General features: G+C 43.0%; 23 protein-coding genes across 33 annotated transcripts; 9 read left to right on the top strand and 14 right to left on the bottom strand.

Moving 5' to 3' along the window:
* Positions 1-7,264: 7,264 nt before the first annotated feature.
* rab1aa (RAB1A, member RAS oncogene family a) lies at positions 7,265-13,995 on the bottom strand. The gene is made up of 6 exons (XM_084003539.1): positions 13,809-13,995; positions 12,113-12,185; positions 11,876-11,971; positions 11,672-11,767; positions 9,643-9,774; positions 7,265-8,155 (listed from the first exon to the last, which is right to left on the bottom strand). The coding sequence occupies exons 1-6, from the start codon at positions 13,820-13,822 to the stop codon at positions 7,958-7,960; spliced, it is 609 nt and encodes a 202-aa protein (XP_083859665.1). The 5' UTR covers positions 13,823-13,995; the 3' UTR covers positions 7,265-7,957.
* Positions 13,996-14,984: 989 nt separating this feature from the next.
* On the top strand, positions 14,985-22,496 carry actr2a (actin related protein 2a). The gene is made up of 9 exons (XM_084003503.1): positions 14,985-15,108; positions 17,232-17,342; positions 17,501-17,716; positions 17,821-17,893; positions 18,588-18,724; positions 19,058-19,207; positions 19,319-19,464; positions 19,768-19,900; positions 20,348-22,496. Exons 1-9 carry the CDS (start codon positions 15,061-15,063, stop codon positions 20,516-20,518), a joined length of 1,185 nt encoding a protein of 394 aa, XP_083859629.1. The 5' UTR covers positions 14,985-15,060; the 3' UTR covers positions 20,519-22,496.
* A 4,162-nt stretch (positions 22,497-26,658) lies between these two features.
* On the bottom strand, positions 26,659-38,708 carry spred2a (sprouty related EVH1 domain containing 2a). Its single transcript, XM_084005901.1, has 6 exons — positions 38,188-38,708; positions 32,617-32,791; positions 31,128-31,296; positions 30,539-30,603; positions 28,808-28,963; positions 26,659-27,891 (listed from the first exon to the last, which is right to left on the bottom strand). Exons 1-6 carry the CDS (start codon positions 38,211-38,213, stop codon positions 27,199-27,201), a joined length of 1,284 nt encoding a protein of 427 aa, XP_083862027.1. The 5' UTR covers positions 38,214-38,708; the 3' UTR covers positions 26,659-27,198.
* Positions 38,709-42,100: 3,392 nt separating this feature from the next.
* On the top strand, positions 42,101-71,923 carry meis1a (Meis homeobox 1 a). Its single transcript, XM_084005983.1, has 13 exons — positions 42,101-42,628; positions 45,159-45,412; positions 47,470-47,611; positions 48,005-48,055; positions 48,175-48,225; positions 48,719-48,865; positions 50,706-50,817; positions 54,315-54,460; positions 60,571-60,647; positions 65,470-65,528; positions 67,893-67,982; positions 68,933-69,047; positions 71,145-71,923. Exons 1-12 carry the CDS (start codon positions 42,617-42,619, stop codon positions 68,983-68,985), a joined length of 1,194 nt encoding a protein of 397 aa, XP_083862109.1. The 5' UTR covers positions 42,101-42,616; the 3' UTR covers positions 68,986-69,047; positions 71,145-71,923.
* An 11,390-nt stretch (positions 71,924-83,313) lies between these two features.
* etaa1a (ETAA1 activator of ATR kinase a) lies at positions 83,314-87,816 on the top strand. The gene is made up of 6 exons (XM_084006295.1): positions 83,314-83,611; positions 84,294-84,425; positions 84,530-84,603; positions 85,164-85,276; positions 85,579-86,921; positions 87,014-87,816. The coding sequence occupies exons 1-6, from the start codon at positions 83,446-83,448 to the stop codon at positions 87,112-87,114; spliced, it is 1,929 nt and encodes a 642-aa protein (XP_083862421.1). The 5' UTR covers positions 83,314-83,445; the 3' UTR covers positions 87,115-87,816.
* A 4,134-nt stretch (positions 87,817-91,950) lies between these two features.
* ppp3r1b (protein phosphatase 3 (formerly 2B), regulatory s1ubunit B, alpha isoform, b) lies at positions 91,951-111,615 on the bottom strand. Its single transcript, XM_084005556.1, has 6 exons — positions 111,420-111,615; positions 105,436-105,475; positions 95,996-96,172; positions 95,632-95,691; positions 94,634-94,818; positions 91,951-94,201 (listed from the first exon to the last, which is right to left on the bottom strand). The coding sequence occupies exons 1-6, from the start codon at positions 111,420-111,422 to the stop codon at positions 94,154-94,156; spliced, it is 513 nt and encodes a 170-aa protein (XP_083861682.1). The 5' UTR covers positions 111,423-111,615; the 3' UTR covers positions 91,951-94,153.
* On the top strand, positions 99,832-105,219 carry LOC311011263 (E3 ubiquitin-protein ligase TRIM39-like). 2 transcript variants are annotated; one of them, XM_084006102.1, is made up of 3 exons: positions 99,832-100,213; positions 101,177-102,818; positions 102,954-105,219. In XM_084006102.1, exons 2-3 carry the CDS (start codon positions 101,187-101,189, stop codon positions 103,497-103,499), a joined length of 2,178 nt encoding a protein of 725 aa, XP_083862228.1. In that variant the 5' UTR covers positions 99,832-100,213; positions 101,177-101,186; the 3' UTR covers positions 103,500-105,219. The 2 variants fall into 2 exon arrangements, with proteins under 2 accessions (XP_083862228.1, XP_083862229.1); XM_084006103.1 differs by lacking the exon at positions 99,832-100,213 and having other exon boundaries at positions 100,381-102,818.
* A 2,545-nt stretch (positions 111,616-114,160) lies between the features above and the next one.
* Positions 114,161-117,306, bottom strand: cnrip1a (cannabinoid receptor interacting protein 1a). The gene is made up of 3 exons (XM_084006308.1): positions 116,998-117,306; positions 115,060-115,204; positions 114,161-114,960 (listed from the first exon to the last, which is right to left on the bottom strand). Exons 1-3 carry the CDS (start codon positions 117,174-117,176, stop codon positions 114,796-114,798), a joined length of 489 nt encoding a protein of 162 aa, XP_083862434.1. The 5' UTR covers positions 117,177-117,306; the 3' UTR covers positions 114,161-114,795.
* On the bottom strand, positions 117,201-121,055 carry fbxo48 (F-box protein 48). Of its 2 annotated transcripts, XM_084006310.1 has the most exons (4): positions 120,933-121,055; positions 119,432-119,765; positions 118,695-118,894; positions 117,201-117,313 (listed from the first exon to the last, which is right to left on the bottom strand). In XM_084006310.1, the coding sequence occupies exons 2-3, from the start codon at positions 119,732-119,734 to the stop codon at positions 118,733-118,735; spliced, it is 465 nt and encodes a 154-aa protein (XP_083862436.1). In that variant the 5' UTR covers positions 119,735-119,765; positions 120,933-121,055; the 3' UTR covers positions 117,201-117,313; positions 118,695-118,732. The 2 variants fall into 2 exon arrangements, with proteins under 2 accessions (XP_083862436.1, XP_083862435.1); XM_084006309.1 differs by lacking the exon at positions 117,201-117,313 and having other exon boundaries at positions 118,234-118,894.
* Positions 121,056-121,443: 388 nt separating this feature from the next.
* On the top strand, positions 121,444-141,272 carry aplf (aprataxin and PNKP like factor). Of its 4 annotated transcripts, none has more exons than XM_084006297.1 (12): positions 121,444-121,549; positions 121,725-121,804; positions 128,225-128,289; positions 129,235-129,306; positions 131,980-132,143; positions 132,986-133,103; positions 133,674-133,827; positions 135,234-135,409; positions 136,312-136,550; positions 137,673-137,792; positions 138,294-138,340; positions 139,923-141,272. In XM_084006297.1, exons 1-12 carry the CDS (start codon positions 121,515-121,517, stop codon positions 140,126-140,128), a joined length of 1,476 nt encoding a protein of 491 aa, XP_083862423.1. In that variant the 5' UTR covers positions 121,444-121,514; the 3' UTR covers positions 140,129-141,272. The 4 variants fall into 4 exon arrangements, with proteins under 4 accessions (XP_083862423.1, XP_083862422.1, XP_083862425.1 ...); XM_084006296.1 differs by having other exon boundaries at positions 132,980-133,103; XM_084006299.1 differs by having other exon boundaries at positions 121,465-121,539; positions 132,980-133,103.
* Positions 122,658-128,229, bottom strand: LOC311011383 (uncharacterized protein). Of its 2 annotated transcripts, XM_084006293.1 has the most exons (14): positions 126,492-128,229; positions 126,195-126,400; positions 125,952-126,023; positions 125,631-125,864; positions 125,438-125,544; positions 125,158-125,326; positions 124,578-125,079; positions 124,391-124,509; positions 124,217-124,327; positions 124,077-124,142; positions 123,896-123,984; positions 123,656-123,761; positions 123,477-123,582; positions 122,658-123,395 (listed from the first exon to the last, which is right to left on the bottom strand). In XM_084006293.1, the coding sequence occupies exons 1-14, from the start codon at positions 126,610-126,612 to the stop codon at positions 123,244-123,246; spliced, it is 2,160 nt and encodes a 719-aa protein (XP_083862419.1). In that variant the 5' UTR covers positions 126,613-128,229; the 3' UTR covers positions 122,658-123,243. The 2 variants fall into 2 exon arrangements, with proteins under 2 accessions (XP_083862419.1, XP_083862420.1); XM_084006294.1 differs by lacking the exon at positions 124,217-124,327.
* A 488-nt stretch (positions 141,273-141,760) lies between the features above and the next one.
* Positions 141,761-146,174, bottom strand: prokr1a (prokineticin receptor 1a; the record flags this gene model as incomplete). Its single annotated transcript, XM_084006613.1, has 2 exons — positions 141,761-142,460; positions 145,747-146,174. The coding sequence occupies 2 exons, from the start codon at positions 146,172-146,174 to the stop codon at positions 141,761-141,763; spliced, it is 1,128 nt and encodes a 375-aa protein (XP_083862739.1).
* A 4,569-nt stretch (positions 146,175-150,743) lies between these two features.
* Positions 150,744-154,881, bottom strand: snrpb2 (small nuclear ribonucleoprotein polypeptide B2). The gene is made up of 7 exons (XM_084006307.1): positions 154,813-154,881; positions 153,954-154,025; positions 153,121-153,293; positions 152,860-152,994; positions 151,673-151,708; positions 151,031-151,119; positions 150,744-150,950 (listed from the first exon to the last, which is right to left on the bottom strand). Exons 2-7 carry the CDS (start codon positions 154,015-154,017, stop codon positions 150,791-150,793), a joined length of 657 nt encoding a protein of 218 aa, XP_083862433.1. The 5' UTR covers positions 154,018-154,025; positions 154,813-154,881; the 3' UTR covers positions 150,744-150,790.
* A 905-nt stretch (positions 154,882-155,786) lies between these two features.
* Positions 155,787-174,611, top strand: kif16ba (kinesin family member 16Ba). The gene is given in 27 exon segments (XM_084006311.1): positions 155,787-156,156; positions 157,903-158,053; positions 158,055-158,177; positions 158,607-158,723; positions 159,122-159,219; positions 159,379-159,488; positions 159,581-159,723; positions 159,856-160,024; positions 160,120-160,251; positions 160,986-161,161; positions 161,252-161,317; positions 161,425-161,484; positions 162,065-162,184; positions 162,487-162,538; positions 162,853-162,990; positions 163,096-163,178; positions 163,542-163,630; positions 164,338-164,370; positions 164,679-164,732; positions 165,407-166,765; positions 167,249-167,398; positions 167,689-167,797; positions 169,102-169,149; positions 172,701-172,823; positions 173,556-173,645; positions 173,862-173,945; positions 174,412-174,611. Coding segments are annotated over 27 exon segments (4,080 nt in total). The 5' UTR covers positions 155,787-156,109; the 3' UTR covers positions 174,568-174,611.
* On the top strand, positions 170,797-172,687 carry LOC311011390 (uncharacterized protein). Its single transcript, XM_084006304.1, has 2 exons — positions 170,797-170,913; positions 170,981-172,687. Exon 2 carries the CDS (start codon positions 171,068-171,070, stop codon positions 171,899-171,901), a length of 834 nt encoding a protein of 277 aa, XP_083862430.1. The 5' UTR covers positions 170,797-170,913; positions 170,981-171,067; the 3' UTR covers positions 171,902-172,687.
* A 1,446-nt stretch (positions 174,612-176,057) lies between the features above and the next one.
* On the bottom strand, positions 176,058-180,107 carry LOC311011386 (dynein regulatory complex subunit 4-like). Its single transcript, XM_084006300.1, has 11 exons — positions 179,753-180,107; positions 179,492-179,581; positions 178,399-178,596; positions 177,897-178,103; positions 177,759-177,813; positions 177,470-177,675; positions 177,184-177,351; positions 176,737-176,823; positions 176,453-176,659; positions 176,312-176,377; positions 176,058-176,235 (listed from the first exon to the last, which is right to left on the bottom strand). Exons 1-11 carry the CDS (start codon positions 179,753-179,755, stop codon positions 176,089-176,091), a joined length of 1,434 nt encoding a protein of 477 aa, XP_083862426.1. The 5' UTR covers positions 179,756-180,107; the 3' UTR covers positions 176,058-176,088.
* Positions 180,108-180,160: 53 nt separating this feature from the next.
* Positions 180,161-182,412, bottom strand: LOC311011392 (uncharacterized protein). Its single transcript, XM_084006306.1, has 2 exons — positions 181,644-182,412; positions 180,161-181,224 (listed from the first exon to the last, which is right to left on the bottom strand). Exons 1-2 carry the CDS (start codon positions 181,696-181,698, stop codon positions 180,563-180,565), a joined length of 717 nt encoding a protein of 238 aa, XP_083862432.1. The 5' UTR covers positions 181,699-182,412; the 3' UTR covers positions 180,161-180,562.
* A 137-nt stretch (positions 182,413-182,549) lies between these two features.
* Positions 182,550-187,758, bottom strand: ndufaf5 (NADH:ubiquinone oxidoreductase complex assembly factor 5). Its single transcript, XM_084006303.1, has 11 exons — positions 187,483-187,758; positions 186,529-186,569; positions 186,380-186,443; positions 186,243-186,290; positions 186,066-186,169; positions 185,326-185,365; positions 184,120-184,317; positions 183,966-184,026; positions 183,345-183,428; positions 182,850-182,932; positions 182,550-182,764 (listed from the first exon to the last, which is right to left on the bottom strand). Exons 1-11 carry the CDS (start codon positions 187,687-187,689, stop codon positions 182,669-182,671), a joined length of 1,026 nt encoding a protein of 341 aa, XP_083862429.1. The 5' UTR covers positions 187,690-187,758; the 3' UTR covers positions 182,550-182,668.
* Positions 187,759-188,009: 251 nt separating this feature from the next.
* esf1 (ESF1, nucleolar pre-rRNA processing protein, homolog) lies at positions 188,010-195,136 on the top strand. Of its 3 annotated transcripts, none has more exons than XM_084006287.1 (14): positions 188,010-188,080; positions 189,013-189,482; positions 190,148-190,476; positions 190,554-190,667; positions 191,082-191,191; positions 191,279-191,431; positions 191,502-191,616; positions 191,923-192,133; positions 192,244-192,435; positions 192,518-192,645; positions 192,744-192,828; positions 193,286-193,380; positions 193,874-194,020; positions 194,659-195,136. In XM_084006287.1, the coding sequence occupies exons 2-14, from the start codon at positions 189,035-189,037 to the stop codon at positions 194,962-194,964; spliced, it is 2,433 nt and encodes an 810-aa protein (XP_083862413.1). In that variant the 5' UTR covers positions 188,010-188,080; positions 189,013-189,034; the 3' UTR covers positions 194,965-195,136. The 3 variants fall into 3 exon arrangements, with proteins under 3 accessions (XP_083862413.1, XP_083862414.1, XP_083862412.1); XM_084006288.1 differs by having other exon boundaries at positions 190,145-190,476; positions 191,923-192,118; XM_084006286.1 differs by having other exon boundaries at positions 190,145-190,476.
* On the bottom strand, positions 195,137-205,069 carry acaa1 (acetyl-CoA acyltransferase 1). The gene is made up of 13 exons (XM_084006302.1): positions 204,781-205,069; positions 202,806-202,899; positions 202,417-202,474; positions 202,233-202,312; positions 200,179-200,221; positions 199,575-199,673; positions 199,273-199,353; positions 197,284-197,474; positions 197,037-197,216; positions 196,636-196,691; positions 196,403-196,548; positions 196,266-196,336; positions 195,137-196,208 (listed from the first exon to the last, which is right to left on the bottom strand). The coding sequence occupies exons 1-13, from the start codon at positions 204,952-204,954 to the stop codon at positions 196,204-196,206; spliced, it is 1,278 nt and encodes a 425-aa protein (XP_083862428.1). The 5' UTR covers positions 204,955-205,069; the 3' UTR covers positions 195,137-196,203.
* A 1,670-nt stretch (positions 205,070-206,739) lies between these two features.
* Positions 206,740-209,857, bottom strand: btbd3a (BTB (POZ) domain containing 3a). Its single transcript, XM_084006301.1, has 5 exons — positions 209,721-209,857; positions 209,081-209,365; positions 208,665-208,755; positions 208,318-208,436; positions 206,740-208,089 (listed from the first exon to the last, which is right to left on the bottom strand). The coding sequence occupies exons 2-5, from the start codon at positions 209,257-209,259 to the stop codon at positions 207,057-207,059; spliced, it is 1,422 nt and encodes a 473-aa protein (XP_083862427.1). The 5' UTR covers positions 209,260-209,365; positions 209,721-209,857; the 3' UTR covers positions 206,740-207,056.
* Positions 209,858-210,678: 821 nt separating this feature from the next.
* Positions 210,679-233,215, bottom strand: LOC311011381 (striatin-like). Of its 3 annotated transcripts, none has more exons than XM_084006289.1 (18): positions 232,824-233,215; positions 226,771-226,874; positions 225,573-225,646; positions 224,722-224,806; positions 221,083-221,256; positions 220,861-220,996; positions 220,350-220,512; positions 219,151-219,264; positions 217,942-218,085; positions 217,702-217,838; positions 216,819-217,012; positions 216,408-216,455; positions 215,897-216,018; positions 215,637-215,804; positions 215,160-215,300; positions 214,244-214,345; positions 213,985-214,071; positions 210,679-213,434 (listed from the first exon to the last, which is right to left on the bottom strand). In XM_084006289.1, exons 1-18 carry the CDS (start codon positions 233,043-233,045, stop codon positions 213,265-213,267), a joined length of 2,385 nt encoding a protein of 794 aa, XP_083862415.1. In that variant the 5' UTR covers positions 233,046-233,215; the 3' UTR covers positions 210,679-213,264. The 3 variants fall into 3 exon arrangements, with proteins under 3 accessions (XP_083862415.1, XP_083862416.1, XP_083862417.1); XM_084006290.1 differs by having other exon boundaries at positions 216,819-216,994; XM_084006291.1 differs by lacking the exon at positions 219,151-219,264.
* Positions 233,216-234,864: 1,649 nt separating this feature from the next.
* On the top strand, positions 234,865-237,207 carry map1lc3c (microtubule-associated protein 1 light chain 3 gamma). The gene is made up of 4 exons (XM_084005452.1): positions 234,865-234,982; positions 235,066-235,121; positions 235,198-235,304; positions 236,943-237,207. Exons 1-4 carry the CDS (start codon positions 234,922-234,924, stop codon positions 237,103-237,105), a joined length of 387 nt encoding a protein of 128 aa, XP_083861578.1. The 5' UTR covers positions 234,865-234,921; the 3' UTR covers positions 237,106-237,207.
* The last annotated feature ends 4,118 nt before the right edge of the window (positions 237,208-241,325 follow it).

Raw genomic sequence — 241,325 nt, 5'->3', positions numbered from 1 at the left:
GCATTTATATTATATCATTATACAGTAGCAATAAAACAAGTACAAATAAAACATTGATGTGTGAAATAATAAAATAAACAATAAAATTTGTAAAGAAGTAACCAAAGATTTCGAACAAGAAGTCCAAAGTTTTTTAAGAAGTCCAGTGTTTTGTGGTGGTTTTTATTCATCACAGTCAGTTGGGGAGACGGAGCAGACAAACTAAACTTCACTATCTCCTGGAAAACATTTCTGGATTTCACGCAAAAAACTTTTGGATGTAAGAAAAAAATAAAATACAGGAGAGGCACCTTTGGAAGTGAAGTCCAAAAGCATTAATGAAATGTTCCCTTTGATTGTCGTTTAGTGTTTTTGTTTTAGCTTTTAACAAGTTTGCATTAATTGTAAATTCCATAATTAGACATTAAAGAAACCCGCTTCGTGTCCCCTTTAAAGGGTCCGGCAGTGTGTGTGGTTTTTCTGCCGGTGTTGGTCGTTGCCTCCCCGACACCAGCTCCGCCTCCTCTTATAGTAAAACAAACCTCAACGGGCAGGATCAGAACATACATCAACATCAACGTTAACCTGCCGCGAGCCGACGGTCTCATTCTCGGTTCAGTTCAGCAGAGCTGCTGCAGTTGTTTTCCTGCCTGAACATCAGTCTGCTTATCCGTCAGACGAGTGAAAAACCACAACTATGTGAAGCATGTGAGCTATTCATTGGACATCTCAGTAATATTCACACACAGGGAGGGAGAGGGGGGGGAGGGAGGGAGAGAGGGAGAGAGGGAGGGAAGGGGAGAGGGGGAGGGAGAGAGGGGAGAGAGAGGGGGGGAGGGGAGAGGGGGAGGGAGAGAGAGGGAGGGAGTGAGAGGGAGGGAGAGAGAGAGGGAGGGAGAGAGAGGGAGAGCGAGGGAGGGAGAGAGAGGGAGGGAGTGGTGGAGAGAGAGGGAGGGAGAGAGAGAGGGAGGGAGTGAGAGGGAGAGCGAGGGAGGGAGAGAGGGAGAGAGAGGGAGGGAGAGAGAGAGGGAGGGAGTGAGAGGGATGGAGAGAGGGGAGAGAGAGGGAGAAAGGGAGGGAGAGGGGAAGAGAGGGAGAGCGAGGGAGGGAGAGAGGGAGGGACAGGGGGAGGGGGAGAGAGGGAGGGAGAGAGAGAGAGGGGAGAGAGAGAGGGAGGGAGTGAGAGGGATGGAGAGAGGGGAGAGAGAGGGAGAGCGAGGGAAAGAGAGGGAGGGAGAGAGAGGGAGGGAGAGAGGGAGGGAGAGGGGGGGAGAAAGGGAGAGAGAGGGGAGAGAGAGGGAGGGAGAGAGAGGGAGAGAGAGAGAGAGAGGGAGAGAGAGGGAGGCCAGGACGTAAACGAGAGCTAAACCTAACGTGTCAGTAGTTTCTGGTGACAGTGCAGTAGTTCGCAGTAGTCTGCTATACGTTGGTATTTTCAGATATTATGACACATTGACAGACATAATCGTGCGTAGTATTTTGTGGTATTTGAGCCCGGCGAGGATACCGAGTCATTTCAAGTCAATCCTCTGTAAAATGTTCTGCCCCGATGTTGCCTTAATCACAGCTGCATCACGTCTTTCCTTTTGGTCTTTAACTCCAAATGCATGAAACCTGAGAGCTCTGTTGAATCCGGTTCACGGTGATTTCTCTGCGTGCTGGCTTTTAAATTTTTTTTCTCCGTCTCACTTCTAAACTTCAGCGACGTGGATGTTTGCCAGCAGCATCGTCCTGACGTCAGAGCTGACACTTGGCGACTCGGGGGGGGGGGGTTCAAACTGGTTGGACGAGTTCGACCAAAAACAAGCGGCGTGTTTCTTCCTCCTGCTGCCAGAAACAAATGGTGAATGTTTCGGTTAAACTGGGCTCAAACACGGTTGTTGCCGCTGCTTGCAGCTGTGTGCCGGTGAGGCCCGAGTTTGGCAGAACGTGACATAATGGCAGCCAGATGGCCAGAAGAAGAAAAAAACAGGGGAACCAGCAGCTGATCCCCCCTTTAAACGAACACGTGAGTCAAGACATGGAAATCCCATCTGTGGCTGCTGAGCGCCGCCATCAAACAAACACCGACTCCACAGGCTCCAGAGTTCCTCCAATCACATGCGACTCAGGTCTGGCATGTTATCATTTGTATGAAGTGCAAAAAAAATAAATAAAAATTGCACCAATTACCATCTGGAGGATTTGGATCTGGTGAACAAAAACTGATGGAAAGAGGAATATATGCAACTTGTATGTCAGTGTTGAAAATGTATATATTTGTCATCATTAAATCTTTGATTTGTATGGAAGTCCAGAGAGAAAGACTGGTTACCTGTCCAGGTAAACCCCGCCTTCTCATAATGTCAGCTGGGATCAGCCCCCCGCGACCCTGAATACAGGATGTTTTGATACGTGCCATGGATTACACTTTTCTTTTTGTCAATTTCATTTTGAAGAAAATCACATTTTGTTGTATAACCGTTGTAGTAATTAGAAAGATGACACACCCACAAGTCGCAAAGTCCATCTGAAGCTACGACGTTGGTGTGTATTCGGTACCAGGATGTAACGTTACTCACGCTAACAGCAGTCAGGTGAGATAACGTTACGTAAGTGAGTGAGCATAGCTACGCTTGCTACGTTCTAACGGCCGTGTTGATGAGGCACGTTGACGAGAGACGGTTTTGCACTAAATTAAATGATTACGACAAACAGACTTTCTGGACAGGAAAAATTATGGAATGGAATTCATCGTACAAAAATAAATGATGTAACGTACATATTTTTAAGGAAAAAGATGATGATTCATAGTTTAACCACAGACATATTAGAAGTGGACGTCGTCATGGCTATGTCGACAACGGTTTTGAAGCCTTGAGTTCCGCATTTTTGGCCGTCGCCATCTTGGATTCCTTGCAACCAGTAGAAGGAAGTGACCATATTTGGGACGGCACTTTGGCTTTGTTGGCTTCACTTTTCAAAAAGCGGAGGTTATCGCCTGCTCACAGGTGTAAAAGAGGGAGCGTGTTTTTTTTCTTCTTACGTTACTTGAAGGCCACCATAGTTTCCGACACGCTTGTAAAGAACCTCCAGCCGCCGTCTGACTTCCTTTTTGCTTATTCAGTTGGTTGCAATCTGCAACCGCAACACTAGGTGCCACCAAATACTACACACTGTGCCTTTACGTAGAATTTTGAATGCGGGACTGTATTTACGTTATTGTACTGTCATTTACTGTAAATGATCCATATATATCCGGACAGCTGAGTCTCTTTCTAACCAAACAGATGGGTGGACTTTGCTTGACTCTGCCTCTGTGTCTCCACGAAGCAGACCGTCTGGCTTTTCTTCGGCCTCGACGTTAAACCACATTGGGCATCACGCACCACTTCATGTTTACGCCGTTGCCGTTGCCCTCATTTAGTTTTGGACTCTGCCGAGACGGCGGTGGAGACCAGGAGAGCGGCGGTCTGTGGTTCCCGTTTCCCTCCTTCCTTTTCCTCACTTTGAGTCAAACGCTGGGAGGTCAGCATGGTGTTGGTGACACGGAGCAGAGGCCTTTTAACGGCCGCTCTGGGTCGGAATGGACCATGTGGTCGGAATACGTCAGCGTAACTGAAGGCCCAAGTCTTACACGTGAACCTCAAATGTATTAGCATCGAAATATAATTGAACTACCGAAAGTAAGTACTCCTAATTATGCAGAGGGGTCCATGATAATATTGGATTATACTTATTCATGCATTAATGTGCAGCTGGAGCAAATTTAGTTTTACGTATTATGCTAACGATTGGGGGGCCAAATACATTTCCTGTCAATGGACTCGGGCTGCCCCCCCTCTTAGTGGATTAGTCAGATAATCGGTCATTTTGGTCTAAAATAACTAATTTCAAAGAAACTTGCGAGCGCATCTGTGACACAAGATTCTTTGTTGAGATACTTGTTTTTTACAGATATGCCACAGAAAGTGTTTCTGAATAGAATCACCTACTCCACCTTTATATCATCCAATCAATTAGTTGACAAATGCAACTCGGCGGTGAAGTGAAAGAATAAAGTGGCATGAAAAGACTCAAAAGTACCTCAAAAGTGTACTCGAGGACTTGAACAGTACTCAGTTACTCTCCCCGGCTGCTTTTTAAAAACCAGCAGCAGTCGGACGTGGAGTCCGTGTGCTGCTGGTGTTAATGAGGTGTTTGTGTGAAACTGCAGGTCTGTTCCTCTGCAGCCATCAGACGGATCAGCTGGTGACGCTGAACTTCACACACGGACTCGTAAAAAAACACAAAAAACCTCCCCCAGCAGCAGGGTGACAGACTTTGGACTCTGCAGCTGTCACGAATGACCCCCACCCCACACACACACACACACACACACACACACACACACACACACACACACACACACACACACACACACACACACACACACACACACACACACACACACACACACACACACACACACTCATCACCCGGCAACAAACCACCCCGACAAACAGACCCAGCTACTCACATACCCCCCCCCCCCATTCCACCACAGCTCCCTCCCATTCCTTCGCACCAAAACATCTCTCTCTACTCGCTGTGTGTTTTGTTCTGCAACTGAAAGCAAACTGGGGGTTCAGCCTCAAAACAGGGGTGTGTGTCTGTGTGTGTGTCTGTGTGTGTGTGTGTGGGGGGTACAGGGTGGGGGTGGGGTACAGGGTGAACCCGTTTTAATGAGGGAGGCTGCGTTCACACGGACAAAAATGCTGTTACGATCAGCAGACCTGGAGAGGGAAGAAGTATTTAGATCATCTACTGAAGTAAAAGTACTGCACCTTCAAGTAAAAGTATTGCATTTCAGAACTTTAAGTAGAAGTAGGCGTTAAAAGTACGAAAAGCAATAGTGATCTATGTACTAACATTTTTACTCCTTGTACAATAACTTTCATTCAGATTAACAGAGAAGTAAGGAAGTACAAATACTTTGTTACTGTGCTTTAGTAGGATTTCCAGGTATTTGTACGTTTACTTTATTTATCTTTTTTTACTTTTCCCTCCCTACATTTTAAAACAAATATCTGTACTTTCACATTTTCAAATCAGACTTGTTACTTTAGTTTTAATGCGTTTGAGGGTAATTATGGATTATTTATTTTCTTATTAATATGGAGAGAGACGTGTAAAAAATCTCTTTGTCCTTCAAACTGATACTTTATTTACTTTTACTTGAGTAAAGAGGTTGAATGAGAACGTGTACTTCTACTTGATAGTATAAAGTCTGTATGACACCTGCCTAATAGTTGTCTAATGCTAAATTAAGCTCTGAATATTGTATAGTGACCCTTTAAGTGGATTTGTGACACAAACTTCTACTTCATTTAAAAAAAAAATAACTTCACTTTTACTTGCAACACAGTATTTAAACATCATATTATTAGTCCTTTTACTGAAGTAAAAGAGGAGTTCTTCATCTGACCTGAGTTCTTCAAACTCCACCTGACATCTTTCCCATCTGCAGGAAGCAAACGTCGCCCCCCGCTGGCGAGGAGCCGCAACTTCACCTCACAGCTTCAGTGTGATGACGTTTTGGGTTCAGGCGGATTCACGTTTGAGTTGATGTCTGATCAATGACGTGATGAAGTCAGAGTAGATTAATAATCAATAAACAACATTTAACCGTATATTATCTTATATCTCATATAATATTACATTCATATGTTATACTGTATTATTGCATTATATGCTGCATTTCCGTAATTTTACATTAATACAGACAAACTTTGCATCGTGTTACTCTGGTGTACGCTGTTGCAGGGATTGACTTGTTTTTTGTAGGACAACCTCCAGGAAGTTAGCTTCACACTTGCAAGGAAATATTGGGATTATTGTAGAAAATATGCTCAGTGGGAAACGGAAACGTTTATTATACTCACGTGTTCGTAATGGTCACAAATGAAGACCACTCTGCTATTGTTAAACGCAGCCGATATTATCTTCATTCATATTATCTTTAAAGTATTCCTTTAATTTGCCAACGTCTCCGGGCGTGTCTAATTGTTGAAGCTCTATGGACAGAAGTCTTGTTTGCCATATGGCCTTTTACACTTTGCATTCTCGCGATCTTTCTAGCAGAATAAAATAAGAAAATTGTCCTTTTCTTTGGGCAAACAAAAACAAAACATACTCGTAGCTCAAATATTAAAATCTGGTAATGGGCCAGCCTTTAACTCTGGAGTACTGAACCTAGCATTAGACTGCCCCTCTTGTGTGGGTGCTTCTCTCATTCGTTTGCATGTATTATTTATGAATTTAAATAATCCTCTGAATCTTTTCAAAAAAACATTTTGATTGTTTACAAGAACTTGTAAATATAAACCTAACTAACGTCACCCCATGCCCAATCATGTATTTCAACTGATTGTCTTATCTTTGTCTTATTTGTTTTTTTTCTGTAAAGCGTCTTTGTGTCAGAAAAGCTCTATATAAATTAAATGTATTATTATTATTATTATTAACGTTAGGGCAAACCTTTATTTTGAAGGGCTGAAGTCATGTTGGTATATTCCTGTTGGAGGCCCGGTGAATAAAAAGCTGCTGTGTCAAACTACAGCCTGAGAAATCTAGGTCAAAGATCATCATTCCCCTCAGCTTATGGTTCGCTGGAAACAACGGAGCAAAAAAAGGTGGAACTGAGACCGGACAGCAAGAATGAAGAAAGTGTGCAGAAGGAGAAAAAAAGAAAAAACACCATGAGGACCATCAGTTATCAAAGATCTCCTTCATTGTTTTAATAGTAGACATTGTGCCACAAAAATGTCATGTCCGCAGCCACAAATCACGTGCCGAGATTACTAATTTTCCAGCTATTTATCATGTCGTTCGCTTTCCACTTGATTCTCTACACAATTTGCAAATCACTTCTTACATTTATGTATAAATATATACAGTTTATAGATTATTCTCGAGCTGGGGGGGTGGGGTGGGGGGTGGCGGTTTCATTTTCTCCTGTCGTGGTTGTGCTGTTGGTTGGGGGGGGGGGGGGGGGGGGGGCATTAGCAGAGGAAAAAAAGAAAGTAGAAACACACGGCTGACGTCACGTCTCCCCAATGTAGCACATGCTTATTGTATCATGAACACCAGCAGAGCCGAATATAGATATGTACAGGAATGTTAACCGTTATCATACAAGTCGCGACTGTAGGAATATGAAGGGAAGACGCCGACAACACGGGAGCACCGAAGGCATACATGTCATGGAAATCTCCTGCCACAAAGGCACTGGCACATGGTTTGTTTTTAAGGGGGGGGGGGGGGGTCTGTGAGGAGCAGGCGTTACCGTTAGCGGAGCATGTGATCCGTTCTGCAACATGCATGATGCTGGTTTAAGCATGTGCTTCATTTGAAGTGCTTACCGATGATTCATGTGTCTGAGGAGATTTGTTGGGTGGGGGGGGGGGGGTCAAGTCATGATGTCATCCGCAGCTAAAATAAAAAGAGGACTTTGTGGGGGTGTTTTTGTTTTGTTTTTTCTCTCTTTCTTTCGTCGGGTTTTTAGAAATATTTCACAAACTCAAAAAGAAGATCAGGGCGAACGATACAAAAAGAAGAAAAGTTGTGTGCTATGTGCGTTCTCATCACACACACTATTAAAAATCGTGTATATATATATAAATATATATATATAAATATATATATTTACACTCCAGTATGGCCGTGTTTTTGGTAAAGTAAGAAAAAGAAGAAAAGAACCGCCCAGAGGGTTCTGTGGGTGTGGTTGGGCTTACCGTCAATTGCTGACATTGGAAGGGTGAGGTGAGAATCTGGTGCTGTAGCTGCACGCACACTTACAAACCGGTCCACTCAAAGTCTTCCTCCTCTGTCCCTCCCTCTCTCTTTCTCTCTCTCCCTCTCTGGTTTCCTTTCCCTGTGGAGCATGGTAACATTGAGACTGGTCGTGGGCTCGGGGGTCTGGGTGGTGGATTCAGGTCGTGGCTGGTTCTCGGGGGTCTCAGCAGCAGCCTCCGGACGAGGTGTTGACTGGCTTGCTCTGGATCTTGACGTTGGACTTCTCCGAGGATCCGGCTGTGGCCCCGGGGCCCATCCTCTTCTTGATCTCGGCCGCCATGGTCATGAAGGCTTGCTCCACGTTGGTGGCGCTCTTGGCGCTCGTCTCCAAGAAGGGGATTCCCAAGTTGTCGGCAAATTCCTGGTGAACGGAAAAAGAGAGGCGTTGAAAACCTAAAGGACTTTTTTCTGGTGCATACTTGGATTTCAGGTCACTAGGAGATGAGGAATAGTGATATGATTAACTTTAGCCACTTGTTCTTCAACTCATCTCCCTCTAGAAGTTCATACAAAAGGACATTAAAGTTTTCACAGCAGAAAACAACGTGTTACCGTTACAGAGACTCCATTTTGAGCTATATATACACACAGTAGTCCTCTACATAGTCCTCCTCCACATCCTCCTCCTCCTCTACATCGTCCTCCTCCATAGAGTCCTTCACAGCCCTCTACATAGTCCTCCTCTACATCGGCCTCCTCATCCTCCTCTACATCGTCCTCCTCCATAGAGTCCTTCACAGCCCTCAACATAGTCCTGCTCTACAAAGACCTCTACATAGACCTGTACAACGCTCTTACTAGCTTTGTTTACGGGCGTGTCAAACTAGGTGGCCAGATATAATGCAAATGTGTTATTTAGTGACATCATCATTTTACAGCAGAAAATATTTGAATGGAGGCGTTTGAATCAGTTCTGGATCCGAGTTTCTGTGGGGGAGAGGAACTCCCTTCAGAGATGGACTTTGAAACTCAATTTTTTACATTAACAACAAACTATTAACACACTCAAGGAAAGAGAAGAAGCCGAAAAGCATGATAGGTCATCTTTAAATAAATGAAATTCCATGACAACAATCGATCTGCTGAGGAAGATTGCGTGACACGATTGAAAGCTCCAGAGCTGCTTCGTCAACTCTTAGTTCTACGGTCAGTCCTAATCCGTCAGGATTTAAAGTCGAGATGAAATGAAAAATGCCTTGAAAGACGTACAATTATCATATTAAATTATCGCCCAGCCCGAAGCAGGCCTCTTCAAGATGGAGAACCAATTTGGTGGAGTATCACTTTAAAGTTCTATGGTAATCATCTTTAATTACACAATTACAGCGCTATAAAACATTGCAGCTGGTGCCAGCGCCTCCTTTAAGCAGAAGAGACTGAGCCTTCGCACCTGGTGTGCGTTTCAATTTGTTACTAATATTCATAAATCGGTTCAGTAGGTGATTTTGAGGCGCCGGCTTTACCTCATTCCGTGCCGTGAAAAACCAGCGCAGGCGTGTGCACGCGGACCTGAAATGACTTTGCACCCGACTGAATGAGCAAGTCAATACTTGTATGAATACACAAGACAAATATGGTGCTTATTATTAGACGTGGCTCGCCGTCGTTGACTTCTAAACCCACAGAGATCGCCCGAGCCGCCTGAGCACAAGTCGATTACAAGTTGATTGTTTTCCACTCCCGATATCTCACGGCAAAAAAACTGAGCTCCTCAGATTTCCAAGGCGATGCCGGCGAGACCACAGCTGCTAAAGCTCATCTCATTCTTTCACCCACAGATATTTTGGACAAACTCTCAAGATCTCAAAAACCAGATTTCGAAATCGAATCTGGTGGTGGCCAACTCACCTTAGCCGTGGTGTAATCGACAACTTTCTTCGTTGTGAGGTCACACTTGTTGCCTACTAGCAGCTTGTTGACGTTCTCGCTGGCGTAGCGGTCGATCTCCTGTAGCCACTGTTTGACATTGTTGAAGGACTCCTGAGGACGGGACACAACAGCCATTTAATGCAAACGCAGAGAAACAGTTTCAGTTACTTCATTAACTCAATGCAAATGTGCAAATATTGGCGTCTGAAACACACCGTCAAGGGCAGCGACGCATCTGAAAACATAATAAGAGTTAAATCCTTTACTGTAACTAAGTGAAACCAGTGGAAAAACCCTTCTGCCTTTACGTGTGACGGGTTGACATAAATCACAGATAATTGCGTATTGCCTCATACGGTCAGCTGATACTCAAGAATAAACGTCAGCACAGAAAAAGCAGAAGATGTGTTCATGGTCATTTAGACACAGTTGGTCCACCAAGTTGTTTTTTCCCCACTGTAAAATGTTGCGCTGACCACGTAGTTTGGACTCAATATGAAAAATGTTTCATTGTGCGTTATAACACACAAATATCACTACGTTTACATACTTCACTATTAATATTGACAAATGGATCTTTAAAAAAAATGATTATTTCATTTATACTTTCGTCAGGAGTGTGAGCACACCAGGCTATTTACTGAATTATTATTGACTGCTGCATGTAGCTTTATTTCAACCCTTTTTATGGCTTTTTCTACTTACTGTAGAAAAATATATCAAGAGTTGCCAAAAACAACTAATTCTATTCTACAATTTATCCATCCAATATGTTACCGACTCGTCGATCAACCTAATCAACTAATTTTCCTCCAAAAAAATAATACTGAAAATGTAATTTAAGTTAACTTAATCATGACAAACTGTAGGCGTATCACAATATGCCTTCATATACATTTAACCCAGTTTGGGATAAAAAAAAATCAACTGTACGAGCATTTTCCAACAAGGCAGCATAAATTGATGTAACCATAACCAGGGTTCCTACATCTTTCCAAAGTCAAATTCAAGCACTCAAGGTGCATTTCCATGCTTTTCCAGCCCCTTCCAGCTGTGGTAAACTCCATATTTGTATCAATCCAATGGTCAGTATTCAGTCTACTTATTCTGTCACTTGTTCATCACATTAAATGAGATGTTATTGTCCTCTAAACAACCAACATGATGTTTGGAGACAGCTTTTTACAGAAGGACCACAAATGAAAGGAAAACTAATTCCACTAACAGATCCACAGAAATATAATCACCAACTATTTTCATCATCTGTTCATCATCAAAAGGCATTTTTCATAAAGAAATGTCAGAAAATGCTGTTTTCAGTCCCTCAAATATGGAGATCTTCTTTTCTCTGTTCTATCATAGATGTCATCACATACAACACACATTTCAACACCTTTATTCTAAATCCAATCTCATTTCAAACAAAACACCACACCAGCCTGAATAACACCGGGTAGTACCAGCAGATGAACAGCACCCGTTCTCGCTCCACACCACAGCACAGGAAGCTTTCCCCGCTCATAAACACACCAGCAAAGCCCGCTGGACTTTGTCAAAAGTCTCTGCTGAGCTTGTTTTTCGAGGTCAACAAAGACTTTGCCGCTATGTTTATAGCAGGTGAGCTAAGTTGGAGAAAAATCGGACGTTTTCCTTTCAAACACTTGTCTAATTGGATTTCTATGGCAGAAGGCAGGCGACTGTATATCAAGAAGACTTTGGGTGTATTTAAAAAAAATGTATTAATATTAATTAATAAAATATTCTTTGGCATGTTCTCATCATCTACCTCTGTCTGTGTACGACTTTTCATTTTGATTTGTGGTGCGTTTCTCTTCATGTTGTTATTTCCTTGTCTCCGTTTCTATTTCCTGTGCTGCTGTAAACACTTAACCGCCCATATTTAAAGTGTTATCTAATTTAAAAATATTAATTATTACTGGACTGGGCGTTTTTTTAAGGACCTGGGAGAATGAAGCACAAACGTTATTAGTCCTTGAGAAGCACTGACCTGATCCGTCACATCATAAACTACGATAATGCCGTGAGCTCCTCTGTAGTAACTGGATGTGATGGTGCGGAACCGTTCCTGACCAGCCGTGTCCCACTGGGAAAGCAAAGCAGAGCTCGTCAGTCCAAACCGACACAAACGTAATCCAAAGTTTATCACCACTTATCTTATTTACAGCCCGATTGTGTGACGTGTTCTCCTTACAATCTGAAGTTTTATGGTCTTTCCGTCCAGCTCGATGGTCCTGATCTTGAAGTCCACACCGATGGTACTAATGTAGCTCTCTGTATACGTGTCATCCTAGGATAAAACACACACACACACACACACACACAGGTGGGTCTGGGCAGCAGATACAACACCTGCAGGGTTATCGACCATCACAGCGCCGACGAGAAAAAAGACATAAAAGCCTGTTGGGTAAAAATGGCTGACACTTACTGCAAACCGGAGAAGGAGACAAGACTTTCCCACACCAGAATCACCGATCAGGAGCAGTTTGAATAAATAATCACTGTGAGAAGAATAGGAAGAAAACCACTTTTACTCAAAGTTACAATCGAAACAGCTGCCAGTCACTAAATATAATATTATGCTTGTTTATGATTTTGAAGTTCAATTTACATTGAATGTCTGGTTTGATTACTTTTGATCAGATATTGTCAATTTTTTTATTTATTTTTAATCTGACGTTTTGTACATTGAATTAATATATATATATTGTATATATGTAGTTATATATGGCAGGATATTCAGATTTAAACTAATCTAAATATCCTGTCACAGTTAGAAGAGATGAGACTGCCAATAAGGATTATAAGAAAAAGGCCAATTCATTTGCCCAGCGCTCAAGGTGACCCAAGGTCTTTCTTTTTTGTCTTTATATATAATTGTGAAATGTGACGTGAATATATTTGGGTTTTGGACAAGCAGTTTGAGGATTTCACCTTGAGATAAAAAAACAAACAAAAAACGAATCTATTCATCAAAACAATCAAATAGATTTATCCCCCATTAGATATGGTATCACTTTAAGACACATTTACATAATCAGGTTCTAAGCATGCAGCTTTAATGTGTCTAAAAGTAACATTACAGTAACTCTTGTTCAACAGAAGAGAATGGAAGAAGGCTGTTGCTTTTAACTTGTAACTAGTTGGACTTCTTCACTGGTTGTAGTTCTAATACAGTACTAAATAGATGCAAGCAAAGATTGTGTATGCTTCTCCCTGTATTTAAATCCTAGTGACGTCCCTGTGCTGCGACATTAAAGGGATGGAATCCATCAATTATTATAATCCAATATTATATATGAATCTGAAATGGGCCAATCTGCAGAATGACTAGCCTACTTTTAATTTTATAGTATATTTCGCTGACAATACTTTCCCCACTTTTTTACTAGAGTACGAATTTGAATACTTTTACTTACAATACATATATTTTATATATATATTTTGAGGGAGGAATACCTTTTCCACCACCGATTGATCTATTAATTGAACAAATGTATTATGAATATGTGTTGGTCTCAGCACAAACTGACGTTACGTAACTGACTAACTAACTAACTTACTAACTAACTAACTCCACATCATCACGAGCAAATTCACTAACTTCCTGTTTGCGGTGGATACGTTACACTGAAACCACCGATCATAATATACGATCTATATAATGGTGATTTCTGACAGGACTGACTATAAAACTGACACAACTATGTATCTAAAGGTCAATAACAAAACAAAACAAAAAAACAACCCAACAGTGTCCGGTAACGCTACGTTGCTATCTAGTTAGCTAACCCGCTAGCTGCTAATGCTACATCCATTTAAGTTGCCATTACTGAGCTAACGTTGCATTGTTGACGGAGCTCGAATAATTACTCGAATAAATCGGTGTCGTATTGATCAGAACAGGTCAACAAACGTGAGTTTCGCGGTTAACATCAACGCTGTCATTCGATAGTGCGTAGTACACCCGAACCTAGCTTCTTTTTTTTTTAGCACCGAAGACAAAGCAGCTGACGTTCATTTTGTACGGTACGCTAACGTTAGCTTAGCTTAGCTTCCCCCGGCTAAGCTGACAGCTCAAGCGGATCTGTCATCATAACCGACATTAAAAAATGGCCACTTACTATTCGGGATTCATCGTTGACTACAGAGAATAAGCTGTCGTTGCTGTGAATGCAGCTGGACGTCGTCGCAGAGGAACGTTAAAGCTGGCCGCGTAGTCAAGGAAAAGACACCGTTTTCTTTTTTTTCTTTTTTCTTTTTGGTCAAGAACTGGCTAAACGGGTTGTCGTCGCAGCCAGAACAGCATAATCGAATCAAATATGGCTGTCAGCAATACCTAACCCGGAAATACCAGAGGCTATGTGAATCATGGGTAATGTAGTCTTGGCAATGGGCGTTTACCATGGAGCCGCTTTTTACTCAGCAGTCAGGTATATAGCCTACAAACTACATGATATTTAATTCAGATACTTTACTTAACGAAGCAAAAGTACTATAGGGCCTACCACACTGTAAACAAAATACTAATACTACTAAGTACAATTCCTGCATTCAAGGTTAAGTCCATACTCAGGAAAATGTGCTTTAATGTACTTTTTTATTTTTTTTTATCCATTTTGTATTGGATTACTATGGAAGCCCATTTCCACCACTCAGGGACGTCTCTAGGATTTAAAGACAGGAGAAGCATACACAATATTTTTAGTATTGTATAAGAACTACAACCAATGAAGAAGTCAAGCTAGTAACATGTTAAAAGCAACATCCATTGTCTTCTTCCATTCTCTTCTGTTAAACAAGAGTTACTGTAATATTAACTTTAAGGGTGGATGCTTAGAACCTGATTATGTAACAAAAACAAAACGACACATAGGCTTTACAGAAATGCTTCTATCCTAAGTATATTCGTTCTACCGACTATGATGCTATTATACTATTATAGCAATCATACACATTTTTGTTGAACTTTTGTCATTTGGAATTTAATTAATTTTACTCTCTAACAAACTCCAGTATCCTGTTATGATTTAAATGTTTGAGCCAAACGAGATCCACAAGATAATGTTTTGAATGTGGGATATAACTTATAACGGAGCATTTTCACTCCAGGGTTGTTTTGCAGTGGTAGTTTAACAAATAAACAAAAAAGAGGAAAAAAGGTAAAAGGAGCTGAACATTTCTTCCACTGCGATCCAATTTATAGGAGATAACGCTTTTATTCTGAAAGAATCTCACCCGAACTGTGTGTGTGTATGTGTGTGCGTGCGTGTGTTTGCTTGCGTCACTTCCTGTGGTAGGTTCAGCTTGACGTAAGACTGTAGGCGGGGGAGAGGGGGACCCTGCTGCTGGATTCAGGAAACCAAAGGGGATAAAATGGACAGTCAAGGGAGGAAAGTGGTGGTTTGTGACAATGGAACCGGGGTAAGTTTGAGAAGAAACCCGGCGCCATTAAATCCCACTCCGTGTCGCGTCGGCGTAGCAGCTTGATAAGAAAAAACGGGAGAGAACTGGAAACAGGAAGTAGCCGGGAGCTAACAGGCTAACGCGTTAGCTTGTCTGGGTGGTGAGCCGGTATGCTAACTGGACGAGAGTCGCCGTCCAGTGATCGAAACCAGTGCTAAAACACTTTAAAAATGTATTCCGATACAATTACTGTATAATACACGTATTCAGTCACCTAATCTAAGCGTCGCAATGTTAAAGGAATGTAACATGTGTTACTTTCCGTTACTTTTGGATTACCTCGGTACCAAATATGCAAATAAAGAGTTTATAGTTTCCCCAGCTATTCCTTCCTTTTGTTATGCGCGACAATATCGGTAATTAAGCGCATTTAACTAAAAATATACCTTGTTAAGTGCATGCTATTCAACACACTGCCATACACTTATTCCTGTGTCCTGCTGCCAGTCTTGTTCCTGTCCAAGCTTGTTCAAGCAGCCAGCCAGATTGACTTTCCATCAGGTCTTATTAAGACCTTCTCTACGGCCTCAGCTGAGAGGAAGTGTCCTCAACACATCCCGGCCGTTCTTCCTTTGAGATGCTGTAGTTCCTGATGCAGGGCATCACTTTTGGAAGGATCAGGTCTTGTTTCAGTGCGTCAGACATTTCCCTGCAACACTTTTTATTCAGGCTTCACGGAGCTCGTCCCAACTCCTGGATCTCGTGTCTCTCCTTGAGCTTTTGGGGTTTATTTAGCCGGGTGTCATCCTGGTGCCTCGTGGCTCCTTGTGAATCCATCATTATCCTCAAGGACTTTTCCATTCCTGGAGCTCCTTTAGGAATTTCTTCAATGACGCGTTGCAGAGCGACTTCTTCTTGCAGGGCCTTCCTTTTCCTGGACCAGTGCCTCTTGTCTCCTGTTTGCATTGCAACGTGTGCTTCCTCCTCAGCAGCAGTTTCAAGGCAATTTAAGTAGCAGGAAATCAATTTCCCCGTAGAGGCTCTCGTGGTGTTGTTTCACGGGGCTGCATATCCGGCTTCGCCACGACCCTCCAGCCTTTTTTATCAGGTCTCTAAGTTGTATTTCCTCGTGTTTGCTGCTGTCGGTCCATTTCCTCATTTGATGCTTTTACTTCTTTGGACATTGCATCCATATTGCTGTGATTTTCATGGTTTGATACATGGTTTCTAGTAACTTTTTGCTCTGACATCATTTTGTCATATTTTGTGTCCAAGCTTCCCAAACTTTTGACCTCTCTCTGCAGCTGAACGATGCTGTTCATGCTCATAAGAGTTTGGGTCATTTTCTTACTCATCGTGTCATATTGGGGAACCATAACCAGAGTGTGTGTGTGTGTGTGTGTGTGTGTGTGTGTGTGTGTGTGTGTGTGTGTGTGTGTGTGTGTGTGTGTGTGTGTGTGTGTGTGTGTGTGTGTGTGTGTGTGTGTGTGTGTGTGTGTGTGTGTGTGTGCACCCTACAGTTACATTAGTTTTTTTCAGATACTTTTTGAAATCATTTTTATTGATGATGTTTGTATTGTTCTAATCTTTATTTAAAATATAAAATTCGGCCTCTTCATTCCCCCCATGGAATCATATTGAGGTTGAAACAGAGTGTGTGCTGAAACCATGGGCGTTGCTAGACACCTTTTAGTGGGGCACGTGCCCCAGTATTGATCTGCCGTGCCCCAGTAAAATCTCCCGTTCGAGTTTTAACGAGCTACTATATTTGGCAGTGGATTAATTGATATTGATAATAACGGTAAAAGAATGGATTTTCTTTTTCATCCACAATCTCAAACCAACGCAGTTTAACCCAAAATACAAGCTGAGGCGCGCACCTTGTGGTCCGGGTCCGGCGCGCCGGTACGTCCGTGCACGGCAGTGTGCATGTCGTAGCCAGGGCACCGCTGTTTTTTGTGATTTTAGTAATAGGGGGCCTGTGCCCCAGTAGAGCTTTATATCCCGCAACGCCCCAGGAAACCTGCAGGATTGTAATGTGGTAAAACATGTCAGTCAATGAACTTGTATTGTATTCACTGTGTCATTTTAAATATATTGTAAACACGCCACCATCTTTTCTTCTTTCAATCCCATCACAGTTTGTCAAGTGCGGCTATGCAGGCTCCAACTTCCCCGAACACATTTTCCCGGCGCTGGTTGGCCGGCCGGTCATCCGCTCCACGGCTAAAGTCGGCAACATTGAAATCAAGGTAATGATGGATGAAACGTTTTTGGCGTCTACGTGGAGGGAAACCCCGCCTCCTCTCCAGTGCGTCTATCGCAAGTGACGCAAATAAACCAGCACGTGGTCTAAGTCGTTTAAACACACCTTTGGTCTGCTTGAATATTGAACTTTGACCTCTTGCAGGACCTGATGGTGGGGGACGAGGCCAGCGAGCTGCGCTCCATGTTGGAGGTGAACTACCCCATGGACAACGGCATCGTCAGGAACTGGGACGACATGAAGCACCTGTGGGACTACACCTTCGGCCCAGAGAAGCTCAACATCAACTCGCGAGACTGCAAGATCCTACTGACCGAGCCGCCCATGAACCCCACCAAGAACAGAGAAAAGATCATCGAGGTGGGCTGTGGCAGAATCTTATGTAGCATCCCAGTTTTCATTTTGGCCCCAGAGACGGGAGCAGTGTGATCACACTTGTGCTTAACTGACTTTTCTCCTGCCAGGTGATGTTTGAAACGTACCAGTTCACGGGAGTTTATATCGCCATCCAGGCCGTCCTCACTCTCTACGCTCAAGGTTTGTTTGACTCCGTCGAGCCGTATGAACCCAAAATGAACAATTTAGCTGTGATTTAATTGCAATAAACGGATCAAACAGGATGCTGAAATAACTACACGATGATGGTGACTTCAGGGTTCATATGGGTGCTGGAAATCCATGAAAACACTTGAATTTGAGTGTTTTAGTTGGTGATTATATTTCTGTGGATCTGTTAGTGGAATTAGTTTTCCTTTCATTTGTGGTCCTTCTGTAAAAAGCTGTCTCCAAACATCATGTTGGTTGTTTAGAGGACAATAACATCTCATTTAATGTGATGAACAAGTGACAGAATAAGTAGACTGAATACTGACCATTGGATTGATACAAATATGGAGTTTACCACAGCTGGAAGGGGCTGGAAAAGCATGGAAATGCACCTTGAAGTGCTTGGAAAGTGCTTGAATTTGACTTTGGAAAAGGTGTAGGTGTGATTTGTAAAACGTCATGCGTTGTTAGGTCTGTGCAAGACGACAAGCAATCAACTCTTAACATTTTTCTGAATGGAGTCTGGTTGATGGGTGCTAGGCTACGCTAACACTGTAGCTGCTCCATCAACACTCCAAATAAGGTCATCTAGACATAAATACTGCAGCGTTAGTCTATGATACACAACCGTTTTTACACACAGTCGTGCGATAAACATCTTTTCCTCTTTTCGTTGTTGTTTTAGGCCTGCTGACCGGAGTGGTGGTCGACTCTGGCGACGGCGTCACTCACATCTGTCCCGTGTACGAGGGCTTCTCGCTGCCCCACCTCACCCGGCGGCTCGACATCGCAGGAAGGGACATAACGCGCTACCTCATCAAGGTATGCGCTCTTACCTTACATTTTAATTATTCTTTTTTTAAATTCTGTTTTATTTTGAAATCTTGAAAATGTGAAGAATGTCCTCTGAAGCAGTCTGGAGGCGTTTGATATATACCAGACCTCTTATCTGCAGGGTTATATGATCAGACAACAAACAGCATTTGTTTCTGAAATAAAAAATATATATATTTCCGTTATATATTTATATATATATTTCCAACATATTCTAAAATATTGACCATCTTTTGAGAAATGTGCAAATGGTACTTTTAGTCAAATGAGCGTCTTTTTATTCCACGATAACCATGAAATCCGTCCCGGCCGTTCCCCCAGCTGCTGCTGCTGCGAGGCTACGCCTTCAACCATTCGGCGGACTTCGAGACGGTGAGGATGATGAAGGAGAAGCTGTGCTACGTCGGCTACAACATCGAGCAGGAGCAGAAGCTGGCGCTGGAGACCACGGTGCTGGTGGAGTCGTACACGGTCGGTCCCGTCGCGTCGCATGAACACCACGTTTCCGTCCACCGATGGCGAGTTATTTGACAGCATTTGTGAAGGCGGGCGCCGGGGGGGATTGTGCTGTGTGTCCTCTAGCTCCCGGACGGCAGGGTGATCAAGGTGGGGGGTGAGAGGTTCGAAGCCCCCGAGGCTCTGTTTCAACCCCACCTCATCAACGTGGAGGGGGTGGGCGTGGCCGAGCTGCTGTTCAACACCATCCAGGCCGCCGACATCGACACCAGGTGAGTGGAAGTTTGAAATATTTAGGGTGTTTGCACAGAAACAGAATGTAGATCATCATAGGACACTCGGAAAATACTTTAACAACATTAAAGGCCTTTACACACTTGTTTTATTTTTTATTTGTGTGATTTTGTGAACATCTATACGTTGTTTTGGAACAGCTGTTAGTGACTCCCCCCCCCCCCTCCCAAAACCACTTTGATTCTCCAAATTTTGCACTGGGAATATCTGCATCAACCACACAGACTCTCACAGACTGCCAGGAGGTAAACATTTTTGTGTGTGTGTGTTTCTCCGATCAGGTCTGAGTTCTACAAGCACATCGTCCTGTCTGGAGGCTCCACCATGTACCCCGGCCTGCCGTCACGCCTAGAGCGTGAACTGAAGCAGCTGTACCTGGAGCGAGTGCTGAAGGGCGACGTCGACAAGCTATCGGTGAGCACAAAATAAAAGCACGCAAAGAAATGTTGATTTTTCAGCTAATTTTCCATGTAAAAGTTGACTTCATCAGGTTGATCCGTTCCACAAATCCAGTGAACATAGATATATTGGTACATCACTGCTTCTTGCTTGTGGGTTTTCCTGTGCAGTACTTGTATTCACCACTAGGGAGAACCAGAGCCACAGTCTAGGTAATGCCTCCTACACCTCTCTGTGTCACGACCCCACGATGACAAGGTGAAAATACAATCCGTTCCTCGAGAGGAAGCACACTCTGCTGCTCCTGCAGCCGCTCAGAGGAAATCCTCCAACCTGTAATTAAAAGACAATCTGAAGGCTATTTCAGGGAGCTCACGGGGCGGGGGTCCAACACGTCATTATCTCCTCCTTCCCCACTGTTGACACTCTCTGCTCTTCTTTCACGCCTCATCTCCACCGCAGAAATTCAAGATCAGGATAGAAGACCCCCCCCGGCGCAAACACATGGTGTTCCTGGGCGGCGCCGTGCTCGCCGACATCATGAAGGACAAGGACAACTTCTGGATGACACGGGAGGAGTACGAGGAGAAAGGGACGCGAGTGCTGGAGAAGCTCGGCGTCACCGTCAGATAAAAGGGATCAAACAAACCCTTCCCACTTCCTTCCATCGACCCCCCCCCCCCTCCAGGCTGGAATGAGGGAGGAAGGGATGGAGAAGGATGAAGGATTTGGGGGTAAGAAGTATTTTGGCGATTTCCAGAGATCTTGAAAATTTACCCACGACAGCAAAAGATACAGAGGATTAGATTTTGAAACGAAGTGTCCCATGTAAAGGAATAGTTAAACATTTACGTGACTCTCATATCTGTCCATTCAATATGAGGCTGAAGGGAGACTGTTAGCTTAGCTTAGCATTAAGCCTGACTTGAGACACATTGTCCCTTTAACGTTGGTGTGACTCACCTGACCGTAGGTACAAGTCCCGCCCCTCACGCTACCTGGAAGGGCGCTACGTCCTGTGCTTGGCACCGCCCGGAGAGAGGCGGTGAAACAAATATTGGTCCTCCAATTATGACATCGTGCTCACAGCTATAAGCTAAGAAGATTTAAGTAGCTATCTTCAGTCTTTATGCTAAGCTAGCTGGCTGCGTTCTCTCGCTTTATATTCAAAGAAAGTATTTCACAAAATGTGAAAACTATTCTTTTTAGAAATTCAATCATCCAGGGCAAAGTGGAGATATTTTATTTTATTTTGGGGTTGTTTTCCTGTCGTACGAGGCCAGAATGAGCTCCTTCCTAAATGCCCGCCATGCAAAAAAAAAAAAAAGTGCCACCCAATCTTTTCAGAAACAGATGGCCGGCATTTGAAAAAATAAGAATTTAATATCTTCCGCAAGGTTTTGAATGTGAAGATGTGCGATGATAGCGTCTTAAGGAAGTAACTCTGTGTTTTAGTCGTCCTGCTTTCTTCTCGCAGCGTTTGGATGGTTTACTTTGTGAATTTGGAAGCGGACCTTTTTAAATGAACTAGCACGGATCACGTTGCCCATCGTAGTCTTGACAAAGGGCTGTCGCACATACTCGCACTTATCAACGTCCCGAAGATCGGACGTCGCAGCACTGAGCAGCTTTAAATAATACTTAGGGGAAGTTAAATGAAAAGTATGAACTCGTTAGCTGCTTGATAATCTTTTTTTTTTTGTGACCTGTAAGTCTCGCTTCATTGTCATATTTCGAGCTCGGATGTCACTACGTTACCGTGTAGCAGTTCTTCTCAGTTGTGATCCAGATCCACCTGTCGCTCCTCTGAAACTCCAAATATGGTCACTTCCACTTTCAAGGCCGAACTCGAGGCTTCATTACCGTAGCCAACGAACCGTCACCATGGCGACGTCCACTTTTGTATACGTAGTCTACGTTTACACTCTTTAACGTTACGTAGTTTTTTCCCGCCTTACAGGTCGCTAAGAAGCACGCTTCCATTTGTTTGATGAACAGGTCTGAGATACGTCCTGGACCATTCCACCGGTGCCAATTATGCCGTTTAGGCTTTTTTTCTTCTTTTTTTTTTTACGTATGTTTCTCTTCTCTTGATGTTGCCGATCGTTGTGCTTTGGGTTTTGGAGGAGACTGTCGACCCGTATCATTCCACAGTGAAGAAGTCAAACTGCAATTTTTTTTTTAAATCCGTTTGCTGGTCCTGGGTCAGATGTTTAGAGGGAGGGGCAAAATGAAACCGCTTTAAGAAGGAAATGTCCAAAAAGGCCGCACCGAAGATGAATTTGTGTTTTTTTGGGGGGGATTTAACAGGAGACGGTGAATTGTGTGGCTTGCTGAAATATTATCTGTAATGTTAATTAACAATCTGGTGTCAGGAAGTGGGAAATCTTTTTTTTTGTGTGTGGTTTTCCTGTCTCGGTTCTTGTGTGTATATCGGAAAGCAGTTGGCTCACATATATATATTAATATAAATGTAGGATTTCCATTTGACAAACATCGAGACTCATTCCTTGCTGGATATTATTTTTGGTCGTCCATTTTTGTGTTTTTTGTTGTTGTTTATAGCATAACTGCCAACCGCTGATTTAAATAAAGCAAAGGGATTTGTAGATGCCTGGTGTTGCTGCGTCTTCTTGTCTGAGAGATTAAAGGGACGGTGCAGTGTGGTTTTCCAAGGATCTCTGGAGGCGACTAAAGGAGGGGGGGCAGAATGTGTGGCTCATTACGGGAGTCGGTTTGGAGGATGAACCCCGCTGCTTTAGAGGGTCAACGTTGCGCAACCGAACGGCAGCTGCCCTTTTTGATGTGGGACAAGTTTCCCGGGCGCCCAGCGAGGAATTCCCGGACACGGAGGTCTCCGCGGTAACGGGACTCAAACACCACGGCGACTCCTGCCATCGTGTCGTCCTTCAGTTTCTGAGTTAATTATTTCTAAAGGATGAGGCTGAAGACTTTCTATATTTTATATTATTTGTCATCAAATCTAAATCTTCTTCCTCTGAGCCTTAGAATGCCAAAAAACTATTACAAACACATGGATGAGCTTCACCATGAATTTATCACAATGAAATCACAGCTGAATAAGAAGAAGTAAATGTTTTGGGTCCGTTCAGCTGTAGTAAACCAGCCGATGTGCATCTCGCTACTACACGGTGAACGCAGCTCAGCGAAACCCACCGAGCACCACCGGGTGACATTGCTGATGTCGTCACAGAGCTAAGCTCCGCCTCCTCCCAGATCTCCCTCCATTCTGGTTATATACACGTCAAAGATATGAGTATTTCTTCCTCCATCAACACACACACACACACACACACACACACACAAACACGTCCAGTGTCCAAACAATTAATTTTTCTGATTGAACTCACAAGAGAAGCCCTGATACACTCCCTCTCTCTCTCTGTGTGTGTGTGTGTGTGTGTGTGTGTGTGTGTGTGTGTGTGTGTGTGTGTGTGTGTGTGTGTGTGTGTGTGTGTGTGTGTGTGTGTGTGTGTGTGTGTGTGTGTGTGTGTGTGTGTGTGTGTGTGTGTGTGTGTGTGTCCCCTCCCCAGTAGAGTGTAAGGCATCCAGTGGGTCGGGTGGCTGGTCTGGGCCTGATTTACTGAGGCCCCAGTGAGTCTGCCTGCCTCGCTTTGTTTACGCAGATGAAATCTGAAACAAATGAGACTGCGATAGACCACCAGCCCCCCCCAACACATACACACACACACATCCCATCCTGCTTTTTATGTGAGTTATAATTCATAAGTAAAATTGTTGCCCCCCCCCACAATTTTTTTTTAAAATCTCCAAATTTGTTATTGTGACAACTAAATTGCGGTATTATACCAAAGTTTAATTTCCACCCAAACGTGTTGTGTATGTTGCCTGTATATGATAAAATCTAAAGGTGTTTTTAATGATACCAAAGTTTGTTACATTGCCTTTAATTTATAATCACTTTAATGTTTTTATAATAATTGTCATAGATTACCATTCTTGGTATTGTGCTCGTCAAATCCCTGAAATATGGAGTCAGGAATAGACAGAAAATGTTTATGGATATTTTGTGTTTACGATTGTGTCAAACGCGCATACACACACACACACACACACACACACACACACACACACACACACACACACACTTCTTTAGTTTCCAGATGATGTATTTGTATTCATACATGTCTCATCGTCTCTCTTTCTCTGAGAAGAGATTTTACATCCATCATATTAGAAACAATAAAAAAAATAAAACTGAAAATGTACATCATACACTTGATACATATATATATATATATATATATATATATGTATATATATATTCTGTTTTTACATAGGTAAAAATATGAATTTTATAAAAAAGACAAACCAATGATTACAACCTTCACCTTTTTTTTTAACACAGTTATTTTCTGAAATATACATGAGGAGATGAATGAAGAGGCGGCTTCAGGCACTTTCCTTTAACAGCTTCAAATCAACGACTGCTTTTAGCTCACTGTCCTCGCCACAGATAGAAAAGTCAACGGATGGCGGCAGAATCATGACGCTCGACAGACAGACAGTTTTATAACGGAGGCATTGCTGCTCGCTTCAGCCTCACGGCGTCTTTAATAAATAATAAACACGCGTTTCTGTGAAAAGTTTTCAAGATTCATATTTTTGCCTGAATGTAAAAGATGCTCTTATTGAGATAAAGTGAACGTGGTTATCAGGCATTAAAACTCCAGGATCTTAAGTTGGATCCCAGCTGTTGCCGTAGTGAGGCAATCTGGTGAAATAGTGATTTGTATTGCAAAGAACGTGGGGAAGGCGTTTCCATTCACCTTCTTTTTTCAATTTACACATAAGAAAATAAAAAACTTTGCAGGAAATTTGAACGAATCTCGAATCTCGCAATTTTTTACGCTTGGCTGCAAAATGCGACAAAACGCAATGAAAAACAGAATGGCAGATCTGATACAAACAAATATAATTTTTAGTTTTCCACATCGTTTTTCACCTTTTTTAAGATCGACTGGCGATCTTTTTAATTGTCTCCTAGTAAAATGGTTTTCCAACTGGAGGCGTGGTGCCACCTAGTGGTAATCCAGACGAACCGACTGATAATAATTATCGCAGAACAGTCGTGGATGGAAACTAGCATTACTCTTGCAGATTTTCTAAAATCTGTTTACAATTTGTGATGAATTTGGATGCAAAACTTGGAGTTTGTGTGGGGAGATGCGATTGTATTTAAATATTTGAGTATTTAGCATTTCTCTGTATTAATAAATACAATTAAGTATTTATATAGATTAAATATGATCTAAAAATCTCTTCCTTTAAATTATTTAAATTAAGAAAAACTTTGTCCTGGAAATCAAACTGTCCATTGCTTTCTAAATCTAAATCCCCCTGTTTTGGGGTTTTTTCTCAAACTTTATCTGCATTTTCAGACTTTGTGTTCATTTCATAAAACGCATTGTGGGATCGACGTATCGCCCGCTGTACCAAGATTTTAATATAAAAAAAAATAGGGAATTAGTAAAGAAATGTCTTTGAATTAAGTTTTAAATTCGAGACTCAAGTATTCTGCCGATGTTCGGTGACTTTTCTGGCAATTTTAACCAATTAAAGGACAATTTTTGATACCCTGGCTGTTCTTGAACACACACACACACAGGCATACACGTATATTAAGTTTAAGTGTCTAAAGCAGTTCTCTGTCATAGCGTTGCTCTCACGTTTTTTTTTTTTTTTTACTCTTATCATCATACAAACCTCCAGACCACATACCAGTAAAGATGGACCAGTATGACCAGTATGACCAGTACACAGTGGGGGATTCAGTGAGGCTTAACTTTGCAAATGATTGTGTTGTTGCTGCATACAAATTCTGGCAAATTGTCATTGTGCTCCTGGATTATTCAGGACTGGGAACCACCTTTTTACTGGTCAGCCAAACTGGTTTATCTGTGTCCGTGAGGTGGGAGGGAAGCAGAGCAGCGTTCAGACCAGTTAAGTGTCTTCGCTGAACTCGTGTTTTTGCGTTGAATACAGAACTGCAATCAGGACACCGTAATCTAGTCAGGCAGTAAGACTGGAAGCCAGGCAGCAACCTCCAGGTCTGAAAAGTGAAGCCGAATTTGAAGTGCCTTACACCTGCATTCTCTCTACTGGCCACCAGGGGGCGACTCCTCTGATTGCATGGAAGTCTATGAGAACTGTATTAGCTAGGCTAATGAATCCAGCTCCATATTTAACTGCGATGGCTTTGGGTTGTTTTTTTTCTTCTTGTTTTACAGCACATCTTCACTTCATCTATTTGTTTACCTTGTTTTGATTTTTTTGGTCAATAAATCACTTTATTTGTCTCTAAGAGCCGACCCGAAACAAATATCCATCTCCCCGTCTAACTTGAATATGAGGGGGAAAAAAGTGAATACATCTGCTTCTTAATTTGTTGGACTAACTGGAATCATTGTGTACGTCCCAAAGTGCTTTTTTTTAGGAGCAGTGTGTAGGACCCTCATACCCCTTCCCTGACCCCTCCCTTTCCAAGCGTGCATCAGAAAACTATATGGTGACCTTAAAATAAGCTCACACAAATTCAAGATTCAAGCCTTTAAAACACAAGTGTAAAAATGACCTGTGTGTGTGTGTGTGTGTGTGTGTGTATATACATGTATATACATGTATATATGTATATACATGTATATACATGTATATATGTATATATATATATATATATATATATATATATATATATATATATATACACATACATATATACACAGGGTCGCCCATGAAGTTAGAATAATTTTCAAATGTCTTGTCTTTTATATGCCAAACAAATTTTATGCATGAATACATTTTGGAATCTTTGGAACATTTTGTTTATTCCTATTTTATGCATGAGTCATCACTTTTGACTGCAGGTGCAATGGTTACACTAGGTGTCACAATCACCCAGGTGAAATGAATTAATGCACAACATTTGTTTGGCGCTATAAAATACCAGATATTAGCAAATGTTTCCAACTGTATGGGCGACCCTGTATGTATGTATGTATTTATTTATATATATTTATTCAGGAATGAATATTCTTTGTTCGGTCTTTGTGATAATCGGAAGCCATTTTCTCTTCAATGTCATAAGAGACATAAAAACAAAAGACAGGGAACTTTTATTTCCATCTGTTGAGACAAAGTTCTTCTTTTACTCCTTCTGGAAAAATCGGAGACGAGACAAACGACAACAACAAAAGATGACAACGGCGTCCCACGAGTCTTTGCCTGCGCCGCCCCGCAGCGCTTCACCCCACGGCGCTTCACCCCACGGCGCTTCACCCCACGGCTTTGTGTTTCCCGCCACAGCAGCGGCAGGCCACGCCGCAGCGGTAGCACGCCCTGAGGGGGGCGTAGCAGCACATGCAGGGCGCCAGCAGCGACAGGCCCACCAGCGCTGCCCAGCGCAGGCAGAAGCGCTCGTCGCCGGTGTCGCAGGAGCAAGGGTCCGAGTAGTCCCCCTCCGGGTCCGACATGCAGTGGTACAGCAGGCTGTCGGCGCACCACATGAAGCTGACCCGCCTGATGCAGGTCTGGATGGGGTCCGGCGCCTCCTGGCAGCGGCCCCGCCCATTGTCCTCGTGGTTGAACATGTCCTGGCAGTAAACGCAGCGCGAGCGCTCGCCGTCCTCCTTCCGCCGCTTGCCTTTGGGCTGCAGGGCCCGCGGCTGCATCGTCACCACCGCCCTGGTGCCGCCGCCCAGCTCCAGGCAACCTGGTTTCCCTCCGCATCCTCGCTGCACGTCGCAGCTCAGCGGGTACGGGTAGGTGTAGTCGTGTTTGGGCGGCTCGCTCTTGGCGAAGTGTACATGGGCGTCGTGGCTGTCGGGCTGGGTGAGTTTGTCCCGCGTGGAGTTGGCGTGGCGGTAGTCCTCGTAGCCGGTGAGCCAGTTCCGCTCACGGGGGTTGATGCGTATGATCTCTTCCTCCTCCACCTGGAAGCTGACGTGGCGAGGGAACATGTGCACCGCCTGCAGAGACACGGAGGGAGATGGAAAGTGACTTTGTCCTTTAGGGGGTCTCCAAGGTCGGCGCAAACACAGCTGCTAACAGCCGTCGCTATGGATAAATCTCAACTATGAAAGACACGCTTCCCATACGGGGTCAGACCATTATTAGTGGTTTTCACTAGTTCAAGTTTACGTTTATTTACGTGTTATATGCCTGCGTATATTCTTGTCTTTCAAAAATGTAATCATAAAAAAACAAAACATGTCTTTGCAGATCTGCAATATTTAAAATAATATTTCTGTACAACCTAGATCAAATTAACATACAGGTGGACGCAAATGTTTTATGAAGAAGGGACGGCATTCAACACTTGAGACACAATGAGTTTTGTGAAACAATGCAATGTAAAACAGGCGGCAACCTGCCGGTTCTGAAAAGTGAAGCCAAAGCTGAAGTGCCTTAAACCTGTCATTCTCTCTTCTGGCCACCAGGGGGCGACTCCTCTCTGGTTGTATAGAAGTCTATGAGAAAATGGTCCTACTTCTCTCTGCTGGCCACCAGGGGGCGACTCCTCTCTGGTTGTATAGAAGTCTATGAGAAAATGGTCCTACTTCTCTCTTGATGTATTATCTCAGTAAACATGAGTTTATGGTCTCAATCTCTAGTTTCAAGTCTTCTTCAGTCCAGCATGATGTTCATTTAGTACATCATGGTCCATTTAGAGTCCACCAGACCAGAAAGCAGGGGATGCTTTAGGGGGCGGGGCTTACCTGCTGATTGACAGGTCACTACCATGCTAACAATGCAGTTAGCTACTTAGATGACTTAAACACTTCTTTGCAGGTTTTATGCTGCTGTAGAGTTGGCGTCCAGCAATAAATCACACCAAATGTTGTAGTCCAATCAACCCCCAGCTGGCCCACAACCCCGACTCACCTGGTCCAGGAAGTAGTGATCCGAGGGCCGGTGGTGCTCGTAGAAATGTCCCAGGATGCAATGGTGCCGACGCGCCTCGCAGAAGTTGTGTGGGGCTAGCGTATGCATCACCGGCTCTCTCTTCTGGGACGAGTTGGACGAGCTGTCGGTGGCCGTCTGGAGGACAGAGAGGAGACAGTGTGACGACAGCCGTCCATCGCAAACACTCAGGTATGTTCCACCTCTAGACCCCCCCACCCCCCAATCAGTGTGTCCCTTTCCCTGGTGTCTTGTCCGTCCTTCACCGGGTCCTTTTGAAGGGCCAAACCGATCTCATATTTTATTAAAAAGTACTTCAGTGCTCGCCGATACCTCCATAGTTTCCCAACGACATGGTTTATTCTCCTGCTGCTCTCCGACAAACACATTCCAGCAGTCCTCCTCCGTTATCCAGGGGCCTCCAGAGGAAGCAGCGCTTCATTATTTACTCCTGACGAAGGTCGATCTACATCCTCATTGTCCTCCTCCTCGGACTCTTCTCGTACCTCCTCCTCCTTCTCGGGGAGTCAGACTTCAGACCTGCAGACAGGACGGATGGGACCGCCTCAGCCCCCCTCCCTAAACGAGGCCCAGCTATGTAAACAGGCGGCTCGCTGACGGATTTCTGACAGGTCGGACTCTCCAGCGCTGGACATCCTGCGGAAATTCACCCTTTTCTTTCTTTGAAGCCATTAGAGAGACGGATGAATTGGACTGTTAAGGGGGAAGCAGGACCCGGAGGGGTATTCAGTTGGATGCAGCCTGTGAACCACTGTTAGATCCAAAACACAATGCTTCCAGGCTTTATGCTATGCTATGCTAAGCTAACCTCCACCTGACTCCAGCTCTTTACTCGTTACAACATACCTGTGTGGGCATGTTTTGCATTAATGCAATTTTTTTGAGTACCATAGCCAACCAGACTCCATTCAGAAAACAAGCATTTTAAAAGTAATTTGCTTGTCGTCTTACATTTTTGACAAATCGTCCTTGTTGCATATACTTCAGAATCCTTTCCATCTGTTTATTGCTTTTAAATCACAACAATATTTTGGTTTCATACCGCTGTAGTAAACCAGCCGATGTGTGTCCTGACCAAGACCAAGTTTCACATGGTTTCTTTTATCTGCGTGAACGTGAAAGGAAATCTGGTTTTCCTCATGTGTGTGTCTCAGACAAATCCCAAGTGTGTGTGTGTGTGTGTGTGTGTGAGAATGTGTGTGTGTGTGTGTGAGAATGTGTGTGTGTGAGAATGTGTGTGTGTGTGTGTGTGTGTCTACGCCTGTGTTGGTAATAAACCCTGTACAGGACGGCGACGTTTGTCTGGTCAAAAAACACCACAGGATACCAAACCCTACCTTCATGCTTCCTGTTTGACCTTCCAAAGCCCAACACACACACACAGACACACACACACACACACACACACACACACACACACACACACTGTTTGTCACTGCAAACAAAAGCAGCATCTCCTGTCCGAAATCCTGATCCACAATAACAAAAAACAGGAAGGCGAAGTCTGATCCGTTAGAAGTGAAGAAATAACGATGGTATGAAGGGAGGGGGGGGGGGGATGATGATGTTGGATACATTTATATTTACGCTCCCTTCTCTCAGATAATCCCCGGCCTCAGTAATATTATCCTGGACATTTACTCCGTGTGTTGAAGGCTTCCACAGCGTTCAGACAGCTGGAGAGTTTCTCACCGTGAAGACGTCGTCATCACCGAGCTCCGCCTCGTTCTGTAGCGTCGATGAGGATGTGGTCGACCCTGGGGGGGGGGGCACATGGGAGGATCAGTACCACAGGAAATGAAGACAGTTCTCATAAACGTTCGGTTGCAGGTGATGGTGATGGCGGGAAGCGGTTTTAATCCAGATCTGGGCGGAAAACGGCGTATTGCAACAATCGATGAAATGGACCAAAGGTTATGCCTTTTATCGGTATCGACCCCACATCAAGCTAACTAGCTTAGCATGAAGACTGGAAGCAGGGGAGAACAAATCATTTTGGAAAAAAACACTTATTGCCGCCACATCAACAACAGCATCGTATATTGCTTGTTTCCTTCTTACCTTTCACAATAAAAGCCACAAGACATATGCGCCATCACCGCTTTCCAGAGGAATTTAAACTCTGTCAGAGTATTTCATCAAAAGGGAACTCAATAAAATAATAATATTTATTACAAGTAACTTGGATAGTGAGCCAGGAGTGATTTCGGACATCGACGTGTTGCATCTCGATGAGCAACCAAGCTTTCCTGACTTCTTGGAGCCGTGTTTGAGTGCGTACCTTCCGTCAGGTCCTCCAGGGCCTTCCTCACCCCGCGGTCGAAGGCTCTGGCGTCGGCCGGGCTCTGGAAGGTCAGGCCACACTTCCTGTTGTCCACCTTCCAGTGGTGGAAGGTCGGTGTGGCCTTCGTGTAGACCAGATCCTTCTTTAAGAAACACTCCAGAATCACCTGGGGGAAAAGAAAAAAAGTCACACCTGACAGACGAGATGAGACGACCTGAATCATAAACAAATAGTTCAAAAGAAAATGGAAAAAAGAAGAAACATTTATTTTATATTGACCAAGAAAACCGTAAATCCACAAATGAAATCTATGTCGAAATAATAAACTTTGAACAATCTAAAAGCTTCCAGATACAGTGTCCTGTCTGAGTTTATGACGTCACCCATAGGTGAATTTCACATGTATTCACTGGATCTAGCAAGACACTCTTCGGCTGGTTTACTAAAGCTAGATGAACCTTAAAATAAACAATTTTGTTTTGATTTAATTGCAGAAGTTAGCAAATTGCGGGGATTAGCAAAAAGTCAGAAGTCTGCAAGGCAACAAGCAAATAACTTTTAAAATGCTTGCTTTCTGAACGGAGTCTGGGTTGATCGGAGCTATGCTACGCTAACACTGTAGCTGCTCTATCAAACCTCCAAATAACACCCTCTAGACATAAATACGGCAGTGGCCTTGTTGTTTCTACCATAGACAGTACTTTTCAAATATATATCTTTTGTACATTTTTTTAAAATTGCATTATATTCATACTGTATAAAGTTGCAGATTTGCTACTTTATTATGATGCTAACAACCGGCATCTATGCTAGCTAACTTCCATTGAATGTACGTTTATGTTTCTAAGTAATACATCACAACATGTGACAACGCCTCGTTAAGGTCCTTAGGGTGATGATGTTGATGGTGGTGATTGCCAAATTGTCATCTTATGGGTGTTTATTGATCGGGGCGGTTGGGCTAAGATGCTAGCGGTAGCTTTCACTTATTGTCATAGCAACAGCAAACATCAGGTCGAGCAACGTGTTTACTTCCAAGTTAACTTCTGTGTTTATGACCTCTCTAATAAAGTAGCAAATCTGTGACTTTATAACGATGCTTACAACCGGCATCTATGCTAGCTAACTACTTTATAAAGTCGCAAATTTGCTAGTTTTTAAAGTAGTAGTAATTTGCGACTTTATAAAGTAATTAGCTAGCATAGATGCCGGTTGTTACCATTGTAATAAAGTAGCAAATGTGCAACTTTTTTTTCCTCGTTATATTGCCCCCCTCGTACCCGCCCCTCTGTCTTTGAACAGTTTTTGTATGTTTACAGGTAGTAAAGTACTGGAGTAAATAAGTTGAATCAGTACTTCTAATTTTTGAACATAAGTATCTGTACTTCTACTCGAGTACAGAACGTGTGTACTTTTAAATCCAACAGGGAATCTAACAAACACCCGGTTACCTCCTTTGTTGAGCAGGAATTGGCGGTGCACCCACCTGCTTGTCTTTCAGGCGTTCTCCGTGGATGAGGAAGGCGGTGCGTCCCAGCAGTTCGCTCGCCAGCAGCCTGCACACGCCCACTCTGCTCAGGCAGCCGTCCTGAGCCAACCAGCCGCCACTCGACTCGTCTCTGGTCATCACCACCGCTTTCACGCGCACAATGTAGCTGTCACTGCAACCGGGGAGACATACAGTTCCATCGGTTACCACGGTGACTGCTGTTCATAATGAACCGTGATCTCAGTTAAACAGGAAAAAAGACAGCTCTTCACTTAAAGGAGAATAGTGCAGGTCCACCTTAAAGGTCAGTCCACCTTAAGTGCACATTAGTTTTTGCTAACTTCCCTGAATTTCCAAAGTCCTAAACTTTGAGTTTTCGAGTCCTTAACAAATAAAAGTTGTTCAGAAAGTTTCAAACTCATAAAAAAATGGTTAAGAAGACGACGGGAAGATAACGATGGTGACGCTGTGAACTAAAATATTTGAATCGTTGATGGAAATCAGAAATTATTTATCCCTCTAGCGTCTCAGTCTCAATTTTGGGACCTAAAAAATGGCGTTGCAGGTGGGAAATAATTAACAAACGACCTGGATTTGATCGACCAGTGGTGAGCGAGCTCAGGAGCTGTCGACCAATAGGAACGAGCCGCTCCCATAACGACACCAGCAGCAGCAGCTGGGCGGCCTCGTCCTTCATCTTCTTTACTGATCGTAGCGTTACTCATCCGTGATCTCACACACACACACACACACACACACACACAAAACCACAACAAACCCTGTCAACCGTCCATCACAGTCAGAAAACAAAAAAATGGAGATGGAGGCCGAAGCACGTCAGTTCAAAATACAAAAATAATTTAAATAAATAAAAACACTCTCTCTCTCTCTCTCTCTCTCTCTCTCTCTCTCTCTCTCTCTCTCTCTCTCTCTCTCTCTCCCCCGTCTTGCCTTTTGTACATCTCTCGTACATCCTGTTTCCACGGTCACAGTGTCACGGTGGTCTCCGTTGACGACAGGCTGTCGAGCTGTGCTGCCGCACGCCGTCACATCCTAACGGGCCTCACACACACACACACACACACTGCTTCCCTCCACTATGTGATTCAGCCTGCCTGTCAAACAGATGGTGCTTGTGTGTGTGTGTGTGTGTGTGTGTAGCATGAGTCATCACTGCATTTGCCGGCACCGTGCAGTGACACACACACAGACAGGAGGCATTATATAGTGGAGTTTGGTTCCAAAATGAGAGATCCTCCATTTGCAAACAGTGACACCTTCACTTACAAAGCGACCGACGATGTAGAAAAACGGGTTTCGCCGGCTGCGGGCCAGCTGCTGGAAATGAACCTGTGAGGGGACGAGCCAGCTTATATGACCTTTGACCTGCAGCCCAACTCGCATCGGAACGAGTTTATCTATTCGTCCTAATAACGCTCATCCAACACGATCTCTACCCGACACGGTCAAATGTGATTTCTATCACTGTATGGATATCAAATACAGTAAGACGGGGTTGTGTGGACGTTAAAATATATTTAAACTTTAAGCCCCCCCACCCCGGTGACCAGCACAGAGAAGGCATCATTTAAGGCACTTCAGCATCGGCTTCACTTTTCAGAACTCAAGAAAGCACTACCTAACGGAGGTAAACGCGGAGTCCCAGTTTGGCCCACAAACCGCCGGATGGACCTCCCTGCCCTCCCTGCCCTCAAGCAGCCCGTGTCCTCAGAGGACACGGTAATGAAACGGCTGCTTAGAGGCCCTTTAACGTGTGTGTGTGGATGCACTTAAACGCATACACACACACACACACACACACACACACACACACACACACACACTCAGGCAGGATACACATTTGTAAGATCTGACCAGAGATGCAGATAACAGCCTCTGGTGGTCTGTTTGCTTCGTCATTATGAAAGACAAACACATAACTACACATAGTGCTCGCACAGGAATACACGTTATCACAAACACACACACACACACAAACACGCCCCCCCCCCCCCCCATGACATCATCATCAGCATGGAAAACGTTGTTTCTCGGAGGTCTGGATCTGGAGCGAGACAGCGGCAGCAGATGGTGTTTGACTCGCTCTCTGCCAAACTTCTCAATGACTTCCCTCCCTCGCTCGCCCATCACAAAAACACTGAAACACTGTGTTTTATCTAACAGGGGATCGTCCGGCGTGCGGCACAATCTCGGGTCGACCCAAAAGGTAAATCCTTCTTCCATTAGTCGCGTCACGTGGCCCTGCGGGACGCCGGTTAAACTTCAACTTCGACGCCCGCCGGTGCAGGTGAAGGCGGAGTCCTGTTATTGCACAAAACTCCGTCCTCGGGTGAAGCGGCTGGAGGCTGTGAAGTGAAGAACTGCTGCCAAACCTTCATTTTATTGTGTTTAACAAGCGTCTCATCTCATCAGAGAATGTTTTGGGAGTCAGAAATAATCCCAGGAAGTCATGAAACAAGAAACAGGTCTCGATGAATTTTGGGTGAAAAGAGAATTTTCACAATAACAATAATCCTTTGAACTTTTTAACCTAATGAGCTAACTAATGTGATGGAATTAGTTTTTATCATTTAATGTTGATAAGAAGATGAACAGTTAGGGATGTAAATCATGTGACTCCTGTTTCTTTGACATAACTCGGTTTTGTTCGCTCTACGTTGTTTATGACGAGTTCTCCAGCGCTGGATGAACCTGGATTGTGCCGAGTAGTCGGAACAATATCTCTTTCTAATGCTCTTTTCTTTTCCAGGAAACTAAACTAAAGTGGAGATTTTGTGTGATTTTTTTTTTTCAAAGATCCATCGATTGAATCGGCTAATCAATAAAGTCGCACGAGTGTTACCGGACTAACGATCAAACTAAGAATCTCTCTGGTCTCTCAGGTGAGAAATCACACCCGACAGACACATCATCAGACTGAGTATAAGAAGTGGACGTCGTCATGGTGACGTCACCCGTCGGTTTGTGTGCTACAGTTTTGAAGCCTCGAGTCCGGCACCATCTTGGATTTTTTGCAACCAGTAAAAGGAAGTGACCATATTTGGACCGATCTGAGGAACAGATAATTATTGTATAAACTTGACGATGAAACTTCCCCAGATTTGTATTTATAGATACGTTTTCCTAAAATGTTTTGTTTAAATCTACGAATAACGCTACAAATTATTTAATGTATACGTTTTTGAGAAATCGACAAATGCAAATACACAAAGTGTTGTAAAAAAGGAATTATTTCCGACACTGAACGAAGACGTGTTATCCAAATTGACCACGACGAATAGCTTTTTTTACCTGTAAGAAGATAAATAAATGATAACGTGTTTTCTATTCTCCCCTGAAAATCCCGACGTTTTGTCTCGGCGTCTACGAGCCCCCAGGCGTCTCGGTTGAAGTCGCCGGTCACCGGCAGCTCAGATGGAGGTCAGCACTGATAGAAAATCAATGCTGTCCTGTGTGGGTGGAGCGCTGCTGCCTGCTGACCTTTCCTCAATGTCATTTTCAGCCCCTCGTCCCGCCTCCCTCCGGCGTTATCGACGGCTCTGCCCGATCAATAAAAACCCACAGAAACACGTCGGATAGACCTTCAGTCCCTCCGTCCAATGAGAACCAAGAACCCACCACCCGAAACTATAAAAAAAACACCTGCTGCTGCTCATCGCTGGTCGGTGTATTAATACATTTACTCAAGTACTGTGCTCAGGGCCGGCCCTGGGTGTGGTTTTTAGGCTATGAATCAAAAAGTGATTGTGGTGAATTTTCATAATCGTAAAATATGGAGATTTTAAAAAAGCTGTCTATCTCGCTTGATTTTAGATAAATACCGCATACAAGAAAACATTTGTTTTTTAAATGTGTAATAATTTAAGATTATTTGATTGTTTTTCACAAAAAAAACTCTGAGATGATAAAATATATATATTTTTTGGGCAAAATATAATGTGATTATTGTGCATTTTGCGGCAATTTCTAAGCACATTTTGACGATTACGGGGCATTATATCGTAAATCGCAATTATTTTGGCCAGGATAATCGTAAGTTAGTGTTGTCAGTCGTGTGTAGGAATGGGACGATGCGTCACGGAGGAAGCTGCGTTTATTCCAACGTTGGAGCCCCGACACCGTTCTCTCAGCACAAACATCTTTCTTCAGTTATTCCGAGTCTTCTTCAATATAGCACGCTACCACGATAACGTTGCTAACATTGCTAACATCACTAACGTCGCTACCCATGCTAGTTAGCTACCAAGATGACTTTCACACACTTGGCTGTAAAGTTGACCCTCAAACTATGGAGCTAAATGTTTTCGCACCTTCACACCAGAATCCAGATGGATCCAGATCCAGTAAGGTTGCTGCTCTGCTGGCTTGTGGTCATCAGATCCACCCGTCGCTCCTCTACAGTCCAAATATGGTCACTTCCTTTCACTGGTTGCAAAAAAATTCCAAAATGCCGAACTGGAGGCTTCAAAACTGAAGTCCACTAACCGTCACCATGACTACGTCAATATTGGACTGCTTTAAAAAAAAAAGTAAAAGGTCCCGTGAAACGAATGGGCAGAACGTAAAGACAATTTTTTTTAATATTATGTTGGAAAGGTTACGTCACGTAAAACCGCCCCTTAGCTGTAAAGTTGACCTTGAACGATGAAGCTAACTTTGTTAACAGTTTCACACCAGAATCCAGATGGATCCAGATCCAGTAAGGCTGCCACTCATGGTCATCCAGATGCTTGCAAAAAGATTCCAAAATGCCGAACTGGAGGCTTCAAAACCCGTAGTCCACTAACCGACGGGTGACATCACCATGACTACGTCCTCCCTCAATACTGGACCAGGTTTTCCAGAAAATCCCCATTTGTCACCGAGACACAACAACATTGGACAACGGGGCCCAAGTTAGTTACTCTTTAAGGTCTCCTGACGAAACGAAACGTCCTAAAATCAGAAATATGTCTGAGCTGCAGGTTTCATTGGGATTCTGCCTCATCGTTGGATGATATGATATATAAATATCAAACCTGCTTCCAGTCCTCCAACCTGGACTCCTCCTGTTAGATCGTCGCCCTCCACCTGATGACACGTTTCTCCTTTTGGGATATATGATGATCTAATAATAACTTGATGGCTGAACGGACACATATGCTGCTGCCGATGAGTCACAACATACGGGTGGCCTCCTTCGAAGGGGTCACGAGCCAGAAAGGGAACTGCTGCTGGTTTGAGGTTTTTTTTTTTTCTTTTTAATGAATGAAGGAAAACATGCAAACCAATATTAACAGCGACACGTTGGGTTTGTTGCTATGAGTCCACACTTCTTCTCCTCTGTTGTGACTCCTTGCCACCCACGACCTCTCCACGAGGAGGAGGAAGAGGAGGAGGAGGAGGATGAGGAGCCCATAGCAACACACCAGCGCCAATCCGTATCCATGTGATCAGTGCGCGAACTCAGCGGCGGGCGCGCCAATAAGCAGACGAGCGTCATAGGTGGGTTATTATTATTATAATTAGGATTCATTATTATTATTATGGGGGGGGGGGGGTACTCACTCGTCTGGGCGCGTGTCCTCGCTCATCTTTTTCCGTTTCACCTCCGGTTATAATGAGCTCCCGCCGCGGCAGCGCAGCGCGGCGTCTTCATGTTTCCTCGCCCTTCAGCGGCAGACGCGGCAGAAGCGGCAGAAGCGGCGGCGGATCCGGTTCTAGAATCCCGATGAGCGTTATGTATCCTCTCCTCCTCCTCCTCCTCTCCTTCTTCTCCTCTCTCTTCTCCTTTCACTCCTCAATTAGCTACTGGAGCGCATCCGAAGAGGCGCATCCGATCTCCTCCACCTCCTCCTACGCCTTTAATTCCTCCTCCTTTTCTTCTTCTTCTTCTCCTTCTTCTTCCACCTCCTCCTCCTGCGCCTCCTCCTCCTCCTCCTCCTCCGCCGCCTCCTCTACCTCCTCCCCCGCCGGACCGGGCTGGAATGCGGTGACCGAAGATAGTGCGCTGGTATCGGTGAGGATGGCCCCGGACGAGCCCCATCTCCTCCTTACTCCATGTTGGATTCAGTGAGCGCAGGCAGAGCGGAGCGGACTGAGGAGGAGGAGGAGGAGGAGGAGGAGGAGGGCGGCGGGTGACGTCAGACCCGAAGGACCGCAGAGTCACGTGCTATTTGCATATAATATTAATAATCATAGTGAGGGTCATAATAATACATATAGGCCTAATTATAACAACTAACATCAGCAACAACAGTTATATAATATAAATAACAATAAAATAATAATATAATTATAATAATAAACAGCAACACCAGCAATGACAACAAAGATCATAATAAAATGTACTACTATTAATAATAAAAATACATATATTTAGTATCATTAATAATAGCAATAATAATAATAACGATAATAATTATTAATAATAATAATAGTAATATAAATACAGATAATGTATTATTATTATTATATTATAAGTCATATGGCTGGGCACCTATCCGAGTGCTAATGTAAGCTGCTATTTGTAGTACAGCTATTATAATAGTAATAATTATCAGTAAATAGCATATAAAATCTTAGTAAGGAGTTGTATTAAAAACAATTAAACAATGATAGGAATAATCTATGGTAGCCTAAAAATAGCAGTATTAGTACAGTAGTACTAATAAGAGTAGTAAAATAGTTAGATGTAGAGGAACTATAGTGTGTGGTGGCTGTAGTAACATTTGCAGTATTAGTAGTTAGTGCTACTAGCTGTAGTATTCGACATGGTATCAGAATTAATAATAATACAACAGTTTTTTTCGGGTATATTTTCTTTTGTTTGGCTCTTTACTTATCATGTTTTGAGGATTTTATAGCTGCTTTCTTTAATTGATTTAACCACACATTTTTTTACATCAACTTCTTCCTTATGTTGTGTTTTTTCCTCTATTAGATAGTTTACAAGCTTGTTATCAGCTGACCATCAGTTTCTTCTTCTGTCACATTTATTAAACCACTGTGTTTTATCGACACCTAGTGGCAGAGTGACGTTACTGCAGCCGCACTTCACATCTGCCCCACAGCTGTTCTCACTCCAATAATAATCTGCAGTGTTTGATGTTTATTTGGTGAAGAAATGCGAAGACGTGACTCCGTTTTTGTTTTTATATTTCTTAGACCTCATTAAACTGTGATTCATGTGTTTTCTGTGTCTTTGTTTGGACAAGCCCAGAGCAGACACTCAACGTTTTCAATGTGTCACCTATAAAACAAAATCTACTGAGCTTCAGGTAATAAGACGTTACAGGGTTAGAAACACGGCCGGGGTCGGGATGGTTTATCAGTTTGCAGGGTTTCAGAAATCCTGGTTATGATCCCGGTTCAGATTCATGTTTACCAATTAAACAAAACAAGGCCTTTAAAGTGTGATTCATTTTACTGATGAATTAATTCACAAACAAACAAACATGATATGTGTCTGACGGACTAAATCACGGCTAATCCACCATTGGTCTGTTCCTCTTTTTAAACATATTTTAAGCATGTATGTCATTATAGATCAGAAATTGTTCTTAAAAGTTGCAGCTGAAACTATAAATGTTTTATTTATTTATTAAAAGATAAGATAGATATAAGATATATATATATATATATTTTTTTGCACCGTTAGCTGTTTTTAATAATCATGTAAATCCTGGCATAAAAATGCTCTACTTAACGTTTCATTGCGTGCTTTTATTTTGAAGTTCCTTGCTGGAGGAGCAGCGTCACTTTAGAGGCGGGACATCTGTGTGTCTACTTCTCATTGGATAATTGGCAGATGAGCCATGTTGTGTCGGATATAAAGCCCGTGCTCGTCCAATTGTTCTGTAAATACAGATCCAGGTGGTCGGTGGAGTGACGTGAGGGCTCTTGAGTGTTGCCAGGTTGGGATTTTTCGCGTTTATTTTTTTGTAACTTGAGCACCGAGTCGTCCGGAAGTAGAGGCTCTTTGTGTAAGTAGGATGAGGATGAAGGAGCTGAACACCTGAGCAGGTAGGTGAGCTTCGTTGGTGAAAGATGGTGGACGACACCAAAGGCTAGCTTGTAGCGGCCTATACACTTCCTGTCTCCTGAGTGGGCGTGGCCGTGGGCGTGGCCGTTGGCGTGGCGTTTGGCACCTCGTTTGCATGCGGACTGTTAAGAAGTAGACGGAGTCATGGTGACTTTATCCGTTGGTTGGTGGACTACGGTTTTGGGTGTTTTGACCATCGCCATCTTGGAATTTTGGCAACTAGTGAAAGGACGTGACTGGACTGTGGAGGAGCGTCAGACAACGTTACGCAAACGTATTTTTATGTTCTGGCCGTTTACACGACAACGTTACCAAAATAATATGCAAAAGTTTACGCTACAATATTTTTAACATAATATGCAAAAGTATTTTTACGTTCTGGCCGTTTGTTTACGCAACAAGTCCCTCAACTTTATACAATAAAAGAGCAGCTCTTCATGTGTTACCATGGTGTGTTTGTGGTACTAAATACCATCTTTACTATACGTTTATCATGCTTTAATTATTATTATCATTAATAAATAAAGAACCCAATATGCCTTGTGATTAAAAGGGTCATTTCACCCAAATTACAAAACAAAAAGGTACTTTTTGTCGAGCCATGCTGGTAATTTAGCTTTTATTTATTTTTTCTTTTGATTTCCTTCATATTCTTGTTTGAACTTTAAATGTATCTGTGGTATTTTATTATTGTAGATTATTATAAGTTTACAGCTCACGTTCTCTCTCCTTGTCTGTTCATTTCTGGCTCAGGATCTTTCAAATCCACTGTTTAAAAATAAAATTCAATAATAAACGAGAGCTCTGCCTGGTGTTAACACTTTACAAACACTAGATGGCGCAGGTGCACAAGAGTTCAGCAGTCTGTGCAAACAAAGTGAAAGTACCACATTTTATGTTCTCTCCCACATTAAAACTTTGACACCATTTCTTTTAAACACAGGTTTATCTTCCTTCATCGACATCTTAAACCAGCGAGAGTCACAAGTCACAGCAACGTCGTACAAGAGTACGAAGAAAGCAAAGGAATAATAGAGTAAAAATAAACGTAAAGGCAAAGGAATCTGTTATTGTAGACTTTAGACACACAGAATATTCTAGTATCAGAAACGGATGTAAAAGGTGTTTCCATTCTGTCACTGAAAACTACAAAAAAGACATTTGTCAAATGTATTATAATTATTATTATTATGAATTTGACCCCAGTTGACCCCCATTCCTTCCATTCTATATGTGAATTGTTCATGCCCACAAATCATCAATAACGAAGTAAATCTACTTCAACTCGCAGTAACTATAAGCAGCGTACCTCGCGGGGGCGCGCCTCGAGGTAGCTGCGGGCACGCGCAAGGGAGTCTCTTCTCCTTTAAGTGAGAAAAAGAAAGTATTCACTCCCCTATCTCCCTCCCTCCCTCCCTCCCCCCCTCCCCTCACACCCTGACGGCCTGCTCCGAGGGAGGAGGAAGCCGCTGCGCCGGAGCTGCGATGGGGATTTGAACGCACGTCCGCGCAGACGACAGCGCAGCACGGCCCGGCTCAGAGCGCAGCGGGCGGGTCCGCCTCACTTTATCCCCCCCGGTTTGGATGTAACCTGATCGGATTCGGCCTGCTGACTGAGCGCCTGGTTGGGTGGTTGGTTGGTTGGGTGGTGGTGGTCGTCGCTTGGAGCTGGAGGCCGGGAGCAGGACAGCGTCTGCCGCCGCCGCCGCTGCTGCTGCAGGCGGAGAGTCTCCGTCGGTCGGTTCCCGTGGAGAGCTCAGCGGAGCCCGCAGGGACCCGAGGCTGCCACCGCTGCTCTCCGTGCGCGTGTTCGTGCGTTCCTCTCCGCGGCTGCTGGACTCCACGCGTCGCACACGGGATTAAAGTGATTGCCGCTCCGGGGACCGGGGAGTTGTTGGATGCGTGTTTTGCCGGGCAGGAGTCAGCTGGAGTCCGGGCGGAGAGACGCGGCCGATGGCGCAACGGGTGCGTAAAAAATCAACTTTGGATTAGAGCGCGCGGACGGTTCGTCTTCAGTTTAAATGTTCAACAAAAAGTTTGGGGATTTGAAGCACTTTTCTTTTCAAATCGAGACACAACTGAGAGGAAACCTCAACTTTTAACGCAACAAATGAACACTTGTATTTAATATTAACCTTGTTTCTTGTTGCTTATTAATATTTAACATTTACATTTCATATCGATTCAATCTTTGTGTAAAAAAAACATTTTCACATGAAATATTAAAACTTAACTTCAAATGTATTTATTTATTTATTTAAAAACGTGTTTTTATCAAACAATTAACACACAATAACTATTAAAATAAACCAACTTGTATTCGTATTAACATATTTATATATAAAAACAAACAAATAATGCACACTCAAACTTTTAAATAACTGCAGCGGTAAAACAATAATTCAGTTATCAATTAAGTTGTAATTAAATTATATTCGCCTCACTTCATTCAAGCAAGAAAAATAAATAAATGTCAAACCGTACAAACACTATCTTTTTCCTGATTCATATTTTTGATCATAAAAGTTGCTGCGGTTTGTGGAAACACTTTTTTATGGGGTTCGTTAGCTCATTTTGAAGCTTGGCCTCAGTTTTTTTTTTTCTTCAACTAACTTATGGCAAAAGTTTTCAGGTAAAAAAAACCCCCAACAAAAATAGTTTATTCCATCAACAAAACTTTAAAATCAACGTTTAAAACTGACTAAGCTGTAGTTCATAGTTATTAGAAGTTTTCTAGAAGTTGGAGGAAACGCCTCACACTTTCTAAACTCGTATAAACTCGCGTTTGTTCTGCGGACTAGTTTCTGTCGGTGTGTTTCGGCCGTTTGAGCTTCAGCGGCGGAAAATAACCAAAAAACATCAACACAACAAAAATAGTAAATTTGATTAAATCCGTTCAACACACAAACGGTTAAATAAAGTGTTTTGTTTTTTTCTGAAATGAAAATATTTAAAAAGAAAAACACCCGGTTTGTTCACGCAGGTGGCTGTTTGTCGAGGTCAAAGTTTAAATTGCGTTTTATTGATAATTGATTAGCGTTCAGTCTAATCCGAGACATAAAGATACTTTAAGGAGAGCTTCTTTTAAAACTTTATTATAACAAAAACACTATAAATATTGCACTCGTTATGGAACCATTTGGCCTTCGAGCTTTAATCTTAAATTAGGAAATATTAGGAAAAAATATATAAGGACACCATAAGTATCAATAGATTTGGCCTCATTATATACAGTCTGGAAGTTAAAAAAAATATGGTTCTATAGATATTATATACATATATCACATTCTCTTTTGTTTATTCAGTTTTCCCCTTTCCAGTGGCTTTTATTTGCATGTTGCTTTGGACCTTAAATAGTATAGTATTCTTTTTTTTAATTAGTGTGGGTTGAAAAAACAACACAAAAAGCACAAAGACCCACAAATATGATATTGTAAAAGAAAAATAAACAAACAAAATGATACTTCAATTAAAAAAACAAGCAGATTTTTTTAAAGCAACATTGAATATGTAGATTAGCAGCGTTTTAAGAGTTGAAACTCGTTTTTATTTACTACAAAATCACTTTACATATCATTTTACAAATCATAAACATTTTGGAGCAATTTCAGTTTTCTTCCTGAAAATAAAACTTTTTTTTATCTGCAGAGTTAAAGTTTATGAAGTTTGTTAAGTATTTGATGGTCAATATGAGTATTTAAAATGAGTAAGTGGGACCTGCACAGATCAGTTTGATATTTATCAGATTTACAATGTTTCTGTCGGACGTTTATTTTTATTTCTTAACTTAATGGTTGTTTTTGCATTCGGCTGCATCATGTTTTAAAGTGTTCACTTTATTTTGTCCACCCCCGATGGAGACACACTAAAGGAACATTTACTGATTAAATAGAACTCCCCGGACGGTGTTTCAGTGTTTCCACGTCTGACCAAAATAAACTCTGGGGTGGACAAAATAATAGGAACACCTGCATGGTGTCTTTTTTTTTTTAACACGGCAGCGAGGCGTCAAATGACTTCAGGTTTAACTCGGACGCTTTTTCCTGTTGATCTGTTGATAAATTCTAATGTGTTTTGATTACTTTTTATTTTTCATCTCCACTTAAAAATCTGAAATCTTACAAGATTACAAGAGACTTTTATAAGCAGACTGCATGTTTTAAAACTCTTAAATACACATTTGTCAGATTAGAGGGAACAGACAAGGTGGTGGACATAATAACAGGAACACCTGTAGCCTGTTAGTTGATCGTTCGCTCTTCTGGTCATTTATTTATTTATTTTTTTGTTCTGTTTAATTTGTAATTCTTTGGCGTCGGAGCAGAAAAGGTTCCGAGTCGTTTTCAGGAGCAAAATCAAACTTGTGTTGCTTCTGTTGATTTTATTGTATTTATTCAGCTTTTAAATGCTTTTAATAAAAAAACACCGACCCCGAGGTCGGTGAATGTCTTGAGAGGTCAAAGGTCAATGCGTCTCTTATCTTCCCATGTCTCAGTATGAAGACCTGGCCCACTATGGGCTGGAGGGTGTGGGCGGGGTGTACGGGGACCCACACCACCACCACCACCACGCCGCCGCCACCGCCCGCTCCCTGCAGGCCGTGCACCTGGCTGCTGCCGCCGCCGCCGCCGCCAGTGCCGCCGGCCCATACCCTCCGCACCAGTATGCCCAGTCCACCCACACCAGCAGCAACAGCATGGGCGCCACGGCCGGGGACGCCGTCAAGAGGGACAAAGACGCCATTTATGGGTATGATGAGTTTACTCCCTGAGACACAACACAAGACGGCTCTTTCACAAACCGGCGTCTTCTTTCTCGGTTCTTGCCACGTGTGATTTATCTGATTTAAACGCTGACATTATCCGAAGACATTCCCTCGAGTGGAAGTACCTCGACGTGAAAGCACTCATGAATATACATGCTACTTCAGAATGCAAGTATGAAAACTAAAAGTACACATTATTCAGAAAAATATGACTTGTTTCAGTGGATGCATTGATATATAAATAAATATTAAAAGAGAGAGCACATTTCCTTTCTAAAAAAAAACTGAAAAAGCAGTGGTTTAACAAACAGGAAGGTGTGAGCTTTTCTTCTAGAAGCTGATTGAAGTAATTTGGAGTAACACGATGATGCTTTCTGGTACCAATAAGAACAGAATCCTGAACGTCCTAAAGTTCTGATCTCCAGAGAAAAAGGCGTCGCAGTGATCTAAATGTTGGCGCTGCACTCAATAACGTTCTCTAAAAAGTAACCCTAACTACAGCTGTTGAATAAATCTAAGGACGTGTAGTAAAGAAATCCAATAGAAATAAAGAAAAGATGTATACAATGGCATAAAAATGAACATGTGCTTCAAAATGTTCTTTCTTTCTTTCTAATAACCAGATTATGTCTAACTGCCTTTGTTAAAAACACCTCTTTACATTTTAAACTTCAACATTCACAATCTTAAGAGAGAGACTAGAAACATTTGATTTGCTTACTTGTTGCTTCTGGTTTCACAGCTGCTGTTTAAAAACTCACCTTTTAATTGGCTGGTTATTTTCTCCATTAGTCTCTTTTTAATTGTTTTGTCTGTGAAATGTCAGGAAATCCAGAGAAAGTTGCTTGTTTTATCTGGCCGAGTGTCCAAAAAGCCCAAAGATATTTGCTTTATTGAAGTGTATGACAGAGAAAGAGAGAAGCTGGAACCGGTTTGAAGAAAAAAAACAATTGAATAAATGTTCTGTTTCGGCTCTGCTGACTGTGTTTATGTCAGATTAAGGCCAATAATCCGAGTACTTTAAACTAATTTCTGCTCAGATACAATCTCTCTTATATTGTAGTTTAACCTCAAACCAAAACTTGTTTGGAGTTCCTCAGGGTTCGATTTTAGGGCCTTTTCTGTTTTCACCTTGGCAACATTTACAGGTACGTCATACCAGTTTTTAATGCAGTCAACTATTCTTTTTTTTATTTTTTACCTCTGCATCACCACAGGACAGGATGTATTAAACTGGATTAAAGTAAAGCTTTTTGGTTTGATTGACACCGAAGTTGAAAGTGCATATTTCTGAATCGGTTCATTTTTATTTAACATTAAAATCAAAAGCAAAAAACAAGACAATATTGTTTTTGACTTTATCACTTCGTATCGGTGGGACCATGCAGTTTGCATCAAACAGTTTTGGTTTGATTTGTCCAGATTTTAGAGATTTCTGCATCCACCCAAAACTTTTTTAGTGAAGAAATATAATAATTATTATATAATAATATAACAATAGTTCCTGTGAAAAGGTTTTATGTTTTAAACAATCAATATTAAATTTACCTCTATTGGAGACATCCATGTAATGGACAGATATCTCCAAATCTTAATTTTGTCCTTTTTCCCGTTTATAAAAGTGCTCTAAGATGATTGGATGTTTCTCCTCCATGTTTTTGTATCATTTGAGCCAGAATGAAACTTGTTACAGTCTGAGCTGATCTCTCCTCCCCTCTCTCCCTCCTATCTCTCCCTCCCTCTATCTCTCTCCTCCTCTCTCTCTCCTGCTTTCTCCCTCCTCTCTCCCTCTATCTCTCTCTCCTCCTCTCTCTCTCCTGCTTTCTCCCTCCTCTCTCCCTCTATCTCTCTCCCTCCTCTCTCTCTCGCTCTCCCCCTCGCTCTCTCCCTCCCCTCTCTCCCTCTCCCTCCCTCTCTCTCTGTCTCTCTCCCTCCCTCTCTCTCCCTCCCTCTATCTCTCTCCTCCTCTCTCTCTCCCCCTCCCTCTCCCCCCCTCTCCCTCTCCCCCCCCCCTCTCTCTCTCTCTCTCTCTCTCTCTCAGACATCCGTTATTCCCTCTGCTGGCGCTCATTTTTGAGAAGTGTGAGTTGGCGACGTGCACGCCGAGAGAGAGCGGCGTGGCCGGAGGCGACGTCTGCTCCTCGGACTCCTTCAACGAAGACATCGCCGTCTTCTCCAAGCAGGTACTCAAACCTGCTTCACCAGGGCCGGATCAATCCTTGTATGTGGGGGCTCGGGGCCAAAATGAGCTGTGGGTCCCCCGTTGACCCACCCCTCCTAAATATCCCACTTCCTGTGTATATTCCCTTTATTCCTCCAAATGGTGAAAGAAGTATTACATTTGTTTACTGAACACAAAGTAGAAAAGTAACACATCTGATGAAAATATGTATTATTATGAAGTTAAATAATGCATTATAATAATTAATTTTATATTTGACCCTGTCTTTACAGGGATTGTGTAAATATTATGATTTGATATGAGTTTCCATGTTTGTGGGAGCTCGTCGCTCGCCTCCGGAGCTCCAGTTGGATGTGGTTTATTAATCTTAATAAATCATTTTTTCTGTGTATAGATCCGTTCAGAGAGGCCTTTATTTTCATCAAACCCAGAGCTGGATAATTTGGTGAGCTTTATTATTACACTGTTATGATTTTAAAATACCATTGTTATAAACAAGTGTTTATCTTTTATGTCTCACTTGAACATTATTATGATTATTTGTTTGTTGTTTTTGTTTTGTAGATGGTCCAATCAATACAAGTGCTGCGCTTCCACCTCCTGGAGCTGGAGAAGGTCAGCGTTGTCTCAGTGACCTTTGACCTTTTTATTTATTAGACTCCAGACGTAACAGTCTGTCGTTAAATATAAAGTAATGACATTAAAACAAAGTCCTGAAAGAAAAAATACTGTAATCTTCTAATATTCCAATAATATCTGTTGTGTTTCTACAGTTTCCAGTATTATGTAGCTATGCAGTGGTTTTAGAAGTACTCAGATACTTAAGTAGAAGAAATACTAATTCGTAAAACTTACTTAAGTAAAGGTATAGAAGTATCATCAGCAAAATGTACTCGTAAAGTATCAAAAGTAAAAGTACTCTTTTTGCAGAAAGGCTCCTTTCAGTGTTTTATTATTCTAGAATAATATATCATTTTTTATCTATTATTTGTATAGTTAAAAAGTAGCAAGTACAAGTATGTCAAAGTTGTACTTTTTAAATGTACTTTAAAGAAGTACTTACTGTGTCCCGATGTTTATTCTTCTTCTTCCTACGTTTTATTTCCAGGTTCATGAACTTTGTGATAACTTCTGTCATCGATACATCAGCTGTCTAAAAGGGAAAATGCCGATCGATCTGGTTATAGACGACCGGGACGGAAACAAGTCGGACAGCGAGGACTTCATCAGGTCGTCGGGGAACGGCGTGGATCAGGTGAGCTTGGTGGTCCCTTCCTGGAAAGGTTGTCGTGACAACGTCAGACGGCGCAGATACACTGTCATTGTCTGATACCTAAAAAAAAAATACTGTTTCCGTCGATGGACTTTGGTAGCATCGAGTTTAACCCTGAGTCGGGGATTATTACGACTGAAAACGAGTTGGATTGTTGGAACGGTGTAGGAACCATTTGTTTGTGTACAAGAAGTGGACGTCGTCATGGTGACGTCACCCGTTAGTTTGTAGACTACGGTTTTAAAATTCTCGAGTTCAGCAGTTTGGCGGTCGCCATCTTGGTTTTTTGGCAACCATTGGAAGGAAGTGACCATATTTGGACTGTGGATGAGCGATGGGTGGATCTGATGAACACAAGCGGCACATCGGCAACCTTACTGGATCTGGATCCATGTGGATTCTGGTGTGAAGCTGCTAACAAAGTTAGCTTCCATAATTCAAGGTCAACTTTACAGCTAAGTGTTAAAGTCATCTTAGTAGCTAATTAGCATTGGTAGCGACCTGTCAATCAGCAGGTAAGCCCCGCCCCCTAAAGCATCCCCTGCTTTCTGGTCTGGTGGACTCTAAATGGACCATAATGTACTAAATGAACATCATGCTGGATTGAAGAAGACTTGAAACTAGAGATTGAGATCATAAACTCATGTTTACAATGTTTACTGAGATAATACATCAAGAGAGAAGTAGGACCATTTTCTCATAGACTTCTATACAACCAGAGAGGAGTCGCCCCCTGGTGGCCAGCAGAGAGAAGTAGGACCATTTTCTCATAGACTTCTATACAACCAGAGAGGAGTCGCCCCCTGGTGGCCAGCAGAGAGAAGTAGGACCATTTTCTCATAGACTTCTATACAACCAGAGAGGAGTCGCCCCCTGGTGGCCAGCAGAGAGAAGTAGGACCATTTTCTCATAGACTTCTATACAACCAGAGAGGAGTCGCCCCCTGGTGGCCAGCAGAGAGAATGCAAGGTTTCGCTTTTCAGAACCAAACTGAAATGTTGAATATCCCCCCCCCCCCCAAAAAAGGGTAAATGGAATATGAGCAGATCATTTTGATCGTCCATCTGTTTTCAAGTGCTGCGTGTTCATCTGTCTGACCACAGATATCACACACACACACACACACACACACACACTTTCTTTTCGTCTCTCGGACTCGTCAAGACTTCTCTGTTTTCCAGAGAAGCAGAAATAATGGAGGTGAAAAGTCAGCTTGTGTCTGTTTTCCTGAGCCGGCCAAGCAGGTTTTTTTTTTAAAATCGACTCCCAGCAGCCTTTTTTTTTAACCCTTTAATCACCCAGAAGTGTGAACTCCCAGCAGCTTAGTGTCGGATGACCCAGCGCCTCCAAAGCTCTGCCTTTCTGGGTTTTTTTCAAGTGGCTTCCTTTCTGCCCGGATGATACACCGATAATCCTCCGGCTCCTACTTATGTTGTCGCCTCCACCTTTTCGGATGTTGCTGAGAGCTTGTAAATGAGGTGTTTCTGCGCTCATCACCTGTCAATCAAACGGAGTGGGGGCGGGACATCAGGCAGGTGTTATATAATATCTACTCACAAGTTTTTGACTTGCAAACGAGTCGCTGCTATCAGAATAATGAACGATTCAAGTCGTCCTGTAAATAGTTCCAATCAGGAAACCTGAGATCGTCTTCTGCTGAAGGAACATCTGACTTTTTGTTGTTCTTAAAGTCATTATAAACGTATAAACACTACAACTAATAAACACCATCAATCAAGACGTGGATCCATGACACGCCGCAGCATTAATGTCAGCCATGCATGTGATCTGTGTCTCATCGGTCGCCCTCCTGCGTCTGCAGACTTCCTGGAGCAGAGATCACGATGACGCGGCGTCGGTGCGGTCGGCCGGGACGCCTGGGCCGATCAGCGGCGGTCACACGTCTCACAGCGGCGACAACAGCAGCGAGCAAGGTGAGGCCGCCTCATATATAGCCTTTACTGAAGTAATAGTACTAATACAGCACTGGGAAAATACTCAGATACGAATAAAGGTCAAGCATTCAAAACCTCATGTAAAAGTATATTATCTATCAGTACAGCAGTACTATAGTGTCTGTCTATCTATGATGTTTCTGGGTTCATTTTACTGCTGTAGATGTTTTTATCACCTTTTATAAGATGTTGGTTAATTTAATCTACAGCGATGCATCATATTCAAGATAAGATCATCGTGTTTGTAGCGTCGCCATCCGGTGAGAGCACATATCTCTGGAAAAGTCAACTTTTGGGTTTTATCACAAACATTCAAATATAAACACAACTGGAGATACGTGGTTTTCAGCAAACAGGAAGGGGGACGAAAAACTGTCATCTGAGAAATCACTAAAGCCGGCTGGGAAACGTAAAATATTCACCTCGAAGCATAAAGTTGCATAAAATAGTGTGTGTGTGTGTTTGTGTGCGTGTGTGCGTGTGCGTGTGTGTGTGTGTGTGTGTGTGTGTGTGTGTGTGTGTGTGTGTGTGTGTGTGTGTGTGTGTGTGTGTGTGTGTGTGTGTGTGTGTGTGTGTGTGGTTTTTCCGACATGTTGGACTTGACATGAGTTTGAAAATAAAGGGAGAGGGTAAAGAGGAGGAGGGAGTGGAAGAGTGATGAAGGCTGACAGACGACGTGAGCTACGAGCCGAGCTGGAAGAAAGAGAGCTTTATGTCCCAGAACACGCACACACACACACGCACACACACACACACACACACACAGGCGGGTGGGGGAATAGAAAAAACACAGCATGCAGTGAACACACTCACAGTGGGCATTAACAGAATTCATATAGGTTCATATTTTACACAGTGTAAATACACAATATAGAGTATAGTTTAAACAAGCAGCCTCTGAAACACAAATATACAGTACATCAGGTGTTCAGTGCTCTATAGGCAGACAAGGACACAAGTATGTTTCCACCCAGTTTTACTTAAATATGTTTAAAAAAACAACAACAACTCTGAAATATGAGAAAAATGCCACTTACATTCCTAAAATGTCTCCATGCTCAGCTGAGAACGTTACAGGTGCTGCTTTGAAATCCACATGACCTCTGAGAGTGCAGCGGCGATTATATTCCAAAGCACAAATATACACTCCTCACAAACCTGCAGGAAGGTGCCGGATTTTGATTGAATGCAGCTCATGGCAAGCGTCATCCTGCTGTGGCCTGCCTGCTCTCTCTGCCCAGAATCTCCCCCTGACGCCGACGATCCACTGATTTCTCTGGCCAAACTTTTAACTTTGAAATGCCTCCACATCAACTACGTGCTGATCGTCTAACAAATTGCTCAAACCAAAACTACCAAGAGAGAGCGATCCAGTCTGTTAAAAATAAGTTTTTTCCTTTTGCGTCGAGGTGTTTTTTTCTAATCCAGACTATGAAACCAAAGACGAGCCGTGTCACACCTCCACAAAAAACAAATCTGCTTGGTTAGGCGTGTTCGCTCCGACTGGACGTATCGACGGCCAGACCTCAAGCAGCTTCAGGTCGCTCCCTGTTGGCTGGCAGATATTTAAACATCACTCGCACACAGCCAGTTTCCCCCGGTTGACCTCGGCGACGGTGCCAGATGTGGTTTTAATAAGAGAATTTCTTTTGACGTTACTGGGTGAAAAAAAACCGACCCAACTGACTCATCTAAAGCTCACTCATTCACACGCCGTATTGTGCTTTGAAACTCAGCCAGGCTAGCTTTTTATGCTAAGCTATGCTAATCACCCGTGGAAAGAAAGTGATGGAACTAGATTTTTCTTTGGCTATCCACCTTTAGTGTACTTTTGGTGTAGTTTGGTTGTTCCTGGTTTGTGCCCCTAGTTCCAAAGACAGCAAATATTAACACATTTCAGATCTCTCTCTCTCTCTCTCTCTCTCTCTCTCTCTCTCTCTCTCTCTCTCTTTCTCTCATTCATCATGTTGGACGAACTCTTTCAGTTTCTTTGGCAGACTTTATTCTTTTATTGGCATGTCAACGTTTTGGTGGAATATTTGTTTTTTCTTTACTAACAACAATGAACCGCCACAGCTGCAATGTCTCGTCCTCTTCCCATCAGCCAGCCGTTTCAGATCCTATTGGCCAATCAGGCGTTCAATCCCATTGGCTGACATAAAAAAGGACTTCTCAGCCGCCTCCTTTCAAAGGTCTGGGCAGACCCATAACCAGACCGGACGGCAACCTCCGGTTCTGAACAGTGAAGCCAATTCTGACCTGCATTCTCCCTGCTGGCCACCAGGAAGGATTGACTACGATCGGAATACATCACATTTTCATGTTCTCTTACCTCACGTTAAATAAGAAGATGGAAACGAGCACTAAAATCATTTAATTGTGAAATTGTAACGTGACGCCGCCTGTCCTCCTCCGACGTCGCCCACAAACTTGCTCCTTTTCCTTTTTTTTTTTTAGTTTGCAGGTTGTTGTGAAGCCGAGTTTGTCACAAACCATTAGCAGGTTGGGTCGGACCTCTCTCTCCTCTCTGGCTCTCTGAGGGGAGAGAACGAGGGGGGAGGGGGGGAGTGTAAATCAGCCTCGGGAGCTTGCGGTTCAGCCTAATGAGGCTGAGAGCTTGTTTATGGAGTTACGCATCATTTTTATGATTATTTCCACCTTTTCAGGCTCTGCTGCGCGGCAGAGTCCTGCCTCTGTTCAGGCAGAGAGGGAGGCCCGTGGTCTGCCGCCGACCCCGGTCCAGGGCGGACCTGGGGCGGACCAGGACCCAGAGCTCCCTGCTGCAGGCCGGCGAGGCCCGACTCCCTCACCGTGGCTGTTAAAAAACGCTGAGGAGAAAATGAGCCTCATTAAACGGGCCGAGAAAAGTGCAGTAAAAACACCGGGCCGGCAGCTTTTTTTAGTGGCTTTCAGTTGAAACGCTGCATTATGTGCCACCATCCACAAAACCTACTGCGGGGGGGTAAGAGGGGGTTACCAAGCAGGGCAGGGGTCGCCAGTTTGAATCCACTCATCAACTGGGGAAATCTGTGCAGGGAAGGTGCACAGATTGAAAGGCATGTGTTGGCCCGGCAGTTTTGTTAATGGGCGGGAAAGTGCTGAGAGGCCTCGAGTGCTAATGTTAGCCGTGTAGCTGCACTCGGCAAATGCAGGGAAATATCTAAACTGAAACCTCCCAGGCCTGCTCACCTATGTTTCAGGTGCTTCGTGTTTCTTTGTTGACGACCTAAATTACCCATTAAATATAACATGAACCCTCCCACCTCTATACATCCAGAATACGTTGAAAAATAGGCAAATCACAAAAAAATCTCTGTATCGTGAACATTTTCCAGTTTTGGAAGTGTTCAGGACATTGGAAACATTTGTTTTACCCCCATTCAATTAGGAAAAGTCACTGAATATCAAACAAACCAAAATAGAAAACAACATCCGTTCGAGACCGTGACGTAACGTTTCCGTCTCCTCCTCCTCAGGCGACTGCATGGACAACGGCGTGGCTTCTCCCAGCACGGGAGACGACGACGACCCCGACAGAGACAAGCTGCACAACAAGAAGAGAGGCATCTTCCCCAAAGTGGCCACCAACATCCTGAGAGCCTGGCTCTTCCAGCACCTGACGGTGAGAGCATCCACCGTTCTCTCATTCGCTGTTCTTTGGGGGGTTTAGCTGCTAAAAACTCACCGTGAACTTGTGATCGGCAGTTTAGAAGAGAGACCTTCAGCACTTCTGTCTACATTGGAGCTGACGGCTGCTTTAACTTGTGTTTACGGTGTTTGAAATGATGCGTGCTGATTGTGGGCAGATTATGAGGAAGTCCTCCCCCCCACGTGCCCTGCACTGGAGCAAGACGCACACTTCTTTTGTTCAGTCTCTTGTGGTTGTTTTATTTCTCTGTGGTTTTGAGTCTCTTTGTAGTCACTTTGAGTCTCTTTGTAGTCACTTTGAGTCTCTTTGTAGTCACTTTGAGTCTCTAATAACTTTGAGTCTCTTTGTAGTCCTTTTGGAGGTGGGGGGGGGGGGACGGGGGTTTAGCTCAGGAGGCAGAGCGGGTTGGCTGGTAACCGCAAGATCACCGGTTTGATCCCCGGCTGCTCCTAGCTGAGTGCCTGGTGTCCCTGAGCAAGACACCTCACCCTAATTGCTCCTGACGAGCTGGCTGTCGCCCTGCATGGTTGACTCTGCCGTCGGTGTGTGAATGGGTGAATGTCAGTCATTACTGTAAAGCGCTTTGGAGAAAAGCTCTATATAAATGAGGACCATTTCCTTTTGAGTCTCTCTGTAGTTGCTTTGTGTCTGTTTGTAGTTGCTTTGAGTCTGTTTGTAGTTGCTTTGAGTCCCTTTGCCATAATTTAGAGTAACTTTGTAGTTCTATATCTCCTTGTGGTGATTTTTGTCTTTTTGTAGTTGCTTTGTAAAACGCTAATCAAATTAATAATTAGTGTAATAATAAGAGTGAAAACTTTTGAGTGTTTACAAATGATGAATTGCAACAATGACAACTGTAAAGGTCAAAGGTTAATACCGACAATGTCAAAACTTTATCATCACCAATAAAACTCAAAAGCAGCTATTTTATTTTATTATTTTAATAAGAACGAGACAGAAACCAGCTCAGTCGGTGTAACAGGTTTGTCCGCTTGTGTCGAGTCCAACGGGACTAGAAGAAGATGTTTTATTAATATTCTGTTTATCAGCATAAAACATAAATCCACTTCCACTCGTTGACATCGTTAGGCGGCCGTAAGAACCTCAGAGGGGAAATATTATTTCTTTTTTTACGAGCATGAAACTGAAATGAATCGTCCAGTAAAAGTGGGTGGACCGGCTCGCAGCCGAGACTGACTCATAGTTTTTGGCTGAGGCCAGCAGAACAACCAAACACCCCCTCTCCCCCCACCCTTCTCCCCCGTCTCCCCCTCCAAACATGGAGAGGCTAAATCGGTTCCTGCTCGGCGGGGGTCGGGGCCGCCGCCAGAACTCTGAGCTGAACCTGGAGGACAGCGAGTCCTGCAGCAGATGGGTGGTGAGAGGGATGGGGGGGGGGGGGGGGGGACTAGTACCTGGGGGAGGGAGGGGGAGGGAGGGGGAGGGAAGAGGTTGTGTGAAGGGCAACAGTACGTCCAACACAAAGCAAGAAGAAATAACAGAACAACCTCAGTCCCAGATATTAAAGAGACACACTTCACTGGAAAAACCTCATTCGTGTTATTTTCACTGCATTTCCCAGAAACACCTGCAGTCCTGGAGGTGTCTGAGGGCAACTTTAACACTTCACTGACTGCTGGTGTATTTATTTAGTTACTGCGTTTACTTCTGTAACATCAGGAATGTAGGACTTTTTCAGGTTAAATGTATTATTTCTTTTTACAGTGTGGTTATGTGTGTGTGTGTGTGTGTGTGTGTGTGTGTGTGTGTGTGTGTGTGTGTGTGTGTGTGTGTGTGTGTGTGTGTGTGTGTGTGTGTGTGTGTGTGTGTGTGTGTGTGTGTGTGAGAAGAGCGTAATGACTCTTTTTGATCCGACGGCCTGTTTTTGTTAAGTTCTGCAGCCGGACTCTTTTATTATTGGCCCCCACTTTAATCCTGATGGACCTGGTTGCCATGGTTACCACGGAGTGCTAAGGGAAAGTTGTAGAAGGAACATGTGGAAAATGTTCAGACAAAGATCATTTAAAAAAAAAAAAAATTCACTCATAATCCTGCTGTGTGTGTGTGTGTGTGTGTGTGTGTGTGTGTGTGTGTGGTTTCCTCCCCTGAAGTTGTACACAAACTCCAGCAGCCTCCTCTGAGCCACAGCTCATAAAAGCCGAGCCACAAGCCGACGTGCTGTTTACACCCCCCACACACACACACACACACACACACACACACACACACACACACACACTCAGGTTTTATTTTATGTCATGTAACCGTGCGGAGACCCCGGTGGAAGGCATCCTCCCTGTTAATGTAATTAGTGTGTAATTTACCTCCCTCGCGCTCACAGATGTTGAACAACCAAAACGCACAAACAGGTGGCGGCCGCTGTTTTTGTGTTTTTGTTCACGCTCGCCATTTGTTTACAGTCACCCGACTCATTAAAGAGCCCGCTTTGGTTTACAAATTACACATGTGACTCCCGTCAAAACAGCTGGAAAGACTTTGCACGTGTCAAGTGCTTCTCAGCGACGGAGCGGCCGAGTTAGCACACAAAAAAAGAGAGACGAGAAAACGACTCGTCAAACTTCAAAGCGAGCGCCGCGATGACGGAGGAGGACTTCACCCACGCTCGCCGGGCGGGACTAGATGAGCCCCGGCGCTGACCTCCCAGACCCCTTCCTCCTCCCACCTCCTCTTGCCCTCCATGCATCAGGGGTCAGAGGTCACCGGGACACCTCCATCCATCCATCCATCCATCCATCCATCAGCAGCTGTTTACAGCCATGGAGTGGCAGATGTGGGTGATGGCGAGGCCACGGCGTCACCCACGGAGTCACCGGCGCTACAGGAAGTCTCGCTCTCATGACATCATCATCACGGTGATTTTGACCCCCCAAAAAACACTTTTAAATGTGATTTCTTCGGGCTGCAGTTCCTCCACAGATACGGATGGAAACGTGCGGCCGTGTTTTCAGAGCCGTTTAGTTTGAGAAGTCGTTTTGTTTCACAGCAAAAAAACATAAATAAAAAAGGTACCAAACGCATCTTTCTCCTGTTTGGTTGTAAAGAATCTGAATCCATTCCACCTTCAAACACTTGAGTTTTTCCTGTGAAACAAATTGTAGATGTCTCTCTCTTTTTTTTTAAGACAAACAAAAGGCGTGTAGTCGGTCTTCTTGGACCTGAACCTCTCTGGGTTTGGTTTAAACCTCGAGGCCCCCGTGATCAGACGTCGTGCTTCGTGGCTCCCTCGCCCTGCAGTGAAAACATCATCCATTACCTCGGTGACAGGCGCCCCAGGGACCCCAGGGCCCCGCTCTCTGTGAGGGGTCGCCTTTATTGACCTCTCTCTCACACACACACACACACACACACACACACACACACACACACACACAAATGTCCAGCATGTGGTCACATACATCACGGAGCAGCCTTTTCTTTCCTGACAGCGTAAATGAGCGTCCGTCAGATAATGAAGTGAGGGGGGCGATCAGACGACAGATGGAGGGAAACGAGTCGAGTCGCCTGAAAGACGAGTTGAGGGCAAAAAAACGAAGAAAAAAACAACAAAGCAATAACCTGCAACTTTGTTTTCTAGACATAAACGCTTCCCTAAATCATCATCATCATTGTCGATCTCACTGAAATGTATCGTATCAGAGGTGGACGAACACACACACACACACACACACACACACACACACACACACACTCTAGTACTTACAGCCACAGGTTTACTGGGCTGCTAAACAACAACACCTCCCCCACACCACAGCATGAAAGTGTTCAGACCTGCCTGACAGAATTTTGACTTCATATAAGAAAGTGGACGTCGTCATGGTAACGTCACCCGTTGGTTTGTGGACTACAGTTTTAAAAAGCCCACAGTTTTGTCGTTTCGGCCGTGTGGGAAGTGACCATATTTGGACTGTGGAGGAGCGACGGGTGGCAGAGCAGCACCCCGAGCCTTTTCAACCAGAGGAGGCGCCCCCCGATGGTCACCAGAGAGACTGCAAGTTGAAGTTCTTCACTTCTCAGAACCGGAGGTTGCTGCCAAAATTGGGCGTTTTTTTTTTTTTTTTTTCTCGCAGCCCTCTCGCTTCACTGCAGCAGGGTCTGACGGTCTGCTGGTTCCGGTTTTCCCGTGTCCCCCTTTCCCTCCCAGCCTGGGCCTCCAGCCTCATTTGTTCTGCTCAAACCCAATAAACTCTACACTTACACCTCACAATCATGGATCACATACACGCTCATAATGACATTATTCAGATGAGCTCTACCTTCACAGCGAGGCGGGCGTTGGGACTGATTCCAGACCAGCCGCTGGGCCCGGCGCTGCTCGTCATGCTGCAAGCTGCTCCCCTGCCAACGGGATTATAATCTCACAACGAGCAGGTGGCTTCAGATTAAAACCCTGAGTTTGAAACTCTGACATTATTTCGCTCTCGTCCCCGTTTTTGAAATTGTCTGGTGGAACAATCGAAGCCCCGCCCCCTCCCTCCTGGAGAATGCCGCGAAAACAACCTCGTGATTATCGCTCTTTGTGGCAAATTAGACGCAGTTTCGGCCAATTACCTGTTATCGGATCAAGGGGGCGGAGGGACGAAGACATCAAAGACGCAGAGACATGTGGCGAGTCTTCTGGGGTCGCCCCCGAGGCCGTTTGATTGGCTGGCGAGTTCTCGGGTAGCGATGTGAGAGTTTGTGACGGACGGAGCTTCCTGTTTCCTCTGATGCCTTTCACACGTGCTCATATTGAACGATAACGTAGTTACGAATATTGTACTCCACCTTTTTAAAGCGTTAAAATAGTCATAAACGTATTACTTTTTTTGACTTCAGTTCGATTCTTCCTGCATGAATATTTTCATCTGAAATGGAGAAAGTCTCCCAAAAACTAATTTCAAGGATGAATAAAAAAAAGTTTTTCTTTTTTTTGTCAATACCCCAATATTGACAATAACTGTGATATTCAGAAAATCAAATAAAGCTATAGATGTTCATAATACACTTATGATCCAGCAACGCTTAAATTATTCTTTTATACACTCATGGTTAGTTATGTTTCAATTAATTTACCAAAATAAGAGACAGTGATGAACAATAATCACAGATAAAGATGGATTTGATTGATGGCATTGTGACTTCATCTTTCAGATTGTGTCTGTTTATATAAATATTGGGATGATATAGTTATGGTGAATTCTTATGGCCGTAATAATCATGTAGTGATAATCTGATATTGGGACCAAAACCCCCACAAAATATTCAGTTTATTAATAAAGACTTATTTAGGTGTAAGCAGTTATTTAATGATTATTTAAAAGATGATTTCAGTTACATATTCAAACTCATGAACATATATGATTTTAGATTTATGTTGTGTTTTTGGGAGTTTAACGAGTGTGAACTGTTGCATCGGGGTGAAAGCGGCTCCTGGAAGCTATCGGGGGTCAGATAGGGGCGTTGCCACGGACGATCAGCAGCGTTGCCGTGGACGATCAGCGGCAACAGCTGCTCTCAGTCGCCGTGTGAAGCAAAACTCAGTCGCTGCCAGCTGTTTGCTGTGAAACATTATTTATTGTTCGCAGCTTCTTATCAGACAAACGGTCCGGAAAAAAACACTCATTATCATTCATTATCACGTAAGACACGAACACACTTCCACACTTGGAACGGTTCAGTAACGATCGGAATGTTGCCCATTTGATTTTCTGATCAATTCATTGATTTCAACTATGATTTAGGGGGACAACAAAATGTCCTCACAGTCCCCACAGAGATAGTAACACAACATTTGAAAGCATCGCACACACACACACACACACACACACACACACGCACACACACACACACACGCACACTCACACTAATTAACGGGTCTCTCTCTCTCCACTTGGCTTCCCTCTCTAATTGGCTCACCATTTCTCCCCATTAATTATGCTCCATTTCATATCCCCTTAATGAGGCTAGCCCCGCCCCTTTCTTTAACGCTAATTAGCTGCTTTGAGGCTGGCACACTGAAAACAGGAAGAAGAAGAAGAGGAAAGCTGTGATGTCTGACGTCTCTGTGTTTTGTCCCTCTGCAGCACCCGTACCCGTCGGAGGAGCAGAAGAAGCAGCTGGCCCAGGACACCGGCCTCACAATCCTGCAGGTCAACAACTGGTGAGTCGGCGAGGAAGCCACCTAATGGTTTGGATTATTTCCTGTGGGGGTCTCCAAATATCCCCAGATACAGGGGGGTGGGGGGAGGCGGTTAATTGGAGAGTTAATTGGAGCTGGGAGGGTGGAGGTAGAGACCTCGAGGAGGGTTCCTGGTGTGTCTTGTTTACCGATACAGACATGGAAACGTCAGCGAGTTTCAGTTTTTAGTCTAAACAAGTCTCTTCTTCGACGTTTTTCTCATATGTTGTTGAAGTTCTCAAGGCGTGCCCACAGTTAATTGAGCGTTTATCAGTAAGTGAACTGTAAAAATGTCTTCGGGGAAATCAGGAAGCTCTTCGGGAACTTTCTGAGGAGTGAAGCCGACGCTGAAGTGCCTTTAAACTTGCGTTGTCTCTGCTGGCCACCAGGGGGCGACTCCTCTCTGGTTGTATAGAAGTCTATGAGAAAATGGTCCTACTTCTCTCTGCTGGCCACCAGGGGGCGACTCCTCTCTGGTTGTATAGAAGTCTATGAGAAAATGGTCCTACTTCTCTCTGCTGGCCACCAGGGGGCGACTCCTCTCTGGTTGTATAGAAGTCTATGAGAAAATGGTCCTACTTCTCTCTGCTGGCCACCAGGGGGCGACTCCTCTCTGGTTGTATAGAAGTCTATGAGAAAATGGTCCTACTTCTCTCTGCTGGCCACCAGGGGGCGACTCCTCTCTGGTTGTATAGAAGTCTATGAGAAAATGGTCCTACTTCTCTCTGCTGACCACCAGGGGGCGACTCCTCTCTGGTTGTATAGAAGTCTATGAGAAAATGGTCCTACTTCTCTCTGCTGGCCACCAGGGGGCGACTCCTCTCTGGTTGTATAGAAGTCTATGAGAAAATGGTCCTACTTCTCTCTTGATGTATTATCTCAGTAAACATTGTAAACATGAGTTTATGGTCTCAATCTCTAGTTCCAAGTCTTCTTCAATCCAGCATGATGTTCATTTAGTACATTATGGTCCATTTAGAGTCCACCAGACCAGGAAGCAGGGGATGCTTTAGGGGGCGGGGCTTACCTGCTGATTGCCTTGTCACATAATTGAAAAATGCCTCCATAATGTCCCATAATGACTATATGGTTTAATATTTTAACGGAGGTCTTTGATTGATGACGTACGTCGTGTACACAGACAAGGGAATCAAACCTTTTAATTGTGTCGACCAATCAATCTGACACCTGAGACAAAACACCTTTTTTCACATTTGTGTGAATTATAAGCAGCAGGAGAGAGTTTTTTTAAATATACATCATGGCATCATTGAATAGGTATGATTTTATATAATTTCTACCTTACAGCGTTAAATATAAATGTGTATATATATGAAATATAACTTATATATATTATTTTTAAAAGCAGCCGGGCCGACGAAGCGGCTCCATCACCGTACAGTTACAGACAAAACAAGCATCGCGTTTCAGTTTTTAAACAGCTGCTGGTCAGGAGGAGAAATCCAGCCCAACCTCGCTGCTGCTTCGATCTCACAACGTCATTAAAAACGTACGCAGGTTTTATAGATTTTATTTTTCATCTCTCTGGTTTTACAAATATGAAAACAGAAACACAAGAATCAGAGCGTGAATATTTCACGTCTCTTCAGGCTGTGAGTGGAAACACCTTTCGGACTCGTTAAACAGCAGGTTGTGAGGTGATACACTGGAGCCTCTGAAGACCATTAGTCAGACCCGCTGCCCTCCTGAATATTTGGCTGTTGCCGTGGCAACGCCTCCGGAGCAGCTTGCAGTATTTTTCCCTGATTCGGCACATTTCGGAGTGAACGAGCAGAGACGGAGAGGCTGTAAACGTAGCTTTTGTGTGTGTGTGTGTGTGTGTGTGTGTGTGTGTGTGTGTGTGTGTGTGTGTGTGTGTGTGTCAGATGAAGTCTTCTCCTCACATTAATCTTCTACTCTCTATTTTTCATTAAATGTGTTCCTCTCCTCTCCTTTCTTCCTTTCTCCTCCCTGTTTCCTTCCCTTGCTTCCTCATACACAGTATATCCTCTCCTTGTTTCCTCTCCATTCCCTTACTTCTTCTCAGCTCTCTTCTTGTTTCCTTTCATTTCCTCTCCTTTCTTCCTGTTTTCTCCTTGCTTCCTCTCCTTGTTTCCTTCCCTTCCTTCCTTTTTTATTTCCTCTCCTTGTTGCATTCCTTGGCTTCTTTTCATCTCTCTCCTTGTTTCCTTCCCTTCCTTCCTTTTTTATTTCCTCTCCTTGTTGCATTCCCTGGCTTCTTTTCATCTCTCTCCTTGTTTCCTTCCCTTCCTTCATTTCATTTCTTCCTTGTTCCCCCTCCTCTCTCCCCTTATTCTCCATGTCTTCCTCCCCTCCACTCCTCCCTTCATCTGTTGCCTCCTTCTCTCCTCCTTTAGTCTTGTTTCTGTTTCATCTCCTCCTCTTCCTCTGTTTCTCTTCTCTCCTCCTCCTCTGCTCCCTCTCCACCTCCTCTCTTATCAGCATCCTGTCATTACTCTTCCTCCTCATCACCTTTTATCACATTGAACTTGTTATTTTTGGTTTACCGGCAAAACAAAAAAACCTGTCTAAAGAAAACTAAATGTTAATTAAATGTATTTATTATTAATATGATTATTGTTGGTGGTCAAACTGTCAGTTTTTGTCTTGTTAGGATTTTAACGTTTTACTGTTTTTTCATGTCAAACTTTGCGTTTGTTGATTTATGAGGTGTGTGTGTGTGTGTGTGTGTGTGTGTGTGTGTGTGTGGTGGAGGCAGTTGGTGTAAATGGCATTTTCATGGCAAACAGCTGGACTGGTTTATTTAAACACACCCGTTGTGGAGGGGGGGGGGGGGCGTACTGACCTGAGAATGACACCCAGGGTGGGCGGGGCTTAACGACTGTTTTACAAGCAGTGTGTTAGCGTGTTAGTGTTTGGTGATTGTGGTTGTGTAGCAGCTTTGTTTGAAACCCTGAGCAGAGTAGTCTGACTGTACGGAGACGAGCAAACACCCTCCTCCTCCTCCTCCTCCTCCTCCTCCAACCTGAGGCGAGGGGCTGGAGGAGGGGGGGGACCAGAGATTCACTTCTGTTCTAGTTTGGACATGAGGGTGATGTTTGATGGTCACTTTAGCACTAAACTTTAGGACCAAACGTCCAAATATGAGCAATAAACACGTCATTTATTTGCTCCTGCAATAATAAAATCAGATCTACAGACGAGATCCAACTGGTGTATGAAGAAAAGTGGATTCAGACAGTAAAAGAGATATTTCAGAAAATAAAAGCTGTATTCACTCTGAATAGCAAGATGCACATCGGCTGGTTTACTAAAGCTCGATGAACCCAAAATTAAATTGCAATAAACTGATAAAAAAATGATTCCGAATGAACTACATAATGACGACAATTTGTAAAAAGTCAGAGGTCGTGCTTTGTTAGGTCTGTCTGCAAGATGACGAGCAAATCACTTTTAAAACGCTGGTTTTCTGGATGGAGTCCGGCTCGTGTGAATAATAAATCGTCGTAGCGCTCGGGGAGACCTCGGACCGCTACGATGCGTTTCTGATTCAGCCCGGCGTGAGTTCACGTCTCTGCGCTGACTCACGGACAACAAGTTTCTTCAACAGAGGCTCACTTTTTAAAGCATCATGTGGAAGTTTTCCTCTGAGTCCAATTATTTAACCGTTACCAGCTCATGGGGAGGAAACGCCATCAGTATTACACCAGATACGTCAGCGAATATTTCAGTGAAAGTAGATTCAGTGTGTGAGCCGACTCAGATATACTCTCTGTATCTCCTCCCCTCCTCCTCCTCCTCCTCCTCCTCCTCTTGCTTGCCTTTTTTTTACTCCCTGAAAAGACTGCTATGGCCTTTGTTTTCCTGAAAAGGAAACAGCCCCCCCAACACACACACACACACACACACACACACACACACACACACACACTTTTTTGTGTGTAACCCCCTCTTGTCCTCCCTCTTTTTTTTCCAAACAAGTTGAAATGGAACCATCCCTCCCCGGAGGTGGGGAGGTGGGGAGGTGAGGAGGTGGGGAGGTGGGGTTGTAGGGGACATAAATCAAGTGGGGAACCACAGAGCTTTCACTCCGGGGCGGGTCAGGAGGGGTCGACAGGCGGTTCAGAAGGCTTTAAGCTGAGGAAGACCAGAGCGCTCCAGAAGGGGAGGCGGCGGGGGGGTCACAGAAGGTGCCAGGTCATAGGTCACGCATACCAGGATGATGGCTTTCAAGAGTGTACTTAGAAGAGGACATGTATGAATGCACCGCCGCCCCCCCCCCACCACCACTGTATTAATAAGCCGTGTGTTTAAAGTGTTATCTGTGGAATAACACAACACCGTGTTAGCTCTGAACTGTTTTAGCCGTTAAACTGAAATGTGACGACGGACGTTCAGAGATTCACATCACGGCATTCCCACAATTAATCCAATAGAAATCGCAATCACGATTTTAGGCTTCCCGCCAAATAATAAATAAATAAATAATTTATTCTCATTTAATTTAATCAAATTACTCTTTTTTATCTAATTTACACATTTGTATCTAATTAACACATTTTTTTTATCTAATTAAATCACATTTTTATTTATACAAAAAACGTAGCCATGTGATTAGCCATCGTTCTTACTCACCACAGTTTTTTAAAACTTTAAATTACTTAGCATAGCTTTCGGCGGCTACGTTAGCTGCTACATTTCCCACTGTAGCAACAGACGTGGACGTTTTGGTGTTTGATGTCGTTGAATGTCGTTGAATGTCGTTGAATGTCGTTGAATGTCGTTGAATGTCGTTGAATGTTGCTTCTCCTCTGGTTCTCAGGTTCATCAACGCGAGGCGGCGGATCGTTCAGCCCATGATCGACCAGTCCAACCGAGCAGGCGAGTTCAGATCTTTTTAACAATACTTACATGGATTCACATATTTATATTTATTTACATTTTTGATATCTGGATAGCGTAGGGGAACTACGTTACCATGGTAACTGTTTGAATCCCACGTTTGACCTGGTTTTGTTGCTTTTTACAAACCAAAGATGGAGTTATTTTTTAAATATTGAAATGTAGGAAGTAACGAAGTACAAATAGATTTTTCCAGTATATTTACTTTTACTTGAGTATTTATTTTTGATAGATTTTTAACTTTTACTCCCTACATTTAAAAACAAATATCTGTACTTTCTACACATTTGAGGAGAATTATCGCTTAAAAGAAAATATTATTTATATGACGAGAGATTCAATTAGCATCGTTAAAAAAAACATCCAGTAGAAATGTCCTTCATAGAGATATACTTTGATTAAATTTCAGAGCCTGTACTTTTTCACTTTTACTAGAATAAAAGTATGTGTACTTCTACTTGAGTAGAGTACATCTGTATTTTTGTACTTTTGACATCTCTGGCTGCTGCAGACAAACAAAAAACCGATGACCTGCTGTGGCACGAAGCCTTCCTCGTATGCAGTGTTTATGACTTAAAGCTGAACTGAATCATTCATAATTTTGACATTAAAATGTAATTAAACGTTGGTCTGAAGCACATCATCTGTCATCATCTATCCATCTAGTTCTTTTTCATTTCCGTGTCTAAATATTGTGAATAAATCCAGTATTTCTGCAGATCTACAGGCCTATTAGACTTCACTAATACTATTATACTGTTTGTAGAATGAAACTCAGAGCAGAGATCTTCAACGGGGGTCCGGGACCCCTAGAGGCTCTGCAGAGTTACTGCACGGGGTCCCTGAAATTATTTGATCCCAAACTTCCTGTTTGTTAAATGTTATATGTGAAATTGTGATGCATATAATTAAAATATGTTCTATAAATGTATGAATCTGAACAAATACATACATCATTGCAAAGTACTTTTATACACGGCACTACACATTGTTATTGGTCCGGTTTAATAAGCAACACAATTTTATATGATATGTAATTGGGGCTCCTCTGGTTTAGAATAGATACTTATTTCAAGAAATTATGATGCCATGTATTATGGAACGAACTGGCTTTATTCACTGTGATGTCATCACATAGACGGATGAATTCAAACTGGTCAAACTTGGTTCATCCAAACTTCCTGCAGGTTGTTGTTGGGTTTTTTTATGTCTTCATGATCTGAACCGGGACCCTCCGAAGCCCCTCATCATAACTGGAATAGTAGCATGTAAACGGGCTCCTGTGCCCCCCCGGCTCCGCTGTGTCGTTTTGCTCTCTCGGCTCCTCGATGTGTTAAAGCGAAACAGAGAAGCTTAAACTCGGGGATTGAATGGCCTCTAAACCCCCGGCGGGATTAGCTCCAGACAAAGACGCTAATCGCTTTGACTGACCACTCCATTGAACATTTTAACCCGGGATTAAAACAAATAGGAGCCCCGGCTAAAGCGGGAGGGTAAAGTGCCGCTAGCCTCTTGCCCCCCCTCCCCCGCAGCTTTGTTAGCATTTACCTTCACAGCTGACTTCCACACAAAAGATGAGAAACTATTAAAAGACCTGAATGCTGGGAATGTCACCATGTAGATCGGAGAGAGAAAAACAAACGATAAAAGAGGAAACCTTATGGAGCTAATTTGGGGGGGGGGGGGTGAATACATTTTATTTCAAGTCATCTCATCACTGATTAATGAGCAACGCCCTCCTCCTCGTCTCCGCCCTCCAAGGATCAGATGCAAAACAAACCACAGCATAAACAAGTTTAGAGAGATTTAATTTTATGCAGATATTTAATACATAAAATAAATGTAAAACACGACCCATAACCTCTGAATACTTCCTCACTTCCTGTCTGCGGCTCTCAGCTTTTTTTAAATCAAACAAACAGGAGGAAATAGAGCATTCATTGGGGACTATTTTCAGCGGCGGATTGATCCTCATGGTGAGTGAGAGCTCTACGGCTCAGAGGAGGAAGATATGTCCGGCTGTATCAGATATAAATATATATCTGACACCACCTGTAGTTTCTGGCCGTCTTCATCCTTTCTTTCTATACCTGCCCCTGTGGGTCCAAAGGTCAGAGGTCACAGATCAGGTGCATGAAACCGACCTGATTCTCTGCAGCAGCTCGATATTCAGCTGCAGGGAAAATACGCCACGAGGAAATATTTGGTGGTGTGACGGACAGCAGCTGTCAACCCCCCCCCCCACACACACACACAGTGTGAGAGTGATGTCATCACTGTGGGACAGCGGACAGCGAGATAATTAAAAAAACGTAATCCCCCCCCCCCCCCCCGTGTCCACAGTGAGCCATGCAGGACCGTACGGACCAGATGGTCAGCCAATGGGAGGCTTCGTTATGGACGGACAGACACACATGGGAATCAGACCACCTGGTAACACACACACACACACACACACACACACACACACACACACCTTGTGTTGTACTGTTTGTCTTTTACATTTAAGAGTATTTTTAAAGTGCTGCATTAAATCAGCATTAAGCACAAATATGAGGCTTAAATGACATAAACGGACGTTTGTATTGGTGTGATGTATTCAGATTGTTGTACTTTAGTAAGAGTACTAATACCACACTGTCAAAAATACTCCACGACAAGTACCTGCTTTCAAAACCTTACTTAAGTAGAAATTGTATCAGCAAAATTTACTTAAAGTAGGAGATATTAAAGCAGTAAAATGCTCCCTGTCAGTGTTTTAATATTAATATGATGTTTTTCTGGATTAATATTCCTGCTGCATTGATGTGTACGTTGTAATTTTACCCCTGTAGATGTTTTTTAAACCTCTTTAAATACAGTTTACTAGTTTAAACTAAGTGTCGCCGTCCGGTGGGAACCACGTATCTCCAAAAAGTCGACTTTTCGTGAGCTCAGAAAAACGTTTTCGGCTTTGTGACGATTATTTATTTAGCCGAAGAAGACGGAGAATTAAACATTTCATCCTTCGTCACAAGTGGAGATACAAGGTTTTCACAAGCTTTCAGACAAACAGTGGAGTAAAAAAAAGTATTTAGTAGTATAGTAGTAAGTAGTATTTACCTCTGAGATGAGTAGAGGGGGTATAAAGTAGCATGGAAATACTCAAGTAATGTACAAGTACCTCAAATGTATATTTAAGTGCAGTATTTGAATACGTGTATTGGAACTTAAAGAGGACCTATAAGACCCCTTATCTGGTCCCAGTTCCTCTCTCTCTCTGAAAAGCTCTGTTTGACCTCCTGCCCCTCCCTCCCAAAAAGCCCACTCTCTTGTGATTGAGATGATCCGACGTTAAGTTTTTAACGAGGTCCATCTGAGCGTTGTCCTGTGTTTGTCTGCAGGTCCGATGGGTGGTGTGGGCATGGGCGTGGAGGGACAGTGGCACTACATGTAGCACCACCACCACCACCACCACCCTGCAGTCCGAGGACCCGCCCAGTGTCCCGGGAAACCACCGTGAGTAACCCCAGTCAGGTTGTTGTTTTCTTAAAGGGCCACGCCACCATCCTTCCTTTGCGATATCTGTGATGAAGTCTAACGTTTAAAAAATGGTATCTTGATGCGTTTATTGCAATTAAATTACAAGAAAATAGTTTGTTTTGGGTTTCATACAGGCTAGTAGATAATAAACCAGCTGATGTGTCTCTTGCTAGCGACAGTGAATACAGCTCGGTGAAAGTCACCTCTGGATGATGTCATGAACTCGGACTAGACGGCGTTTAATTACCCGGCTTATCTGGGAGGCAATAGTGGGTAACTCATTGTTGTTTGTCTATATGGAGGTAAGCCCCGCCTCCAGCTCAGATGACGAGAATAATCATCACGGAACTGATGTGTTCAAGTACCTTAAGGACTTCTTGTCCCAGAATACGACACTCGGAGCATTAATGTAGCAGCAAACGACTGTTATCTGTGTAAAGATGTAACGGGAGTGATCTGCTCTGTGAGCAGAGAAGTTGCTCTCCCTCTCTGTGTGTGTTGTTATCAGAGCTCGACTCTGTTGACGTAGCCTGCTTTTAGAGCGCGTTAGCCGCTAGCTTAGCCAAGGGTATAAGGGAACTAAGCGGCTGCTTAGGAAAAAGAAAAATCTCCACACACGTTTGTACGCAAAAAAGAAAGATAATTCTGATTTAAAAAAGGGCCCCTTAATCATACAAAATGGGTAATGATGTCTGAATGAGGCCCCTCAGATAAATATCACAGGATATGTGATTCGTGATATATCTCATAATTAATACAATTTATAATGTAACATTATCGCGTGACATTACGTTAATAATTGTCAACCACAGGTGGAGGGAGGGGGGGCCCCCAACTCAAATTCAGCTTCGAGCCCCCAAAAGGTTTAGGCCTGCCCTGCGTTTAGCGCTGTTAGCTTTGAGTTAGCTGGTATTGTAGTACGCAGCTTTTTTAAAGGAACTTAAAGAACTACAACAGCACATAGACTTAATGGCAGAAAACAAGACATCCAAACATCTCGGTCCCCCCCCCCCCCCCCCCCCCCTTCCTTTTAGTCTCCTCCTCGCTAATTTAAGCCATTTCCATCCGATTTAAAGGTCAATTAATCCTCTGAGATCCTCTCCACGTTCAGCCTAACGAGCTGATCGTTAGCGGGAGATGCAGAAACGCTGTCATCTCTTTATTTGATTACACGGAGTCCAATTACCCCGTAAGCAGTTTTCATTATTAAGCTGGAGCGGGGGAGGGAGGGGGGAGGGAGGGGAGATTAAGAGGATGTTAATGTGTAGAAAGGAAGTGTAGAGATGGGGGAGGAAGGGGGGGGAGGGGAACATCACTCGGACCCAAAACAATTAAAGGGTCTTCAGGAGAAGCGTTTTCTTCCTTCCCCATTATTGGGCTCTCGGGGGGGGACAATACACCTGTCAGCTGGGATCTGAGGCGACCATGCATGTAGCCGACACACACACACACACACACAGACACACACACACACACACACACACACACACACACACACACACACACACACACACACACCAGGAAATTACCACTCCACATCCATTTGCTTCTTCTGGAAAAAGGTTTGCTTAAACGGAGTCACAGCAGCATTTAAAGCAGGAAAAAAGCGTACCTTTTAAGTAAAGTAGTAATATCACAGTGTAGAAATACTGCCTACTGCAGTGATAGTACAAAACTATCAGCATTAATATATACTTCAAGTACTAAAAGTTAAAATACTCATATTCAGGTTGCATTATAATCACTGATGCTTTACTGTGTTCGGCACTTTAAAGTTGCATTTCACCATAAAATCAATAAAGATTTTATGCTTATCCATAACATTTGTTGATTTTATCTCCGAGGAGCAGAAATATAAAGTACACTCAAAATAAAGTATTTAATTGTATTTAAGTACAACACTGGAGTAAATGACAGAGATGGAGGAAGCCACGATGAACCTGATCCAGGTGTGACTTAATAGGTTTTATTTCTCGCTGTTAAACAGAATGAAAATATGAGGAGATTCTGATTTCCTTTTTTCCAGCTTTTCTTGTTACTTCCTGTTGACACGCCACCATCTGTTTTCTGCAGGACTCCCCCATCAGCAGGTCCACGCAGACCTCCAGACCACGTGGAGAACCCCCCTCCTCCTCCGGGCTTCTACCTGGTCCTGATGAGGGAGGAGGAAACAAGAAAACACCCAACGGCTGCCGTCTCCATGGCGACCGGAGACGCATCGCAGCCTCAGAGTCGAACACAAAGAGCCTGTGGGGACAGATGGAGGTCCTGGAAGGAATAAGAAACAGCTGCGTGTCCTCACTGATGACACTCGGGAGGGTTTTCTTTTTTTTTTCTTCAAACGTCGACGTGGCGTTTCTGGATCTGATCTTTCCTGCGATGTTCCCCCCCGAGTGCTCATCCAAGTGGTTTATCCTCCGTGTTTCCTCTCCGGACTACAGAGGCCTGGAGTGGACATTTTGACACCAGCAGAGTTTCCTCCCCCCTCCCTCCCCCCTCCCTCCCTCTCCTCCAGCAGTTGAACTCATATCGACATGAAGCTGATGTCTGTATTTTACTGAGGCGTTCTTTTTTTAAATCCTTTTTTCTTAAACGCCGAAGCTCTGAGGGACGGACGGCAGCTGGACCGACGACTCCGCTGCTGCCTTTTACTTTACTTTTATTTTTTTTTGTTGCATAATATACTGTTTTAAAGAAAAAGGACTTGTATGTTTCACTTTTCAGTGTGTGTTTGTCTTTTTTCAGACTTCTATCTTCCCTCGAACCCCACAAACAAACAAACAAACCCTTTTTCAAGTTCTAAAATAAAAAAGTGAAGCTATTTTTTTGTATTTCATCATTGTGGAGTGTTTTGGCTAACGAGCACTTTACAGGTTCACACATCGGTATATCATACATACGGGAGGAAGGGGAAGTATTACTTTTTACTCGACGAGATACTTATTAAGATAAAACAGATCCTGTAGCGGTTTTTTTTGGGGGGGGGGGAATGCTTTATTTTTACGGGTCTTTTAACTTTTCCACTAATTTCCCAGAAAGTAACTTTTAATTGTTATGACATTTCCTGGAAAGTTTCAAGTGCTTCTGTCATGTCTTTTTAAGTGAAAATGCTAAAAACACTGGCTTGTTGCAGGATTGTTGTTGTTGCAGTCGGGCTAGCTGCTAACATGCTATATATACTGTATATATATATATATATATACACACATTAGCTGCTAATATGCTATATATACATATATATATATATATATATATATATATATACTTTAGCTGCTAACATGCTATATATACATATATATATATACTTTAGCTGCTAATATGCTATAAATACTTTAGATGCTAATATATACTTTACCTGCTAATATGCTATTAATACTTTAGCTGCTAATATAATATACATAGGCTACTTTACTTGCTGTTTAAACATTAGCTGCTAATATGCTATATATTTACCTACATATATTGTACATATACTTCAGCTGCTAATACTTGTTTCCTTTAGTTCTTTTTTTACTTCTAATTGAGTATTTCCTTCTGTGCTGCTGCTAATGTCAGACAGGAGTAGAAAACAAACTTTTAAAACTATCAAATGTAGATTTTTTCCATTTCTGAACGCCAACATGGCAACTCGGTTAAATCCACACAAATCAACACACTGTAGGAGACGGTGGATGTGGGGTTTTTTGGGGGGGTGGTCGTGGTTTCTAGTCTCGAGTCCGAGTTCCTCAGGAATTCAACTGAGGAGGAGAAGAACTTTTTTTTACGTAAATCTGCTCCAAACTCTTAAATGGAGAGATTAGTTCCCCCCTCACGCTCCAGTTGGCCCCCTCAATGGATGTGTTCTCCCAATCCGCTGGGAGTTTCCTAGATACACCTCATTTCAAAGCTGGCGGACACAAAAGAGATCATTTATCTTCCTCTTGAAATCAATTACTAATTTGGAGCTGGGGGGGGGGGGGGAGTCGGAGAGAGTGCAGACATTCAGCCGGCTGCAGGAAGCAGAACTTGTTTAAGTTTTTAGGGTTTTTTTTTCTCTCAAAACCAACTGGAGATTATTTTTGAAGCAGAGGTGAAGCAAACAGCCTCTTCTCCCTCCGCTTCACTTCTGAGCTGACTGACAGGCGGCAGCTCCAACTCCCATGTTTCACTGCCCTCTTTAGGGGATTCTGGAAACTGCCTTCATCTCCGCTGCTCTCTTAAAAGCTTAAACGTGTGATTAAGCCCGTCGGCTGTCAGAGAATCAGGAAAAAGAGAGAAACTGTGAGGGGAGTCTCTCTGGCCGGCGTGACAAACAACAACACCACGACGGAAAAAACATCACAAGTTTTTAAGTGACTGCATGGAGGCTGTGGTGTGTGCTGTAAATTCCCACGGATCACGCCGGGCAGTGAATGCAACGTGTGCAGGCAAGGTTCATTTTATTTACGGTTATTAGAAAATAATAACCAAACAAAAAAAATGCACCGAAGGAGAACATTTTAATGGGAATATTTTCCAAACCCTTGACTTTTGTAACGGGGTCAAAGGTCATGGTTTTCCTACTGATAATGAATTTATTTAGAGTAATACGGTGATTGGTGTCACATGAGGCTCATTAGAATATTCCCCCCAGAAAGTCGGGGATGCTTTAGGGGGCGGGGCTTACCTGCTGATTGACAGGTCGCTACCACGCTACCAATGCAGTTAGCTTCACACCAGAATCCAGATGGATCCAGATCCAATAAGGGTGCCGCTCTGCCCCTTGTGATCATCAAATCCACCCGTCCCTCCTCCACAGTCCAAATATGGTCACTTCCTTTCACTGGTTGCAAATAAAAACAAGATGGCGACGGCCAAAATGCCAAACTCGAGGCTTCAAAACCGTAGTCCACAAACCAACAGGTGACGTCACCATGACTACGTCCACTTCTCAAAAATAAAAAAAATGTAAATGTAAACTTTCATCCAGAATCAATTAAATCTCGACTAACGAGTCACTTCATAACAACAGCTACACTCTAAAAAATTAATAAACAAATCTAAAAAATAATTATAACCAGAAATGTTGACTTAACATCAATTTTCCATCTATATTTCATTCCATAAATTTGATGTAAAGGGTCATTTTTTTAATTTTCAGTCACGTTGAGTCAGTGTGAATAAATTAAATAACTTTGTCGGATTTGAATTTATACATAAACCAAGTACGGCGTATAAAACGAAAGGTAACTTTTACATAAACGTAATGTGTTTATTCAACTAATATACATTTGTTTGTCGGCGTTCAGTGTTCATGTCGTTTAAATGGCGCATCTAGTGAAGATCTAGTTTACTTGATTTGAGTTTACGTTGTGTTTTATTCCTGCAATAATCGTCCATGTTTGCGTTCTCTCAGCAGGAAAGAATGCAGCAGAGATGTTGGCATGGTGATGAATCGTCCAGAGGAGGTCTGGCCAGGAGTTGACCCCCCCCCCGACTCACAGAGCTAACGAGGTTTATCTAAACAAGCCTGACTCCTAATTTGGACTCGAGTACAAAAACGTGGAGTTGAGCAGACCTGGAATCCAGAGAGACATTAATCTGCCCTCCTCCAGGTCTGGACCCGTGACCCCACCGCTCCATCAATACTCCACCATGAGCTCGCCTCCTCCTCCTCCCCCTCCTCCTCCTCCCCCTCCTCCCCCTCCTCCGTTCGCCCTCCAGATCTGTGGGATCCTCGAGAAGTTGGATAATTTATTGCCTTTAATTAAATGCTTGCTTCGGGAGGGATTAAATGTGTTTCCCCGTGTGCGGGGGCAAAAGGGGAAAGTATTCAGTGTCGGACAGCGGATCCAGGGACGAGGGGAGAGGAGGATCATGGTTACCTTGAGAGAGGAAGTGGAGGAGCTAAGGTGGGGGGGGGGAGGGGGGGGGAGGAGGGGGGGGGGGGGGGGGTCAGTTTACCTTGATGGGACTCTGCGGCCTGGTGGACAGGAAGTTGAACTAGTTTATTAAAGACAATCGTCATCTGTTCACCTGAACATGCAGATCGTCTGCTGGGTGTTAGTAGTAGTAGTAGTAGTAGTAGTAGGAGTAGTAGTAGTAGTAGTAGTAGTAGTAGTAGTAGTAGTAGTAGTAGTAGTATAGTTAGTATTTTAGCACATCTAGAAGAAGAGTTATAGTGTTTTATTCTTCCGCCTTGGTTTGTAGCTTTTTTCCAAATAATTAAGAAAATAATAACATTAAAAAACTTAAACTTCAATAAAAAAAATTATGTGTGTGTGTGTGTGTGTGTGTATATATCTTTTCTTAATAAAATAGAGAATAATAAATAAACTATCTATATATAAATAAAATATAAAGATTATTTAAGATAAATAATGATAAACAAATATTAAAAAATAAGAATACTGAAAATAAAGGCTGATGACATAACATAAACATAACTATAAAAAGATTAAATAATTAAACAAGTGAAATGCCAGAAATGTATATTAGCTTTAGGTTTGTCAGATTTTACATTAAAAAGAGAAGAATAAGAAAAATCCAGACGCACTGAGATGAATACGAGTATTTTTACTCGTCATACTTGAAGTACATGTTTTTTCCGTCTGAAGGTCTCAGGTCAGATTCATTTCTCCGCTCGCAGGAAGCACTAACGACTCGCGGTGACGTGTGATCTGTAGCTGTGAGGAAAGAGTGCATCAATCAGGTTAATGAGAGCCATCGGAGTCACTTCAATTAGCGTAGCTCGTTAGCAGGGGGGGCGGAGTCTAAACAGGCTATTTTCTGAGGGTCAATCAGTGGTTAATTAAAGTACTAGTATATATTATATATTATAGTATTAGCAGCAAAATGTAGCTGAAGTATTAAAGTAAAAGTACACATTGTGCGTGTATATATATATATATATATATATATATAAATTTGATTATTACTGCTGCGTTATATGTTGCATTTTTTTCTGTTGGTGTTTTTATTTCCGTTATATCCTGTTTTGTAGCTTCATATCCTATATATAAGATCATGTGAGAACTACGTATCTCTAAGAAGAAAAACAGCTGTTTTCAGATTTGTGATGATGCATTTTCCAGCTGATCCAGGAGGCTTTTTAAAGAGATTAGTTGAGCTGAAGGAGGAGGAGAATTCACATAAATAGGGATATGAGATATGTAGATTTTATCGCGTGTTTTATCGTGGGGAATTTTTATTATTAGGATAATCATAAATATCCTCACAATCAACTTTTAAAAGCTTTCATGGTAGAAAAATGATGTTTTGTTCTTTAAGTCAACAGCAAATCAAGATAATGTTTTTTCTTTTTTCTTCTTCAGCATCATCTCTGTCAGATACATAGCGCTGAAATGTAAGTACATTTACTCCTCAAGTACTGTGCTTCAGTGAAAATGTGATGTACTTGCACTCCTTTTCTCTCCGGTTTATCTGACAGCTTCAGTTAGTTTATGAGACATACCAAGATTCTATGAAATACGATGTTTGGTTAAAGCGAGTGCAGCTGAAAACAATGAATTAATTATTAAATTAATCAGCAACTAACTTTCATGGTTTCAGAGCTGCTCAAATGTGAAGGTTTGCTGAATTTTTTTCCTTTTCTTGGAATAAACAATGGCCCTAATAAAAGCCTTCCTTCACCACTGCAAAATAAACTAATAGCACTGAATAGATTAAATATAGATATTCTTGTTAAAAAGCTGTGAACCTGAATCTGAAAACTGATCTTCTTATCTGACAGCAAAATCATTTATTTCCACCCAAATCAACCAAATGTACATTTTTATTCGTAGGCAGATTCTCTTGTTTTTCGCAGCCTGTGTTGCTCGGCGACGCTTTCAAACAGCTGTACTTCAAACTGGAAGTGTATTTAGTTTAATTTTGTTTATTTAGTTTATCTTTTTGCGAAAGTCTTTGCTAAAACAAAAGCTTTAAGTTTTAGGAACACTCTCCCGACCTTCCACGATGAGCTCACTGATTATCTTCACCCGGTGCGTTTGATCCGTGCGTCCAGGGCCGGCCCGAGGCATAAGCGAACTAAGCGGCTGCTTGGGGCCCCCTGGCCACCAGGGACACCAAGTTATAATGTCACATTATGTGACATTTGTGTCAATAATCGTCAAGCACAGGTGACTCTGTGGTGGGATGGGGGCCCCAAATCAAATTCAGCTTAGGGGCCCCCAAAAGGCTTGGGCCGGCCCTGCATCCTAATGGACTTTGCGTTGACATCGTTTCGTGTATGAGTGACACGAATGACGATATTTTAAATTTCGTGACTAAACATCCGTTAGACCGGATCGTATCTCAAGGAGACAAAATGTCGGACTGTTCCTTTAAAACCAGGAGCAGCAGATTAAACCAAGCTGAGCTCGACCCTCTCAATGAACTTCACGTAGCTTTAGTACCAAGAAGTTAATTTCCATGAAGGTTTAACTTCCCCCCGTGGCCTCGCGTATTCTCCCTCCAACCTCTTCAACTTTGACACGGGTTTGTCCATAAAGAGGTGCAGCTGGAGGATCCAGGAGGTTCTCGAAGCCCCATAATGGCGGAGGCAGAGGGGTTTTTCATAGCAGCGCTGTGATTGCATGCCGGCTCCCAACGGTCCAGTAAAGCTCGTCCATAAATCTAAAAAAAAACAAATCTCCGTACGCCGGGAGAAACAGAAACGGAGTGGGCCGATGATTGGTATCGTCATCCCGGGAAGGCTGGAGTCTGAGAGGGCCCTGGTCTGGTTTGGGCCCTGGTCTGGTTTGGGCCCTGGTCTGGTTTGCATGGCTCGGATAGTGGACTCTGAGATGCTGACAGCTCAGCACAATGAAAGCATTCCTGCGGGCGTATTTTCACATTTGGAGAGAAAACAGACAGACAAAATGTTCAAATGCATTAAAAAAAAAAACCCAAACGCAATTGGCTTGTGAAAAAAAAAAAATCTGCTTTCAAGATCCTCTTCGCGTTTTGGCTTCATTCTTCTTTCTTGTTTTTCATCGTCCCCGTTTAATCTCGGAGCCATTAGCGAGCTGGCTCTGGTCCTCCGCGGGCCAAAACCCGATCCAGCTCCGTGTGAAACTCGACAACATCTCACCACAACAAGGCGGTCGGCCTCGGAGACCGCTACGGTCTGGGTTCGGAGCTATACTTGGGAGATATGACGGTTTCAGTGTGAACGAGGGCTTTGGCTCAACCGACGGATGGATCAGAACTTTGGTTGTTTTTACACTGAAATGAATGTCATGATCCCCAGAGGATGAATCCTTTGAGTTTGTGCTCATAGCTACGGAACGTAAATGGATTGTAATTATAAGCCAATGTGAGAGAGAGAGGCTAAGCCCCTCCCCTTTCCAGTAGACCACCTTATTTTGGAAAAAGTTCGTACAGTAGTCAAAGGCAATCAGACAAAGAACTTTTTTTATCCTGTATGATTTACACGCGGGATGTTTGTCAATTTAAACATTTTATTTTACACGTTTCTAAATTTGTAATGTAGCTGTTAATGAGTGTAAAAGTTACGTAAATTAGAAAGTACGTAAAGTACGTAAGTAAATACGTTAATTAGAAAGACGTTATGCCGTGATGTGCTCAACCTAACTTGATAAAAAAAAGGCATCAGCTAGGATAACGTTACATCCGTGCATGGAGCTAGCCGTTCCAGTGAGGTCGCTGCTCGGGGATCCACCCGTCGCTCCTCCACAGTCCAAATATGGTCACATCCTTCCACTGGTTGCAAAGCATTCCAAGAGGGCGACAGCCAAAATGCCCGAACTTGATGCTTCAAAACCGTAACTTGTGACGTCACCATGGCGACGTCACCATGGCGACGTCTTATTCAAAAAAGTTTGTACGGTAGTCAACGGCAATGAGACAAAGAATGTGTTTTTGATCCCGTATGAATTTGTGGAATTAATAACTGTGATTTTTGTCAGTTTAAAATTGTGTTATTATATTATAACGTAGATGTGGATGACTGTAAAAGTTACGTAATTAGAAAGACGTCATGCCCAAAAGTTGCGTAAGTGATGCTTCTCGCTGATCGATGCTAGTGTGTTTTTGTACGGTTTGGTCAAATCCTCCCACTGGTTGCAAAGCAAAGAAAACGATCGATGCTTCAAAACCGTAGTCGGGTGACGTCACCATGACGACGTCCACTTCTTATCACTATGACCAAGAAGGAACCCTAAACCTAAAAAGCTTTCCCTTCCAGCCCCTCGGCCAGCCTCTTCTCTGTACAAAACCTCCAGGACTCCATCTGACATGAATTACAGCGGGCCAGTCGGTGGCAATAAATGCAGCATTAAGTCCAACCCTCAAAAACACGCACGCCGCGCGGGCGAGGCGGGCCGCTGACTTGCGGGCGGACATCTTGGCCGTCTTTCAGACGGACGTGACGGAGCCACTTATGGTGGAGTTTATAGGCCGGTAATGAAACGGTAACTGGAGTCGTTTGCAACACATTAAAGTGGGTGTTGAAGTGGAAATGTGAAGGGAGGCTCGGGGAACATCAGGCTTGAAGTGCGGCGAGCTGTAAACTGTGTACTCTGGACTCTCCGCGGGGATCCTCCTCCAGATTTTGTGTTTTTTTTTTAATGTTTTTTGCAATGGAGGGAAATGTTGCCCGTTTCCGTCTGCTCGTCGGCTGCAGCTCAAAGGGAAGACTTCCCTTTAGTCTGCAGACCAGTTTTCACTTTGCTGTGGCTTCACATGTGCTAAAAATACCCCCCAACCCATGTCTTCTTAACTGAGCCACATCTGGTGTCTTTATTTAATAACTCTATTTGAGGAAAGAAAATATACTTATAAAAGCCTCAAAGCACATTCTTTTCCAGCAGATTCAAAGGGAAATAAATTACAGACACTAAATTGTTCCTCCTTTTGTGTCCATTAGGAACAAAACAAACTGAAACAAAGACGAAGAAAAACAGAGTCAGTCAGCTGAATGGAGGTGATTAGCTCGATGTTGCTGTTTTACTACTGTAGTGTACACTCATCAGATGTTAACACTTCCAGATCCTCTACTTAAAGGTAGAATAGGTCAACACAGAGATTTTGACTTTGAACGCATCACAGAAACCACAAAAGTCTCCCCCCCCTTCGTTCAGACTCTGTTCAAAGCCCCGCCCCCAGAACGCCTAACAATCAGGTTTTTACCGACCTGCCACAGACGACATTTTAAAATACATTTAATGTAATTTAATGCATTCATTTCTATCAGTATGTTACGAGGATTTCAAGCACTTTACTTAAAGGTTGAGTAGGTGATTCTATTCAGAAACACTTTTTGTTAAAGTACTAGAACCACGCTGTAAAACAACACTGTGCTATAAGTTAAATTCTACTGGTATATATAACATTATATTATATTTTCATTATGGAAATACGTCTGTTATTTATTCGGGGGGTGAACTGTCTCTTTAAGGGCCATTAAAATTTTCCATCCGATAATTTGACTTACTGACTACGAGCGATGGCTTTTATCGGTTTGATTCCTGAAATGTCTTTTCTCCTTCTTCTTCTTCTTCTTCTTCTTCTTCTTCTTCTTCTCTGCTTTGACGCGGGCGTGGCTCGGTGATGTCACATACTTCTGGGCACCAATCAGAATCTAGCAACATCTGAATCTATCTTTGCAGAACATTTCCAGCGTCCGAGGCCTCGTCCAGTAGCTGCATGTTACGTTAGCAGACGAGCGTCGGTGCTGCGGTTTGAACCCCGGAGGCTCTCTGGCACTTCTAAGCAGACGGTGATAGATTGGTGAGATTAGAGAGCTGCATATCTGACACTGGCCTCTGATCCGCCGCCCTGAAAGCGTTCAGGCCTTTTTTTTTCTAATGAGCCTCCGCTGGCGTACCCCGGATCGCATTTCAAAAGACGGACAATGTCTGCCAGGGGGGGGGGGGGGGGGCACTGTAATGTAAAAACCAGGTAGCTTCGCCTCTTTCCTTCCTGACAGCTCTGCCACAGATTCCTTCCTGTGTGTTTTCTTTTAGAGCAGCGGGGTATACCATACATACGTATATATATCTGTTCGTGGGTATCTGGGTTTGGCTGCCGGAACACTCAATCACTCAGATTTCAACTCGGTCAGTAGAGTCGGAAACAGAGCTGCACTTTTTTTTCTTTTCGGGCGGATTGTTTCTGATTGATTGCCTTCATCGCAAGAGAAAATTGAAATGTAGATGTTGGACTCGGCCCTGGTGGGTTCTTCGATCAGGTCACTTTGGGTTGAGCGTTAAACTGGAGGACGAGTCGGACTCAAACGCGTAGTCAAAAGCAAGTTTATCTCCGGCTTCAGGAGCTCGATCGTGTACTGGATGTAAAGCAACAGTTTTAAACACCAATGTATTAAATGTATTATTATAGTACTATTGGGAAGTTTGTACACTGTACTTTTTTTTGGACATAACTTATTTTGGATGCTAACGACCGAAAAAACGATTTTAGCTAAAGTGTTGAATGGCAATCTTGGATTTTATTTTTGCAACCAGTGAAGGGAAGTGACCATATTTGGACTGTGGAGGAGCAACGGGTGGATCTGACGAACAGAGGCAGCAGAGTAGCAACCTTACTGGATCTGGATCCTTCTGGATTCTGGTGTGAAGCTGCTAACAAAGTTAGCTTCATAATTCAAGGTCAACTTTACAGCTAAGTGTTAAAGTCATCTTAGTAGCTAACTAGCATTGGTAGCATGAAACGACCTGTCAATCAGCAGGTAAGCCCCGCCCCCTAAAGCATCCCCTGCTTCCTGGTCTGTTGGACTCTAAATGGACCTGTCAATCAGCAGGTAAGCCCCGCCCCCTAAAGCATCCCCTGCTTCCTGGGTTTGTTGGACTCTAAATGGACCTGTCAATCAGCAGGTAAGCCCCGCCCCCTAAAGCATCCCCTGCTTCCTGGGTTTGTTGGACTCTAAATGGACCTGTCAATCAGCAGGTAAGCCCCGCCCCCTAAAGCATCCCCTGCTTTCTGGTCTGGTGGACTCTAAATGGACCATAATGTACTAAATGAACATCATGCTGGATTGAAGAAGACTTGAAACTAGAGATTGAGACCATAAACTCATGTTTACAATGTTTACTGAGATAATACATCAAGAGAGAAGTAGGACCATTTTCTCATAGACTTCTATACAACCAGAGAGGAGTCGCCCCCTGGTGGCCAGCAGAGAGAAGTAGGACCATTTTCTCATAGACTTCTATACAAGCAGAGAGGAGTCGCCCCCTGGTGGCCAGCAGAGAGAAGTAGGACCATTTTCTCATAGACTTCTATACAACCAGAGAGGAGTCGCCCCCTGGTGGCCAGCAGAGAGAAGTAGGACCATTTTCTCATAGACTTCTATACAACCAGAGAGGAGTCGCCCCCTGGTGGCCAGCAGAAAGAAGTAGGACCATTTTCTCATAGACTAGGTTGCTGCCTGTTCATGACTCTATTGTCTTTGACACATAGAAAAATGAAGATGTCATTTGTGGACTCGGGTTGCCGCCACCATCATCTGTTGTGAATCAGTCACTTTGAATGTCTTTTTTTACACGGAGCATTAATCTAAAATGTTGAAGTGAGCAGCAGCATCAGTCTGCTCACATCACAGAGCGTATATATACTGTCAGCCCAGCAGGATGTGATGCGCTAATCTTTCCTCTGGGGGAACGTCAGTGGAGGAGGAGGAGGAGGAGGAGGAGGAGGAGGAGGAGGAGAGCTGCTGCTGCTGCTGACAGCTTCACAAACAACCCCTGCTGCTGCTGCTGCTGCTGCTGCTGCTGCTGGATGGCCTCGGCCTGCAGCTGCACTCACACATGTTTATCTGATGTCTAATGTCTCTGAGATTGACTGCAGCTCTGACTCTTTCATGTTGAGTCGTGATGATTGTAATGGACCATGAGACCAGGAGGGAGGAAAAGGAAAAAGTTGTCAGAAAAATTAATACTCAAGTAAAGTACAGATATCTGAAAATTATATTTTCAGATTGGACTAAAGTATTTTATATTTTTTTAAGTGTTTAAAAAAAGATATGTTTATATATGTGTATCTTAATATGCTTGTATATGTTGTATATTTCTGTTTATTGCCCAAACTGAGTGCTGCTAACGGTGTTTCATTGTCCTAACAATGACAATATGGATATATTCTATTTTATTCTTCTATTCTAGAATTCTATTAAAGTACAGAAAGAAAGTATTCCGTTACTTCTCACCGCTGCTCAGACTTGTTTTATGCGACGCGCCTTTTTCCGAGCCGCTTTGTTGCTCGTGAACGCACCCTCGGCGAAAGGAACCCTGGGAATAACAAGATGGCGGGACGTTCGAAAACGCCGCCGACGGGCCGAATCCATAACAAAATAAACTTTTAAAGATAACAAAAGTACAATTTCCTCGTTGGGCGACCGGCAGACCGTCGACCGATCGTCCGGTGACGGCCGGTGATGGCGGCCATGAGGCCGGTCCGCAGGAAGGTTGACCCTCCGCTCGCTCTGACAGGCTCCCCGCGGCCGCAGCAACAGTCGGGCCCGTCGAAACCGAACCGACTGAGCCGAAGTTTCAGGCAGACCCAGCAGACGGAGGTCGACTCTCCAAAGAGCCAGCAGCCGGGTCAGGAACCGTGTTTCTGTTCGTTCAGCGGTATTAGACGTGTTGCCTGGCTGTAGTCTTAACGTTACAAGCCCCGACAACTCCCGTTTGTGTGTGTGTGTACCAAACTACATTGAAATATTTCGACATTTTAGTTCTTCTTGTACACGCGATATAAATATACACATATTTTTGTATATTTTTAACGCCTGCTAAAGAAGTATTTTCTGATGTTAATTCGGCATATAACACACTCACCACACAGCAGCCATGACTATAGAAATATATAATAATTGTGATTGTTTGTCTCGTTTCTGTGCGATTTCAACTCAACCGGACTAACAAAGTGGGTTATATGTACGACGAATTTACATAGAGATGCCAACAGTCCGTCAGTAGACAACATGTGTGAACATTATCCCTGTTAACAGAACTGTATTCAACTTTCAGACTTTTTAACCGTTGAACCAGAACACAAAACTGCACATACATGTTATGGTTAATTAACAAAATTATGATATATTATTATTATATATATAGAATTCAGAATTTAGAAAGGTACAGCGTGTGCCTCTACTGAATATTGATACCAACTCCAGACCTTGACCTTTGACCTCCCGTTGAGTTAACTGAAGTCAAGTAGACCTGAGTAGCAAATATTTGTGAATCTGTTTTCTGATTCGCGTTTCTCCTCCTCCTCCAGATTTTAAGACCCCGACCAGGATCCCGAGGTCCAGAGGTGGCGGCGTCTTCAGTGCAGAGTCTCCAAACAACGACTCGGACTTTCAGCAGGACATCATCTGGGACGCCACCTCCCCGTCGCCCAACAGACTCGGTATAAACCTTCAAGCCTTCCCAATAAAAGGTTGATCTTTCCAATATGGACCGGAAAAACAGCTGGATCTCGAGCTGAGCTGTGACTTCTGTTTTCCTTTTCAGGTAAAAGAGGCAAGAAACACAAGCATCCTGTCGTCGTGGACATCTCAGAGATCGTTAACAGGATCGCTCCCAAGGTCAGTAGGTTTCACAGGGTTCCTACGGGTCCTGGAAAACCTTGAAAACACTTGAATTTTAGTGTGGTGTTTTCAAGGTTTGAAAAGGTCTTGGATTTAGACTAAAGGTCTTGAAATGTGTGTTGTATGTGATGACATCTATGATAGAACAGAGAAAAGAAGATCTCCATATTTGAGGGACTGAAAACAGCATTTTCTGACATTTCTTTATGAAAAATGACTTTTGATGATGAACAGATGATGAAAATAGTTGGTGATTATATTTCTGTGGATCTGTTAGTGGAATTAGTTTTCCTTTCATTTGTGGTCCTTCTGTAAAAAGCTGTCTCCAAACATCATGTTGGTTGTTTAGAGGACAATAACATCTCATTTAATGTGATGAACAAGTGACATAATAAGTAGACTGAATACTGACCATTGGATTGGTACAAATATGGAGTTTACCACAGCTGGAAGGGGCTGGAAAAGCATGGAAATGCACCTGGAAATGCTTGAAGAGTGCTTGATGGCCTTAATGGTGGAGGAACCCTGGTTTCAGTGTTTTTCTCGTCTCTCTGAAGCATGGCAGGCCGAAGGTGGCCGAGCCGACGTTACAGCAGTGGATCGGAGACAGCGCCGCCATTCCCTGCACGCCAGACGTTCGAGCTCCCAAGCCCAAGAAGAAATCCCCAAGGTGGGTTCAGAGGTCGATAGGCTCACTTGAGGGTCAATAAGATGATAGAATATAGACGATAGAATATACAGAAGCCAGTAAATATTAATAATAATGTAAGATAAAAGATATACATGACAGTTTTAACAGCCTCTATATTCAAAAAGGAATTAATTAAAATGTTGGTTTAAGGATGTTTGCCTTGAAGCAAAATGAGGTTAATCACATGATGACATTTTCAAACCTTAAGGATGTTTTTTTATAAACGTGTTTCCAGAATATCTCGGTGGTTATTACAGTGTAACGTGTTTTTTTCCCTGCAGACCAAACGGCGTGGACGACCTGCTGAAGCTGGCCAAACAGTTCGACTTCAACATGTTCCGTCAGGACGAAGAAGACGTGGAGGACCTGCACCAGCAGAGTCCGGAGCTCCTGTCTGAGGACGCCTTGGATCCGGGGAACGACTTTTCATTCTCGTCTCCGGGAAACTGTCGACCAGCCGTGAAGCGGACGGCGGCCGGGACCGACGAGCAGCTCCGCCTGGATCACCTCATGGAGGACGATTTGGATTTTCTCTTCGATGGACCGACCCAACGGTTCAGCGGAAACCTAAGTCAGGGGTCGTTGGCTCAGCCGTCTTCCAGAGAGGCTTCTGGGAAACCGGCCGATTCCTCACACGGTCCCACGTCTGGCGTTACCGCGACCCACGCCAAAGGCTCCTCGGCTAAAGACGAGCTTGTTGACGAGTTTGCGGACGACTGGGACGACGATGACCTGCTGAACGACTCTTTGGTGTTGGAGATGACACAGAATCCTCAGGCCTTCGCCGCTCCGAAACACTCGTCGACCCAGAAAGCAGCCGGCCAGATTAGATGTGAAACGCCAGCGAAGGCAGAAGTCCAACCAGCTCTGACCAACGTGAGGCGACGGACAACTTTCAAACTGGAGTCTAATCCTAATTTCTCCTTCAAAAGAATCCAGACAAACCCGAAGGTGGATTACATTTCCAAAACGGCAAACGAGGACACTCGGCAAGACCGGTTCTCATCCGGTAACGGGATCTCCGTTGCATCGGGATCTCAGAAAACCTGGAAAACGTCAAACGTGGTGACGTCGGATCCGATTTCAGTCGCCAAATTCACCACGACTGCATCGACTGCTTCAGCCACGAAAACGACTCAGCACTTTCCGATGCCATCCGCGGCGGTCTCCTCCCGCGGCGCGGCGCCTGCCGTCTCCGGCCTCCTGGATGGCGACCTGTCCTCGTTCTTCTCGTCCGACCCGGTTTGGGACGATGCCGTCGACGACGACCTGCTGTGTGAAATGTGCGAAGACCTGGAGAATCAGATCCAGAGCGGGGACGTTGTTTCCGCCCAACGGACGCTTCCTGGAGGTCACGGGTCAAACCAGAGAGCGTCCCCGCCACCGGCCGCTCGGCAACTGTTGGCCCCCAACAAACCAGGTCTTCCATGTGCTCCGGGAAGACCAGCTGGCCGTCCGTGGACCGGTGGGGGTCTCGTCTCTAACGCCACGGTGGCGAAAAACACTTCCTCAAGCGGACCGACGTGGTCCAGCTGGGCCCCGCCGGCACCGCGGGGGAGCTGCAGCAAAGACCAGTTCACCTTCAAGATGCCAAACAACCCCGTTTCTACGGCGACAAGCAAAGGTAAGACCAGACCAATCAGGTGGCTCTTTAATGTGACACAAACGGCAGGTTCAGGAAAATCAGGAAGATCTCTGTCAACACTCCTTGTGCAGGTAAATGTTCAGCAGCGGAGATCGAGCTGAAGAAGCAGCAGGCGATGGAGAAACGAAGACAGAGGCTGCAGGCCGCCGGAAACCTCCGAGCTCCCACCTGACGCCCGCCGGAGACCGCCGGCCTCACGCCGACATCATGCTCCCTCCTCGCCTGCCCAGCAGCGCTGTTAGCCGTTAGCTGTTAGCTGTTAACACATTTCTGATGTCTCTCGTCCTTGTAAAAATTTAACTGTAATTTGATGTTTATGTCGTGTTTCTGATCTTTCAGACTTTTTAAACGTTTTTTTTTTTTTTTTTTAAATCAAACCATGTTTTTGTGTCTTTTAAAGGAACAGTTCAACACTTTGGAGAAATATGTTTATTTGCTTTCCTTCAGAGAGAGAGAGAGAGAGAGAGAGAGAGAGAGAGTGAGAGAGAGAGAGAGAGAGAGAGAGAGTGTGTGGGGAGCTGGAGTCAGGACGTGGTTAGCCTAGCTTAGCATAACGACTAGAAACGAGGGGGAAACAGCCAGCAAGGCTCCTTCCGAAATAGAAAAATCCACCTCTAAGTCGACGCTAACAGTTTCCCCCCGCTTCCAGTCTTTATGCTAAGCTAGGCTAGGAGAGTGGTATCGAGCTTGTCATCTCAGTCGTGGTAAGAACGCAAATCCATGTTTGTATCCTGACGGTCAGATTGAGCTTGTTTATGTGATCATGAACACTTCAGCGTCTGTTTTCTTTAGTTTTCTCACTTGACTTTCTGTGAAGCACTTTAACTGATCGGAAGGTGTTTTATCAATAAAAACTTGAATTGCTGACGTCGTCCATCCGGTTGTTGGTGTTCGATCTGCACAGTGAAGAGCCGGAGATCAGCTTTGTTTTTGTGCTTCTGTGAGCTCCACATGGTCACGTTCATGTACAGAAGGTGTGACGAGGAGAAGAATTAAACTTTATTGATTACCACTGGAATCAATAATCCCTTTTATATTATACATTTGTAATCTTTAAAAAAAAAAGGTTTAATAGACAAGAATAAGAAGACAGTATGTACCCTTTTCATTCTTTTCATTGCTTATAATCGGTAGCAAATATTGTTCATGTAACCTTGATCTATCAATCCATTTATATATATATATATATATATATATATATATATATATATATTTGTTCCTGATCCTATTGTTGTAGTTGGTGAAGCTGATTTAACCGTGGAGGTCACTGGAGGTCACCGTGCTGGCTCTCTTCATTAGCAGTCTGGCAGCTGTCTGATGCAGCCGATAAGTCGTCCCGGCAGGTAAACCGAGCCTCGTTATCAGCACAGGTGTGTAACTGTAGTCCAGTGTACGCTGCTCTGCAAAATCACAGGCGCACTGATGTAATCTGCCTCCGTTTCATCACGCTGCCTTTGTGCCCAACGGGATTCCCTTCACTCCATCTGTAAAGGAAATCTCTCTTTGCCAAAGCATAGACGTCGTTTTTCTGTTTTAATTATAAAGTCCAGAATGTCTGAGAGGTGTGTTAGGAGAGAGAAACATCTCATTTGTTCAGATTTTTTTAGATTAACTTTGTTGGTCTGGAAGATTCCCCACTGCATTTAAAAAAAACAACAAATTAAGAACATTTAAATCTGTAATTCTGATGTTAAGATATGTATCTTCTACTTGAATAAATACTAATACATTCAATAAAATAAAATTACATTTGTATGATAAAATAAATAAATTGGTAAATAGCATGAAGAGGGCAAGACAACATTGACAAAGTGTGGGGTTAATAAATACTGTCTTTATTTTGAAAATATTCAGTCAATTTAGTTTGTCTTTTTAAAAAAAAAAAAAATTTAAAATGCCATGTTATCAGTTTTATCAATAAATAAAGCGGCTTACGTGTAATTAATTCAGTCCTTCATTTGTTAAATATCTGACCAATTTCATAATATAACATTTGCAATAATTGCACAAATACCAAAGGGAGCAGATCTGGTGAAGCTGGAACTATCACATGTTTTTACATTACAAATTGCAATTGAATTGACTAATGGATTAATTGACCAATGGTTTGGTTGTTTAATTTATTGGAGAAAAAAACTCATTTTTTTTGTGAGCAAGAATATTAACTTGTGAATGTCAACTAAAACTGTCAGATAAATGTAATGAAGTAGGAAGTAGCTTAAAACAATTAAAGTAAAGTGAAAGTACAGTAATTGGGTGTTGGTTTGCCTGACATGGAACTCTCACGCCCCCTAGTGTCCAAAAGTTAATTAATGTAGCTTTAATCACTGTTACCAGGAAAACCAAACCTCCACATTAGGAATAATGGATTATGAACCCGGAGTCTGGCTATTTTATTAGCTAAAACACAGAAAGTGTGTGTGTGTGTGTGTGTGTGTGTGTGTGTGTGTGTGTGTGTGTGTGTGTGTGTGTGTGTGTGTGTGTGTGTGTGTGTGTGTGTGTGTGTGTGTGTGTGTGTGTGTGTCACTTGACGCCTACAACAACATGGCTGTCCGGCGGATCCAGTTACCCACTGCATCCGACACTTACCTGCAGGTGAAATTAAGTTACCTGAGAGTTACACTGAACTCTGAATGACCCCCCCCCCCCCCCCCCCCCAACTCTGTTCCATTAATCCTGGGCCAATCAAAAGAGGACAGGTTGGTATCCGTCCAGTTTTTACAGACGACATTCACACCGATAAAAATTGAGAAAGGTTTCATCATAGAGACGTCCTCGATACATTGACGTCACTGGCAACAGCAACTATGACAGGATCATTTAAGGCTGATGAGCCACTTACAATGCAAAATAAGAGCAATTTAAAGAGTGGAACCAAACACCAAGGAGCGTTTAAATAATTACAAAAAAAAAAAGATTCTTGCACATAAAACTATTTATTTAGTATACGTAAGCTGTAATGTCTGTTCTGAGTAAATATATCTTTGTGTTGTTCTGACAGGATATAATATAATGTATTATATTACACAGAAATGAAGATAAACCTTTTATTTTATAAAAAAAAGTCATGAAAATGTATAGCTTGTCGAAAAAGAGTCATGAAAAAAGTATAGCGTGTTGAAAGTTGTGAAAAAAGTCATTGTATAGCATGTTGAAAACAACTTTTGAAAAAAGTAATAGTTGGCAATCAGTATAGCATGTCGGAAAAAAGTAATGAGAAAAAGTCACGAAAAAAGTCATGAAAATAGTCATGAAAAAAAGTCATGAAGAAAGTAATGAAAAAAAGTCATGAAAAAGTCATGAAAATAGTCATGAAAAAAAGTCATGAAGAAAGTAATGAAAAAAAGTCATGAAAAAGTCATGAAAAAAAAGTCATGATGAAAGTAATGAAAAAAGTAATTAAAAAAAGTCATGAAGAAAGTAATGAAAAAAAGTCATGAAAAAAGTCATGAAGAAAGTAATGAAAAAAAAGTACTGAAAAAGTCATGAAAATAATCACGAAAAAAGTAACGAAAAAAGTAATGAAGAAAAGTCACGAAGAAAGGTCATGAAAATAGTCACGAAAAAAGTCACGAAAAAAGTAATGAAGAAAGTAATGAAAAAAAAGTAATAAAAAAGTCATGAAAAAAGTCATGAAAAAAGTCATTAAGAAAAGTAATGAAAAAAAGTATAGCATGTTGAAAACAACTTTTGAAAAAAGTAATAGTTGGCAAGTCAGTATAGCATGTCGGAAAAAAGTAATGAGAAAACGTAACGAAAAAAGTCATGAAAATAGTCATGATGAAAGTGATGAAAAAAGTCATTAAAAAAAGTCATGAAGAAAAGTCATGAAAATAATCACGAAAAAAGTAATGAAGAAAAGTCATGAAAAAGTAATGAAAAAAATCATGAAAATAATCACGAAAAAAGTAACGAAGAAACGTAATGAAAAAGTAATGAAAAAAAAGTAATGAAAAAGTCATGAAAATAATCACGAAAAAAGTAATGAAGAAAAGTCACGAAGAAAGGTCATGAAAAAGTCATGAAAAAAGTCACGAAAAAAGTAATGAAGAAAGTAATGAAGAAAAGTCATGAAAAAAAGTAATGAAAAAAGTCATGAAAATAGTCACGAAAAAAGTAATGAAAAAAAGTCATGAAAAAAGTCATGAAAAAAGTCATGAAAAAAAGTCATGAAAAATGTACCTCAGTCCAAACATTTCTCTGTTCACTGAGGGTTCTGTGTGAAAATCAACAGGATTCATGTCGTCTAAAATTATTCATTTATATATATGATATATATAGAATGAGATTTTAGACACTGGCTCTGCAGACTTCCATGCAGTCTTGTGTGTGAAAATAAATCTGGAGTACAAATCACAAACAGATGAGGGGTTTCGTGAGCAGGCGGCGGGGTGGGGATTATGAATGAGACTTTTAATTGGCGGCGACAGCGACGATGACGACTGCCCGACTTCTCCTGCAGCTCGATGCCGAGCACTCAGGACTCGTGACACCAGCTGATCCGTTGAATTCAATAATGTGGCACAAAATGTGAAAACAGTGTCAAAGCGTTGACTTTTCTTCCACCACAAAAAACTCCTTAAATTGTTATTTAAACAGAAAACTGCACTATATAGATCTAAACCATTCCCCTGAATACTGTAGGAACAGTCACAGGTGCTACAAGAAGACCAGAACCAGGGCCCAGACCAGAAGAAAGTCCACGTGACCTCACGCTGCCCCCTGCTGTTACAAACGGAGCAGTGAAGGCTACTATCAGTTTTTATCACACCAACAGCAGTGGAGGAAGTATTCAGATCCATTTAGTAAAAGTTTGAGTACCTCACATAAAAATACTTGTCAGGGAATCAGCAGGGGTAAAATAATTATGAATATGAAACAAGTAGACGACGATAAATGGCGAATAAATTCACCTTTAATTTGAAAATGATATTCCCAAGAGACTCATCTTGAACTCATGATAACATTCAGAAATGTATAAAAGATTTATAATAAAAAGACTTCCAGCCTCTGTAACAACTTCCAAACAGTTTATTTCTCATTTTTCCACGTATGAAGTTTGAGTGATGCAGCAAAGATGAAAACAGGAGTGAAAATCTAAGACTGAATCCATGCGGCCTCCGTCAAAAACATCCCTTTAAACCAACGGTGGACATTTCAGCACAAACCTGAAATTAAACGAGCAGGATAGCAACCGTTTATAACAACAAACGAACAAACGTGAAGAAGAAAACAAAGACAGGTTTTTAATCCCCAAAACAGAGCGAGTGACAGGTGACTAAAAAAAAAACATTTAAGATTACAGGTTGTTTTTTCATTTTTAAACCTTTATTGGCAACATCAACGTGCTTGAAATGTTCCTGTTTTTATTTATTTATGAATTATTTATATGTAAACACAACACGGTCTCACTGAATTTCGTGAAATGAGCCAAAACTCTGAAATGCGTAATGAATGAAATACAATACAAATGTTAAGATTACTTATCCTCACCATGAACACACATTATCTGATAATAACACAAAGCATTTCCACACGTTTAAGTTATGAAAACTATTACAGCTAAATAAAGTTGGTGTTTTTTTGTGTTTTTTTTAAGGGTTTCAGTTCTATTGAAGTAGCTATTTTTCATGATTTCTAACTATTTAACATGCACCGAAAAAAACGTAGATTTGATTGAATAACTGTATAAAAATTCAAATATGCAAGTGGTCAAACCAGTATTACACATATACTAGCATGCACAGAATAGATTATTGGCATTCGCAAGACATTTCACTAATTTCATTAAATTTTTGAGACCAGCCTTGGAAAAAAAAAGAAAAAAAAAACTTTAAATAAAGCTTTAAAGAGCTTTTCAATAAAATCTGATCTGCATGCAAAGAGCAACGGGCAGAAGAAGAAGAGATCAGATCACACGTCATGCAAACACGTCACAAGTCTTTCGTTTCAGGTAAAAAAAAAAAAAAGGAAAAAGTATTGAGAGTATTTAAACACCGAGCGGCCATGTTGTTTTTATCCTCCTCCGCTTCGCTTCTTCCCAAGAACATAAAGATGTGACGTTCACTTCTACAGAACGTCACTGAGTTTGTTTTTTTCAAAATCCATTTACGATCTTTGTCTGCTGCCGAACTACACTAGCTTTAGTTTTTTTTTTTACTAAATCTTACGAAGAACACTCTTTTCGTACGGGAGTCCCACATGTTGTTCGACGATCAAGCTGGATTTTTTCTAAAATGTTTCCACAAAGCAAACGTGAATATATATATATATATATATACGATGAGAAATATCTGCGTGTTTACCGATTATATTTTCTTTAAAAACGTGCACGATTTCCTTGGCGCAATTCCTCTTCGCTCTTCCTCCACGAAGAGTTCGTACACGTCACGATATCGGCTAGTTTAACAAAAAACAGTGTACGTAAAGTCGTTTTTTGCGGATGACAATGACTTTCCGACATTTAAGTTATTGATAACACAAAAGAAAAATAGCAAACGGTTACGAGTCCATTGCTTAAAAAAAAAAAAAAAAGTCATGCCCAATCTCCCTCTTTTATTTTCCGACAACACGTAAAAATGAAGCCGTTCTTTCGGTGTAAAATAATGCAGCACTCCGGTAAGACGAGTGCGTTCAAATAATACAAATTACATCTCAGAAAAAAACAAAACAAAAGGACACCTGTAATTCCAACTGCATGTCGATAAATCCTCGTTGGCACTTCATGCTGCGTTTGTGTTGTTCTGAAATCAAGTAGCAATCACCGCTAACTAGCTCGCCCGCTAAAGTCGACTTTCTTTAAAGATAGACTTCCTTTGATTCTCAAAAAAAAAAACACAACACCAAAATAAATATATATAAAAAAAAAAACCCACATACCTTGAAAAACCAGTAAAACATACAGAACACACACACACACACACACGCACACACACACACACACACTCCAGCTTCCCTCCACCAAACTGAAACCGTCGCTCTGCGTTAAAAAGCCGTCTGTCAGCTTTTAAAGGTGCGACGAGTCACAGAGAGTTCCTGTTCGATAATACTTAAACGTTTGGCTTCAGAAGGCTCGGGGGGGGGGGGGGGGGGGCTGGGGGGGGGTGAAGGGGGGTTCACAGAGGAAATACTTTTCATTGAGCATTTTGTTGGACGATGTCTTCAAGCAGATCTTCAGTAAATGGAGGAAGAAAAAAAACAAAACAAAGTTGTCAGACGTCCACCACCATCTTTTTGTGAATGTCTAACCCGCCGACGACCTGCAGGGGGCACAAGAGAGCCAGGTCACATGCTTTAGTACTACAGAGAGCTAGCAAGACTCTAGCTAGAAGCAGGAATCTTTATGAATACTGTACTATTACTTTTTATGACATACTTTTACTTTTTATGACACACTATGACATATTTATGACGTACTATAAAATTATTTATTTTATGACATACTGGGTGTAATAAACTATGCCTTACCTGGAACTTTTACATTTTTTTTTAAACATTCTCTGACCGTCTACACCATTTTCAAAGTGTACTGTTTGATCTTTGACCTCTTCAGACTACGTCCTTCCTCCATGAACCTTCAAGTGAACTCAGTGTGTTCTAGCCGTGTTTTTAACTCTAAAGCTCTTCGTTGAGATAAAAAATAAAGAGACGAGGGTAAAAGGCGATAACGCAGAGTCATCGTCGATACGCACCGCACAGAACTCCTCGAAGGATATCCTGCCGTCGCCGTCTTTGTCTGCGTTGATGATGGTTTTGTCGACAATCTGTTGAAGCTGGGTGTCCTTCAGGTTGTTTCCCACCATCATCTTGAGGACCTGGAAGAGCTCCCCGTTGGATATGTAGCCGTCTTTGTCCATGTCGTAGATCCTGAAGGCAACTGAAGTCAGAGAAGCCACTGTTAGTGTTACTCAGGAGCTTCTGACCTCTGTCTACACAAATATACATATAAGATATGCAAGATACAAAACATGTGGAATGTTATTTCTTTTTTTTTCTAAATCACGCTTTTTCAAAAATCTACACGTTGAAATGTCTTTGGGTTGTCTATTTTAACTAATCCCAACGCCGGTTATCATCTCAGTCTGCTGCATCGGACCACTGTCAGCAGAGCCACATCATTTAAGAACTATAATATTAGACAAACATGAAGACATTAAGGCACAGGATAAAAGCAACACAGTTTAAACTGCCAAACTGTAGGAAGGACAGCTGACAAAAACAAAAGAAAAAAGAAATAACAGTCTTATAATCACTATAAGAGCTGACTATAGTTACATTTGTGTATTATATTAAATTAATGTGTTACTTGGATGTATTCTCTAAAAAACAGAAGATACTTGATTCAGGAAAATTCTCTCAGCTATAATCTCGGTGGTGTGAAACAGACTTGGAGCAAATAAAAACTGTTATGAATATTAAAAACATAATTAAAAGCAGTAAGAAGGGATTTCTTTGGTGTCTCATAACAAAATCATTGTATAAGTTATCAGTAGGAAATTAAGGCAGTGATTCAAGACACGACTCAGACGCTCTGCAACATACAGCTGGAGACGTGATGTGAAAATATGACCAGAGGAAAAAAAAGAAAATATGTTTTATATGAGCCGTCTGACTGGACCCAAACAAGCTTTTGTAGATTCAAAACTTTTGAATGGTGGTGTGTGAATAATAGTGATAAAAAAACACTTACAACGCAGCTTCTGCTCCTTGTCTCCTTTGACGCTGAACTGGGAGACTCCTTCGATGAACTCTGCCCGGCGACAGAAAACAACAGTTACCGGTGAAGAAAAGAAACCCGACCCCCACGCCATGATGAGTAGGAAAAACTACAATAATTACACCATGAGCCACTGACCAATACAAGATTCTTTTTTCTTTTTTTTTAAAAAAGCAGCAATAGTAGTTATTTCAGCCATGATTAATAAAAGAAACCTGATCAGAGGCCTTTTCAGGGGCAGCAGACTATCAAGCCACATCTTCCAGGCCGACATCAGTAGAATAAAACTTTCAAGAACAAAACATTTCAAAGCAAGACAGGAAATTATTTTATTTACCTTTAAAGTCGACTTCCCCGTTTCCGTCGGTGTCGAATATGTCGATGACTCGCTGAACGAGGGGATTCTGTTGAAGCTCTGGCAAGGACATAAACTCCTCCACACTCAGAGACCCGGAGTTATCTAGGTCGAGTTTCTTAAATCTCTTTCCTAGCCTCTTAATCTCATCAGCATCAACTGAAAGGAAAACAGAGAGAGAGACGGAGTCATTTAGAGTTACCGAAGCTAACCAAAGTTTCACACCACAGAGGGAGATTATTCGTACGAATGTTTTTCAACACCGGCGTCTACCGTGTGTTCTTCACGACCCGGGAGTTAAAACGACCGTGTGGTTTCTGCTTCCCGAGCTTCATGTGGAAACCGGTTCCTTGCAACGCCACCAAACTCACCGGGTTTCTTCTTCCTACCGGCCATGGTAGTTCACAGCTGATGGTGTCCTGCTGCACCAGTTCGGTTGAACCCTTTGTGCTGCCGGACCTCCTGGTGCCGCGCTCTAAGCCCCGACGCCGGGTCATGTGACACCTCTTTCAACACTAATCACTCTGCAGATACCTAGAGGGGGGGCTGGTACCTCATGGACAGTAGTCCAAGACTTAGAAGTCGTCTTAATTTTAACTAATTAAACCAACGTGTTTAAAGTCATGTGAACAACACACATTTTCATTATGTGGATGGGAAGTTAAAATTACAGCCCAATTTAAAAAAATTATTCAGACAATTTGCCTTTTTTAATTATTTCTTATCATCATCATCATTATATTGTGAATTATTATTATAATAAATAGTTTATTTATGCAGAGAGACCTTGTGATTTACAATTACTTTATTTGTTTTTCACACAAAAAAAAGAAGAAGCTTTCCCTCTGGAATGCAATAAATAAAATATGTGTTTCTTAACAAACATGTAAAGGGATCCAGTCTGTTTTAGTGCCAATTTCTAAGAGTTTTAAGCATATTTTGATGATTATCGTGATAATATGGCTTGAACTGTGGGTCATTCCATCAAATGCCTCCCACCTGACCATCTCAGAATGTACTGAAGAAATTTGAGTACAATGACACACTTGTTAATAGGACAAATCCAAAATATTAAGTCTCTACTGTCAACAGTATTCTCATGAAACCTAGTAGTTTAGACGGTTTTTGGCATCATACTCTGAAAAGCCATTTTTAAACGGCAATATCTGGAAAACTATCTCACCTGTGGCCTTCAAAATTTCTACAGTGTATATCTGTTACTAATAGCCTCCAGACCTGGAATATCAGGGGTGTAGCTCAATGATAACCTAGTATGGTAGGTACTTAAAATGTGGCTTGTTGAAATAAAGTAGTACATTTGAAGAGTGGCTGAGCTCCCATTTTTACAGATAAAAGACTTCCATCACTTCTGCCTCTATCTCTGGTGTTAGCTTAAACATTTTACAAAATATGGTTTCTCTCAGATGATTAGTTTCACAGATATTAAGGCTCAAAAATGGAAGTAAACACATCTTTGCCCAACTTCAGAGTCATATTCCAAAAAACTGACAAGTATCAGGTCCAAACTTACTGTTTTTGAAAGATCATATTCTTGTTAAAAAATCATATTAAAAAATCGGGAGGGTGTTTTGCCTCATTTTGTCGCAGTGATTTTTTAAAATCCTGATATTGGTGGGTTTTTTGTGGCCGGTTTTGGTATTGCATGTCCTAAAAGCCTACTAGTAAACATCACAGGAGGGCATTTCAAATGGGTTTTTTTTACCATTTACCAAAGACTTACATGTGACTAAATGCTACTGATAAATTTAGCCTTACGAAAACATTAAAATGTAGCACAGTTGTAGTTACAGAGGCAATAAGTCCTTGAATGTGAGTTAAACATGCTGAAAGCAGCTTTTAATGTCTTAAACCATGAACAAACATAGCATAATATTGAAGACTGTACATTTTGTCATACTTTAAGTATATAAATTACAGAACCAAATCAAATAATAATCTTAATTTGAGCATAAAGATTTTACATTACAGTAGAAAAGTCTCCAAAGTTTGATATTAAATAACAGTTTGTCTCTATGCTCACTGTGAGGGATCACACATTTTTCATCTTTTAGATCCAATTCCTTAGTCACATTCACTAATTGGGCAGTCAGTTTAGAAATAGTCTAATGTACATCTCTGCTCTGTTGTGCTCATCTTTTTTGATGGCATACATGCACCCAGTTTCTGTAGAGGGAACGTCAATCCTTGCAATGCTATGCTGTAGTGGGACATTGCACATCTTCTCTTCTTGGCCAGTAGAAACTTTTGGCAGGGCCATGTGGGTGCATGAACTGAACCAGTACATCTTCATCTTGATCTGAAACATCTCTGATACTTCCTATCCACCATTTCTGATCATAACTCACATATTGTCTCATAGTGAGCATAGAGACAAACTGTTATTCAATATCAAACTTTGGAGACTTTTCTACTGTAATGCAGCCCTTGTTAATTCTCCAAAAAAGAGCCTTGAGAATCTTACACTATGCCAACTACAGGGCACACACAAATCAGTGATTTATCGAATCAAGAATAATCAAACTATATGACTTAATAAACTAACTGAAAATGTTATGTCAAATGAAAAATGCAAAAGATAAGATAATATTATGATGATGATTTTATCCTGTGGGTAATGGGGGCGGGACTAGATAAGCCTTGGCTTCTCCCGCTTTCCCTTTCGGCCATGTGTATTTTACTATTTGAACAAAGAAGTGTGATGATGATGATTTAACTGACATGCCCGAAATAAATAAAAAAAAATTTAAAAAATCAAAACCAAATCAAATTAAGATTATTATTTGATTTGGTTCTGTAATTTATATACTTAAAGTATGACAAAATGTACAGTCTTCAATATTATGCTGTGTGTTCATGGTTTAAGACATTAAAAGCTGCTTTCACCATGTTTAACTCACATTCAAGGACTAATGTAACTACAACTGTGCTATATTTTAATGTTTTCGTGAGGCTAAATTTATCAGTAGCATTTAGTCACATGTAAGTCTTTGGTAAATGGTAAAAACACATTTGAATTGCCCTCCTCTGATGTTTACTAGTAGGCTTTTAGGACATGCAGTACCAAAACCAGCCACAAAAACCCCACCAATATCAGGATTTTAAAAAATCACTGCGACAAAATGAGGCAAAACACCCTCCCAATTTTTTAATATGATTTTAACAAGAATATGATCTTTCAAAAAAAGTAAGTTTGGACCTGATATGTGTTGTCAGTTTTTTGGAATATGGCTCTGAATTTGGGCAAAGATGTGTTTACTTCCATATTTGAGCCTTAATATCTGTGAAACTAATCATCTGAGAAAAAACATATTTTGTAGAATGTTTAAGCTAACACCAGAGATAGAGGCAGAAGTGATAGAAGTCTTTTATCTGCAAAAATGGGAGCTCAGCCACTCTTCAAATGTACTACTTTATTTCAACAAGCCACATTTTAAGTACTTACCATACTAGGTTATCATTGAGCTACACCCCTGATATTCAATGTCTGGAGGCTATTAGTAACAGATGTACACTGTAGAAATGTTGAAGGTCACAGGTGAGATAGTTTTCCAGATATTGCCGTTTAAAAATGGCTTTTCAGAGCATGATGCCAAAAACCGTCTAAACTACCCTTCATTCAATGATGTTTCATAAGAAAACTATTGACAGTAGAGACCTAATATTTTGGATTTGTCCTATTAACAAGTGTGTCTTTGTACTTGAATTTTTTCAGGACATTCTGAGATGGTCAGGTGGGAAGATTTGATGAAATTACACGGAATGACCCCTGTTTAAAAGAAAATAACTTAGGTTTTGTATGATCTTTCAAAGTCAAATTAACTTCTTCATGTCTGACCACTTCGCTGCACCACAGTGACAACAAACAGCCTTCATGTAGACTGACCTGTTATGACACAGAACGACCACTAGATGGATCCCAACACAAAGGAATGAGGAGCCCAAAGTCACCGTAGTGGGAGTGAACACACTTCTCGGTCACTTATGGGGTAATCACTCAAAAACAGGAAGGAAACAACGCCTCGTCAGCAGAGCTGCAGTAAGAGGCGGAGCAACGTCACACTCCAGAAACGAAAGTTAAGTTGGTCAGAGCGGCAGCAACGCAGCAGTCGAGACTAACCTCCGTTTCTTTATAAGAAAACAAGATTCAAAGTGACGTCATCACATCTTTCTCAAACACGGGTGAGTACAGCTGCTAATATTGACTCTTTAAACAACCAGTAGAACATAAACATTCAGCTCGACTCGGCAGGAAGTTCCTCTCTCTTCATGTTACTATGTGAAACCGTTCACCGTGTAACTGGCCGTTTGTCCACAGACCCACTGTCAGTTGTCGGGACTTCAGTGACTTGAATCTCTTTGGTCTAGTCTCACTCCTACATTCGTTGCTATTATTTCGGCTTCCTACCTGCTACTTCCTTGAGCCATTTCACATTAAAAGCACCATCAGTGGGAAGCTCTTAATGGGAAGCAGCCAGAGGAAATGCAATGCGTTGGTCAAAAAAACAAAAACAAAACAGTTGGTCAGCATATTTTAAATAATCTCGGTTGTTTTTTGATGCCAATGACTTCCCAATATCATACGTTATACTTAAAATAACCGTAATCATGCATGTTTCTTGTCTGTGTCTTCTGTCCTGGTGTGCGTGTGTGGGTGTGTGTGTGTGTGTGTGTGTGTGTGGGTGGGGTTGGGTGAAAACATTTTTTATCCTGTGTTGTCTAACTTTCTTATTGTCTTCTGTATAAGTGTATTAGACATACTGTATAGCGCAGAATTATTTTCAGCAAGGACAAATATCTATCTCTCTATCTTTTTTAATAAAAAGGTATCATACGCAACGATTTCCTAGAAACAATGCATGGACAGATACAAAAATAATCCCTCTGAATCATCAGGTATGAGCCACTACAAGTTTGAGGTGTTGTCTGTATCTGCAGAGACTGCAGCCCCTCTGCCTCCATCTTCTATCTTCTTATTATTTTGCTGTGTTCGGGACTCTCCAGCAGGAGAACACGGACCGAGCTGTAACCTCCACCCAATGAGGAGGGTTGCAGCCCATTCTCATTCCCAGTGTGACTATTATGCCTTTAAATAAGTAATCAAACCTATTTTAAATGAACCGTTTTTCTTTTCTTTCACACTAGGTGTGTAGATATGGCTTCTGCAAACTATCCACATTCTGAAGATCAGTTTCTGTGCTCCATCTGTCTGGATTTGTTAACCTTTCCAGTCACCACATCATGTGGACACAACTTCTGCAAAACCTGCATAGATATGTACTGGAATACTAAAAACCAGTACCTGTGTCCCATGTGTAAGAAGGTTTTTAACCCGAGACCTGAGCTGCACGTCAACACGTTCATCTCTGAGATGGTTGCTCAGTTCAGACAGTCAGCTCCACAGAAAGCCAGCAGCAGCAGATCAGAGCAGCAGGAGGCCAAACCAGGAGAAGTTCCCTGTGACGTCTGCACTGGATCCAGACTGAAGGCCCTGAAGTCCTGCCTGGTGTGTCTGGTCTCCTACTGTGAGACTCACCTGGAGCCTCATCTGACCATGTCAGGCCTGAAAAGACACCAGCTGATCGACCCTGTGGAGAACCTGGAAGGCAGGATGTGTAGGAAGCACGATAAACCTCTGGAGCTGTTCTGTAAGACCGACCAGACATGTGTCTGCATGCTCTGCAGCGTTTTAGACCACAAGACACACGAGTTTGTTCCTCTGAAAGAAGAATATGAAGACAAGAAGGCAGAGCTGGGGAAGACAGAGGCTGAAGCTCAGCAGATGATCCAGAAGAGACGACTGAAGATTCAGGAGATCAAACGCTCAGTCGACCTCAGTGAGCAAGATGCAGACAGAGTGATAGCAGAAGGTGTTCAGGTCTTCACTGGTCTGATGGAGTCTGTTCAGAGAGTCCAGAATGAGTTCATCAAAACTATAGAAGAGAAGCAGAGAACGACACAGAAACAGGCTGAAGGCTTCATCAAAGAGCTGGAACAGGAAATCTCTGAGCTGAAGAAGAGAAGCACTGAGGTGGAGAAGGTCTCACTCTCTGAAGACCACGTCCTCCTCCTCCAAAGCTTCCCGTCCCTGAAAGCTGCTCCACCCACCAAGGACTGGACAGAGGTCAGAGTTCGTCCACCATCATATGAGGGGACTGTGGTGAAAGCTGTGGCCCAGCTGGAGGAGACGCTCAGTACAGAGATGAAGAAGCTGGTTGAGTCTGAGCTGAAGAGGGTCCAGGTCTATGCAGTAGATGTGACTCTTGATCCTGATACAGCACATCCTGAACTCAATCTGTCTCATGATGGAAAAGAAGTTAGTAATGATGGTGTTTGGAAGAATCTCCCCGACAACCCAGAGAGATTTTCTGATTGTATTTGTGTCTTAGCAAAGCAGAGTTTCTCTTCAGGCAGATTCTACTTTGAGGTTCAAGTTGAAGGAAAGACGGAATGGGATCTTGGAGTGGCCAGAGAGTCCATCAACAGGAAGGAGAGAATCCAGCCGAGCCCTCAGGAAGGTTATTGGACGATATGTTTGGAAAATGGAAATGAGTTCTACGCTCTTGCTGGCCCTCTGGTCCTTCTCTCTCTGAAGTCTCGGCCTCAGAAGGTGGGGGTGTTTGTGGATTATGAGGAGGGTCTGGTCTCCTTCTATGACGTAGATGCTGCAGCTCTTATCTACTCCTTTACTGGCTGCTCCTTCACTGACAAACTCCTCCCACTCTTCAATCCTGGTCTTAATGAAGGTGGTAAAAACTCTGCACCTCTGATCATCGGCCATGTCAGAGTAAGACTTTTTTTTTCCATTACATGTATCCCATGCATTATATTTATATTATCATCAGATCATGACACCCAGGTCGTGTGGAGAATATCCATTTAAACCTCCGTTAAACTCACAGACATTCTTTTTCATTTACAGGGTCGCAGGGGTCTGGGGCCTGTCCGTCCAGACGTTGGGCCTTTCAGCCTGAGCAGCATGCCGTTTCACAATGACAGAGGCGTTAGAGGGGGAAGGAATTTGGAAAAGCGTGGTTCCAGAGCCGCACATCAAGAGGAGCCAGTTGAGGTGGCTCGGGCATCTGTACCGGATGCCCCCTGGACGCCTCCCTCAGGAGGTGTTCCAGGCATGCCCCACTGGGAGGAGACCCCGAGGAAGACCCATGACACGCTGGAGGGACTATGTCGCCCGGCTGGCCTGGGAACGCCTTGGGGTCCTCCCGGAGGAGCTAGAGGAAGTGTCCGGGGAGAGGCAAGTCTGGGCGTCCTTGCTCAGGCAGCTGCCCGGCCCTGGATAAGCGGAAGACAATGGATGGATGGATGGAGGGGTGGTTCCAGAGGTCTGAATGCCTTGCATGCTCCAGTCCACAGAGAGAGGCACAGTGGTTTAAACCCGGGACCCCCTTCCATGGAGGAAACAGTGCTTCGCCACAAATTTACAATACCCCCAAAAAGATTAAGTAAATAAAATAAAAAAAGCTACAATATATCTTTATCTTATTTTTTGCCATTTGATGTGAGGCCACAGCAAACATATTGCCAAATAGGGTTGGGTTGATTTCTGTTTTCACCAGTTCTGTGTCCATGCTAAACCAGTTGCATCCATGTTGACTGGCCTTCAGTCTTCTTCTTCGCTGCAAGTACTTGCAAGACAAAAAAAAATGACGACCCTCTCGTAAAAGAGATGCCTCCACAGTGCCTCTAGTGCCCAAAAAAAGATCCACAGCGTTTCTTTAAATGCAAGTCAGTGGCTGAGTGTGTAACAGTGAGAGGCTCTGATTTTAACCGGGAATGCAGCTGCTGAGCCTGAAAGAAAAGAAGGGCGGCGAGCCGAGGCGTGGCGGCATCGGGAACCCCCATAAATATCCCTTAGCAGGCAAAGTCCGTCAGTTGACCTCGCCAAATACACTGGCGAGGTTTAGTGAGACGCCCGAGGGCTTGCTGGTGGGACTTCCTCCTACAAGGCAAGACCCCAAAGTCAACTGCGGTAAGCGGAGACACCTGTGTGAACCGCTGCTTCAGTCAACGGGGTCGGGTCTCGCTCGCACATTAGTAAACCCAAAGATTTGGTATCGACTTTCCAGGTCAGGAGGTTCAAGGAAAGGCTGGGCAGTTTTCTGAGTTTAGAGGTCAAAGACGGAGGACAGGTCACAAGTGTTACCTGGGTCCACCCCTTCAGTCTTTAACACCCTTTTTAACAGCTCGTTAGGACCCCCCCACGACTCCAGCAACAGCTGATGTAATGTTCAGCTTATAGTACCGCGCTCCTGAAGGGGGGGTGCTTTTCAAAAGGTAGGTCCAGGCATCAGTCATTATTTTCTAATTAAGCTTCAAGCTCTCCTCTGTGGAGTTAAGGGGGGGGGGGGGGGGGGGGGTTGGTGTCAGTGCAAAGCTCCCAACTAATTAAAACTGGGATATTGTCGTGACTAAAAATAAACGAGGTTTTCCCCGCAGCCCTGACACTGACCTTTACAGAGGGATGAGGCATTTTTAGCCTCGGAGTGTTGGGTGTGTTTGGACTGCCAGCAGAGGCCTGCGGAGGAAGGTGCAGCATGTGGCGACGTTCACATCCATCACCGTCCGCCACCATCGTATCTCAGAGTCTGTGTGAACATGTCCGAAATCTCCCCCTGCCTAGGGTACTCAGACTTCAGTACCAAAACCTGTCCAGCGGACATAATTGGCTGCTAATGCTTCCTTAGGTTAGTTTTTTAAATCTTTTTTTTCCTTTGTTTATTTTGATTAGACACATGGATAGCCAAACGTCCCGCCACACCGTCTGGCTCAAGTTGGGCTTGGAAAGTGAAAGTGAAAATGTCTTGCGACTTCTCGGGCCGTGAGCTTAGTGCTTGCTGCGATCCCCCTTCAGGGTTTGACGGAGCCCATTGTTCCCAGCACGATGTTAACCGGGGCCGGATATCCTCAGTGGATTGTGGGCAATCCACCAGACCACACGATCAAAAACAATATTATGCACTGAATCTGATGTTTGACTTGGTTGTGTTTATTCTGTTGAATTAATAAAACATGTTTGGGGAAAACTGTGTTTGTACTCACTTTTTTAAAAATATAATTCTGTACTTTATCAATAACAATACTGAAAAAAAGAAAAAAAAAAAAGGAATGGTATATATATTCAATGTTCCTGCATATTTAAAAGTGTGTTTCACGGTATAAGAATGCAAATTCATCATAGCTTGACTCAGAAAATGCTTCCAGTTAAGACTAAAAAGGAGTGTTTGTCCTCCAAATGGATTCATCAAAAAATAAATCCACACCCAAAAATGTTTTACTGCTTTGCTTTAGCTCAGAATGTCACCAGCATGTTTTAATATTCAAAATAAATATATAAAAACGTAGCTACTGCGTAAACACAACAACTGAAAAGAATGAATCCTACTTACAGTGCGAGCACATGTCCAGGGCATAACTGGCTTCATTTCCCTGAAAGAGAGAGAATATTTACAATCAAACATCAATAAATGCTTACACATTCAGAAATATGGTTAAAAACAGGAAATTCGTTGTCATTTATACTAAAAAAGGGGCAAATCTGTAAAATCAACTCAAATGAAAAAGGTGAACTATTCTGCTTCCTGTGTTCTGTTCTTAGCCGATTGTTGGTGCTCTTCATTATGCATGAGCGACAGAATGATCTGGACTCTGAAAACTAGGCCAGCGTGCCGCCTTGATTTGCCTCGTCTCATCTCTCGAGGACTTGAATCAGGCTGCAGCTTTCCTCCTCAACTGGTATCGAGAGCCACATTATCTCTAAATCAAATAAAACGGGTCGTTTATTCTGCCTTCCTTAACGCCATAAACACAATCTCATCCGAGGTTTCATGTTAAACATCGCTGACTTTAGGGATACCGCTCACTTTCCGAGTCTGCTGAAAAAGGTTATTAAAGTATTTTAATGCAGTTAAATACTCTGTCCGCACCCAGAGGTTTTTGTCAGATCTCTTCTTTATTAGTTGGCTTCCTTCTCTGTTGCAAAATGTGATTTTATTATTGACAAGTAGGTTTGAGAGGTTTGTGAAGCTGACGGGTGAACAAGTCACAACAAATGTATTAGCCTCGCCTTTATGGTCTGCAATCAGTGTTGGAGGGAAGTAATCAGATTCTTTATTGAAGTAGAAGTATTAATATCACATTAAAAAAATACTTTAACAAGCTCAATCCCTCTATGGAAAATACTACTTGAGTAAACATATGTAAGCAGTATTAAAACTCCTCAAAGTGGAAAAATGTTAAACTAATAAACTGAATAAATGATTTTCAAAATACTGATTATTTTTACCTGTTGATAGATTAATCAATTAATAATTTAGCCCTAAAATCTGCTGTGACATAGATTATTTTCAACTAGAGGCATTGCGTGGTTTGAATCTTGAACACATGCCAGAATATTGCAGAATTACAGCTAAAACCCAACGTAGTTCCATAAAGACCATTTTGTTTTCCTCAATCAGTTTCACTCCAGATTTAATTATTCCGTCTGTCGGCCGACCGAAGAGCTGGTTTGGTTCCTTTGAATGCCGTGCCAGCCGCTCCAACATTCCTCCTCCCTCCTCAGGGGAAGTCCACATGCAGAGGTCTGTGCCAGCTTGCCGTCTGACACCGAGGCCAACACAGACTTGGCTCTGATCGCAGGCGTCACATGGTCCTCGTACACTACATGGGGTTTCCTTTCTACCTTGTACTTGTGAGCTCCTCATGACATTAATATTTGGTGGATGCGGTGGTGCCTTAAAGGACCAATACCACTGTTTGAAAGTAAATATTGACAACATCGGCCACCTATTTAACATAAATCTCTACCATGATTACCAAAGTTGCTTAATTTTTTGGAAATTGCGAGACAGTTTGTTTACGTTTTGTCCGTATTCAATAATCGTCAAGCTTCATTAACACAACGTTAAAATCCTCCTTCTAGCTTAAATTCAATGATAAATATCCCTATTTAACTGCTCTGAGGGGTCTTTGTCTCTTTCTGCCCTTCTAATTGTCTGTTTGAACCATCATGCAGCTTCTTTTTTTCTGCATGTACACAACAACCTCTATATGTCAGGAGTACATTCTGCAACCTAAAAGCACAAATTTGATTTAAAAAAATGAAAAGGTATTCCTTTTCAGCGAGCTGACAGAATCAAACTTTTGTGGCAGGAAAATGCAAACTTGACAACGGTGGAGTCCATTAAATAAATCACCGCACTCCTGAGGCAGCGCGGAGTGTAACAGCATTAACAGCATTAAGTGATTGCAGCTGGATCACAACCAAGGATCTCCACAGCAGACGCAGACCATTTACCAGCCACACTCAGCTACTACTTAGAAATCCAAATGTCTGCATCGAAAAAATGACTATTCAAGTCTAGTTTCACTTCCCATTTTGCATGCTCCGGTTTAATTCAGGGTCTCACTTAATGCAGATCCACTACATCCTCACCCTGTCTTCTACGCCTCCGCCTGCGTTCAGTCGATGCTTTGCTGCACCAACATCCATCACAAACCAGCCAGTATTAAATTCATGTTGCAACGACAATACAAATATGATATAGGAGTAGCTGACCATTATTTTTATTTTATTTTTTTTAAATGGCAGATATCTGAAGGCCTCCCGGTGAAGCAGGACCAGGAAAATCCCACGTTCAAAGAGTCTGGTATCATGATGTGTTCAAATGTAATCTGGAAAAAGGAGATGTTTTCATGCCAATAGAAAATAAGATATTAGTGAATGAATTATCCCCGTGTCTAACTTCCTAACACAAACAGTAGCAGCTCAAATCAAAGAATTTCAATAAAATCATACTCTTATTTCATATTCATTTGAATTGTGTTTTATACAACTATAGATGGCAACAAAAAGAGTTAGGATAACATCTATCATTTTTGACGGATTACAGACTTCAGTACAGTTGAAATTATTTTTCCTAACAGTTCCAGGATGGTGGTTTAGTTCTTGGGAAGAAAATAAAAAAAATCAGCAGGTCAGCCATTTAAGAAAATGGGAATCGGCCAATAAAAACATTATAAATTGCCATTTCCTCTGGTCACATGAACCTGCACCACACCTCCGAAAACTGCAGCTGTCGAAAAGAAGTCTACTCAAACACAATGAACGCGTTGAAAATGAAGAAAAAACATAACCAGTATTACACTGCGAATGCTAACAGCTAAGCAGGCAAGCTAATCGGGTCAATCACACCACCAAGAGGAATTAGCTTATGAATCTGACCTACAATCAAGCATGTGCCTGTGTATTTAGGGACGGTGGACGGTAACCCCACCTCAGCCTCGGTTTATCTGCCGCATGATTTAGATCTCTGACATGAATCTGAGTGACACTGCTTCACGGCGTAAACGACAGTTAAGCTGCTGGTGCTGCAACCGGACGGCGTCCGATAGGAATATCAAACTGCTGACCGCCGCTCCGGTCGGGACAAAAACAAAAAGATATCAACTGTCGTATCGACTACACAAAAATGCTTGGTTGGGGTTTTTTTCTGGGTTTCTTTGAATCCCTTGTGGACATGAAAAGATGACAAAAGAATTTGCACCACACAGACTTTTGAGGCCAGACTGGAAAGTGAAAAGCCACATTCAGCTGGTTAAATCTCAAAATGCATAATGACGTGGGATTCACACGTTTAAGACATGTTCGGAAATCATATTAAAAATGCCGGAAAAAACTGTTCTTCCTTCTCCTGTTCCAGTCAGAAATAGGCTTGGGGATGCCTATTTTTTCATGACGTGAAATTTTTCTATCATCCCATGCGTAGTTATAACATTGCGTGACTTCGTACACGCTCTCTCTCGACCATCATCGTTAGCGTGATCAGTGGTGGCAACAGACTGGCAGTTAAATAATCGTGGCTGTAAACTACTTTTTGTAGTTGGAGGAAGACTGAACCCCCCCTGAAAACAAAGTCCTGTCCACTACAACACATCACATCGATACAGCATCAAAGAGCGCAGCAGCGTCTGCATTTATATTTATTGAAAATCATCCCCTCGCGATTTCTAAGTATACTTGTATGCCGTTGCCATAACGATGCCGTTATATCGCGTTAAGTCAGCCAACAAAAAAAACTGTTGAGCGCCAAATAGTGTGCATTAGTGGGACGGACGGTCTGATTTGTCTGACTTCCCTGAATGCCGCAAAAATACTTAATGGATTATCCTGGCAAAATAAAGTATAATTCAATTAACTGAAAATCATCACTGTTGTATTCATAATGAGTGATCACAAAAGGCAAACTTCACATTGTTTTTTGTAAAGCTTGGCTTTCCCTTATTTTGAAATTGATCCTAAAACACTGCTCAAACCAGCGGTTTGGTGTGCACCAACGGAGAGAGAGAGAGAGAGAAAAAAGATGTGTTTTCAAATTCAGCTGCCTCAGTGTGGGTGTATTCTTACTCGTGGCAGAACTAGGGTAATCATTTTCCACACAATTTTAGATTCATCAATCCATTTTTAATTCACATTAAGATTTGAACTCTAAAAAAAAGGGAAGCACTCGCCGGCGGCGTGTGAGCGTTACGACATACACCAGCGGGCCTTTTTCCCCGGCGTCGACGACGCACGAATCCTCCACAAAAAAAAAAGAAAATCTGATCACATTTGCTTCCTGGAATGGCACATCCCAGATACTTTGTCTGTTAGTGTGATGTAACGTGGCCAGCGTGTGTGTGTTGCACTGACAATAATAACCGTTGCCTGCCTCCACAAACCTTCACTGCTTCACCAACTTGGTTAGTCCTTCAAAGTCCGACCTTAGCTGTCTACCTTGGGATGATTTGGTTCTGTGTAACATCATAAGAAGGATTTCATATTGAATCTAAGAAGGCTTAACAAAGGATTAGGAAGGACTAGAAGCAACCAGGTTTCTCTGTGCAGGTGCTTTGTGGCTTCTGATTTAATGTTTTGGAAGAATTAATGCTTAAAACATCTGTATTTAACATTGTGAGCATTGATACAGCAACAAACGACTATCTCTATGTAAAGATATAATGGAGTGAATGTCTATCTGAGCAGAGATTGAAGTAGCTCTCTCCCTCCGTGTGTGTTGTTATCCAAGCTTCTCCTTGCTTTATTTACATTTACATGTTGTTTACGTGGTTTAATTATTATGTTACATTTACATTACAGAAATTTCTAAGATTTATTTGTTTATTCATTTTTTATTCACTACATGCCAGTATTTGAGTGGCTTAACTGTTCGAGCACAAATAATGGTCAATGAGCAACTGTTGAATGTTAATCATTTTCTAAATAAATTGACAAAAGCAGTTATTTTCTGCATGTTGACGTGCTCCCAATGCAGCCTTTTGCACCTTTAAAACCGTCACTAAGCCGGATACCACGTAAACGTCTCCAGGAACTCTAATCCCTCTCCCTCTCTCTCTCCCTCTCCACACATTCCGTCTATTTATTTCCTTTTAATTTCAGGCAAAAAATAAATGTATTAAACTGTTGAGAAACAATTCACATTTTGCCTTAAAATTACTTCAAAGCATTTGCATTAACAAGATGGTGCCCTCTGGTAAATGTCTAAATAAAATATTAAATCATGCTGAAGGTGTGTGTAATAATATAAGAAACTATAATAAATATGACTTAAGGTTATACTTTTACTCAGGTAAAATTCTGAATGCAGTACTTTGTCTTGTAACAGAGTACTTCTACAGTGTGGCATTACTTCGTTTACCCAAGAACAAGATCTGAGTACTTCCTCCGCCACCAAATCGCTGCCAAAATAAGATGCATACGTTTGAATTTTAAGGATGTTGGTGGGACAAAACAAGAAATAAAATACTATTGTTTAACCGTCTGCAGCGATGTTTGCACTACCATAACTGGCAAAATACTAATAATGACAATTAACTTTAGTTGTAGTGCTAGTTATTATATGAAAGATGATGATGAGCTTTTATTTTGATTTATTCTTTGATGTTACGACACTTCCGCCGTTGCCGTGTTGCGCACTTGACGCACCTCCAGCTAGCTTAGCTAGGTTAGCTAGCTAGCTGCTAGCAAAACCGTATTAGTATTTCTGTACGTTATTTCATCGCCACCTAACTAGCCTTGTGACCGTATTACAGCGAGCCACCGCATCGACGTTACGTTATACGTGGACGGGTGACAACGCGTCAGTCGGAAGAAGCATAAATAACAACAATATTAAAACAATACTGACATAAACAAAAAAACGTCCCCATTTTTTTCTAATGTCAGCACTGTGCTAACGTTAGCTAGGTTAGCCTGGGGTTGCTAGTTCTGAAGCTAACAGGGCAGTCGAAGGAGGAGAAGCTCGGGTTTTTTATTTTTTATTTTAGCAAACTGACATAATTTTGAAAAGAAAAATGAAGGAGATATTTTTCTTACCATTTTTGCCGCGGGAGGGGGGTCTGCAGCTGCTCGGGGGGAGAGTGATTTAAAGCTCCGTTGACGGCTCGACGCGGTCGGATAAACACGACGTTTCAGCGAGGGTTTCTGACTTTTAACGGGGAGATACCGACCACCGGCTGTCCCGACTTTACGGTTTCTGACAGCGGGGGAAGAGATTCACTGCAGCGCCAGCAGATAGAGCCGCAGAGGGGGAGAGAGAGGAGCTGGTGGTATGGAGAGAGAGAGAGAGAGAGAGAGGGAGGGGGAGGGAGGGAGGAGTGGAAGGTGCAAACCGAAGCTCGTCTATAAATCAGAGGAATCACTCTATTAACACATATTGAATCACAAATAGGAGGATGGGGGAAAAAGTAGGGGTGGGCCAAAAAATCAATTCATGTAAAAATCGCGATTATTATCTTCTAAGATTCAAAAAAAAATTTTTTTTAAATGTATACTTAAAGTGTGTGCAATTGTGCCCCTTATTTCCCTTTATTTATATTATTTTTGTATTTCTTTGTATGTTTTTTATTCTATTTTGTATTTTGCGCTGCTCTGTTCTTTGCAATAATAATAAAGGATTATTTTATCTTAACTGAAATTAACGATGAATTAATGTAATCTCATGTTAGAACTTTTCATTTTTTTAAAAGTAGTATTTGTTTTTTGAAAAGCTATAATAAATTGCATTCCTTTCTCTTTGGAAACTGTGGACATTGGGGTCACTACAGAGCCTCGTGGATCAGCTGGAAATCGCAACCGTGACATTATTTGCCTGGAAACTATTTTCTCAGGTTGAAATTATTATTTTTTTTTTTTTATTTGGGCAGAGTGACTCATTATCTTAAACGCAGACAATCTTTGGAGAGAATGTACAGCACATCCAGGGTTTTCTCTCTATCTCTGGAGCTCATCGTTGCTGAGGAAGAAAAACATCACAGATCCCAATGATACTCATCCTGTTTTCATCACAGCACAATCCTGTTGTACACCTAAATGAAGCCTGACCTTTTTCTTTTTGCATTTTCCCCTACATTTAGTGCCGACATCACAGCAGCAGCATGCACAATAAACTGCTTCTAACGTGACACTTACATTATAGTTTCTGTGCTTTACATTCTGTTATATGTGAGGTATTTATGAGGCACATATGAATATGGGAGAGTAATATCTAGTGTTTTAAAGCTAAACTGTCATTAAAAACAACAAGTGCATTTACTTAAGTAATATTCATTAGTTAATATTTCAAAATGAGCTTTATCTCAACGATGACAGTGAAATCCTGCTTTTATAGGAATGCTGAGGAATAATAATCTGATGATGTACTGTAACAGTCATCACACTATTCTTCAATACTTTAAGTACATTTCCTGATTATAATTACATACTTTTTCTTAAATAACATTTTCAATGCAGGGTTTTTACATATAAAATAATATTTTTACCGCGTGGTATTTTTTACTCAGAGGTGGGAAGTAACGAAGTACAAATAATTTGTTACTGTACTTAATTACGTTATTGTCAGGTATCTGTACTTTACTGGAGTATTTATGTTTCTGACAATTTTTTACGTTTACTACATTTTAAAACAAATATCTGTCCTTTCTACTCCTCACATTTACAAAACTGGCTTGTTATTTTAGTTTTCATGCATGTGAGGGAATATTTTTCTTATTAATATCACACACAAAAACAGTAGAAAATGTCCTTCATAGGGATACTTTTTACTTTAAGTACATTCCAGAGTACTTTTTCACAAGAAGTAGAATCAGTACTTCTACCAGAGTCTTTATGAACACGAGTATCTTGTACTTCTTGAGTACGGAACTTCTGTGCTTCTGACACCTCTGCGTTATACTTCTAATAACTGCGATTGTAACTGTACAATAATATTGGTTCAGCATACTATTTTATTCGACACTTATACTCCTCAGTTCAACACATAACATAACAGCACTGTTTATACCTTGAGATAACTTACACAAAAAAAATCATATTTGGCAAAAAAAATGAAGACAGTCATGCACTTGAGAAAACGGAGACATGACTGAAAATAAAACAGATCCTGTGAAAAAGACCAAAACCAACAGTGAAGTGTTCCATATTGATCGTGTATCTCGGCCTGATGCATCTTCCTCCTCCTCCTCCTCCTCCTCCTCCTCCTCCTCCTCCCCCTCCTCTGTGTTGTAGAGCTCACACACACACACACACACACACACACACACACACACACACACACACACACACACACACACACACACATCCACCGTCCTGCTGCCACGAACACTAGAGCACCAAAAATGTAGATTAATCCGCCGCAGAAAATAGTCCCGGACGAACACTTTTTTATCTTTTTTTTAGCTAAAGACTATTTAGAAAAAAAAGACTTTTTTTTACCGAACATTTAAATTTGAAATTAAAAACTACGTACAGGAAGTCAGCATGTACTGAAAGGCGGAATCTGTTGGGTTTTCGTGTTTTCGACAGAACCAAACCAATGTTTACTGATTCGTTAATTTAGATTTTTATATATATATTTCTGTATATATTTCTACAGCCGCCAGAATCACATTTCCCGCCGCTGGAAACACCTGAATGTGACGTCACAGCGTCTGAAATTAGCCGGTTATCCACAAAGAAGAAGATTGTTGTTTTGGGTGGATTTTTCCAATAAAATAACAAAATACGAAACACGAAAAGAAAGGTCAAAATCTATGGCGTTCACCTCTCTCACATTTTATAAATAAGCTTAAGCTGGGGGCCTCTTGTGGTGCATTTAATCATCTTGGTTTATTGCTCACAATTTTAAAGGCTTCTTTTCACTCCACTTGTTTTTAGAGAACGCTTGTTTATTTGAGATGAGAAGATTTATATGAAGTTTCTGTGCATTCCAGAAGGGGAGTTCCTGTTTTTAGCCTAGCTTAGCGCAAAGACTTCAACTTCCAGTCCAAGAAAAAGAAACAACAAGCTAATGGAAGTGAAGAAGCAAAGTGACCGCCAACGAGGGAAAACACGGACCTCCTTTCAGCGTGGAGCATTTGAAGGCATCACGCAGATGAGAGACAGTCGACACTGTTGGGTGAGGGAGACGAGTCCCAGAGGTTCACCTGCAGTTCCATCTACCACCAGAGAGGCCGCTAGAAGCAACGCATCTCAGATCTTATGGACTGCCACTTTCTGCATTAAAGACCAGCAGAGCAAACAGCTATTTTCTCTCCTATTTTTAATTTTAAAAAACACACACAAATACCAGACCCCCCCTCCCCTTTACCGACTCGACGCCTTTAAGATGAGGCTGTCCGTTTTTTATTGTGATGCTGATGTTCAAAGGTAGTCCCGATGCGACTAATGTCTTGGTTGTTGTTGTTGAGCCCACTCAGTTGAACGCCTCCTTGTTGATCCACATGAGGGTCCGCGTCTCGTTGGGCTTGCACTCGTACTCGATGCTGCTGAACTTGTTGCCGAACTGACAGTGCTCCCGCTTGTAGTAGTTGTAGTACTTGGCCTGCCAGACCGTCTCGAACGTCCCCGCTTTGTTGAACTGGACAGAGAGAGAGGGAGAGAGGTTAAAAATCACCATCGTGCTCGTTTTGATTGGATGATATCTGATATCTTATTAAAGGACCCCGGTTGTCTTTACCTCCATGCTGACTTGGACGGGCTGCCGGTCTCCGCTTTTGGTGTGCGGGACCCCCTCGGTGTCATACAGGCCGTGGTAGACCACCGAGTCCTCGTCCCTGGACTGCTGCTCCAGAGGGAAGATGATGCCTCCGATGTTCATGTTGCTGTGAGGAAGAGGAAGAGGAAGAGGAGGGGAGGGGGTCATTTCATTAAGGATTTTCAAGTGATTGGACACCTAGGTTAAGTCCTGATCCCCCTTGATCGACCGATGCCTGGATTTTACCCAGGCGGCAACCTCCGGTTCTGACCACCAGGGGGCAACTCCTCTCTGGTTGTATAGAAGTCTATGAGAAAATGGTCCTACTTCTCTCTGCTGGCCACAGGGGGCGACTCCTCTCTGGTTGTATAGAAGTCTATGAGAAAATGGTCCTACTTCTCTCTGCTGGCCACCAGGGGGCGACTCCTCTCTGGTTGTATAGAAGTCTATGAGAAAATGGTCCTACTTCTCTCTGCTGGCCACCAGGGGGCGACTCCTCTCTGGTTGTATAGAAGTCTATGAGAAAATGGTCCTACTTCTCTCTGCTGGCCACCAGGGGGCGACTCCTCTCTGGTTGTATAGAAGTCTATGAGAAAATGGTCCTACTCCTCTCTGCTGGCCACCAGGGGGCGACTCCTCTCTGGTTGTATAGAAGTCTATGAGAAAATGGTCCTACTTCTCTCTGCTGGCCACCAGGGGGCGACTCCTCTCTGGTTGTATAGAAGTCTATGAGAAAATGGTCCTACTCCTCTCTGCTGGCCACCAGGGGGCGACTCCTCTCTGGTTGTATAGAAGTCTATGAGAAAATGGTCCTACTTCTCTCTTGATGTATTATCTCAGTAAACATTGTAAACATGAGTTTATGGTCTCAATCTCTAGTTTCAAGTCTTCTTCAATCCAGCATGATGTTCATTTAGTACATTATGGTCCATTTAGAGTCCACCAGACCAGAAAGCAGGGGATGCTTTAGGGGGCGGGGCTTACCTGCTGATTGACAGGTCGCTACCACGGCTAACAATGCTAGTTAGCTACTAAGATGACTTTAACACTTAACCTTGAAATATGAAGCTAACTTTGTTAGCAGCTTCACACCAGAATCCACATGGATCCAGATCCAGTAAGGTGCCGCTCTGCTGCTTGTGTTCATCAGATCCACCCGTCCCTCCTCCACAGTCCAAATATAGTCACTTCCTTTCACTGGTTGCAGAAAAAGAAGATGGCAAAGATGGCAACAGCCAAAAAATGCTGATCTCCAGACTAACGAGTCCACAAACCAATGGGTGGCGCTACCATGACTACGCCCAGTTCTTAAGCGTAGGTCTTTCTATGATTTTACCTCATTATGTCACTTTGGCTGGTCAAACCTGGCAACACCTGCAGATTCTTTTACAGCAGTTTAGCTGCTTTGATGCGGTGAGAAAATTATAATGTATACATTTTATTAATTGATTAAATCCTCAGAACTTGAATGATCCGTTTTACTCGTCTTCCATTTTATTTTCCATTTCCAGTGTTATTTCATCTCCACCTTCGTCCTCATGACGTCACTGAGGCTCAGTGTGGTCACGTGGACCCCGCCCTGCGCCTGTCTGTTTTGTACATCAGCAGAGAGACGACGCGATGAAAATAAAAAAATAAAAATATCACACACACACACACACACACACACACACACACACACACACACACACACACACACACACACGATCCTCATGATGACTTATTCAGGCGGGTATCGGATATCGGATGCAGCTGCAGGAGGAGGGAAGGCCGCGGACGTGCACGGCGCTGTTCCGTATTCATTATTATTTATTTCTTATTTTATTCAAATAAAGGTCCACGTGACCTCCCGCTGAACCCCCGATAATAAAGACAAAAATAAGAAATAAATACAATATTGATCTGAATGCCCCTTCTTACGTGGCCTCGGCGTTCCCAGGCTTCAGCACCACCTCGATCTTGTATTTGGAGCCTGTGAGCAGTTTGATGGTCCTGGTCTGGCCGAACCTGCTTCCGTCCACCTTGAAGAACACGGGTCCCTCGTTGGGCTGGATCCGCAGGGAGATGGAGATGTTGATGATCGGAGGGACGTCGTCCATGATCCCGGTCCGTGTGAGGGGGGTCACGCTTCGAGGTCCCGTGTTGAGGGAGGAGAAGAAGAAGACAGCGGATGATGCGGTGATGCTGAGGAGGGACCACGGGCGAGCTGTGCAGCGCGGGGGCTTCCGGTGACGTCCTTCAAAATAAAAGGCAGAGCGCTGTCGGGATTATTCTGTCGATAAATCGATTATGGTGAGACATTTTATTTCCCCGGTGCTGATTTGAAATGTTTTGATAGTAAAAAAAACAACAAAAAATAAATATAAAGATATTAATCTTACAATTGATTTTGACAAATTAAAAATATATATAAAAAAATATATAGGCCTATATTTGTATTTATTTATATGTATATATATATATATATATATATATATATATATATATATAATGTATATTATTATTTGCTTGAGTATTTTGTTATATTGTAGAATTATTTTGCAAGATATATTCAAATCATGATTAAAAGAAATAAATACCAATATCATCAATGTGCCCCTTATTCCTTTTCTCCTTTTAATTATCTCACCTTTCTGTCCTTCATTCTTTCATATTTTGTTTGTCCTTTTTTTCCTCTATCAATCTGTAAAATATGAAAAACCCAAATATTTTGTGAAATCTGACATTTTCAGCTGCCATCACAATGAAACAACTCGTCTTCTTCTTTTACTCCATTCTGCCGGCTTGTCTCTGATCAGTTCGGTTTTTAGAGAGAGACTTTACAGCTGAAACATGACAAACATTAACCAGGGTTTTGTTGTTTTTTTTGCATGAGAACACAATATGTTTTTACAGATGCAGTAAAATTCGAATTTTAAAACTTTAAAATACAAGGCAGGTATTGTTTTATCATTGTTGTTTTTTTGAGCACTCTTTGCTGAGGCACAATAATAGACGTCCAACAAACAGCATCGAAAATGCCAGAAAGAGTACTCAAACCCGCTTCACAACGATGTTGTTCATTGCATCTTGGCCATTTTCAGAGGTGTCAAAACTCCAGACAAGTGGAAGTACACATACTTGTGTTCAAAAAGACTAAAAGTCAAAGTATTGATTCAACTTCTTTACTCATTTAAAAGTGACAAAGTACAGGCTCTCAAATGTACTAAAAAGTGTCCCTATGAAGGACATTTCAACTAAAGAAAATCCATAATTCACCTGAACTGCATTACACCTAAAGAAACAAGCCTGTTTTGAAAATACATTAAGTGCAAATTTGTTTTAAAATATAGAGAGGAAAAGTTCAAAAGTTGTCAGAAAAATAAATACTCATGTAAAGTACAAATACCTGAAAGTTCTACCTAAGTATATGTAGTATTTGTCCTTCTCACATCTGGTCATTTTACATCAAAGCAATGGAACCACTTAATTGTATCAATTCATTTTACCGCAAAATGTTTCATTTTCTCCATTATCCTTTTTTTTCTTAAAAAAAAGTACAAAAAAAAGAAGATAATTATGTACAACAGTATAAAATATATTAGAGTTAAAAAAAACAAACGGGTACTCAAAAGTACCAGAGGTGCTTTGAATAAAATCCTAAACGTGGTCCGGATCATCTGTCCAGCTCGGCCTGCAGGATCTCTCCCCAGGTCTCGGCGTCGAGCGGCGTCATCTTCCTGCCAATCAGCTCGTCCGCCGACCGGACGTGGCTGTATCGACCCCTCAGCCAGTCTCTCTTCAGACGGCTTCGAGTGTAGTTCTTCACCAGCGTGACCTTCGGAGAGGAGACAGTCAGAGGTCGGGGGGATCAGAGGAGCATTACATCAAAGTGTGTCCATAAATTAGAGTCTACAGCCTCGTCTGATATTTTCCATTTGCCTGTTTGACATCTCAAGTCTTTCCGAGTCGATCCTGTGAAGTTCTTCTTATCACGTTTGGTGGCATTTTTGTTAAATGAAGCCTTTAAACAGAGCGGAGCAGGCTGTCTTACAGAGCTATTGGGGGGCAAGAATAAAGAAATACTGGTAGGCAGCATTTAGTGAATATGGTCGTCGCCTCTAGAACAACCAACTATTTAAGTTGTGGTCTATTAAGGTGTTTTCACATCAAACACATTTTATTGTATTCACTTAAATACAGCAGAGACCTTGTTGTTTGGACCACAGACAGTCTCTGGTTTCTACACATAGTCTGGTCTCTGGACTAATGTGAGCTATCTAGACCTCCATGAGCCCAGAGACCTCTATGATATGTTTTGCCTCCATTTCTGGCTAGCGTTTCCTGGTTTTGTTTTTCTTACAAGTTGACCCACCTTCCAGGAGAGGCCGGCCCTCCTGTCCCCGTCGACCTCCTTCTGACACACGGCTCGGACCAGCAGACACTGCCTCCTCCACACCTGGTCGCTGTCCTCGATGATGCAATGCCACAACTTGCAGGTCCCCGAGGCGCTGCACAGACTCCCGGCGTCCAGCTCGCTGAAGATCTTCTCGCTCATTTCTGTCGGGAGCGTTTCAGCAAAGTTGTCAGGGGTGGGGGCGTCGCTGGCGGATATCGGGGAGGGTCTTCTCTTAGAGGGGAGGAACACGGGCGACATCCTCGTGGAGTCGTGCTGCATAATAGCTCAGAGTTCAGCCGTTCAAAACAGCCTGGGAGAAACGGAGGGACACAGCATCTCACAATCAGAAAGTCACTGATCGGACGATATGACAATTTCAGGTCAGTTATCTGGGCCAAAGTAATTATGATTCAGTGTACCATCCTGATAATCAGCAAAATACACCTAAAATGGAATTTGAACATACTGGTATCACTTCACATTTTGTTAAGAAACAAATATTTTCAAGGTCTTCCTGCATAAGCTTTTTTAAAAGCTATTTTTATGTCCTTTGTTTTTTTTGTCCCACTTGTGACGATATTCACGATTATCCCGATGGAAATTCACCACAATCAGTGTTTATTTTTAATCACCATCTGCAATAAAATACCAGTCACCGATTATATTCGGAGCTTCATCTCAAGTGTTCAGGATACTTTGAATCTGGCGGCCACTTTGAAGATATAAGGATGGAGGAAAAAAAACCTCTATTAAACGATTTTTTATTTTATGTTGAAGAAAATGTTATAAAATGTCATAATTATAATGTACAAACGCAACAGGAGGGGTCCCACCAGAGGAACGGGAAAGTTTGGGAACCACAGCTCTAATACCTCAAACATAACATTTATCACCTTATAAATAAATACAAGTATTAAACTTGTAAGAGTGTAAATATGTAGGGTGCAATTAAACATATAAACAATAAAGATTATCAATAAGGTGCAAAAAATGTAAAAAAAATACAATAAAAATAATAATGCTGTTCATAATACCAGTAATATAAAACAGGTCAATAGGGTGCAAATTCATAATAATAATAATATGCATACAATGACTACATATCCCTAAAACGGGTTGGCAAAAAACAATTTGATTTGCAGAATATCAGCCATTATAAAGCACAAATAATAATAATATAGTAGTCCGTTCAAATTGACATTACTTGTTTGTGGATGAAGGCAAAGCTTCACATTTCTGCATCGAAGAGTGAATCTCATTGAAGGGAAATGCAGATTGTACTGTTCGGAGTCACGTTCAGCTGCATGAGACCTCCGCCCAGCTAGCTAGCTCACGGCTAGCTGGCTTAGCTAACAGCGAACTGTAAAACCCTGGTCGTTTTCAGACTAAATACCTTATTTCCCTAACAGGACAACGCTGACGGAGAAAGTCTGCCGTCGTATTCAAGCACGAAACGATCAAAAGTTCGGTTTCTTACCGGCAGTGTGGTCGCTCCGTGTCTGACAGCTCAGCGTTTAAATGCCCCGACGGTTGTTTACACACAGACGCACGTCACGTTCTGATAATGTGCGCATGCGTGTAAGTGGTCAGGGTCGCTCTGTCCTTTTGAACCAGATTTCTGGCCACACGTTTCGCCGAAATGTTATTATTAATTTGAGAATTATTCGTGTTAATAAAAATACATTTCAATACGGTTTATTAATGAATCCATATTATTTAGGTATTTAATTCGGCATACATGTTTTTATTCCCGTTTTAGTAGTAGAATGTTCATGTGTGTTTAATATATGCCGAATTAAAGAGTGGCGTGTACGTATTCATGAACCGTCTTGAGATTTATTTTTAAGACAATTCATAATCCGCAAATAAATAAGAGCATTTTAAATTGGCGAGAATCGGGAGGGAATTCGGTGTCACGAAATGTAATGAGCAGCGCCAGGCGTCTACTGCGCATGCTCGTCCCCTGCATCCCGGAAGTTTTGAATCCCATGAAGCCGAGAGCGAAAGTTGTGAATTCTCTCTGAGCCTTCGCTTTCTTTTTTAGCCTGGAAGTGGAATAATGATCCAGAGAGCCTCCACAACAGGTAGACACAGGTAAACTCACTACATGGCTGGTTGTGACCTTAGCTGGCTACTCGTTAGGCTCAGACGGAGCAACGTGGTAAACATAAGTTAGGGAAAGCTCTTTAAATCCCGATTTTATTGTCCTAACGTCCAGAATTCACGTCACTTAATGGTGGATGTATTGTGGTGTGTTTTTCTAAACCAGTGCCCGCAGTGACCCGGGGTTGAAGCCGCCCGCTGAGCCGATGTCCGGCTTCGACCTCATCCCGGTGGACGGTGCCGGTGTTCGAGATTAACTGGTGGCTGAATTAACTGGTGATATTCTTTATACTAGGCAGATGTTTGGGAGGCGTGTCCTTCTGAGGACCCCTTGTTGACTATCCAGGAAATAAACATTTGATCGCTTCTTGTCTTTATCACGTTCATGTGTCGGTGTGTTTGGAAACATTACGGTCCGCTGTAACATTATAACCGTTCGCCAGCCCGTCGGTGAGCTGCCGCTGTCAGGACTCTCCTAGCAGGACTAGCGAATGAGACAGTAGGTGACTGTCCCGATGCCTGTTCAATACACTGCTAACGTTAATAAATCTGTTGAAATGTGTTCTTGTCGTCAGTCTCATATGTTTAATCACACATGGTTAGTAAACTGCTGTCCAGACGGCCCGATAGCTGGTTCTGCTTTAACCCACCCTGCAGGAGAAGCAGTTTCCAGCCCGCTCAGAGCGGTGAGGAGACTGTGGTCAACTGTGGTCTGCTCAGATTAACCTGTGATACAACATCTGCTACCTACCTGAGCGCTCTGCTCAGCTTTCTGCTCAGCTTTCTGCTCGGTCTAGACAGAACCGCTTGGTACCATCAGACATCTGGGCTGTGGAAATATGTTGTGTGGCGACAGAAAAGAAACAAAGACATGTTTGGCGGAGTTCAACGCGGCACATGTGAACACGACTTGGCTGTCAAGTAGCGTCAAGACCCGCAGATACCAGCGCACTGACCTGTGTGGACCTGCTCTGTCATATAAACACTTCCAAATAAAACATGATGCAGCTAAATGTGAGTTTACACACTGTAGTCATGCAGCACACTGCCAGAACTACAATCAGTCATTACTGTAGCAGAAGGAGACACAATGGATCAGTAACAATTCAGAATCACTTTTATTGTCCAAGTATATGTAGACATACACTAAAAATACAAGGCAGTAGCATGTCCTTAATGTACAGAAATGTGACAGACATATCTCATCTGCCAGTTGAGGTGTGTTCCTGTCCTGTTTGAATCCAAACCAGACTGAATTAGTCTGTATGTGGAGTCTGTTCTAATGTTCTTCCAGACTGGACTATTGCAGTGTGGAATGGGATCAGCAGCTCCGGAGGCAGGTTGGACCTCCAGAAGTAGCCAACACGGGTCTGTAGCTTCCTTATAATTTTCAATCAAAGTACACACGCAGGACAAAAATAGTTAAGGTCTGCTGGGGGACTTCCAACGCAACTTGTGTGGTACCACAGACTGCATGTGGTACACTCAATCTGAAAGGGAAAGAGATAGATGTTTAAATATCGACAAACATTTATCCTGATACTAGGGTTAATTCTTAGCTGTGGGCCTGTATGTGGAGTCTGTTCTTATGTTCTTCCAGCAGTTCCAGTGCCTCCAAAAAGTGCAGACATGCAAGTTAGGTGAATTAAAGTAGACATTTTCAATATCTGTTCAATTGTGACTGTTCACCCGGTGATGTTGAGGTGACCCATCCAAAGTGCATCCCAGTCTTCCAGCCAAACTCTGGGCAGGATATGAATTAAACTTCTTACCCAGTCGTCAATGTCAGCTCCCGAGCTGAGCTCCCCACAAGCTCGGCACAGCTGGGATAGGTCATCTGTTAAGGGGGGAAAAGCCATTAATGTAGTGCAGTGCCAGTATGGACACATTTCAGTGTAGCTGGTACAATCCTGAATACCTGAATTTTCCACCAGAGCCTGTGCCATGTTAAGCCGTAGTGTCGCCACCCCCTCCTGGTCCACACGATACTGCACAGTTTCATTTAGAAGTATCTGCTCTGCAAGCTAAAGTGATAACAGGGAGTACAATTCTGAAGGGGTTCCAATTATGTCAGAACATGCATGATCAAATTGTTACCTTGCACACAAAGACTCCACATGAGGACCCATCAGTCTGTCTTGGATGCTCTATGGTCGAGCATGTCCACCTTCCTACAGCGGGTCGTTTTTTGCGAACCAGTGCCCTGCACACAGAACGATTACAGTTTGGCAAGTGTATCATGAGCCCCAAAGAGATCATTTCCAATTAAAGATCAGCTGAATGGTGAAAAGGCTTCGTGTTGCTACCTAAAGACCAGCCAGTTGGCATTTAATTCACCTTGTTACATCTTTGCAGTGATTTATGTGTTCTGCAGAGGCCCCAAATGGGTCCAGGTACAAGGACCTCATCTCCTTCAGATACATGATCTATGGAGAGGCAAACAAGATGACAGCCAAGCCTTCATACATCAGATGGTCTCATAGTTTCATCTACATCTGTTAACTTTAAGATTACTTACAATGAGTGTCCAGTGTCCACCGTGACAAACCGCTCCAGCTGCCACAGCATACTTTAAGAGGTCCAGCTTACCAAAAAAGTACATAAAAACAAACATTATGCATGTACTGTGGAGGGAAACTGACAGACAAAGAGACTCACCGATCTTAAACTGCCTGTATTTCTTCCTTGCCAGAGTGAGGTCATGAGATACGAATCGATGATGAGTGCCCCAGCTCTCTGGCCCACCATCATCAAATACGCATTTATGATCTATGAGAATAATAATTAGTCGTGACAATGTGAAAGACAAATATCAGGCCAATATAAATGTACCTCTCCCTCCAGCAGCTTTCCTGGGGCCAAGACCAGCAGATCTTCAGAGAACAATTTGTATGGGCCGATCTTGGACCACAGCGTCTTCCTCTTCCTCCCACTCCATATGTCTCTGATCACTGTAAACATAGCAATACCAGTCATTTGTGAAATTCATATTTTATATGTACTTTGTCAGGTTACTGACAAGTTTCTGCAGGATTACAGTCATCCTGTGCCTTGCTGGATGAAGGTGGTCTTGCTGGCAGGGCACTGGATGTGGTTGGCATCTCACGGTCTTGTGGACCAGCCAGAGGAGAAGGATCCAACACCTTTTTTAATTTGGCAGGGATCCTCTCCTCTGGCTGGAAGTAATGTGTCAGGAGGTCTATATTCGACATAAGTTTGGCCTTCCCCTTTTCAGAGGCCAGGACCACATTTTTCCCCTCGAGTTCCATGATCCGGTATGGACCCATCATGTCACTCTCCATCTTGCCCCCTTTCCGTTGCTCCCGTCTGATGTTCTTTTTAAGAACTACATCTCCAATTTTGAACTGGTCATCTTGGCCCCTTTCGCGCTGTCTCCTTCTCACCATTTCCTGGCTTTTTGCGATGTTGGTCCTGACCTCTCTGTACGTGTCCTGCTGCATTTTTAGTCCTTCTGGAAGCTCCTCTTTTGTGACCAGCCTTTCTACTTTCTCTTCGGTTACCTGGCACAAATCACAGTTAGTATGTAGAGGACATAGATGAGCCCCTTTTTTAAGGATGAGAACATTAGAGCAACTTACTTCATACTCCTTTGGTACCTCTGAAGGATACCTGGCCTCCCTCCCAAACATCAAAAAATATGGGCTATACTTTGTCGTCAACTGTTTCTTTGTCCGCAGACCAAACATAGTTGACTGCAGAAACTGGTCCCAGGATTGTGGTTTCTCACCCACCAGTTTGTTCAGGGACCTCAAAAAGGAGACAGGAAAGAATTTAGATACTCATGCACAGTATGACAAAACACATATTAGTTTAGCTCAATATTTCATGAAGAGCTTAAGTTATTGAACACAAATATACCTCTGTATGGTGCCATTAAGCTTCTCCACTAGGCCGTTGGTCTGGGGATGGTAGGGGCAACAGAGGCTCCTTTTTATGCCCAGCTTCTTGCACAGGCCGTAGTTGACCTTGAAATGATCAGTTGGACTAACATTAAATAGGTGAGCACAGCAGCAGTTACATATCGGGCAGTCATAATGCTTCATCATGGTACCTTGTTGCGGAATTCTGAGCCCTGGTCTGTTAGCAGTCGTTTAGGTGCACCAAATTTGTAAAAGAAATCAAGAATACAACTGGTCACCTCATCTGCTGTTTTGCTCTTTAGTGGGTAAGCCTCTGCCCATTTAGTGAAATAATCAACCATGACACATATGTACTGGTTGCCACCATTGGTTACTGTGAGTTTACCCACTAGATCCATCCCTACGAGCTCCAGAGGCTCAGTTACCTGGGAGGAAAAAAAAAAACACATTATAGTATTTCTATTTCAGTGTTGTGATTGAAAGCTGACAAAATGTGCCATTGATTCCCTTACCTCTATCGGGTTGTATTCCCTCTTCTCTTTCACGTTCGCTCTCTTGGCCTGGCACTGTGGACACTGAGCAATCTAAACATAACATGAGTTCCAACAGCATGATGAATGTGTTCACACAAATGATTTCATGATACATTATATTGAAAACTAATAAAACATACTAGCAGTATATGAACAAACACATCACACTCTACTGTACAAGCTGAATGAGTGTTCCACCTCATTTTAAAGATACAAACTTACCCACTTGCGAATGTCCTCCTCCATGCCAGGCCAGTAATACCGGCTGATGATGGCACTGTGGGTTTTTTCCACGCCACAGTGTCCTCCAAAATGGCTGCAGTGGAATTCTTCAAATATATCATTTGCTTCCTCTGCACTTAATACAACCTTAGCAAGGTGCTCAGCTTTATTTTTTCTGCGCCTGCAGATGTAGTGCAGATCTCCATCTGGTGTTTAAATAACATAATGCTACATTTGTTAGTTTTACCATGGCAGATGATCACTGTGTTCTGAACTTCAGATGGCAAGCATTCTTACCTTTAATCCGGGAGGTGTCCGCTCTCCTTTTGATAACATATTTTTGTTTGGCCGTTAACCCCTCAGGATACTGGTTGTGGAGCTTGAAATTGAGCACCTCCTGCACAATTTTGGGATCCATCACCCCTATCTGTCCCTAGCTCCTACCTCCACCTGTCTCACCTGCTCCAACCTACCTACTCACCCCTTCACACACAAACAGATACACAACAAGATACAAACAGGACAACCACAATAAAGACAAATAAACCTCTCAAACACACACAGCCACACTCTACTACTCACAGCAACCACTCAACTATCGACTACTCACTCACTCAGCTACTAACCAATCACCTAACTATGTCTGACTTATATGTTTTATCTCTCTCTATCTCTCACTATCTCCGTCTCCTCACAAACCCACAAAGTTGGGGCATGTCAGTTGGGTTTATATAGTCTGTACCATGTACCAATGAAACCTGCTCCCAACCACCCACAGGTTAATTTAATAACACTGATTAACTGTAACTCCTGATTAACTCCTGCCCAGAGTTTGATTGGAAGACTGGGATGCACTTTGGATGGGTCACCTCAACATCACCGGGTGAACAGTCACAATTGAACAGATATTGACAATGTCTAGTTTAATTCACTTAACTTGCATGTCTCTGCACTTTTGGAGGGCACTGGAACCGCTGGAAGAACATTAGAACAGACTCCACATACAGACTAATTCAGTCTGGTTTGGATTCAAACAGGACAGGAACACACCTCAACTGGCAGATGAGATATGTCTGTCACATTTCTGTACATTAAGGACATGCTACTGCCTTGTATTTTTAGTGTATGTCTACATATACTTGGACAATAAAAGTGATTCTGAATTGTTACTGATCCATTGTGTCTCCTTCTGCTACAGTAATGACTGATTGTAGTTCTGGCAGTGTGCTGCATGACTACAGTGTGTAAACTCACATTTAGCTGCATCATGTTTTATTTGGAAGTGTTTATATGACAGAGCAGGTCCACACAGGTCAGTGCGCTGGTATCTGCGGGTCTTGACGCTACTTGACAGCCAAGTCGTGTTCACATGTGCCGCGTTGAACTCCGCCAAACATGTCTTTGTTTCTTTTCTGTCGCCACACAACATATTTCCACAGCCCAGATGTCTGATGGTACCAAGCGGTTCTGTCTAGACCGAGCAGAAAGCTGAGCAGAAAGCTGAGCAGAGCGCTCAGGTAGGTAGCAGATGTTGTATCACAGGTTAATCTGAGCAGACCACAGTTGACCACAGTCTCCTCACCGCTCTGAGCGGGCTGGAAACTGCTTCTCCTGCAGGGTGGGTTAAAGCAGAACCAGCTATCGGGCCGTCTGGACAGCAGTTTACTAACCATGTGTGATTAAACATATGAGACTGACGACAAGAACACATTTCAACAGATTTATTAACGTTAGCAGTGTATTGAACAGGCATCGGGACAGTCACCTACTGTCTCATTCGCTAGTCCTGCTAGGAGAGTCCTGACAGCGGCAGCTCACCGACGGGCTGGCGAACGGTTATAATGTTACAGCGGACCGTAATGTTTCCAAACACACCGACACATGAACGTGATAAAGACAAGAAGCGATCAAATGTTTATTTCCTGGATAGTCAACAAGGGGTCCTCAGAAGGACACGCCTCCCAAACATCTGCCTAGTATAAAGAATATCACCAGTTAATTCAGCCACCAGTTAATCTCGAACACCGGTGGAGGCGGGGAGCCCATCCACCTGCCGCCGGGGGAGACGGTGTTGGGCAGGGGGCCCTTCCTGGGAGTGAGTTCCGCTATACTTCTATTCCACTACATCTCATAGGCAAATATATTACTGTTATACTCCACTACTTATATCTGACACCTTTATTTACAGACAAATATACAAATAGTATCTGATTTTTCTTCTTCTTTTTAAATAAATTAAACAACTCACAGTTTTCAAGTACAACCGAAATGATGAGTCATCAATTAATTTGTAGATTGACAGAAAATTAAAAATGTTAAAAATATTTCTGACAAAAATAAAAGATGGTTTCACTTTCTCAAATGTGAATATACTCAAATATATATATATATATATATATATATATATATATATATATATATATATATATATATATATATGTGTGTTCAAAGAGACTAAAAGTAGTACTGATTCTACTTCTTTACTCAAGTAAAAGTGGAAAAAGTACATGTATATGTACTCAAAGTAGAAAGTAAAAACTGTCCCTATGAGGGACATTTCTACATTTTTTTCTGTTTTTTTTTACAAGCTTACTGAGTCTCATGTCATATTAATTATTAAAATAAGAAATCAATAATTCCACATACACATCCAGAAAATACAAACACTCGTTTCAGCTGCAGCTCCTCCACTCAACCACCGGAGGACTCTGTTCTCCTGATATTGTTTTTGTAGTACTGAAGTCATCACAGCCTTCTACTAAAATTCAGAATCTCAAAAACATGAGTTTTTCCATATTAATATGCAATTTACAGGAGGAAAGTTGGACCAGTCATCGTTTTTTTGTACAAACTTAAAGGAAGTAGTAGCCTGTGGAAAGCAGCTTGTGTTTTTTCACCAAAGTTATTGTGATTCATCCTCTGGGGACCACGAATACCCGCAGCAAACACCATGCAGCTTTTTAAACACCATATCCTGAAAATATCTGAATCGTTTTGGACAGTTTTTTGCTTGTTTGTTTGTTTCGTCATGTTGTCTCAGGTCAGCGACAAGCGAGTGTCCAGAGTTCACGGGCTGCTGGAGAACCTGAACGGACAGCTGCGTCTCAAACCGGTACGTCCTCCCGCCGGCCATGTGACACATCCACACATCACGTGACCGCTAGCTTTACTCGCCAAACCCCTTTCCCTGGAGCTCGCCATCATGTTTTTAACTACGGGAATCTGCAACTTTTGAATGTGGTCACAATAACGCTGTTCAGCTTCGACTGCTGAAGTGTCGGAAATCTTAAGTTCGTTGTGGTTTTAACGTTGTTTTAATTGTAACTTCCAGGCAGGCGTTTGTTTTCAGATCATTTCTATGAAAATCATCTGGCAGAGAGCTTGTTGTCACGGTAACGAAGACGCTGATTGGCGTGTAGAGTGAAACTGCATTAAGGCAGACGGCTGTCTACTGCAAACACTGGTCTGTTCTCATTCATGTGACATCTCAGGAGCGCCTGAAGGGAATTTCTTCACATTTGGAAAACTCAAAAAATGCATAATAATAAGTTTATTAATTGTAGCACCTTTTATTAGAACGTGTTCTGAAAGAATACAGTATAATTACATGAAAAAACGTTCTATCAGGTAAATTTGACGATTTCACACAAATGTCTGATTGGCTTTCTGGTGTCATAAGTAAATTAAATGTTCACTGTTAAATAGAGGTGTAACGATTCAATTGATTTTATCGATGAATCGATAGTCAGTCCTATAGATTCTACTAAATCCATCTGCTACAATAAATAAATAGACTGAATCGTTTTGGCTTCACCAATAATCGATATAAATGCATTTAATCGGATGAATCGTGATTCTTACTTATGATTAATGTTTTAATACATTTAAGACACTCTCTCCCCTGCCAGCATGTAGTCTATTGAATAATGTTCAAAATAACCGAGCAATGTTTAATTACATTTTTGTATTCAGCATAAAATATTATGCAGGTTTACTTTTTTATAGAATAAATATGTTATTTTTCACCTTTCAGAAGAATACAAATAGTCTCACTCACATTATTGCATGTTTATTTCATGGATATAGAATTTTGGTTACAAGTTACTGAATCGAATCGTGGTTTACAGAATCGAATCGAATCGTTACAACCAAAAAAAATCGTCCTTGAATCGAATCGCCAACTACTGTATCGTTAATCGAATCGCTGTGAAGCCAAAGATTCACACCCCTGCTGTTCAGAGGAGATCAGAGACAGAAGTAAAGTCGACGTCTGACTTTAATCTTGTACAAGAGGAGCAGTTATGATGCAACAACGTGTGAGGATGCTACAGAGGAAGTGCTCAAATCAGTGCTGTGAGTCTTTTAAAGGGTTCTGAAGATGATGCGTCATTGAAGGTTAGCCTTCGTGTAGAACAAGACATCATGTGCACAAGGTCCCTGACAACAGTTAGGCATACCTAAGACATGAGGTTCTTCATACCTAAGACACAAGGTTATACAAAATTCTTATAACAGTAGTCATCGTCACGTAGTCCTTGTCTGTGTAGTCATCACAAAATTCTTATAACATTCACCTTAATGTTGATGCGGCACACTGATCACCAAGAAGGGTCGCCGAACCCTGACCCGACCAAGGCCCAATATCGGTATCGGATCGGCGTATCCGAGCGGATGGATGGTCTTCTCTAGAAACCTCCTGATTCAGGAGTAATGGCTGTCAACGATCGCTGAAAGGTCTCCACTCGGTCGCCGTGAACATATGGTTGTGAACTTTGTCCAGCAGATGCATTCAATACTCGGATCTTTATTCGTCCGGAGGGAGAACGCTCCAGCAGCAGGAGTCCGGCGCCGTTAAAGGCACGAAAAATGATCGTTTTGTGTGATTGACCTGAGGTCGATGCATATCGGACGAATAATTAACACTTCACGATCACAGCACTTAATCACAGAGCGACCCGAGGCGATGACTTGACTGATGATTTAGCCGAATGTTATTACGCCTGGAAAAATAGTTCCTGTCAAGAACTGAATTTCTAACTGGAATTTGAGCTGGAAGGAGGATTTTAACGACGCGGTGAGTTTTAACGGACATAAAACAGATGTTGAGGTAGTTTTTAGCCACACTGAAGGTGTCTTCCTTCAAATACTCAACCAGTGTATTCGTTTTCTTAATTAAAGATTAACTAATCTTCTAATCTAACTAACCTTCCATATGATTATCATATTAAAATTAAAACCCACGCATAAACAGTTCCTCCTCCCCTCCCACATGTCATTTTTAAAATAACGCGAAAAACCCCCAGAAAAATGTATTGTTTGTAAAAAATAAATAAAAAAAAACTCACTAGAAAGCCAAATGTGTTTATTTATTTATACATCTCAAGCATTCAACATACTGTAAAAAAAAAAAACATAAATCGGATTAATCCAGGAATCAAAAACATCCTGCGTCTACTTTGCATCATATGTCATTAAAAAACAAATATGTATGCTTTAATACATTAACACTACAATATTTCTCTGTGATTTTGTTTGATCAATAATCAGACTCGGTTGTCCTCCTCTCTATTTTGGTCAAATATTGTTTTCTCTTTTTTGAATTGCAAAATGTTATGGCTTAGTTTGATCTCACAATTTAACCCACTTCACCAGATCAAAGGGAGCTTTATCGCTCCCGGAGCCACACTGACTCTTCATGCACTGAATTTCAATCGTTTCCCCATCATTAAAATGAATACTTGGACTCCAAGAGTTTGTTGGTTCATCGTCTGGTTTTGATCTGCAGACCCACCTGAACCCCTGCTTCGTTCAGTCGTCCCTGAGCAACGACCCTCGACCTCTGCAGAGAAACTCCTGGTACCCTCTTCACCACGGAGACTTGTTCTCTCTGCTGCCGGGCCAGTGCATCTACAGGGTGGTGGCCCCGGACGTGGAGGACCGCACTCCCAGGTACTTACACTCCGGGAAACAAAGGCTTGTTAACACTTCGCCCCCTTTTTTATGTAGCAGGATTATCGCTCTTTATTTCCGTCGTTATTAAAAGGTCCAGAGACAGAATGAGGGGTCAGAGTGTTTTTCTCCTCTGATCAGCGACGAGGAGGACGTGTTATGTCGGCGACCCGCCACCAGGGGGGGTTAAAATCTCAGAAGAAGAAGTTTCACCTTATGACCTTTCTTGCGCTTAAAGAGTCGAGCAAATGAAACTCACGGTTCACCTGCCGTTGTTGTTTTGCTGTTGCTAGGGGTAATCGCATTTTCAACGCGTATTTAATACTTCACACTACCGCCCACGCCAACGTGTTACACGTCATGCCCTCTCTCAGTTCAGTATAACGCCGGCGTATTGAGGCGTCTTCGTTTCTACTGCGTGACCAGATCAGGACATCCGGCGGTTTCTCCCGGCGATGCATTCGTGAGTAATTAAGTCTGCTCTCCGTCTGTTTTAATAATCTTTTTATCTCTGCGAGGGGTCTGAATGGGGGGTCCGGTTCAAGTGTTCTCTGTTGACTCAATTAAATGGCAACATTAGGGAGGAGGCTCATTCATGTAGCCTTTTGGGCTTTCTGCTAATGCGTCCCCTTGAGTTGTCCTGATGCCGGCTCTCCTGTTTGAAGCTCGGATCAAACGGGACACTCGAGCAGATGTTACTACTGTTCAAAACCAGCTGACAATCACAGAAATTCCAGTTTTCCCAAGAAATTCTCCATTTTGTTGAGTTTTTAAAGGCCTGTTTTTCAGCTCGTTTACATGTTTTTTTTGTTTTATTGAACACGACTTCCCCGTAGAAACAGTCAGATGCTTGAAGAGGAAGAAGAGCTTCCTGTTGGTCCCGAGCCAGACGAGGACCCGCCTCCTCCACCGGCGGCTCCGTCCAACCGGCAGGAAGCCGCCAACGGAAGTTTCAACGAGGTTTGTTTCACTTGCGTCAAATATTCTTTGGCGAGTTATGTCCGAGACCAAATTTGCATCTCTGCTCACTCGCTGTCTTTCCCTTTAAACGCCTCCAAATATGTAAAGCTCCGCCCTGTATCCCCTCGTCGGTTTCAGGTCACATTCTTCCAGTTAAAGGTTGAAAAGCTGATTCCATTCAGAAACACTCTGTTATTTTACCTGAAATCCTTGTAACATACTGGTAGCAATGAATACATGAAATGCTGACAAAATTACAAAATGTGATCTGGGGCCGTAGCAGGACTGTAAAACCCTCGTCCAATCAAAAGAGTCGGGCCGGAGAATATAATTGGACGGCCTGCCTGTCTGTCAACGCTTACTTCCTGTTTGCACTCTGCCCATCTCAAGCACTCCTTTGGGGTTCTGGGGGCGGGGCTTTGAACAGAGGTCTGAACAAAGGGGGCGGGGCTTTTTCAATTCAGCGATGCGTTCAAAGTCTAAATCTCTGCATGTTTTTTCCAATATCACCTACTCTGCCTGTAATCTGATGATGATGTTGATCAGCTCTGATGGTTTTGTGTCCTGCAGGGAGACTCGGCTCCACCAGGAGATGAGGAGGGCGACCGAGGAGGAGGCGTCCCTCCCTCCATCACCAAGAGGAGAGTTTTACCTGCGTGGATGCTGGCGGCTGCAGCGGCGCCGCCTGGTGCCTCCTCTTCCTCTTCCTCCTCCAGCCCAAAAGGTACCGCTGTGTTCACGGTTCATGGATTTATTGCTTTTTCAGGTGTGTCAGGTGTGTGTGGGTCCTCGATGATCCTGAAGAAGTCTTTAAAGTTCCCTTTTTGAAATTCTGAATCTAAAATGTGCGTTTTTGGATTCATTCAATTCAATTTGTGTAAAAATCTTTGGGACGTCACTTGTGGTTTGTGGACTAGGTTTCGTTTTGGCCGTCGCATTCTAAGAATTTTAGCAACCAGTTGAAGGAGGTGACCATATTTGGACTGTGGAGGAGCGACAGGTGGATCTGTCTAATACAAGCAGCACCCTTACTGGATCTGGATCCATCTGGATTCTGGTGTGAAGTTAGCTTCATGATTCAAGGTTCAACTTTACAGCTAAGTGTTAAAGGGGGTCTGGTGGGCTCTAAATGGACCATAATGTACTAAATGAACATCATGCTGGATTGAAGAAGACTTGAAACTAGAAATAATATTTTATTTCGTTTACAGTCCGACTAATTGCCTTTTTTTTAGTTTCTCTCACTCATTTTAAACGAGCGTACTGACATTTTGGCCACATGTTAAACCTTTTAAACGGCAGGACCAAAACGTGCCAGCCAAAAAAAATATAACAGCCCATAATGGGACTACTTTGAAAAGTCTGTGCGTCGTAGCGAAGAAACGCCGTCCCAGGTGCTGCTGGGAATGTTTGTTGAAACGGCAGCCGACAGGCGGACCGTCCTGAGGGCGTGGAACAGGTTGAATGCTGGGAAATCTGATGAGCTGGCGTTCAGGAGGGGATCAATAGAGGAGTAACGCAGTGGTTAGCTCCGTCTGCATGCAGCATGTTCTTCGGTGATTGCGGCCGTTAAAAAAGGACAATGGAGATGCTCCATATCCGGCAGTGATGGGGAGGCATTGATTTAGCTTGTACTCTACTTACGTAAAGGTCTGAGCTTTTACTTTGACATTAAAAGCCTTGTGTGAGGCTTTTTTTTGTGTGTGTGTGACCTTTTGCACAAAATTGCTGTCGTCGTTTCTCTGAGCAGTTTCACCTTTAAACTGTTGACTATTTTACAAAATGCAGAGATAAGAGAAACGTCTTAAAGAAGAGTAGAAATGTGCATCACTGCAGTGAACTAGCTGACTGTATAAATATATAAATATATCTCAACCTCGAGCAGCTGCAACCGACTTCAAATTGCATTTGTGATAATGTCACGTTTAATAATCTATGATTGGCATTCTACTGCAGAATCAGTATTTGTACTTGTGTTTTACTTCGATAGAGGATCCGAATACGTAATCCTTTATTTACAATTTACTAATGTGTCCATATTTTACTTGATTAAAAATAACATTTACATTTTTTTTGTGTCACTTTCTGTCTCTGAAATTCACATTTGTCTCTTTACTTTGATTCAATCAGCCGCAAAGCGAAGTAAAGGACCTTCAACCAGCGCTAAAGCAGCAGGAGCCAAAAAGGCCACGCCCACCAAGACCACCTCACCTGAGGGGGCGGAGCTCAGCGAGGAGGAAATGCCGAGGAAGAGGAGAAGGACGTTGAGTGACGAAAAAGAAGAGGAAGCAGCTCAGTCTAAAACAGTTGAGTATTGTTAGTTAGTAGTCGGTGGCATTTTGGTTGTAGCGATGGTAGCGACCTGTCAATCAGCAGGTAAGCCCCGCCCCCTAAAGCATCTTTCTGGTCTGGTGGACTCTAAATGGACCATCATGTACTAAATGAACATCATGCTGGATTGAATAAGACTTGAAACTAGAGATTGAGACCATAAACTCATGTTTACAATGTTTACTGAGATAATACATCAAGAGAGAAGTAGGACCATTTTCTCATAGACTTCTATACAACCAGAGAGGAGTCGCCCCCTGGTGGCCAGCAGAGAGAAGTAGGACCATTTTCTCATAGACTTCTATACAACCAGAGAGGAGTCGCCCCCTGGTGGCCAGCAGAGAGAAGTAGGACCATTTTCTCATAGACTTCTATACAACCAGAGAGGAGTCGCCCCCTGGTGGCCAGCAGAGAGAAGTAGGACCATTTTCTCATAGACTTCTATACAACCAGAGAGGAGTCGCCCCCTGGTGGCCAGCAGAGAGAAGTAGGACCATTTTCTCATAGACTTCTATACAACCAGAGAGGAGTCGCCCCCTGGTGGCCAGCAGAGAGAAGTAGGACCATTTTATCATAGACTTCTATACAACCAGAGAGGAGTCGCCCCCTGGTGGCCAGCAGAGAAGATGACCATTTGAGGCACTTAAGTGTTAGCTTCCCTTTTCAGAACCGTAGGTTGTCGCCATGTAAACAACACTAAAATGAACTTTACAATGAGTTTCCAAAAGCGTATTCAAGCTCTCTTCACAGACTAACCATCCATCCATAATCCATCACTGCTGATCCTGTTCAGGGGTTCACCCGGGCCCGGACCCTCTAATCAGGCCACTTATCTCTACAATGAAACCCTTTGTGTGCTTCTGTCGTCGACTCTCAGGACATTCCTCCTTCGGTCCGGCTTCAGAGTAAACCCATGAGGTCCGACGGTGTCGCCGTGGACGAGGGCCGTGGAGGAGGGCAGACTTCTACGGCTGACACGAACGCCGCGGATGAAAGCGGTCCATCGGAGGATGAGGACGGGAAGTCAGACGTGGGACGGCGGCGGGAGTCGAGCAGCGTCTCGGCGGCCACGCCTCCACGCAGGACGCGGTGTCCGTACGGGAAGAGTTGCTACAGGTAACGTCCACACAACAGCGGAGCTTCTTCAGAACAAAAAGGATAAAAGAAAGTCCTGCCAGACGGCGTTCTTCTCTGATGTGGTAACAGAGACGAGGTGAAGTGCACTTGAGCTGATAAACCAAAAACCTGAATCGGGTCCAAAAGCTTCTCAAAGCAGCCGCCTCGTGTCTCCTGCTTTCAGCCCTCAAGAGACATTCCTTCCTCGAATTTAAGATAAAATAATATATTTTTTTAGAAACATTAAAGCCAAACATGATTTTTTAAAGGTTTTCTTTACACTGAATATCAAAGTGGGGCTGCGGTGGAGAAGAGCATCACATTGATTGACAGAAAGTGACCAGTTTGGATCGATATCATGGAGCTGCAGAGCTTAAAGGGATCATTGGGATGTTTTAAAGGTGGGGTCGGACATATCTATAGTGGGAGTATTAGCGTAGTAAATAACAGACAGGAGTGCTGCCGTGGACGGCTAGAGAAATCAATATCAGTTTTTAAGTGTACCCACCAGACTCCTTCTGACAAAAACAGTCCAGAATGTCGGACTTGCTGGTCCACCTTAAATCAGTTTGTTTGTGTTGTTGTTTAACTTTAAAGAGAGCATCCATAACGGCTTCAGAAAGGTAAACCGGGGGGCAAATCTTCTAAATATACTTTCACTTTGTCACCTCAGAGAGTACACAGTCACATGCATACAAGTACTACTTCATCATATAGGGCGTAAAGGTCCTTGATACCGTCAAAATTTCAAATATCTATTTGTCCTTTTTTTTGTCACCTTGAATTCCTAATAAGGGTCCCGTTGTAGCAGGTAGCATGTAGCATTGTGCTACATCTACAGTTAACTTCACACACACACACACCAGGGGGTTATGTTGGTCTCGTTTTCATCATTGCCAATCTGGCATCATGTAATTTACTGTAGCTCATTTTCTTCACCAGCATCCAAATGTGTTAAAATGAAATCAGCGGGCTGTGGTTCTGTAGTTCTCTTCTGACCCTGGATGGGTGAAACGATGCAAACTGAACTTCCACCATTTATAAAATGAAACGTACATAACGAGGGAGCATCTCTGACGTGTCTTTGAACGCCTCTCATCACCTCCCTGTTTGCTGTTCCAGGAAGAACCCGGTCCATTTCCAGGAGTGCAGTCACCCCGGTGACAGCGACTACGAGGATGAGGAGGAGGAGGAGGAAGAGGAAGACAGACCCGAGTGCCCCTACGGCACCGACTGCTACAGGTCAGACAGCACAGCACAAGATGAAAGGCATGGTGGGAAAAAAACATTTTGTTGAGATGAAGAGGAGCTCCGGATGGTCCAATACGACTACGAAACCTGAACCTCAAAACCCCCTTTCATGTCCGTTTGTTGCTCCTCATTTCCTGTGACCTCTCACCTCCCAAAAGGCCGTCCGTCTTTCACATCATCGTTGTTTTTAATATTCAGTGACTTCATCGGACAGATTGTGCTACATTTTTTTTTTTATAGCAAATTTAGACCAAAATAGTCAAGATTGCACTCATTGCATATCATCTTCCACATTCCCGCTCCCCAGAGGATGAACCCTTTTTTAGATTTTGAATAACCCCACGATGACCTTTCCCCTCCCTCGGGAAAGCTGAGCTCTACGTGTTTTCCTCTAAAACAGCTTTCTTGTTAAAATGAAAGGCCTGAAAGTGATCTTGTTGTTATGGATGTAACAAGACGGGAGAGTGACCTTGACTTTTTGTTCCCTGACAGGAAAAACCCTCTTCACAGGAAAGAATACAAACATACAAAGAGACCAGGTAGGAAGTTTCACCTGTTCGTGTTAATGTTGATTCTAATGGACACGGAAATCAGCAAAACATGTCAAAAAGGAATTTCCATCTGAAAGTGTTGAGCAACAGATCGTCAACGTAAAGAAAGAAGTAGCGTACTTTAACACACACACACACACACACACACACACACACACACACACACACACACACACACACACACACACACACACACACACACACACACACCACACACGGATCTATAAATCCACCGGGGCCTATTGATTCCTTTGTTAGCAGGTCATAATGTGATCTCAGCACCCTTCAGGACTTCGACCCTGACCGGCATGACTGGATCCGACCTTGTGACCCGTCCACACACACACACACACACACACACACACACACCTCAGCCCTGCACCGATTAGTTTTTTTTTAACAAATCTCTCTCCTCGGCTGCACCGTTTGCATTGGGTTTCCTTCGTATCGACGATCGATGAAGTAAAATATGTCCTAAAAACTACTTTATCTAAATGAATGCAGTGAGTTCCTTCTAAGCCCCCCGATGGTGATGGTATTTGCTTTGTTTATTATGCTAATTATTCTATAAAGAAGCAGTTTTAACTAATAGTGTCCATAAAAATACACTTATGTAAGGACTCGATTTCTTTCTTAAACGTGAAAGGATTTAAATCAGGTCTCGTGTTTGTAGTTTTGTCCATCGTTTCTATCGATAATAATAATATAATAATTGTCGATTACAGTTTGGAAGGGTTGAGTTTGGCATTTAGGTAGCCCCGCCCCCTAAAGCACCCCCTGCTTTCTGGTCTGGTGGACTCTAAATGGACCATAATGTACTAAATGAACATCATGCTGGATTGAAGAAGACTTGAAACTAGAGATTGAGACCATAAACTCATGTTTACAATGTTTACTGAGATAATACATCAAGAGAGAAGTAGGACCATTTTCTCATAGACTTCTATACAACCAGAGAGGAGTCGCCCCCTGGTGGTCAGCAGAGAGAAGTAGGACCATTTTCTCATAGACTTCTATACAACCAGAGAGGAGTCGCCCCCTGGTGGCCAGCAGAGAGAAGTAGGACCATTTTCTCTTAGACTTCTATACAACCAGAGAGGAGTCGCCCCCTGGTGGCCAGCCGAGAGAAGTAGGACCATTTTCTCATAGACTTCTAGACAACCAGAGAGGAGTCGCCACCTGGTGGCCAGCAGAGAGAAGTAGGACCATTTTCTCATAGACTTCTATACAACCAGAGAGGAGTCGCCCCCTGGTGGCCAGCAGAGAGAAGTAGGACCATTTTCTCATAGACTTCTATACAACCAGAGAGGAGTCGCCCCCTGGTGGCCAGCAGAGAGAAGTAGGACCATTTTCTCATAGACTTCTATACAACCAGAGAGGAGTCGCCCCCTGGTGGCCAGCAGGGAGAATGCAGGTTTAAGGCACTCCAGCATTGGCTTCACTTTCCAGAACTGCTTGCTAACAGTGAAAGACATTGCTCTGTAGAATACATTCATAAATAAACTTGAGTTTTCTGCCTAAACCATAAACCTTATTTTAAAAGAGAAATATTAAACTCTTGTTTTAACAGCTCGCACCACGCGCACCGTCCCCAAGAAGCCTGACGATGATGATGAAGACGAGGACTTTGGGGACGACGACAGCTTCATCAATGACGACAGCGAGGACGCCGGCGATGACTCGGACTACGAGCCTCCCGTCTCTGATTGGAGTGGCAAGGACGACGTCGCAGGACTGCAGAAGGAAGCAAAAGCCTTCATGAAGAGGAGGAAGTAGATGCAGAGCTCTTCTTCTTCTTCTGCTCCTCCTCCTCCTCCTCCTCCTCCTCCTCCTCGGTGTTTGTTTAGGGAATCCAGACCCGAGGTCACTGGAGATCATCTACAGACCCTCAACGTTTGCTTCCAGCTGCCTGTCGGTTGTCTTCTTCGTAGGTGTCGTCACGGTAACCCTCAAACACAACAGCGGACTGCAATAGTTCAGGCTCATGAAAGAAAATTGGTATTTTGTATGGAAAAAACCTCTTCAAATGCAAATTCATATAGCGAAATGTTCCCATGACAACAGCTGGCTGTTTATTGAAGAAACAAAACACGCCACGCTATCGGATGTCAGCTTTAATTCCAGACTGAAAAAAATCTTTAATTGCAGATAAAAACTTCACCAGTTCCTGTTTGGGGATTGATTCTGTTAATGTAAATATGTAAAAAAAAAAAAGAAAAAAAAAAAAAGTAGATCTCTTAGAATTGTTCCTCAAACTTGTTGGACTGTTTTTTTTATATATATATTTTTAAATATATTTGGTGGAAACCAAGTCTTCCCTGTGTTCTGATTTCATGGCGTCAAGTTTAGTCTTAGAACATTTTTCTTTGTTGGAAATTTTAACTTTGTAGTTGCATTTGTAAAATAGGATGGAACCATTTGAGTTGCAGCAGAATTCAAACTGAAATAGTGTCGGATTGATGCAATCATACAAACGTCATTTTTTTAAATTGTTTATTTATCATCGTCGTACAAATGGAATAAGAAACACAGCTTCTCTCTGCGGCTGCAAGTCATTGTTTCGCTGTGATTCCACCAAACGAATGTTTTCCACCTGTTAGCGGTTAACTTCTTCCAGCTACTTAAATTTGACTGTTTCCAACGTTTAAATCCAGTATTTCCACAGACTGTGCACGACAAACGTGGCCCCGCCCCTTCTCTTCTTCAATGCGTGAGCTACGTCCACTACGCCGTATTTTTGCACACCGCCGTGAAGACACCATCACACAGGTTATTGCTCTGTGGCAAACAAACATTTATGATACTTACAGCTTTTTCCTCAGCAAGAAAATGTTCCCAAATGAACACCACTTTTAAGATTTCTTACATAAAAAAATCTAACTATGAACAGACTACGCCATGAAGCTAATGGCGTGAACGCGTTTTTTTGTTGTTTTTTTTTGCCTCAGAGGGTTCATGCAATCTGTCCCACGATGCTCCATCTGCAGAAAAACTAAAAAACTCGAGCAATAGATGTGTGAACACAATAAACAACAACAAAATTACAACATAATCAATTCATATGACAGACACGATGCCTGTGATGAGAGCAGAAATAACAGCAGACCAAAAAAAAAAAAAAGTAGAAAATGATTACAGCTAAAGATAATGGCAGCAGTGGATATAATCTGATAATAACATTAATAATATTAATCAAGCAGATATACCATAGTAATAATGATCTGCCTTTTTTAAGACGTGTAAAAACTTCAGAATTCACTCACAATGGAATTACTGGCATATTTTATATCGTAGACCACAACGTTAAAACCTTATTTCAGGTTTTGAACAGAAACCCATTAGAGATGAGGGAAAGACGAGAATGCCGACTCATTTCAGCACTCTGTTGGAAGAGAATCGGATCGACCTCTACTTCAGCCGAGCTGCCTCTGCGTCCTCCGTCACCCGGAGGGAGCAGGTCCGTGCCTCCCCTTCGTCCGCGACCTTGGGGGCCACGAAAGTCGCCAGCTTCAGCTGGAACTTTCCCGCCTTCTTTAAGCGCTTGTGGTTGTGTCGGACGCTCATGAAGCAGAGGGTGTTGATGACCCCGTTGCTCATGGCGATGCACTCGATGATGTAGAAGACCACCAGGGAGTTCCTGTCCCTGGATATGAGGGTGGGGTAGAAGTCCCGTAGCAGGGCGAAGCCGTAGTACGGCGCCCAGCACAGCACGTAGGCAACCAACACCAGGATCAGCGCCACCACCGTCCTCCGACGCCTCTGGAGCCTCTTCCGGATCTGATCTGTCTGGAAGCCCGGGACGTCCTTAAACCACAGCTCCCGGGAGATCCGGATGTAGCAGACGGCCATGGCGGTCACCGGGCCTACAAACTCCAGGGCGAAGATGAGGAGGAAGTAGGAGCGGTAGTACACCTGCTGGTCCACGGGCCAGATCTGAGCGCAGAAGGTCTTGTGGGCACCCCCTTCCACGTGCGGATACGTCGTCTCCGAGGCCATGTAGGCGGACGGAATGGCGATGAAGATGGGGACGATCCAGACCGTCAGGATCACGCAGTACGCCGTCTGGTACTTCATGCGAGGCCTCAGAGGGTGGAGGATGGCCATGTACCTGCAGACGGAGAGTCCGTTAGTCAGACGTACTGAAACCTTGGAGACGGGCTAAGGTCTCTAAGGCACTCTGGGACCAATTTGACAGTCCCGGATACACAGAGATTATTCATCTTTCCTCCCCTGCAGACGCTGTTTATACATAAGGGGATGTCAGCCGTGATTAATGGAACCCGCCGGTCCTTAAGTGTGAACACCGGTGGATGATGGATTTGGTCCAGGAGATGAGGGGTCAGCCCGGCAGCAGCTTGTATTCTAGCAGAATGTAAAACACCTCAGGTCAGATCGTCCTCGCGGCCCTGAGAGCCGTTTTACTTTCATTTTCTCTCCGACTTGTAAAGCTCTTAAGTTTAGCCAAACATAAGTCTTCTTCTTCACGGCATGCTAATGATGGCCAGTGCTTTTAGTCACCACTTTGGCACACTGACACGTCCAAGCTTTATTTATAAAGGCCTTAATTAGCTGCAGACGTGTTTTTTTTGTGTGTATTTTGCTGGTCTAGTACAGCCTGCAGCAGCTCCTGTAGCAGAGGTACTGAGGTGTGTTTTCTGCTGGCTCTCTGGCTGCTAACGTGATCTAGTCACAGCGTGGAGTCGTCTGCATACAGGAGGATCTACGCATGGAGGCGATAACAGGAGCGCACATACACAAAACTCCCTGCTCACTATGCAGGGAATTTTGTGTAGAGGACTCCCTGCATCTGGAAAATGTGTCTAGGGCTTTTATTGTGAAAGGTAAGAACGAAAGTAGTGGTATACGTTCCTTTTGTCAATTTGGAGGAAATAAGCGTATTTTCCTAATTCTGCCGACACGCTAATCTTACTAAAGATATCGTCCGTTTCAACTGGTTTCCGATGTTATTCTGCTGCCAGAATGCGTGACGTAAATGTGAAGTCCGCTCCAGAATTGGTCATTTGATCTTCCCCTGGAGGATTAGTGGAGCGACTCTTCTCTTTCATTTACTGGCAAACTTTCAACTCAACCACAAGAAATGTCTAAATGCAACCAGCAGATTTCCACGAGACTCAACGGACGCCGTTCTTGCTCCTCAAAGGATGAACCCCTCTGGATTATAATGAACTTGTGACTTTACCATCACCATAATCACGACTAATATCAGGGTTGCATGGGGGTGTAGTGGTTTAGCATTGTCGCCTCACAGCAAGAGAGTCCCGGGTTCGATTCCCGGTTCTGTCTCTACATGTCAGCCCTGATAGAGTGGTTACCTGTCCAGGCTGTACTCCGCCGTTGCCACATGTCAGCTGGGATCAGCTTCAGCTCTGAATACAGGGATTCTGAATACAGGATAAGCAGTAGACGATGGATGACAAAAATCAATGGGGGACATGAAAAGCTGCCACTTCTGTGTAGAAATCAAAGGCCCGGGGTGAATCTGCCTGCAAAACTGTCGGGTGTGCAGTTAAACTACCAGAGGCAACAGCGGGTCCAGGGGGTAATGAGGGCTAATTCAAAGGTTTATACTTTGTTAGAAGTGTCGCTGCAAAAACATGCAAAGTCAACTTCAAACTGCAGCCCAAAAAGTGTTCAAAACATCCGTTTCTATCTGCCTTTTCCAAGCAGATAATATGAAACGGAGAAGTCTGTCTTTGAACCGCATCAGAGCAGAAAACAAATCCTTTCAGTGACGGATGAATATTATTAACGTGGAAGCTCAAATCGAACGGTCATCTGTCCTAACGACGCCCCTTCTAACGATCAACGGTCACACTTTTATTTATCACTGCAGACTGAGAGAGGACGGAGGACAACGGTCAGGTCTCTGATCAATATGCATCCAGATTCAGACGTGATTTAGTGAGAAATGAAGGGAAACGGATAATTACAGAATCCAGAAGATATCTGGGGGGTGGCGGGGGTGGGGATCTCACATCTGCTTTTAAGCAGGTTCTGAAGAGTGAAGCCGAGGCTCAAGTGCCTTAAACGTGCATTCTCTCTGCTGGCCACCAGTGGGCGACTCCTCTCTGGTTGTATAGAAGTCTATGAGAAAATGGTCCTACTTCTCTCTGCTGGCCACCAGGGGGCGACTCCTCTCTGGTTGTATAGAAGTCTATGAGAAAATGGTCCTACTTCTCTCTGCTGGCCACCAGGGGGCGACTCCTCTCTGGTTGTATAGAAGTCTATGAGAAAATGGTCCTACTTCTCTCTGCTGGCCACCAGGGGGCGACTCCTCTCTGGTTGTATAGAAGTCTATGAGAAAATGGTCCTACTTCTCTCTGCTGGCCACCAGGGGGCGACTCCTCTCTGGTTGTATAGAAGTCTATGAGAAAATGGTCCTACTTCTCTCTGCTGGCCACCAGGGGGCGACTCCTCTCTGGTTGTATAGAAGTCTATGAGAAAATGGTCCTACTTCTCTCTGCTGGCCACCAGGGGGCGACTCCTCTCTGGTTGTATAGAAGTCTATGAGAAAATGGTCCTACTTCTCTCTGCTGGCCACCAGGGGGCGACTCCTCTCTGGTTGTATAGAAGTCTATGAGAAAATGGTCCTACTTCTCTCTTGATGTATTATCTCAGTAAACATTGTAAACATGAGTTTATTGTCTCAATCTCTAGTTTCAAGTCTTCTTCAATCCAGCATGATGTTCATTTAGTACATTATGGTCCATTTAGAGTCCACCAGACCAGAAAGCAGGGGATGCTTTAGGGGGCGGGGCTTACCTGCTGATTGACAGGTCCATTTAGAGTCCAACAGACCAGAAAGCAGGGGATGCTTTAGGGGGCGGGGCTTACCTGCTGATTGACAGGTCGCTACCACGCTACCAATGCTAGTTAGCTACTAAGATGATTTTAACACATAGCTGTAAAGTTGACCTTTAATTATGAAGCAAACTTTGTTAGCAGAAGCCAGATGGAGCTAGATCCAGTAAGGTTCCTGCAAACAACATATTTTGTTGTTTCAATTCGGAGGGCTTGTTAGTTAATCACCTGCCTCTCTCTCTCCTCATGTACAAATTTGAAAAACAACTTAAGACCCATGGCCACTGACTTATAGCCATTTAAATGTCTCATGTTGCTGTTGTGTCATCTGTGGTCTAAGAGTTGTGTTTGTGAAGCAGAATCTGGAAACCGGTACTTACAGGTAAATGATCTGGAGTACCATCTTTGGAAAAAGGTTGTCATGGTGGTGATGTTGAAGAGTTTTGCCTCCACAGCTCAGACTTTATAGCGTCTGAACCAGAACCTGATCACCTTTTTGAAGTAATATTTAACGTCTTGTGAAATGAAACCAAAAAAACCTTTGTTTTGGTTGAAGGTGCAGGCGGACTCACCTGTCCACGGCAATGGCCAGCAGCGCGTTGGTGGACACGTAGAGGGAGACGGTGCGCAGGTAGTTGGTGGAGGCACAGAGCAGCAGGCCGTGATCCCACGACAGCTGCTTCACCACGTAGTAGTCCAGCAGGAAGGGGCAGCAGACCACCGCCACCAGCACATCTGACACGGCCAGGTTGGCGATCAGCAGGTTGGTGAGGTTGCGGAGCTGCTTGTAGCGGGCGAGGCTGGCGATGAACAGGCAGTTGCCCACGCCGCAGACCAGCATGATGCCCACCAGGACCACGGCGATGACAATGGTGGCCACGAAGAAGGCCCGGCCCTGCGTGGTGTCCGGGATCTCGTCCAGAGGGACCCCATAGTCCAGGTCGTCGCTGGCCAGGAAGTAGTCCGTCAGAGTCAAGCTGCTGTTGGCGGGGTCGTCCATTACTGAATCAGGTCCACATGCTCAGGTTGGACGTGTCTGAAATAAAAGCCGTTTACATGTTTAACCCTGTGAAATAATGAATGTCTGACCACGACAGATAGGGAGGGAGGGAGGGAGGTAGGTAGGTAGGTAGGTAGGTAGGTCGATAGATAGATAGGTAGGTAGGGAGGTAGGCAGGGAGGTAGGTAGGTAGGTAGGTTGATAGATAGGTAGGTAGGTAGGTAGGTAGGAAGGTAGGTAGGTAGGGAGGGAGGTAGGTAGGTCGATAGATAGATAGGTAGGTAGGTAGGTAGGTAGGTAGGTAGGTAGGTAGGAAGGAAGTAGGTAGGTAGGTAGGTAGGTAGGTAGGTAGGTAGGTAGGTAGGAAGTAGGTAGGTAGGTAGGTCGATAGATATGGGAGGTAGGTAGGTAGGTAGGAAGTAGGTAGGTAGATGGGTGGGTAGGTAGGTAGGTAGGCAGGCAGGCAGGCAGGCAGGCAGGCAGGTAGGTAGGTAGGTAGGTAGGTAGGTAGGCAGGCAGGCAGGCAGGCAGGCAGGCAGGCAGGTAGGTAGGCAGGTAGGTAGGTAGGTAGGTAGGTAGGTAGGTAGGTAGGTAGGTAGAAAGGCAGGTAGGTAGAAAGGTAAGTAGGTAGATAGACAGAGATAGAAAGGTAGCTAGGTAGGTGGGTGGATGGATGGATGGATGGATGGATGGATGGATGGATGGATAGGTAGGTAGTCCATCTGAGGAAGAGCTCTGTTAGGTCAGAACAGCTGATAAGAGATACTTAATAATGTGTTTTCCAGCTCATTCGGACTATGAGGACGTGTGCAGAAAAAAAACATGAGTTTTAATCCAACAAACATGTAAGGAACGGTGCTTTCGTTGGGGGACTATTTTCAGCGGCAGATTAATCCATGTTTATTGCTCTGCTGAGTGTTTGTGGCAGCAGGATGGAGTATTTGAGATTGAGTCGGAATTAACGTGTCTCACTGATGTGTTTTTAAAAGACATTAAGAAAAAAAAACAGGACTTTAACATCTTGCACAAGGCATCCCTGGAGCGTCTCCCAGCATGCACTGGGTGAAAGGCGGATGGAGGGCCTCACACTCACATACAGTATGGACACTAGATTTAGTGTTTGACACACAGATGTTTGGCCGCTCGGTGTGACTTCAAGGAGGGAGTTTTTTTATGCATCATATTCATCGTTTTGACGATGCCGTTGCCGGGTTACGGAGTCGGTGGAGGATACTTGTTAGATCTGTCCACAGGTTGAGGAATGTGTCGGCTCAGCGTTTTGTTTTCATCGCTGAACCTCGTTTTCTAAATTCAAAGAGCAGCTATTTGATATAGATTATGAATGTAAAAGCAGGATTTTACTGTTGTCGTCTGTTGGGGTGGAGCTCGTTTTTGAACCGTTATCATTTTCTCCTTTCATGAACTGATCCAAACCTCGATCGATCATTTAGGTCCGTGACGTGTTTTCCGAGTGAAACAGGATTTGTAGGCGGGACTGATTGTGATTTGATGGTTGCAAATTGATTGATGGATGGATGGATGTCCTCATTGGTCGGGACAAGCTGCATATTTTGTTCTCCAGGAAGAAAATTATATTGGATTTTGCTATAAACAAATAAGAAGACAAAATGTCTTCTATAATCAAATACGAAGACATTTTTTTGTCTGTATATTATATCGTTATAATATGACAATATAAAGGTTTGAAAGGTAAATATCAGCTCGACTTTAACATTATTACAATCATTAATGTATCATGTTTAAAAAAAAAAAAATCCTAAATAAATGTAAAATTGTTATATTACATTTTTTTCTCACAATTTGACTTTTGATATGAATCAGAATGACATAACTGTAATATACCAGCAGATATATATATAATAATACATGTTTTAATTTAATTAAAAGGCGAATAAACACGTAAGATATCCACAGCCGCAAGTATACGAGACCAGACATGTGTGCAGGCGCTCGTTTCACAGCTGCACGTCTACAATAACATCGACAAGAAGCCGAAAGTTTTCAGGCAAAAAAAAAAAAAAAAAATCTACAATTGATGCGTGAAATGTAAAATCCGACATTAATTTGCGTTAAAGAGTCTTCAACTGACACAGTTTGTTTTTTTAAATCACGTAATTTAAGACATAAAAAGACACGTTGTGAGAACACTGAGGTGGAATAAATAAAGCAGATAATCATAATAAAATAATCATAATAATCATAATAAAAAAGAAATAATAATAATATTATTAATAATAATATTATTATTATTATTATTATTATTAATATTAATAATAATACTATGAATAATAATAATAATGTGTGATACAGACCTGAAGCTGCTACTCCACGCGCTCTGAGCCACTGAATGACAGAAAGACCGCGGGGCGCGCTCACGACCTCTGGCTGCCAAACACGCACGGACGCGCGCGCGCACTTTTGTCCCTCGTGAAATAAATGACTGAGGGACCGTTCGGTTTTTATGGAATGGACCACTGGAGGAAAATAGGCGGGGTTTATGTCTTCATATTCTTTGTTGAGGGATGGGTCACCCAACTATTTTATGTCTGGGGGGGGGGGGGGGGGGGGGGGGGACATTTAAAATATAGTAGACTCCAGACTTCCACCAGGCGACGTCACGAAGTACGTCATGTGCAGACCTCCAACACGTAGTAACCATGGTGCAGGTTAAACAACAAACCAATGAGATTTCTCCATTTCCTTACAGATTATTGCAGAAAATGAGCAGCTCTGTGGCAAACGATACTTCCACGATTTGATCATATGAATGTGAACGTGCAACGCTTCTCAAACAAGGATATCGAAGCAAAGTGGCATAAAAATGGAAATACCGGTGCGCCCAATCAGCAGGGAGGTCAAAGGTGACATGCTGGAGGGCTCTCCGGCAGCGTCGGTGTGGCTGTTTCAACACCACCTCAGCGTAACGACCTGAATATAAGTATATACTGTCGATCTCTCGGGTTAATTACTGAGTTGCTTAACACCCGTCGATCACCCCGGGAGCTGATTTCAAACGACTCTCTCACCACGGCAAGGACTCCTTCTTCCCTCCGCGTCCCATAAGCCTCGGCTGTATTTTGACCAAGTGCTGATGTCGGGACTCACCCGGCCCGCCTGCCGATTAATAATAACTCTGCCTTTTTTTTAAAAAAGCCGGTTTGCCGATAAAATACTTTCATTTTTAAAAATGTGCTACTTTGGATGAAGACATCCCGCTGTAAAAACCTTCCTTTGACTGCCAATATGTCAACAAAATAAGAGCACAAAGTCCGGAAATGTATGCGAATACGCAGATTTTAACAAAAAGTCTGAAAACTTCCCTTTTAATGATTTTTATCCCCTAAGAATAAAACAACAAATTAAAAGAGGAGCTTTGTCTCTGATGTCTACTAAAAGAAATGTTCATGTGATCCTGCCAAAGGCTTTTCCCACACAATCAAACTTCTTTTTGCAACCAGTCGCTGCCCCCTGGTGGCCAGTAGAGAATGTTTAAGTCACTTCTGCTTTGGCTTCACTTTTCAGATCCGGAGGTTGCCGTCTTTTCAGAACTCTCATCCAAAAACTACCTTTTTGTTTTTTATTCCAATTTAATTTTTTTTTAAGATTTTTTTAACAAAGAAAAAGTATTATTATCATCAGTATTATTATTGTTTGAACGTTAGTATGACCCTGATCCGTTTTGGGGAGCTCTTATAGTTGATTCTCAACAGAAAACAGGAGAATGTTGAAATACTTTCCCAGAACATTTTCCTCTTCCACTTTCCAGTTTTGGAAAATCAACCAACCGTTTTCCAGGTTTCTCCAGGATAACATTCATGTTCCATAACATGATTTATGGATTTAAAATCCCTGACTTTTATGCCTCGACTTCGCTGTAACCGAGGAGATTGGAGGCCGGCTGTTTAAATGAAGTCTGGTTGTTTCTGATCAGCTGTGAATGTGTTGCACGAGTATTAAAGCCCGATGTGTCGTAGAGCTCCACTGTTGTCCAGAAACGATTACAAACACATCAGTGAGCCGCGGTGTTGCTCTGACAGGTTCATTCATCACCAGGCAACCAAACGTGGATTAATCCGCCGCTGAAAATAGTCCCCACCGTTTCCTCCTCCGTTTGATAACAAACTGCGGTGACCAGCTGTTCTAAGAAACGACTGATTCCCTTTTAAAAAGTTAAACTATATCTATATATATCTATGGTTTTTAAAAGGAACCAATGGGCTTGACAGGAAGTCAGAAAAGTCTTTCACATTAATGGCCTTTTCATGGGATTTGTTACGATGAGAGAAATCTAAAAACACTGCCAGTGTTTTTATTTTAACGGATCGCGTTTGTTCCTGAAGATCCAGGAGGAAAAGTCGCATCTAAAGAAAAAGGCAACAGTTATGTAAAAGACTTTTATTTTACAAAACAAAAGATGCAGGCCAGGGATTATTCTCTCGACCTCATGAATGACGGCACAGAATTAACCAAACAAAAAAAAAAGAAGCTCCGTAGGATTTACAATAAAAAGGATTTTATCACAAACGGAAATCCAGGGTCCCCCCCTCCCCAATCCCCCCCACCCAAGAGTCTCTTAGCGTCCGGTGGCGATCACGCTACTTCTTGGCGTATGTGATCTTCATGGCGCAGGTGGCGGTGATCCTGAAGCCCTGCAGCGCGTCTTTGGCCACGCCCGCCTGCGTGTCGCTCTCAAACTCCACGAAGGAGATGTCGTGTTTCCCCGGGACGAGCCGCACCTCTTTGAAACCCGGAAACCTGCAAGAAAACAAACAACCATCAACACAAACGTCCTGTAAAAGAGTAAAAGTCAGAAAGCGTGACGACGGTGAACTCACTGGTTGAACAGCATGGAGAGCATCATCTCATTGGTCTCTTCTGGCAGGTTGTTGAGGAACAGGATGTAGTTGGGCGGGTTGTCCGGCACCTGAGGGGGAGCAGCAGAGATCCGACGTCAGGAGGGGCAACAGCAGATTCATATTGTACTGTTCCAACGGCTTGGGTGGCATTTAACGCCGCTCTACGATGCTGTATTGATGCGTTGTGTTGTAGTGACCAGCAGGCGCCACCAGAGGCCTTCCAATCTGTCGTTGCCTTTAAAAGCTTATAGTTCTTATAGCGGGGTTTGCTTAGTTGTAGTTGTCCCACAAACCAGCTGTGGTCTTAGCAGGAGGAACGTAACCCAGACAGGTCAGACATTTATGTAAAAAAATTTAATAAATCGGCACTCCTATTTTTAATTAAAGGGCCTTTATTCATATAGGCCACAAAACCTTAAAAACACAACTTGGTTAATGTAGATTTTGTGAATCGACGTGACGTTCATCTCTCCCTGGACTCACTGAACGTCTCCGCCGCATTCAGAAGAGTTACATCCACCCAGTTTTAAAGTGTGGCTTGTAAATGTCTAATGTCTACAGTTTATTGCCTAAAAGCTGATATTGGTTCTAAAGAGTTTGATGGGCTGATTGATGACTCACCTGGACTGCATTGGAGTGTACAGGTGCTGCTGTTCCCTGCAGACAAGAAACACAAACAACAGCATCAACACCAAAAATCACTGACTTCATCTTTGCCGTTTGCGTGAGACGGCGACGACCAAAATGCTCGAGGCGTCGCCATGACGACACATCTTACACCCAGTCCGTGTTTGGAAGTGAGATTTTAAATGTGACTGATCGACCGCTCCGTCGTCTATACTTCCTGCTCAAGTCTCCTGATTTATTACTAGGCGGCTGATCCCGACCACGCTGCCCCCCCCTCCTCTGTTACTGATACATATTATCCTTCACACGCGCATAAAAATGACAAAAAAGATGAGTAATAAACTGTTTTTGGAATGTTTTTTCTCCCCGTTTTCTTATTACAGCTATAAATCTTGCTGTTAAGTGACAGTAATGTGTGAAGTTCAGTGATCCACACTTCATCACTTCAGCGGAGGAGGAGGAGGAGGAGGAAGCCGTGGAGTTTAAATGTGACTTGAAGTCGCTGTGAGACGTGTTGGTGTACGGCGGTGTCGTACAGTGTAGAAGGTTCTCCTACTGTTATTATTACGTTTTTGCTGCCTGGGAATCGACGGCGTGACTCTTTCCCCACGAGTTTATGATTAAAATAAAAAAAAAAGTTACGTTTCTTGGAAATAAGTTTAAATTTTAAAAAATGACCAAGATCCGGCCCACTCATTCGCTACGCATCATCGTTTTTTTTTTTCTGAGCTGATGATGAACTCAAGATTTAAATTGGTGCTTTCCTCCAATTATTTGTGTTGAAATTCTATTTGAAATCTGCTAATTGATGAGTTGTGAGGCCGTCTCGCTTCTTTCTCAAATCTGCTGAAAGCTGCACGTGTGAATTATCAATTTTTCCTCTTCAACCCAACTGTGACGAGAAAACCTCGTAATCCGTTTCACCGTCAGAAAACTGTAGAAGTTAAATAAAGACCTGAGGCGGGCAGAAACCGACGTCTACCTGGAGGGTTGGAGAATGGATTCAGAGATCTCTGCTTTGATAAATGATCAACTGTATTGATCTATACACAAGAACTGTGTTTAAGGATGCTTCGGTTTTCATTGAAGATGTGTGCTCCGTCTATTAAAAGGACCGGATGTTTTACAGCAGAACGATGACTGATGTTTAAACCCAAACTTGACGTTGCCGACAGACTCACCGCTGGTTTCTTCATCAGGCTGACCGCTGACGGCTCCTGAGCTTTCTTCTTCTTGTCCTTCTTCTTCTCCTTGTCGCCGTACGTGCCTTTCACTTTGGCGATGACCTCGGAGTCCGTCTTTGCGTACTGTATCCTCTGGAAAACAACACACAGCTGGAGTTAGACCGTTGTAGACAATTGATGTCAAGGATGGAAGCACTCAATACAGCCGAGAAGAAGAAAAAAAAGACCAGCGTGCGATGACATCATCGTCACTCCTACCATGGGCTTGTTGTAAAAGGGAAAGCCCTGCAGTTGCCTCAGCGCGTTGGTGGCGGCGGCGAGCTCTTTGAAGACGACGAAGGCCTGTCCTCTCATCTTCGTGGTCTTCATGGCCACGATTTCGATGATCTGCCCGAACTGAGAGAAGAGGGCGTAGAGCGAACGCTTCATCTCTGCAAGAGAAAGACGAGGAGCGGTTAAAAACACAAAAAACAAACTCATCACTTCTGACGATTTGCTTTTAAAACACTCCAAACATCACAGATAGATATTCTTCCAATAAAGATCTATGCTCCTTACCCTCGGAGAGCCTGCTAACTATTTTAAAACAAGGGGAGGAAATATGATAGATATAATCATTTCAAACAAGTTTCCTGCACATCCTACACCTCAACGTTTGGATGAAGACAGGAAACCGCCACCTGCACTCGTCTTGATCAGTCCGATTGAGGCTGCTATGAAAACCCAACTATGCAACAACAATGGTTTGTTACCAGAAAAGTTTCCACGTAACCATAGCAACTCGCTCTCACTCCTGGACATGGAGGAGAGGTGGAGACACCGACTGAGATCAGGTGCAGCCCTAACGGACGGGTGAACGGACGAGTGGAGAGAAGTAACAAATGCAGATGTTTCCACAGACTAAGCAACTGTTATGATTGGTCAATTTATTGATCAGAATATTAAACTAAAACAAGTTGATTTTGGTTTAATCGCTGAAGTTATTTGTTTAAGCAACAATTCTAAATGTTAACCGGTGTTACGCCTTCTTTGGCGTTGTTAAATAAATCCACCCTTCGAGCTCTCGGGAGCAAAATAAAATGCACACTCACCTTCTTTCTTGACTTTGTCGTTTATGTTGTTGATGTAGATGGTGTGGTTTGGTCGGATATCCATGGTGGCGTCTGGCGAAAAACAACAAGACAACATTGCTGAAATCTTTATTTATTTTTTTAAGCTCATCCTCACAGCTGATGTTCCTTCAATTATGGCTATTTTAACAGAGATAGTTGAGGTCCAACCCCTTTCCCTGTTACTCCCAGCTTTGTTACAAGCTGCATTATTGTACACTTGGAATAGTTTCGTCATTGTCATTTTATTTCTCGTCTTTTTCCACCTTGTGATTGTGTATTTTTGTTGTATATCGTGGTTTTTAACATCAACCTGCCAGGGACTACAGATGAAAACCCGTCTGAAAGATCAACTCTGGTACATTTATATGAGCTCGGCTTCCAGTTTCTTTCACTGTGACTGGTGATTTATTGTATTCTGGTTGAACCATTACACTACACCCTCATACAAAATAACATTTATAATGACGACTATTCTTACAACCTAAAACGCATGAAAGACTACACGAAAAAATAGATTACTCCCCTAAGACATCTGACTAACGCAAAACTAACAGTGTTATAATTTAATTTCCAATCTGAAGTGTTTTTTTTAACGTTTCAGTGATACGAAAATGCTCAGGCTAAGCTAATACTAGCATACGTTGGTTTAACGCAAGCTACACTCATTCACAATGTTAGCTTAGCAGCGGCTAGCTAGGCACCTAGCAAACGGTGCTTTGCTGTGGGGTTTTTTTAAAAGTCGAACTCTGGGATGAATATAATCAAGCGATATTTATCATCTGTACCGAGGATTGGGTTAAAAATGACAGGACTAAGCTGTGTAAAATGTTAAACTCACCTCACTCTCCACACCGCTCATATACAGGAAACACACTTCTGGCGCCGGTAACTGTGGCTGGCTGCCTTTAACGCGCTTTGACCTCTACCGCCACCAGCAGGCCTGGAGGAGAACTACAGTTTATTTATTTTTACACCTTGGGAAAAATGAGCCACAAAAGCTTGATTGTGTCCAGCCAGAGAGGACTACTCCATGTGTTTGAATGGCATTTCATGATTTTAGCTTGTAAAAAAAAAGTAATCTTAAACACAGAGAAACAAACCCACCATGTACTTCAAAGATACAAAGATCCCTCTGAGCAACAGTTGTTTCAGAGTCAAGTGTACAACAATGCAGGGCTGAATTAACAGGGAACATGTTGCTTCAGCAAAGCTCAAACTTCATTATAGAAATAGAAGGTTGGACTAGGGTTAGCACTATTGGAACTGGATCAGAGAATATCAGCTGGACATACTGATAAACCACAGTTGAAACCTCTTCAATCACTGATAACAGTGCAGAACAAGACAAACTAAATATCTAGAGCCCAATTACACCGCTGTGGTTCAATAATGATCGAGGGTCACTTATGCTTTTCTGGACTGTATTAAAAAAAAATCTTAATCTTTAAGTTCCAACAGTATTCTCCTCTGTCATGCAACACTGTAGGCACTAGGATTAGAATAGAATAGAATTACTTCTATTATTAAATCATATTTTTTCCCTCTTTTTCTCCATATAGTTGTTTAATTTGTTTTATTTATTTGTTTAAAATCAAGAGCAAATATATACATGTAATTTATTTTCTTTTATATTCATTTTTTTTAATTTTTAATTCTTATTCTTTCTTCCTTTTTTTGGTGTTGATTCCCCCCCCCCCCCATGTTTATAATCCTCTTTCTCCAACCACCCGCAGTGTGCTTTTTGTCCTCTCTTGGCTTCCGTACGGATGCAATGTTTTCATCAGCTGACGCTCCCCCGTTACTCGGCTTCTTTCTTGTGTCATTTGAGGGCTAACAAGCTAACAGGCTACTCAACGGCGACCATGGAGGCGAGCCGGTGCACACCGGGACGGCGACGCGCTGTCACCGGACAACGATAACGCCCCCCCCCCACTATCTTGTTCCAGTTAGTCCCCCTTGTACATTCCTCGATGCGAATCCCGCGGGTGGTTATCTCTGCGACTTTTGCCCCCTTTCCCCCGCCGTGTCTCCTCGACGCTAGCGGCTTACCCCGTTAGCTAATTGGCTCGTTATAAAGCAGAAGCGCCGCTCCCTTCGAGGCTAACGAACCCGACGGGACTGGACGGACATGTGCGATGGCATCGGTCCGGGTGGCTGTCCGGGTCCGGCCCATGAACAGGCGGTGAGTTGTGGTGGTGGTGGTGGGGGTTTGGCATTGGAAGCTAATGCTAACGGAGGTTAGCAGGGCTCGTGCAGATGTTAGCGCCGGTGACGTTTTGTTGTCTGTTGGTGTATTTAAATCACACGAGCGCACTCGGAAACACCTTTTCACACTGTTTTTTTTGCAACGTTATCATAATAGTGAAATGACGTCATACGCAGTGGATTGATTATGATATCAGCTTCAGGTTTGTGGTGGTCAGGTGTCCCATTTATAACATAATGAGGTCAGAAGAGTTCCTGAACCGAAGTGAAAGTACTGCGGAAATAACCCTACTTCCTTATTTACTGTTTATATGTGATGTTTTCTGGATTCATTGTTTATATTCTGCTGGATAGTTTAAATCTGCAGCAATGCATCATATTCCATTATTCTTATGCTTTTCATCCCTCAGTCTTAGCACAGATGTTTGAAAATCAACACATCTGGAGATGCATGATTTTTACTGGACAGGAAGGCTGTCATCTGGATGAGGGGTCGACCGATATATGGCTTTTTTGTCCAGAGGGGCCGATACCGATTTATCACTGATCTAGAAGACGGATATTTATTTATTTATTTATTTTTAAACTTAATTTTTATTTAGTTTTGGACACGGATATTTGAAACCAATATTTGAACATAAACTCTTGTCACAAAAGTTTGCTGAAATTCCTTAAAGCGTCTGTTTAATTCACAGAACCTCTCAACATGACCTGAGATCCGGCTCGGATCTTTGTCAGGGTTGGAATAAAGTAACATATTATTTATACATAATGGAAGGTGTGGTTCCTCAAAAACATAGTACTTAAAAAGAAAATGACAGTATGTATAAATATGGGTGTGTTTGTTAAAATATTCCGACCTGACGAAGATCGTTTGTTGGACTGTTTGTCACTATTGAGTGACGTTTTATAGACCAAACAATCAAGAAAATTAAAATAGTTAAAAACTCCGTTGACCCTTTAACACATTTCCTTGCATCGGTGTTAACTTATTGTAAAAAAACTGAGATTCTAGGTTGTTTGAAAAGTCTGGTACATTTATATGAGCTCATAGTAATTCACGTACACTGCCTCCTTTTAATTAAAAATAAAAATACAAAAATAAATACACTTGACACTGAAACAGTAGTCTGTTCCTGTTTAAATCTGCACACATTGTGATTTTTTTAAAACACTTTTTTAATTCTGTTTCTGCTTTAAATCAAACATGGAGACAAAACCCGACTAAACATACGTGTCGCCCTGCTGACACACTTCATGTTCGGTCGTGTGGATTTTATTGGTGTCGACCAGGTTTGTCTGGAAGCACGAAGGCGATCACCAGCTAACCAGCAGAGTTCATCTATATATACTGTATATATAACTAGGTTTCAACTGATATGGCTTTTTCAGGGCCGATACCGATTATTACTAATCTCAGAGACAGATCGATATTTCAAACCGATATTTGTCTGAAAAAAAAACACAAAATTCCTTAAAGCATAAATGAACGTGATCTGAACACAAAGAGTGCTGGGTAATGACTGATAACCATAAAAAAAGCTGAATATCGGTCGACCCATAATATTCAACAGTATCCAAATATTGACAATTCCTCCCATCAACTAATTGGGAGTGTTTTTTTTAAAATGTTTTAATCGTGATATAATCCTGGATCGTCTCTTCCCTGGTTGGACGTATATATTTTAAATTCTTCTTGGGAAACATTATTGTTGTCTTGCAGGGAGAAGGACTTGACTGCAAAATGCATCATCAAGATGGAAGGAACCAAAACCTCCATCACCAACCTCAAGGTAGTTTTTATCGATTTAGTTTTTCCCCCAAAGGAAGAGAACGTGGTTCAGACTGACGGTGATCTCTCTTCTACTTCCTGTTCTCCCAAAGATCCCCGAAGGCATCGCAGGTGATACGACGAGGGATCGAACCAAAACCTTTACGTACGACTTCTCCTACGACTCCGGGGACTGTAAGAGCTCCGCCTTCGTCTCCCAGGAAAAGGTAAGAAACAGTCTATAACGGGGGGGAGGGGGGGAGGGAAGAGAGGGAGGGAGGGAGAGGAGAGAGGGAGGGAGGGAGAGGAGAGAGGGAGGGAGGGAGAGAGAGAGGGAGGAGAGAGAGGGAGGAGAGAGGGAGGAGAGAGAGAGGAGAGAGAGAGGAGAGGAGAGAGGGAGGAGCGAGAGAGAGGGAGGAGGGAGAGGGAGGAGAGAGAGAGAGGGAGAGAGAGAGAGAGGGAGGAGGGAGGGAGTGAAAGAGGGAGGTGTGTGTGTGTGTGTGTGTGTGTGTGTGTGTGTGTGTGTGTGTGTGTGTGTGTGTGTGTGTGTGTGTTGTGTGTTGTGTGTTGTGTGTTGTGTGTTGTGTGTTGTGTGTGTGTGTGTGAGTGAGAGAGTGTGAGTGTGTGTCTTCACTTCCTGGTTTCTGGTTCTGCAGGTTTTTAAAGATCTGGGTCTGGACGTGCTGAAGGCGGCCTTCGAGGGCTACAACGCCTGCGTCTTCGCCTACGGCCAGACGGGCTCGGGGAAGTCCTACACCATGATGGGGAATCCAGTGAGACATGTTTGACTGTTCAGTGTTAACACAGATAAGAGATACGAGAGATTTCAAACCATCGATCCGTCTGCTCGCTGTCAAAACGAGACGCGAAACCACTTTTTCCAAATTACCAAAATAAATCAATGACATGATCACAGAGATGTGTGAAAGGTCAAAGGTCACATGAGGCGTCGTTGATATGTTTGGTCTTTGATCTGCAAAAAGGTCAATAATAAAGCTGCCGGCCGGCTCCTCTGACATCACAGGAGAGGAGAGTAGAAACACTTCACAGAGGAAATCACAGAAATATCATGAAAACGTGATTTTGAAGATGTTCAGTGATCACAGCTTTAAATCATTATAAAACACCGTCGATCTCACTGAAGTCTTTTTGTTGTGTGTTCGTGTCTTAGGGGGACGCCGGTCTGATCCCGAGGTTCTGTGAAGGTTTGTTCAGTCGCATCTCCGAGTCGACTCGATGGGACGAAGCGTCGTTTCGGACCGAAGTCAGGTGAGACCAGATTTCATCAGAGGGGGGAGGGGGGAGGGAGAGAGAGATACTGACTGTCCATTTGTCCAACTTAACTTGTCCCCTCAGAGTTTCATCCTCTTCAACAGCCTCATGTTGTTATTTCTGTAACCTGACTGTAAAGTTTGATTTCTGCTCCAGCTACCTGGAGATCTACAACGAGCGGGTGAGAGACCTCCTGAGGAGGAAGTCCACGCAGACCTACAACCTGAGAGTCCGGGAGCACCCGAAGGACGGCCCGTATGTCGAAGGTGAACTTTAAAAGAAATGCTGGACGGCCGTCTTTTTAGAAACGATTACCTTGAGGCGAGTTCCCAACATGTTTCCTCCCTGCTGGTCTCAGATCTGTCCAAACACCTGGTGCAGAACTACAGCGACGTGGAGGAGCTGATGGAGGCCGGGAACATCAACCGCACCACCGCCAGCACCGGCATGAACGACGTCAGCAGCCGCTCGCACGCCATCTTCACCATCAACTTCACGCAGGTCAGACTTCAGACCAAACCTTAAATATATAAAATCATAAATATAAAGCTTTTTATTTTTCCTCGTCGTGCATCGAAGCTTTAACCGCGAGCGTTCCTCCGCCGTCTCACGCCATCTCTCCGTCTCCTTCAGGCTAAGTTCGATGCCGAGATGCCGAGCGAGACGCTCAGTAAGATCCACCTGGTGGACCTCGCCGGCAGCGAGCGGGCCGACGCCACCGGGGCGACCGGCGTGCGACTGAAGGAAGGCGGCAACATCAACAAGTCGCTGGTTACCCTCGGCAACGTCATCTCTGCTCTCGGTCAGAAACGACCACCCGAACGCATTTTCAGTTTACGCTTGTTTGCCGCGTCGTCGCCCCCTGCTGACTGAAGGAGGCGTTGTTGTTTCTTCCAGCTGACATGACGCAGGACGGCGTGAACACCAACCTGAAGAAGAAGGCGGTGTTCGTTCCCTACAGAGACTCCGTGCTGACGTGGCTGCTGAAAGACAGTCTGGGGGGAAACTCCAAGACCATCATGATCGCCAGTGAGACGCACACATACCCAACACACACCGACGTTCAAACCCCAAAAACAAAATGCTTTCACTGAGAACAGCCAGACACACATCGGCTGGTTTACTACGGCGGGATGAACCCAAAATAATACTTTGTTGTGAGTTAACTGCGATGAACGGATAAAAGGAGGCTGAAATAACGAAGCGTCTTCGCACAAATTTAAAATCACGTGAATAGGTTGATTGATGAGGAAAAAGTGATAAAATGAAGTTTATATAAATGCACATTTGATCTGTGATTTTACAGATTGCAACACAATCTGGGAATTTAGTAAATGGTCTAAAAACAAGGTTTTATTATAAGTTATGTCTTTTACCTTATATTTAATCTCCATATCATATTTACTGCAGCTTTATATTTATATTGTTAGTTTATAAATACTAAGTTCATACGTAAGTTTCTTTTTTTTAAATCCAATTGCTTATTATTATTTTTGACGGATAACAATATGACTTGTGATTTTAGGAGGGAATGATGATTTTTTATCATTATTGTCATTTTCATTTAGAAACATTAAAATGATGATGCTTTTATTTGGGTCAAACAATATAACATAAACATATGTATTCTATACAAAATGTTGCATCTTATGCACTTTTTAAGTTGCAGTTGGCCTCAAGAACACAACCTTTATTCGTCCGTGGCGACGGAGACCCAGCTTTTGTTTTTGAGAATTAATAAAATTCCTTTTCTTTGCTCGCAGCCGTTTCCCCGGCCGACGTGAACTACGGCGAGACGCTCAGCACTCTGCGATACGCTAACCGGGCGAAGAACATCATCAACAAACCCACCATCAACGAGGACTGCAACGTCAGGCTGATCCGAGAGCTGCGGGCCGAGATCGCCCGCCTGAAGGCTCTGCTGGTTCAGGGCAACCAGGTAACCCCAAATCTGGGCACGGCTCTAAAGAAACACATTTTATTTTGGTGAATCTTTTTAACATCCTTTTCTGTGTTTCTGTGATTTCAGATTGCTCTCCTGGATTCGCCCACTGCTCTGAGCATGGAGGAGAAGCTGCACCAGAATGAAGCCAGAGTGAGTCTTCGTGTGGATTTTTAAACATTCCTGACCTTTTATTGTGACGCTCAGCTGACGTGTGTTGAGTTTGAGTCGTGGTTGAGTTTCTGTGTTTGTGTTCGCAGGTCCTGGAGCTGACTAAAGAGTGGACCAACAAATGGAACGAGACGCAGAACATCCTCAAGGTCAGTTTTGGTTATCGTGTGTGTTTTTAATTTGTCACCTAAAAACAAACTTGTTTGTAAATTTATATCTGACGTTACATGTTAGGTTAAAGCTGCAGTAAGTTTTTTTTATCAAAGACAATCTGTGGAAAAAAATAAATCAGGTTCCCATTTGCAAGATTCCAACACGCCGGAAAAACAACCAATCAGAGCCGAGGAGTCTCAGTTTAATATTTATCAAAAGTGACATTCCTTGTCTGTTTTACTCAATAAAGGCTTTCTTAGCTGAGTTATTTCTCACATCACAGTCTCGTATGCTGTCGGGATTTGAAGAAAATAAATAAGTTACCGTCTGCAGCTTTAATGCAAAGTGCACTTATCAAACATTTGAACAAATCTTATTTTTGCACATTAAGTCTGTTTCATGCTTTCCTATCCTTACATACAACTTTTTAAACATTTTTCTTATCGTAAACTTTGTATTCATGATTCTTGACTTTTGCAGCACTTTTCTTTTTCTCTCTCTGATCGTTATGGTAACCGTTATGTACTAAAACGCTGTGATAAATTGTACGTAACAATCCACCTGATTGTGACGCAGGAGGAGACTCTCGCTCTGAGGAAAGAGGGGATCGGCGTCGTGTTGGACTCGGAGCTGCCTCACCTCATCGGCATCGACGACGACCTCCTCAGTACCGGCATCATCCTGTACCATCTAAAGGTCAGAAACCACCTGCAAACAGCCTAAAAATTCTCTATTTATGACTCTTAACAGTTGTTTAACACCAACGTCGTCTCTGCTTATATCTGGATGGAAGATAGTGTTGTTCTGGTCTTAAGAGTTTTGAAAAAAAAACTCCTCTCGACCCTCCAGAAAGGAGAAAAACATTTGAAGCACGAAAGTAAATCTCAGTTTCACGTTGGAGACGCTCTCTAAAGTAAATTTCCCAGCCCAGAAATAAGTGCAGTGTTTTGTTCTGACTTCTAAACTTGTTTTATTTTTATTTGCTCCTCTCACGTCAGGAGGGACGGACGTACGTGGGCAGAGAAGATGCGTCCACAGAGCAGGACATCAGTGAGTTTGTCATACGAGCCTGTTCATTATCAACAACCACTTTAAACTAGGCTGAGAAGTGAAGCCAAAGCTGAAGTGCCTTAAACCTGCATTCTCTCTATTAAAAGTAAAGAAAATTAGAGAGAGAGAAAATTAAAATGCATCGCAGCTTTAAAAGTTGTTTTTCCTGAACCTCCTCTAGTAGATCTTTTATTTTTTTATGAGAGCTTATTATTTGTCTTCCTATGAAGCGTCTTCTCATCTCTTCTTTTCTACAGTAAAGTGGAGTTTGTGAGTATCATGCCTGTCTCTCCTGTGTTATTGTTGTCCTGCAGTCCTGCACGGTCTGGACCTGGAGAGCGAACACTGCCGGTTCGAGAGCCAGAACGGGAAAGTGACTCTGGTGCCGCTCGGCGGAGCTCAGTGTTCGGTCAACGGCGTTCAGGTGACGGTGCCGTCGCAGCTCAACCAAGGTGAGGGGCATCTCATCGGCTGTCTCTTCTCTTCTTCACGTGACGTCTTTAAAGGTGGATCTGTCCCGGGAGTTTTTAAGTTTGGGTTGCTGGTTGTGGTTCCAGGCGCCGTGATTCTGCTCGGCAGGACCAACATGTTTCGCTTCAACCATCCGAAGGAGGCGGCGAAGCTGAGGGAGAAACGGAAGGTGAGACTCCGTCTTTGAGATTTATGCTTCTCAAACTTTTTTTTTTTCACTCAAATTTGTATTGAAATTTAAATTGAATACATTATACAGCACAATATACTGTATATCATCATTTATTTAAATATTTCTTCAGCCAAGAACTCCCAATGACAAGTGCAAACATCTTTGGTAGTTTAAAACCTATATAAAAATGTAATTACTATGAAACAATATCTCAAGTACCCTGCAGTACTTCAAAGCCCCCCTTGGTGCACTAGTACCCCCCTCATTTGAGAAACGCTGCTTTAGAGAACCCGAGGATTAAACCGAACCTGCTGACCGACGAGGCAGTGATGTTGTTGACCTTTGACCTTTTCCTCCCAGAGCGGCCTGCTCTCCACCTTCAGCCTCTCTATGACGGACCTGTCCAAGTCCTGTGAAAGCCTGTCCACCGTGATGCTCTACAACCCCGGGTGAGTGGAACCGAACGCACATCAAGAGCTCCGGCTGCATGTGGTCGTCGGCTCAGACGCCCCTGTTTGTTTAATAAAAAAAAAAAAACGACAGTTTTAGGAAATGGAAGGGAAGGGAAGCTGAGAGCCACAGACAGGAAGCTGAGAGCCACAGACAGGAAGCCGAGAGCCACAGACAGGAAGTCACAGTAGTGTTGGATGGATTAACACATCGGCGGTTTTATTTGTTTTAAATTGATTTGTTGACAAAAAGGAAACATTTTTAGTTGTTACAATGTTCTAATAACACAGATTTGCTGACTCGCATCCAGACAAAATGTAATGAACTGATTTCTATGGTACTCGTGCTCCCCAGAGGATGAACCACCTCCCATTTTGACACCACCAGACGTCTCCTCTAGCGCCAGCTTCAAGTTGAACTGTCAGATGTTCCATATCTAATTGCCGGATTGTTCTGAATTTTCTCATAATTGTTAGAGGTCTCCAGAGGATGAACCCCCCCCCCCTTTCAGTCTTTATTGCCACCTTCAAGCCACGTGATTTAGAGCCTTTTGCTAAGAAGTTCAGCGACTGAAGGATTATTTTTCACACAGACGTAACGAGTTATGAACAGAACGTGTCCACTCAGCAGTTTGTTCTGTTACGTTATGAAACGCTCAGTTTCCTGTCGCCTGTGATTAACTGTCTCACCCCCGTCCTGTCGACAGTCTCCTCACTGAGAAGGGCCCCGTCTTCCTCAGGTAGACGCAGCCGTCCACTTCCTGTCTTAACTGTCACAAAGACGTGTTGACTCGTCCGGTGTCTCTCAACCCTAGAACCTCATTGTGGGTTTATTTAGTTTTTTTTATTATTTTGCACGTTACCTTGTTGCTGCTGCTTCTGTCTCCATTTTAACATCTGACATCACCTCACTTCATGTGTCGTTGCTTGACCTTACTGCGCTTCAGTAGTTGTGGTGTCCAATGTTTTAGTATGTGTGTGTGTGTGTGTGTTGTTTTTTTATTTTGAGAAGATTTAAGGAAGCTGATGAAGGTTTTTTCGTTTACAGGCTGGAGTTTGAGAGACAGCAGAGAGAAGAGCTGGAGAAACTGGAGCTGAAAAGGTGTGTGTGTGTGTGTGTGTGTGTGTGTGTGTGTGTGTGTGTGTGTGTGTGTGTGTGTGTGTGTGTGTGTGTGTGTGTGTGTGTGTGTGCGTGTGCGTGCGCGTGTGCGTGTGTGCGTGTGTGCGTGCGTGTGCGTGCGTGTGCGTGTGTGTGCGTGCGTTGCGTGCGTTGCGTGCGAGCCAGCTGTTAATTAGTGACGTGGTTAGCCTCAACGTTAGCAACAACTCTGGCTCAGGAACACTTAAGGTGGACTGGCCTTTAAGGTTGACCAGAGCTATTCTCCTCAGCTGCTCCTCTTGCTTAGCTTTTTTATTTTTTCATATTTTTTTCATATTTCTTTTAACTGTTTAAAACAAAGTTGGATGTTAAATTTGTCAGAAACGGCAACATGTTGTATTTTTAATTTGTTATAGTTACAAAGTGAAGATTATCTGATGGAAATAAAACAATTTTTCAAAGTTATTAGAACTTTAACAGCATTTGTATTTGTAGTATTTAGTAGTATTTTTGTAGTATTTGTATTTGGTCTGAATCAAAGTGTTATCGGTGTGCAAAAGTTAAGAGTTAATCTTGTAATCTTTATTTGAATACTAAAATTCTAAGGTTGAACTTTTCTCAAACCTTTTGTTGGCAGCAGAAGCGACAAAATATTGAAATATGTGTTGTTGCTGTAGGAGGCTGATCAAGGAGATGGAGGCGAAGCACCAGAGTGAGAAGGTGGAGCTGGAGCGCCTCCAGCAGGAGGTGGAGAGTCAGCGTAAGGAGTCTGAGGAGGTGCAGCAGCGGATCCTCCACCAGGAGGAGAGCCTCCGCCGCCGCAGCCAGGACATCGAGAGCCGCCTGCGAGACTTCCTCGCCGAGAAGGAGCGTTTCGAGGAGGAGAGGCGCTTGGAGGTCCACGGGGAGGACGCCCCGCCGCCGAAACAGCCGCAGAAGGGCGAGGGAGAGGAGGAGCCGGACGAGGAGCAGCGGTGGCAGCGGCGGCAGCAGGATGCCGCAGAGCAGACGGAGATCTACCGCGAGCTGGAGCGGCTGAAGAGGGAGCGCGAGGAGCAGAAGGTCCGCCTGGAGGCGGAGCGGCGGCGGCTGGAGGAGCAGGAGCGTGAGCAGCTGAGCCTGGTGGGGCGGCTGGAGGAGCAGCTCCGAGAGAAACACGAGGCCGCCGCCACCCTGCTGACCCGGGAGGACGCTGGCCGCCTGGAGGAGGAACGGCGAGAGTTGGCCGAGATCCGAGAAAAGCTCCTCCGCGCCAAAGAGACCGCAGAGCGGCCGGATGTGGCGGACGCCGGCGAGGAGGCGAGGTCCGCCCAGGCACGCTACACGGACTTCAAGGAGGCTCAGGTGAAGGAGCTGGACCAGCTGGAGGCGGGGCTCCAGCAGCAGAGGGAGCGCCTGGAGAAGGAGGTTGCCGCCGAGCGCAGCACACTGCTGCACCTCGCCCACGGCCTCAAAGAACGCCATCAGCAGCTGAAGGAGACGCAGGAGAAGGGGGCGCAGGACGCCACGGCCGTCGGCCAGGAGGAGCAGCTGGTCAAGCAGGCGGAGCACCGGCTGCAGTTCAAGGAGCGCCAGCTGGCCAGCGTGGCCGACGGCCTCCTGCCAGCGCTCGCTGAGGAGAAGCAGCGCGCCGCGGAGATGCTGGAGCGCTGCGGCGGCGGCAGCAACGGGAACTGCAACAGCCCGCCGGGCCTCGACAACACGCTGTTCCAGGTGGAGAAGGAGCTGGAGGACAAGGAGGAGAAGCTGAACCTGCACCGGCACGGCGCCCAGCAGCTGCAGCAGCTGCAGGAGACCTACGAGTTCACGGCCAACGTGGCGCGGCAGGAGGAGAAGGTGAGGAGGAAGGAGAAGGAGATCCTGGAGTCCAAGGAGAAGCAGCAGAGGGAGGCGATGGAGCAGGCGGTGGCCCGGCTGGAGAGGAGGCACTCGGCCCTGAGGCGCAGCGTCTCCATGGAGACGGAAGCCGAGGAGCCGAGGCACAAGAGCTCGAGCACCGGGAACCTGAGGACGGGGACCGAGCTGGACCAGCAGAGGTCTGAGCCCCTTTAATGAGACTGACATGCAATTCAGACTCTATCACAGTTACATCGTTATTCTGGCACTCAGTTTAGGATGAGATCCTTTATTACGACAGTGTTTTCGGGCCATGTAGGAAAAAATAACGGAGCCAAGAGGGGGGCAATTTTAGTGGGTTTATAAAGTAGCCGCAAATGTACCACTTTATAAACTCGCAAATTTGCCACTTTTTTCCAGGAATATTGCTGTAGAGTTATTTATTTATTTTTCTACAGTGGCCCTAATACGCCTTTGTACTCTATTGCCATTTGCATGTACTTTATAGGAATCTCCTTCTCCTCTTAAATTAATAAATAATGGAATAACTAAATAACAAATCACTTTTAAGTTGCTGAAACCAGCACATTTTTTGGTGAGGTATTTGTACAATAAACTGCTAATCTCTTAAATCCAGCTTGTTTGTGCCGACTCTGACATGTTGTTGTTGTTTTCCCGTCTAGAGTGGAGCGTGAGATCCAGAAGCTGAGACAGAGGATCAGCGAAGGGGAAGAAAACAACAGGACGCACTCCATCGGCAGCGACGAGAAGACGAGTTCCCCGGTCAGCCACATCCAGAGTCTGAACACTCTGCTGCCGCTGTCAGACGACCGGTACGAAATATTCACCTTTTATACTTTACAACGCTCTTGAATCGAGACCCAGGTCACATTTCATCCTGCTGTAACCTGCCTGCTCTCTCTGAGGGGATTTTAGGAAAATCACTACATAGTCAACGTAAAAGTGAAATGTTTTTACTTTTCTTGGGGCTTATTTTCTTTTACTTTTTTGTCCAGCATCTGATGTTAAGTATGTTTGAGTACCTAAAATGATGATGATGATGATGGTGATGGTGATCTGGTTTCTTGTTCACGTTGTCGCTAACGTCCGTGATCTGTTGCAGGATAAACGCGTACATCGAAGAGGAGGTCCAACGGCGGTTACGCAAGATGAATCTCCTCAACGGAAGCAGCAGCAACATGGATCTGTCTCTGTCCTGTGAATCTCTCAGGGTAAGAACCGCAGCGTCGGCATCTCTCACTTTATTAACTTTTAAACAACTCGGCATCCAAATCAGCTGTCAGTCATATACTGAAACACACACTCATAGGAGCATATTTCATATATACATACACACCCATGATTGTGTACAGGTCTATTCTTTATCACCTAAATGTAAAAAAATTAAAAATCAAATAAATAAACATTGACCGACATAAAAAAAATGTGAAGAAGTGCTTGGTGATAATTCAATAACATAATTAATCGTCTTTCAATGGCATCGTATTGTGCTGAAATCATATATTGAGATATCGTGATGCACAATTGCGTCGTGTAATAATAATATTCACTTAAATAAATTTAAATCTTTAATGAGAATCTAATGTAATGAGAGAATACGCAGCGTGTTTAATTCACACAAGAGTCACTAAAACCATGTGATTATTTCAAATAGACTATTTATTTTTTTAATTACCAGAACACACGCTATTTATCTGATTTTCATCGTATTTCAAAGCTTTTATCTGAAGACGTCAGCATGGACTAAATTATTATGGCAGTTGGCAAATCAAAATTGATTCTTTGGCTGATTAATAATTGATAAATAGTAATTGGTATTTGAAGTCCTAGGTTTTTGCACCAAATTGATAATTGTTGAGGTTCTGTGATCAGTTTGCACAAAATGTTCTATCCATTCTCAAATAACAAGAGTGTTGGCGTATTTCTCTCTTCAGTCGAGGTAAATGTCGGATCCGGCTGATCTCAGACCTTTTCTACCAACTCACTGCTCCACTGTTGGCCTCCACTCTTTATTTCTACTCTAAAATGTCCATCTGGCTCTGAAAAGTAAAGGGTGAATAAGAACCCGGCGGGTGGATATCGAAGCCTTTCTCTGTGTAGAACTGATATTTAGCTCTTTAACCCCACAGGAGGAGGAGGAAGCTAGTGACTGTAGCTCTGTTAGGTTAACAGACGAGGTAAGACCAGGACCCTCCTGATCCACATGAGACTTTCCCCGCTCCGTAATCTGCATGACTCCCCCAAACATGACTCTCCAACGACTCATTCGCACCTCTTATCAATCAGTTTGGTTTGTAGCTCCTTAAAATGGGTTCTTCTTCCACCTTCTTATTTCCTAATTTATCTTGGTTTTGGTTATTTCCCCCCCCTTTCTCCTCATCATGAAGTATAATTTACAACTTTGGGTTACGAATAAATAAAAAAACGTTGCTTGTTATTTTCAGATGAAGGATGAATAGTGTGTATTTGATATTTCATGAAACCGTGAGTTGATGTTAAGTTTCATCGTTTTCAGGACGATGAAAAGCTGCAAAACATTAATCCGAGGAGGTTTAAATACGAGGTAAGTAATCTAAATTATTAAATTATTTTAATTTCATCAACATTAAAAATCCAATCCTGCTTGATTATATGCCTGTTATTACTCAAATACATGGTAATAATTGTAAAAGAAACGTGCACGTTAATATAATTTTTAAAGAAAAGGTGAATGGGTTTCCATTTTAAGTCGTTAAAACACTTTTTTTCATTCAGTCATTGCAGTTTGGTTTGAGTTCTATTTTTGGCAACACAACATGAAGATTGAATTGGCAAATGTTGGTGATTTTGAGTATTTAGCCAAGTTCAGTATTTTGGTTGAAGGAAGCCCATTCTCTTGTTTACGATGTTAGCGAACTGTTGCATGGAAAGTTGACTAACGGGCAACAAATGCCTCAAAATGATCTCGCAGCCCCTCGTTACACACAACGTGGAATCAAATATGGGCGAAATAGTATTTGCAGATGCCTTTTTATCAGTCAATAAAGGTGTTTAAACCAGAAGCGTAAAAATAAAATGTCGGGGATCTGTAAAGACCATCCATCTATGGAAGTATAATTATTTGCAACTGCTACTTTACCCACTTTTGATGATAATACGTTTTCAAAAAGAAAGGTTGTTTTTTGTACACTTTCCTAATTTGCATGCCAAACCTTCACTGTTAATTTTTTAATCACTTACAACTCACCTGTGCACCTGGTGATGGAGGAGCTGTAATTCTCAATGGGGTGGATTATGGACTTCAGTGTAATTCAAAGAGCCTTCAGGTCCTTCTTGATGATGTAGTCATGGACTCCCCCCCCTTGTGCACACAGAAAGCCTGCGGGTTGCCGTCTAGCTTCCTGTCTGCCTCGGAGCTTGAGGGATACCGCCCTCCTCACATCCAGGAAAGCATGGTGGAAGAACCAGAAAACAACCTCTTAACACTTCACGGAGAAGGAAAACTAGAATCCACAACTGAAGTGTCGATTGAAAAAGAAGAAGTGCCTTACAAAGATGATGACGAACACACTTGGTGGCCGGGAGTGAAAATCCCTCTCAGAGTCGGCCGCGATGTTTGTGAACTTGATCATGGCGACGTTGGACAATACAAGTTGCATGTCGCCTCTACGAACACAGAGACCAACAGAATTGATGAAAACGAGAATATCACCGATAAAAGAAGAAACGATTCTTCCGTCTCTGTTCCTGATGATGAAGATGCACCAAGCAAGCGCCAAACATGTGACCCGGGAAGAGTGAAAGACGCAAAATCTTCCAACGATCAATCATCAAAGTTGCAGAACTCCGCCAACGGTTACATCAATTCCACACAGGAGTTGAAGGAATCTGTTAATGTTCAAATAAAAGAAGAGAGGCACACAGGAAATGAGAACATGGCGGCCAACAGGAGCTATGTTTTAGGGTATTATGCAGGAAAGCTGTCCGACGCGTATAAAGATGCTGGTAGAATGCTACAGGGCACGCGGGACATGATCCGAAATGTACGAGTGGGCGATGTGAAGGTTGTACTCTCTCAGTACGTGACCATGATGTCCAAAGAGCTGCCACTGATTCATCAGATGTATCTTAAACCGGAGCCGGAAACCTGCACCCTTGCAGAAGACAAAGTCAGTTTGGCTGGTCTGTCAAGGGATCGCGCCCTTAGACTTCCTCAGAATTGTGGCTTGTCTGCCATCCAGGGCTTCTCGGGATGGCCTCCAGGCTCCGTGACCTCTCTGAAAAACACGTGTCCTGAAGTGTTTTATCAGAGGCTGGTCCAGCTGCCGCCAGCCTTGTCTCAGCTACAGTCCCTTCCATCCCAGAAGATGCTCGAAAAATTGGAATCTCTGGCTCCTCGGCCAAGAGTCGACAAGCTTTTGAGCATCTTCTGGCTCAAAACTGCCGACAGTCGGCAGCCGATCCCAAAGCCCGGGTGCTTGCTTTTGTCAGAAAAGGACATTATGGTGCTGTCGAGTGAAACAAATTACAGTGACACCCTAGCCATTTGTCACCGTTTTAATCTCCAGGAAATCAAGAAAGTCCAGATTAGCTTGGCAGGGCAGCATGTCCGCCTGATTGGCTGTGCCGAAGACCTCATATTGGTAGTTTTTACCCACAGCAAAGAGCTTACCCAGGACTTCTGTAAGGCTTTACTGAAGGTTTCTTCTCCTGAGAAGTTCTCTGAAGGGACCGAAGACCATCCATTACTCTCTGATGACCTCATGGTACTCTCTCTGGATTGGATGTCGAGCGTCCCTGACATTGTCCTGGACAACGGCCTTCACGTCACCTCCAGATTCAAGCGGGTCCTCGCAGACCTGCTCTACATTGTCCACGGGAACATGGACGGTCCTGGCAAACCTTCTCTGGCGCACATTTGCCCTTTGCTCTACACCAGCGTTAAGGTGAAGAACTCCACCCGCGTGCAACAGGACGCCATCTTTCAGTTCCTGCTGACGGACACTCACGTGGCTCTTCTCCGGGAAGACGGCGTCTTTCACCCGGTGCCGCAGGGCTCCAGTCTGGTCCCTGCCCGGCCCCAGTTTCAGGGACTCGAACTCCGCAAGCGTTCAGACGTCCGATACCTGCTCGTGAGGAAGGACGACAACTGCCTGGTTGTCGACATCGTGTTTAGAACTCACAAACCAAAAACTGGAGAAAGGAAAGCGGAGTCCGTGCGAGGCTCGGCTGCAGGGCCTTTGGTCCCGGATCCCAGGAGTCCATGCTTCTCCTGGAAGTTATCTTTTGGTTGCACTTCAGAAGCCGTGAACTTAATAAACCATCTGTGTACCTGACTTTCACCTGGATTCACTCACAAAAAAAGAGATTAGAATAAATAATCAGCCAGTCCACCTCATTTATTTATTTTTTTAGGATCTGTTAAATAACTTACTGCAGTTTGATGGAGAAAATAAAGGGTTCAGAGATCATGTCTGGAAAGGTGATAAATAAAGTCAAACGGACGCATCCAAAACTATTTTTACAACATTTTAAAACTTTTTAAATGTCTGTTATTCAAATACAAATTTGTGATTTAATATTTTTTTGGCACAAAGTCCTAAAGATTGAGAAGAAGTAGCACAGATCATGACATTTCTGTAGTTTATATGCGATCAGAAGAAATGAGTGAAGATACAGTATTATAGTAATCTTGAATACTGTTTTTAGTGGATTATTCCTGATTGATTTCGGTTCAAAGGGAAAATGTCGATTGTCATTTAATTGCACAGTTTAGTGAAAAATGTTGCAGCTTGCACTTTAAGAAAAATGACTGAGCTGACAGCTTGAAGAAAATGGGAAGATTTGTTGTGATGTGATTAACAGATGAAATATGATTGTGTATGTATTTAAAGTAATGTGTAATGTGCCTTGACATAATGACAGTGAGTACATGTTGATTGCATAAACAGGATAATAAAGATTGAACTTTCCATCGTTCTTATTGACTTATTGATTATATTTGGCAATCCTAGTAAATCATTCTCAAATGAAGATCAAGAAATTGATTAATGAAATGTTTTTTCCTGAGTCAACCCCTTTACTCTCCACCTCCTCTCTTCTTGTCTCTTCCTGTCGTTGTGACTTCCTCCTCAGCATCTGGTCTGCCGTCCCTTCGGGATGAGCGCCGACGGCCTTCAGGAGCCCATTAAACTGAGCATTCCTCGCTACGTCCTCCGCGGGCAGGGGAAGGACGAGCACTTTGAGTTCGAGGTGAAGGTGAGTTGACCTTCAAACTGTCATTCTCTCTGCTGGCCACCAGGGGGCGACTCCTCTCTGGTTGTATAGAAGTCTATGAGAAAATGGTCCTACTTCTCTCTGCTGGCCACCAGGGGGCGACTCCTCTCTGGTTGTATAGAAGTCTATGAGAAAATGGTCCTACTTCTCTCTGCTGGCCACCAGGGGGCGACTCCTCTCTGGTTGTATAGAAGTCTATGAGAAAATGGTCCTACTTCTCTCTGCTGGCCACCAGGGGGCGACTCCTCTCTGGTTGTATAGAAGTCTATGAGAAAATGGTCCTACTTCTCTCTGCTGGCCACCAGGGGGCGACTCCTCTCTGGTTGTATAGAAGTCTATGAGAAAATGGTCCTACTTCTCTCTTGATGTATTATCTCAGTAAACATTGTAAACATGAGTTTATGGTCTCAATCTCTAGTTTCAAGTCTTCTTCAATCCAGCATGATGTTCATTTAGTACATTATGGTCCATTTAGAGTCCACCAGACCAGAAAGCAGGGGATGCTTTAGGGGGCGGGGCTTACCTGCTGATTGACGGGTCCAATGCTAGTTAGCTACTAAGATTAACTTGACGGCTTCAACAGCAGAATCCAAAACGCCACATTCAAGGCTCTAAAACATAGTCCAGAAAGCAATGAGTGACATCACCACATCGGCTTCCTATTCACACTGACAGCTTTTGAGTGTAACGACTTGTGATCTTCTCCTCGATCAGATCACTGTGATGGATGAGACGTGGACCGTGTTCAGACGTTACAGTCGCTTCCGGGAAATGCACAAGAGCCTGAAGTCAAAATATCCAGAGGTGGGGAGAGACCAGTTGGATGCACTTTTGGGGGGTGTCGTTATGATGTCACTGACTCTGTGTGTGTGTGTGTGTGTGTGTGTGTGTGTGTGTGTGTGTGTGTGTGTGTGTGTGTGTGTGTGTGTGTGTGTGTGTGTGTGTGTGTGTGTGTGTGTGTGTCTGTGTGTCTGTGTGTCTGTGTGTCTGTGTGTCTGTGTGTGTGTGTGTGATATGCAGCTGGCAGCTCTTGAGTTTCCTCCCAAGAAGCTGTTTGGAAACCGAGACGAGCGGATGGTCGCTGAGCGCCGGAATCACCTGGAGGTAAGAGACATCTTCATACGCTTGTTATCCCACTCGTAAGACGGAGGTCTTGAACGTTTTCAGGCCAAGGACCCCCAAGGCCTGTAGAGACCGGGTGGAGGGACCCCCTAATATAGCGTATAATGTTCCTTATTAAACAATAATAATGTGTAGTGCAGCCTATAGTTCCATGTATAACAGTACTAAAATAATAATTGTTGACAGATTCATATCTTAATTCTATTTTAATCACAATTTCTCAACATAATATTAAACAAACAGGAAGATTTCTATTTGCTTATTATAGGTTGTATTCATGTTGAGGTGGGGTTTTTTTTGGACATATTTAATTTTTTGGAAGAATAAAAGGGATCAAATCCTTTGGGGGCCCCCTGCAGTAACTCTGCGGACCCACTAGGGGTCCCGGACCCCCTGTTGAAGGTCTCTGGATGTGGGAGTTCACTCTGCTCGTCTCTTTTTGTCGCAGCGTTATCTGAGGAACTTGTTCCGGGTGATGCTGTCGTCCTCCAGCTCTCCCCTCCGAGCCGACGCAGACCTCCATCTCACCAAACACGCCGTCTGCGAGTTCTCGCCGTTCTTCAAGAAGGGCGTCTTCGAGTACAGCAGCCACGGCACCGGCTGACCCCACTCACCAAAGTACTTTTCTCTTACAAAAAAAAAACTAAACGGGAGAAACTGCTCGGTGCCTTTTTTCCCTCCGGGTCCTGAACTCGGGAGAATCGCCTCCGAAGGTCGACAAAGGGAAAAACTTGCAGGTCAGTTTTCTCTTCGTCCCGTGAGACGAACATCTCCGTCTAGAAACTTTATCGTGAATGTTTAAAAGTAGGAAATTCAGCACTTTTGATTTCTACGACACAGCAATAAACAGGCTATATTAACTAATCTACATGCAGCTATTATATTTATGGCAACGCCCTCCTGTGGTGAAGTAGAACTAAGACATTAACACTGCCATCAGCGAAAACAAAACGTCATTTATAAAAAGCAAAATGCCAAAAAACGCTTCCTACACGTGAAGTTTCGCTGTTTTAATAGCATTATATACAGAATATCTTTGGACTATTTCCTTTGACACTAAACAATCAGCGCAACACGAGATGAAGTTCACACTTTCATCTTCAGAAAATCATCTTGTAAATTGACCAACATCATACGTGTAATTCATGGTACGAAGTTCAAAACTCAAATTTCCTCCCGATAAATTTCTCTCTCCGTTATGAAAAAGTCCTCCACTTTCCACTTTGACGTCACCAGCGCTTTTTCTGAAAAGTTCGGAGATTTTCCAATTTAAGCGTTTGGAGCTTCTGCGAAAAAAAAAAAAAAAGAAGTTTGTTTTTGGAGAGATTTCCTGAAGTGTGAGCTAGGAAGAACCGTCGCCATTACTAACGTCCTTTTATACAACTGCAAACTTCTTTGAAGTAATTGAAGCGTTTCATTGGTCGACACAGGAGATGATGTCATTCAATTTGTCACAAATCCCAAAGACTGTTACAGTGCCACGCATTTCTCAAAGTTGCCACTTGAACCTTAAAAAGACATGTTGGGATTTAGGAGTGAGCGTTCGTCGTTATGTTCCCCCGTTAGAACTCCTCTGTGCTGAAATAATTCATTTTTCTCTAATTTACGTCAGACATTCATGCTTTTAAACAACAGCAAAATCATTCAAATTAATTTCTGTGGGTGTTTGAAGAGAATGTAACATTTTTCAGGACAACAGGAATCATAGGAAACATTCAAACATTATTCATGCGATGTGAATATTTTTGTCACATCGTCAACTCGACGATATTTATTCCAGAGCTGATTTAGTTTATTCTAGAAGTCTTCCGGAGCGTCACTTCTGCGTCGGCAGCTGTTTGAACACGGACTGCTTTTCTTCATAAGCCATACTGTGTAAATATATAAAGTGTAAATGTTGATGTGCATAGTTTTTTCTATACTTTATGCTTGTATGCAATGTAAACGATTGACATTGACTGTCAGTAAAGGGAATGTACCACCACATTCAGACTGGGGGTTTTCTTGATGAATTGTTGAGATATTTAAATGTTCATATAATTATATTTTACAGAATAAAAGTCACCAAATAAACTGGAAACATTAGATTTATAAAAAAATAGTTTATTAAGTCATTATTAAAAACTCAGCGTTTGGAGGCGGGTCCAGGAGAGTCCGGGACCCGGGTCTGTCCCCCCAGGATCTGCTCCGAGGGCCTGAAGGGGAAGTCGTGCAGAGAGACTCCCAACGCCTCCAGCTTCTCCCTGCAGGTGTGGACCAGGTCGTCGTAGCCCTGCAAGTCACACCTTGACTACGTCAGCTGACTGACATCACAATCCATTCAATTCTTTGTTTTTAGTTAAACTGACCTCACGATCTCGAGCCAACTCGCCCTGAAACACATGGATGGCGGCTTGTTTAGCCTCCACTATCTCCTACAGACGGGGACATGTGTGAGAACAGGAGGAAGGGATGATTCCACGTTTCTATTTAAAAAGAACAGAAGCTACCTGGAGTCTGTTTGCGGCGCCGCTGCCCGCCGCCTGGTCCACGGACACGGAGAGGGCGCCGCAGAGCTGAGCCTCCTTCGTCTGCACGGTCTCCGTCAGCGCTGCCAGCTTCCTCTCCAGCAGCATCTCCTTCAGGCCGCTCCTCTGCTGGACGTCCAAGATGGCCGCCGTCTGCCTCCTCAGCAGGTCGTCGCGCTCCTGCTGAACCTGAGGAAGACGGGCGTCATTAAGGTCACGTGACGGGCGGCGTGAAGGCGGAGGAGTGTGCGATGCGATTGCTTCACCTTCTGGAAGGCCTGCAGCAGCAGCTCCCGCTGCACCGTCAGGTCTCTCAGCTGCTTCTCCACGACCTTCAGCCGACCTCTGTTCGTCTGTGGGACAGTTTCAGTTTTTCATTCGTCCATCGTTTCAGTTACAACATTTTCATTCTGCTTTCTTTGTTAAATTAATACAAATTTAAAAAAAGGTCTCGGCCGTCCTCCAACCAACGGGATTCTTTATGGAGGATTAGACCATTCTGACTACTGACCCCTAGTGGTAACGTGAGAAAAGGCGGTCACTCTGCTCAGGTCGTAATAAACATTCACGCACAAAACCTCTAACTAAAAAATATCCAAGACGATTTCATCATCTTAAAATATCAGCACTGAAATACAAAGCTCAACTTTTCATTAAACATATTTGCACTTGAGATGAGTCGGTTTTGTCCAACGTGATGCCAGTGAACGCACCGCCGCCGTGGCCTTGGCCCGGTTGTAGTCCTCCAGCTGGTTCTGCAGCGTGGGCAGCTTCTGTTGGACTTCCTGCAGAGACGCGTTCAGGCGTTTGTTCTCCCGCTGAGCCGCCGAAAGCTTTCTGTCCACTTGAGCATGCAGCTTCTTCGCTTCTGCATGTTCATCCTACCAAACCACAGACAAACAGGGTGACACATAAGAGAAAACATCTTCACGACACGTCGTAGTTGGTACAACTCAAAAAGTCTTCTTCTTCAGGGTTTTCTTGTCTGCAACGTCTCACCTGCAGCAGCGTCTGATCCTGCAGCAGTTTACTGAGAATGGTGGAGTAGTACTCCTCGGCGCGCCTCACGGCTCTGTCCTGGTCCTCCTTCAGAGTCACAACGCGACTCCTCATTGTGTCCTCCAGCTCGTTGACCTCCGCCTGACGCTTTCTGGCCTCCGCCTCCACCATCAGCTGCATTTTCTTGTGATATTTCACCTCGATTTCTATTTCAACGGCAACGGAGAAGTGTTTTATCACCGTTTTGACAGCAGTTTTGCGTAAAAACTCAGATGTTTGGTTTCTTCACCTCTGATTCTTTTGTCATAGTTGTTTGTCAGCTCCATCAACTCCACCTGCTGTTTCTGTCGAGATTCAAAAAGGCGACGACGTTCACTCGTGGGGACAAAACGAGGGAAACGCAGTAAAAACTCAAACGTCGACTCACCAGCTTGAGCTCCTTGATGCTGTCCTCGTTGTGGAGCCTCTTCTCCCGGAGGTCCGCCTGCAGGTCGTGCAGCTCCCCCCGAAGGCCGAGCTCTGACTGCGTGTGCTGGCCCTGGATCAGCGAGGTGGAGGCGACGGCGTCCGTCTTCAGGCCGGAGACGGCGTCGTGGTGCTCGGCGAGGACGTGCTTCAGTTTCTGCTTGTACACCTGGACGTCGACATTCAGACCAGGTTGGTTAGACCCCACAGTCAAATGTCGTGATTTTGGGATCACGCTCTGTTATTTATTTTACAGAGAGATCTACTAGATCATCCCCCCACCTTTACGCTTTTGATTTAACATCAGAATTAAACCGTACACAAAGTCTCAGGAAAGTAAAGAATGTTTAATCAAAGGGAGGGAGGGGGAGAGGAGAGAGAGAGAAAGAAAAGGAAGGTGTGTGTGTGTGTCTGTCTGTCTGTCTGTGTGTCTGTCTGTCTGTCTGTCTGTCTGTCTCTCTCACAGTGATCTCCACTCTGTGGCGCTCCTCTGCCTCCTCTCTCTCCCGGTGTCGGTTCCTCAGGTCGGCCTTCGCCTCGTTCAGGTTCCTCTTGGAGATTTCCCAGAAGGCCTGGAGCTTGTCCCTCTCCAGCTGGAAGTAGCTCCTCTCCTCCCGCTCTCGGTCCAGCTCCTCTCGGAGGCGGACGATGTGATCCGCCAGCTGGAAGACATGAAACGTAAGATCTACACGTCTCCTCTTTGGACACATTCGAAGGGTTTCTCTCTCTCTCCAGACCTTTGACAACTGATTCATCTCCCAAACAGAGTGATCAGAGTTACATGTTTGTTATATAATGGTTTTTCTTGTATAACTTTGTTCTTATTGTGTAATAACAGTGGGTTAATGCCTGTGTGGAAACATTGTGTTTTTCCCTAGACCTCTTTAATGATATAAGTGGGAATCATTATTTATCCTAGACAAGATTGTATACATTGGGATGTCTCTTTAACCATTTTATTACATATTGGAATTTTAAGAGATTACGGTACTATTTGTATTTGATTTGGGTATAAGGGGTCCCTCACAAAACGAGCATTTGGTGAAAGGGTTACAATTGTTTAGGAAATACATTTACAAACACGAATACTACATGGAACAAAACATCAGACAGGGTCATCTATTACAATGTGAAATACTGCATATCATTCAAAGTAAGAATAGAAATAGAAAGGACTAATAAAAGGTCCATCATGTATATATAATTGTTTTTCAATCAGAATATTATACTTTAGCTACACTAATCCAACAACTAAATCACTAGTAAATAGTTTAATTTTCAACCCAAAACCCATGTTTCATTTAAGGACAATACATTTTATTAATAATTTAATTATCTTTTACATTATAATTACGTTTTACATTTATTTAAATGTGCTTTGAAGTAAAAAATAGATGAATTAAAATAATGTTTGAAGATAAGCACTTTTATTTCAGCCACAATAAAGTGGAGTTTAGAGCAACAACGTGTCTCCATCCAAATACTCCTTCCGTAGCTGGGAGGCTAACGTTAGCCGAGTTAGCTCGCAGTTAGCAGCTAGCAGCTAGCAGCTCTGACCTGATCCTTGGACATCTCCTCCGTTGACAGACCGTCCACCACGGCCGGCGACTTCCCCTTCACGGCCTTCTTGCTTTTACTCTTCGGCGGCTGGGAAGTAAACACATCGCCGTTTAACGGTTTCTCACTTAACAACGATTTAAAAATGAAAGTTTACGTTAACGTTAGCTGAGTTAGCTTAGCTCATAGCCTAAGACACACACACACACGCACGCTAACCGTAACCGACAGCGTCACTGTAACGTTAAATAGTTTACTCACCATCGTGGAAATATCGCGCAGGCGCACAATAGTATAGATATAGATATAGATAAAGATATAAGGTAGTGACGATATAGACGGTAGCTAGCGTGTCAGCTAGCCGAGCAGCAGCTTCAGTCCTCGGCTAAATGTACACAGGCGGCGTTGTCCTGGCAACGGTTTTTTTTCTTCCATCAAATAAAACTTTATTGGAAACGTGAATTGACATTCTGCTAATTTACATATATAGAGTGGTGGAAGTACTGATTCAACTTACTAGGAAGTAAAAAGTCCACTAGAGCATTCATGAATTTCCCTTAAAAATACAGTAATATTATTATTATTATTATTATTCATTTTAGATTAAAAAAAAAAATACTACTAATATACTTAGTATATACATACACTAATATATAGTTTCATTTTGAACCCAGGACCCATTTTTCCTTGAAAGAAAATAATTTTATTAATAATTTAAGCAATCTTTACATTATTATTAAGTTTTACATTTGTTTAAATTTGCTTCGCTTAGAATTTCAAAGAAATAATAAATGAATTCAAAATAATTCAATCAGTGAAAAAAATGTCAGCTTTTCTGTGACGACGTAAGAACAATATTTTCCTCCATTTATATACATTTTGAAAGCGACGTGGTCACAGCGATTAACATGCAACACATTAAAACAAATCCAAACAAAAAACCAACAACAACCTTCTTGTTGTGCTGTAAGCCTCCGTCTACAGGTCACATCCACATCTGTCCAATATGTCATCATTTTCACATCCTCCCTTTCTAGATTCATCAGACCGTGTGAAAATGAATCTTAGTCCTCATTCGTTGCCGTTTCCTGTCTGCGGCGGATGTTGGGCGAAGGAGTACACACACTCCTCGCCACTGCGTCCTGCAGCCGCCGGCTTGTCGACGGTGCTGTACAGAGGCTCAGCGGGTGGCATCCAGCCGTATGGACTTTCAAAATAAGAGTCCCTCCGTGGTTGCTCTTCTTTGATCTCCTCGTAAATCAGCTCAGTTCCCGCCTCGACCACGTTGGCGCTTCCCTCCGTTCCCTTCTTGCAGCAGAGTCTCAGGGTGAAGGTCACCAAGAGCACCGCCACGGCGCCCACCACGATGCCCACCGCAACGCCGGTGGGGACTCTCCAGAAGTCGGAAGGTGTTTGGTTCTGGTCCGGTCCAGAGTCCGCTATGTTCCCAGCATGGAGAACCACCTTGCTGGGATCCGTTGTGTTGTCCAGATAGACTTTTCTTTCATTACAGAAATACATGCTAATGTCGAAGAACGTAACATTCCTTATTACCAGCGAATTATCTGCCAGGGAGCCGTAGCGGTTGTTGATTTTTGTCTCGGCGCCGTTCTTGATGGTTACGAGAGTCACCATGTTGCCCTTGATGTAGCGGCGCCACGTCACGTCTCCGGTGGTGTGCGGGCACGGCAGCGTGGCCATCGTGTTCAGCATCGCAGTGACCGTAGGAACGTCTGGAAGGTAGAAATAGTCATCTTTAGTTTCTGCCTTACCCTAAAAATAATCAGGTTTTATGGGGGGCTGGGGTTGTTTTTTTCCTACATATTAAATAAATCAAAACCTTTAACATCATTCTGATTTAATAGGACCCTTTAATCATACAATATGTGTTATGATGTCTGAATGCCCCCCCCCCGCTTAGGGCTCCCCAAAAGGCTTGGGCCGGCCCTGGGGCCCCAGAATGTTATTCATTCATAGGGCCACAAAATCTGTAGCTGTGCCTCTGGAGGTTTTATCTTTGTAAAAAAAATTATGATTTAAAAAAAAAAACCTATTTGATGTCATCAAGTCAGTTAGAACTTTACTGATACAAAAACACAATGAGGCCAAAAAACTTGAGAGGTATAATATGCTGTCGGTGAAGTGAGCTTACCGTCGTGGCGCTGGCAGAAACCGCCGGCGAGGAAGAAGAGCAGATAGAGCGACATGTCTGCAGCCCGACGTACGACTGGACGGCTGACAGCCGTCGCTGGAGGAAGTGGTTAGTCACAGACTCACTCGTCAGCCAGTAGAAATCCTTCATAGGGATACTCTTTACTTTAAGTACATTTCAGAGCCTGTACTTTTACTTTAGTAAAGAAGAATAACAAGTATTCTACTAGTCCTTTAGAACACAAGTGTACTTCTACTTGAGTACAGACCGTCTGTACTTTTCTCACCTCGGCTGTTGTTTCACTGTAAATCGCTTCATTTTAACAAATAAATCGCACTCATGAAAACATTTATTTAAAAGGACGCTTGTAATAAATTAACTTCCAGATTCATTAGCTGTTTTTTTAACATGCAGTTAACCTGTTCTAATACCACACTGTGAAAATAATCCACTTTAATGTCCTGCATTCAAAACCTCGAGCAAAAATATTATCAGCACAATGTACTCATTATGTTTCCTGCCAGTGTTTTACTATTATTTATATATATATATATTATAAATATTTAGCATTTTACTGCTGTAGATGTTTGTAATTCCTTTATATCCTGTTGGCTCGTTTAATCTATAATAATGCATCATATTCTATGAGATCATCTTCCACAGTGAAGGTAACTCCTTCCAGTATACTGGAGCTGTAGAGGATGTGGAGACGTCAGATACTTCAGATTAAGGGAGAGTCTGCATTATTTGTGAGTCCACTGGCATGGAGGCATTACAAGCTGTCTCACTGCGCCGCTGTCTCACTGCGCCGCTGTCTCACTGAGTCAACCGTTATTCCAAATTTAGAATCTCCCCGTTTCTCTAAAAGTAGATTTCCTGTGAGAGGAAATAATGTTCTCATGATGCTTTTTTTTTTTTTTTCCATTGCTCCACTTTATTTTAATTTACATCCGCTTTTATTTCAGGAACAAAGAATGGCGGTTTAAATAAAAACATTATTTACAGTCTGCAGCGCGTCGGCTGGTTTATTGGCTCGGATGCTTGTTGGCGTCGGTCGGCTGGCCGATCTTTGACAAATCCCCAAACGACACGTTGGCCGAGCCCCGCTTCGCTGGTTTGGCCTGATGAAGAACAAACACCAAACATTTAAACCATTAAAGTGGTTTTCTACGTACAAATATGGTTTCTGCAGAACGGGCGTCTCACCTGAGACTCGTGAGGCTTCCAGCCAATCATGTAGAGGATCTCGAAGGTGGCGGGAACGCAGCCGTCCTCGTCGCCGTACATCTCTGAGACAAACAGGGTCAACGAGCACAAAGATGACCTTTGGGTACATTTACTCAGATACTTGTACTTCACTTGAGTATCTCTATTTTAAGCCCCGTTATACTTCTAGTGCAATATATATATTGTACTTTTTATGTCACTACATTTATTTTTCAAATTCAGATTTGAAAAAAAACAATCAACTGCTATAATTATAGTATAAGTAATATAATTTGATCTTTATTTTCTTCGAATACAAAGTACATGACATAAAATACATCATACAAATATGAAAAAAAAATCAATAAAATCTTTACATGATCATGTTTAATTTACATTAAGCTCATACAGTATATATGGGTAATTCTCCATCATGAGTACTTTAACTTTCGGTCCAGTTTTGGATGTTTTTATATGAATTAAACGGCGTCTCACCTTTATAAATGGCTGCTGCCGCCAGGATGGTGTCTCTGTGCAGCAGCGACCTCCTGTTCCAGGAACAGTTACTCTCACCCATACCTGAGTATGAAAACACAGATTAGTCCTTTAATGGTTAACATCTTGAAATCAATACACCACCAGGCGTTTCTGATCTTAACAAAATAATTTAAAGCTCCTCAAAAGGTGGAAAAGTGGAATACAAAATAAAACTGAACGACAAATTAAGAGTTGTAATCAGATCATGATGATTACAAATAAGGGAGAAAGCTCACATTTTGTTGATTTATCATTTATCTATGTGTTATTATACTACTGTTCTTGAATTTTTTATTTACAGTTATAAATACCCACACATGTAAGAGACTGGTATTATTTCTGGACTACATATTGAAGCACTTTGTTACGGAACTTAACTGTATTTTGTTTATATGGGTTTTGAATGTGTCCATAATATGCAATAAAAAGAAAAAGCTCCTCAAAGGCAGGAAGGATTGGAGCCCAACAACTGTTGTATTAGACAACACTAAACTCTAACTGGTGGAACCAATAACAGATCTTTGAGTTTCAGTTTTTGAACAGCTCTTTAGCGCCACCTGGAGCTTAATTTCAGGTCACCTTGCAGGTCGGCCATGACTTCAGTGATTCCTGGAAAATGAACCTGAACCTCATCGGTGTCCTGAAACACAGTTTTATTTCATGAGTTTAAACATTAAACACTAATATATGTATTAATCTTTTATTTATTCATTTAACCGGCGTGTCCTCTCACCACGGTGAGCATGCTGAAGCCGGCCTGGCCCAGCAGGTTACCCAGGTCCGTGACGGCGGTGTAGGGCGACACGTGCGGCGAGAACCCGCCCTCCCTCTCGGTCTCGGCGAGCTGCAGCGAGCAGCGCAGCTCGTACAGGGTCTCCCCGCCCACCATCGCCCCGATGAAGACCCCGTCCGGCTTCAGCACCTGGTGGATCTGAGCAAAGGGGAAGAGACCTGTCAATCAGCAGGTAAGCCCCGCCCCCTAAAGCATCCCCTGCTTTCTGGTCTGGTGGACTCTAAATGGACCATAATGTACTAAATGAACATCATGCTGGATTGAAGAAGACTTGAAACTAGAGATTGAGACCATAAACTCATGTTTACAATGTTTACTGAGATAATACATCAAGAGAGAAGTAGGACCATTTTCTCATAGACTTCTATACGACCAGAGAGGAGTCGCCCCCTGGTGGCCAGCAGAGAGAAGTAGGACCATTTTCTCATAGACTTCTATACAACCAGAGAGGAGTCGCCCCCTGGTGGCCAGCAGAGAGAAGTAGGACCATTTTCTCATAGACTTCTATACAACCAGAGAGGAGTCGCCCCCTGGTGGCCAGCAGAGAGAAGTAGGACCATTTTCTCATTGACTTCTATACAAGCAGAGAGGAGTCGCCCCCTGGTGGCCAGCAGAGAGAAGTAGGACCATTTTCTCATAGACTTCTATACAACCAGAGAGGAGTCGCCCCCTGGTGGCCAGCAGAGAGAAGTAGGACCATTTTCTCATAGACTTCTATACAACCAGAGAGGAGTCGCCCCCTGGTGGCCAGCAGAGAGAAGTAGGACCATTTCTCATTGACTTCTATACAACCAGAGAGGAGTCGCCCCCTGGTGGCCAGCAGAGAGAAGTAGGACCATTTTCTCATTGACTTCTATACAAGCAGAGAGGAGTCGCCCCCTGGTGGCCAGCAGAGAGAAGTAGGACCATTTTCTCATAGACTTCTATACATCCAGAGAGGAGTCGCCCCCTGGTGGCCAGCAGAGAGAAGTAGGACCATTTTCTCATAGACTTCTATACAACCAGAGAGGAGTCGCCCCCTGGTGGCCAGCAGAGAGAATGCAGCTTTAAGGCACCAGAACTGGATGTGACAGTGGAAGAAACTAGGCCTTCTAGTGGGAGATCATCAGAAGGTAAATGATCATGATTTAGTTTCCTTCCTCTCACCTGCTTGAGAGCTCCAGGCAGGTCGTTAATCCAGTGCAGGCTGAAAGAAGAGATTAAACACGTTTTAGACAACAAAATATTCAAAAAATTCAGACAGCAACTAGTAGGGATGTACCGGGTCGATACCGACTCAAATCACTGGATCGGGTATCGATGATGATAAATGTTCAGCAAGAATCGTCTCAAAGTCAGTTGATTTATGGGTTTGTGGTCGGAGGTCAACACAAACTTGAAGAGTTTTTAACATTTTGTGCTACAATATATGAAATACGTCGATAGATTCTCCTCTTGTGAATTCTTTTGTGAGTTTTTTTTGTGTTGTTTTTTTTCTTCTGGACATTGTATCCACGCTTTAAAAAAAATAAATAAAAGTGGCGTCCAATCGTGAAGATTTTCTTGCTGAACAAAAACGTGTTCACCATTTTCTGAAATAATTCAAACTCCAAGAGAAATCTATTTTTGGCTTTTAGTCGAGGGAGCCAGTGTGATGCATATAAGTCAATCCATCGATGAGGCCAGTATATTAAATTCTGTATACTTTACTGTAATTCCACTTCCAGTCTTATTTGTTGGTGCATTAAAAAGGTTTACACCTGAATTGTAATTCCTGTGAATTTGAAGATTTGTGTCATGTTTTAATTCCTACCAAGCTGCTGGTGGATGATGGAGGTTTATGTAAGAGACCTGCTTCGATGTTCCCCAGAGAACATAATGAAGTCCTGACAACAGGAAGTACTCACCTGAGGCTGCTCAACACCAGGTCGAAGGTGTTTTCTTTAAACGGCAGGAACTCCTCGTCGGCCAAAACGCAGTGAGTCGGGATCTCTCCGCTTCGTCTGAGTTTCTGGAGATCAGAGAACATCGAATAAGACAAGACATGAGTGGATCGTTTTTACGATTCATTTTTAAACACTTACCAGAGTTTTCTCCGAGACGTCCGTCAGGAACAAACGCTCCACGACATCCTGAAACACCAACGAGAAAGAAACGTGAGTATTGAAGTCTTTAACTGCTAAGTTTTATGATTTGGAGCACCCACATGCTCAGACTGTACCTTGCTTAAATGCTCTGCAATGTGGCTTTTCCCACCGCCGATGTCCAGAGCCACAGGAAACGTCCTGAGAAGACAGGAAGAGAGGTTTGAGATGAAAGAAATCCTGCAAGAGTCCGATTAAAAAACCAGCCGACTCGTCACAAACCCACCTGGCGATGTCATAGACTCGATCTGCCACTCGACTGCCGACCTGCAGGAGAAACATCAAGCTGAGTGTGAGCGAGGAGAAGCTGCTGGATTTACTCTACGATCCTTTTTTTTTTTCATTTCAAAATAAAACAGACAAAACTCCAAACGGTTGTCAAATTTCTGCTAAAAGGAGTAAATGAATCGATCTGTCGGTGAGATGAAAATCTCTTTGAATTAAACTTAATGTCTTCGTCGTATTTAATGACACATTTATTATTATGAACTGGTTGTATTGTCTCATTGTAATTTCAAATGTTAATTTAAAATAGATAAGAAATAGAAAGAAAGAAAGATGATTTATGTGATGTATGTGGATATTCTTTTATGTGGGTATTGTTTTTAATGTAAACAACTGGAAAAGGTACCTCAGCATTTCACTACTGGTGATACCTGTATAATTGAGATGTGATCAATAAACTAAACTTAAACTTGAAAATAGAAGGAAAAAATAAAGCATCCACACACTCAAATCAAAAATATTTTTATTGAATCAAGCTTTCGGTTGCTTGCTTTATCCACAAGATCTAGTTAAATTACATATATTTTTTTTAATTATTAAATATTTGCTTTAATATTTAAATATTTTTAGATTTGTTTTATTTTATCTATTTGTTAGATTTATTCTGTATCATTGGATACAAACTACAGAAAACTAAATTCTGTCAGAAAATATATTTTTTTCTTTACTTTTCACGAATGTTCTTGTTAAAGCAAATGTTCTGGCCAATAAAAAAGTAGAATATATATTAAAAGTAAGTTAATTTATACCAAAACGCCAAATCCCCTAACTTTTTTGTTTTGTTTGTGTAGTAGTAGAGGCAGAAAGTGTCATGGAGGTACAAGTACCTCAGCTGTGTATCTGAGTGTGTACAGTACTTGATACAGAGGGTTCGGGTCTCGGTAGCGGCTCGTACCTCGTCCCGCAGGTAGTCGTACTGGGATCCGTCCTGCAGCGATGCCGCCCAGTTCTTCTGCTGCTTCTTCATCTGCCGGTTGAACACGTTCATGGCGCCTCTGCCCGCCGCGGACATCCCTCTGGAGGCCGGGCTCCAGCTCCAGGTGCCCGGGGGACGGGAGCCGGCGGACCGCAGGACTCTCCGACAGGCTCCGCCGCAGCTCATGGTGCTGCCGGGAAAGTCCAAATCAGGTTCTGGATTAACTGAGAAGGACGAAAACTGAGCTGACTTCCTCCTGACCTCCACGCTGAGTGACGTCAGAAGAGGAGGCGGGAAAACGTGGAACCGGATTCTAGTGGGCTCATCGGAAACCTGTTCAACCATGATTAAAACTATAGATGAGAGACATCACTGAGATATAACACATTGTCAGATTATGTCTGAAAAATATGGTTGAGTTGTATTTTTATTTGAAATGAACGTGAATTGGCGGTGTGCCTTTTTCTTCTCGTTTGTCCCATTTCGCTTACCGTAGGAGGAAAGGGGCGGGACGTTAGAAAGGTCACGGAAGAGGTGCATGCTGGGAAAACACGTGTGGCAGCCGAACGACAGAGAGGTACGGGTACATTTTCACAATGCTTGTGAATGGAAACGCAGTTTTTAAACTTGCTTATCGTGTATTTATACCGCTAAATGCTGAGCGCTGTGTGTCGTGACGTCAGCGGCCGTCCTGTTTTCCCGCCGTCACTGCGCTTCTTCTCTGGTCGGACATTGTTGTTTGCGTGTTTACGGAAACTGAAGCACAGCGGAGGATTTCTGTCTCCGTTCAACAGTTTAAAACAACAGCAGGTCGAGGCGGTCTCTGTCGGCTCTAAAGACGTCTCCGTGTGTCAGTACGACGCGTGTAACGCCACAGGTTCGAGTCCGCCCTCCAGAGAGGATGTGTATCAAGCGGGTTTATTTACAGCCAAATGGGAAGATGTTATCCTATAAGTTTTATACTGTAGTGGTTGTAGTCTGGTGTGTTTATACTTATATTGTGTATTGTATAGACGGACATCTAGTGTGATGTACTTCTACTGTAGTTTTGGAGAACTGGCTGCTGCAACGAAATCATACATATACATACAAACAGACACTATCCAAAGCTCTCTCTATATCTATCCATTCTCTAATATCTATCTATCTCTAATCTTAATCACTCTCTAATCTATCTATATCCTCTCTAATCTCTGTCTATATATACCGTTGCGTTTCGTGCCAGAACTAGTTATAAATAATCCTGATCATATCCTGTCAGGTTGACACTCGATGTCCATGAATAGAACTGAAGTATGATAGAAAGTTAAACAACACAACTATGGTTTTCTGCTAAATTCTCTCGCTGGGTTAAATCTGTGTACTTTTTTATAATAACTTACTCAACATGTTTTCCTCTTTCTTCATATAATAACAGATGCCACGGCTTTGCTGTCACATGATGAGAGGAAGAGATTCTGTGTTTGTTGTCCAATGCTCAAACAGTATTTCCTGTTTTTTGTCTGTCAGGTGACCCCTGAAGTTCGCCACCATGTCGTCCAAAAAGAAGCAGGACGACGATGAGCGCTTCCGCCGGGTTCAGAAGGACCCCCGCTTCTGGGAAATGCCAGAGAGGGAACACAAGGTCAAGATCGACAAGCGTTTCCAGTCCATGTTTACCGACAAGCGCTTCAAGGTGAAATACACGGTGGACAAGCGAGGCCGTCCCATCAACCAGACCGCCACCGAAGACCTGAAGCGCTTCTACAAAGTCTCCGACTCCGAGGACGAGGAGGAGGAGGAAGAAAAGGGCAAGAAAAAGAAATCGGCGAAGGAGAAGCCGGCGAAGGAGAAGCCGGCGAAGGAGAAGCTGGTGAAGGAGAAGCTGGTGAAGGAGAAGCTGGTGAAGGCCGGTGGGGAGGCGGCGAGAGGGAAAGCGGTGCAGAGCAGCGATGGTGAAGGAGATCTGCCGCGGCGAGGTGTCAGAGTTGTAGAAGCAGGTGAGACTTTGGATTCCTGCAGTTTGAGGAAACATAGCAGGGTATTTAGAGAAACAATCATTTCCCCCCCTCCATTTCAAAAAACAACATCGTTTCATAAATCTGTGATAAAAACGGGGTTTTCGTGTAAATGAGAGGCCGAACCGCGTGGAAATATCTGTGTTTTCCCTTTGTGTAAACGGGACCTCAGCCTTTTTCCAATCATCAAATCTGTGCTCATTTTCTTTCTGCAGAATCTCCAAACATTTTGAAATGTGTTGTTGGATGAATCCCTACAATTAGAACTTCAAGTCTCTCTCTTTAATTCCAGTGAAGCAGCTCCAACAACGTTACTACAATATGTTCACTTTTCTGTGATGCATTTAAAAATATCTGTTTCTTAACGGAAATGTAAAGTGATTCCAATATGTTTTGAGCATATATAATATATAATAATAATAATACCGGTAATAATAATAGTAATGATATTAATCTGGCCTGCTTGTGTTTGTTACAGGGCGTTTTAACGGTCAGGTTGTATTTTGGTTTGTTTTTGATTCGTGAAATGTCTCGATGTTATCAGGAGGATGACCGCATGTTTGTTACACCATTTATTTCTGTATAATAATGTTTATTATTGCATCAACATCGCCGATACAATGATCTTCTTTCTGTGTCTGCAGAAGACAAAGAGGAGCAGCTAACCGGAGAGGACGACGATGTTGATCTGGGAGACACAGATGGCAGTGAGGAGGATGACGAAGATGATGATGATGATGATGCAGAAGAGGATAGCGACGTGGCGAGCGGCGTGGAGGAGGAAGAGGCGGGGTCCGGTCTGGATTCGGAGGAGGACAGCGACAGCGAGCCGGATCTGGCCAGAGGGAAGGGAAACGTGGAGTCCAGCTCCGATGAGGAGGAAGAAGACTACGTGGACGCCGTGCTGAGGAAGGAGGAGGAAGAGATCGAACACGACTGGGGAGAGCTGGCCAAGGACGCCCCACGAAGCGAGGAGGTGAGGCGGCGTCTGGGCGGAGGAGGACTGAGCACCACACATGAACTCTTTAATACTTGTGGATGTTTGTGTGTCAGGTTTCTGCCCGACTGGCCGTCTGCAACATGGACTGGGATCGGATCAAAGCCAAAGACCTGCTGGCTCTGTTCAGCTCCTTCGTACCTAAAGGGGGCGCCGTGCTGTCCGTCAAGGTACGAGTCAATAATGCGTTCGTTAACAGAATGATATATTAAATCTACAGAAATCATGTCAATCAAAATGCTATTTGTTCATTGAAACAAGTGCAACTTAAAAAAAAAGATTTGTTATTAAGTGTTGACTTGGTAGTTCCGTTAGTCGATTCAGGATATTAATTACATGTTTTGTTTTTAAAGAAAGATGCTTTTAAATCTTTGGGGAAACGATCAAGTTTTTGCAAGTTTAATGGGAAGGTGGGAGCAATGGAATAGAAATAAAAATAAAATGAAAGTAGAGACAATCACAACGACAAAATTATAGTTTCTAAACATGAGGAATGAAGATCCGAGAGGATGTCGAGCAATGTTGGTTCCATGTTGTCTGTAAGAGAGATGAAAACAGCAGTGCATGCTGGGTATTGTCTTCAGATCTACCCGTCAGACTTTGGGAAGGAGCGGCTGCATGCGGAGAGGACTCAGGGCCCGCTGGAGCTGAGAGCTCTGCCCGACGACTCGGAGGACGACAACGAGGAGGAGAAGTAACGTTCACCTTTCTCACTCTGGACGACGAGTCGTTGATTCCCATCTTATCTAAATGTACTTTTAAACGGTACTCGTCCTCTCAGAGGTTACAGGGAGAAGATGCGTGACTACCAGTTCAAGCGTCTGAAGTATTTCTACGCCGTGGCGGAGTGCGACTCGGCCGACACCGCCGCCGCCGTCTACCAGGAGTGTGACGGCTACGAGTACGAGAGCAGCTGCTCCGTCCTGGACCTCCGGTAAGACGTGGATGCAGAAACCTTCCTTTGTAGACGAGCAGCGACTGACGCCGTCCCTCTTCTTCCACAGGTTTATTCCCGACGGAGCCGAGTTCGCCGAGGAGCCCAGAGACGTGGCGACGGACGTGAACCTGTCGGCCTACACGCCCAAACTGTTCACCTCCTCGGCCAACGCCACGTCCAAGGTACGAACCGTCGTCATGGAAGCCTTATTTATCTTATTTCATAACGTAACGTTATGTTGCAGAATCAGATTAATTATATGAAATAATAACATGTATTGTTTTAAAGTTTTAAACACATTAATGCGTATTTATCAATAATATAATGCATGTTTTTAATGGCCCATTCTGCATTAAGAGTAGTATTAGTTTGATTCTAAATGTTGATGCTAATACTTTTGTACTTTTATTGTTTATAGTTAATTAAATTTTGTAAAACAGATGATCTGAACGACTGAAACAGTGATGTGAGTCTGTTGAACCAATCAGGTCCAGCTGACGTGGGACGAGACGGACAACGACCGCGTGACGGCCCTCAACAGGAAGTTCAACAAGGACGAGCTGCTCGCCATGGACTTCAACGCCTACCTGGCCTCCTCCAGCGAGGAGGAGGAGGGGGAGGAGGGAGGAAGAGGATTTGAGTTTGGAGAACAGGATGGTGGTGATGATGACGCAGCAGCAGAGGGTGAGACAGCCGAGGGTGAGACAGCAGCTAGAGACACATTATTGTTGAGGAGGAGAAAAAAACGTATCGAAGCGTCTTCATTGAATTATTCGATGAGATGAAGCGGTTGTTGTTGGTGGTTGCAGATAAACAGAGGGAGGAGCCCGTCGTGGAGGAGGAAGAGGAGGAGGAGGAGAAACCTCACAAGGAGGAGAAGAAGAAGAAGAAAAGCAAGGAGGAAATCACCAAGTACAGAGAGCTGCTGAAAGGCATCCGGGACAAAGAGAAGCAGCAGCACGAGGACAAAGACATGGAGATGGAGATCACCTGGGTGCCAGGTACGAGGAGGTTTCCCTGTTTCCATGCCGACGCAGCAGCAGCAGCAGCTTATTAAATGTGTCATGTCCGCTCCGTCTGCAGGGCTGAAGGAGACGACGGAGCAGCTGGTGAAGAAGAAGTTGGAGGGGAAGGAGAAGCCGACGCCCTGGGAGGACTTCCTGCAGAAGAAGAGGGAACGGAAGAAGCAGAAGAAATCTCAAAGAAACGAGGTCAGTTTCTCCTCCAACGACTTAAAAAACCTCAACGTGAATAATAATCTACTATTAATGAATCTATATTAATATCTTCATATCTTCTCTGGCATCAGGATGAAGACGAGGTCAGCGATGACGAGCTTCCTCCAGACGTCGATCTCAGCGACCCTTTCTTCGCCGAGGAGCTCGCCGCCACAGGTGATCAATATGTTATAAAATCATAATAATAATCAGGCAATCTAACTGTGATTTTCATCACAGCTTATCAGATGAAAGTGGAGAACAGACAAGGATGGAGGACAAGCCGTGAAAAATATTAAACTCAAAGATGATATACTTTTAGATAAAATTCCCTGAAACAATATTGCCTGTTAAAACAAATTAACATGAATTGATTTCAGGTTTTAGAGTTTTAGCGATAATATATCATTAAAGATTTAAACATTATAGTCATTTCTCCCAACCATGTGTTTTGTATGGGAGAAACCATCTGAGAATATAAAGTAAAACTAGTAAGTGTGTTCTGAAATCTGGATGAAATAAAAATATTATTATGTATATAATTCTATATATTATAAACCATTATAACCCTGCTGCTCCCAGAATCTAGAGACGCGATCTGTGGATCTCTGAGTGTATTTTGATGTTTCTGCAGACGTGAAGAAGAAACAAAAGGGGAGGAAGAAGAAGAAGAAGCAGGATGAAGAGGAGCGGACGGCCGAGGAGGAAGAGGAGCTGCAGAAACAGAGAGTGAGTCCCAGAAACCAGTTCAATGTTGATCAGAGCGCCGAACACGCTGAACCTCTAACCTCTGTGTGTGTGTGTGTGTGTGTGTGTGTGTGTGTGTGTGTGTGTGTGTGTGTGTGTGTGTGTGTGTGTGTGTGTGTGTGTGTGTGTGTGTGTGTGTGTGTGTGTGTGTGTGTGTGTGTGTGTGTGTGTGTTTCTCTGTGTGTGTGTGTGTTTCTCTGTGTGTGTGTGTGTGTTTCTCTGTGTGTGTTTCTCTGTGTGTGTTTCTCTGTGTGTGTGTGTGTGTGTTTCTGTGTGTGTGTGTGTGTGTGTGTGTGTGTGTGTGTGTGTGTGTGTGTGTGTGTGTGTGTGTGTGTGTGTGTTTCTCTGTGTGTGTGTGTGTGTTTCTCTGTGTGTGTTTCTCTGTGTGTGTGTGTGTGTGTGTGTGTGTGTGTGTGTGTGTGTGTGTGTGTGTGTGTGTGTGTGTTTGTGTTACTGTGTGTGTGTTTCTGTGTAGGCGGAGATGGCTCTGCTGATGGAGGACGATGACAAACACAAACACTTCAACTACGACCAGATCGTGGAGCAGCAGAACCTCAGCAAGCAGAAGAGGAAGAAGCTGCTGAAGAAGGGCGACGCGCCGCTGGAGGCCGACGCGTTCCAGGTGTGTGACCAGTAAAACACACACACACACACAACCACACACACACACACACAACCACACACACACACACACACACACACACACACACACACACACAGGGTCCGACACAAGCAAGCAACTGTTAAAACGCTGGTTTTCTGAATGGAGTCTGGTTGATGGGTGCTAGGCTACGCTAACATTGTAGCTGCTCCATCAACACTCCAAATAAGGTCATCTAGACATAAATACAGCAGAGACCTTGTTGTTTGGACCACAGACAGTCTCTGGTTCCTCCACATAGTCTAGTCTGGTCTCTGGACTAATGTGGTCTACTATCTAGACCTCTGGGGGACCACAGACAGTCTCTGGTTCCTCCACATAGTCTGGTCTGGTCTCTGGACTCATGTGAGCTACTATCTAGACCTCTGGGGGACCACAGACAGTCTCTGGTTCCTCCACATAGTCTGGTCTGGTCTCTGGACTCATGTGAGCTACTATCTAGACCTCTGGGGGACCACAGACAGTCTCTGGTTCCTCCACATAGTCTGGTCTGGTCTCTGGACTCATGTGAGCTACTATCTAGACCTCTGGGAGACCACAGACCGCTTCCATATGTTTCGTCTCCATTTTATTTTCTAACGAACCCTCTCCCCGTCCAGGTGGACGTTAAAGACCCTCGTTTCCAGGCCATGTTCACCTCCCACCTGTTCAACCTGGACCCGTCTCACCCCAACTACAAGAAGACCAGAGCCACGCAGAGCATCCTGGCCGAGAAGCAGCGGCGGCGAGGGGAGGAGCAGCAGCAGCAGGAAGTGGCCGGACAGAAACGTGAAAATGACTCCGATGCTCAGACAGACGCCGGCACCTCAAAGAAATCTATGGACCCCAGTCTGTCTCTGCTCATCAAATCTATTAAAAGCAAAACGGAGCAGTTTCAGGCTCGGAAGAAGCAGAAGTTGGTGTAGGTTGGACTCCACGTTTCCACCAGGAGACGGACTCGGACCTGGACTCGGACCTGGTTCCTCCTCATCACCCGGGATCTTCCTCCCGGCGTTTTCGTACAGGAAACCACACAAGACGAGGAATCAAGCACATTTGTATTTTTTTATAGTAAAAACTGACTCCTGCTGCATCAGATCACGTTGAAATGTTTTATTTTAACAAAAACGATTCCAGTGTTAGAAAGACAGACTGTTCTTTAAAAGTAGAAGCAAGACAGAAATAAAATTCATAGATTTTTAATTTGTTGGTATTTCTCAGGAACCAGGACCTGAGATCAAGTAGCTACAGCTGTTATTTCACATTAATAATTATAATAATGGGAGATTTCTATATTTAATCAACATTTAGTTAAGTATTGGATAAATGTTGAAGACTAAGGTCATGGCCCAAATTTTTTTATTTAATTTTATTATTGAATAAAAGATCTGTCCCAGAATACAACAGATTCTTCCATTTACTCAAAACATTTTTTGTAATTCAAAACTTTCCACATATACAGCAGAACAGGCAGGAAAATGGAAATCAGTTTGACTGAATTAGATTCCTATGTTTACGTCTTACGATGTTTAAGATATTAAATGTTCGTCTGTGGATCAAATTCATTTACAAAGTTACAGTTTTGGATTGGTCCTTAGATTTGACAAAACATAATGTGTTCACAACGTCCTCAATCACTTCTAAAACACACTTCTTTACACATTAAATCCTGATTTCTGAGAATAACTGCATGAAATAAGGGTTCAACGATGGTTTATAGAAAACACTAATAACCTGCAGCTCCTCTGCCATATTTACCGGTTATTAATTGACGAATTACAGAAGGATAAATTAGTGGTTTGATGACATCAAAGGCACTTAATCAGCTGCATCTTCTCTATTATTAACAGCTAAAGTACAGCAGCATCAGTTCAGTGGTGGAAATCTCTCCGTCGCCCCTTTCAGACGTGGAACCGATACAGAGTTTCTTTATCCCGTAAATCACAGCTTTATAGATATATTTAGTTCCAATAGAAGTTATGTTCTTAGTATTTTAGTGTACAAATCATAAAGCTGTGTGATGTGAGGAATGTTTACTGGACAGGATGTTGTCACACATCCCCACCCACAAGATCAGGATTCTAATTATTAAATAGAGAAAACGAGATTTTACCCGTCCTGTCTGAAAGGGGCTTTAAATCACAGTGAGGGTCTCCATGTGGCGTCTAGGGTCTCTTGACGTCTAGGGTCTCGATTTGGTGTTGAGGGTCTCCATGTGGCGTCTAGGCTCCGGGGTACTCGAACACGGCGGCGGCTCCCATCCCGGTCCCGATGCACATGGACACGACGCCGTACGCCCTGCAGACGACAACGTTTTTAAAAACACAGGCTTCGTGTCGGTGAGGAACAGCGACTTATACGAACCTCCTGCCTCGCCGCCGCAGCTCGTGGAGCAGCGTCACCACCTGGCGAGCGCCGGTGCAGCCCAGAGGGTGACCCAGGGCGATGGCTCCCCCGTTAGGGTTCACCTTCTCCGGCGGGATGCCCAGCTTCTCCACACAGTACACCGCCTGAGCAGCAGGACGGGGTCAGGTCAACACACACACACTTATCTTTTGAATGATTTATTAGTTTAAATGTTTTAGGTTTGAACTCACCTGACTGGCGAAGGCCTCGTTGATTTCAAACACGTCGATATCTGCCACCGTGAGTCCTGACGGGGGAAAGTTTTTATACAACGAGCAGATGTATTAATACTCCGTTATGGCCTGCATTGAAAACCTTCATAAATAAATGTTAATGTAAAGTAAGAGCACACAGGTATTAGCATCAAAATGGTCAAAAAGTAACTAATTAATGCCCATTTCAGAATATATTTTATTGATATTTTTATATTAGATTTTAAATCTATATTTTATTTATAAATGTTGTCACTTTACTGTTGCAGCTGGTAAATGTTTAATTTATCTTTCAGATCGATCGTGTTATTTGCTGATAATATTTTGTACTACTCTCCATCTGTAAAATAACTAGTAATTTAAGTTATTGAATAAATTACCAGCCTGCTCCAGAGCTGCAGGGATGGCGAACGCTGGTCCGATACCCATGACGTCCGGTGGGACCCCCACCACGGCGCTGGCCCTCAGGACTCCCAGGACCGGCAGGCCCAGAGCCTCGACCGCAGACCTGCGACCAATCAGCACGGCCGCTGCTCCGTCACTCACCTGGCTGGAGTTACCTGAGACAGAACACGTGTTCGATGCCTGAAGTTCACCTGGCGGCGGCGGCGTGCGGAGGAGACTGACCTGCTGTGGTGCTGCCGTCCGGTTTGAACGCCGGCCGGAGTTTGTTGAGTCCTGCCAGAGTCGTCCCCGCTCTGATCCCATCATCCTTAGCGACCGTCACCTCGCGCTCCTTCCCTTCGTCGTCCACGACCCGGATGGTGACGGGGACGATCTCCTGCTCGAACAAACCCGTGAGCTGCGCCCGTGCCGCTCTGAGGGAGGGAGGATATGACATCATACACAAAAGGAATTTTTTTATACATACTATACTATAAATTTTTACTTGACTTTTTTATTTAACAAAAAAAGAATGCAGAATATTTTCAATCTGCCTAATGTACATTGTATGTTTATGCTGTTTCTATATTTCATACTGGAGTTGTTGTTGTAGTCTGGTATATGTATAGTGTATTCTAATATATTATTTATATTTTGTATGTATCTAATGTGATATGTAAATTCACTGTATATTTACTCTTATTTTGGATAACTGGCTGCTTTGACAGAAATATTTCCCAGTTTGTGATTAATGAAGTATATCTATCTGTCTGTCTTTGTCGGTCTATTTTATATTATGACTGTTTTTAAAGTTTTGCAAAACAAATTCATGAAACATTTAGTTATAGCTTGTCGAAAAAAATTGAGAAAAAAGTATTAGAATGTCGAAAAAAAGTCATAAAAAAGTAAAAGTATAGTTTGTCGAAAAAAGTTGAGAAAAAAGTTAAAATATTAGAATGTTGAAAAAAGTCCTGTAAAAAGTCAAAATATTAGAATGTTGAAAAAAGTCCTGAAAAAAGTCAAAGGATAGTTTGTTGAAAAAAGTAAAAGTATTAGAATGTCGAAAAAAGTCATAAAAAAGTAAAAGTATATTTTGTCGAAAAAAGTCGAGAAAAAAGTTTAAATATTAGAATGTCGAAAAAAGTCCTGAAAAAAGTCAAAGGATAGTTTGTGGAAAAATGTCAAGAAAAAAGTTAAAATATTAGAATGTTGAAAAAAGTCATAAAAAAGTTGAGAAAAAAGTTAAAATATTAGAATGTCGAAAAAAGTCCTGAAAAAAGGCAAAGGATAGTTTGTGGAAAAATTGAGAAAAAAGTAAAACTATTACAATGTTGAAAAAAGTCCTGAAAAAAGTAAAAGTATTAGAATGTCGAAAAAAGTCATAAAAAGTAAAAGTATATTTTGTCGAAAAAAGTCGAGAAAAAAGTTAAAATATTAGAATGTTGAAAAAAGTCCTGTAAAAAGTCAAAATATTAGAATGTTGAAAAAAGTCCTGAAAAAAGTCAAAGGATAGTTTGTTGAAAAAAGTAAAAGTATTAGAATGTCGAAAAAAGTCATAAAAAAGTAAAAGTATATTTTGTCGAAAAAAGTCGAGAAAAAAGTTTAAATATTAGAATGTCGAAAAAAGTCCTGAAAAAAGTCAAAGGATAGTTTGTGGAAAAATGTCAAGAAAAAAGTTTAAATATTAGAATGTTGAAAAAAGTCAAAGAAAAAAGTAAAAGTATAGTTTGACAAAAAAAAGTCATGAAAAAAGTTAAAATATTAGAATGTTGAAAAAAGTAAAAGTATAGTTTGTCGAAAAAAGTTAAAATATTAGAATGTTGAAAAAGTCATAAAAAAGTTGAGAAAAAAGTCAAAGTATTAATGTCGGAAAAAAGTAATGAAAAAAATAAAAGTATTAGAATGTCGAAAAAAGTCATAAAAAAGTAAAACTATTAGAATGTTGAAAAAAGTCCTGAAAAAAGTCAAAGTATTAGAATGTTGAAAAAGTCATGAAAAAGTTTAGTTTGCCGAAAAAAGTCAAATAATAGTATAATATATAATAACAGTGAACTGGGACATTTTCGTGCTTTTCACTTTCAGTTAACTTTCCTGATTGGACTTCCATACTTTTACAGTAGTAACATTCACGTAACATCAATGCAGCAGTTGTACTTGTAACAGAGTACTTCTACTGCAGTGAAGGAAGTGAATACTTCGTCCACCAGACTAACAACGTCAACATCGTCTCACTTCTGCTGAGAACTGAGTGCGAAGGCGTCCTGCTTTTCTCTGGAGACCCCGAATCTCTCAGCCACGGTCTCCGAGGTGATGCTGCAAAAAAACAACAACAAACTCAAATCGCAATAAAAGTTTGGGTTTCTCTGCGAGATATCGATATATTTTGGCGGCACAAAACCGAATTCGGGGCTGTAGAGGATTAAAGCATATTTATTGGGTTGCAATCAGTCAATTTAAGCTCTATTGTATACACATACATGCTGCGTTTGCTATGATATAATATATTATGGGATTATATAAAGATGGCGTCTCACCCCATGGGGATGATGCAGTCTCTGGCTTTGTCGTTGTCCATCAGCCGGGAGCTCAGATCTCCGGGGTTTCCCACCGAACGCAGGGACATGCTCTCCACGCTGACACCCACAGGAAGAACAATGCAACTGCATGAGAAACACTTATCCCGACTAAAATCCACGATGTCATCCCGATAATCATCAAAATATGTTTAAAAGTTTTTTCATGATTATTCCGATAACAGAAATCCCCCACGATCAATTTATTGCAAGTTTTTTTTAATAGCTTTCTGCATCTGATCAGCAGAGAGAACTTTTAGTGAAAAACAAATAATCAAACTATTTTAAGTTAATCAAAAATCTCCTGACAAAAAAATAAATGATAAATTGTAAAAAAAAAAAGGCAACATGTGTGAGTGTTTATTTTTATAATTACCTGATACTTCCTGTATTTTTCACATTTGTATTATTATTATTATTTTTATTCAGAAAGCTTTTTCAAGTCACTCATGATGATATTCAAGATTATCCCGATAATTCACCATTAAGTAATGGTGTGTTTTTTTTAATCCCGATCCCTAACTGTAAGCGTATTTTTTACAGTGGGAATGATAAATAAACGAACCCGCATGCGAGGCCCAGATCGATGGAGCCGCTCCGGATGGCGCCTGCACAAACAGGGTTAAAAACACAATAAAAGAACACCGTTTTAATGTCAGAAACTGTGTCTTTTTCTGTGTGTGTGTGTGTGTGTATATGTGTGTGTGTATGTGTGTGTTTGATACATGTCACATCCCCCTCTCTCTCCCATGTTTCCTCTCTATCCACCGCTAAATACAAAGGTGTCTATGCAAGAAAATAATCTTTAAAAATCGACAAAATTCATAAAATGTTGTAAAAATGATGTAAAAGTCCTAACATATGCTTCTATATCGCGTGTCAATCAAAATCTGAGTGTAGTGAGTCCAAAACAGTCATAAAAAGGCTTAGTCATATTCCCCCCCCCCCCCCCCCCCCCCAAAAAAGTCATATTATAGCACATCGAAAATTCACGAAAAAGTCAGTCAGGATATATTCATAAAAAAATATTTAAAATTGTTAAAAAGGCATAAAAATCGCTCATATCGCTTGACGCGCCTAGTCTCAGTGTAGTGAGTCCAAAACAGCCATAAAAAGCCAAGGTCAACTTTTTCAGGGGGAAAAAAAAAAGTCATACACATGTCGGAAAAAAAGTGAAAAATCGACAAAATTCATAAAATGTTGTAAAAATGATGTAAAAGTCCTAACATATGCTTCTATATCGCGTGTCAATCAAAATCTGAGTGTAGTGAGTGCAAAACAGTCATAAAAAGGCTTATTCATGGCAGGCAGGTGGTTGAGTGGTTAGAGTGCATGCCATTTACCCATGTCTGCATATATGCAGCAGCCTCAGGTTCGAATCCCGGCTGGAGATCCTTTGATACATGTCACATCCCCCTCCCTCTCCCATGTGAAAAGTGCGGAGTTCAACAGCACCACCACGTCACGTCGTAACGGCATTCAGGCAGCTGCGATGACAACTGTCACTGATCTGGGTTCATTAACAGACTGTACTGTCCGTACGTCAACGTCACTCATGTGAGCCCGCTTTTAGTGTGTGCTCGACACAGAGACAGCAGGCTACTAGTTTGTAAGCTACCTGGCTCTAGCAGTTCGCGTTAGCGGCTTATAGTCACTCACGTTAAGTTAACGTTAGTAAGCTGGTCAAACTTGATCATGGATACATTTGTTTTTAAACGTCGTCGGACGGAACAACAGATGGCGGTGGCGGGCGTGTTGGATAAAACTACGGACGCACCGTTGACACCTGCAGGGGAAGATGACCACTCGGGTCCCGGCTGTTAACGGAACTATTCACGTTTCGCTGTCTCTGTCTCTCTCTCTCACTGTGTGCGTGATTATAGCTGCGGGAGGGTGTTGTCAGCGCCGCCGCCAGGATTCAATTTCAATGTACGCACAGAAACGGCAAATACAACAACAAATGGAAAAATACTTTTTTAAGACAAAATCTAATGTTTTCAGTACCAGTGAAATCAGTAGTGTATATCATGGTGATAGGCCCCGGTGCAAATAGTTTTTGTGCCCTCCATCCCCGACCTAAACACAAGCGCACGCTTGTGAGCACTCCACGCACGCACACACACGCTTGGACACGCACGCACAGTACGGTATGATAACTCTGCCGGCCCGGGGAGAGAGACATGCATCGGCTCGGCCCACAGTGCTCAGCAGCAGAGAGGTGACAAGACTAGAGCCGAGCTGTATTGTGTAGTGGAGAGGGGCCAACACACGCTATGCGTAATTGCGCACACACGTGCGATCGTCCTCTCAAATGCGGCTGCATCCGGCCCGGTTCAGCAGCATACATTTTTTTTCCCACCTTCAAAGAAAGTCCTCCCAGTGCGTACTGGATTCCGGCTGGCAGCGCCACTGGGTGTTGTTATATATTCACATTGAAATTCTGACATTGATTTGAGCCCCACCGTCGTATGAGTTAGCCCCACCGTAGTTGAACCAGAAGAAATACTCTGGCGCCGCCACTGTGTGTGTGTGTGTGTGTGTGTGTGTGTGTGTGTGTGTGTGTGTGTGTGTGTGTGTGTGTGTGTGTGTGTGTGTATGTGTGTGTGTGTGTATAAATACCTGCGACGTTGAGCAGAGCCTGCAGGCCGGAGGAGCACTGTCTGTTGACGGTGTAGACGGGCACCGTCTCTGGAAACCCGCTGAAATATGAAGGCAGAGCAGTGAGACAGGTGACGGGATGAAGGAGGATGACGATGATGATGGTGATGATGGTGATGGTGATGATGATGAGGGTGAGTCTAACCTGAGGAATTGAGCCACTCTGGCCATCAGAGCGCCGGCGCCGGGCTGCAGCACGTTACCTGCACGCAACACAGAGAGTCACTAATTTAAAACCATTTTCAATTGTAAATAATTGTGATAAATCATAAATCTCCTCACATAAATAAACAATGAATAAATAAAGAAATGGCAACATGTGTGAGTCTGGTTTTATTTGTTATTACATGATTGTAAATTGTACTTTAGTGAGGTACTTAACTTATTTTCCTTCTGAAAATGCAGAGCAATTTGGTTTTATTTTCATTTCTTTGTAGGATTATATATGTGATATGTATATGTTTTTTATTTTGTGTGTTTAGCTCAAGTGAGAATTTATTGCCATCAACATTAAATCAAATATTAACGTCTCACCGACACAAACGTCTCCCAGCTTGTCGGCTGAAAGTCCAACGTCCGTCAGCACAGCCGACATCACGGCGCTCAGCAGCTCGTCAGGCGGCGAGTCCTGCAGCCAACACCACGTTAACGTGTACAAATACTACAAACAGGCTGGAGTGAGTCAGCTTCATGCAGTTAAGTACTGCAACTATGTACAAATACTACAAACGGGCTGGAGTGAGTCAGCTTCATGCAGTTAAGTACTGCAACTATGTACAAATACTACAAACGGGCTGGAGAGTAAGTCAGCTTCATGCAGTTAAGTACTGCAACTATGTACAAATACTACAAACGGACTGGAGAGTAAGTCAGCTTAATGCAGTTAAGTACTGCAACTATGTACAAATACTACAAACGGGCTGGAGAGTAAGTCAGCTTCATGCAGTTAAGTACTGCAACTATGTACAAATACTACAAACGGGCTGGAGTAAGTCAGCTTAATGCAGTTAAGTACTGCAACTATGTACAAATACTACAAACAGGCTGGAGTGAGTCAGCTTAATGCAGTTAAGTACTGCAACTACGTACAAATACTACAAACCGGCTGGAGTAAGTCAGCTTCATGCAGTTAAGTACTGCAACTATGTACAAATACTACAAACGGGCTGGAGTAAGTCAGCTTAATGCAGTTAAGTACTGCAACTATGTACAAATACTACAAACAGGCTGGAGTAAGTCAGCTTCATGCAGTTAAGTACTGCAACTATGTACAAATATTACAAACGGGCTGGAGTAAGTCAGCTTCATGCAGTTAAGTACTGCAACTATGTACAAATACTACAAACGGGCTGGAGTAAGTCAGCTTCATGCAGTTAAGTACTGCAACTATGTACAAATACTCCAAACATACAGGAGTAGGTCAGCTTCATGCAGTTAAGTACTGCAACTATGTACAAATACTACAAACGGACTGGAGTGAGTCAGCTTCATGCAGTTAAGTACTGCAACTATGTACAAATACTACAAACGGGCTGGAGTAAGTCAGCTTAATGCAGTTAAGTACTGCAACTATGTACAAATACTACAAACAGGCTGGAGTGAGTCAGCTTCATGCAGTTAAGTACTGCAACTACGTACAAATACTACAAACCGGCTGGAGTAAGTCAGCTTCATGCAGTTAAGTACTGCAACTATGTACAAATACTACAAACGGGCTGGAGTAAGTCAGCTTAATGCAGTTAAGTACTGCAACTATGTACAAATACTACAAACGGGCTGGAGTAAGTCAGCTTAATGCAGTTAAGTACTGCAACTATGTACAAATATTACAAACGGGCTGGAGTAAGTCAGCTTCATGCAGTTAAGTACTGCAACTATGTACAAATACTACAAACGGGCTGGAGTAAGTCAGCTTCATGCAGTTAAGTACTGCAACTATGTACAAATACTCCAAACATACAGGAGTAGGTCAGCTTAATGCAGTTAAGTACTGCAACTATGTACAAATACTACAAACGGGCTGGAGTAAGTCAGCTTCATGCAGTTAAGTACTGCAACTATGTACAAATACTACAAACGGGCTGGAGTGAGTCAGCTTCATGCAGTTAAGTACTGCAACTATGTACAAATACTACAAACGGGCTGGAGTGAGTCAGCTTCATGCAGTTAAGTACTGCAACTATGTACAAATACTACAAACGGGCTGGAGTAGGTCAGCTTCATGCAGTAAAAGTACTGCAACTATGTACAAATACTCCAAACATACAGGAGTAGGTCAGCTTCATGCAGTAAAAGTACTGCAACTATGTACAAATATCTCAGTACAAAATCACAGGTGTAAGTAAGCATCATGTAGTCAAAGTATACAAGTACTACGAACTTCATGTAGTAAAAGAAGAAGTTTCTGGACTTTTGGGAAATACATCGTCTCAGAGCTGAAAACAGGGAACGTTTTACTGCACAACGAGTACTTTTACTTCTGACACTGAAGTACTTTGGCCGCAGGTACCTTGAACGCCCCTCTCTTGGCTTTCCCGATAGCGGTCCTCCGTCCGTGAACCACCACCACGTCCTCGGGGCTGCTGCTCCCCGCGGAGCCGCACTCGGTCCTCCACAAGTCCCGTCCGGGTCCGGAGGGTCCGGAGGGAGACAAGTGGCCCGAGATGATCCTTAATCTGTGCATTACAACGAGAGAGAGGGAGGGGTAATCTGCGGGGTTTCCTATTTAATCTGACTTCAGATGTCAACTGTATCCGGACGGAACGCGCGGAGGGACAAAACACGTCAACTCGAGTCTCGTTTGTTTTGTTTCCGACTGAACTATTTCCGGTTCCGGTTTTACGAGAGACAGAAAACATCTTAATTTTTTTATTTTTTTTACTTTACTAGATTTATTTGACGCGACTTTAGCACTACTACAAGTAATACTAATAATACTACTAATAATACTTTTATTTTTAGTGCACTTTTCATTAAACTAATCTCAGATTGCTACATAAAGAATTAGCATAAAAGCATCACATCCCAAAGTGTACAAGTACTCTGTTACAAGTAGAAGTTCTGCATTCAAAGTTTTACTTAAGTAGTACAAACGTGTTAGTATCGAAATATTCCTCAAAAGTGTAAAAATAAAAAGTACTCATTATACAGAATGTACCGATTTCCGAAGCATATATTATATTATTTAATTATAATATTTTTGGCGTAATAATAATCTAGCTGGTAAAGTTTGTGAACTCCACCAAAGGGTTGAATAAAGTCTTATCTTAATCCATAATATTACATACATTGTTTTTATAGTTGATCACATGTAGTATAATAATCTGAATCTTCAATAAAAGTACCACTATTTTCCTCTGAGATGTAGTCAAATATATAATTACATCACATTTGTCTGCAGGACGGACACACAACTCAACGACGTTCTACATCTGAACCTTTTATTTCCAAATTTGTCACGACAACACATTCATAAGGCCACCGACTCACAGAACATTCTGGTTGGATTCAGATAACAGGAAACAAAGACATCCAAAAATATGTTTTTTCAATATAGAATCATATAAAACAGGGTTATTTATTTTCAAAGGGAGCAGATGAAGAAGAATCACAGACAATTTTTACACGACTGCAACATTAATGAAACACTAAATCAGGATGTACGGGTGGTACAAATATGATGGTGTGTTTTTCAAAATAAAAGCACGGGAGTTGTTGACCATCCGTAGGAGTGGCGTCTGATGAGGAACACTGTTCTTTAAAATACAACACAATAAAAGTGTACATCCTGTCAGACAAGCCGTTGTACTGCAGGGCGACAGTTTGATAAAGTTTCAGGTGGATTACGTACGAACCGCCATCAGCGAATTAGAGCGAAGACGGAACACAGCACCAGAGGAAGGTTACAATACGTCTGATGTAGCATGTAGAAAAAAGTGACGGAAAAACAGAAGTGTGGCCGGCTGTCAAATTACAAATATAAGAAGGTAGTATTCTGTTTTAAAAGCCACTCAATACAAAATTCAGAGCAAATCTATTGCCTTAAAGGCAATAAGGGCGATTGACTTCATTCTCTGCTCAGGTAGACGTTCCATGTTTACAGCAAATAGTTGTTTGGGGCCTAAATTAATGCTCTGAATATCATTTAGAGAACTTTTAAATAATCAAAACAACAGTCAACTCCTGCACAGCTAAAACATGTTTTCTATGTATACAGATTTTTGGGTAAAGCGTTAAATGTCTCCGTTTCAGACAGAGTCGGGTCAACCAATCAGCACAAAGCTGAGATTTGGGAGGTGTGTGCTTGTGTGTGTGTACATTTGCAGTGACTGGTTATTAAGGGCAATGTTGTAAATTAATGATTAATGATTTATGCAAATATTGGACTTTTAAATAAATATCTGTATCACTGTGATGAAGCATATATATATATATATATATATATATATATATATATATATATATATATATATATATATATATATGTGTGTGTGGGTATGTTTGTTTGGGTATATTCATCCAATTTCCTAATAAATTTCCCCCAATGTTGGGTTAGAATTCCTGCGTTACCGTGACGACGTGAAACAGCGATGACCACAACTCATTAACTGCTGCTGTAAACAAAAACAACAGAGGTGTGAAGGAATATGAAAATTCAGACTTCTTCAGTCACCTCAAACAGCTTCCTGAGAACTCGTCTCCGCACTTTCAAAGTAAAAGTCTACATGGCAGTGAAACGGGAATCTCTGCGGCGCCCCCCCCCCCCCCCCCCCACGCTACCCCGACTCAGGCGTAGAAGATAAGTTCAGGGATCTGGCCCCCCTGCACGCCGGTGCCGTTGGTGCTGTCCGAGGAGCACTGGAACTGGAAGGTCACTTTTCCACACTGCACCTCTGTCATGCCCTCCTGGCCGAAGTAGCTGAGCTCGTTGCCGTCCAGCACCACGCTGGCCGTGTAGAAGGTGTCGGGCTCGATCTGCACCGGGTAGTCGAACGACACGGGGAAAGTGCTGCTGGAGCCGTCCGAGAAGTACTTGATGATCCTCTGCGCCATCGACACGCCCTGACGCTTCAGCTCGATCTTGGCGCTGTACTCGGCCGAACCGCAGCTGGAGCCGTACAGGCCGAAGCCGGCGATGAAGACCCGCTTGTCCACGGCGAACTGGATGCTGTCGCAGCGGCCCCGGTACCGCCACTGGTTGCTCCGGTAGGCGCAGGACTGGAAGCGGTGGCAGCGCTGCGGCGCCAGGCCTTTGCGGGGTTTGGTGCAGAACAACAGTTCGGGCTTGTTGGCGGCAGTGTACCACAGGAAGATGTCGTTGGTCTCGTTGAGCGTGAGCACGCCGGACTGCGCCGCCCCGTTGGCGAAGTCCTCCAGAATCATGGTGGGGATGCGGATCAGGTAGATGGCCTTTCCCAGCATCAGGCGCTTGTTCTCGATGGTCGGCGGCAGGTCCTGCCGTTGGCATTCGGCCTCGGCCCAGTTCAGCGCCGCCTCGAACACCACCATCTCTTTGGCGTTGAGGGTCTCCCGCCGCAGGATGCTCTCCAGCGTCTGGGTGTCGATGTCGCAGAAGCCCTCGGAGCGCAGGGCGAGCTCGGCCTGGGCGTCGATCACCTCCCAGCAGCGCTGCGTCAGGTCGGGCTCCTCGAACAGGCAGCTCTGGGACAGCAGCACGCAGGCGTTCTTGGCGCTCAGGCTGGTCTCCAGGAAGTTAACGCAGGCCCGGGCCAGGTGAGGCACGATGTACTTTTTGGCGGCGTAGAGGGTGGCGAGCACGGTGTCGGCGCACAGGTCGATCTCGTCACAGTAGATATACCTGGGGAGTCAGAGGAAGGGATCAACTCGGTGCCTTTTCTTTTTCTCGTCTCTTGGTGCAACACAATGAGCTCTAAACACTTTTCTTGGTATTTTTATTTACATGAGAAGTTTATCAAATATACGTTTTGAGTGTCTGGTGTTTCTATAGAGACACAGCTAAATACCCACAATGCACCAAGCCCAATCACAGCCCATAAAACACAGAATGAATCAGACGTTGACCCACTTCAACATGGCCAGGAAGGACGGAGGTTCCACATCAGGGATCCGGATCTCCTCCTGATCCTCCGCCAGCTCTCCATAAAACATGGCGTGGAAAACGGAGCTGCCGACGGCGAGGACGTACTGACAGACGAGACAACATCACTACGTATAATTATATGTGTATATAATATAAATCTGATTCACACTCTTGGGACCGTTACATTTGATTTCCTCATCATGGAAACTACTTGCAAAAATGCATATTTCCATCTGATTTTTAAGATTGAACTGATTCTTTTTTTTTTTTTTTTTTACATTTTCTTACAAGAAGATTAATCATGACGTTTATCACGTTATTTGGAGTTTTACCTTGTGTCCCGGTACGCGCTGCGTCCCGCCAGGCGGCCCGACCACAAAGTGAACATCTGCCATCATCTCATTGTTGAACATGACTGAATTCCTGTAAGAACAATCATTATGAGATAAGATCGACTCCCCCCCCCCCCCCCCCCCAAGCTGCAAGTTTCTTTCCCACATCTGTCTACAGGTATTATGGGATGAACTGACTTTGATGAAAATGCTGCATCTGTTGACACAAAGGTTCCTCATTGTTTCTACCATTTATTATTAATATTTTCTGTGGGTTTAACTTGCTCGGGGCAACTTGAGATGTTTAATTTGAATTTGACAAATATAGGCTGTTTTTCCTCTTCAAGTGTAACCGATTAATGCACGTCCACGGATCATCTTAAAGGTCTGGACCCCCCTGTTTGGCTCAGACTGACCTCTCCCGGATGGTCGGGAACAGGCCCTGCCAGTTGCAGCAGTTCTGCGCGGCGGTGCCGGTGTTGTTGTTGGTGAGGTTCTGCTGCTGGTGCTGCTGGATGGAGGAGGAGGAGGAGGTGCTGCTGCTCGCTGAGGCGGAGGGGACCAGCTTCTTGGTTGGAAACAGCTCTGCAGCCATTATCGTCCAGTCAGACTGCAGGCCGGGTCATGGCAGCCTGGGGAGGGGAGGGGACCGGCAGAGTCTCTGGAGAGCGCTGCCGCAGGACGCGACTCACATTCAGACACTGGAAGGAAAGAAAGAGGAGATACAACTTTATTTAAAAGTCTGGGATTTACAACGCCGCTGAGCTGACTTTACGTCAATCAAGCTAGCGACACATCCACGTCATTTTCACTCGTTTTTTTACTTCACGTTACATCGATCAAACCTGACAATATATATATAATAGACAAACAAAAGAATCAAAATAAAAAGTTAGCTAGTCAACATCCAAACCCCGGAGGCTTTTCTTCTTTCAAGTCTCAACTTTAGCATGTCTGTGCTAATTAGTTAGCTTGACTCACTAAAAGGTCGTTTTTCCGAGTTATTTTCTCCGTCAGCGTGAAACCGTTTGATACGTCACTCCGTTGTTTACTTACTGTGTTGTTATGTAGAAGTATTTATACTCGTATCCTCCATATCTTCACATTAAGCAGGTTTTTGTTGTAGTTGTTCAACAGACTTGACGTCTCAGCTTTGTTTACTGTAGCTAGCGAGCTTCTTCGGTTAATGTTTTTACGGCAGTCAACTCATTAACGGCACAGCGCTGCCACCTGCAGGCCGGAGGCTGCAATGACATGTATCTGTTTCTTGTTCCCCCCGTTTATAATACAAAAATACTAAATTAATACTATTATAAAATTCAAAATACATTTTGTATTTAACTTAACACCACTTATATTATATACATATATATAAAATAATTATATATATATTTTATACAGCTTATACAATACAATAATATACAATATAATGTGTGATTTTAACCTGTGATTATTACTGTTTTTATTTTATTTATTTTTATATGTAAAGTGTCTTTGAGTAAGCACTATAAAAATAAAACATTATTATTGTTATCATAATTTGCTTCACTGTACCACTTATTTAAGGTATCCATCTACCAATCCATCTATCCATCTATATTGTTCACAATTTACAGAAATTAAAAACATCCAATTCTTTGTATGTGCTCAACTGCTTCGTTTTAGTATCCCTGTGCTTTGTTTTGTCACAGATATGATTTTCCACACATATATTGTATATGATACACACCTGTATGCAGACAGGAGGTGCTTAGAATAAGTTATGAGTCAAACTAAGAAAAACAAATCATTGCAAAAACTTCACTTTTTGCAAATGTTTTTTCTATTATTGTTTTTGAGTGAGATGCCTTAATACGCCCTTATAGTTTCTTCCATTAATTCATTCTGTTATTGTTTTCTTTCTCGTGCAAATGAAGACTAACTTTCAGGTGAGTGCGTTGCTGTGGATTTCATATGCAAAGCTGTAAAATAAAAACAAAACAAACCATCCCAATAAACAAACACGTCACCATGATGATACACAACATTTTCCTTTATTGTTGTTACTGATAAATCTGTCACTCTTCCGTTTTAAAAAGAACAACAGTGAAAAAGGGAAACCTACACCTGTGTGTGCTTAACGTTTGGCCAGATGGGCGTCTATAATCTCCCTCTAGTCGTTTCACCGGATACATGAAGGACAACAATCATTTACAGGCAAACTGAAGGGTTTGGCTTTTGGCCACCGAGGACAACAAATTCAGGAAATCATAGAGAAGCGTCCAGCTGCCTTTCATGACCACCGCCTAGTGTCGCTGCTTGTGTAGTGCGAGTGATGAAAATCGTCTCCAGCGGTCAAAGTGGTAAAAAACGGTAAAATGAGATCAAACACAGATCCTATTGCTCTGAAAGTGAATGAAAGTGGGTGTGAACGGAGTCTGGTGTTTCTTACGTTTAACTGGTTCCGATCATTTGAACATGAAAATCAACCAAAAATATATTTGATCTCATTTTATTTATGGCTTTATTTTCATTTAGGATGCCAAAAACTCATTCAGTCAAGTAGAAGAACAGATATATGTATCTTCTTAAAGACTCTAGTAAAAGTAGAAGTACGTATTCAACTACTTTACTTCTAACTGAACTTATTCTCTAGTTCTTGTTTTTTTTTTGGATCGGAACACTTTGGATAAAGACATTTTTAAAAAAGTGCCATTATTTTAAAATGTGTTAAAAAAACCACAAGAAATTCTGATTTCTGAGACGAGGTGAAGCACCAGACTCCACTCACTTTCTACACCTTTTTTTACAGGAAAAGCTGGATTTAAAACATACTCACATAAATAGAGTTTGATCTTTTTCGGCTCGACTAGAAGTCGGTAAAATCATCGGTTCACATTTCCCTTAAATTACACCACGTTTATAAATAGATCTGCTTTAATGCTTAAAAACTGTACACATGTCCGTTTACCCCCCCCCCCCCCCCCTTTTTTTTTTTACACAATTTCAATTTACTTTTGAAAAACAAAAAAAGAAAAGCAACAGAAATTCCCTGGACGTTCCTCTCCCACGAACACAGCTGCGTTTTTGAGATGGCGATTTGGTGCAAAGCGATAAAAACAAAGTGTTATGTAGTGCTGAGAGGTAAAGTCATGTATACGTATTTCTTATGACACCAGCAGAAGCCCCAAAAGGAATAAACTTCACTTTTCAAGTAAAACAGAGAAAAAAATATTTTACAAATCAGTCGTCAAACGCAAAAGAGTCGTTTAAAACAACCAGAAATCTCTCCAAATAATAATAATAATAATTACAAAAAAAAAAAAAAACTATATTCTCAGGCAATCAGCATCTGAAGGGGAACCGTTTGGAACCGTTACATCACAACAAAATGAGCTAATTAGCATTAGCAACAACACCTGTCAGGTTTAGTTCGTTCGGCTGTAATTTGGCATTTTTAAAGTAATTAATAAATACTTTATGTGATCAAAGTAAAACAAATGGAGGACAAAAAAAAGCTTCTCTTTAGGTTTTTGTCACAAACTTTCAACTATAAATACACGATAAAAAGCAGCAGGTTTTTTTTAAAACACAATGTTGATCACAACCACCGAGATAGAAGAATAAAAAAAAACCTTTTACCTGAAACTGAATATGAATTTGAACCCCCCCCCCCCTTCCTCTTTGGAGAGCTCTTCATTCCTACCAAACTGTTACCCATCATCTATCACAGTGTCACATGACAGCAGGTGCGTTATATATTACAGTTGTCGTTGACAACCGAAGGGTTTCATTAAAAAAAAAAAATCACTCGGACAGAAAGTTTGAGAAAAACGGCCAAATCCTGATTCCATTTTTAAAGTAAATCTTTAAAATGTTCTCTAATACAATAAATATTATATTCTCTAACATAATATATGATCTAATCATCTATAATATAATATTTATTATATTATATAATATATATATCATATTAGAGAATATAATATAATATGAGCGCAGTGATGCATCTTCTGCATTGTGAAACAAAACTCTTCGGATGTTTGTGATTCGAGCCGCTGTCCGACTCCAGACCAGCTCACGGTCGTGACCTTTGACCTCTCCAAAATCACACTGATTCGAAAGGGATTCTTTCAAAAGAAATAATAAAAACAGATAAAAAGTCCCACGGAGTCCCGTCAGAGTGGGACGTCGTCTCGAAGGTTTGTTGTCGTAAATGGAGGAGTTTAGGCTCCGCCTGCTGGATGGACTCAGGACACATTTTGCTCCGGCTGAATCTTTCGTTCTGATTTTTTTTTAAAGAAAAATGTCGAACCTCCTGATAAATGAAAAAAAAATCTTAAAATAATGAATGTTGTGGAAAAAAAAGGCACATTATCATGAAGAATGCTTCAACACCAGCCGGCGAGTGTTTCGGGGTTCAGTGACGATGGAGCAGTTTTTTACGTTAAAGAGAAGAAAAAAAAATGTCCAACTTTACTTAAAATGTACCGAGTTCCACTTCCTGTTTCATTCATGGTCTCATCCAGGGGTTTGTATGTTTTGTGACCCGGGCCAGCCCAAGTCCGAAGGAGGGGTGTCTGTGTCTGTGTGTGTGTGTGTATGTGTGTGCGTGATGAGGTCATACGAAGACCTTGGCGAGCGCGTCGGCGCCGGCGCTGCCGATGAAGCACTTGGTGGGGTGGAACGCCACGGCGTGGATGGACTCCTCGGACTTCTTGCGGTGAGCGGTGAACTCCTGGATGCACGTCTTGCTCTCCATGTTCCACAGACGGATGGAGCAGTCGTGGCCTGGGAGGAAGAGAGACAGCCAATCAGGATGGAGGGGCGTGGCCACTTTCATTATTCTAAACTATGATTGGCTATCTGCCCGGTCAGAGAATTTAACTTTACCCACAGGCTAATCTATATTAATGTATACTTTATACTGTGATTTATTTATTGTGCTTTACGATGGGTTCACACAGATTATTATTATTATTTTTATTTCTTCAAGTTTCATTGGATTTTAATAATATTAATATTCTCAAACACAACAGAGAAAGGAGAAACTAAATGAAGCAAATCAGAAACTGATGTATGAAAGATCCTTATTTGGGTACAATAATACAAAAATGTGCTGGATGACAGAAATGACATCATATTTTACTAAACAATCGGATTCTTACTTTTAATAATCAATACATCTTTTTTTATGTACCAGACAGTGTATTGTGTGTACTAATACACACTTAAATGATCTTTACATATTTGAACATACATGAAGCGATTCATCACTAAAAATGATTATGCTAATAATCACATTTATCTTATTAATGATATGTGTGGACATATAACTCACTTCCAGACATGAGGTACAGTCCGTTTGGATCCACGGCGAGACACGTGACCGAGTCCAGGTGAGCGACCATCGAGTGGATCAGTTTACCTTCAAATTAAATACAGAAGGAGGAAAAATGACCCTTTGATCCATTAATCCGTCTGACGAAGAGAAATATGAAATATGAGGAATCACAACAAGTTTGCTGTGTACTGTAAAACTGGTGGCGTGTCCCTTTAAATGTGACAGACAGCAGCTGGCGGCGGCGGCGGCGTGCTACCTGTGTTATTGTCGAAGAACTGGATGTGCCGATCCTCCTGAGCTGTGATGGTGATTGGCAGCGTGGGATGACTCAGCACTTTGTTGATCTTGCAGGGAGATTCTGTGCGTGGGCGGACGTGAGAAAGAAAACATTCACATGTTATATATATATTTTATTAGAATCAACAAAATCTCAGAGCATCAAACGTGGATTAATCCACCGCTGGAAATAGTCCCCCCCCAACAAATGCACTACTTTCCTCTCCTGTTTGTTTGATTTAAAACAGTGAACAGCTGAAAACAGCTGAAAACTATATATTTGTATTTATAAAAATGTTTCTGTTGGAACCAGTGGTGAGTCTGGAAGTAAAGATGAACACAGGATTAAATGACATTAATTCAATTCAATTTCAAGTAAAAGTAGTGGATTCAGTACAATATAGATAGATATCTAAATATATGAGGAATATAAAAATGTGAGAAATATAAAAATGTGAGAAATATAAAAATGTGAGGAATATAAAAATGTGAGAATTATAAAAATGTGAGATATATAAAAATGTGAGAAATATAAAAATGTGAGAATTATAAAAATGTGAGATATAAAAATCTGAGATATATAAAAATGTGAGGAATATAAAAATGTGAGAATTATAAAAATGTGAGATATATAAAAATGTAAGAAATATAAAAATGTGAGAAATATAAAAATGTGAGAATTATAAAAATGTGAGATATAAAAATCTGAGATATATAAAAATGTGAGGAATATAAAAATGTGAGGAATATAAAAATGTAAGAAATATAAAAATGTGAGAAATATAAAAATGTGAGGAATATAAAAATGTGAGGAATATAAAAATGTGTGTTGTTGATTGTTATTCGGCTGGTCTCAATAATCGGACGTTTCTGGACTCGTGATTGGCTCGCTGTACCTGGTGGTCCGGCGGACTCCAGCTTCAGGACCAGCTGCTGCGTCTCCATGTTGAAGAGTCCGATGTGGCCGCTGGTGAAGGACGCCACCATGTGAGCCGACTCGCTGCTCACCAGGTCAACGGAGGTCGGCGCTCCGAGCTCTGACACGACAAAACATCTACTCTTAAAAAACAAACGGTTCTACGTCTAGATCACATTCAATGTTTCAGATCTTACTTTCTTTAGATCTCACTGTCGGGTGAAAACCTCGTATCTCCAGATGTGTTTCTTTGGTAGTATTTTATTTTAGTATTCTGTATTTTGTGTCTTTGAGTAGCCGAAACAGATCATATAAGTCATATTAGTTATTACTTTTATATAATAACACTTTTAGGGATTTCCTGGGGAAATTTCGACCGCCCATCAGGATTCATCCTCTGAGGACCGTGAACGTGCGAACTCTCCCTGAGATGTTTCGTGTTTGGAAAGTTTCTCACCTCCTCTCTCGTTGAAAACAGCGAGAGACGGCGAGGTGTCGGCGGCGTTCCACAGCCGGACCGTCCCGTCGGCGGAGCAGGAGAGGAGGCGCTGGTGGGCCGAGCTGTAGACCAGACCCCACACAGAGTCTGTGTGACCACACAGCGCCCCCCGCAGGACAGACGGCTCTGCAGGACCACGAACACACAGAAGGAAAGGTGAGGATCAAAAAATACTATCATCCGTAAACGCAATACATATCTTCTTTGCCGGAACGTACCATAAGAGTCGTAGGGGTCGATGTTGGGGTCGGGGGTGTTCCAGCTCTGGATGGTCCCGTCCACCCCCCCGCTGAAGCACTGCTCGCCGCTGGAGCTCATGGTGACGCAGAGCACGGCGCCGCTGCACGGGAGAGGCGGACATCTTTCACCGTCACGTTACGTCACATTTTCATGCATATTTCCAGAATTATGAGACAAAACTCCAATGTGTGTCTTTTAACCCGGTTTATATATCCAGCTGGCGTTCTGCTTGTGAACGCAAAATATTTGTGACCCGGGCCAGCAACAACATAGATACATCATTTTCTTTTTCTTAAAATTTTTTAAAAAAAGACGTAGATAATAAATATATATTTTTAATAAGTAAAAATGATATATACATATACCTACGTGTATATATATGTGTGTACCTACACATTAATATTTAGTATTTGAAGGAATTAAAAAAATATAATAGAAAATGACCTTAAATCTGTTCTGAATGTTGAAAAATGATCAACAGGATCTCACCTGTGAGCTCTGAACGTGTAGATGGGCTCCACGTCTAGAGCGGCACATCTGGAAGGTTAAAAAAAACACAAAAAATACACAATATGAATACTCAGGGTTCCTACACCTTTTCCAAAGTCAAATTCAAGCACTTTTCAAGCATTTCCAGGTGCATTTCCATGCTTTTCCAGCCCCTTCCAGCTGTGGTAAACTCCATCTTTGTACCAATCCAATGGTCAGTATTCAGTCTACTTATTATGTCACTTGTTCATCACATTAAATGAGATGTTAGTGTCCTCTAAACAACCAACATGATGTTTGGAGACAGCTTTTTACAGAAGGACCACAAATGAAAGGAAAACTAATTCCACTAACAGATCCACAGAAATATAATCAGCTGTGTTTTGAGTGAGTTGTGGGTTTTAAACTGACTTCTTGGCGGGCGCCGTCTTCTGGAGGTTCCACAGTTTGAGGGTGTGATCCTCGGAGGCGGTGACCAGGACCGGCTCCACCGGGTGGAAGGCCAGACTCCGGACCGAGTCGAAGTGGCTCCGCAGGGTGAACTTGGGGTTCCACGTCTTCCTCAGAGCGTCTTTGTTGCTGGTGATCTGAGGGACGGCAACCATCTGATGATGGTACTTTACTTTTTATTTGGTAGGTTAACACTTTTTTTTTTCTTTTTTTTAACACCGATGGATCTCTAAAGTAGTGACAGGAAGTCAGAAAACAAAGATTCGGATTTTATAGATTTTATACCAAATGTGTGGTATTCTCTGTTTTGGGAGAAAATGTGGCAGGTAATTTTTTCACTTCTCTGTCTGTGAACACAAAGACTGAAACGAATCAAAAGCTCAAATGGAAAAAAAAGTGATCTGACGAAATAGATTTCACAAAATAAAACGTTTTATGAATGTAAAAGTGGATATTTTTGTTCAAATTGATTCCAATCTCATGTTTGTAGGCAAATGTTGGCGTCAGCCAGCAGCTAGCTAGGTTAGCTTAGCATAAAGGCTAAACTAACAGCTGGCTAGGTTAGCTTAGCATAAAGGCTAAACTAACAGCTGGCTAGGTTAGCTTAGCATAAAGGCTAAACTAACAGCTAGCTAGGTTAGCTTAGCATAAAGGCTAAACTAACAGCTGGCTAGGTCAGCTTAGCATAAAGGCTAAACTAACAGCTGGCTAGGTTAGCTTAGCATAAAGACAGCTCATATCTTACATCTTGTTTGTTTTTCATAAAATGTTGAACTATTCCTTTAACTGGTTCCTGACAGCAGCAGGAGGCCTGAAGGCCGGGGTTTGGTTCGGTTTTACTCACGTCGTACGCCAGGCTGTCGGCCTCGTTGGCCACCGTCAGTCCGGCCAGTTCTCCCAGTCCCATCTCCGTGGAAACGGCCTCGTCCACTCCGCCCAGTATGAACGACTTCCCGGACGACGGCAGGAACGTCAACGCCTCTACGGACACAACAGCCGGCCTTCTTTATGAACTACATCACTAGAATGACTAATGCTTTAAACCAGGTGAGGTTGTGGAGGAGGAGGAGGAGGAGGAGGTTACCGTCTTCGGGCCGCCCCGCCTCCTGCTCACTGAGTCTGGGGACGCTGGGGCGGGACGGGGGGGTCACCGCCGGCTGCAGGGAGGGAAGATCCTCAGCATCTCGCAGGTTAGCCAGCATGTCCTGGAGCCGGGACCGGTTTGGTCCTGGAGGAGGAGGAGGAGGAGGAGTTAGGAAGAGGAGGAGTAAGAGGTGTAGGAGGAGGAGGTGGAGGAGACGATGGGGAACAACAAATCAGAGGAAGAAACGGAAATGTGTCAGGAAAAGATGGGAGGAGACAAAAAGTGTAGAAAAAGAAGGAGTTTAGGAGAGAAAAATTAAAAAACAGACGTTAGATCGATGAAGGAAAACAAGAGTTCATATTTCATACAGAAGAGAATTTATTGATCGGCCTGAAGGATGGAAATGAAGCAGAAGGTGTTGCAGCAGCAGGAGCTGAAGATGAAGGCAAATAAAACCAGAGAACACAGAAATATAAGAAGAAGAAGAAGAAGAAGAAGAAGAAGAAGAAGAAGAAGAAGAAGAAGAAGAAGAAGAAGAAGAAGAAGAGGAAACAGATGAGGCGGTTTGGTGAACTGCAGAAATACAAAGTGATGAATCAACACAGAATATTAAGAGATGCACCGATATATTGATACAGGCTTTTATCGTATCATCATCAATATCAGAAAACTGCCCGTTAAGGACGACGGCTCTGCTGCTGTTTGATGGATTTAAACTGATTAGGAATCAAAGACTCAACACATGAATGTGATTATTTATTGGGATTATTAAAAGTCAGTGCATTTCTTTGGGACTTTTTGTGGGAAACAAAGTGCAGGAAAAAACGTGAGGATATCGGGGAAAAATATTATTATATAATATAATATATAATAATAATGATAACAATAATATCATATTAATTACAATATATAATAATAATAAAATATGAATTATAATAATATAATATACATTATAATATACCAATAATCAAATAATCTTAAATAAGATAAATCACAAGGTCTCCCTGCATAAATAAAGGGGGAAACATTTTCAAACAATAATTAAATTAATAAAAACATTTTTTAAATATCTAAATATTTTTTCAATATTCTGTCGGTGCAGACGGTGAAGATAACAGGAAAAAAAGAAAAGTCACAGAATTAAAGTAAGAGGATGAGGAGAGGTGATGGACGTGGACCTGGTTCAGGCGGACCTGGTTCAGGACTTACTCTTGATCCCCTTCTTGCCCTTGCGTTCCTTCCTGTACTGCTCCTTGAGCTGGGCTATCAGACCCTGGTCCACGTCCCAGGCCAGTTCACCCAGAGGAGACTGGTCTTCCTTCTCTACAGGCCAGCAGGGGGAGCAGGGGGAGGAGGAGGAGAGGAGGAGGGAGGTGGGGTAGAAACCTGTTATAAGTGTGTGTGTGTGTGTGTGTGTGTGTGTGTGCGCACATATTCATTATTAGGCTTTAGGGGCCTAAAATGTCCGGTTCCGGACTCATGGACTCATATCCGTCAACGTGCTATTGAGCTTAAAATCGGAGATACAAATTATGTCTGTTATCCATCACTTCGGTGAAACGATCGGCCATCAAATCCTCCAGAAAGAAATAAGAAAGATGGGAAACATGCAGAAACCACTGGGAGGAGGGGGATGAGGAGGAGAGAGGAGAGAGGAGGAGGTGGAGGAGGAGAGAAGAAGAGGAAGAGGAGGAGAGACGAGGAGGAAGAGGAGAGAGGAGGAGATGGAGGAGGAGGAGAGAGGAAGAGGAGAGAGGAGGAGGAGAGAGGAAGAGGAGAGAGGAGGAAGAGAGAGGAGGAAGAGAGAGCAGGAGGAGGAGGGGAGAGGCGGAGGAGAGAGGAGGAGGAAGAGGAGGGACAAGGAAGAGGAGACGATGGGAAGGAAGAAGAAACGGAAACCTGGCATCAGGAAAAAATGGGAGGAAACAAAAAGTGTAAAAAAAGAAAGGAAAAGGAGTTTAGGAGAGAAAAATAAAAAGGAAGAGCAGCTCCTGTCTGGGGGGGGGGGGGACCGCCACCGACGGTTACAACGATCTGGACTGTGAAGTGTTGACTCACCGACTGCGTGGGGAAGCTTTTATGTCATTGGATGGATGACACAGAGCATGTTGCTAAGCAACAAGCAGAAAAAAGGGGGGGGGGGGGGAGGATTTGGTGTAAAGTGCGGGGGCTGCCGGGTCACCAGCTCGGGGAACTTCTATTTTGTAATAGTGAGTTTTTCTAGACAGGAAATGCGTCGGCGCGGTAACGGCTTCGTGATGCCTCCAAACCCCGTCTGTTATTTCAGGTTTCTGCTTTGAATTCACCATCCGACAGATTTAAACGAGTCTGATCTCAGCAGGTTTTTAATCATCAGCTGCATTTAAATCCACGAAGCTCTGACACAAGTGTGTACTCCTTAATCTCACCCCACTCTCCGCTGTCCTCGCCACTCCGGGACTCGGCCGATCCGTCCAGCTCGTCTGGACTCGCCAAGAAGTCGAAGCCCTTCAGGGCCTCCTCTGTGTCGGGGTCGTCGCTGAGGTCAGAGGTCGTGGAGGACGTGGAGGACGACGGTTTCTTCCTCACCATCTGTTAGAAAAATAATGACATCATCAGACAGGAAGTCGGCTGGAATCAGTTTCGAGGATGTGACTTGTGATATTTGTATTTGCTGGACTGATGGAGCCGTTTGAATATATCACATATATGCTCACATATACTATAATTATGACCGTATTAATACTGTTCTTAAGTACACATTTGATGTACTTAACTGTATACTTTGTACTCAGCTTTAGTTCCTTTCAGATTACAGTTTTGAGGTGAGGGATTTAAAATCTTCTTCCACCACTGAATACAGAATAAAGAGCTGAGATTTGCTTTTCCACGTCGCCTCTACAGGTCTACCAGACTGAGCTGCTCAAAGAGGGGTCTTACTGTCGCCAGGTCTAAGACAGTCTTGTCCCGCCCTTCGCTGTCCTCCTCGTCATCCTCGTCGCTGAATTCCGCCGCGGCGCTCTCTATGAACTTGAAGGCCTCCAACACGGTGGCCGAGTCGGACATGTCGGGTTTACTGGAACCGAGAGAGAGAGAGTGAAGAGGGGGTCGCTGGTCGAAGCGTGGAGCGACGGATGAAACTGGGCGGTTTAGACCTCGTACCTGATCACGCCGCTGTCCTTCAGGGAGGACGGCTCGGTGCCGTTCACCATCGGCTCGGCTCTCGCCGCCGACGGCTTCTCTGCCCCCGAGTCTCCGCTCAGACCGAGCAGCGCTCTCACTCTCTGGGACTTCACATCCAGGATGGTGTCTGTGTATCCCACCTCCTGCAGGTACCTGGGACAGGTCAGAGGTCAAGAGACGGGTCAGAGGACGAGAGACAGGTCAGAGGACGAGAGACGGGTCAGAGGACGAGAGACGGGTCAGAGGACGAAAAGAAGAGGGGGGGGGGGGGGATTTGGTGTAAAGTGCGGGGGCTGCCGGGTCACCAGCTTGGGGAACTTTTATTTTGTAATAGTGAGTTTTTCTAGACAGGAAATGCGTCGGCGCGGTAACGGCTTCGTGATGCCTCCAATCCGACAGATCTAAACGAGCCTGATCTCAGCAGGTTTTTAATCATCAGCTGCATTTAAATCAACGAAGCTCTGACACAAGTGTGTACTCCTTAATCTCACCCCACTCTCCGCTGTCAGAGGACAAGAGACGGGTCAGAGGACAAGAGACAGGTCAGAGGTCAAGTCAAGGGCACCAGAAACTTGGTAAAAAAAAAAAGGAGTCCTAATTCCAATCCAAACAGCTGATAATTCGTATTTATATGAGTCAACAACACATTTAGAAAAGCTTGTGGAGGAAAAACTCTGAGTTTATATTATTTAGATTTTGCATTCAAATGAATTATGTTTTCATTCCAAATTAAATTTCCAATAAGAAGCCAGGCGGTCAAACATGAGGAGTAATCCCATCCCAGTGAATCTGTGGACCTTCCTCAGAGACTTTAGAAACGTTCTCCAGTCTCTTGTTGCTGCCGGTGCCTCGCTGTACCCGCTGACCTTAACAACGCCGCCATTATATCGATGGAGCCGCGTCCTTAAAGGGCCGCTGTCCTCCCTGTAATCCGTTCAACTTCTAAACACAATGTTTTGTGGTGAAATTCCAGGTTGGCGAGGTGTTAGTTATTGTATTAATATTTCTGGCACTCAAATTCAATCAGAAATGTTTACAGCTCTGTTTAGTCCCGCATGAACAAAACAAATTAAAAATAAACTACTTGAGCAAAGGAGTTCACACTTTAACTCGCGACATCCAATCAGAATGGAGCAGAAGAAGAGCCACTCGAACTAATCTGTGTACTGTACCTTCACACCGGGACGCCGAGAGAAGCAGGAGCCGGCTGACCTGAGGCCAGCGCTTCATCGGGAGCTTTTTTATATCCTCGTCGGACGGAGGTTTAATTCTGAATGACATCTAGTGTGTTTGTACACAGAGGAACGCCCCCCCCCCCCCGTACCAGCCTCTCCGATCGCAGGATGCCTCAACACAATCCTCTATTCACTGTCACCACACACACACACACACACACACACACACACACACACACACACACACACACACACACACACACACACACACACACACACACACACACACAGTCAAAAACACACACACGCACACACAGTCAAAAACACACAAAAAACACCAAACACACTCACAAACAGTGGCTCTCAGTCTTATATGTCTTTAAAAAGAAAGCTTTTTGTTGATCTTTATATTTATCTTTGTCACTTGTGAAGTTTTGACACATAATAATATATTATATATATATATTTATATATATATATATATATTTTCCAGCACTGAACATGCTGTGTTATTGAATTCAGTAAACTAATCTGTTAAACGGCCACCACTTATTTTTTTACTTGTATTCTTATCTCTACTTTATATATATTAAGCTAAGAGTTTATTGTTTGCTGTTTATTGTTTACTTTCTATATTTATTTAGCTAAGTTTTGTAAGCTGCTGGAAACACAATTTCCTTGCGAGAGTCATCCCAAAGGGATCAATAAAAATAACTCTAAGTCTAAGTCCAACTAGTGGGCAATATTTCCCATAAAACCCTCATATATATATATATATATTTTCTCTCCATAATATAGGAATCCCGTATCGGTGTGTCGGTGCTCTCCTCCTTTAACGTGCTGTAGTTGATCAGTAAATATTCTAAGTTAAAAGTTAACTTATTACAGGGCTGCACACCGGTGGTCACACAGATAAACCTCTGCTACCACCAACGTTTTCACTGAGTTTGAGCTGATCTGAGTGCAGCTCGTGTTTTCTGAAGAAACAACAGTCGGAGCTGAAAACAAACAAACAAACCAACAAACAACCAGCATCATTTCAGCCTTTTCTGTCCATTCCAATAAGATTACATCATCTCACGACCACCAAATCTGATGAAGTATAAATGACAGCAAAGCTCTACACCCCCAAAAGTTACTCCGAAGAAGAAGAATTAAGATAATATTTTATATATAAAACCAACTAATAATGTAATAAAGTATTATTATTGGCTCAGGTTAAATTTGATTGATCTCTTGGAGAAATTCACACTCTAGCCAGGAGTATCATAACAAAATGTTTTTTACCAGCTGAAAGTCATAAACACATTAATACCATTGTGCTGAATGAGTACTATTACTAGTATTATTATACATGAATACTTATTAATCATTTTCAATGCAGGGCTTTTACTTACTTACTTAGCAGAGTATTTCTACACTGTGGTATTTCTACTTGTTTACTTCAGTAAAAGATCCGAGTACTTCTTCCCCCGCTGCTAACAGCATATTTAGTTATAATGTTCTCTGCCCCAGAAAAAATACTACTACTACTACTAGTTAGTACTTTAACTGAAGTACAAGAAGTTTCCCACCACTGTCAGCTCCAACCGGTCACAGTGGATTAGTATGTTTGATTCCCATTAAAAGTGTTAATCCCCATGAAGGAGATTCACTGCTGCTTTTCTGCTCTTTGTTTTTGGAGAGACACACACACACACACACACACACACACACACACACACACACACACACACACACACACACACACACACACTTAAACACACACACACACACACACACACACACACACACACACACACACACACACACACACACACACACACTTAAACACACACACACACACACACACACACACACACACACACACTTAAACACACACACACACACACACACACACACACACGCACACACACTTAACACACACACACACACACACACACACACACACACACACACACACACACACACACACATACACACTTAAACACACACACACACACACACACACACACACACACACACACACACACACACACACACACACACAGTCAGCTGTCCCGTGACGAGGTGAATGTCTAGATTTTAGATTCGATTTAGATTTTTATTTAAAACGTGTCAAAATGAAAACAGAAAGTGTCAAACAGAAAATAAAATATTACACAACTAGAAAGCATAGATATATGAAAACGTTTCTTTTTAACACCCACCCATTCTCAAGTCATATCCTCTGTCATACATTTTATTTTACGTTTTTAGTGAATTCTTTCTTTCTTTCTTTCTTTCTTTAACTTTTCTTAGAAAATATTGTTTTTCTCTCATGTATTCCTATCAGATATATGTTAGAGTTTCTTGCATATTCATTTAATTGAATAAAAAAATCTAACCGTATTGAGATATTTTAGTATCCCAACTGTAAATGCGTGTTTGTGTGTCGACTCACTGTCGGAGCAGCTGGCGTCCCTGTTTCCAGCTGAGCTGATGGCTGCTGTTTGGAGGACTGGCCTCCTCGCTGTCGTTCCCCTCATCTGTGAGAGACAACAGACGATTAAACCACGTGTTTCTACAGCATCCAGACTCCTCCACATGTGGTCCAGAACACATGGGAACACATCCACAGGGGGGCGTCAGAGAGGCGTCCTGGTCCGGACCACCTCAACCAGCGTCTTTTTGACACTAAACTTGAGAGGGAGCAGAGAGGCTGACCTTTGACCCCGAGGTTATCCATTTCTTGACGGCCTAAGAGGGTCCAGCAGTTTGAAGACTGTGTGATACCGTTGAAAGCTCCACAACAAGCCAGTAAGTAGACCTTCCAGGTCAACTTTACAGCTAAGTGTTAAAGTCATCTTAGTAGCTAACTAGCATTGGTAGCGTGGTAGCCACCTGTCAATCAGCAGGTAAGCCCCGCCCCCTAAAGCATCCCCTGCTTTCTGGTCTGGTGGACTCTAAATGGACCATAATGTACTAAATGAACATCATGCTGGATTGAAGAAGACTTGAAACTAGAGATTGAGACCATAAACTCATGTTTACAATGTTTACTGAGATAATACATCAAGAGAGAAGTAGGACCATTTTCTCATAGACTTCTATACAACCAGAGAGGAGTCGCCCCCTGGTGGCCAGCAGAGAGAAGTAGGACCATTTTCTCATAGACTTCTATACATCAAGAGAGAAGTCGCGACCTGTCAATCACAAGGTTGCCCCGCCCCCTAAAGCATCCCCTGCTTTAGAAGAAGGCACAACTTGAGTGGGTCAAAGCCTTTGAGCAGAGAAGAGAGAGGTTTGATTCACCTGAATCGTAGCTCGGAGGTACGATCTCCCCCTGGTTCAGCTCCGTTCCGTACTTCAGTTTATGGTATTTTGCCCTGAAGACGAGAAAGTGGTTATCCTCCTGAGCAAGACGTTGTTGGATGTTGGAGTATCATTATTCTTTATTTACGCAATAAATGTCTTGTTGAAATTGCGTCTTTTTCAATAAATTGCTAAAAAAAATTCACAACATTATCCGGATAATCATCGAAATATGCTTAAAACTCTTAAAATGGCACTAAAACACTCTGGGAACTAAGATTTTTATTGTGTCACAGAAGAAACCTTTTAAGTGGATGAAAACAATTAAATAATATGAATTAAGACGATCATAAATCATATGATCATCTCTCTGAATAAAGGATAAAAAATAACACAGATAGATGCTGATGTTACATCTCGTTAATGTTGCAGATTTATAATAAAAATGAACTGAAATCTGAAGAGAAAAACACCGGGACGGTCCTTTAACGAACTGTGAACACTGAGCACTGGGTCTTGAAATGAGGTCTGTTACACTTTTCCCACAACCCCCCTCTTCCAAACGCTTCAATAAACGGCGTCCAGATCTGCCAATCAAACACTCCGGCAACCAAACCGTGTGAAAATCTGTCGCCAGATTATGTTATTTACTGCTAATGATTCCATAAGAGGATAAACGGATCAATTTCACACCGATCGGTGTCACTTTAATGCGATTAAGTTCTTCATCATATTTAAGATTATTGAGGTTGGGCCAGAATGGTTCTTATTGTCCAAATAATATCATTTTAATTATTAGAATTATTATTCTTTTTTCTTCCCTCCCTTGCTTCCTTTTCCTTCCTTTTATATGAATGTATATATCATGTGTGTGTGTGTGTGTGTCTAGGGCTTTTATTGTGAAAGGTAAGAACAAAAGAAGCGGTGTAGGTTCCCTGTTAACGTCAATGTGGAGGCAATTGGCGTATTTTCCCAAATTAATGATTATATAAAATGACTTTGTGACGTTCTCACATAAAAATATATTATTCTTACGGACTGCTCAGCGCAATGCATGATGGTATAAAACACCCAGTCAGCGTCCATCGATTGGACGCTACTCCTCAAGATGAATTGTTTGGTTGGTTGGAGGTTTGATTTGTGTGTGTGTGTGTGTGTGTGTGTGTGTGTGTGTGTGTGTGTGTGTGTGGATACTCACCTCTCCTGTTTGAGGGCGTACTCCAGCATCTTGATCCGCCTCACCAGGTCTTTCTTCAGGTTCTCCTGACCTCGCCTCTCGCCCTGCAGGAAGGCGATCTGAGCCTGGAGGGGAAACAGAGCAAAACACTGAATATTAACACGTTATTAAAAGGAGAAACATCCACTCTCCATGAAAACGTTGATGAGAAACTAAAATCAACAAATACGTATGTTTCCTCCTTTGTGAGGTTTGTTGCTGCGATTATTTGCCTCTGTGCTGTTATCCCCCCCCCCCCCCCCCAACAGAGATCATTAAAGTTTTATCGAGTCTAATTCCTGATTTCGTTTATCTCCAATTTGGTGCTCGGCTGCACCGGCGTCCCGCAGAGGGTTTACTTTCGGCAGGGAAGCAGCGGGCGGCGCTTTAGTGGATTTAGGAAACTGGTGTGTGGTTTCTCTGAGAATAAAAATAGACATAGAAGGTCAGCAGGTATCCACGGGGCCCAAAGCCTCCTGGGAAGTGGGACTTGGACCCGAAAGGCATCATGCGACCCGCTGACCCACGTCTCTGCGTCTGATCCGTCTTAACGTCTTCCCTCTCGGACGCGGGATGGAGACTCAGCGAGCAGCGTGGGAAAACGCACAGCATGTGCCCGACTTAGAGGTCAAATGACGAGAGGTCAGGAGGTCACCGCTCCACGGAATTCTATTTTTTTTGGCACTTTTCCTCAGAAAATGCTATCATGATTAAAATAAATTGCTTTTAAATTGACTTATGCAATTCATTAGCAAATTTTATCTTTAATTTTAATGCTCAAAAATATTCCCCAAAACATAAAAAATAAAAAATTGAGGAGCAGTGAGTGAAAATATTAAACCGCGATTCATTGTTTTGATCGGAGCAGAACGGCTACACACACACACACACACACACACACACACACACACACACACACACACACACACACACACACACACACACACACACACACACACACACACACACACACACACACACACACACACACAGATATGAGGAAGGAGGACACTCGTGTCAAACACACATTATAAGTGGGTCGCTACACACTCGAGGCGTCTGCAAATTTGAGGGATGCTGCCTTCCCCCCCTCCTAACATCCAACAGTTGCTCATTGGCCATAAATGTTCCTTTAAAGGAATATTTCACCATTTTCATGAAGCTTTGTATCGTTAGAACCCGATAGGAGGTTTGAATGGTCGTGCATCATTCCCTCATTTCCCAGAGACGGAGATCTCCGTGTTTCTATTCTGAAAAAGAGCCTCCGATGACACAAATATCCTCATTTTCGTCGGTCCGTGCCTCCAGTGGGAGGGGCCTGCGAAGCTGTGTATTGTGGGAGTTGTTGTCTTCCATCCACATGCGCCAAAAAGTCACTGTCTGTGCCTTTTCTCGGTCAAGAAGAACTTCACAGCTAAGTGTTAAAGTCATCTTAGTCATCTTTACAACCACAGGAGTCGCCCCCTGATGGCCAGCAGAGAGAATGCAAGTTTAAGGCACTTCAGCCTTGGCTTCACTTTCGGAACCAGAGGTTGCCGTCTGAACCATACGGAAGATAAATACTCCTGAAATGCAGTTTCAGCTCAACTTTAAAGCTCTTTATATCTCCGCCAGAGAAAGATTCATTGGCTCGCTGTGGAGGAAAACACAAGAATGTTCCTCATATCTGTTCCTCTGGAGGAAACTCAAACTTTATTGATTTGCTCTCCACGTGTCTGAAGAGGAAGGAGTCGAATCAAGTGGATGAACACATTGTGAGGCGAGTTTGTGGTTCTGGAAGAGTAAGTAAGCAGTCAGAGTGCGTCAGTAATTCATTAGAGCTGATTATGACACTTCAGGGGTTTTGAGGAGAATTATGGCGTTGGAGGGTTCCCATCTGTGCTGTGGTGGTTCGGTCTCACTCACGTCAGCTGGAGTGGAAATACTCGAGCATTATTTGTGCATCGGTGGCTGTGAGTTCTAATACCACAGTTTATCAAGTATTTCTTTTTGTTAAATGAAGGAAAAAGGTCTCGACAGGTAATCATTGCTTATGACAGAATGTGTGACCTTGTCCATCAAAATGAGGAGGGAGTCTAAAGCAATTACTGATACAGCATGATGGCAAAAAAATGTCACGCCTGAAATCTGTTTGAATTTTTCCAGATTCCGTTCTATTTTTTCCCCAAATTCCGTGTTTCCCGAATAATTTCTATGTTACGATTCCATCAAATTGTCTCTAATCATGTGGTTGATGAATATGAAACATGAGAAATGCATTGAACAAACATGCTATAGTTCTAATTCCTTGTCATTCAGAGATCATGAATATAAATATGCAAGTATGTGCAATCATCTATGGGGGAGTCACAAGGCTTTTTTTTTTTTTTAATCATTACTTTTTAGGACCTCCTGGTGGGAAAGTTGTGCATCCAAAATATCCCAACGTCCTATGAACGCACCGCAAGGAGGCTGCACATGAAGTCAGCCAGGCTTCCTGATGATTGTATGAGTTATTCTTTACGTCTGCGTCTTTACATCTTAACTTCTTGTGCAGAACTAAAGAATAACTTCTAGAGATCAAGTGTGTGATGCCTTTTAACTGCTGTATTGTGAGCAGAAGTGCTGGCTGTACACACTCCCCGGGCTGGGGGGGGGGGGGGGGGGGGGGGTTCGTGTGTCAGGTGGAAATCTTGGCGGGAGTCCCGGCTAAACAAAGCCAGCTTCCAGCGCCGAGGCGTGGCTCGTGGTGGCGGTGGCATTCCCCCCCGTCTGAAAAAACAAGCAGGTGTGCATGCCATTCCTTAAACGGCAGCGTGACGAAGCAGACGGAATGAAACGAGCAAGAGCGTTCAGGCGGGACGAGGCTCGGTTTGGGTCGTCGTACGGAGAGAAGCAGGAAGCGTTGTGTGCTCTCTGAGGTTACATAAGACACTTTCTCTCCTGCTCGTGTGTAGCTGCATTATTCAGATAGAGGGCTTTGAAGTGGTGCATGTCTGTTCAGTGCAAAGTGGACCGGGAGGCTCTCCGGGTGGCAAAGCTGGGGTTTGATGCCATTTTAAACACCGACGTGAATCCAGAATTGGGTCCGCTTCCTGCAGGTCACTAATAGCAAAAACACTGGATTAGGAAAAACGAGAACCGTGAGAGTTTCCTTTTCAAGCTGCAAATGGACCGTGCACCGGGCAAATGGGCAACATGGCCAAACCCAATCTGAAGATCAGCATGGACGATGCTGGCTTCATTTCCATCAAGTCCGAAACCACATTCAAGGCCGCGGAGATCAAATTCAAGCTGAGCGAAGAATTCGAGGAGACGCCCGCAGACGGCCGAAACACCAAGACCATCATCACTTTTGAGTGACTTTGGAAACCCAACTATTTAGACAGATTTGGTGCAACTAGAATACTGCATATCGCAAATGCACATTTGACACACATTTCACTACTGTTTGTTACACTGGAAACTCTCTTTGTGTTAAAAAAAAGCTGTTTCAACAAAACTAATACTCCTGCAGCCCAACATGATACTGGTTCCAGACCTCGAGGCAGCTCCGTGCAGTATATATATATACATACATATACATATATCTACATATATCCCACATACACACACACACACACACACACACACAGCACCAGAAGCTGGAGCACATCTGTCTTTCTGTGTGGAGAAACATTTAATTAGTGAAAGGAAATGAGCTGAAAATCAAGGCAGCAGACGGATAAGAGCGGGAGAATCGCTCATCGCTCCACATGCCGGAGGTCGCTACAAAGTAACTAAGTACATTTACTCACGAACTCACGCTGGAAACAGGCGTCAGGTACCCGAGTATTTATTCATCAGATCATTATCGGAACCATCGTCAATGTACCCGACAACATCGACTCCTTGTCAGATTAATAATGTAAAGTAATATAAATCAAACAACCCATTCTGATGCATGAATATGGATTACGTATATGTACTCATGACGTTCTCAGTAAAACCGTAGCAGTAAATACGACACTTTCATGGGTAAACCTGCCACTGCCTTCATGTTACACATCGCTTATCGTGAAGCCTAATAGCATTTAAATCTGATCCGTAATCAGCATCACACTCATGCAGCTAATTGGCCAGCAAAAATAAAAAAAGCACTTCTATTCTAATTCCATCAATACAGCAGCATCATTTCTACACTCATCGCTGCTGCACAACAGACGTGCTGCTGTCCATTCAAACCTAAGTCGTTCATTAAATGAATGACTTTTTAATTGGATTTTGCCAGACACTGAATGCCAACGCTGCATCTCTGCTCACGTCCGTCCGTCCGTCCGTCCGTGTATTTATAGCCGCGGCCGAGAGGAAGGAAGCTGAGCGGTACAAACATCCTGCGTGTAAACCCACTCACAGAGCTCACGCATGACTTCACCTCAATGCATGGTCATATTGCCAAATAATACATTTCTTTGAGGTCATTTAGAATTTAATTTAGTCATTTTTCTCCTGTAAAACGTGATGCTCGGTTCATCTTGTCCACAATGCATTTAAATAACCAAACACACGGTTGCTTGCTTGGCAAAAACGTTGTTTGTGTTTTGCATTTATGTAAAAAAATAAAATAAAAAAGTACATTTGCCGATATATCAACATTGAAATCGGCCTAAAAACACTGTCTGTAAAGTATCTGATCGTCATGACGATAAAACCATGGAGAGAGAATATCAGACTGTGCCTCCTCCCTTCTCTTCACTTCCTGAATACCAGACTTTTTTACTTCTAGTTGGATAATAAACTCAGAGTAATGCTTGACCTCAGAGGAAGTGATGACACTCTTGGCTTCGGACGCCGGTGGTGACAAGCAGTCACATTCGAATCAACACGGGCGACAGAACGAATGGATTTCCGGCTGAAATTGGTTTCCAGCCCCGGCAGGTCGGTCGTCACGCTCCGATCGGCTCAATGGGAAGGAAAATTACAAATCCAACCGCTCCCAGTAGGAAGCTTTTACACTTTCCCCTCAGTTTACAAAAAAAAAGCCCTCAAACAGCCCGGAGACACAGAGGACGCTGCTGTGCGATTGGCTGGGAGGTCGCAGTAAAAGGTCACTGGCGCACTCATCGTCAAGTTTCAAACACTTCCTGGTCCCACTTCCTGCCAGTGCATGATTAAACTCTTTTAATTGCTTGAAGTTTTGTCGCCCAGCAAATTAATTAAAACAAAGTATCATAAACAAACTGACGCTTTAAAAAACACATAATCCTATATAAAAAAGTACAACCACATAATTCTGATTGTTGTCATGCTGAGGCTTAATCACCATGCAGGTTACGAGCCAACGGTACCAGTTTCGAGATAAACCAGGAGGAACACCGGAACAAATTGTCCCACCCACATTTTTTTTTTGTTGCTTCCGACGTCCATGACGTCAGACACTGGTCCTAGAATGAATCTCCTACACAGGGTCCACCATCAACAATACATCCACAACGCTCAGTTCAATTCATTATAAACATATACGCCATATAAACTACTCCCGGTAAACACGGTAGATGTGTGGCATCTCAACCACAGCTAACCTGGGTTAGCAGGTAGCGCAGATCCCCCAGTGATCCCCCAGTGATCCCCCAGTGAAAGGCAACAACTGAGCCAAACATCCATTCAAATATGAAGGAACTCCGTGTTGTCACGCTTGACGTTGGCACAGAAACCTTTGGTACAGTATTTAATACACGTATCTGGATCCATACGGGCCTGTATTTTAATTCGGCATCCACAACGATCGGCAAAACGGTCCCTACAACAAAACTTGACATTTCAATGTGCGTCATTCCCCGTCTGGAGCAACGTATAGCATCCCTAAAAGTACAAATATATGTCTTTTAATGTGTTGTTTACTGGATTACACTAATGCCGAATTAAATCATGACTCTTCCTCACACCGACTAAGTTATTTTTTTTACTTTACCGGGAATGTTTAATCGCCGATACGCGATGAAAGCATTTTCACAATGCGGTTCTGGCGCAAGGTTCAGCACGAAGCTAAAAGCTAGCGAGCGGAACAAATGTCATACCTGCAGCTCGGAGCGCTCGACCTCCCAGTGCGTCCTCTCCACCTCGTAGCGGGCCCACTCGTGCTGGAGGAAGTGTAGAATCCCCGGGACGTTGTAGGGAGCCCTGGCCGCCTCTCCGCCCCCGACGTCGCCGCCAGCCTGCGGAGCTTTAATATTCCCAGCGCCGGGCGAGCCCGAGTTGTTGTTGTTGAAGAAGACACCGGGGCCCGCCTGCTCGTCCATGGCCGGACCGGTGCGACGCGGTTTCGGGGTTCTGGTCCGGTGCTCTCAACCGCTTCGGTGAAATATCCTCCGGGGGGAAACTCGATCCATTCACGGTGTCCTCCTCTCCGCTGGCCCACCACCACAACTCCTGTCTGAACCAGCTGTCAGACGACGAGACCGTGGGACTACCGGAATCAACACAAGCACGGGACTTCCGGTACGGAATTTCAAAATAAAACAGACCAACGTTCAATCAATCAACTGATAATAATCACATGATAGTTGTCACTTTCTAATTATAAGAAGCAGAAAGAAGTCATTAAAATACTGTTATACTATTATTATTATTTATTTAATATTAATAATAATAATAATAATAATAATAATACATTATTGATCACCGCTTATCCTGTTAAGGGTCGCAGGGAATATAAGTATTAATCATAATAACAACAAAAATAATGTATTTACGATTAAGATAAAGTACATTTTATTGAGGATTGATGAAGACTGTCAGTATTAAACATGACTCTTTTATGATGGGCCATTTTAAACGAGCAACATTTTCCCTACTGAAGACGACCATCTAAGCAATCCTTTATTTTGAAGGCACATGCGTTGAATAACTGGTATCACTGTGGCTAACTGAAAATCACTTGACACACATGTGCCGTGACCCGTGACGTCAACTCTGCTTAGTCCCACCCACTACCGTAAATAGTCTCACACCATTGGCTGATCGGATGAGTGGCAACAAACTGATCCCATTAGAAAAGAGCGCGCGGTACATCACCAAAACACTACGTTCCATGTGAAGCAAAGTCAAGTTCATGTTCCTCATTACCATTTTTTTAAAGAAACTTTTTGGAATTTATTTATTTACTTATTTATAGTTTTAAAGTTCATATAAAATAAAATAAAAACAAATAAAAACTAAATACATTTTTTTTTATTTAAAAGGCAGCGTAATGACATTTACCTTGGTGCACCCTTGTTTCGAAAGAGATGCAGCAAAGTACCCTCTTGAATGAAACCTGCCCTTTAAGTGGAGAAAACATGATACTGTGTCCCCGAGAGTGCCCTTCCAATGGAGAAAACATGATGACATGCCCTCTTGGATGCCCCTACAGTAAATAAAACATGATCAACGGCCCTCTAGGGTGCCCCTCAAGTGGAGAAAACATGATGGAGTAACCTCTGGGATACCCTTTGAGAGAACTTGATTAAATGACCTCTAGGGTGCCATTCGAGTGGAGAAAACACAATGAAGTGACCTCTAGGGTGCCCTTCAAGTGGAGTAAATACAATGAAGTGCCCTCTAAGGTGCCCTTTGAGTGGAGAAAACAGGATTAAATTACCTCCAGGGTGCCATTCGAGTGGAGAAAACACAATGAAGTGCCCTCTAGGGTGCCCTATGAGTGGGGAAAACACAATGAAGTGCCCTCTAGGGTGCCCTATGAGTGGGGAAAACATAATGAAGTGCCCTCTAGGGGGCCCTTCGAGTGGAGAAAACACAATGAAGTGTCCTCTTTGAGTGGAGAAAACTTGCTTTAAATGGAGTAAAGGTGATGTGGTGCCATAGGAGGCCCTACATGCTAGAAAACCCTGCCCTTTTTATTTATTTTTTTCACCCTAACCCTCACACCCCCCTCCTCATCCGGATCTCCAGTCTGAGCTCCATTCTGCGGCTCTAACGTGATTAAACCCGCAGATCATTCACGTTGCGCCAGCGGCCATGTGCTAATCAGCTGATGCGCCGCAGCCGCCTCCCCTCTCTATTTAACCCGGGCTCGGTCCAGACCACACGGCCGCGTCCTCCGTCCCGCACACACACACACACACACACACCGGTTCACACATATACACGCACACACACACAGCACTCACACACAGCATGCCTCCGTTTGACAAACCTCAGCTGCAGAACAAACCGTTCAAACAGAGGAAGAGCTTCGGTAAACAGCGGACGATGGTGGAAAAGTCTCTTGGAAACTTTAAAGAAAACTCTGATGGTCTTTGTTTGTTTCTCTCCGCACAGCTACAAGGAAACAAGAAGTGGCGGGCATCAGGTCGAAATTCCCCAATAAAATCCCGGTAAGTTTGCGGTACTTTAATAAAACCCCTCATAATTCGGCGTTAAATCGCGTGATTTGTGTATTTTGTGTTGCAGGTGATCATTGAACGGTACGACAGGGAGAAGTATCTGCCTCCGCTGGATAAAACCAAGTTCCTGGTGCCGCATGAACTCACCATGACTCAGTTTGTCACCATCATCAGGTAAAATCCCAACAACTACAACAGATCTGATTTATGATGTAATTGTCTTTTTGAAGAAAAAAAACATAATGTTGCTTTTTTTTTTTTTTTTAAACCGGTTTCCCAAATAATACTCAATTTATATTCGTAAGACGAAGCAGCAATGACTCACGATTTAGTTTTACTTTTATTTTATTTTGAACTGGGTGTGAATGACTATTAAATTAGGTTAGTTTGATGGTTTCAGCTCTAAAAAAAACTTTAAAGTTAGTTGAGGGGAAAGTCTTCAACAAGGATCTTCATTACCAACTTAGATTTTTTTCCTTGATGTTACCCCTTCTTGTTTTTTAAGTGTCTTTGTAGTAATGTATGTTTCTGTGTAAAGTGTAGCAGAGACTAATGGGGTTTGTTTATTGTAAGAATATCCGTAGTATTGCCTAGAAACACAACTTTATTGGAAATGTAAGTACTTTAAGCTTATACAATGGTACATTTACTATCCTAAAGCAGACTACATGTACCCGACTTGGTTACTTTACAGATTCAGATTATTAAAATATAATCAACTAATGATTAATTATTAAACAACCAGAAGAAATAAAACTGTAGTGCTACTTTTTATCCAGCTGCACTCAAACACACTAACTCATCAATAATTATAATCCAGTTATGGATATTATACTGAACTTTAGTGCTCATGACTTAACACAGTATTGGTTTATTGAAATATAAAACGGTCTTTCTTTCTTTCAGTTATGTGTTTTTTGCCGCAACATAAAGTAGTCCCTCGGACTCTTCTCGTTGGTCATGATGACGTTGCAGGACAGCAGTGTGACTTCTTCCTCATGTGGGGATTTGATGCAGTCACTTCACATTTTCTCCTCCGTGAAGGAAATTAAATGTTCCTCTCCGATGCGTTTTCTTCCAAATATAAACCATTCCAAATACACGGACCGTTAAATGTATTTAAGACGGTCACGTCTCTTAAAGCAACATTATACAGCGTTTCTCTTTCATCTCCAGTAATGCAGATATGCTTTTATTTTGAAAGGTTGTTCATTGCTTTTTAAGTGACTTGAACAGCAACTACGTCTCCGTTAGTTTGGATGATCATCAGCTGGACGTACCTGCAGGATTTATGACGTCACATTTAGTTTAGAGCTGATTAAGGGAATATTTGGCATGTTTAACTTGTGTATATTTTTATTTTATTGTGACTTTCTGAGGCAGATGTTTTTTGAGCTTCTTAAAAATTATTCAAATTAATATAATTTGACATGTGTAGACTCTTGTGACGTAAAGCTGATGTCAACACATTTAGCTTTTATTTAATTTAAAATCATTGTTGGACTCCTTCAGGTAAATATTAAAATGATAAAGCCCTGCCAAAAAAAAACATCTGAGCATAGAAATGGTGACTTTTAACATTCATACATTCTTTCCAGTTATTGGATATCAGAGCTGCTTTCTCAAACAATGAGCTTCTTTTAAAAGTAGTTTTCCTCGTGCGATGCATTGTGTTTTTTAAACTCTGCATACCAACATTCTCTCGTGGTGCTTTTGAGTGTGAACACACAGCTGATGTCTGTCAGACGTTTTTAGTGCCGAGTCAGCGTCCCGTGTGAGAGCCTCGTTAACCCCCCTCCTTGTGTCTCCCAGGAACCGGATGGCTCTGCTGCCCACCCAGGCCTTCTACCTGCTCATCAACAACAGCGGGCTGGCCAGCATGTCCCTCACCATGGCTCAGGTGTACAAAGACCACCAGGACGAGGACGGCTTCCTCTACATGACCTACGCCTCGCAGGAGATGTTCGGACACTGACGCCGCATTAGTTTTAGATTTTATTCCCCATTAAAAGGCTGCTGGCCTCCGTATCTGCTGTAAATAGAAAAATATTGTGTATATATTGTAATTGTTGTCGTTCATGCTGCTTGTGGAAGATTTTTTTATTTTTTTTTTAAATTAAAGTAAGTGGATCCAATTAATCTCCTGGTATGAGTCGTGAATGGGTGGTGGCTCAGCAGGATAATGGCAATTTATTTTAGTTTCGTCAACTAATATAATGATGCAACTTCTCTGGTTCAATCTAAGGCAAATACCGGTAATCAAGTCTAGAATTTGTTTAAATATGCTAATTCTCATACGGTTCCAGACTTGATTAAAATGATTAGTGGAGTCTAAGTGTTTTTAGAGGGATCTTTGTCTCACTCCATAAATCAGAATTTAGTTTTTAAATACCTTTTTGTAAATCCTGTCTGAACACTAGGTGGCAGCAGAGATCCACCAAGTCTCCAGACGGACCTGAGTTGAGATGCACGGACTGTTTTTATGGCTCACACTATGATACACATTTGAGAAAGTTTCTCAAAATAATGACTTGGTATCTCAATAACAAACTCTTACAAAATATTGACCAATCACAATTTATCTTTTCAAAAACATTGACTTGTATCAAAATAATGAGAAACCTTTTTTTTCTAACGATGGCAGAAATGGGCTTCCATACCGTCTAACCTTTTTGTTGAAAAGGTTTTTCGCTCATTATGACCGTCTCCTCTGATTGGTTACATTCACTGTTTGGGCCCTGGGCACTAAAATACAAATATTCCCACTTATTTAAAAGTAAATCAGATCCCAGAACGGCCTTTCGGAGGCGCTCTCTTCCTCTCTCACAAACGCTTTCATGCGGTGATTAGGTCGTTCCTTCCTTCTGCACTAGATTTCATTACCAACATCATTAGAGGAGCTGACGAGACGGTTTTCTTCTTTTTGTGGATCTCACTCAAGTTGCAGAAAAGTCGGTTCACGCTCCATTAACTGAAATTGAATTAACAAAACTCGTTACATCCACTGAATCTCCACCAGCTGCTTAACTGAGGAGGAAACACAGGCAGGAATCTTTATTTATCATCTAATTAGCTCCGTTTTTTAACATTTGTGAGTAAATAAAGTTGTAAACGGTGAATTCGCTAGTCTGCCGATCGCAGACGTCGTGTGTCTGCAATGACGACTGTTTGCTAACGTTTGGTTGGCACAATCACCGTTTGTTACCTTGTTTGGTGACTTAATCATACACTGTTTATAAGAAGTGGATGTCGTCATGGTGACGCCCAACACCCGTTGGTTTCCGGACTATGTTTTTGAAGTCTTGAGAAGACTTGAAACTAGAGATTAAGACCATAAACTCATGTTTACAATGTTAACTGAGATAATACATCAAGAGAGAAGTAGGACCATTTTCTCATAGACTTCTATACAACCAGAGAGGAGTCGCCCCCTGGTGGCCAGCAGAGAGAAGTAGGACCATTTTCTCATAGACTTCTATACAACCAGAGAGGAGTCGCCCCCTGGTGGCCAGCAGAGAGAAGTAGGACCATTTTCTCATAGACTTCTATACAACCAGAGAGGAGTCGCCCCCTGGTGGCCAGCAGAGAGAAGTAGGACCATTTTCTCATAGACTTCTATACAACCAGAGAGGAGTCGCCCCCTGGTGGCCAGCAGAGAGAAGTAGGACCATTTTCTCATAGACTTCTATACAACCAGAGAGGAGTCGCCCCCTGGTGGCCAGCAGAGAGAGTGCAGCTTCAAGGCCATTCAGTTCGGCTTCACTTTTTTGATCCGTCTGTTTTAGAGCCGGGGCTGCACGGTGGTGTAGTGGGTAGCACTGTCGCCTCACAGCGAGAGGATCCCGGGTTCGATTCCCGGGTCGGCCCGGGCTCCTTCTGTGTGGAGTTTGCATGTTCTCCCCGTGTGAGCGTGGGTTCTCTCCGGGTTCTCCGGCTTCCTCCCACAGTCCAAAGACATGCAGGATGGGGATAGGTTCATTGATGACTCTAAATTGCCCGTAGGTGTGAATGTGAGCGTGAATGGTTGTTTGTCTCTACATGTCGGCCCTGTGATAGACTGGCGTCCTGTCCAGGGTGTACCCTGCCTTCACCCAATGACAGCTGGGATCGGCTCCAGCCCCCCCGCGACCCTGAATACAGGATAAGCGGTAGAAAATGGATGGATGGATGGATGATTTAGAGCCAGTGTTTGGTTTTCATGCTGGACCTTTATATGAAAATCTTTCGAGGTTATTACTTTAAAGTTGGGGTCAGCTACACCGGAGACACTAGAAGGGCAAGCTCCTAAAATGTACTTAATTGGCAGCACTCAGGCCTCTTTCCGAAGCCACACCCTCAAAATGATCGCAATGAATCGGACTAAACATACTCTAACAAAGCTCTTGAACATTCCTCTTGAGCCTCTTGAGCAATCAGAGGCGCCTTGATGCGCGGGGTTACCTTTGGCTTCAGCCAGGTGGTATTAAGGCGCCCCTGGCTGCAATAAAACACAAGTGGGTTTGCGGCTGTTTGTCGTCTTGTGTTGTTCTAATTAGTTGAATAAAAGGTGAAACAAACAGTCAGACGACGTGAGCCGACCGATTCGTGTCAGAGGGTTCGGCGGAGGCGACGTCGTTGTTCGGAGTAGAAACTTTGTTTAATGGAGTCGGAGGTTCTGCTTAATGTCCTGCAGCAATCAGCCGGTGACCGCGGGAAAAAAAAGCCAATCGCTGCAGTTAATGAAGCCTGTTGTAGTGCAGCCGTAATGGTCCCGACTTTACACAGACTCATTACCGCCTGTCTGGATCGGCTCTCATCAGGTCTCGTTTGGGGAAATGGGTTTTTGTCTTACTCATCAATTAAGCGTGCTGGGAGCCTCTGGAGTTTAGAGGGGAGGAAATCAGGCAGGATTAACTCGTACATTAGAGACTTTTATTCTTTCACTTTAGTTTCCCCCGAAGGCGCTAACGCCTGCAGAGCTACATCTCCTCTTGTTTTTTCTTTCTAACCAGTAACATCAGCCGTTTAGTGAAGCAGTTAATACAAAAATAATTATGAATCAAAGATCAAAAGATTGAAAGCATAAGCAAAGTAACTAATTACCTTTAGTACTTCACTACATTTCAGAGGTAAATATACCACCTTGTACAGATTATTGATCCCTTGGTAAAGTTCAGAAGTCACCCAGCGGTAAGTTATTTAAATTAGCAACATTAAAGGGGATATGTACATTAATATATCAATACTTAATAATCCACTTATTTAACATGTATTATGCTGCATCATGGAGTACTTTACTTTTGGTACTTTAATTAAATTTTCATGGAGTACTGAAGGAGGAACTTTTAGGTTTGTGTCGATTTTTTTTGGCGGCCCCTGTGGACAAAAGCGGTAGTGCCTTTAGCAGATCGCTCATTTTGTATTTAATGTTTTATCATCCACTTCTGTGGAAAAAATAATAAAAATAAGTAAATAAATATATATACCCTGTTTTGTGCACAATCAGTTTCAGTTCTTTCCATAAAAAGGCAGTTATCTTCCAGGTCCGTCAGCAGAGTTTAGTTCCAGGAGGAAGGAAGTGACTCCATCCTGTTTGATATTCAGGAACACGTGAGCCGTCCGCCGCCATAAAACGTCCCATTTAACCTGCAGCTCGTTAAAAGTTCACGACGCGCTCACCTCCACCAACCAGACTGTCCTCCTTTAGCTTCAGGTTTGTTTTTATTATCCCTGTCTGCCTGCCTGCCTGTCTGTCTGCCTGCCTGCCTGCCTGCCTGTCTGTCGGTCTGTCTGTCTGTCTGTCCGTTAGACTAACAGATACTTAAAGTTATCCTGATATTGATGTAATAATATTATAATATTATTGGATAATTGATTTAATGTTGCAGCTGGAAATCATTTAATTTGATTATTTTCAGTAAGAAAGACATTTCTTTATATAAATATGTATCATTTATTTATTTATTTTGTATTAATAATTGGAATCTGAATAATATTTCCCTCTGAATAGCAGTTGAGTAGAACTATAGCAGAAATTGGAGATACTCAAGGGAAGTACAGGTACCTCAAAAATCAAGTAAATGTACTTTTACAAATAAGTACCACTTAGTGACAAGTGACAGTTTTCTGTTAGAAAATTAGTTTTCTATTAGTTTTCTAACAGAAAACCAGATTTGGGTTTCCTTCCAGAAATTAGACCTGCGGCGCCTCGCTGCC

Source organism: Eutrigla gurnardus, assembly GCF_963514095.1.
Source record: "Eutrigla gurnardus genome assembly, chromosome: 3".
In the NCBI taxonomy this organism is placed as follows: domain Eukaryota; kingdom Metazoa; phylum Chordata; class Actinopteri; order Perciformes; family Triglidae; genus Eutrigla; species Eutrigla gurnardus.
The sequence above is the reverse complement of the archived record's forward strand: the minus strand, read 5'-3'. Positions and strand labels throughout refer to the sequence as shown.

Bases quoted from the DNA above. Each gene is read 5' to 3' on its own strand.
- cnrip1a (XM_084006308.1), bottom strand. From the start codon at position 117,176: ATGGACGACGTCCCTCCGATCATCAACATCTCCATCTCCCTGCGGATC. The intron at 115,205-116,997 runs GTAAGAAGGGGC...TCTTCCTCACAG, and splicing joins CCTGGGAACGCCGAGGCCAC to CAACATGAACATCGGAGGCA. The intron at 114,961-115,059 runs GTAAAGACAACC...CTCTCTGTCCAG, and splicing joins CCGTCCAAGTCAGCATGGAG to TTCAACAAAGCGGGGACGTT.
- meis1a (XM_084005983.1), top strand. The intron at 47,612-48,004 runs GTACTCAAACCT...TTCTGTGTATAG, and splicing joins TCGCCGTCTTCTCCAAGCAG to ATCCGTTCAGAGAGGCCTTT. The intron at 54,461-60,570 runs GTGAGAGCATCC...GTCCCTCTGCAG, and splicing joins GGCTCTTCCAGCACCTGACG to CACCCGTACCCGTCGGAGGA.
- LOC311011263 (XM_084006102.1), top strand. From the start codon at position 101,187: ATGGCTTCTGCAAACTATCCACATTCTGAAGATCAGTTTCTGTGCTCC. The intron at 102,819-102,953 runs GTAAGACTTTTT...TTTCATTTACAG, and splicing joins TGATCATCGGCCATGTCAGA to GGTCGCAGGGGTCTGGGGCC.
- LOC311011381 (XM_084006289.1), bottom strand. From the start codon at position 233,045: ATGGACGAGCAGGCGGGCCCCGGTGTCTTCTTCAACAACAACAACTCG. The intron at 214,346-215,159 runs GTACAGCGAGCC...GCCCACGCACAG, and splicing joins GGAGTCCGCCGGACCACCAG to AATCTCCCTGCAAGATCAAC. The intron at 213,435-213,984 runs GTGAGTTATATG...TCTTCCTCCCAG, and splicing joins ACTGTACCTCATGTCTGGAA to GCCACGACTGCTCCATCCGT.
- btbd3a (XM_084006301.1), bottom strand. From the start codon at position 209,259: ATGGCTGCAGAGCTGTTTCCAACCAAGAAGCTGGTCCCCTCCGCCTCA. The intron at 208,756-209,080 runs GTCAGTCTGAGC...TTGTTCTTACAG, and splicing joins TTCCCGACCATCCGGGAGAG to GAATTCAGTCATGTTCAACA. The intron at 208,437-208,664 runs GTAAAACTCCAA...CTCGTCTGTCAG, and splicing joins AGCGCGTACCGGGACACAAG to TACGTCCTCGCCGTCGGCAG.
- ppp3r1b (XM_084005556.1), bottom strand. The intron at 96,173-105,435 runs GTAAGTAGGATT...TTTTCCTTTCAG, and splicing joins CCTGGACATGTGCTCGCACT to TTGATGCTGATGAGATTAAG. The intron at 95,692-95,995 runs GTAAATAAAATA...GTCGCCGGGCAG, and splicing joins CGGGGAAGTCGACTTTAAAG to AGTTCATCGAAGGAGTCTCC.
- map1lc3c (XM_084005452.1), top strand. From the start codon at position 234,922: ATGCCTCCGTTTGACAAACCTCAGCTGCAGAACAAACCGTTCAAACAG. The intron at 235,122-235,197 runs GTAAGTTTGCGG...TTTGTGTTGCAG, and splicing joins AATTCCCCAATAAAATCCCG to GTGATCATTGAACGGTACGA. The intron at 235,305-236,942 runs GTAAAATCCCAA...TGTGTCTCCCAG, and splicing joins CAGTTTGTCACCATCATCAG to GAACCGGATGGCTCTGCTGC.
- LOC311011386 (XM_084006300.1), bottom strand. The intron at 176,824-177,183 runs GTGCGTTCACTG...ACTGTCCCACAG, and splicing joins GGGCCAAGGCCACGGCGGCG to ACGAACAGAGGTCGGCTGAA. The intron at 176,236-176,311 runs GTCAGTTTAACT...TGTGACTTGCAG, and splicing joins AGTTGGCTCGAGATCGTGAG to GGCTACGACGACCTGGTCCA.
- aplf (XM_084006296.1), top strand. From the start codon at position 121,515: ATGATCCAGAGAGCCTCCACAACAGGTAGACACAG. The intron at 132,144-132,979 runs GTACTTACACTC...ACTTCCCCGTAG, and splicing joins GTGGAGGACCGCACTCCCAG to AAACAGTCAGATGCTTGAAG. The intron at 136,551-137,672 runs GTAACGTCCACA...TTGCTGTTCCAG, and splicing joins TACGGGAAGAGTTGCTACAG to GAAGAACCCGGTCCATTTCC.
- spred2a (XM_084005901.1), bottom strand. From the start codon at position 38,213: ATGAGCGAGGACACGCGCCCAGACGA. The intron at 30,604-31,127 runs GTACGCACTCAA...CCCCCCCCCCAG, and splicing joins CCTGGAGGACCTGACGGAAG to GGTCGACCACATCCTCATCG. The intron at 27,892-28,807 runs GTGAGTCGGGGT...GTGTCTCTGCAG, and splicing joins ATCACTACTTCCTGGACCAG to GCGGTGCACATGTTCCCTCG.
- rab1aa (XM_084003539.1), bottom strand. The intron at 11,972-12,112 runs GTAAGTGTCAGC...GTTTTATCCTAG, and splicing joins GTCTCCTTCTCCGGTTTGCA to GATGACACGTATACAGAGAG. The intron at 8,156-9,642 runs GTGAGTTGGCCA...TCCGTTCACCAG, and splicing joins TCGATTACACCACGGCTAAG to GAATTTGCCGACAACTTGGG.
- actr2a (XM_084003503.1), top strand. From the start codon at position 15,061: ATGGACAGTCAAGGGAGGAAAGTGGTGGTTTGTGACAATGGAACCGGG. The intron at 19,465-19,767 runs GTGAGTGGAAGT...TTCTCCGATCAG, and splicing joins GCCGCCGACATCGACACCAG to GTCTGAGTTCTACAAGCACA. The intron at 19,901-20,347 runs GTGAGCACAAAA...TCTCCACCGCAG, and splicing joins GCGACGTCGACAAGCTATCG to AAATTCAAGATCAGGATAGA.
- LOC311011390 (XM_084006304.1), top strand. From the start codon at position 171,068: ATGGTGCTGTCGAGTGAAACAAATTACAGTGACACCCTAGCCATTTGT.
- esf1 (XM_084006286.1), top strand. From the start codon at position 189,035: ATGTCGTCCAAAAAGAAGCAGGACGACGATGAGCGCTTCCGCCGGGTT. The intron at 191,617-191,922 runs GTACGAACCGTC...TGAACCAATCAG, and splicing joins CGGCCAACGCCACGTCCAAG to GTCCAGCTGACGTGGGACGA. The intron at 192,436-192,517 runs GTACGAGGAGGT...CTCCGTCTGCAG, and splicing joins GGAGATCACCTGGGTGCCAG to GGCTGAAGGAGACGACGGAG.
- ndufaf5 (XM_084006303.1), bottom strand. From the start codon at position 187,689: ATGAGCTGCGGCGGAGCCTGTCGGAGAGTCCTGCGGTCCGCCGGCTCC. The intron at 186,570-187,482 runs GTACGAGCCGCT...TTTCTCCTGCAG, and splicing joins ACGACTACCTGCGGGACGAG to GTCGGCAGTCGAGTGGCAGA. The intron at 186,170-186,242 runs GTAAGTGTTTAA...TCTGATCTCCAG, and splicing joins ACGTCTCGGAGAAAACTCTG to AAACTCAGACGAAGCGGAGA.
- snrpb2 (XM_084006307.1), bottom strand. From the start codon at position 154,017: ATGGATATCCGACCAAACCACACCATCTACATCAACAACATAAACGAC. The intron at 152,995-153,120 runs GTAGGAGTGACG...GTTGTTTTCCAG, and splicing joins CCTTTTACAACAAGCCCATG to AGGATACAGTACGCAAAGAC. The intron at 151,709-152,859 runs GTGAGTCTGTCG...TCTTGTCTGCAG, and splicing joins GCCTGATGAAGAAACCAGCG to GGAACAGCAGCACCTGTACA.
- fbxo48 (XM_084006310.1), bottom strand. From the start codon at position 119,734: ATGCAGCACGACTCCACGAGGATGTCGCCCGTGTTCCTCCCCTCTAAG. The intron at 118,895-119,431 runs GTGGGTCAACTT...TCCTCTCCGAAG, and splicing joins GGGCCGGCCTCTCCTGGAAG to GTCACGCTGGTGAAGAACTA.
- LOC311011392 (XM_084006306.1), bottom strand. From the start codon at position 181,698: ATGTCGCTCTATCTGCTCTTCTTCCTCGCCGGCGGTTTCTGCCAGCGC. The intron at 181,225-181,643 runs GTAAGCTCACTT...TCTACCTTCCAG, and splicing joins TTTCTGCCAGCGCCACGACG to ACGTTCCTACGGTCACTGCG.
- acaa1 (XM_084006302.1), bottom strand. From the start codon at position 204,954: ATGCACAGATTAAGGATCATCTCGGGCCACTTGTCTCCCTCCGGACCC. The intron at 202,900-204,780 runs GTACCTGCGGCC...TGTTGGCTGCAG, and splicing joins CCAAGAGAGGGGCGTTCAAG to GACTCGCCGCCTGACGAGCT. The intron at 202,313-202,416 runs GTTAGACTCACC...TTCATATTTCAG, and splicing joins AGAGTGGCTCAATTCCTCAG to CGGGTTTCCAGAGACGGTGC.
- etaa1a (XM_084006295.1), top strand. From the start codon at position 83,446: ATGGCGGCCATGAGGCCGGTCCGCAGGAAGGTTGACCCTCCGCTCGCT. The intron at 84,604-85,163 runs GTCAGTAGGTTT...GTCTCTCTGAAG, and splicing joins TTAACAGGATCGCTCCCAAG to CATGGCAGGCCGAAGGTGGC. The intron at 85,277-85,578 runs GTGGGTTCAGAG...TTTTCCCTGCAG, and splicing joins CCCAAGAAGAAATCCCCAAG to ACCAAACGGCGTGGACGACC.
- LOC311011383 (XM_084006293.1), bottom strand. From the start codon at position 126,612: ATGGATCCCAAAATTGTGCAGGAGGTGCTCAATTTCAAGCTCCACAAC. The intron at 125,545-125,630 runs GTACCATGATGA...GATCATTTCAAG, and splicing joins GCTCAGAATTCCGCAACAAG to GTCAACTACGGCCTGTGCAA. The intron at 123,396-123,476 runs GTATTCAGGATT...CCCCCTTAACAG, and splicing joins GGCTCTGGTGGAAAATTCAG to ATGACCTATCCCAGCTGTGC.